General features: G+C 39.1%; 2 protein-coding genes, 1 long non-coding RNA gene and 2 pseudogenes across 6 annotated transcripts; 3 read left to right on the forward strand and 2 right to left on the reverse strand.

The window, feature by feature from the left end:
* The first annotated feature begins 28,869 nt into the window (after positions 1-28,869).
* Positions 28,870-54,343, forward strand: SERPINE3 (serpin family E member 3). Its single transcript, XM_009191952.4, is given in 8 exon segments — positions 28,870-29,241; positions 33,092-33,325; positions 35,883-36,092; positions 37,062-37,260; positions 43,878-43,978; positions 50,162-50,248; positions 50,700-50,812; positions 50,814-54,343. Coding segments are annotated over 8 exon segments (1,278 nt in total). The 5' UTR covers positions 28,870-28,985; the 3' UTR covers positions 50,892-54,343.
* Positions 54,111-143,134, reverse strand: INTS6 (integrator complex subunit 6). Of its 4 annotated transcripts, XM_017951255.2 has the most exons (20): positions 142,214-142,836; positions 141,773-141,850; positions 140,814-140,963; positions 120,144-120,233; positions 112,838-112,898; positions 110,929-111,151; positions 84,228-84,411; positions 78,419-78,544; positions 76,477-76,631; positions 72,708-72,860; positions 72,448-72,580; positions 71,145-71,239; positions 68,587-68,697; positions 67,070-67,285; positions 64,918-65,044; positions 63,568-63,710; positions 63,116-63,347; positions 57,854-58,225; positions 56,691-56,784; positions 54,111-54,733 (listed from the first exon to the last, which is right to left on the reverse strand). In XM_017951255.2, exons 7-20 carry the CDS (start codon positions 84,304-84,306, stop codon positions 54,640-54,642), a joined length of 2,130 nt encoding a protein of 709 aa, XP_017806744.1. In that variant the 5' UTR covers positions 84,307-84,411; positions 110,929-111,151; positions 112,838-112,898; positions 120,144-120,233; positions 140,814-140,963; positions 141,773-141,850; positions 142,214-142,836; the 3' UTR covers positions 54,111-54,639. The 4 variants fall into 4 exon arrangements, with proteins under 4 accessions (XP_017806744.1, XP_003913949.1, XP_017806745.1 ...); XM_003913900.4 differs by lacking the exons at positions 110,929-111,151; positions 112,838-112,898 and having other exon boundaries at positions 142,214-143,134; XM_017951256.1 differs by lacking the exons at positions 110,929-111,151; positions 142,214-142,836 and having other exon boundaries at positions 54,581-54,733.
* A 45-nt stretch (positions 143,135-143,179) lies between these two features.
* On the forward strand, positions 143,180-159,424 carry LOC108582887. The gene is made up of 5 exons (XR_004178708.1): positions 143,180-143,289; positions 143,932-144,111; positions 157,512-157,687; positions 158,279-158,378; positions 158,774-159,424. It is a non-coding gene; the product is annotated as an uncharacterized LOC108582887 (long non-coding RNA).
* On the forward strand, positions 149,867-151,681 carry LOC101007645 (annotated as a pseudogene).
* A 30,462-nt stretch (positions 159,425-189,886) lies between the features above and the next one.
* LOC116270521 lies at positions 189,887-190,229 on the reverse strand (annotated as a pseudogene).
* Positions 190,230-251,385: the final 61,156 nt, after the last annotated feature.

Genomic DNA, 251,385 nt, shown 5'->3' on the forward strand with positions numbered 1-251,385 from the left:
TCCTGCTCCTTCTTTCCTTTGCTCTTCTCAGATACTTCCCCCAGTGAATCTCTTGCACATCTAACTTCATCTTAGCATATATGTCTCCGAGGACTTAAACTGATACACCACCTTAGAACTGTTGAATTATGTGAGTAAAAGGGAAAAAAATTAATGCTATCATTTTTTGCAAAGAAAGACAGAAAATAATATTTGTGGAGCATCTACTCTGTCAGGTATTGCTGGGCATTTTAAAATATATTGTCTCATTCAATTGATAAATAAGAGTTTTTTGTTTTGTTTTGTTTTGTTTTTTTAAGATAGACTCTTGCTTTGTCACCCAGGCTGGAGTGCAAGTGGTACGATCTTGGCTCACTGCAACCTCCGCCTCCTGAGGTCAAGCAATTCTTGTGCCTCAGCTACACAAGTAGCTGGGACTACAGGTGTGCACAACCATGCCCAGCTAATTTTTGTAATTTTAGTAGAGAGGGGGTTTCACCATGTTGGCCAGGCTGGTCTGGAACTCCTGACCTCAAGTGATCTGCCCACCTCAGCCTCCCAAAGTGCTGCCATTACAGACATGAGCCACTGTGCCTGGCCAATGGGAGCATTCTTATCCCTAGGATTTTAAAAATACAGGTGAAATTCTGGTTGGCAAAGTGACTGTGGATGCCCTGGGTATTTACAGAGCTGCCAGCCTGATTTAACTTTCTAGAGAAATTCTAGATTTGAAGTCACGAGGCAGTTTACATTCAGTTTTCCTGAGCTTAGGGGAAGGGCTAATAAATATGTTATTTTGTAGGTTGCATGGAAGGAAAACTATTACCTTTAGTGATCTTATATCCTTCCTAAACCCTAGCCCCTCTCAGATGAGAAATCTGTCCGGCATTCTTTCCTCATTGACTGTCCACCACTCTGGTTCTGAGAATTCTCTGCCAAAGTCCAGACTGAGCCTGAATCTGCGTGGCGGAGTCTCAGTCTTTCCATTGTAGCTTCAAATCTGACAGCAAAAGTTGGATCAAATTGTGGCTGTAGAATATCATGAAGTGGTTAAAGCAATGTTTGCAGCAACATTTATTTGGAACTCCCTAGCCTTTTATTATAAAAAAGAATATAAAATCAAAAGAGTAAAAATATGGCTTAAAATGTTGGGTAGATATATTAATAATGATAGCACCAACTGCTAGAACATCCGCTGCCATCTCACTGCTTTCACCCAGCAGAAGCTTGTTTCTTGTTTTTGTGAAGCCCCATGGTAGTGGTGGCAGGGCAGATGGTGAGGTCCTGGGCCACATGCAGTCACTCAGAAACCCGGATCCACAGAGGCTCTGCCGTCTTCAATACATGGCATTTCCAAGATTGCCTTGGGTGTCAACATCCATGTTGTATAGGAGGAGAAGGGAGAGAAGAGCCTGCTTCTTCTTTGCTGCTCACATTACAGCCATGGACAGGAACCAGCCACACGGCCACACTTAGGTGCAAGGGTGGCTGGGAAAGAATACATCATGATGTGTGGGGGACAGTGGCCATCTCTGCCAAGCTGGCAATGTCACCTAGGGTGGCCACAATCTCAATTTGCTCAGAATTCTCCAGTTGGAGCACTGAAAGCCCCATGTCCTGGGAAACCCCCTCAGTCCCAGGCAAACGGGGACAGTTGTCATCCTATTAGTCAAAAATGAATTAACACTTTAAAATCATAATTTTTGGACAAAATTGGTTTCATATGAAATCAAGCATTTTGTGGATACAAAAACCTGAGTAAGTGATTGGAAAATTTTAAGAATTTATGAAAACAGTGACCAGCAAGTAAAAGAGTTACATTTGGCTGAAAGTAAATTGGAAATAAAATATTATTAAAAAAAACTTCCAAAGCTATTGAAAATCTTCAATATGTGAGTACACGTGGACACAAGGAGTGGAACAACAGATACCAGGACTTCCTTGAGGGTGGAGCTGGGAGGAGGGTGAGGATGGAAAAACTCTTCATCGGGTGCTATGCTCACTACCTGGGTGACGAAATCATTTGTACACCAAACCCCAGGGATTCGCAATTTGCCCATGTAACAAGCCTGCACATGTACCCCCTGAACTAAAATAAAAGTTGGAAGAAAAAAAATCTTCAATATGCGAGAAAATGAGCAAAAATGCTTAATAACACACACACAAAATTGCTGAACTGCCCATCTAGTAAAATAAAACCATCAATATCTGGAAAAAAAAACAGTACTATTCACTTTCCCCAAGACGATGTGTTATTTTAAATGACGTGTTTCAGTCAGTGTTTCCACCCATTTGTTTGATGCCACCTCACCCCGTCCCTGCTCTGTGTTGACTGTAGAGTGGGTCCTGATTCTCTGAGAAGCCCTCCCAAACCAACCCACCCACAGGTGACCACTACCTGACCTCCTCCTCAGCTCCTTTTTGTTTTAACATCTTTAGTCAGCTTTGCCTCTCAAGGTCTCGTTCTCCTCAACTGCATTATCATTTCTCTCAAGCACAAAGGCAAAGTGTTTAAGTGTTTCCTTGGGGTGTACTCTCCTTCCCCACCCTCCAAAATGTCTCATTCCAAAAAACAACACAAAGCAAAGAAAGTCTGAGATCTAGTTCCCACATTCTCCCCAGAAGGAAGAGATGCTTCATTGAATACCCTGTTTCCCCCAACCCCTCTACACACACACACACACACACACACACACACACACACACACACATCCATCAGAATTAATCTCTTCCTCCTGGCTGGGTGCGGTGGCTCACACCTGCAATCCCAGCACTTTGGGAGGCCAAGGCGGACGGATCACGAAGTCAGGAGATGGAGACCATCCTGGCTAACATGGTGAAACCCCGTCTCTACTAAATATACAAAAAATTAGCCGGGTGAGGTGGCGGGCACCTGTAGTCCCAGCTACTCGGGAGGCTGAGGCAGGAGAATGGCGTGAACCCGGGAGGCAGAGCTTACAGTGAGCCGAGATCGTGCCCATGGACTCAAGCCTGGGTGACAGAGTGAGACTCCGTCTCAAAAAAAAAAAAAAAAACAAAAACAAAAACAAAAAAATCTCCCTCCCAGATGCTTATACTTCCTTTGGGCTTCCTCTGAGTGCCTTTCATGGGCTGCCGGGAGCATGTGACTTCCCCTTTGCTACTCCTGAACTCCTTAAGGAATTCCACGTTGCACCTTACCCCTCTCAGGAGCTCAAAATGCATTGCATTGTGTTGAAGTTTGACTTGAAAATGCTAGATGAGGAATGGATCCACAAACTTTAGTCTCACGATAAAATAAAATTCTCTAGGGAGGTTGGAACAGCTACAGAATTTGCATTTAAACAATTTGGCAATTTCCATGAGAAATTTGAGCTCTAGAAGGCCACATGGACAAATCCATAAATTCTGGCTCTCAGCTTCAGCTGCTGGGAACCATAAAATTTTCATTCTTGTTCGTGGCCTTTCAGTTTTCAGAGCACTGACTCCAGCTAAATTTCCCGGGCACTGGGGTTTATCTGCTTAGGTCATTGCTGATTTAAAGAAAGTGAGTGGGGCTGAACCAGCTTTTGCTTTTCACAGCTGTGAAGCACAGCTGTGAATCCCCAGGGTGCTGAAATAACAGTACGGTACGCTAATCCCATCTGTGCTTTTCCTGGGGGCTGTCATTACTGCAAAATGAGGTGAGCTGGGTGGATGAAAAGCTCTAAGGTGGCTACAACACTGTACAGTTAGAAGTGATGCAAAACCATGTGTGGGGCTTAATGAAGGGTTGTGATCAGAGGAGAAGGTAGCTGGGGACCCAGGGGCTATTCTACTGTGACCACTATATGTGTTATACATACACACACACACACATACATACACACACACACAGATATACACACACACACACTATAACCTCTATACATACTAATATACCTACTATATACAGTGGTATGTGTATATATCAGTAATTACTTTGGCTACTACTGTAGTTAACTCCCTGCTATACTGTCAATCTGTCCAGTGTTTGGCTCCCTTATTCCTACCACACTGGCCTCTTTCAGCACCTTGAGTGTGTCATGCTGCTCCCAGGCCAAATCGTATAGACAGGCCCCTTTCTTAAAGCCCATCTCACCATGATGGGAGACAAGCCCCGCTTACAATACCAGGTGCCATAGTGATTGCTGGAGTGGTATCTCCATTACAAGCCCTTTTTGGTATATCAATGAATCTCACTGTTGTTGACTGAATTGTTTCCCTCCGAAATTCATATGTCACCCTCAGCACCTCAAAGTATGACTGTATTTGGAGATAGAGCCTTTAAAGAGGTGATGAAGTGAAAATGAGGTCATTAGGCTGGGGCCTAATCCAACATGACCAGTATCCTTATAAGAAGAGGAGATTAGGACAGGAGACAGGTACAGGGGAAAAGACCATGTGAGGATCCATTGAGAAGCCAGTCATCTAAAAGCCAGGGAGAGGGGCCTCAGAAGAAACCAACCCTGCTGATCAATCCACCTTGATCTTAGACTTCTAGCCTCCAGAACTGTGAGAAAATAAATTTCTGTTGTTTAAACCACCCCATCTATGGTATTTTGTTATGGCAGTCCAAGCAGACTAAGTAAGACGCTCATATAACATGGAACAGAATCCTCTCAAGACCTCTACTTGCACACAGCATTCCATGGCCCCAGCTTCCTTGGCTCCACTGGGCTGAGGGACACTCCGCTGTTTTACCTTGGGCCAGCTAATCGGCCCAGGCAGATAATCCAGACTGGTTAATCTCCGGTACCTGGCAGCCCACTTCTGTTCAGTGACCAAATATTAAGAGGTAGGGGTTAATTGAGGCTCCCTTAATCCATGCTGACTGCCTGTCTCTGTGTCTACATGGTACCGAAGGTTAAAAAGTATTAAGAACCTTAACCATGAACTTGAGGTTCCAGGGTTACAGACTTGATGCCCAATCCTATCCTCAAACATAATACTTGCTTTCATCTCTGGAGCCAACTCATGGATCTGAAGTTTCTCAAAGAGAAAAGCTTGTCATAAGACTGGTCAGCTGTCTCATATCAAGGCCTTTTATGGGGATCAATCAATGATTATTCATCAGTTACCCCTGGCACTGTGGGAATTTCAAGGAAATATTATACTTGGCTCCTGTCCTCAACATGGTGACTGTATAGTTGGGATTGATGTGGTTTAAGATCTTCAAAAGTTAAACAAAAATAAAGGAGCTGAGTAGCTAAGCAAAGATCAGAACCGAAGCCTGATTCTGTCTCTGGTTAGCTGTGTGTTCAAAGCAAATTCTTCAACCTCTGAGTCTCAGGGGCCTTCCTTGGCTCAATGAGGATAAGAGAACCTTTCTCACAGGGTTATGGTGAGAATGAAACAAAACACCATACATTAGAAGTACCCAGGGCAGAAATGGTGGCTCACACCTATAATCCCAGTGCTTTGGGAAGCTGAAGTGGAGCATCACCTGAGGCCAAGAGTTCAAGATCAGCCTGGGCAACATAGCAAGACTCCGTATCTACAAAATAATATTTAAATATAGCATGGCATGGTTGTGAGTCCCTGTAGTCTCAGCTACTCTGGAGGCCCAAGGGGAAGAATCTCTTGAGCCCAAGAGTCCAGGGTTACAGTGAGCTATGATTGCACTATTGCATTCCAGCCTGGGTGATAGATCAACATCCTGTCTCTATAAAAAAAAAAAAAAAAACAGTGTTCAACTAAGTGTGTGGCACCTAGTAAGTGCTTCATTTTAAAAACAGAAAATCAACAAGTGCAGGCCGTGCATGCAACAGCAGTGAGTGGGGGATGGTCACAGGACCTTGTTCCTAGTATTCGCCCAGTATTTACTGGGCACTTAGTATGTGCTGGAAACCTAGCTCTGTGTTGGGAACACAAGAAAGACCTGGTCACAAGCTGCTCCCAGTCCGGTGGAGGCAGGCAGGTAAACAAGCAATAAGAGACCAGTACTGAGTAGGACTTGGGGTTTGTATAATCCTGACTCAGCAAGCCATTTACTGAAGAGGCTAAAATGAGCCCATGAGGCCAGGGATCATTCTGACACACATGCTCAGAAGGGTGTATTGAGGTTCCCACCTCACTTTGCAGTTTGGTGTTTTGTCTATAATGGCACCTTGGGGGTCTAATCTGGGCAAGGGTAAGACCTGAATTCAGGTGAAGATACGTTGTAGTTTTCTGTGGTCCATCTGGATTGAGGTAGGGTCCCAAGCAGACCCAAGGGATTTCTGGAGTCATAGTCCAGCTCCTTGACAAGGGCTAGTGTACTAGTTGGTGTCCTCCAAACAGAACCAATAGGAGATATCTATCTATCTGTCTATCTATCTATACACACACACACACACCTATTGAGAGAGAGAGATTAAGAGATTTATTATAAGCTACTGGCTCACACAATTATGGAGGCTAAGTCACAAGATCTGCTGTCTGGAAGCTGGAGACCCAGGAAAGCCAGCAGTGTCGTTTGAAGGGCTGAGAGTGGGAGAGCTGATGGTATCGATTTTGGCCCAAATCTGAAGACCCGAGAAACAGGAGCACCGCAGGCTGGAGATCAATGTCCCAGCCCGAGCAGTCAGATGAAGAGCAACTTCAACCTTCCTCCATCTTTTTATGATTCAGGCTCACGATGCATTGGATGATACACACCCACGGTGGGGAGGGCCGTCTGCTCTATGCAGTTCAACAGTTCCAATGCTAATCCCTCCTGGAGATGCCCTCACAGACACACCCAGAAAGAATGTTGAACCAGGTATCTGGATATCTCATGCCCCAGGCAAGTTGACACACAAAATTAACCATCACAGCTAGGTAAACTGTCATCACTTAGACCAAGCACAGCCAGAATCCAAGGATAGTCACTCTCTCAGAGAGGGGCCTGTACCTGAGATGGAAGCTTCAGAAACCCTAGGAACAAGGAGCGTGTAACAGGAGGAGGGGAGGCATTAAAGACAGTGGTAGTTACTGCTTAGTGGAGAATTTATTCTATGCCAAGTGCCTTCCAGGGGTCATCTCTCCTGAGCCTCACAGCAACCTCAAGGGGTAAGTCTTTATTACCCCTGTTTTACAGATGAGGAATCAGAGGCTTGGAGAAGTTAGGAAGCAACCCAAGATCTCATAGCTAGAGAGATCAGCAACCCAGCCCAGGCCCGATTGTGAAGTTCACATCTTTAACCTCTCCACCCCACTGCCTACAGGCGAAGCCCCTGGCATTCAGCAAACAAGGGCTCCGTCCAGCAACGCTCTCAGGATAACAAGAGCAAGACTGACTCAATTCCTTACCCACGGCGGGAGACAGATTATTTCTGTATTTACTGACCTGGTCAGCACTGGCTTCTGAGCCAGGGAGGCACAGTTCACAGGTGCCTTGCTTCAGTTACTTCTGCTGAGGAGGGCTGGGGGAGATAGCGGTTAAGACTAACAGCAATAATGGTAAGAAGTGAAAAATTCAGGGCCTACATTTCCTCCATTCAAATCTATAAAATAAACATTTGGATGGCAAACTGTGTTTTCTACTTCCTACCTGGATGCTGTGATAAACAAACTCTAAATTATCTTCTTTTTCTCATGTTTAGGAATTTTCCGGTGCTTCACAGTCATTCTGATCATTCTTAATGATATGGTGAACTCTGAGTAGAAATGGCTTATGATTCTTCCTGCATGTCATCATCCATGTAGATTTCATGAAGGGTTTTTAGCTGGAAGAAGCAAGCCAGAGAATGCATCTCGTAGTACCAGTCACTAGAAATGTTTATTTCATAAGGAGAAGTGTTGTAATGTTCACACCTATGACACCAGTTGAAGTGAGCTTCCTGCCAGGGGAGAGCCAACAACGACCAACACAGTAGATGTGAGGATGTCCCATATCCAGATACCAGATCTAGCCCCTATCTTTGGTACCAGAGGGAGGGACCCAGGCCCTCCCCTCAGTCATTGTGACTAGACTCCACTGGGACCTGAATTTGAGGGCCTGTCCAAACCCCAGCAAGAAGGAAATCAAGGCTTAGGCCATGCTGGGGTTTCAGGCACAGGGACAGGGCATGGGTATAGATAGAGCTAGCCCATAGCGGCACTGGAGTCAATCGATGGCCAGTGCAGGGCAGCATGGCAGGACTCAACACCCAATTCCAGAGATAAGACAGCAGATCTGCAGCAGAGTCTGGACGGCATGGAGTAAGCCAGGTGTGCCTGGAACAATGGCCGGAGGAGACAGGTGCATGGGCCAGGCTTTTTACAGCAACACCCTCACTGCCCACATGAGGCTCCAGGCTGGAGAAGAGAGGCCTGTGAGGAAAGCCCCCTTGTTTACACACATCCCAAAGCAGCTCCCTGGCTCTCCCAGCAGGGCTGGACATCTCCAAACAGGGTGATAACTCCTTGAATTCATTTCCTAGGGCTGCCATAGCACAGTACCACACACTGGGTGGCTTAGAACAACAGAAAGCTACTGTCTCACAGTTGTGGAGGCCAGAAGTCCAAGATCAAGGCATGAATGGGGTTCATTCCTCCTGAGGGCTGTAAAGGAGGGTGTGTTCCTTGCCTCTCTCCTAACTGCGGCTGCTTTGCAGCAATCCTTGGTGTTCCTTGGCTGGTAGAGACATCGCCCCACCTCTGCCTTCATCTTCTCGTGGCCTGCCCCCATGTACTGTCCCTGAGTTTCCCCTTCTTATGAGGACACCAGCCATATGGGATTAGGGTCAGCCCCAGTGACCTCATCTTAACTCGTCCACATCTGCAAAGACCCTGTTTCCAAATAAGAGCACATACGGAGGTGCGAGAGGTTAGGACCTCAACATATCTTTTCACGGGGGGCGATACAGTTTAAGCCATAACCCCCCCTCTTTACCATGCCTTTGAGCAATTGTTGTTTCTCAAACCCAGCTCCCATTAGGTATTGAAAAATACCCATATCTCTATCGCATCTGCAGAGATTCTGACTCAGTTGAGCTTGGATGGGGCCCAGGTATCAGTAGTTTCTAAACGTTCCTCCAGGGGACCCAAAAGCACAGCAGGTTTGTGCACCTCCATCCTGGGGGTGAAACAAGGTGAGCAGCCAGAGACGGCAGGGCAGAGTCACCAGTGGGAGAACTGAGCCCATGCTGGCAGGAGCTAGCAGCCTTGGGGAGAGCACTTGGATTAAAATCATCAGCTCTTTGGAGCAATATTAAATGATGGCTCTCAGTATCTTGGGATGAGGGAGTCCAGGGCTTTTTGGGGTTTCGAATCACTAAATAAAAAAGGCATAACTAGTCTTTCTCTCCATGAAGATCCATTTGCCTGGGCCAACCCTGAGGAGAGTCCTGGTGTTTTTAGAGCATACAATTGCCTGCCAAGCTAAAAAGCCAAGAGTTTTAAGTCAAGCTGAATATTACAGAGAAGACTGAGGCTGGCTAACCTTGCTGCAAGGTAAAACAGGAGATCACAGCCATATGTCATCCAAGCAAGAGAAAAAGCAATGAAAATCTACACTCATGTGGCAAACTCTTTCAACAGTCAGAGGCCTGATTATGTGCCAGTCAAAATAATTTTGCTCTATTTTTAAACACTGTTGACATGAAAACTGAATTAATAGGGGCTCAAATTTGAAGGGAGAAAAAGGCACCAAAATTCATAATAAACTGACAAGCTAATGAATGTATCTGAACAGAGGAAGGAAACCATAGAAACAGATTGGAAATCATGTGGATTTCATTCATATGAGGGAGAAAGCAATTGAAATATTCTCGTGCAAAATAATTAAATTTCTTTTTTTTTTTTTTTTTGAGACGGAGTCTTGCTCTGTCGCCCAGGCTGGAGTGCAGTGGCCGGATCTCAGCTCACTGCAAGCTCTGCCTCCCGGGTTTACGCCATTCTCCTGCCTCAGCCTCCCGAGTAGCTGGGACTACAGGCGCCCGCCACGTCGCCCGGCTAGTTTTTTATATTTTTTAGTAGAGACGGGGTTTCACCATGTTAGCCAGGAAATAATTAAATTTCTAATGCACCCAGAATGCAAGTTGTTCCAGCTCCCTGCTGAGTCCCATGGGAGATGCTTAACATTGCCTCCTGACCAATAAGAATGTCTAAAATGCATTCTGACAATGTTTTAGAAGAAAGAAAAGACACACATGCAATTGGATCATTGTCACTGAGCCTCCGTGGGCCTGAGCTTACAAGGCCCTCAAATTCAGGTCCCAGTGGAGTCTAGTCACACCGACTGAGGGGTGGGCACTGTGGTGAGGATCAGGCCCACCCTGGCCTTTTCTTTCTCCCTGTGCCCTCCATCCCAAGCTCCAGCCTGGGCAGGTTTGTATTATACCCCGGGAATAACCAGGCCCCAGGGATGCTAAAGCCAGGATGTGTAGCCCATGTCAGAGCGGGTGGGTGGCACAAGACTTTAGCTTCCCTTCCATCATACCCCAGAGGCAGCTGCCAGCCTGGCCCCTGCTGAAAGCCACCCCCATGTTCAAGCCGAGGTGAGCAGGTGGTCTTAGAAGAATCACAAATTTTATAAGACTGAGAATGTAGATGTAATTTGGCTAAATCAACTTTTAGACAAGGTTATTCCAGAAGTACCTGAAATTAGCTCCAAAAGATATATTATTTTTGTTTTACAAATTCACATTGGCTGGTGAGTATTAGTTAATATTATTTTGGTTATAAATAACAAAAACTCACTTAATGAGGGAAAAAAGAACTTTTTGGAAGGAGAATCTCAGAGAATTGGAAGGAGAGTTGAATAACGGGGGTTCAGAAAGGAATCCGTGACAGCTTGGGGCCCATAGTAGGAGACTCAGGTACTTCGCCCACACCCAGCCTTTGGGTTTCTTACTTCTAATCTAAGAGAGAAAAGCCTGTAAGGCAGTGTGGGCCAGGTGCTGTTTCCTGGCCAATTATCTAGGCCAGGGTTGCTGTGTAACAAGGTACAAACCTGGCTACCAGGGCCTGCCCCTGTCGATCTGAGCAGGCAATGGAAGGGCCTCTGCAGTTACCTCAACTGCTGTCTACCTGCCAGAAGGGGCTGGGAAAAAGCTGAGCGTGCCATATCCATTTATGCCCTTGGTCATGCCTGAGTTCTCTGCCTGGTGTGTGCCCTCGCCTCCCCACCCACTGCCAATCCTTCGCAGCAACTCCCGGGTGAACCCTGGTCCTGTCCCTCCAAGTCAGAACGAAGCGATTCTCCTTGAGGCTCCCGCAGGCCTTGCTTCTGCCCCTCCTGAGCACTAAGGACAGCCCTGTCTCAGCCTTCTACATGCTCTCCTGCAGGCTGTCCTGTCCCTTTAGATTTATCCCCAACCCGGTCTCCACCTGCTCCATCCCACATGCAGCTCTGACGAGGGCACTCTACAGATCAGACACTTGAGGGATGGGATGCACTTTCCCTCTAAGAAAATAAGACCCCTCTCCCACCAAGCCCTTGCCTTGTCTAACATCCCCTCCCCTCCCCTCCCCTCCTGGAAACCATTTCTTCCCAGCACTTGCTCTGCTGACATTAGGCACCCCTGCTCTAGGGCCCCAGGCATGGCTCCAACAGCACACTCGCCACATGATAGAAATGCAGTCTCCCTCCTGCTCAGGCTTGATGCTACATGTGATTGCTTGATTTTTAAAACTCACTTGCACTTAGCCTAAGGCCTTCGCCCAAAATCTGTGCTGAAAAGGTAATAATTTTGGATGAACGGATGAATGAATTAATATATGCATGAGTGAATTAATATTTCTTGTTATAGTTAACTGATTTCAGCCTCTCTTCTCCACAAAGATGCTAAGTTTTCCAGATCAGACATGGTGTCTGAGTCAAATTCATTTTCAGTTTATACATACTAAGGAGTCCAGCAGTGCTTGTTCCTGTCCCCTTTCCACACGACTCCCTTTGTTGTGCCTTCAGCCCTGGAGCACTCCATAAATATTAGATGAAAGGATACTCTTCTGAGATTCTGTGACTGGTGCAGATGTGGCTTGTGTCCTTGAGGACAGGTCTGGGCTGGGAGCCCTTGCCTAATGCCAGATAGAAACAGCCTACGTGCTAGTATTAAAACTCCACAGTCATTCAGCTGGAGATTTTCCCTTAAGTCACAGTCATAGGTTCAGGAAATCCTTGATCACAACTTACCCAGGGAGGTGTTCAAATGTTCCCTCCCTTACCCCATACGGAGCAAGAACTGAGACTCAGGACTCAGGGAATTGGGCCAGAGTCTCACCCTCTGCAGGACTTTGTCCGCACCTCCAGTTACTGTTCTCATCGCACCTGTCCTTTCCCTGCCATAACAGTAATTACATTGCTCTCCACACTATGATTCTTGTGCTGACTATATGCCCACAGGACAGTGACTCCCTGTGCGGACAGGGACTATGCGCATCCTCTTCCCTGCCAACTCTCAGCACCATGCCTGGTACATGGAGATACTCAGGAAATATCTGTTTAATAAGCGAAAAAGAAGGAAGGAAAGACAGAAAGGCACAATGAGGGCAGAGGATGGACAGACCAACGGAGAGACAGAGGGGCAGAGAGAAGGCAGGCAAGAAGGAAGGAAGGAAATTTTTCTTACCTCAGTTTCCTCATCTGTGAAAATGAGCCAACAATTTCTGTCTCCCAGGGTTGCTAGGATGGTTAAATACATTGACTATTTTCTCCTTCTTCTATCTTCCTGTAACCTTTGTATGCACTATAATTACAAAACTTAACACAGATATTTGTTTGCACATCTGTCTCGCTGTTAAACTGTGAGCTTCTCTAGGCACGGGCTGTTTCTTCTTTCACTGGGTAAGCCCTGCATCAGCTGCTGGCACCCGGCACACAGTAAGCTCTTAGCACCACCTGTGTGCTTCCTGCCTTCTCCAGAGTACTGAGGCCTGCCAGGCACTCGCTCCAGGGGACCTGGCTGAGGCAGCCAACCCAGATGTCCACCCAGCACCCACCCTCCCACCGTGCCCCCACCAGCCCAGCTCCGTAGCCTCGGCTGCCTCCCTTAATGAACAGAGATGAACTGAATACCCTGCCCAGGCCTGCAGAGGGGCGCGCAATGGGAGAAGCAAAATGTGAGACCAGTGGGGAATCAGAACAGTGTTGTTGTTGTGGTAAGAACAAAGTGCCAGGACTCATAGGCCCACCTGCTATTTTGCATAAATTTGCATCCCAGACTCAGCAAGTTCTTCTCAAGCTTATTGTGCTGTCAAAGCATCCCTCACTGGTGGGCGTGGCCAGCCTCACTCTCACCCGGGGATTTCAGACCAGAGGGCCCTGCGGCTACCTCCAGTGCTTGGCTCACTCAGCCCTGACGCTCAGTGCTGTGGCTGTGGCTGTCCCTAGTGGGTGGAGGACTTCCCAGAACCGGCAGTGAGTTAAGTTTCTCCAGGAGATTTACCTTCCTATTGATGGCAGGTTTCGCCCTTGTTCAAACAAGTTTGCATTCCCAGCTTTTACAACAAGTAACAGCAGGATCGATTGGTCCCCCAGGCTTCAGGGGCATGGAGAAGGATCCGGAGGTTTCAGAAACTGAGATTCACCACCTGCACCATCCTTGCTATGATGGTTAATTTTATGTGCCAACTTTGCTGGACCATGAGGTACCCAGAGAGTTGGTCATTTACTCTAAGTGTGTCTGTGAAGGTGTTTCTGGATGAGATGAACGTTTGAATTGGTTGATTATGGAAAGCAGACTGCCCTCTCGCATGTGGGTGGCCCTCCTCTCCTTTGGAAATCCTGAATAGAATAAAAGTTTGAGTAGGAGGGAACTTCAGCCTGAGTGCCTTGAGTTGGGACACTGAGATATGGGTGGTTTTCTGCCTTTGGACTCAAACTGAAACATTGGCTCTCTTCTCGGTCTCAAGACTGACATCCTTCAGACTGGAACTGCACCATTGGCTCTCCTTGGTCTCCAGCTGGCTGACTGCAGGTCTTGGGACTTCTCAGCCTACATAATCATATGAATCATATGATCCAATTCCTTCTCTCTCTCTCTCTCTCTCTCTCTCTCTAGCTCTCACTCTCTCTTCTGTGCTGTGTGTGTGTGTGTGCGCGCACGCGCGTGGGTTGGTTCTATTTCTACGGAGAGCCATCTGTAATACACTTGCTGGGGAGAACATAGTGTGGTTATGGACAACAGGCTCAGGCCTGCCTTCCTGCCTTTCTGCACTCTCCTGAGGGTGCCACCACCCCACTGCCACCAGAGTCAGTGCTAGAGCACAGACACATGCATACCTTTGCACACACATACTTGTCCCCAGCCTTTCCCCCTCAACTCAAATTTCTTTCTTCCTCTGAAAGGGACAGCTTTCCAACAATACCCAACAAATATCACTGGATGAGGGGAATTTTAAGGACTTGTGGTTTTTCTCCTTTATATTGTTCTACTTTGTTCAAATATTTTTCTTTTTTTTTTTATATGATGTTTGTTTGTTGAGACAGAGTTTGACTCTGTTGCCCAGGTTGGAGTGCAGTGATGCGATTTCGACTCACTGTAACCTCTGCCTCCTGGGTTCAAGTAATTCTTGTGCCTCAGGCTTACGAGTATCTGGGACTACAGGCATGCAGCACCACGCCCAGCTAATGTTCATATTTTTGGTAGAGATGGGGGTTTCTCCATATTGGCCAGGCTGGTCTCAAACTCTTGGCCTTAAGTGATTCCTCCAGCGCTGCCTCCCAAAGTGTTGAGATTAAAGGCGTGAGCCACTGCACCCAGTCAAAAATATTTTTCAAATGACCACAAGGAACATTTACCTGACAGGATCGTTATAAAGATTAAATGAGATAATACTTGTAAAAGGCTTTGTGCAGCATTTCTCAATAAAAGTAGGCTCTTATTTTAGAAATCTAACTAAAAATAATAATACAGTTATGCACTGCTCAATAACATTTCAGTCAATGACAGACCACATACACGACAGTAGTCCTATGAGATTGTAATGGAGTTGAAACATTCCCGGCATCTAGTGATGTCATAGCCATCATAACATCACAGCATAACTCATTACTCTCATGTTTGTAGTAGTGCTGGTGTAAGCCAATCTGCTGTGCTGCCAGTCATATAAAAGTATAGCACATGCAATTATGAACAGTATGTAATACTTGATAACAAATTACTCTATTTCTAGTTTATGTATTTACTATACTGTACTTTTCATCCTTATTTTAGAGTGTACTCCTTCTACTCATGAAGAAAACAAGTTAGCCAGGTATAGCGGCCCATGCCTGTAGTCCCAGCCAGTCATGAGGCGGGAAGATCACTTGAGCCCAGGAAATGGAGGCCAATTTGGGTAATCTGGACAAGATACTGTCTCTATAAAAAGAAAACGTTTTTAAAGTCTATAAAACAGCCTTTGTCAGGTCCTTGAGGAGGTATCCAGAAGAAGGCATTGTTGTGATAGGAGGTGACAGCTCCATGCATGTTGTGGTCCCTGAAGACCTTCCAGTGGGACGAGACGTGGAGGAGGAAGACAGTGATATTGATGATCCTGACCCTGTGTAGGCTAAGGCTAATTGCAGGTGTTTATATCTTAGATTTTTACAAAAATAATTTAAAGAGTAAAAAAAAAATGTAAATAGAAAAAAGCATGTAGAATAAGGACATACAGAAAGAAAATATGTTTGTATAGCTCTATAATGTATTTGTGTTTTAAACTAAGTGTTATTGCAAAAGAGTCAAAAGTAAAACAAAATTTAAGTTTATATAGTCAAAAAATTACAGGAAGCTAAGGTTAATTTATTATTGAAGATAGAAAAATATCTTCTAAATGGAGTGTAGCCTACGGGTACAGTGTTTACAAAGTCTACAGTAGTGTACAGTAATGTCTTAGGCCGTCACATTCCTTCACCACTCACTCACTGACTCACCCAGAGTAAATTCCAGCCCTGCAAGCTCCATGCATGGTAAGTGCCCTATACAGGTGCACCATTTTAAAATCTTTTATGCTGTATTTTTATTATGCCTTTTCTATGTTCAGATTTGTTTAGGCACACAAATACTTCCCGTTGGGTTACAATTGTGTACAGCATTCAGTAGAGTAGCATGCTGTTCAGGTTTGTAGCCTAGGAGCAATAGGCTACACCATCTAGCCTGGGTGTAGAGTAGGCTTTACCATCTCGGTTTGTGTAAGTGCACTTTGTGAAGTTTGCACAATGATGAAATTGCCTAACAGTGCATTTCTCAGAACCTATCCTTGTTAAAGTGATGCATGATAGTATAAGTTTAAAGAACTTCAGGATTTACAAAGTACTTTCATATACATGATTTCACTTAAACACAAACTTGAGGCACACTTTTTATTTCTAGTTTACAGATTAGGAAACTGAGGCCCAAAGACATTAAAAAGACAGGGCCCAGGCAATTCAGCAAGGAGCAATGTGGCAGGGTCGGGATTAAGTTGTGGGACATGATGGGGCTCCTGCTCACTGACTTGACTTGTGGGGCCCCAGTGCAAACCCCCTGCTCCGTCAGCTGCTGCCACCTTAGTGGCACCACAGCGCACACCTGAGTCTCTCTGAAAAAGAAGCCCAGCATTCCCTGGCACTTTTCCCTGACTCTGGGCTCCCAGTTAACTCCTGAGTTTAGAAACCAGGCATTAGTTCCCCTAATCCCTACAAGCCCTTCCCACTCTGTGGAATCTGGATAAACCCCAGGCCTGAGAGATGCAGGAGGGAGGCACCTTCCCCAATGTGACTGGCAGGATGCAAAGCCCCAGGGCTAGCATGGGACAGGAGGCTGCCTCTGGCAGGCAGGCAGGCAACCATCTCACAGCTGCCCCACCCGGCTGCTGGGCCAGTCCCCTTGAGCCTGGGATGAGGAGCCACGAATCCCCACTTTAACATGAATCCACCCAGGGCAAAGCTTCCTAAGTCTTTATTTTTTTCTGATTTGTACAATGGTTCTAATATCTGCTGTTTTCTTATCTCACAGGGAAAAAGGTTTTGAGTAAAAAATAAGATCTATGTGATACTGTAAACTCCTTGGCATGGAGAGTGGGATGATAAAGTGTCTGTTAAAAAGGCTACTGTCCCTTTCTTTGATTGATTCATTCATTTGTTCAATAACGAAGAATTAAGCACCTTCCATATGCCAGACTCTATTCTCAGAATTGGGAATACAGCTATGAACAAGAGAACACTCCCCTCATCCTCATGGAGTATAATGTCCAGAAAATTCAAACCCCAAGCCACCAACAGTCAGTACAGTCAGAGCTCCATTATTCCTCTGAGTCTTTTCTACAGCATTTTTTCAATGGAGTGTTCCCAAATGAAAGCAGTGCTGCCCTGCTTCTAGGATGGCAAGCCCGGTGTATTGGAAAATACAAATTAATCTCAATACACATTGAAACAAATAATAGGTACCAAGGGTAGTTCACTCTCTAGTCTGTGATATGCAAAGTGAATTTTTGTAAAGGATATCTCATTCTACATTTTAACAGGCATAAATAAAAACCTGTTTGCTGTGCTTAAAACTGGTAAACAAGATTTTCCACCAAAAAGATTCCTTTGCTTATAAACATGTTTTTCTCAAAAGTAGTTAAAATTGTAAACGCGTTTACCCCATTCCCAATAAACATATGGCTACCTCCTTCAAAAGTGATAAACAGCTCTACCCCAAAGTCATAAACATGTTTTGGACTGTACAGAAAATTTATGGCATAAATTGGTAAGTTGTGATATAACTTGGAAACCACATATATAGGCAATGATGTAGTGGCTTAGGTAATTTTGGAGTACAACCAATATGGTAGATCCAACCACAAACCATTAAACTATGAGCAAGTTCAGAGTTTCCAGGCTCTGTGGTTAACACAGAGACCCGCTGCTAGACTGTGTGAGTGTTGATGACCCCCTACATCTTCCTGGTGTGTGCTGAGCTGGCTGCAGTTCACCACATGCCACCCATAAGGGACTCTGCCCGGGGGAAGATGGAGACCAAGATCTCTGCCAGTGGAGACCACTGGATGCATCAACCAAGAGTGAGTGGCAGCCAAAGCCAAGGGGAAGATGGGCCAGTCCCTGACAGGTGGCACATGCGTTCCCCACTCAGCTCCCTCTTGCTGGCTCACAGGTGCCCCTTGACTTGTTGAAGGAAATAAAAGACTGAACCCTGTTTAAACTAGGTGGTGTTTTTGTGTCTGATAGTTCCCACTCATTGACATTCTTTTTAAAATCCTTTTTATTTTTATTTTTAGAGATGGGGTCTTGTTCTGTAGCAGACTGGAGAGCAGTGGCACAATCATAGCTCACTGCGGTAGCGAGCTCCTGGGCTCAGGCAATCCTCCCACCTAGGCCTCCCAAGCAGCTGGAACTATAGGCATGCATACCACTCCTTGGCATGCTAACTCTAGGCTCTAGCTTTGACTAAAGGTGTAATTCCTCAGAATAAAAAACCCATTTATACTACTATGTGCATTGCCAATCCCAACAAAGAGGTTCTGGGAAGCCCACCATTCTTGAAATTTTCCATCTTTTATAAACAGTCAGCTTTCGGCTCTGTTGGCGTGTAGCTGCTCCAAGGTGTAACGCAGTGGGCCCTGAAGGTGGAACATTTTGCCCAAGGTAAGAACCCTGGGAGAGCCCCTGACTTGTCCACCAAGACCTCCATCCCTCATACCCTTGTCTAAGAGGTGAGCAGGACCAACGGTCTTCATGACCCAAAAGGGCAATCCACCAGCCTCCCAGGGAGGCCTCACTGTCTTCCGTCAATAACCTAGCTCTGACACCCTGCTTCCCAATTGGCTTGCTGGGTTCAGAGCACTGGGCACCAAGTCTGCGTTTTGGTGTCATTGCTATTCACACAGACATTGTGTCCAGGTTCCTGCATCCAGAAACATTCCAGAACAGTGCCAGCCTTTGTGGTTTCTCTGTGCTGCCTCTCCCATAGCACTCACTTCCCTCCAACCAAACCACATCACTATCACTCTTGTAACAAAAATAGAAACAACAAAGTTTAGAAATCTTGATCTCACAGCCTCCCACCTCCTCCCACCTCTGATCTCCTGTGGGGCATGTTCGCAGAATGTGTGTGCCGCAATTCTGCCTCTGCTTTTAAATTATCCTCCTTATCTTGTCCCTTAGGCCCTGCTGCACTGTTCCAGGAATGGCCTGGAAAATGGAGGTGCAGCCTCCCTGGCACCCCAAGGGCAGAGCACATCACACATCACAGTGCCAGGGGCCCACTTTCATTTGCAAAATGCTTTAAAACCAACTGTTGCTCTCTCCACCTCCTCCTTATCTTATTTCCCTCCTTTCCCAACTAAAAAACAAAACAAAACAAAAAATGGTCATCTTGCTTTATCTTCAACTTGAACTAGAATGGATCGTGTTGATGTATCAACATGGCATCCTGTCCCCAGGCTCTTCCCTGAAGTCTGCAGGGTCTGCCAGAGACCATGTGCCCCTCTCCCTCAGCCCTAATCTCTCCCTCAAGCAGAATTTGTTTAAAGCCACTATTGAAAGACTCACGGAATTCCCCAGCCTTGCTGTTCTCACTCCCACTCATGAACTCCTGTGCAGCTTCATAGTGGCTCGTGATTTGTTTTCTGAGATTGTGACCTCAATGTGACCAGGAACAAATGTTTCTGATGTGTTTGGCTTGGGCCATAGTGTGTGGGAAATGAAAAGGATATACAGGAATACCAGCCAATGCAGTGGCTGACCACAGCCCATGGCATTGCCTGGGAGCTCCCTCTCTGGGCTTCGGAGCTTCAGGGCCACCTGGGCATGCTTGTGACCCATCAGTTTCTCCACTGTGTAATAACTCCACCAGGCAGCTTGCCCACATGCTGCCCAGCGTGTTGTCCAGTAGCCAGTGGAGTCCTATACTTTGTGGGTTCACAGGAGGTCATGGAGTTTTCAGAGCTGAGCCAAAGGGCACTTATGAAATAGTTCAGGCTACTTCAGGGATGGCAAATATGTTTCTTCTCACACACCAACTTTGACATATTGGAAGTGGCTCCCAGGTGCTACTGAGAAGAATTGCAGGTCATGGCCGAGCTCACTGGGAAGGACGATCATAACAAATCAGGGATGCCCCCACTCCTTGGAGAGAAGGAAAAACACATGCCCTGTGCCTACAGCCCCTGGGCTGCTTTTTCCTACTAACCAAGCTTGCCAATTCCTGAAGAGCGAGGCTGGCTTAGCGAGGACCAGCCTCACCTGTCTTGTTATCCAGCCTGGGTCCTAGGGAGAAAAATAGGGGATAACCCTAACTCTCCTTTTGTTTTTTCTTCACGTTTAAAATCTAACTGTATAAAAGGGGTCACAGTGCAAATCATACAGAAATATATGAAAAAAATGGGATGGAAAGCACGACTTAAAAAACCAGAATATACCAACAGTTTGATACATTTTTTCCATTTTCAACCTTAGTTACTTTCTGCTGAATTTTTTCTGTTTTTAGGATTACTTGCCAAGCTAAATAATAATTGCTTTGAACTCATACCAAGGCCTTATTTGGAGCCAGAAAGTGTTTGAGGCAGAAGTGCTAGGCACACTAGTTCACACAAATTCATCAATATCATGATGAGCCCTGAGCATGTGTCCCCAGCATTTGTAATGTCTCCGAAACACTTCTGCTATGGTCCTCCAAATTCATATGTTGAAACTTTATAGGAGGTGATTAAGAATTGAGGGCAGAGCCCTCATGAATGAGATTAGTGTCCTTATGAAAGGGCTCAAAGGAACTAGCTAGCCTTTTGTATCTCTTCTGCCATGTGGAGACACCTAGACACAATCATCTATGAGGAATGGGCCCTCACCAGACACCAAATTGGCCAATATCTCGATCTTGATCTTGATCTTGGACTTCCCAGCCTCCAGAACTGTGAGCAATACATTCATTTTGTTTATAAATTACCCAGTTTATGGTAGTTTGTTATAGCAGCAGGAGCAAAGACACCTTCCATCTCTTTGCCTTATTACTTAAGTCTTTTATTTACAGTTCACAGCATGTGGCTTCTCACACCACATCTACACTTTAAACTTCTCACAACCACAAATCCACTCTTTCTAATCAGGACCAAAATACGAGAACTTTAAAAATCACCATGCATGCCTCTAACATCTGCCCAACACTTTCACTGATTTAGTGACATCCACCCTTCAAGACTGTCAGCCAACCACCTGTTGATCTTATCACCTAAATTTCATTGACACTTGGCAGACATTTACCAGTTTACATTCTATAAATGTTAATAGAAATAAGTAATTCATTAAGAGTTGAAAAGACTAGCCACAAACTGGGAGAAAAAAAAATTTTAAACCACCTACCTGAAAAAGGATATACATCCAAAATATACAAAGAATGCCTAAAACTCAACAATAAGAAAACAAACAACTCAATTAAAAAGTGGACAAAAGATCTGAACAAACATCTAACCAAAGAAGATATACAGATGGTAAATATACATATGCAAAGATGTTGTCCCTCACATCATCTGAGAATTGCAAGTTGAAACAACGATGAGATACCACTACACACATATTAAAATAGCTAAAATACAAAACACTGACAACACCAAATGATAACGAGGATGGGGAACAACAGAAACTCCTATTCATTGCTGGTAGGAATGCAAAAAGGCACAGCCACTGTAGAAGACCGATGGGCCATTTATTACAAAGCTAAGCATAGTCTTACCATAAAGTCAAGCAACTGACTCCTAAGTATTTATCCAATTGAATTGAAAACACAAAAATCTGCACACAAATGTTTACAGTAGCTTTCTTCATAATTGCCAAAACTTGGAAGCAACTAAAATGTCATTCAATAGGTGAATGAATAAATGAACTATAGTACATCCATATAATAGACTATTACTCAGTGATAAAAAGAAATGAGGTATCAAGCCTCAAAAACACATGGAAGAAACTTAAATGCATTTTGCTAAGTGAAAGAGACCAGTCTGAAAAGGCAACATACTGTATGATTCCAACTAAATGACATTCTGGAACAGGCAAAACTATAGAGACAGTAAAAAGGTCAGTGGTTCCCGGGGTTGAGGGAAAGGGAGGAGGGAAGAATTAATGTATAGAGCACAGAGCAATTTTAGGGCAATTAAACCATTCTGTATGTTACTATCATGGTGGACACATGACATTATGTATTTGACGAAAGTCATAGAACTGTACAACAGAGTAAGCCCTGACGTAAACTGTTGACTCTATTTGACAATGTATCAATTATAACAAATATGCCAAAATGCAATATGTTAATAATTGGGGAAACTGGGGACAGGGAAGAGGGGGTTTATGGGAACTCCATGCTTTCTACTCAATTTTTCTGGAAACCTAGCACTGCTCTTAAAACAGTCTATTAATAATAAAAAGAACATGGCAATAAGAGCATGAAGCATGGAAATTTAGTCAAGAATATACACAAGATCTCTATTTTTAAAACTTTAAAATTTTATTAAAGCAATCTATGAAAGGAGATGATTTTAATAAATGGAAAGACATTCCATAGTCTTGGATGGGATAACTTATTAAGTTGTTAAAATTTTCCAGATTAACCAATAGATTAAATGCCATGATAATCCCATTTTAGTTGGATTTTTTTGAGGCATTTAATAAACTTACTTTAAAATTGATTTGGAGAATCAATAAAAGTTTTTGAAAGCTAAATCAACTTTTAAAAAGAATAGTAAAAGGGGAACTTGTCTATTATATAATAAGACATTTTTTGGCCAGGCACGGTGGCTCATGCCTGTAATCCCAGCACTTTGGGAGGCCGAGGCAGGTGGATCACCTGAGGTTGGGAGTTCAAGACCAGCCTGGCCAACATGGTGAAACCCCGTCTCTACTAAAAATACAAAAAATTAGCTGGGCATGGTGGCGGGCACCTGTAATCCCAGCTATTTGGGAAGCTGAGGCAGGAGAATTGCTTGAACCCAAGAGGCGGAGGTTGCAGTGAGCCGAGATCATGCCACTGAATTCCAGGCTGGGTGACAGAGCAAGATTCCATCTCCAAAAAAATAAAAAAAGGACATATTTTAAAGCCATAGTTATGAAAACAATTTGGTAAAGAGAAATTGACAATGGAACAGAGTAGAGAACTCAGAGCATCCCCGTGTGCATACGGGGATCTAACATACAAGAGAAGGGATACTACACATCAGTGGGAAAGAACAATATTAATAGAAATACATGAAAATTAAGGATTTCTCTTCAACAAAAGACATCATGAAGAGAGTAAATACATGATGGCCAAAAGGGGAGAAAATATTTGCAATATCTATAATTGGCAAGGGATGTATACTCTATATGGACTACAAATCAAGAAGAAAACAACAACCACAATATAGAAAAATAGATAAAGGGCATAAATAGGTAATTTCAGAAGAGGAAACACAGAAAAGTAACAAGCATATTATGAGATGCTCAAAATCATTGGTAACCTGCCAAATCCAAATTAACAGAATCAGATACAACTTTGCATCTATTAAAGTTGAAAAATAAAAGTGATGGGAAATACTTGGCAGAGATGCTGGGCTTTGGCGGGGTGTAGAAGGATGTAGATGTTCCAGAGCGTGGTGTGGAGCTACGTAGTAAAATTAAAGATATGAATAGTGTATAACCTCCAAATTCTCTTCCTGGGTAAACATCCTAAGGAAATTCCCGCACAGTCCACAAGAGCTGTCCAAGGGCTGTCTGCACTGGCGAGGAGTTAAAGGCGACCTGGATGTTCATCACTGGGAGAGCAGATAAAGAAAATGCGGCAGTTGCACACTATCGAGTATCGCCCAGAAGCTGGAAGCCAGGATCAGATGCATGCATAGCACCACACGGCTACATCTTAAAAAACGTAGCGTTTACTGAAAAACATTAGGGAACATAACAAAATACATAACATAAAAGCAGGTATGTAAATGTAAAATGCATGCACATAAAACAACAATGTATCTTTTTCAAAGCATATTCCTAAGAGGAAACAAAATGACAAGCAAGAGAGGGGTGCTTGCATGGAACTATGTGGCATGAACTGAGGAGGAGGATTAACTCAACCCTCTGCACCTGAGACAGCAACAACTTATGTTAACATAATAACAAAGTAAATTATTAAACAACTTACTTTCTCCAAAGTTAGATTAAAAACTAGCTTTGAATTCAAGTTTAGAGACCTTTGTTAAAGTTTCCAATCTATTTCTTGCAGGACATTTAAAAACATACTTCCGGCTGGATGCGGTGGCTCATGCTTGTAATCCCAGCACTTTGGGAGACGGAAGCAGGCAGATCACTTGAGGCCAGGAGTTCGAGACCAGCCTGGCCAACATGGCGAAACCCCATCTCTACTAAAAATACAATATTAGCCAGGCATGGTGGCAGCCCCCTATAATCCCAGTTACTCAGGAGGCAGAGGCAGGAGAATTGCTTGAACTGGGGAGGCAGAGGTTGCAGTGAGCCGAGGTCGTGCCACTGCACTGCAGCCTCAGAGACAGAGCAAAACCCCATCTCAAAAAAAAAAATAAAATTAATTAAAAAAAAACACATTTCCGGATACAACAGCATAGATTCATAGTCCAGCCGGTTACATGACGATTCCCAAGCTCCTTCTTATGTGAGCATGAAAGGACCTCGATGGCAGTTTCTTAAGTGAGATGAGAGATGGGGACATAGTCCAAAGAAGCTGATGCTTTCAGCCTTTCCTGCTTATCAGGTGCCATGCTAAGGCTGTTTGCTGTCATCTTCACAGTGAGAGGGAGGTATCATACACCCACTTTGCGGAAGAGGCAACTAAAGCTCAGAGCAATTCAGTGACTTGCCCAAGGTCTGCAGTTAGTTTGAAACCAGCCCTCTGTGCTCTTTTCGGCACACCATTCTGAAAGGTATCAAAGAGTAGAGAAGCCCAGGTTCATTTTGAGTCTAAGCACTGCATAGCTATGAAGAACTTGAGGGCCATGTTGCAGCTATCAGCCAGGACAGCAGGAAGCCCAGCAGCAGCGCTTTGGCTTTGCCTTCCTGGAAGGACAGGTGGAAGCTCACCTGCACCATTTCCCATGAAGGACTTGCTAATTTCATCTGGCTCTGCAGCACCATGTGCTGGGCTACCTTGCGTTGCCCTCTGGCTTGCTCTAGCTGTTCCCTGAGACTTCTTTTAGCAGTGCCCATGTCTTCAGTGGGTGTGCTCTCTCTTCATGGCAAAATCCTCAAGGTCAGGGCTACAAATGGGACTCCCTCTGTACAACCCCAGACAGGCAGCCCATATAAACACAAAGGAAATGCCTACCTATTAATTATGTCCTAACTGAATTGAAATGCAATGTTTCTATCCATCACATTAGTTTGGTAGACCTTTGTATTTGAAAGTGATTTGTTTATAAGAATCGGCTAGTGAAAAATGTTAAACCATAATTGTTAAAAGTGCTGGGCCTCATAGCAGTCTACCTACAGGTGATTCACCACAGCATTCCTGGTAAATGCGGGCAAAGTGAACACACATTACGAGTGAAAGAGTCTGGGCTGGCCATCGAAAGACTTAGAATCTTACAGCCAAGAGGAATTTTAGGAGACTCCATCCCTTGGCTCCTGACAGCACCAAGACTGTGATGAAGGGCATATGCCTTAGCGTCAAGGTGGCCCTAGGTTCAACCCCAACTTGACCTGGTGGGACCTGAGGCAAGATCTTAAGCTCTTCAGACTTAGTTTCTTCATCTGCAAAATACGAATGATAATACATTCCTCATAGGATTGCTGTGAGGATTCATTGCAATTGTGAATGGACAGGGTCTAATAGAGTAGCTGGAACACAGTAAGTGCTCAATAATGCTCCCTATGTATGTTGTTAAAATTACAAGTAAATGTCTCCAAGAATGGAGCCTCACTTAGCAGTATAATGAACATCCATCCCAGCAAGATAGAAATAAACATGATAATCTCTGCTTAAATGGTCAGAGGCCACAGTGACTTACCCAGGTTCAATGCCGAGTACATGGAAGAAAAATCACTTGCAGTTCATCTTTCATTCATTCACACTTTAAAATGTTTAGCCTATATAGAAAATATATCCTGTATGTTAAATTTCCCTAGCATTTTTCTGAAGGATGCTTCTTAAAAGCAAGTTAGAATGGTATATTCATAGAGTTAGAAAGAAATGTTTGTAGAAGTCACACAAACAATGTTTTTTTTAATCTGGGAAATCTTTTTATAAGCTTCTCTCCACTGCTACCACTGGCAAATAGTGAATCAGCTGTTTCCCCCACAATTCCTGCTACAGGGAGCTCACAATGTGACAAGGCAGTCCTCACAAGTTACTGCGGCTCCATCACCATCAACATCTAAAATACGCAGGCAGTGAGCAAGACTCTAAGTCCCGTAGGAGCTGAGTCCGGGTAACTGGTTCACTGCCATATGCCCAGAACCTAGAAGCACAGTGATTTGTGACCAAGCAGGTGATCAAGATATATTTGTTGGATGGATGGATAGGTGGATGGATGGATAGATGGATGGATGGATGCATGCATGCATGCATGGACAGATGGATGGATGGACAGTCGGATGGACAGATGGATTGATGGATGAATGGATGAATGGATGGATGGACAGATGGATGAATAACATGCCCTCTCTGGATGCTATAGAATAAGTTAAACCTGTTTATTCTCCTTTCATACTATGGCTTAGAGTCCAAGGCACTGAATCTAAAGTAAAGATTTGGGGATATTTTATGTGATGCAGTTATAGAATTGTAACTATCCTAAGACATGTAAACAATCCCAGGTTTGGGTGTCAGTAATAAAACTCCTTAAAGTGAATTACCCCTGTGGTAGTTGTCAAGTGAAAACAGTCCATTGACTTTCAAATATTAACACTTACAGATGCCTGAGACATAATTATTAAGAATTGCATTTAGTTCTTCTGTAATCTGTAACCAGATATAAGCTACCATCTATTTTGAACTTAATACAAGGCCTAAGTCCTTAACAGAAATGTATGTAATTCTGAATTGATCACAAGGACAGACTTTTGACAGAACCTGCTCATATTTTTCAAAAATATCTGTCTACTCATTGACAACATGGTCTCTTTCTCAAATTAGTTATTGGACTTACTAACTGTTGTATCTGAGAGGAACCAGATTATTAATAGCTCAAGTTATATATATAAATTAGTGCATTCACTTTTATTAATAATAAATGAGGCAAGTCACCTTGCTCCAAACTGACTGTGCCATATCTTGCGTTGTTTTCTCTTTTGCAGAATTTCTTTTCATTTGCTGAATTAAGTCGTGCCCAATGACTGATTTATTGTTTTCTTCACAAGAGGAGGGGGGAAGCATTAGGTACCTGGTACCCAGCAAAAGCCCAATAAGCAAAGTTATCAGTGGAATTCCTCAATGTGACAAAGGGCTGGATGAGGGGTTCCTTGCTGGTACAACCAGGTCACAAGCCTAAGAAGGCTTGACGGGTGTGGCTGGCTCCCCCCATGGCCCTGCTCTGTTTCTGATCTGGGCTTTGCTGCCCTGGGCTGGGCTGCTTCTCCTGGCTCTCTGCAGGACCTCCAGGCTCCAGGAATTTGGACCGAGTGGTAGAGACATCGCCGGCAGAGACGGCAATCGCCAGCTTCCTCTCTGCGCTGTCTTGTGATTCAAAGCAGATTCTGCTCCACTTTTTTAAAAGGGGAGCACATGAATGCTGGAGACCCACAAGAACAGAATTGAGCAAGGAAAGGTGCAACAGTGATACAAAAGTCCGTGAGTAAGTGGCTCATTCGAGGTGAGCCATGACAGGGATTTGTTCATGGGGAGCCCAGGGGCATCAAGGTCTGATTGCTGAGAGTGTTCTTGTGGGAGGTGGGAGGTTATAAGAGCTGCAATAACCCTGGGGCTTAAGAGTTTTGCAAATGATCCTGGGCTGGGACACAAACACACACACACACACACACACACACACACACACACACACAGAGAGAGAGAGACAGAGAGAGAGAGAGAGAGACCGAGACCTGTGTACCAAGGTCATCCAAGCACTGCATTTGTACTTGGCTGCAGGGAGGAAGGGTTGGAAAAAAGAGGATGTTTTCTATCTTGGACCTTTACCTAAAATAGGCACCATCACGCTCAGTGGCCTTGCTTGCAAACTTCTACAGCAGGGTGAGCTGGAGAAGTGAGTGTGAATGTGAGCTGCAGGGTAAGCTGCTCACTGGTGAATCCAGGAAGTGACTCTGGACCTCTTCTTACATCAGTCTGGTATGATACCACAGTTAGATAACTTAGCAAAAATTGCTGCTGGCTGGATGTGTGGCATGGTCATCGAAAACATTTTTTTGCTTTGCCTTTTTCTTCTTGCATTATTTTCTAGCTAATGAGCTCTCTTCCTTGGAAGAGTACATTTCTGTGGTAGGAACTATCTTTGTGAAAATATTCTTTTTTAGAGACAAATTGGCATCACAAGAATTCTGATATTCGAGGTACAATTAGTTCACATATCAACATTTTAATGCACATTGGTATTCTCAAAATTGTATATACTACTCATAGAAGAGCAGGATTTGAGTCACAGCCCTGTTTCTTTCCCCATATAAATGAGTCACTGAGCCTCAAAGGTTCAATCATCCCTTTATAGATGAAATATAATAACAGATACTAGTCACATTGTTGGGACGATTAACTGCAAATGTACAAAGTCCTTTTTAACATAGTAGATAATTATTTATTATTATTCCTGATAGACACGGCACAGCTATAAGCTGGCTAAACACCAAGAACAATGAGTAGGATTACCTCTTACATTTCTTTTCCCAACACAATGCTTTGCTTCTGATCTGACCAGGGCTTTGCCAAAGTCACACATCCAGTAAGTGGCCGAAGCAGATCTTCAGACCCACAGTTCGGCTTCCAAAGGACCACAGTGAGTATTTCTAATGCTGAAACAAGAGGGTGCAGCTCTGCAGCCCAGGCGGGTGGGCCTCAGGGTGGGTAACCAAGACAGCTCAATGCATGTCTCCCTCAGCCGTCCCCAGCCCCTAAAAAGAGAGCTGGGGGTCCCAGTCCTCTGTGGGATACAGTCCTCTTTCATCACCAGTTTCCAGCCTACCCTGCATCTCTTCCCTCTGAATTGCAGAAACCCTCCCAGCCTCCATGCCACCTTTCCTGGTCACCCTCTTCCTCCTTCACTCTTGCTTCCTCCAAGCAAATGGCCACCTCCGTGAAGGAATGACATTGCTGAAGACCGAATTTGCACTTCGCCTCTACCAGAGCGTGGCCGCGTGTAGAAACGAGACGAACTTTGTCATCTCTCCTGCTGGTGTGTCCCTTCCCTTGGAGATCCTGCAGTTTGGAGCAGAAGGGAGCACTGGCCAGCAGCTGGCAGATGCCCTGGGGTACACTGTCCATGGTAAGAGGCCTGCCCACATGCACACTCACTCACCCTTCTGCTCACACTCACGCTCTCCAGCTCACCCTCCTGCTCTCACTCACACTCCTCCAGTTCACCCTCCTGCTCACACTCACACTCACTCTCTCCCAGCAGATGCCGAAAGAGATGATGCCGAGATTTTTCGAGATGATGCCGAGCGATTTTTCGATGACATTTATTTATTTCGATGATTTGAAGATTTTATTTTCGATGATTTTTCGAGTTTGCCGAGCGATTTCGAAAGCGAGGATTTTGCCGAGCGATTTTTTCCGAGCGAGATTTCGAAATGATTTTTCTTGATTTATTTTTCGAGAAAGATTTTGAAATGAGATTTATTTTGATTTTTCTGAGTTTATTTACATTTCATTTCTTTTTCGAGCGATTTTTCCGAAATGATTTCATTTCGAGCGATTTTTCCGAAGATTTTCGAGCGATGAGCGAGATGCCGATTTTATTTTTTCTGAGCGATGACGAGATTTTCGAAATGATTTTTCGAGCGAGATTTTACGCCGAGCATTTTTTCGAAAGAGATTGATGCATTTTCGAAATGACGAGTTTATTTATTTGTTTATTTTGAGATGAGATTTATTTTCGAGCGATTTTCCGAGCTTATGATTATGATGATGCCGAGCGACGCCGAAAGCGATGATTTATCGAGCGACGCTGAGTTTGATTATGATTTACTTTTCAGCGCATTTTTCGAGCGATTTACATTTCATTTCTTTCTAGGATGATTTCGAGCTTTATTTTGATTTATTTTCTTACCTCACACCCTCCGCTCACCCTCCTGCTCACACTCACACTCCCTCTCTCCAGCTCTCACCCTCCTGCTCACACTCACACTCACTCTCCAGCTCACCCTCCTGCTCACACTGACACTCACTCTCCAGCTCACCCTCCCGCCTCACACACTCACACACCCCTCACCTCCAGCTCACCCCACACACCACACACCTCACCTCCAGCCTCACCCTCCTGCTCACACTCACTCCAGCTCACCCTGCTGCTCACACTCACCACTCTCTCCAGCTCACCCTCCCACCACACCACACCACCCCCTCTCCAGCCTCACCTGCTACCAGGCTGCCTGGGAGATAGGAGCCCAGCCCCTATGACATGCAAGCAAGTGAATAGTGATCACTGGACAGGTCTGTGACAGAAGGCATTCAGACTTTGGAATGGTGGTGACCCTTGAATTTTAAGGTTTCCTTTTAACCTAACAGGTTTCGTGGCAATGTTTCAGTTTCATTTGACACGCCCTAGCATCGTGCTTTCCCAGGTGCCAGGCAGCGCTGGAGGCACTTACAAACATTAATTGAATTAATTGTCACAACAGCTCTGTTAAGGATAATTTTATTATCATCCCAATTTTAGAGATGGGCAAATAGGCACGGAGAGTTGAAGCAACGTGCTGAAGGTCACAGAGTCAATAAGCGGCAGAGTTGGGACTCAAGCCCAGGCTGCCTGGCTTCAGAGCCCATGCTTTTGACCAACCTGCTTTTATAAATCTGTGACTTCTAGCCAGTGCCAGATCTGCTAGCTTATTTCTATGGATTATGTATTTTAGAGCAGCTCTGCCGGCAGCAGCATGAGTCTTTCGAATGCCAGATCAGCTTCACCTCTGCCTACGTTCAGTGCCTCAGCTCAATGCTTGACCTCAGAACCAATCTACCAGCTCCAGCTAAAACAGACACTCACGCACATACTTTTTCCTTCCTAGACTAGGAGCTAGGAATTCAGCAAAGACAGAAAAAAAAAAAAAAAAAAAAAAAAAAGAGGCTATGAGCTCTGTGGCCTCACGTTCATTCCAAGTGGAATGAAGCTGTCCTAGGCAGGGTCGTCCCAGCCCACCCATTCCTCACCCTGTGGGTGGGCAGGGCAGTAAGTCCCCACCACCTATACCTGGGTGACACTGAGAACCTTTATTAATCTGTCTGGGCCTCTGCTCTCTCATCTATAAAATAGGGATAATAATAGCCCTCAATTCACAGGACTGTCAAAAGCATTCAGTGTGATCAGGAGTGTTGAGTGTTTAGCACAATGTCTATAAACACAGTTAACCTCCAGCATTTTTCACCCTGTCATTGCATATTCTGGTGGGTCTAAAAATGTTCTTCCTGTGTGCAAATATGCATGGACAAACTAGGCTAGGGCAGGGAAAAGATTTCACACAAAAATTCACTTCAAGTCAACTTACTCTGCTATTGTAATATTTCTGACTAAAAGAATGTGGTCCCCTGGCCCAGAGAGGGTAGAAAGATGGAGAGGAGAGTTCTGTGACCATTCCTCAGGTCACATCACACTATGGACCAGGGAAGTGTTTCAGTTCTTCTCTGCAGACAGTCAATATTCCTAGGAATGTGATCTTAGAAATACATGTGACCTTCCTCGATAAAGTAAAATCTGATTATAAGTATGTTTTTATCCATTTTTTTTCTTACTACACTCAAATACAAGCACTTAAGTTAGGCTGATTCATGAGATAAAGATTCTGAGTCAATCTTTTGCAATTGTGGATTCTCAGAAGCAGCTTTGGTAGTGAACATATTGTGGACAAGTAATGTCTGCCTACTAATGTCCTCTGCAGCCTCGTGGCTAGGGGCCCTGGCAAGGGTAGACTCTGGGTTCCTGTGCCTCCAGAGAACATTAGCCAGGAAACTCGGGGGTCTGCTGCTGCCTCCTGGCTTGGCTTCTGCAACATGAAGGGTGTCAGAGGGGACAGACCCCAACTGAGTGAGAGTTTCAGCCCAATGAAAACCAGCTGGAGCCAGGTAGTGGAGGAAAAGATACCTAGCATTTTGTCTCACAGGGAGGGTTTGTAGATAACTGCAGGGCTGTGCCTAAAAGGGAGTAGAAGTAGCCTAAGCAAGGGGGCTTCACTTCTGGAAACACTCAGCTTGCATGTGTCAGGAATGTGAAGCTTGGGGTATGCAACTGTGTCTGGACTCACCAGCGGGCAAGAGCCCTCGTTCCAGCCTAAGGGATGCCTGGGGGAGGACGGAAGCTGCAGCTTGTGAATAATAACATGAAAACAAAATCCACTATTGATCATGGAGAGAAGGAAGCAATCTCCTGTATAAACAGTAAATAAATAGAAGTCCAGCTGCCATCCATGAAGGTGGAAGCTATCGACTCTCTCAAATGCTTATTATTTCCTTGACATTCTTGCAGCCTCTCACTGACATTAAAAACACAAGCTGTCTGCTGGGTCTTAGGGAAAGGGGGGATGGGAGGAGTTCTTACCTTTCCTCTGTATTTCTCAAATTGAAAGCATAGTTCTACACAAGGCTGAATCCAAATGTTACTCAGGCTCATGACACGCAGTTGTGGGAATGGATTTAAAGCCCTGAACAAGACATATTGACAGTACAACATCCTGGCCACCTACCATCATTGTCACTGTGACATTGCACATAAATCTCCTGATGTTGTGTTTGAAACCCCATCACCCTGCATGGTGGACCTGCTGTTTTCCCAGCCCTAGAAAATCTACTCCAGCACACATCAACCTTCCTAAGGCAGGAAATTAAGGAAGAACAACCTCTATTCATCTACAGGATGTTGGTAGTATTTTTCTATTTGACTTCATTGCAGCCTGATTTCTTTCAGATTCTAGCATGGTTTCTTCCCAACTTTTAATTGGTGGATCCAGGCTGATTCCTGAGCACATTAGCTATGACTTTTTCAAACTGGCTTTGTGTGGTAGATGAATTTTATGAGCAAGGGTGGAGTTGCTGGGGTTCCATCTCAATACAATGTGCGCTGGAGGTTGTGCTAACTCCTTACTCACACTCACCATTGTCAACTTATCCCAACTTGTTTTTCACAGACCAAAGGGTGAAAGATTTCTTGCATGCTGTTTATGCCACAATACCCACCTCCAGCCAAGGCGCCGAGATGGAGCTGGCCTGCAGCCTTTTTGTGCAAGTGGGAACACCGCTGTCCCCCTGCTTTGTGGAGCAGGTCTCCTGGTGGGCCAACAGCAGCCTGGAACCAGCCGACCTCGGTGAGCCCAACAGCACCGCCATCCAGACTAGCGAAGGGGCTTCCAGACAGACTGCAGGTAAAAGAAAACTGTCCATTTCAATAAGGCTAAGTCAGAGGGCTGCAGAGAAAGAGTCTCACCCATCACTTGTCAGAGGCCATGGTGCTCAGGCCATCTTCAATTACAGTAGAAGTTTGTCCTCTTAGGAGATCCTACCCTTGAATGACAAGGGGACACTGAGTCCTTTCTGCCACTTTTCCTGCTCTGACCCTCCCCCACACAAATATACACATGGGCACACATATACACACACATGAGCCACAAGAACACACAAGAACAAAGAAGTGTGCTCTTCAGAGCCTCCCAACTCAGAGGACCCCACAGGCTTTGTCCCATGCAACTGTTCGCCCACTGAGCTCTGCTGTCATCTATAATAAACTACCTGTGACAGCAAAATGCAACAGGAGCCAAAAAAAGGGTTTCCTGGGAATGTAGATTAAGGAAATAATTTAAGAAAAAGTTACACACAATAAGATGTTTAGCTCAGCGTTATTGAATAAAGAGACTTACAAACAGCCTCGCTGCCCTGCAATGAGGGGTGAATCAGTGTAGCACAGCACCTGCATGTTATGCAGTTGTAATTATTACAAAAGATAATTAAAATAATGAACGCTTACCGAGTGTTTAGTTCATTTAGTTAGCACTGCTCCAAGTTGATTATCTCAGTTCACCCTCACAATAATCCTAAGGGGTAGGCGCTATTACTCTCCCCATTCTATAATTGGAGAAACTGAGGCACAGAAAGCTCAGCCTCCTGCCCAGGGTCCACAGGCCAGAATTCTAACCCAGGTAGTCTGGCTCCAGCATCCTTGATCATTTCAAAAGTTTCACAGCAATGTGGAGAACATTCAAGACCCAGTGTTGATTAAAAAGCAGAATAGGATTGGGAGGCCAAGGCAGGCAGATCACGAGGTCAGGAGTTCGAGACCAGCCTGGCCAACATGGTGAAACTCCATCTCTACTAAAAAAACAAAAAATTAGCCGGGCATGGTGTCATGTTCCTGTAATCCCAGCTACTCGGGGAGGCTGAGGCAGGAGAATCACTTGAACCCGGGAGGCAGAGGTGGCAGTGAGCCAAGACTGTGTCACTGCACTCCAGCTTGGGAACAGAGCGAGAGTTCGCCTCAAAAAAAAGAAAAAAAAAAAAGCAGAATAGGAAGTGATATGTATACTGTGACTGAATGGAAAACGGTGAGTGTATGGACAAGGATGGCAGAATTAAATGCAAAAATTAACATCATTTGTGATAAAGTTCTCTCTCTTGCTCTCATATTTTACCATGTCTTTTCAATTTACTTAAATATGCTTAATTCCCTGCTCAGATCCTTGTGCTGCCAGGGCATAAGGCCAGAGAAGCAGCTCCCAATGCAGGCTGATTGTCCTCTAAGAAAAAGGGGCAGTTGGCTCAGTTGCTCAGAGCACAGAGTCCAGAGCCAGGCTGCTTGGGTTCAAATCCAAGCTTTCCATGGAGCTGCTGGGGTTCTATTTCAATGCAATCCACATTGCATTGGCTAACTGGGTGGATGGTGGCTTCACCCCCTCATAAGTATGTGACCTTGCCCAACTTCTCTGAGCCTCAGTTCCCTCACCTGTGAAATAGGGAATAACAATAGAACTGTTAGGAGGAGTCGGTGAGGATTTGCTAAAGCACTTAGAACAGAGCCTAGCATAAAGTGTGTGCTTATTAAACAAATAAACAGCTGGGACAAAAACTATCCCCTTAGAGGTGGTCTGCCTTCTCCTCTTTCTGGCACTGCATGAAACTTTAACTGCAGCCCTCCAAAGACCATACCTTGAATATTGTTGTCTAAGCAAAGGCTCAGTGAGAGATTCAGCTCAGCAGCAGGGCAGGGTGGGGACTGGGGGCGACATTGTGCAGGATCTCCCATCACAGCACATACTCCTTCCAAGGGTCTGCCTGGGGAGGGAATGTCTAATAATTCCTAGGAAATGGCCCCAAACAGAACCAGTAGCAGCATCCCAACCTGTTCAGAAAAGAATAAAAAGCAGGGTCTTCAGCAACAGCTAGTTATAAACACATATCGATTTGCAATTAACAGATTTTAATAAATATGCCACCAACTCAACTCCAGAGATGCCTCACTGCCCCCACCTCCCCTGAGTGGTCATGCAGGTGTCAGGACTTCTGAGTTCTCACTTCCATTTCCCTCTCCACACCCTTATCCCCCAGCAGGGGGTATCATTGTCACCCTCATATCCAGCCCTACAGAGCCTCTGACTCTGGCCCTGTGAGGGTATCTTAAAGACTCTATCTAGGTCTAGGATTTTTATAAAATGACCATATCACTCAATAGTCCCCAGAAGTTGAGAGCAGCTCCTGGTGCCTTGGGTCCTTGACAGCACAAGGAGCTGAGACAGGGAATTAAATATTCTTAAGTAAATTGAAAAGATATTGTAAGATGAAGAGAAACCACCTTAAGCAAAAAGACCTTCAGTTTCACGTTTTAACTCTGCATTTAACTTTAGCATTTAACTCCTTGTCCACACATGCACTGGGTTCGGTTCAGTTTCAGTGCACATTTAACCCACGGCCCCCTTGCTTTCCTGCTTGCAGGTGAGGGCCCCAGTGAGGGCCCTGGTGGCTGGCCGTGGGAGCAAGTTGGTGCAGCATTTGCTCAGCTTGTGCTTGTGAGCACCATGTCCTTCCAAGGCACTTGGCGGAAGAGATTCTCCTCCACAGAAACACAGATCCTGCCTTTCACCTGTGCCCAGGGCCTCGTCCTTCAGGTCCCCATGATGCACCAAATGGCCGAGGTCAACTACGGTGAGCTCTGCCCCTGCTGGTTTGTCTAAAGGGAGAGGAAGCCCGGGCCGGAGGGCAGGAGAGAGGAGGCCAGGTCCCTGCTCCTAAGGGATCGGGATGTGTTTCTGCAGGGTCCAGCTGCTGGACTGGGCGCACATGGCGGAAGGAAAGACTAGGGTGCCCGGAGACTTTAGAGAGGAGTGTTGGACAGTGTGCTCTGACAGGACAGTGAAAAGACACAGATGTGGAAGAGAAACTCAGTTTCATGCTTGACATTTCCTTCTGCACTAGTAGAATTTGGACCAAACTGCCACCCTGGCAGGCACAATAGGCCCGGATTGAATTGGCTGTTCCTTTAAGGCCGGGTACAGTAGTACCCTGTACCCTTATCCATGATTTTGCTTTTTGAAGTTTCAGTTATCCGCATCAGAAAATATTAAATGGAAAATTTCACAAATAATTCTCAAGTTTTAAATTGCACACCCTTCTGAATAGTCTGGTGAAATCTCCTGATGTCCTTCTCTGTTCCACCTGAGATAGGAATCATCCCTTTGTCCAGCATCTGTCTACAGTACGCTGATTAGTCACTTAGTAGCCATCTCGGTTATCAGATCGAGAAGACGTAGTATATGCAGGGCTCATTACCATCCACAGGTTCAGGCCTCTACTGCGGTTCTTGGAGCATATCTGCCAAGGATAAGGTGGCACTACTCTATGTGGTTCTGCATGTGCCATCATCCCCCCATACCCAGCCCTACAGAGCCTTTGGCTCTGGTCCTGTGAGGGTATCTTAAAGACTCTAGGTCTAGGATTTTTATAAAACGACCATATCACCCAACAGTCTTTGGCCTGAAACTGTCTCCTGAGGGTGGGGTGGATGCTCCGTTTTATTGTTTCCAGTCCTCTGAGCCAGCCTCTCTCAGGGTCTGGCACTGGTTTGTTCTCCTGGCTCGTGGGACAGAGCTGACCTCTGATCCACTGTACCCTCAGGTCAGTTCCAAGACACCGCAGGACATCAGGTGGGGGTGCTGGAGCTGCCTTACCTGGGAAGTGCAGTGAGTCTGTTCCTGGTGGTGCCCCGTGACAAAGACATCCCCCTGAGCCACACTGAGCCACACCTCACAGCCAGCACCATCCACCTCTGGACCACCAGCCTGAGGAGAGCCAGGATGGATGTGTTCCTGCCCAGGTGAGCAGCTGAGTCCCCCTCACAGGTGCTGTGCAGCCAGCAGTCAGAAGAGCGTAGATTTGCACACAGATGGTCTGCCTCTAGGGTCTGTGCTTAGCCACTGGGATGACTTGTTTAATGTGTACCCCCAGAAGTTAGGCCAAGAGGAAGTGACCCTAGAGTTTGAGTCCATTTCAGAGCCACTGCTGGCTAGCTCACAGCACAGACTGAAATGAACTAACTTCCCAGAGTCTTCCCAGGACAAGATATTCTGCCTTCACTGGGCTGGACTGGAGCCCCCCGAGGACCCCTGATCCAGCCCTAGGCCACAACCAGTTTTTGGAGAGGAAATGCTCATGGTTCCCTTGTAGGAACGTTCCCCAAATCTTATCCCATCGTAAGAGTATACAACTGCCATTTTTCCAAAACCAAAGAGATAAGATGACTTATGTAACTGAGCAAGTACAGATAAAATTCTGATCAGATGCCAAATTAAGACATAAAAATATGACACTTTAAGTCTCTATGCAGAAGGTTCTCATTCTTTCTAAATGGAGGTGAACTCTCCTTTAAGAAGACCCAATAGGTACAAATACAAATCAAAAAGTGAAGTGGCAGCATTCTATTTTGCTTTTTCAAAACAAAATATATTAGCAAAACTTATAACTTTACAAAAAGATTCCTCCTAGGGCTTCTTTAAATGATGAGCTTCTGTGATATATTTGAAATCAGAGTACATTTATAACCATTTTTTGACCAGCATTAAGCAAGGAATGTTGTCCAGTAGCCACTAGCTGCCTTGGCCTCTCTCCACTGCCTGGGCTTCCAGTAGGCAAAGGCAAAGTCCTCGGCAGTACTCCCTCAAGGAGTTAAAAATAAATCTATGCACTAGAAGGAAAACATACAAAGAGAGACCCAGCAAGTTAAGGGCCAAGGTCTAAAGTGAGATCTGGCATAGCCCAGGGCAAAAGGTGCACTTAACTCTAAGGTAAAGTGTATCTCTCAAAACGAAATATTTGGAACCCAAACCAAAACACAAAGACTGAATATTTCAACAGATCTCTCAGGGAGGGAGCAGAAGCAACCCTAATCTTCCTATTATATTTGAGAGAAACTTGGCAAGGGAAGGAAGAGCAGCGTTCCATGTCAAAAGTAGAGAGAAAAAGGAGGCTGCTGCGGGAATTTGCCACAACCTTTTTGGGTTTAAGAGACAGATGGTGGGCCTCATCTTGGAGCAGCTTTTCCCTGGAAGAGACCCCAGGGAAATGCCCAGCTCCACTGAGAACTCTCCACTGTCCTGATTCTGCTTTTAGAAGTCTCAAACCCTCAAGCAGTGATCCTGAAAAACGCTGGCAGGCGGGGAAGGCAAGGCAAGGCAGAAATCTTAGTAACACAACTATTAGTTAGCACTTAACCTCATTCTGATAATTTTTTTTTTTAAATCTCCTTAAGACTACCAAGACTGCTGTCCAAGAAGGATAGAGGTTTTTTGGAAAATTAAGTTATTTCACAAGTAAAACTAACCAAGTTTTTCTTTGTTTGTTTGTTTTTAAGCTAGCTTTAAATCCTTTGGGGAACAAAACAGAAAAAGTAAAAACTGTCTTAGGTCTAGATTTAGGTATAAGCTTTGGATCATGAAAGACACAAAGTCAGCTTTTAGGCAGGAATTTACCTCTCATTCTCTCAAATCACTCATTCTTCTTTTAGCATGACCTGCTCTACAGTCAGCAGGCATTTTTTGTTTAACAAGAGCAAAAAATTTTGCACACTGTGGGTAGCAATGCAAAATTGTGTGACTATGAGATGTGCTTTCAGGTTACACATCACCAAGCAGTGCACTGGTAGATTCTGGATGAATTATGGTGTCTAGCTTCCAAAGTAACCTTTTGTGTATAAATAAATAAAAAAGTGCATAGGGACTGTTAATCTTCATGAGGGATGCTTAGCATACTAAAGAAATAATCAAGAAAACCAAGAATGTGTTAAGGGTTATTTATAACCACAATCATGTGATGTCCCACAAGAAAGACTAATAATGTCAAATATGTATGTAATGAATAAAACATCTGATTATTAGGTCAACATAGAAGGCTGAACAGTGTTTTGATATTAGACATAATATATATCTTCTTAAAATCCACCAGATCCCACATACTCAAAATGAGTTTTGCCCTTCCTCCCAGGAGCTGCTGATTATTGTGGTGTGTGGTTTATGCTTTTCTAGGGGTGTTTCTTTTTTAAAAAATCAAGATATAATTCACATATTATAAAATTCACCCTTTTAAAGTACACAATTCAGAGGTTTTTAGTATATTCACAAAGTTGTGCAACCATCACTACTAATTCCAGAACCTTTTCATCACCTCAAAAAGAAACCCCATATCCATTAGCAGTCACTCCCAACTCCCCTCCACACCTCCCAGCAACTTCTGATCTACTTGCTCTCAATAGATTTGCCTATTCCAGAATTTCATGTAAGTGAAATTATACTATATGTGGCCTTTTGTGTCTGGCTTCTTTGCATAATATTTTCAAGGTTCATAGTAGCATGAATCAATACTGTCTTCCTTTTTATGACTGAATAATATTCCATTGTATTGATATACTACATTTTGTTTACCTATTCATCAATTTATAGATATTTGGGTGCCTAGACACATTTTGACTTGTTTTAACTTGTTGGCAACTAGAAACAATCAAGTGCACATTTTTTTTTGTGTATATATATTTTCAATTATCTTGGATATACACCTGAGAATGCAATTACTAGGTCATGTGGTAACCCTCCATTTTACCTTTTGAAGAACTACCAGACTGTTTTCCAAGTCACTGCACCATTTTACATTCCTACCAGCAATGTGTGTGGAATCCAGTTTCTCCACATCCTTGTCAACACTTCTTAATGACCATCTTTTTATTTTAGTCATTCTAGTTGGTGTGAAGTAGTATCTCATTGTGCACTTCATTTGCATTTCCCTAATGACTAATGAGGTAGAGCATCTTTTCACGTACTTGGAGAAATGTCTTTTTTGTAGAAATGTCTATTTCAGATGATTTACCCATATTTAAATTGGTTGTCTTTTTATTATTGAGTTGTAATAGTTCTTTATTCTGGATACTAGTACCTTAACAGATTTACGATTTGTAAATATTTTCTGTCATTCTGTGGTTTTTCTTTTCACTTCTCAATGCTGTCCTTTGAAGCACAAAAGTTGTTAATTTGGATGAAGCTCAATTAATCTATGTTTCCTTTTGTTTCTTGTGCTTTTGATGCCATATTCTTTTGAATAGACACCATTGTCTAGTTAGGGTCACAAAAATTTAGGTTTATGTTATTTTCTAAGAACTTTATAGGCTTAGCTCTTATATGTAGGTCTTTAATCCATTTTGAATTAATCATTGTATATCATATGAGGTAAGGATTCCACTTCATTCTTTTTTGTGTATCTATCCCTTTGTCCCAAAATCATTTGTTAAAATGATTTTTCTTTCCTCCACTGAATTTTCTTGGCATCTTTTTCAAAATCAATTGCCCATAAATGTGTAAGTTTATTTCTGGACTTTCAATTCTATCCTATAGTCATAGATGTTTGTTTGCCAGTTCCACACAGTATTCATTACTGTAGCTTTGTAGTGACTTTAGAAATCGGGAGTGTGAGTCTTTCAACTTTCTTCTTTTTCAAGAGCGTTTTAGCTATTCTGGGCCCCTTGCATTTTCATATACATTTTAGGATCAGCTTGTCAATTTCTGCCAAAAAGGCAGGAAGGATTTAGACAGGGATTGTGTTGAATCTATAGATCAATTTGGCGAGTATTACTTTCTAACAATATTAAGTGTTCTAAGCCATGAACTCAGAATATCTTTCCTTTAAGTTTTTCTTTCTTTCAACAATGTTTTGTAGTTTTCCATATGCAAGTCTTGCACTTCTTTTATTAAATTTATTCTAAGTATTTGACTCCTTTGAATTTTTACTTATTTTCAGATTGTTCTATAGTGTATACAAACACAATTGATTTTTGTATCTTAAACTTGTATGCTGCACTTCAGTGAACTCATTTATTAGCTCTAATAGGTTTTTTGTGTGTGTGTGTGTGTGGATTCTTTAGGGTTTTCTATGTATAGGACCAAGTCATCTGTGAACAGAGATAGATTTACTTCTTTCTTTCTAACCTGGATGCCTTCTATTTCTTTTTCTCATGTAATTGTCCTACTCACCCTCCAGTAGCATGTGAAATAGAAGGGGTCAGAGTGGACATTCTTGTCTTGTTCCTGATCTTAGGGGGAAACCTTTCAGTCTTTTACTGTAAAGTGTGATACTAGCTGTGGGGATTTTGTAGATGCCCTTCATCAATTTAAGGAAGTTACCTTCTATCCAAAGTTTGTTGTATGTTTGATGTTTGTTTGTTTGTTTGTTTGTTTTTAATCATGAAAGGGTGTTGGACTTTGTCAAATGCTTTTTCTGCATCTATTGAGATGGTGGTGTGGCCTTTGTCCTTTATTCTATCAATATGGTATAGTATATTAATTGGTTTTCATATGTTGAAGCCACCTTGCATTCCTGGGATAAATCCCACTTTGTCATGGTGAGATTTATATGGTGTTGGATTCAATTTGCTAATATTTTGTTGAAGATTTTGCATCTATATTCATAAGGTATATTGGTCTGTAATTTGTCTTTCTTGTAATATCCTTGTCTGGTATTGGTAAAGGGTATTTTTTTAATCAAGTTATTTTTGTAGCATTGCTTCTGGATCTGCCTTCATAGCCATACAAGACAATCACTCTAAGCTTTTATAGTCATACCTCACTTTTACTGCTGTTTTTAGTTTACAAAAAATGTATCACCCACCAAAAATCACATTTAGTTTCAAATAGCCCTTAATTAACTCTTTCTCAATATAATTGAAAAATAATTTAAAAATCACAATGGTAACAGTAAGTGCATGGGCTGTGCTGGGGATTGTTCCAAGCACTTTACAAGGATTCATTCATTTAATCTTTACAACCCTACAAACACGCATTACAATTATGGTCATTTCACAAATGAGGACTGAGACAAACAGAAGTAAAGTAACTTCCCGCGGAGGTTACTAGTTATGCAGGTAGTTACTTGATCCAGGATTCAAACTCAGACATTGGATTCCCAAGTTCATGCTCATAACCACTGTTTCAGCAACTGGAGGTTTAAAAAAGGATGTGTTTTCAGTATTTAAGAAAATTTCATAAGAGATGGTCCAAAAATTTTTTTGAGAAATGTCAGCATATTTGGAGAAAGTATATTTCTTTTTTGGAAACTATTCTGAAGATTCAAAATATACCTTTATGAGAAAGTATGATATTTTTGGTTAAAGTATGAGTCACACTGTCTTGTATAGCAATGAAGACCTTTGATATTAAATGGTCTTATTCAATATTTTTACTCTCCTACAAGTTCTGTATTATCTATAGAAAAAGACCATCTAATTTTCACTTTGATCTTTTATATTTTCAAAGAAAAATAATATCAGCAGCTCTTTTAAAGGATTTTTCAACAGTAAACCTTTAAATGCCTTGTTCCTGGGGAAATATAAAATTGGTGTGCTGATTCTTTATGCTCAAAGGGTTTACTAGGAAAACCAAGGCTTTAAGTTCCATTCTTTTCCTACTGTGCTCCAAAGGCATAAACTGCACACAGCAAATATGAAAATATATTTTATCCAGTATAAACACTCTATTAAATAAAATACTCTATTAATTGTCAATAAGGCAATTAGTCAACAGCCTCTTTTCTGCACCTACTATAAGTGAGATGCCACACGAGATGGGAGGTAGCAAAATGTAGGTGATTAGAGCATGGACTCTGCACACACACAGGCTTGATTTGAATCGAGGTCCATCACATACTCATTATGTCATCTTGGGCAAGTTTCTTAAACTCTTTAAGTCTTGATTTTCCCATCTGTAAAATGAGGATAATAATAACATAGTTATATGAAGATGAAATGAGATAATCCACATAAAGCTCTTATAGTATCTAGCATAATGTAAGCACTCATTATATTAATTCTTATTAAGAAATAATAATGAATTGGAGCCTGGCACAGTGGGGCACACCTGTAGTCCCAGCTACTCGGGAAGCTAAGGCAGGTGGATCACTTGAGGCCAGAAGTTCGAGTCTAGCCTGGCAGCATAGGGAGACCCCCATCTCAAAAAAAAAAAAGTGTTTAAAAAATGAATTGGGATAGCCACTCTTCTCAGGTAGTTTACAATATCATAAATGACGCTAATAGGCAGCAGAATGTTCTATATATCATAAGAGCAAAACAAGGTGTTAATGGGGCTTTAAGAACCAAAGGTCACAAAATAGCTGAAGAAAAGGAGGAGGAGGTAACAACTGAAAAATGGGTAATAACTAAAAGATAATCAAAGTCAATGGGAAGACTTAGAATGAACAGCAGGAACAAGAGTACAGAGGTGGGGAAGAGCTCTGTGTGGTCAGATTAGGGCTTATGGGAAGGCACCATGGAAGATGAAGCTGGAAATAAATCTGGTGGAGCCAGCCTGACTTCCAAGTTAGGGACTTCGGACTTCATGTGGTGTGCACGAAAGCATATTGAGTGAGAATTTTGAAAGTTGATGGTTTGTTTTTGCTTTTCAGGTTTAGGATCCAAAATCAATTCAACTTAAAAAGCATTTTAAATTCTTGGGGAGTCACTGATCTTTTCGATCCACTCAAAGCTAACTTAAAAGGAATTTCAGGTAAAAATGGTTCTTCTTCCAAACTTTCTAGCCTTGTGTTTGGGGCAGTTTTATCATACTTTGATTAAGGGATTCTCGTTTCCACAGAGCCTTCAGTGGTAAACAATCAGAGTCAACATTATGTAAAAGATTAAGAAAGGTGCTCTGTTTGATATAAAAATGTGTTGCTTCTACTAACAGTCAAATTTGGGTTAGATCTTGTGAGGAAGGGATGTTTCTTCAGGCCTTAATCACGGTTTTCAGATACCACCTTCACGATGGGGTCAATGTCCACAATACACAATAAAGAGACCCTCCCTCTAACCGTCATGACTAGGAGTGGACCCAAGGCATTGCTGCAGCAATAGATTCTTCATTATGACCTCCTGCTGTTCCATCAGCTTCACAGGCACCCTTTGTTTCTACACCCTTTTCCTCTCTCCTTCCCTATACCTTCTCTGTCCTCTTCTAATAAGCTAGTCTTGAAACCTTCCTCATCTGTCCAATTTCCTTTCTTCAAATTACCCAGGCTCTTACAACCTTGCCTTAAAATGTTCTCCTTTCCACCAACCATGTTGAATTTCTTTGCACATAGTTGAATTGCTACTACCAATCAATACATGCTGTTTGCTTATGATAGGGAATTTATATCAAATATAAACAGGGAGTGAATGCCAGAACCTATGTTCTACGATCCTCTCAAGACACCATTAACTAAACTATTGCCAACTCAGAGGCTCAGGTTTGTTTCTACTCTGGATATTAAATTATCTGTGCAAAGATGATACTGTAGCTGGTATTTCCATTGGCCTTGACATTTCCCTTACCTGAAGAGCTTGAAAATCACTATTTTGAATTCTAGAACATCATAATGTGGACTTTTCTAAATTTTGGCTCAGAATCTTCCTTCTTAAGCAATCACAGGAAAATTGAGATTTTGACCCACAAAAGAAGTCTTGGTTTGGGCTTTAGATGTGACCAGATTGACAGAGTTACTTATCAAATAAAACACAGGAGTGAGAATCTATTCTAGAGAGTTTAAAATCTACCAGCTCTGTACTCATTGCCTGAACACGCGAAGAGATAAGCAAAGCAATAGTCAAGTTTGGGCATAGTGTCCACAACGATGCTGGGCACACAGTGGGATACCAAGTAAATATTGTTGACTTGGTCAAATGACTCAAACAGAAACTTTCCTTACTGACACAGGCATAATCTGACATTTCAGGGAAAGGAGGAATACTGAAGAGAAAAGATCAGAGGGCAAGGAAAGAGCAAGGGATGAAGAACTTAAGAGAATTCTATGTTTGATAATGTGCAAAATCTAACCAGTGTCTTCTTGCAACTCCAGAGCTCAGTCATGGCATCCCTGTTGTTGGTGGTGATTTTGAAAATCAGAGCTCCAAACTTTAAGACCATTCTTGACCTTTCCTTCTACATCACTATATTCAGTGAATCACTAGGGCTTACTGACTGTCCCTTCATAACTCCTAAAGCTCTCCCTTTTATGTCCTAAAAGTACATTCTAATGTGCCATCACCCCTGTGTTCTCAAACAGGACTGATCTTAACACACATCATGTAGCTCCCCTATTGGTGAAGACTTCCAAGGTCCACAAACTCCTCTGGCAAGATCTAATAAGTAACTTGGTTTTAAAAGTACCTTTTGATACCAAACCTCTTTTTTTTTTTTTTTTTTTTTAAATGCAATTCAAATCTACTTATATTTGCTCAAACCAGCAGAAAGGTAGGCAGGCAGATCTGGCTTATTTAATAATTATCAAGCAATTATCATGTGCCAAGTGATGGCACATTTCCTACTGACAAAACGTGCCAGCCTGGTAATTTTCTCTCGTGAAGTTTTGTTCCTCTAAAGCAGGGGTCAGCAAACAATGGCCTACCACCTACTTTTCTAAAGTTTAATTAAAACATAGCCACTCTCATTCATTCATAAATCATCTATGACTGCTTTCCTGCTACAACAGCAAAATTGAGTAGTTGAGATCTCAGACACCATATGGCCTGCAGTGGCTAAAATATTTAATATCTGGACTTTTATAGAAAAAGATTGCCAACCAAAGTATTGCTTCTTAATGTCCTTCTTTAAACATAATCAAGAGACTAACCACTTCTCTGCCCAAATTGGCTTTCATCTTAATATTCTAGAGACAGGGCCACCAAATCTCTCCAAGAAATAGTTTCCTCATTCTTAAAATGGGGGTAGCTACCACTCACCACACACCTTAATTGTAGAAACAAAATCATTTACATAAAGTATGGCATCAGCAGAGACCTTGCCGGAGAGTAAGTGATCAGAAAATGCTGGCCTCTCTTCTTCCAGTTTACAAGGGATTACCAAGCAGTTTTGTGCTATTGAAGGAACTGCAACAACCACAGCAGACATTTGGCCTTTCGGTCCCAGAATCGTTTTACTCAAGTTCTCTTTCCCCATTTACAAGTCACTCATCTCTTCCTTCTTGGCATCAAATATTTTTTTTGCTGCCTGAAGGACTCATTAAATATTATTTCAAGGCCCAACTGAAACCAGAGTGTAATTTCCCCCCAGTCTCCTTGATACTAGATGTTATGCAGCTTTTAAGAGTAATTCCCGTTTCACTCACACTGAAGATGCCAGCTAAAGATACTCTTCTTAAGCAATCCCACTGGCTTTAGGATCAGCAGACTTTGATATAGACCCATGCCTCCTAGTCCACAAAATACTCCTTGTGCACAAACTTGAAACTCTGAAGAAACTGTCTTCTTCTTGGCTTTTGTAAGTAGGTAGTTTTCAATCTCTGCTCGGTAAGAAGTACAAGTTCTCTGTTACTATGACTTAAATGAACAAACTACCAGAGTTGTTTGGTTGAGTATGGAAGTTACATAAGTTAACTCATGCCACACCAGATGTCTGGTCAGAATTGCAATAGAAAGAGGTGCGGAGTGGGCTAGAGGAGACAAATGGAGAAAGCAACTAACCATAGCCTAATTTCAAAGGCCATTTCAGATTCTTCTTAGCACTCTCTCTCTCTATCCTGGGCCGGGTACTATGTCTGTCTCTCTCTCTCTCCTCCTCTCCCCAACACTTAGTGTTAGCAACTAAGTGACAAGATGAAAAAGATAAACTAGAAACAAGTTCTGGCAATAACGTTTTAAAAGCCACTAACTCTGCCTACAGAAAATAATAATTGTAAAGACAAAACAGCAAATGATATGTTTATCCTGATTTATGAGAAGCTGAGGATTAAATGTAGGGACACAATGTTTATACAACATCATATTACGAAGTATGACCTTCATAACATGATGGTCATACTTTTTAAGTATGACCAGCCACACCTTTTAAACTTTTGAGTATGACCAGCCACACACAAAGAATAATGGTCTCCACCAACAAAGCACTGAAACAATCATTTGGCTGAGACTTGCAGATGACCCATCCTATGCCATGCCTTTACTGTTCTACAAATACCAATCGGCATTTCCTTACAAGTTTAACAAGGTTAAAGAATATTAAGGCCATTTGTATAGTGGTAAGGGGTGTCTATTATTAATTCATCCAGCATTTACTAAACACATTTATGTACCAAGTATTCTTAATGTAAGTTGGGCAAAGAAATATTTAAAATGATTAAGACATCATTTACACTTTCTAGGAGCTAATAGTCTAAAAAGGAAGATAAACACCCTAGAAGATGTTACAGAAGAAGAGTGGAGAGTATGCCAGCAAGGAGGGTAGGAAGAGTATCACCCCTTTGCTTTGTATACAGAATGTATTGTAGGAGCAAGGGGGTTTATGGTGGGCTACAGTTTCCCAAAGTATGTTCCCAAAATGCTAATCCTGTAAATCTGGGACAGAGAATGGTGTGGGTGGTTCCATGGTTTAACACCACGTATTATAATTGTCCCGTAGAGATCCACTATAAAAGTTAGCAGATTAGCAGCTCTAAGAAGTCCCCTACTAAAAACATGAGTGCAAAACTGTTTAGTATCTCCCACATATAATTAATTGTGGAACCCTTTTATAGAATGCCACCTGTAAACAATCTTGAGAACTTTTGGGAAAACAGGGTGTATGCCCCTCAATGGCATTAAGCTGCTGTCAACACTTCAGGGGAGTAGAAAAAGACCAGGAGAATCCCTTTGTGCTTGACTTCTTCTAGGTTCATTAGTTGTGAAATATTTCAAAAGGTACTCAATAAAAAATAATAGGAATCTGTAATATAAGATCAAGCAGGAGGAAAAATGCAAAACCACAGATGACTCCCAAATTCTCATTTTTATCACATATGTTGGTCTTTTTGAAATGTCAACTCTTACCAGAGATAATATTTAAAAGATGCTGATGCTGGGGCATGGCATGCATAGGCTATGGACCTTGGTTTATGGCTGTGCAAACATATGTCAATTATTGGACCACTCTTATAGTCTGATGGAGAGAAACCATTTAAATGAAACTCTTCAGTTGCAGTTTCAAAATACTGAAATAGCCTGGACCATCTAACCAGACTCATCCACATCAACTGGCCCCATTTCTCACACTACAAGGTGCCCAGACTAACACAGAGACATGTTAGCTGATAAGGGGTTTTGTAGTGAATCTCTGCTTATTTCACCAACATTCATTTAAAATGTTCAGTCACCATCCCACATGGTAATGAAGTCATGGAAATTAGTAAAACCCTCTCATGACTCTCATAAAATAACCATTCTTTAACCCTAAAGCTCTCTTTGTAACTTTGGCACTGCATTTCAGTTTGCTTAATTAGCTAGTAAGAGGGGATAATTATTAACGATAGTGAAATTTGTTTCTTAAAGACCCTACAGAAAAATACCAACTGCTAAAATAAATCAAATTCTTCACTGGTTTTAGGACAAGTGACACTAGTGAATGTTTCTATTGATTTTTACTTCCTCTGGCCCTTCCTATCCCCTTCACTGATGCTGGAAAATACCTGTTCCTTACAGTGAATATAGCCAACTCACAACATTCTGTGCACACCTTACTTACAAGATGGATGGAATGCCGCATATTCTTTACTTTGGTCTGGTTTTATTCTCTCATGGCATTCATGGGCTATCTCCCGTATGTGTGTGACAAACACAAACCAATTTAAGCGTTAAGTCTAAGATGAAACAAAGCTCCCTCACGTATGTGTTCATCAAACTGATTATTTTAACATTCATGCCACAGATACCTCCCAGTGGCATGTTGGAGTTGACTAGCATACACTTTCTGAAAGGTGGGAATGTTTGAGTGGAGTGGAGGGGTGGGATGGGAGTGGGCTTTCAATCAGAATATTCTCAACTCTGCTTTTCAGGTGTGTGATCTCAGATGAGTTAACAGCTCACTCTAAAATGAAAGGATTGGACTGAATGATTTCTTAAGTTTCTTTTGGTTCTAAATCTTTCATTTTTTACTGTGTCATCAAGTATCCTTTCGTCTTTGGAGCTGTTTAAAAATGGTTAATGATTAGCTTACAAAAATCAGCCAATTCCTCTAAATTATCACTTAGTCCTATTTGCTAAACTTATAATCTGTGAAACTTAGCACATAGAACATTTATACTAACCGCTCTGCTTTGTAGATTCTAGCCCATGAGGCATATTAATTGCATAACTGATACACCTAAGTATACAGAATGCAGTCATGCAACACTAGACACATTCATATTACTCTGAATTGTGCCTCAATAAAGCCTGTGATAAAATCCTGTGACTTTGTCATTTTAAAGTGGCTCTTAAAATGCAGTCCAAAAAGACATTCAAGGGAAATGATCTCTGAAGCTTGGTGAAAATGATTCCTGGGCTACAGAATCTGCATTTTAACACATAGCCGGGTGATTCTTATGATCACTGAAGTTCTGGAAATACTGGCTGAAGGAGGGATTGTAGTATTAACTAGAAATCATTTCTGAAAATGAACCACCAAAAAAAAATGGGGCAGTGCTCTGAATATTATTTTGGGAGAGATTACATATATTTAACAAATTAAAAGTTTTGAAAGTTTGGTAACATATTGAATCTTAAGAATTTTCCAAACAGCTACCTGAGCCTCCAGTAAAAACAAAAACAAGAATTTTCCACTCTTTCCCTAGCTACACAGTAAGCAGCATTGGATACTATAAATTTTGTAAGTACATTTTTAAGGAATGTGTTAGAAAAATGTTAATGAGCAATTCACATTTCTATCATTTTCTGCGGTTAGGCCAAGATGGCTTTTATGTTTCTGAAGCAATCCACAAGGCCAAGATTGAAGTTTTAGAGGAAGGCACCAAGGCATCTGGAGCCACAGGTATGTTCAAACAGAGAATACCCAGTCACACTGCTCACCCATATCTACCTTTCTTAAATTTACCTAGTTGAATCTTCACACTTCTGAATCTTTCCATAACCCCCAAGTTCAGGTGTGGTATAGCATTTTTTAAAAAGGAACACTAAAGAAAATAAAAAGTTTTTGAAAAATGATGGGGAAGAGGAGATACCCATCCTATAAAAATCATTCTGAAAGTTACCTTCAATAAGGAATTTATTCCATGGAATGTGTTCAAAACAGGAGACAGGATTGGCTAGATGGCATCTTTTAATTTTCCCATTTGCACCCCCATCACAACAGTAAACAATGAAATGCCATTAGGATGCTTTGATTTCTTTTAAAAAATGGTATAAAACTTACTTCATAACCAATAGTTATTTTCTTAAAAATGCACAGAAAATGCAGTGGGATTCTTCTTTCTTTCCTGCAGCTCTGCTGTTATTGAAAAGGTCTCGGATTCCTACTTTTAAAGCAGATCGGCCATTCATCTATTTCCTGAGAGAACCTAACACAGGTATTACAGTGTTTTTTGACAGGATTCAGATAAATTATTTATCAGTGTCTCTCTAGCAACAAGGGCTCATTTGTCCACTATCCCCTCAAAAATAAGCATTCTTTCTAGCTGTTTTTATGGTGCTTCAGAAGCTTCCCAGTTGCTGTCTTGTATCCTAAGAAAGGGAACTATTTCATAAGTACAAAGAAACTTATCCTCCATGTTTTTTACCTTCTCATTCTCTCAGCTCATATATAGTTAATGTAGATTTTTAAAAAATGCTATAGATTTCTACTTCTGAAGATACCTGGAAAAATTATGAAAGCAAAATAAATTATAAATCTTTCCCTTTTTTCCCCTTTGTCCCCTAGCTTTCTTATCATTTTAGAGTTTTTTCTTCAGGTCACTAGAGTATACCAGAGTAGTCCTCTTGTGATCCTAGTATTCTAATGAATGCACCTGGATTTCTATACTATTCTGTTGATCTTTCTCAAAAATCAAATGTTTGCCCTAGTACTTTTAAGTCCTACTACATAACCTTATGGTAATCCAAAGATGGTGTGGTACCGGCAAAGCCTCAGTACATCAGAAGGACACACAAATATCCTTAGGCTTCGACAACATTGAACAGTCTTTAGATTATTTCTCTTAATGTTCTTCCTCCCCCACTCACAATTACTTAGCCTAGGAAGGAAAAGAGATTCTCAGTTAAGAGTTGTTGGCAAGTCTAAACAGTGTATTAAAAAGAAATAGGATAGAACAAGACTAATAAAATCAAGCAAAGGTGGATCTACTTTAACTAAACATCAGGCATTATTTTTATTTATGGAGAAAAAATGTCAGAAGTTAGGATAATGAAAATTATGCATAGTTTTACATAAATTGTTAAGGAAATACTGTCAACATCATTTTATCTGAGAATCATTTGCATCCTGCTGTACCTCGTGCTAGAAATCAAAGAAACATTTTTGTGACGAGAAAGATATAAACCATTCACTAGAAAATAATCTATTTGGGATTATTTGGGGAGAAAAAGTCCATCAACAGAATATGTCTTCCTAGTATTTCACCATGATCATCCCAACCCCATAATGATTAGATGAAAATATCACTTATCACCCAGAACAGGCAGCAGAGAGCCTTCTCTCAGAAAGAACACGTCAAAAAAATGAAAGATCAAAAAAAGGACAAGTTCTACTCCCTAAAGAAACAAAGAGACAGGACTACATTTGAACAGAAAGGTCATTGCCAAAAGCCAATAGCCAATAAAGGTTGATAGGTAAAAGAGAGATTCTGATTTTGGAATTTAAGTGCATAAAAATGATGTAAAATCCTTAAACAAGGAAAAGACACACCACTATTTCAATGGTAGGCGTTTTCAGAACTGCCTCAGTAATCAGAATGAAAATATAAGGATAATCCAAAACCAGTTCCACAATCCACCGGAATTCTAATAGCCCTTGTGACTTTATTTACCTCTATCTGGGAGGCATTAGCTCACATCACACAACACAGTGGCTGCTTTTCTGGTGATGGTTATGGAAGAGTTTAGAAATGAGTCTCAGCCTTCATTATTCCAAACTGACAAATCTTACTAAGACCAACTAATGAATCAATCAGCAAATGGGAAACATGGGAGACATTTAAAAAAAAAAGATTTGAAAACCTCAAGATTAAACTTTCCAAGAATATCATTTGTCGAGCCATAAGTCATTCAGTGACATAAAGGGCCTAAAAGACATGATGTTCCCCCTAGATGTAATCCCCTTCCGACAGTAATTCTACAATAAGTATTTTCACTAATTTAATATACCCATAGTTTTTTGTTTTTAAATGAAAAAAGTCTGAGGGAGATGGGATATTAACCTTTGGTTCTAATAGGTTTCAAACTCTCCTGACCAGGTTTTAGGATGAGGTGAGAACAGTGGCAGAGAGATAAAGGACAAAAAGAAGAGATGAACAAAACTGCTACTTTTCACCTCCCTCCAGGGTTCATTCAGAAAAATGTATTAAAGGTCATGAGCAATCTGTGAAAAAGAAAATAAAACTTTCTTATAAGGAAAGCTGCTAAATACTGGGATAGGCTGAATCTCTTTCCTAGATACTCTTGTTAAGTATGAATTTTTATCTGAATGACTTCTAATCCCTCCTACTAATCCCAGAATCTAAATACATATAATTTAGGAACAGACAATATATTCTGGATTTTGTGTAACTCTCATTGAATTTAGCAATGTGACTACAGGCAATTACCTTAACAATTCCACCTAGTAAATGTTATCTTGCATTACTTAAAAGTATTTTTATAGACGTAAACAAAGCTTAAAGAACTGCATATGAAAATACTATATAATATTAAATTCTTTTTCTTGACAGGGTTTGTCTTCAGTATCGGGAGAGTTTCAAATCCCCTAGACTAAATGCATGTTCTCCACTTTCATCGATGCTTTTCTTCATAAAGTTATAATTTTGCTATACCCTTGAAATTTAAAAAATGTTCTGATAAAGTGTAAAAAGCTAAGGGTATGTGGTTTTCAATATCATAAACCTAAAAATACTTCAGTTTTTAAATTTTATAAGTTTATTTTGCCTACTCTTAATCCAAATCTATTTTGACCTTCTTTTCTACCGGTTACCCCCAAACCACTAAAAGGCACAGCAGTGATCTATGAATGGTGAGTCAGGCCATAAGATCGCTTCCTCAGTAAGGATATTCTAGGCCATGTTGAATTGAGGGTGGAGAATGAATACTGTGGTTTTCCTTATCCTGTGAAACTCAGGGGGGGATGCAAAATGAGGAAAGTCATCTTAAAGGTGTTTCCTTTCCATTTAGCTTATAAATAAAACAGAGTTTAAGTGTGAGAACAGCAGAGCAGAACAAAGAGGCCTCCAATTTGTTGTGGGCTTTTGCAAGCATGGCATAAAGCTGCTAAAGGCTAGATATTTCAGAGTATGTAGTACACTCCAAACCTACCACTCCCTAACAGCTTCAACTTTGTGCCACCCACAATCCTAGTGAGAAACGAAAAGGTGTTGAAGGAAACCAATAATATCCAAAGTTGTCTGCTTTTTAAATAGCTTTTAAAGTATCTATCTGCCCCAGACAAAGTCATTCCCATAATCTAGGCAGAAATGGGAGTATGTTGGCATGGCCAACAAAAACTACAAACATATAGTAAAAAGGCAATGCAGATTATGTAACATGTAATTACAGTTAGGCTTAACAAACATGAACTTCAAGTGGTGTATTTTTCCAATGCTAAAAAGCAAGGCCTTTAAAATTCCATTATCTTAGGACGTTTTTAAATGATTACTTTAAATGTGATTATTTCCTAAACCACACAAGAGTAAAATAGAGCATTTATTGATGGAATAACAAAAGTGCTTTTCTTAAATATTCTTCAAAATACATTTGTACAACTTACAATAATATATCCAAAATAACTGTATATACAAAACATTACCTAGTTTTAATGTATGTGCTTTTTTCCCCAAAAATTACAAAGTAACTTCTTTTTAATTTTTTTTGGCAAAGTTCAACCTTAACAGAGGTGACAATTTTAAAGGTTGGTTTAAGAAAATAGAACCTGAGGGAAATTGACACGCAAGAGTCAATGACAAGCAAGAGATTTGGAGGAATATTTTTAGTTTGTTAAATAAAAATGTTTTTTAGAGTGATACTTTTCACATTACAAAAATAAACCAAAATGAAGAAAAGGTCACTGTAAAATGATGGAAAAAGGATCTGTAGATTTGCTTTTAGTATTTCAAATAGCCAACAATGCATGTCAGAAAATGAATGCAAGATCACAACAGTCTTGTATTTACTTTGTATTTGAAGAAGATAGTGAAATAAGTGGCCACATTCTATTTTCTTTTAATTGCTATTAATATGGTTGATCTGATTGGCTCTTCGATGAATTTCATCCAAGAAGTTCTCCAGTTGTTCTATTAGCATTCGCTTTTTAAACCTGTATGAAAAAATAAATAGTACTCTCAATTACTTTTTAATGAATAGTATATATCAGTATAATTTTTTTAAAAAAGGAGAGAAAATTGCTTTGGGAAGATTTTTCAAAGTGAAATGAAAATAGAAAAATCAATACTATGACAATAGAAAATATGTTGAAAGATTAGAAAATTATTATACCAGTACGGTATTTTAGTTTGTCCCTAAAACACTCTATACCTAAACAATGGGAAAGAGGTTGTTCCTTCCACAACTGAAAAGAAAAAGGAAAAAAACAAACAAAAAAATCAAAAAACTAATATATTCAAAATATATTCAAGGGCTGCAAACACTCTGGTGAAATCTGGGCTCCCAAAGCAAATACTTCAATAGCTTCTTCTCATGCTCTTTGTAAGTTGAATGTTGAAAGGAATGTGAACAAAGTATGAATATAAACTCCCACAAAATGGAAGAAGAAATGAAAATTGGGCAGTAGCATTTAAAAACCATGGTATTCTATTATAATTTGAAAGCTAGCAAATCAAGGATAGACATCTATAATACAGAGTATAGCAAGCAGTTAAAGTTCAAGTAACAACTTTTAAAGATTTTCAGTAACAAATATGGGCAGACTAAAATTGCGTCTACATAATTGCCGATGGTTTTAAGAATATCCAAGACACTGGACATTTTATTCCTACTTCCTTGCTAGTTGGAAGCTAGTATAAATAGCCACTGTAATACTACACAATTCCCTAAAAGGTGGCAGAAGTGAAGTACAGATACCGGGAATATAAATTCCTAATGAGGTTTTAGCTGACAGAATGTTACCATAAAGAGCATAATAGGTTAAATACTCAAAAGTATATGAAAAGTTATAGCCTTATCTTGATCCTGCAAACTGGCCTATGCTCTAGCCACTCCAAAAGTATGAAAAGAAAAGAAAACTAGAAACAAAAACCAACTTTATCTAAAATCTTCACGTGTAGCATAGAAGAGACAGGGGGACAAGGTGTAAGTGTATTTACATTTAGAAGGTCAAATAAGATAAGCCCCAAGTTTTCTTATAATACTAAAATCCCCAAAATATTGAAGGGAAAATAAAAAATGTTTTTAAACTCATGCAACTATGTTTTCCAGTTAATTGCACTTCTTAATTACCATTTATAACCTTTATCCACCTTCTTTATACAGTGATCCCTCTGTATCCATGGAGGATCGATTCTAGGCCTCCCTATGAACACCAAAATCCATGAATGCTCAAGTCGCTTGTATAAAATGGCCCAATATTTACATGTAACCTGTGTACATTCTCCCATATGCTCTAAATAATCTCCAGATTATTTATAATACTAACACAGTGTAAATACTATATGAATTAGACTGAATTATTTAGAGAATGACAAGAAAAAAAAAGCCTGTACATATTCAATACAGACACAACCATCCATTTCCCCACCTCCAAATACTTTCAATCTGTGGTTGCTTGAATCCAGTGAATGTGGAACCCAGGGATACAGAGGGCCAATGTACTAATGATCCTGGGCTACTGAAACAATCAGAATAAGGCCCATTTGTCCAATTCTGGTCCCCTTAATTACGCTTTCCCATGTAAAAATAAATGACATTCAAATATGTTATTTTTAGTCACCAATATTAATGCATAAAGAAGAAAAATTAAAGGTTGCAAAATATTAATGTAAAGATATCAAAAAGCTACAGAGAAGAATAAACAAGAATTATCCAAGTATCTAGTAATTTGCAGGGAGAAAAGGTCCATAATTCCTGAAGAATGTGTGTGTGGCTGTTTTCTAAGTGAACTTCTTTCAATAAACTAAAAAAGAGTAAGAATTTATATGTTGGTATGCCATATACATTTATAAACACCACAAGTGCAAAACAGATACTGTTAAAATACTGCCTGTATAAACTGTAGACTCATTTAATCACCATTTCATTATATGCAATAATTTATTTACCTTGATGCTTCTTTAATGACATTTTGTAAAAATATTAGTCTTGTTTGTAAGCTGCCTTGCACATGCTTCAGTAAAGTGAAGATTCTTTCATATTCTTGAAGCAAAAGAAGCAAAAAGAAAAATTAAGTGCCTTTCATTTGTATTCTTATTCAATATTCTTCTTTTGCAGTTTATTATATTAAGATATACTGAGACAAAAACATTCTACATAAAAATTTCACCACTCATTAGAGATTTTATATTTTAACATATATGTAAAAGTACATAGCAACAAAGATAAAACAACTAATCAAACACTGCTTTGTAAGTAAAAGTTCCTATTAAGTTATCAAACATAAAGCTTAAAAGGATGAGTAAATAGCTTTTTGGTAGTATCACTAAAAAATAAGAACAAGTGGCCTTTACAAAACTCCATCCTTACAGTTTAAAATTCTAACAGCTAACATGGGGTAAGTGGGAAGTGGGAGTAAAAACCAAACAGGTTAAGAGTGTTATTCCAGTTTAAAGTTTTCATATGAAACTCTGCAAGGGCTATAAACATCTAAACTCCAAGGACTGATTTGTACCCATTTCTGGACCACCCAGGTCACTGTACTACCCCAGGGCAAGTGATGTGTTAACATCCTCTAAATGAATGCCAATAATACTGAACTTTTTCCCACGAAGTTCTTTTGTGTTCATATACCAGATAGCTTTCGTAACTTTAGTTTTTCGGCCTAAACATATCCTATAATATCACTATCATAGTTTAACTATTAAACATAATGGTAGGCACTACAACAAGAACTTTACAGACATGAAGTAATTTAATTTTCAGTATATCGTTTGTGAGCTAGCTGCTATATTAAATTCCATTGTTGGTCAGAAGAATATTCAAGATTATGGGTTCCTGTCATGGTAGGAACTATATGTAATTTATCTGTACAGTGTTGCTCTGCTCTTAGTCCCTGCTGCCTACCATACCTAGTACCTTGGAAATAGAAGATATTCAGTGTTGGTCAGATGAATAAAGAATCTTAACTGAGATGTTGTTCAAGACAGATCTAGAATCATATCTATTCTTTTACTACAGTTACTTGACCTTTTTTTTTTTTTTTTTTTTTTTTTGCTTTTTTGAGCACATACAGAAATCAGATCTGATGTTCGTCTCTTATTATACATACTTCTTCCTGGCTTTCGGATCTCTTTCATTATTTGTGCTTTTAATTCGGTATTGACCTCTTCATGGCTTCTGCAATGCATCAATTTCTTTCCTTTGTTGAGTGAAGATGCTGGTATGTTCTCTTCAGCACATTGTTCTTTATCTCTTGGCTCCTCATGATTTTCTAAAAATCCACCAACAGTGAGGTCATTGGTTCCTAAATGGTCATGACCAAGAGCCTCCATATGATTGGTTGGCCGTTCCAGTAAACCAGCTGGAGAAGATGTTGAAAATTCAGTATCCATAGCATTTGGTGTAATGTCTGATGAAAGTTGGTCTGCAACATGATTTTCAACCACATCATGTATTATTGAATCATTAGTGGTCTCTGAAACTAAAAACAAAGATATGGGGAAAAAATTATGAGGCCCAGTCTCAAAGCATACAGTAAATAAAGCTACAAAAGAACATTATTACAGCAAGTCACAACTGATTTCCTCGACTAATGCAAGTTAACAAATAATGTGATATAGTTCTTAAGCATTGCCAAAGATACGGTAGATTTCAATGTGACACATACACAGTATTTACAAAATATTTACAATTTTTGCCCTTAGAGGAAAAAATAAAGTCGATTTCAAGTAGTTTAGTTTTCTGGTTTATTCTATGGCAATTTTATTGAAACAAGTAGGTTGATACTTCAATGAAATATCTATGATCAAAATTATCACGGTCATCTATCTCTACCTTAGAGAGCCCTAACTCAATATGCCTTATACATCTGGTATCATTTAGAGGTAAAAGTAAATACTGGGTAGTTTTTACTTTCTACTTATACTTCTGCCTTTAAGTTCCAAATTCTGCAGGGAACATACCACCAAACAGGTAATGTTTTACAGTATACCCTTCTAACTACAGAATCTAGTCATCATTTATTCACCAGTGCAGAGCAACCTGGTGCCCACTTCAGTTCATTAGACTACTAAAATTGAAAGCTCGCAAGCCTTCCTCTTAACACCAGATTATTAGACTTGCCCCACAGAAAGCAGCTGAATTTTAAGTTCTCTGATTGCTTACCAACCTCCAGGATACCAGCTGATTTCATCTCTACTGTCCTCATTTCCTGTCCAAACTATTAACTCAATTTACTCATATTCCCCTATACACTCATTTCCACAAATCCCTCAAATTCCTGACTCTCTCCTAAATTTGATTCCATGATTTGCAAACTCCCCTTTACTGAATATTCTGTACAACTTATGCTTTAACTGAAACCCAGCTCTCCTGTATGCAGACTGCTCTCCTTTCCAGACCAAAAGTAGAAATTGCTTTCTCTTGCACACTCTCCATAGGCATAAAAGGACATGCAGTCACTGAATCCTTCACTTCCTAGTGCTATTGCAAAATTACTCCCTTGTACTCTTGTGAGACTCAACCATGCCACTCACACTGTCTCTCCTTATCACTATCTTATGCCAACCTCCAGGGCACAAGCCTGTAAGACACTGTTGTCTCTGGCACTCAGTTACAGCCTTCCTTCTGTTGTGCTGAGCTCCTATCAACTCCAGTGGGGAAGGCACCAAGTTCAAGAAGGCAAAGAAGAGATCTAGAGCCAGTAAACAAGACAAGGGGTTTTGTCGGGGGCTTACATAAAGGGGAGCGAGCCCAGTGGTGGCAAGCTAGGCAGGAGAACCACCTTACATACAGTCCAATGGCAGTGGGCTGGACAGGATAACTGCACGGCCCAGTGGCAGCAGGCTAGACCAAAAAAAGGCAACTGCTTGCAAAAAGTTTGCAGTTTATATTGTATTTTCACTTAGCACTCTTCCCCCTAACAACCTCCACCTGGCAACCTTCATTTAACCCAAAACAAAGGGCCTCAATCCCCTGTCTGGCCTGCATTCACTTCACAATGGGCTAGGGGGCTCAGATGTTCCTCATAGATAGGGAATGGATCTTTGGGTTAGCCACCCTATTCCCTAGCTCAGAACTCCCAACCGCATGCAGGTGTGTCTGCACGCAGGGTCATTCTCAGGGTATGCTTCAGTTATTGCTATCAATGCATCTGCCATGCACATTCCACCCCCAGAGCCCTTGTCACTTCATTCTTGGTCCTTACTACTACTCGAAATGTGGTGTGTGGACAAGCAGCAGCAACACCAACAGAGAGCTTGCTAGAAATGCTCATCTGCCTCAGACTGAGTAAATGAGAATCTGTAGTTTAACTAGACCTCCCAGGTGATTCACATGCATATTCAAGTCTGAGAAGTGCTGTGGACTTCAATGTTTAAGCAGATCATCTGGTAAGAACCTGGCCTCCCCGTTCCCCAGCTTCTCTCTAAAGAATTTACATTTATACCTTCGCCTTTCACATCCAGACAAATTCAGAGATGGAGGAGTATAACCCTCGTCTTCAAAGTACTCCTGCTACTGCTCCTTAACTCAGCCAGACTTCGACTCTAGCAATTCCTCTACTTTCTTTCTCCTATTAACCATATCCCTTCTAAGCAGCCAATTCTGTATCAGGCTTATATCCGATGATACATCACTTTTACTAATGTCTTAATTTCTCTTGTTCTACTGTCTTCCCATAACATCTGCCAAGCAAAATCCCATCTCTTGACTCACTCTATCTGCTTGCCCCAGACTTGCATTTGGAATCATAAGCACTGCTGAAGAAATAGGGTCCAGCTCTACAGAGTGGTCACAATCACCATCTCTACTTGGGTCCTAGGCACTGTCTAGCAATCTTATCACAACTTTTTCTCTCTCCCACAGAGATTGTTAAGCTCCCTCACTCTCTTCAAACCCCTGACTTTCCCAATATCCCCTTCCGTCTCAGCAGTATACTTCACCTTCTACCTCACAGAGCTCAAAAGAAAAGCAAAGCCATGATTAAGAGACTTCCTTTACCTCCCTCTTAACTAAATTACACCCTCGCCACCACGTTTCCCCCACATTCTGCATCAACTGAGGGAGCATTCTTTCTTCTGTGCTCTAGACCATTCCCTCTTGCGTTCTCAGTAATTTTGTGCTGAGTATGCCTTTTCTCATTTTCATTTTCAACTTCTCCCTATTTACTGGTTCCATCACCAGCACTGAAACATGCTCAAGCGTCTCTGATCTTAAAAACAAAGAAAAATCACCATTTTCAAAACCCCGTGAACTCTTCCAGGTACCATGCTCTTTTCCCATCTTCCTTTTACAACTAAACTTAACTAGACTAGCTGTTTATACTCATACTCATTGTTTCCATTTTCTCACCTCTCACTCCTCCCATAACCCCTTATTAGGCTCTGCCCCTTTACTCCACAGAAATTGCTCTTGCTAAGATCACCAAAGACCACAGAATTTTTCTATTTCTCTTGATTGAACTGTTTTTGTTGTTGTTATTGTTTTGTTTGTTTTTTAAGTATTTGGGACAACTACCCACTCAATTATCTTGCCCTTTAGCTTCCATGACATTAAATTCTTCCCTATTTTCTCCTATCTCTAAAATTCTTCCTTCTCAATCTCCTTTTCTGCTTTCTTATCTTAACTTTGGCACTTCCGAGGTTCTGTTCTGAGCTTTTTTTCTTGTGTTTGCCTTGGTGAGATTTTATTCAGTGCAATGGGCGGTAATCTGCCTCTCATACTACCCCTCTAGCCCAATCCTCTTCTCCTGAGTCCCAAACTCAGTATTCATCTTCTAACTTAGGATCTCCACTTGATGACCTAATATGCACTTCTAAACTAAACTCATTTATTATTTATTCTTCCACCCACCCAGTGTCTCTCAAGACAGACACCTGACTCCTCCCACCCTGCTCTGGTCCCAACATCCAACCAGTAACCAAATCCTTTAGTGGTGTGTCCAAGTATTTCTCAAATACATATTCTTCTTCAAACCCCTCTGTCAGGTCACCAGCATCTGTTCCCCAGGTTTCCTAACTGATTTCTGTGCATGCACAATTATTTAACAACATCAAATATACAGTCTGTGTCCATACTCTCCAACATGTTTTCTGTTTGTGGAAAAGTTTGATTTTGTTTGATTCTGAGTACAGTTAAGGCCTATACATTGCAACTGGCTTATGTATCTCTTAAACTACATTTGCATCTGTAAAATCCTGCTGTACCTCTTTTACTATGTATTTTTCTGGGAAAAAACCAACAGATTCTTTGTCCTACAGAGTTTTCTACAATCTGGATTTTACTAATTGTATCCCACATGTTTCTCTGCCCCCTGTATTTCCTATAAATTGGTTTGATTACATTGATGTTCAACTTTGGTTTTTGGGGTTTTTTTGGTAAGACAACTTCAAAGGCAGTATTGGATACCTCCATCAGCAGTCATAAAATATTTTGTTTCTCTTCAGTTAATATGCTGTAAGTATGACCACTATCTATAAGTGATAAGTCCATTAATTCATTAGGGTTTCCCTACATTCATTCTTGCTCCTCTCTGATAATATTCCACACACATTACAGTCAACCTGGTCTTCATAAAATGCTAATCAGATTAGGTCACCTTCATTTTAAAACCTTTCAGTGGATTCTCACTGTCCTTTAGAATAAAGTTGAAAACAGCTTCCAAGGCCTTCCATCATCTGGCTTCTGTCTTTCAGTTCTCACCTTACCTCATGCCCAACACCCTTGCTATACTGGAATTCTTTAAATTTCCTTAATGCCTTTCTCTTTATGCCACTGCACATACTATTGCTCTAGTATAAGCAAATGCACAGCTTTTGGCTTCAGCATTAACTTCCTCAGTAAAGTGCCTTGACTTCATTGACTTAAATCCTCTTGCCAAATGCTTCCACAATATACTTGACATCTTTTCTGTAATATTCAACATACTTCTAGTATCTGTTCAATGACTGATCTTCCTTGCTGATTATAAATGAGGGCAGAGATCACTCCTATCTTCAGTGGTATACCTCAAAGCACAGCATTATCCAAAACAGCATACATATTTAATAATTAGTTGACTTCAACTGAAATTGAAAACCATCTTTCTGTGGATAGTGATAATGCTCCTTTCAAAAGTATTATTTTGAAAGATTTGCAAATGATATGTTAGAACATTATAGCTAATAAAGCATCATAAATATAAGAAATGTTCAAATGTTCATTAAGACATACAAAAATGATCATATGCTCATTTAAACAAATATCTTCTCTACACATTCATTCACTCATTGTACTACTAATCAATTTCCTTCTATAATCTATAACAAAAATCTCTTCCTTGAAAAGGAACCAAAAGGCAGCAAATAATGTTTAAGAAAAAAACAATTCTTACTTTTATGAAGAGGAAGAGGTTTAATAAGATCTGGCTGTGCTTGAGTTGTAGGTGCAGGTGGTCCTTTTCCCCCGATATGATTGTTTACAACAGGATTCTGCTGTCTGCCTCTTAGTAGTGGAGACATACACCGACGTCTTTTAGGGATCCCTTGCATATTTGGTTCTCCAGGTCGTTTATGTTTATTTTGAGGTCCAGCCACAAATTCATCTGCTTCATCTATCATCATACCCTTTAGCAAAAAAGAATACAATTTTCTTGAATTTACAAACAATGTTTAAATGGCACAACCAGTGTCAATTCCAATGAAAGTAACTATATTCTAATTATGTTGACATTTATTAGATACTCTACCAGGAAAATAGCTTCAGCTTACTTTAGTTAAATTAAGAACTATAAAACTGACAATGCCTACCACAAACAAATTACATAACAGAACATTTCAAAATTACCTTCTTATCCAGCTTAAAGGGGTTGCCAAATGTATGCAACCTTCGCGGCTGATCAGGATCAAGTTCTCTTAGTGGAGAAGGTACTTGCTTGAGGTATTCCTGGTAGTTCCCCATTTGTGCTATAGGAACACTGTGCACTTGATCTTTCAAAAAGAACACAACAGCAACAAAAGTTAACCTCACTAAGACTATACTCCAATTAGTTCTCAAATAATGTTTCCTTATATATGAATGCTACCTAGTGTTATTCTAGACAGTCTTCTTTACCAACATACTCTAAATTCGTTTGGTGCAATTATAACCACTGTGACAAAATATTTTAAAATAAAATTTAAAACACTGATTTCATCATCTAAACAAAACAAAAATTGCCATTAATTTCAGTACACAGAAAGTATGTGTGGCCGGGCGCAGTGGCTCATGCCTGTAATCCAAGCACTTCGGGAGGCTGAGGCAGGCGGATCACTTGAGGTCAGGAGTTTGAGACCAGCCTGGCCAACATGGCAAAACCCCATCTCTACTAAAAATACAAAAATTAGCAGGGCATGGTGGCACGTGCCTGTAATCGCAGTTATTAGGGAAGCTAAGGAGGAGAATCGCTTGAACCCACCCAGGAGGCGGAGGTTGCAGTGAGCCGAGATCACACCACTGCACTCCAGCCTGGGCGACAGAGCAAGGCTCTGACTCAAAAAAAAAAAAAAAAAGTATGTGTGATCTTACCGTGAAAGGTGTATCTCTTCTCTTCTATGCTATTCCAAATAAGCAGAATTTAATTATAGTAGAATTTGTAGAAAACGGAAGTACAGTATGGAAAAGAGAAGCCACATAGCTAACCCTTTTTATATAAAATTATTGTTAGAACGCTTAAATCAGAGGTGGCAAAGGTTTAAAGTCTCATCTGACTTGATTTATAGTAGGTGCCATGGATAAAGGTGAAGGAATTATCAGAACATGTCATGAAACTGGCCATCCGGAGTTAAAGCATCAGATACTGGTATATCTCAAGAAAATGACTGAGATAAGAAAAATCACTTATTTTAAGTATAGAGTTTGACAACTGGTGCGCGCGTGTGTGTGTGCATGCACGCATGAATGCATGAGAAAACCTATAAAAGGAAACTAAACTGTTAAGAAAGGTTGTTACCTCTAGGGAAGAGAATTTGGGGCAACAGTGATGGTAGGAAGAAAGGTAGAGAGTCAGGGATGATTCACCTTTTACTTCATTTGAACTTACAATAAGAATGTTATACTACTATAATAATTCTTTGAAATTTACATCACCATGCTATGCTTTTTCAGACTATAAAGAAAAAAAACATTAAAAATACCAGTATTAAACTATGATCTAACCTTCATCCTGTCCTTTAAGAAATCTGCGAGTGCTCTTCAAAAGATTAGATCTCATTCTTGTTAAGTGATCCAAAAGATTTCGTCTTGGTATGTCATAAGCATTTCTAAATGTCTGTGGCTTCAAATCCTATTAAACAACATTCAAGGACAAATTTATTGTCAAACATAGAATTAAAAGAGACTAAAATCTCTAACCTGCAGCATAGGTTTGGAAATAAGATATATAAACTAGTTAGCTTAAAAAAATAAAATAAAGACATATAATATAATCTTAATGTACTGGTTCAGGGCCAAAAGATGAATATTTGGTAGTGAGATCAACCAAACAATCTCAATTCACCATCTAACTCTAAAGATTTTATTATATATTCTGGATAAAAGAAGTAAACTCATTTAAGTAAAAACCAATTTCCAAATTTTAAAAACCGAAGTTTTTTTAGAAAACAGCTTTAATGTGTGATTTATGTACCATAAAATCACCTATTTTAAGTATATAGTTTGATGTGTATTAGCAAATTCATAGTTGTGAAACCATCATCATAATCCATTTCTACCATCCCCAAAAGCTCCTTGTACCCACTTGCAGTCAATCACTATTCCTGTCCCCAGGCAACCACATGATTTGCTTTCTTTCTATGCTCCATTTTATAAATGGAATTTTGCAGTGTCCAATCTTTTTTACTTGGCTTCTTTCAATTAGCGTGATGTTTTTGAGATTCATTGACATTATTCGTGTATCAGTAGTTTGTTCCTTTTTATTCCAAGTAGTCTATTATATGGACACACCACATCTTCTTTATCTATTCACCAGTTGATAGGCACTTGGACTGTTTCAAGTTTTTGGTTATTATGAAAAATGCTGCTATGAATTGGCATACTAAGCCTACAAGTAGATGACTGATTGTACAGCAAATTTATGTTTACCTTCTTAGGAAAATACCAACTATTTTGTATCAGTAATGTTAGGAGGGTTGCTCCACATTCTCATCAATACCTGTATTTTTTGTCTTTTAAATCTGTCATTCTAGCAGTTATGAAGTAGTATCTCGTTATGGTTTTAATTTGCATTTCCCTAATGGCTGATAAGGCTGAGTTCTTATTTGTATTTGCTTATTTTCTTTGGTGAAATGTCTGTTCAAGTATTTTGCCCATGTTTGTCTTTTTGAGTTATGAGTTCTTTATATATTTTGATACAAGTCCTTCATTTGATATGTGCTTTTCTCCCAAGCTGTAGCTTGCCACTTCATTTTTCATGTTTCTTTTAAAGAGCAAAGTTTTTTTATTTTAATGAAATTCAATTTATCAACATTTTTGGTATGTGCTTTTAGAAATCTTTGCTAAGTCAACATCATAAAGATTTTTTCCTATGTTTTCTTCTATAAGTTTATAGTTTTAGTTCTTACATTTAAGATCATGACCACTTCAAATAATATGAGGTAATGGTCAAATTCATTATTTTGCATATGGATATCCAATTGTTCCATTTGTTTAAAAGACTGTCTTCTTATCCACTAACTTATTTTTCTATCTTTGTTAAGAATTTACTGTGTGTGTGAGGGCCTACATCTAGACTCAATTCTGTTCCACTAATCTCTATGTTTATCCTTATGATAGCACCACACTGCATGGATCACTGTAGTAAGTTTTAAAATCAGATGATATAAGTCTTCCAACTTTATTCTTCTAAAATTGTTTTAGCTATTCTAGGACCTTTACATTTCCATATAAATTTTAGAATCAGCTTGCCCATTTCTACAAAAAGGCTGCTGGGATAAAGATATCTGTAACCATGAGTACTCACAAAGCATTTTTGGACCATGCTGTGGGCCTAATAGGGTCATCAGTTTAAGTACAAAACTGTAGTGAATTCTACCATCCACTATTGCAACTTAAAGCAATTTCTAAACCTCTGTTTTCTCATCTATAAAATAAACAAGTTAGTTTACTCTTCATCAATCTATCCATTCATTCACACACCATGTACACTGTTTTAATTCTAGCAGTGACAGTATAATGATCATTATTCTGCAAGGGTACAGAAGTACTCTTTAAAGTCTGGATAAAATGAATGTCAGAATTAGCAGAAAATGTGATTTATCCAGTAACAGAACAGAACAGAACTACAGTAGTACTAAATTCATATGATTATTACCTTATTCAGCAAAGCAACTTGGAATCCAGTGTATTCCTTCATATTAAGGTCTAGCAGTCTGTGAGGGACATCCTCTGAAATTCCCTGGAGGAGTTGTTGAAAATCTTTCCTATACGCCATTGATAAACCATGTGATCGGCTCCGGACTTTTATTCCAGTTTCCTGTACTACTTTTTTGCCTACAGATCCAATGACTCGATCAGATTCTATTTTGGCCTAAAGTAAAAATAAGAATTATCTTGATAAAATCTAAATTAATAAATCAGATACTAATGGTTATGATCTTCTATAAATTAAATATATATTTTTTAAGTATATAAGAAGTTAAAAACTCAAGTAGCATAGTTTATGTCAAGTATTGGGTAAATTAAACATAGTAAACAACAACGTCTTATGATTTTAAATCATTACAACTCTAAACTTTTGGAACAGGACAAACACACTTTCAACTTATTATTTTATTTATTAATACCCATTATACTTAAACCATGAAATGTAAATGCACACTAAATGAAATGTGTATTTCCAATTCAGGAGTGATAGAAAATTATTTTTTAAAAATCGTTACATAAGACATTTTTATTAGCACATCAATATGGCAAATAATTATGCAGTTCTTCCCTGGAAAGCAAGAAGCAATGTTTTGACTCCTCCCAAACTGCTTTTTGATTTGTAGTTAAGGTAGTGAGTCAGAAGTACTGGAAAAATAAAGTATTTCATAGGCCATTAACAATTTCAGTCAGTTAAACTATATACTGCTTGACTACTATAGTATTTATTAATGTGATTTTTGGCCAGAATGACAAACTTCAGTGTTTTCTACAAACATTTCAAAGAAACTCCCATTCTGAAAGAAAAATCTGCAGGTTTCAAAACATAAAGTTGTTTTTTTTTTTTCTTTTTTAAGGAAAAATGACTTTCTAATCTAAATTTCTCAAAAGATAAATAATGTTCACATATAGGAAGTCTAGGACCACACTCACGAAGCCATTTTCTTAAATTAGGAATTATTATACAATTTTCTTTTTTCTTTTTTTTTTTTTGAGATAGAGTCTTGCTCTGTTGCCCAGGCTGGAGTGCAGTGGCACAATCTTGGCTCATTGCAAGCTCCACCTCCTGGGTTCACGCCATTCTCCTGCCTCAGCCTCCTGAGTAGCTGGGACTACAGGCACCCGTCACCACGTCCGGCTAATTTTTTGGATTTTTAGTAGAGATGGAGGTTTCACCGTGTTAGCCAGGATGGTCTCGATCTCCTGACCTCATGATCCGCCTGCCCTGGCCTCCCAAAGTGCTGGGATTACAGGCGCGAGTCACCGTGCCCAGCCTATTATACAATTTTCAAATTAACATTTCAAACCATAGCACACCATGGGTGTGAGACAGAATGGCTCTAAAATGTAATATATTAATATAATGGAATTCCATTAGAACCATCAAGAACCAGCTTTAACCTGTTTAACTATCTTAGCCCAAACCATTCAAAATACTTAACAGCTCACTCTATTTCTTGATATTACCTGTTGACTCAGTTTTTTGAGGTATGAAATGACACTGTAACTAAGTCCATATTCCATACTGTCTGCTATTAGGTTAGGTGCTCCCATCATCCTAACAGCTTTCTTCAAGGGCTATAGGAAAAAAGAAAACATCATTCAATATTAAGCTTATTAAAAACTTATGGTTCCATGTATAGTCTGTCTTAAAATTTTCTCCAAAATATTATTTCCCCTTCTTCTCCTCAATAAGGAAGTAACACAATCATATTTATGTTTCAGTAAAATGTTTGTCAGTGGGATGAAAGGCCATCTGAAGTAGTTAAAAAGGATTTAGAGGCCATAACAACTCCCCAAGACAAGAAGGATAAAATACTGGACTTCCTTGGTACCACTGGGAGATACTAGGAGATAATGGAAGAAATGGACAGAAGACACATTATAGAGGTAGCTCTGGGTAGTAAGTGAAAAACACTCAAGGAAAATGCAAGATTTCCACTTTGAGTAATTAGCTGCTCAACCACTCACTAGTTACATGATTCTAGATCAGATTATAAATAAGCTCTCTGTGGCTTAGTTTCTCATTTGTAAAATGAGGATAATAACAATACCTACCCCTTACAGGGTTGTCATGGGATTAAATGAGTTAATACACATAAAGCATTTTATAAAACCATTGGGTACAAAATATTAATCATTACTATTATTATAATATGCTGAGCTGAAAAAAACAAGCTCTGAAGGAAACATAAGCAGGAGGAAAAAACAATCTAATATTTATTATGGATGTGGTAACTGAAAGTTACCTTTCAATTGTAAGGAGAGACTGAGAACTACTTTGTATGACAAAAAATATCACTACCAAGAGTGTCTAGCATATGTGAATGGGATAGAGCCAGAAAAAGGATGATAACCATTGACACATTAGAGTGTATAAGCACTGGTGTCAAACTGAAATCAAATCCCAGCCCTGATATTTAACACCTATCTGGCATGGCTAAATCCTCAGGGTTGCTACGAAACATAAATGAGTCAATATATGTAACAGTTCCTATTCAAAGTGTTTGTTCTTTTTTGCCCTTCTACTTGCCAGGCACTGTGTGCTAGACACATTCAATACAACTTATCTCTTAGAACTATAAAATGTCATGATTTTCAAAGCTCAAGAAATTAATCTCCTAATTATATTAGGGATGATTTAGAAAGATTATTTATAGCCAAATGCTATAATATTCCTGCATCAAAAACAGAAGTAATACATAAGTGATTTTTAAGTACTTTTGTTAAAAGGTTACCTTTCACAAACTAAATCATGTATTTAATAAAATGCATGTTATTGGTTTTACCTACTATGATACACTAGTTTTGAAGTAATGAACTCCTCTAAAGCATATGGTTCTAAGAGAATATACACTTATCCACCTTACAAGGTGTTTCTAGAGATTTGGGAAATAATACAACAAAAACTATTGTGCACCCTTAAAAAGAAATATAGTAGGCCCTACATATCTGTGGATTCCGTATTCTGTGAATTCAACCAACCACAGACTGAAAACGTTAGGAAAAAAAAAAAATGGAACGTTGCATCTGTACTGAACATATACAGACTCTTTTTTCCTTGACATTATTCCTTAATCAATATAGTATAATAAGTACATACATATTAAGTAACCTAGAAATGGTTTAAAGTATACAAAAGAATGTGTGTAGGTTATATGCAAATACTACGCCATTTTATATGAGGGACTTGAGCATCTGTGACTTTTGGTGTCCATAGGTGATCCTGGAGCCAATCCTTCACAGATACTGAGAGACAACTATAATCATAAAACTATAATTTAAAAAGGTAGTACAACACTCGAGGTTAAAAGCCTAAATCTAAGCCAGACTGAATTTCAGGCCCCTCATCCCCTCACATGTTAGCTATGTAGCCTTGTGCAAATTATTTAATTTTTAATGCTTTAGTTTCCTCATCTGTGTAACAGAACCAATAATCATTTCTACCTCATAGGGTAACTGTATAAATTACTGATGTTGCTTAGGACAGTACCTGGCCTGAGTAAGCAGTACATAAATGTTCTCGTGATCATGATCATCATCACTACTCTGCAAATCACTGAAACCTCTCTTTACCTTTACATCTATAGTGGTCATTTGTATACTCAATTTTCATGTCATTTAATCTACAAAAGCAATAAATAAAAGTTTACAATACCCACAATAAACCATAAGCATAATATAATTAACAAGTTCTTCTTTTTTTTTTTTTTTTTGGAGATGGAGTTTCGCTCTTGTTGCCCACGCTGGAGTGCAGTGGCACAATCTTGGCTCATTGCAACCTCTGCCTTCCGGTTTCGAGCGATTCTCCTGCCTCAGCCTCCCGAGTAGCTGGGATTACAGGCGCCCGCCACCACGCCCAGCTAATTTTTGTATTTTTAGTAGAGACGGGTTTCACCATGTCAGCCAGGCTAGTCTTGATCTCCTGACCTCAAGATCCGCCCGCCTCGGCCTCCCAAAGTGCTGGGATTATAGGCGTGAGCCACTGCGCCCGGCCAACAAGTTCTTTTAAATAATATTCTTACCCCGAGATAGTAGGGAGGCATTGTCTTCAAATAACTTTCAAATGACTGTCTCCACTTCAATGTTGGTTTTGCTTTATGCACTTTAAACAAGTCATCTAGAAATGTATAATGTGAACAAACTATCACTACTCATTATTTTCACACATAGAAGTCAAGTCAAAGACGCTTCCTTTTTAAAGTCTGCCTTGTTATTTTTGAGAGAGTAACATCAGACTTTTTTTTAACATGAAAGGCAGTAAGATTTATGGTTTTGTCATTTTCTATAAAATGAAAAGATGCCAATTATGGTCTAAAAGTACATGTAGGAATTAAGTTAGAAACAGAAAATACACAAGGAAAATCTATGCTCTCCCTAGACCTAGACACAAAGCAGATTTGAAGACAGAAACAAAGCATGCATAATGTTTTCTATAAAATATATCTACTAATATTTTGACTATAACTTTTAAATTTAAAGTGATTTCATGGAGCGTAAGTTTTCTCCAACAGCACTTCTCAAAAATGATAGCTAGATGGTACCTAGAAACTAACTTTAGGCTTTTATCATATTATTTTGGAACAAACTCCTTTATTTAAAAAATATTTGCCAAATGAAAATTAAAGTATAGATAAAATCTTAGAAAACGCACTCAGATTTTGTTAACTATACTATGCTTCTACAAAATGTCTCATTTCAAACGGAAAGCCTACATTACCAATTCTGTTAGAAATCTAACTTGCAGAAAAGTTAGAATATTTAATTAAAAAATTTAAAATGTAATACCTTTGGCCGGGCACAGTGGCCCATGCCTGTAATCCCAGAACTTTGGGAGGCCAAGGCGGGCAGATCACCTGAGGTCAGGAGTTCAAGACCAGCCTGGTCAACATGGTGAAACCCTGCCTCTACTAAAAATAAAAAACTTAGCTGGGCATGGTGGTATATGCCTATAGTCCCAGCTACTTGGGAGAGAGGCAGAGGCAGGAGAATCGCTTGAACCTGGGAGACGGAGGTTGCAGCGAGCCAAGAATACGCCACTGCACTCCAGCCTGGGTGACAGAGCAACACTCTATCCCCAAAAAGCTAAAAAAAAAAAAAACAAAAAAAAAACCTTCATTAAATTGCAGACTAAAAAGTGTTACAGTATCATCTTTTAATTTACTATAAACACAAACAGGTTGTTATCTTTTCTTCAAGATGTTCAATATTTTAGAATATTCGAAATATTTTCATTGATTTCCAAAAGACAAGAAAATCTATAAGGAAATGCTCTTTAGGAGAACCTTTACATGCTAAGCCAAGGAGAATGTGACAAGAATGACTTACCTAAGAGGGGAAGAAGGACTGGATAATTGTAAGGCATCACAAATAAGTTGACACAGTTCAGTGCTGTACTGGCTTTCAAGTAACCAAAAGGATGACCAAGTTCACTATATTTTGCACTATTGCTCACGTACACCTGTTAGAAAGGAGCAATTAAAACTTTAATAACCTTTAAAGAATGCTATATAAACTACTGATTCAATTCAGCTTTTTAAGAAACACCTCATTTAAATTTTGGGGTCACTGTAAGTTGTTCAGCTCACCTGCCAACAAGTTTGAGGAGATTTCCTTTCCAGGATAAATTGAGTCAGTGGTGAAGGTTCCAACTCATATTTGTCAAAAGGAAGTTTATCAATAACCATTGGTTCACAGTCTGTACAGGAAAACTTCACTACAGGATGAGATGTACGAGGTGGCTAAAGGGGAAAGTCTTGTAATTACTATTTACATGAAATTCCAGAAACAAAACTAAGTATCCCTCATTATCAAAATTTACTCAGTTCCTCCATCTTGCTAATAAGAGTTTGATTTACTGTTAAAAGCAACATTAAGCTGAAAGAAAACACTTGAAAATGTAATGCTAAAGTTATTGCTAATATTCAAAAGAAAAAGACAAACACTTGAAAATCTGTAAAAATGAAAATAGTTTTAGGTCTTATGCAAAATTTAGTAATTGAGTATTCATTAATTTTTACATCCAAAAAATGAGAAATGTATATGGAAACTGTCACAAGTCTTCATTTGTAGCAATTTACTTATAGAGAGTAGTGACTTCCAACGTAATCATAGATATTGATCGGTTTTTGAATATACATTATATATTTCTAATTATATAAATTATAAATGTAGATGTGCATAACAAAATATATGCCAAAATGGTATTAAAATAGGAGAAAAACAACCATAAATAGAACTTCTAATGCTTCCTTCCCTATTCCAGCAATTATTTTGGTAAACTCTATAGGATATACACCCTGTTCTAGAGGTATAAAAAAGAAATACTTTTTTAAAAAAGGCACGTTACCTCCCATCTACCTCTTAATAGTCCTCTTTCTAAAAATCTCACCAATTGTGAGATTTTGTGAACAAAATGAGCTATGAGGAAGTAATTTCAAATTTCATAGCTACTGGCTCAGTTACTGCTTATACCCTGGTGGTTCACAAATCTACTGTGTTGGGGTCAGATGGCTCTCATTTCTCTGCTGTATCTACCTACTGGACATAACCTGAATCTTCCACAGGTCCCTCAGACACAATATGTACAATTTGTTATTTCTCCCCCAAGCTACAAAACCTGTTCTAAAAACCTAGTCATTATTCTTGATATCTTCCCATCATCCTCCATATTTAACTGTCACAAAGACCTGGATAAACCGATAACACAAATTCTAAGGCACTTACCAGAACACATAAACATGGTAGGTAGTTAGTCCTAGTTGCTGCCTTCTGTTAATACTAAACTCTCATCTCTCGAGAAATGTATCTTCTATTTCTTACCACTTTAATTTGGGCCTTCATCATTTCTCAGATTAGACTAGTACAACTGCCTTTTGCTTTGTTTAGTCTCTAATCAGCCCCCCTCTGATCAATCCTATGGCAGTGAAATATAAATAGGATCATATAACTTCCCTATCTAAAATTATTCAGTAAAAGTAACAGCCAAACACCTAAAAATAGTGTCTAGACTCTCAATATCACATACAAAGATCTTCAATGATCTGGTCCCTGCCTTCCCACACCACGCCATACAGACTCCATGCTTCTGCCATGCCAAGTACTTATTTTCTCCCTTGTGTATTGCAAACAAAGTTTAGAAGAATGACTTGGCATGTAACAACCTCTAAAAGACTTTTTCCCTCATACCCCTTCCCACTCTGTACTCCAAAAACACACCAGGCTGTCAGGCCCACCTCCTCTGGCTCTGCCCCACCCCTCTATGACAGTTGGCACACTGTATTCTATGATGTGTACATGTCTGACCTGCCCATAGACGCGTAATGTTCAAGAGGGGAAGCACTATGTTTTACTCATCTTGTGCTCCTGTGCCTAGCATGCACCTGATACACAGTTTATTCAATCAGTCCACGAAACACACTTATTCTGTGAATAAAAGTACTGAGATCCAAGATGGAAAGTGGAGGGAAAGATCCTCTAGAACTTGGCAAAGAAAATTTAGCATATATGATTTTGTTTAATCCCCAAAACAACCCAATAAGATGGAGCTATAAGCCACTTAACAGATGGGAAATTGAAGCTTACAAAAGATAACCAAAGGCACTAGTTAGTAACTAGTAGTGCTGTGATTCAAATTCACATCTTGTAAATTACACTTAACTTCACTAGCAATATTTCTTCAATATTACAATTTATAAAAATTTCACTTCCCCTAATATCCTTCAGTTACTAAAGTTTGCCAGTTCTTTCCAATATTATTTATTATTCTGTCTTCCATCATCATAATTCAACCACTTAAAATCTCTTACATGAACCATATCAATAGCCCTCTAGGTAACCTACCTGCCTTTCAGCTCATCTCCCCCTTCTAATTTTTCTGCATATAACCACTACCAAATCAATTTTTCTAAAGATGTCTGTTAAAAACATCTTCAACTGTTCTTTGAATTCCACTGTTAAAAAGCTAATATTCCTTAACCCTGCATTTAAAGTCATAAAAAATTTGGTTAGTTTAATAGTACTCTCAATGTCCTATATACATGTTATGATCCACCCATACTCAGCTACTTGTTACTCCTCTAAACATACCTTGTTCTTTTTCACTTCCATATTTTTTTCTCATACTACTTCCTTCTCCAATTGAAGTCCTACCCACCCTCTATGGCTTGTAAGAATTTGTGATAGACTGCTAGAGCAGCATTAATAGATAAGGGTTGTGATACTGGTTTTGGATTTCTTTCCATTATGACTCAGGTACTGTATGTTCTCCTGTACGTGTTAAATAAATACAATAGAATAAATAACCAACATGACAGTATTTCATACAAATAAGGTATCTGTTCTGTAAGAGTTGAAAGACCTCCAGAAGAGAAAGTAAAATGACCAAAGAAATTGAAAGTTTCTCCATAAAGCCAGACTAAAAAACTATGATGGTTCCATCAGAAAAAAGAGAAGGTATGAAGAAGATACTTCAATGAAATTTAGAAAACCTTAACTTCATACACTACTTTATTAAATCCCTAATGAATAAAGGAAGTATCACTTTATAAATTCAAAATAAAAATTATCCTGAAGAGCTGATACAGGTTTGAAGTACAAAAGGTTTCAAAAAGGTTTTGTTGTATGAAACATTACTAAAGACTGCTTAATGATCTCTGAAATACAATTCTTATTTTCTAAGGGTAAAATCAAGGAGAACCACTGCCATGCTCTCCCATAAAATATCCCTTAATGCCCTCAGATACTTGGAAAAAAAAATATGGAAAGAAAAGAGTACACTAACACAACTAAATGGATATTAATCTGTATAAATGTACCCTGTTATTTTAAGAATTATATAATGAATACTGATAATTCACCATGATCACTGAGCAAACTTCATTGTTCCTAAAAATAATTCAGGTAAACAAAATCAGAAAATCTGTTCTAGCTTAAACCTCCAATCTGCAACACTGTATATAACTAAAACCATACACATCAATATGAATTTAAGACTAAGTCCTAAAAAATTGCAGGCAAACTATTAAAATTATTTTCTAAACTTTCATTTAAATCCTAAATTGTGTCCCAGAGACAAATCCTCATTTAGAGCTCAAAGAGGAAATTTTGTACCCAGAAGCCAAGAATAAAAAACGTGAGCATAGTATTAGATTCTAAAGGAAGGAGATGCCTTTCTTTTTTCTATTACTTCATAATAAACAATACAGCACACTAAAGCAAGTAACAGGGTATCATAGCACTTTGAATATCTGTCTAATCCCCATAAATTAATCACAGCTTTCACAACAGAATTTAAAACTAATAGGAAAGGCAGCTGAATGGTTACTGTTACATAGTTACAGTCTCTCTGGTACTTACTAGTGTTGGCGAATTTTGATCTGGCCAAAAAGACTCTGGAACAGGCCAATGACCTATAGGAACCCCAGTTTTAGGATTTGGTCTGACATATATGAGTTTGTGACAGCTATGCCAAGGCTGAGATCCAAAAGGCCTTGATATATCTGGCTGCCCATCTATAGCAAAGAAATTAAGACAAAGAAAGCATGTATCATAAGTGGGGGATAAGCATAAAAAGTTAAATTATATCCATTATTACTTAATAAAAAATTCCTAATATTTGTTCTTTTCTAGGTTTTCCTATTTTTCTTAAATGGCAGAACACTATGTCTGCTTAATATTTAGACTAGATTGTAATTCATTAGACAATAAGTACAAATTCCAACTATGAGTTCGCCAGTTCAAAGGAGGTCCGCAGCATCCTTTGCTTTCCCAACTGGAACACATAAAACATGCTTTACAGTGAATATCTGTTTGATGAATGACATGTTTTCTTCATCAGATGATAAGAGCAAGCACCCAATTTGCCACCTTTATCATCATATCCCAAATGTCAAAAACAGTGCCAGGCGCACAATAAATACTAGAATAAATAAGTATTGCAAATTGACTATTTTTTAGAAATCATTTTAACTGAAGCCTAAAAAAAACTTAATAAGCAAATCTAGACCAAAGCACCTACCTTTAATCTAAAATAACTTCAGCAAAACACCAACTATCTTCAATAATTTAGTGAACATTTACTATTACCAAACTCTAAACAAAGCATTAAAATAATTTAAAAATAAATACATTGTAACAATTCAATTAAATTTTTTTTAAGTCTGGTTTTGCTAAAGAAGACATGACACAACTTATTGTTATCACCCATTCCTTCCCTACAGTACTCTCTCAGTGCCCCCATTCTTTCATTCATCTCTATGATCTTTCTCTTTTCCCAGGTACCTACTTTAGTGGACCACCTCTGCCAATTATCATTAAATGACTCTCTAAATCTTTGTGTGTGTGTGTGTGTGTGTGCGCGCGCGCGTGTGCGTGTGTTTTGAGACAGAGTCTCGCTCTTATTGCCCAGGCTGGAGTGCAATGGCGCCATCTTCGCTCACCGCAACCTCAGCCTCCCGGCCTCCGCCTCCCGAGTTCAAGCAATTCTCCTGCCTCAGCCTCCCAAATAGCTGGGATTACAGGCATGCGCCACCACGCCTCACCTGGCTAATTTTGTATTTTTAGTAGACATGGGGTGTCTCCATGTTGGTCAGGCTGGTCTCAAACTCCAAACCTCAGGTGATCCACCCGCCTCGGCCTCCCAAAGTGCTGGGATTAGAGGTGTGAGCCACCACGCCCAGCCATGACTCTCTAAATCTTGAAATAGGTAACATACAATGCAGAGGGTCTCAGCTATAAACCATCCATTGGTTGTACTATAACTCCTTATATCCACTGGCTATTGGAAATAGTTTATGATACAGAAGCTAGGAAAAAGCCATGTGGGACTCAGCTAGAGTTAGAAGAATCAAGCTTAACAAAGCCTGGTTCCTCATTTTTGACCCACATACACCATTTAGTTTCAATCAGTTTGATCCTTGGTCCAAAAGTAGCTAAGGAGTTAAACATCTAGGATTGAACACTTTGGGAATTAAACAGCATAGGAGAAGCATATATATGTTGACAGGCAATTGTATAATACTACAAAGAAATTATACATTTGCTTATCTATGAATACTTTAAAAGGCTTTTGACTCATCAAAATGTCAGGCAATAAACAATCATTAATACAAAAAGGTGATGCTACTAGACCACCATTAGTTTACCTTGACTTTCCTATTTAATCTTCCCTCTTTACCAACAGCCTGTCTTAATAATTTGGTCTTGCCAATCTTAAGGCCAAATCACAGTAAATTTTCAGTTCTAGTTGAATAAACAATAAAGCAAGTTTTGAATGTCTAAAACAAAAGTGCAATAATACCTTCTACGGGGGAAGGATCTGGTCCTGCTTTTTCAAAGTTTATTACCACCCCACTTTGTACTTTCTGCACCAAGGACTCCAGACACTGATTAAGCATTCTTGGAGAACACACAGAATACGAACGGCCTGAGATTTAAAAGAGAAAAAAAAGAAGAAGAAGAAGAATATAGTAAACTAGTTAGTTGCAAGAATTCCTATCTTTAGCAAGAAAAAAACAACTGTGAGGTTTCTGACAGTACTAATTAACAAAAGTTCAATGGTAGAAGTTGACTAATTTCATTATCTTATGAAAGTGCACAAAAAATCCTTATTTCCAACCAACCAACAATCCCATTTTGTGAGAGTATGTATTTTCTTCTAATTACAGGTATTTGGAACATAGAATTCTTGGTCTGAACAACACACAATGAAAACAAGTCACATATTTTATGTTTTTAAAAACATATACAAAAAACACACTATCTCCAATTGTTATGCAATATAATTTATTTTTAACACATATACACACACACATCTAGTAACTGTCTCCCCAAAATCTTATTCCTGCTTAACAAAAGTATTATCACTAAGATTTACTGTGCACATAGTAGATATGTAATAACTACTTAACTAGTTCATTGGCAGTTTTTAAGTATTTTAAATATTTGCGTTTTAATATACAGATGGTAGCGTGTGCTTTTCTGAATTTCACTTAGCTTACATACTTGGGAATTACCTATCTTACGTGAATTCCCTTTTTGCACATTTTAACCTATACTACTTTTGGTTCAGAAGCATTAAATACTAGTGATTTTTTTAAAAGATACAAGTGAAAAGATTTTTTAAAGAGGAATTTTCAACAAAAATATCTAGACCTTAGCTATACAATACTTTATATACTAGACACATGTAGCTATTGAGAACCTGAAATATAGCTAGTCTGAATTGAAATGTATAGTAAGTGTAAAATATACACCTGATTTTGTTGACTTAGTATAAAAAAAAAATCTCAGTAATTTTAAAATATCAATCTCATACTGAAGTAATATTATGGATATATTGATTTAAGTAAAATATATTATTACAATTAATTTCATCTATTTTTAATTTTTAAAGTGGCTACTATGAAATTTTTAATTACATATGAAACTTGAATCAGATTTCTATTATACAGTTCTGATTCAGACCAACACTAAAAACCTAAAAACCTTGACAGCTAAAACTCAATCTTTGGCCAAATATTTTGCAGTATTATTTGTAATAAGCTCAATATGAAGCCCTACTCTTTTACACATTCAACCAATTATTTCAGAACACAAGCTACATCATTACATTTGACACATCAAATTACTCATATCAACTTATATTTAAGGTGATTTGTTAAAGGCTACTCAGAAAAGAGAACATTATAGACAATGGTGATTCAAATCCTCAAAGTCAGCTTTACTTAGAAAAAATAAGTATCATATAACAACTGTATAAAATAATGATGATTGTAACCTTAACAAATATCTACCAATTACTGAGTATCTATGTGCCTGGCACTGTTCCAATCATTTTATGATATTAATTTCTTTAATCCTAGCAACAATTGTATGGGTTATTTTCCCCATTTTACAAATGAGAAAACTAAAGCACAGAGAGGTTAACTAACTTTTCCAAGTTAGCATAGTGATACAGCTACAATTCAAATCCTTACAGGGTATCAGAAACTATTCTGGATATCCTTTGTCCCTTGGAAATCCTCTGTTAATTTGAAATCATACTTAAAATAGAGCATTTATATGAAGTCATATTTATCTGAAAGAATTGGTAAATTTAAATCTTTTTTCTAAGTCAATTTAAGTATATACAAAAAGCAATCCATAAAAAGGTTAACCATCTTTACATGCAAAATATTAGAAGTTTACATAAAAGCTGAGTATCTTATTTCATGAAATTTAAGCATATTCCTAAGATGTCATTAAAAAGCAAAAGTATATAAACTATGACAATTATCTCTGCTCTCCTAAGTTGTGTCATCAATTATTAAGAAAACATAAGCAAATCAATCTTAACATGAAATAAAATTACTAATCAGTACATTTTACAAAAATTGGAGAAAAAGAATAAAATGAGTCATTTGGCAAATTAAAATCAATTATCTTAAAAGTTAAAGAGAAATAGCAAATTTTGCTTTCTTTACAAAGTGAGCCTATATCCTACGTAATGTTCCTCAAGCGAACTTATTGTCTATGTCAAAACTTACTCTTTGGAATATACAACACTTTGCGCTAATGCATAAAGTTTCTAGGATCACTACTTGTATTTGTGAAAAAAGTTATATTAGCATACACCTTCAAGTCAAGAAGCTGTCTCACTTTGGGTTATGTGGAGTCCACAAAAAAGCCAAACTAAATATAGTGAGTCTAAAGGTGGTATTAGCATCTTTGTCAAATAGAGAAGAAGCAAATGAATATTTCTAAGTTGGTCAATAGTCCTTACAGAGGCTAAGAAAGTTAAATGTATTTAATCTAGAAATATCTATAAATAATTTTTATAAAATACTTTAAAAATTCTTGATATATTCAACAACATGTCTATTACACATTTAAAAATTTATTATCGTCCTTGCACCTCCCCCAAACCTGCTTCTCCCTAGTGTACCATCTCAGTCCTTGGCACAGCCATCCATCTCTAGTGGTTCAGAACAACTGAATCATCTGGGAACCATCCTTGATTGCTTCTTCCCTTATTGTCCTCATCTTTGGTTCTCTTTTACGTTAAGCCACCTCTCACCACCTCCAAAGCTAGAACAAAGTACTACTACTAGTCTTCCTGCTTTCATTCTTGCCACTCTATATTCTCATCTAACAGGTGAAGTGATATTTCAGAAATAGAAATCAGATGTCACCGCCTATAAAAAGCCTTCAAAAGGCTTCCCATCATACTTGGAAAATAAAAAAAACATTTATTGTAGCCTAAAGAGCCATTCAATATTTGGCCCCTGCCTACCTCTCTAAACCTAGCTACTATTCTATTCCTCCCTATGTAAGCTCCAGCCATGCCAGCCTTCCTGTCGCTTCCAAATATACAGAGAGCATGTCCCTTTCCTTGCCATTTCCCTCGCCTAGATATATGTGTAATTAACTCCATTATTCAGGTCTCTGCTCAAATGTTACCTCCTCAGAAGAAAACTTAGAATATTCCTTCTCTGCCTCAAGTTAGACTCTATTCCCTTACTCTGTTTTGTCTTCAAAGTAGGTAGCACCCTACTATGTACTACAATACTAGTAGGTAGTACTAGTACAAAATATCATTTATTTATTTTACATGATTATTATCTGTCACTCAGTACAAAGATGTAAGCTTTCTATTGCTCCTGCTGTACTCCGAACACCTAGTAACAGTTATTTGGTATAGAGTTACCTTTACCTGGTATCAAAATAAAAATGCTTACAATGACTATAATTATGTAATTAAAAAAATACATAGAAAGAAATATATTATTATTTTGGCAATACAGGTGAATTTTTTCCAATATTTCCTTAGTGAACATGAATTACTCTATAATGGGAAAAATAAATGTACACAAATACACACATGAACAACTACTTAAAAAAAAATTTTTTTTTTTTGAGACAGAGTCTGGCTCTATCAGCCAGGCTGGAGCGCAGTGGTACGATCTCGACTCACTGCAACTTCCACCTCCCGGGCTCAAGCAATTCTCCTGCCTCAGCCGCCCAAAAAGCTGGGATTACAGGCATGCGCCACCATGCCCAGCTAATTTTTGTATTTTATTAGAGATGGGGTTTCACCATGTTGGCCAGGCTGGTCTCAAACTCCTGACCTCAGGTAATCCGCCTGCCTTGGCCTCCCAAAGTGTTGGGGTTACAGGCGTGAGCCACCGCGCCCAGCCAACCTCAAGTTTTAAAAATGCACAGGAATTGTTAGCAGTGATTACATATTTGGATAGTGCAATACCAGTGGGTATTATCTTTTTTGTTCTTTCTACTTTTCTGGTAAAACTTTCTTTAGTGAACATCCTTTAAAAAAGAAAGAAAACACATTATTCAGAGATATGAAAAGGTGAGTGACATTTGAGCGGCTTACCTTATTGCTAGTAAGAGCATGAAAAGGGGCAAATAAACTATCACATTAGGAAGGATTTAGAATGTATATTTAGAGAAGACTTCCTAATTTCTTGTCTAAGATTTCTGCATCATTGAAAGATATCACCAAGGATGACTTTGGAACTTCTCCTCTAGAGATGTTCCTTTGAAAGAATAAGCAAAGTAGCTTTAATATATTATTGCCTAAAGGCAAGGATATAACTGCTACATGATATCTCATGGTTCTTTTCAGACTCTTTGATTATACCACTCACTTCACTTCACACTGTGAATATTCCTGATCCTAGTGACAAAGTTATAGTATATTTAAGTCCCAAAAGTTCATCGTAATTCTAAGTTCAAATTAAGTAATTCACAGTAAGGAATTTCCAATGTGAGAATGTTATAGCCTCCAAGCCTTTCAGAATCTGTTAAGTAAAATCCCCAGTTAAAAAAAAAAAATTTTTTTTTAATCAGAATTTTTAACAAGGGTGCCAGTTCAAAGCTGGAAACTGAAATTTCATGAATATAAATGTGCACCCTGCCACAGAAAAAAATACAACTGTCACCGAAAAATATTATCTATGTAAAGAGAACTGTTAGTTAATTTTCAAATTTAGATGACAGGTTGTCCCTTTAAAAAAATTACATATATGCCTTTTTTGCCCTTTGTTAATTAAATTGTGAAGGCATTACAAAAGTTCACAAAAAGCATTTCTATAAAATGAAAGCATTTAATGACATGAATAACAGTTTTCTAACTTATCTATTTCACACACCTGTGTAAGGTTAATCCCTTTTTGTCTGTGAATTTTGCAGATTTCCAAAACCCATAGAATTTTAGAAAAAATGCACCTAAAATATTAATTAGAACTTATATTTTCTCTTATGTAGCTGGCTATGATGAATCTCATTAGAGCACCAACTGTGTCTGCAGACTATGTCACAGGCCCTAATCGTAAGTAAAACAGTGGAATGCTAGACTTGCACGTTTTAATATCAAATACAGAATTTGATATTAAAATTACTTTAATAAAATTTTTAGGTGAGAACTGAAATGCTCCATGAAAGCAAAAATGCCATGTCTGACTTACTGACTACTGAAAGCCAAAAGCATGGAACAATACTTGGTACACGGTAGGCACGCAATACATACCTATATGAAATTAATCCACCTGTTAGCTAATTCTACATTAAATGAGTTCTGAGTTGATTACATATGTATTTCACAATTTCTCTTGCTGTTCATTTAGCATAGTACCTATCTAATCTGATGTATAAGTGAAACAGAAGCTGGATAAGACCTCACTATCTGTTTCCTTTAATCTATCAATCTCTTTGCCTCTGGGAAAAATTGCACTTAACCAAGCATATCCCATCAAATATAGAGATGATTCTCAAAACATTTTTTGCAAAAAATAATGCTATGGTACTTCTAAATCATTGGCAATCTTTCTAGATAAGAAAATTACTTTAACAACTTCAAATACTAGCATTTTCTATACAAGTAGAAAAAATATTACCATTCCTTGTCATATCCAATAGTAACCACATTCTATTAAAATGAAGATCATAGACCATTATCAATAAATGTACTGTTAAAACCATATATGCCTATTAATTCCTAATATTAACTTGTTAAATAAAAACAAACATGGATGTTTGTTTTTGTACACTTTTAAAACATTCAGATAAAATCTGCTTTAAGTTACCGAATTACTGCCAGCAAAAAAACTTACCACCTGTCACTTCACACATTGGTGTGATTGCAGAGTCATCTAAAGGCACACCTGTCAACTGTTCTGATTCTACTGACATGGTGCCAGGCAACCGCAGCACTAATGCAAAGAGTCTCTGATCCCAACGAAAAGGTTCCTTGGTCAATTCACTTCCAGGCAAAGGAGAATTAAGAGGTAAATGAAGCTGAAAGTAGGGGGGAAAAAAACAGTAATAAGAATTCCACAGGCTATTTTTTCAGAAAGCCTACTTTAACTACACTTGTGTTAAAACTCCATCAACTCTCCTATCACTTGAAAAACAAGCTCAAATATAAAAGCTTATTCAGACATAGCTAAAACAGCACATGATACTGTCAATTTTCTATAGACTGAAAAATATCTGTATTGTTGGAATGAATTTCAGATTTAGACTCAGTTAATTACTGGGTGCTGAATTGCTTCCAAATAAATCATTTCAATTATTCATTAAAACAACCCTGTGATAGATATGTTATTATTCTTTTCTTTTTTCTTTTTTTTTTTTCTTTCTTTCTTTTTTTTATTAGGTGGAGTCTCACTCTATTTCCCAGGCTGGAGTGCAGAGGCACGATCTTGGCTCATTGCAACCTCTGCCTCCTGGGTTCAAGCGATTCTCCTGCCTCAGCCTCCCGAGTAGCTGGGATTACAGGTACGCACCACCTCGCCCAGCTAGTTTTTGTATTTTTAGTAGAGACAGGGTTTTGCCATGTTGGCCAGGCTGGTCTCAAACTCCTGATCTCAGGTGACCCACACCTCGGCCTCTCAAAGTACTGGGATTACAGGCGTGAGCCACTGTGTCCAGTCTTATTATTTTCTAAATGTAAAAATATATATATACCTCAAAAACATGATTTGGCCTCCTGTGTCCAGAGTTAGTACTTTTTTATTACACCACAGCAATCTGAAACATCTTCACAGCTCTTAACATTTTTAAATATGCTTCATTTTATACAAGATAAACAATCTTAAAGCATTTGTAGAAGAGTAAATTTTGTCACTCTAATTACATTTTAAATTTAGTGATTCTTACCATATCTGAGTAAATGTAGAGAGGTTTGGGAGGTTTTGTATGTGTTGCATGTTTTATTAATAATAGATGTTTCTTCCCTTAGACCTGGCTAAGTTAGAATCTTTTCTGAGATTCTTAAGCATCTTACAAAGTTTTAAATGACTATAATGGGCCCTTCTATACCAACAGAGTAACAGTGTACAAACAGAATCCACATATTCTCTCAATATCACTCAATGAGGATGACCAGACACTATGTTTCTCATGACATAATGCAATACCACAACATCAACTATAAAGGATTCTTACTCAAAAAGAGGAAGAAAGAAAAGATTCAACCTGAACTGAATCAAGCCTTCAGTTCTACCAGTTTGCAGGGAATAGTGGGGATATAGGATCAAGTTAAACACCAGCACAAGGGAGCAATCAGTCAAATCCAGAGTGTGGAACATTATACAGGGCAAATGACCTGGTTTCTCCAATAAATCAGTGGCATAAAAAAGCAAGGGAAGGGAATCCGAGGAGTTAAAACTGTTATAAAAGAGACAAAAGCAAAGATTTTTGAGACAATCAGGAAATTTCAAAATTACATTACTGGAATTGCTAATAATCTTTTAAGTGTGATAATGGTACTTAAGTATATGGTGCTTAGGAAAACAAAAATCCTTACCACTTACAGATTTTTTAAAAATAAAGTCAAGACTCAGTTTAGGGCTTTTTTCTACAAATACTGGAGTATATTTTCATACAGAACATGCTTTAAAATGATCACTTCTAAATTGTCATTTTTTATACTAATTTCTTCACAAGCAAGACCTAATTGTATTGTGTACAGCCTTTCTAAATCTCACATAGAGAAGACTTCCAAACTTGATGGGGGTTGAAGTCATTCTACACTAAAATAGACTCAAGTTTCTTCATTGACTTACATCAAACCATTAAAAAAAGAAATCCAATTCTATTCTAGGAAGAGTTTTCCTAGTGAAGCTTTGTTATACTGGCACCTCTCTTCAAAAGATTCATGCCATGAGAATATGCTGCAAGACTCCATCAAGATCAGCCAAGATTTTGTGACTCTGGACAGAAGTCATGAGCTCTTTCTCTGGCACGTAAGGCAGAAGGCAGAAGCAACAGAGAAGGAATGCTGAAGAAATCTGGGCCAGGATATTCTCGAAGGTTTCCTAGCCTCACAGGCTCTGTGACAGTTGTAAACAGCTCAGGAACTCCAGGCCCTTACTGCTATTACCACATCCTGACAGAAGACAAATAAGCAAGCACTATTTACATCATCTCCTATTACCCCAGACCAACCAACCACCTTTAAAGTATTTGGGAAACACAGCTACCAAGTGCTTGGTCATTTTCTCTCTAATATCACAGAAATGTCAAAGCACCAGTGGTACTAGGTGAAGTTTCAACTGTTAATGCAGTTGCTTTGCAGAGTAATGGATACATGGAACTGTCTTGAGAATCTGGGGGAAAACAGGCACTGCGTGGACCACACACACACACAGACACACACACACAAACTAAACATGTAATGATGAGCATTTGCAACACAGACAATATAAAATGAAATAAATTGCCTTTGGCTGTACAATGCTGAATCTAGACTGAATTTCAAATATATTTAAAAAAACCCAGCAAGCATCACAAGCATATTCTAAGCATTTTATACATAGCTGTATCAATTTTATAAACTTTAGGCAAATTTTTATTTTTCTATTGCTTCTCATTTCTCCCTCCCCAAATCACCACCAACCTCTCAAAAAGAAAAAAGGGGGAAAATCCACTGTAGTTTAAATGAATTAAATAGAATAAAGAGTAATGGCAGGCAAACAGAAATAGGAAAAAGATTAAAATCTGAAGGAAAAATCTCAGGAGGATTGACTTACTCCAGGTTTAAAGTTTACAGGTGAAATTCCAGTAATGTCTTAAAAATCAAAGGGGGTGGGGAGGTCTTCCTGAATATATGGACTTTGAGGATCAAGGAAAATTGTACATAAATGAAGAAAAATATAGTTAGTCCCTAGAAAAATATGCAATAAAAATAGACAATTCCCAAAAGCAAAAAATGGGCAATAGATAAGGATACCTAAAAAGAAATCCATATGACCTATAAACATGTAGAAAGATGATCAAATACACTAGTTAACAGATAACACGAATTAAAATATTGATGAGATACCATTTCACACCCAATAAGATTAGCAAAAAATTTTTTAAGTTTGACAATACCAAGTGATGACAAGAATATACAACAACAGGAACTCTCCAACACTTCTAGTGACCCTATAATTATATTACTGTTTGGAGAACAATTTGATAGTATCTGATAAAGCTAAACATAAGCATACCCTAAAACCCAACAATGCCACCTCCTAGAACTCTCATATATTTGTATAAGATGTTTAAAAAAAAAAAAAAAGCAATTGACTACAGCATTATTTGAAACAGAGGAAAACTAGAAATAATTTAGAAATCCAATAAGGGAATCAATAAATAAGCTGCAGTCTGTTCACACACAAGTGAAATGAATACACTAGAACTCCTAACATCCAACATGGATAGATCTCAAAACAATGTTTTTTGGGTAATATAGCATACATACATATAAGAACATATATCCAGAAAGCACAGCTTAACAAATTTTCACAAGTTGAATGCCTTTGTGTAACTAAAATTTGTATCAAGAAAGGTAACTTTACTAACTTATGCTTCTCTCCAACTGAGTTGTTTTGCCTGATTATGAACTTTATAAAAATGGAGTATTGTCTCTTTGGTTTATGGCTTCTTTCATCATTGTAAAGGTAAGAATCACCTATACTACTACACAGAATAGTAGATCATTCATTCCTATTGCCAAATTGTTTATCTGTGTGCCATAATTTATTTATTTTTATTTTTCAGAGACAAGTTCTTGTTCTATCACCCAGGCTGGAATGCAGTCACATGGTCATAGTTCACAGCACCCTCAAACTCCTAGACTCAAGAGATCTTCCTGCCTCAGCCTCCCAAGTAGGTAGGACTACAGCACGTGCCACCACACTCAGCTCACTTTTTAATATTTTGTAGAGAAAGGATCTCACCAGGCTGGTCTCAAACTCCATAACTATCCTTTTGAATTGTTTGGGTATATTATGAATAGTATAACTATGAAATTACAGTACATGTCTTTGTGGAAAATATATGTATGCATTTCTGTTGAGTATATACCTAGTTGTGGAATTGCTGGATATGAATATGTTTACTTTCATCAAATACTGCCAGTTTTCCAAAGTGGTTATACCAATTTATACTCCTACTAGCAATGTATGACAGAACCAGTTGCTCTGTGTCTCCTTCATCAACACTTAGTTTTAGCTGTCTTTTCCATGTTAGCCATTTTGGGGTGTGTGTGTGTGTGTGTGTGTGTGTGTAGTGGGGTTTTAATTTTCCTGATGTTTATGGAAGTGGAATACCTTTTCATATGCTTATTGGTTATTCGAACGTGCTCTTTTGTGAAGTGACTATTAAAGTCTTCTGCTTATTATTTTTAATTGGGTTGTATAGCTTTCTCTTATTGATTTGGAGGATTGTTAATCTATTCCAGATATCTTTTATTGCAGGGATCCCCAAGTCTGTGGCTGTTAGGAATGGGGCCGCACAGCAGGAGGTGAGCAGTGGGCAAGCAAGCATTACCGCCTGAGCTCCACCTCCTGTCAGATCAGCAGTGGCATTAGATTCTCAAAGGAGCATGAACCCTATTGTGAACTGCACATGCAAGGAATCTAGGTTGTGCGCTCCTTATATGAGAATCTAAAGCCTGATAATCTGAGGTGGAACAGTTTCATTTCAAAACCATACCTACCTGTGTCCATGGAAGAACTGTCTTCCAGGAAACCAGTCCCTGGTGCCAAAAAGATTGGGGACCGCTGCTTTATTGGATACATTACAGTATTGCAAATATCTTCTATTCTGTTACCTCCTCCATTATTTTAGTGGTATCTTTTGATAAATGGAATTTATCTTATTTTTTCCTTTCACAGTTAGTGCTTTTGTCTCCTCATAGATAATGAAGACGCTCTCCCATGTTTTCTTCTAAAAGCTTATTATTTTCCCACTTAAAATCAAACCTGAAATACATCTGAAATTGAGTTTGCAGTATGGTCCAAAATAGGGGCAAAGACACATTTTTTCCCCAAATGGATATCCAATTGATATAGGCCATCCCTTCTATGCTGCACAAGAATGTTACCTCTTTCTTGTATCAGGTGACCGTACACGTGGTAGTTATTTCTGTGTCAAAAACAGTATTACATGGAAGGAAAAAAAGTGCAAAATGGTGCACAGAATAGCATCTCTACACATTGTTAAAAGTAATGTTTAGAATAGTTTTACATATGTGTAGTAAAAATAAGAAAACGTGGACTAAATGACTATAAATCAAATTTGCAATTGTTGATTACGGGAAGGGAAAGAGGGAGGAAAGTGACACTGAGTAGGGGAACAAAGGGGACTACACACTATCAATCTGCAATGTTCTGTTTCATTTATTAAATTTTTAAAAATCCAAAACAAAAAAGAATAAGCCAAATATGGCAGAAACTTTTATATTCCTTATTCTTATCCAAAGTACTGAAACATATTAATATGAAGATAATTGTCAAAAGTCAGTAGTAGTTATCTATACCTCTTTTACAATAATGTCATTATTTTATACAAATCCAAAGACAAGAAAACTTACTATATGCCTCAACCCAACAAGAGAAAGATTAAATACAGTAATTACTAACGCCAAAGCTCAGACATTTGTAAGGATCCCTAACAAAGAGTTATTCTTGATCAGCCATTAAAATACATTGCAAGAAGGTAGACTACTTCCTGAAAACTATACATGCATTCACTCATCACTTTTTATGTACCTACCAAATATCAGGCATGTTTAGGCTCTGAGGATTTAAAGATAAATAATAAAATACACCCAGTACTTTAAGAGTTCTAAACAGAAGGATCATGTTCCTGAAGGAATCTGTTTCAGAGCTGTATTTAAAGATAAGCCAACACACAGAAAGAAGAAAACTGAGAATCACAGTACTAGCTAACAAGATATTTAATAGGATTTTTATTTCTGAACACTGAATGGAATTAAGAGTTTCATAAGAGCTGTTTTCTGAGACTTAATCCCAAGAAACTCTAGTACGAGTATTCAAATGGAAGTGTCTGAACTAAATGATGCTTTAAAAAACCTAGCTATTAATAACAATAATACTTTTATAGTGTTTACTATTAGATGCCACAAGTTATTCTAAACCCTTTTTATATATTAACCCATTTAACCCACAAAACAAACATACGAGATAGGCACTATTATAATCCTCATTTACAAACGACAAACAGAGAGCTTTCAGGACTTGTCAGAAGGTACACCGTAAGTGGTGAGGAGACAATTCAAACCCAGGTAAGTCTGGCTCTTAAACACTGTGCTCTTAAACACTGTTATTATATTGCCTAACCAGGAGTGGAAATACAATCTGCATTTTAAAAAAATCAAATGTTGAATTATTAATATAAAAAAACTAATTATATTCAATGAAAAAAGAAAATCTTAATTATAAAAATAACTACTTTTAGAAAAAAAATTTAAATTAATTTCTATATCAATCTAGTGATTTTTAAGTCCCTAATTAATACATCTTATAAACACTGTAGGTTATTTTTATAATGCATAGCCCTATGCTTTTTCCCTAGTTACTCTTGATTACAAAGGAGTGGCAATGTATTTTTCTCCCTCTTGCGTTTCCCTTCCATTTCTTAAAACACAGGCAGTAACAATAAACAATAGCTAGCATATTCTGAACACTTATTATGTGCCAAGCACCATGCCATGAGCTTTACATACAATATTTACAACAAGCAAATGGGGTAGATACTATTATTATCCCCTTTTCAGAGATGAACTGTAATATAAGATTGTTAGGAGACATCTGTTTGGAGAACACACTCAAGTAACCCATGCTATATCATCAACTCTAGAACATCTAGGGAGGAAGAACTGCAATTTTAAGAACTGAATAAACCATGTGTGATTCAATAATATAGTAATTTTCCCATAACCATGATATTGTGAGCCTTTATTAGAATCTTATAAAATTATACTGGGCAAAGTTTCAGTCTAATGGACTAATAAGCAGAGAAAATTATTGTTTATATTCAGTTTATTTTTTGCTTGAATACAAGTGAGGTTTTCCATATTGTTATTTTAAATGATTAATTTTAGTAATATTGCCAACTCAAATATCTTATGTCAACATCTTGGTAGCCAACAGAAAAGGAAATGCAACTTCAATTTAAATTTGGGAAGACTGTCCTATTTTTCCTAGTTTCCCTTGCAGAGCCTTACTGCCCCTTCACCTTTGAGTCCTTCCTCAACTTCTTACCAAAAGAAAAGGAATAAAACCTACTTCTCCATTGGTCTGAAAAACAAATGGCAGATTAGGCACGTGACAGTTATCACCAGGTATGCTCAAATTTTATGTACTTACAAAAGTGCAATTTCCTTTTTGATTGTTTTATATTTGATTATGGTACAGACTCTAATTATTTGTGACTTTGCTAAAATTAGACTAAAGCGCAACTTAAATTTTAATTATTTAGTTATTCATGGAGCACTGACCATAAACATAGCACGATTTCAGGACTTAATGTAGATAAATTATGCCCAATAAACAAGATTTGAGATTACATTTTAGCTAGCTCACTGTAAGAAAAGCTATTATAAAACCTCAGATAACCAAAATTCTCATACATTATTACTTATTTTTTAAACTGTAGAATGTAAAAAATAGAAACCAACAAACAGTAAAAAAAAGATAAAAGAAGTTTATTTTTAAAACATCTTCAATTCAGTAATCTAAACAGATGTCTCCTAGCATACAACCTAATTGGCTGGATGAGGATCAAACCTGAGCCCACCATGAGTCAGGACTAATCTGTACCAACACAAGATTTCCCCTTAGCTGGGATACACCTGTAATCCCAGCACTTTGGGAGCCCAAGGTCACGGATGACGAGATCAGCAGATCGAGACCATCCTGGCTAACACGGTGAAACTCCATTTCTACTAAAAATACAAAAAATTATCCAGGCGTGGTGGCACGTGCCTGTAGACCCAGCTACTCAGGAGGCTGAGGCAGGAGAATCGCTTGAACCCGGGAGGTGGAGGTTGCAGTGAGCCCAGATCGCACCACTGCACTCCAGCCTGAAGGACAGAATGAGACTCCATCTCAAAAAGAAAAAAGGAAAGAAAAAGATTTCCCCTTTCTTGAACTTGGAAGTTCTGCCAACTGGTTCTATTACCAAAGTAATTCAAATGATATGTACTCTCATAATCATGCTTCCAACTTAAGTTTTAATGACCTATTTACTTCGCAGCCTATCCCACCAGTTTGGAAAAGGGAAAGAAGGATCTGATACTTTTGTTTCCCCCACAGCATTTGTCATATGAAATAATAAATGAGGTTCCACTCACACAGTCATAGTAAAAGAGATGCAAAGCTGGAGTTATAATCAGATCACAAGCACCTATCAGTGTCCTGCCAATAAAAATTGTGCTCCTGGCCAAATATGGTGGTTCACACCTGTCATCCTAGCACTTTGGGAGGGTGAGGCGTGGAGGACTGCATGAGGCCAGGAGTTCAAGACTAGCCTGGGCAACATAGTGAGACCCTATCTCTACAAATACACACACATGCACATACACACATGGACAACCCAGGTGTGGTGACGCACACCTGTAGTCCCAGCTACTTGGGAGGCTGCAGCAGGAGGATAGCTTGAGCCCAGGAGGTTGAGGTTGCAGTGAGTCATGACAGCACCACTGCACTCCTGCCTGAGTGACATAGGGAGACTCCATCTCAAAACAAACAAGCAAAAACTAAACAAAAAACCAAAAAAACAAAAACAAAAAAACCCTGTGCTCCCTCTACCCCAACACACATACACATACACACATAGATACCAAGCTTCCATGCTAATGTAAGTTCTGAGTCACAGAACCTGTCTTATCTCCAAGAGCTGGAAGTCTTATTCTTTCCCTGTGTGTGTAACCAGTTCATCTCTATGGCCTTTGTATGTGCCCATACATAGAGCATACAAACACATGAGCTGCAAAGCCTACCTGACACCTTGAGCAAGGGGTGGAAAAACATATTCCATAAGCTCGCACCATAACAAACACTCCATCCAGCTCAATATATAAGATGCATACTGAGAATTTACATATGTACATACTTCCACTGAAAACATAACCTCATATATTCATTCTTGCTTTATAAAGAGATATAAAAAACTTGACCATATATTATTTCTCGTACTTTTTTACTTCATATACCAAATCATAACTTTTCTTTATCGTTTACTGCAGTGACCTAGTACCAATGAACTCAGCACAGTATCAAAGAAATAATTAGGTCATCATAAATACATATATTTTATTGTTAACATGTGGGGCCTTTTAAAAAAAAGTAAGAATGGGGATCAGAAATCAAGCTATAACTCAGGAGTTATTTAATGAAAGGCAACACATTAGACATTGTAATTTTCTACTTTCAAGACATGTAAGTAAACAAGTATGTGTTATGATATACAACAATAAAAATATGCATAAAGTACAAAACAATAAATGATTAGGGGATAAACCAGGGAAGACTTCTCAGAGGAAGTAGCACCTGAGCAAGTGTGAAGAATAATAAGTTTACTGAGAACTTCATGCAAGTTAGGGAGCAATGAAGAGTGAAGATCATGATCAAACACACAGGAGACAAGAAATAATAATAATAAATATTGGGTTGAAAACTAAATTAAACTTCAGAACTGGCGGAGAATAAAGTGCAAAGGAGGAGAGAAAGATTTTTAAGAAAGACTTTAATCCTCTAAGGACAGGTTGGATTTTAATATAGAGAGATAGAGAAATAACATCCAGGGAGAAGGAGTACATGAGGAAAGAAAGAGGAAGTGTTCAGGAAATTAGTAGCCCAGGTGAGGTCAAACTTAAAGAAAATGCAGAGGAATAATTAGGAAATTTTCTTCATTCCCCAGTCCTCTCACTCAATGTATCCGTCTTTTGGAGTTATCCTTAGCCTATCAATTACTGGATTTCCCTACTGTTAATTTTTTTTTTCCACAAACAACTCTCACACTAGACTTATCAATGGGTTTTGTTTTGTTTTGGCTTGGTTACTCTGGTAGATGGCATAGTACTCTCAAGTACTCAAAGGTATTCAGAGTCTAAGTCTTACTAGGCCTAGCAGCTTTATTTCCACTTCCATAGAAGCTGGCTACCATGCTTAAAGGCTTGAATTATGCTACTAAATGATGGAGACAGAAGCCACACGGATGAGAAGCAAAGTCCCCCAGAAAACAGGCAGTACCAAAGCCCCAGACATATAATTAAGACCATCTTGTATGTTCCAGTACTGGATAAGCCTGGGGCTTATGTAACCAACTAACAAATTCTTAAGAAATAATAAACTGTTGTTTTAAGTCACTGAGTTTTGGGATGGTTTGTTACACAGCAGCAGATCTCTCCTTGAGTCATTAAATCTCTTGGACATTTTCAAATCTGGCTTCCAAGCAGCATTCAAAACTACTTCCCAGCCTTTTGAAAGGAATCTTCCTTTGGCTTTCATGCTGAAATATTTTCATGGTTTTCCTTCTCTCCTCTGGCTGCTCCTCCCTTCCATCCTCACCCCTAACCTAGACACAACCTCCAATACCTAACTAGTAAGTGCTGCAAATCCTCAAGAATCAGTCTTAGGTCTTGCCCAATGTATAGTCTCAACCGTCAACCCTACTACTGTCAGCTTCAATTTCTATCAATAATCAAATAATAATAGTAATAACTTGTATGTTGAGCCTCTCTCTCTCTTTTCAGCACCAAATATTCTGCCTAGTGACACACCCTCCCGAATGGCTCAAAGGGTGTGTCAAACTAAACATGTTCAAAACTGAACTTAAGATTTTCCTCTACCCAAAATAGTCCTCTTCCAATATTCCCTAACTCAGTAAAATGGCATCATTATTTATCCAGTTTTGCAGGACGCCATCTCCTCCCTGTTTCTTACACCTCCAACTGTATTATATGTCAGCAGGTTTTATTGATTTAACCTCCTAAATATCTCTTGAAACTGAAACTCTTCTACCATCACCAACCTCCTTGACCAAGCTATTGTCAAGACTAAACAACAATGCTCCAACAACCACTTTTATCTCCCTCTCCTCCACCCCTATTTCTAAATAAAACCCTTGAATGGCTTCTTATTGCTTTTATATTAATAATATTCCTCAGCATGGCCTGGAAGCCCCTTGTACGGTCAAGTCCAACCTTCTTTTCCATCTTGTACTACGATCCCTCTTCTTTTATGCTCTAAGCCAAGCATGTCCAACCCGTGGTCCACAGGCTGCATGTAGCCCAGGACGCCTTTGAAAGCGGCCCAATACAAATTTGTAAACTTTCTTAAAACATTATGAGATTGTGTGTGTGTGTGTGTGTGTGTGTGTGTTTAACTCATCAGCTATTATTAGCGTTAGTGTATTTTATGTGTGGCCCAAGACAATTGTTCTTCCTTCCAAAGTGCCCCAGGGAAGCCAAAAGATTGGACACCCCTGTGTCTAAGCCACATTAGCCTTCTTTCAGTTTTTCATTCTCAAAATATACTCCCTTCACAAAAAAAAAAAAAAAAAAGCGTTTGGACATGCTATTCCCTCTGTCTGGTATAATCCTCTTTTCTATTTTTTGAGTAACAAATCCTACTCTCTTCAGATCTTGGCCCTCCAATGACCTCCTTGACCATATCTAATTCATTATAAGCTCTCATAGCACATATTCCTCCCTCTTGTAGAATGTATGATGACTGAAAGTTTACTTTCTTCTATGTGGTATTTTGATTAATGTTTGCCTTCTCCAGACCCATGGGGCAGGGCTCCTTTTTGTTTTTGCTCACCATTTTATCCTCAGAACCTAGCATCCTGTCTGGTTCATAGAAGAAGCTGATAAATATGGCTGAATGAATAAATGGATGGATGAATAAATAATGTGACTGGCTAGGTTGTGAAGGGCAATGAGCAACCTAGTGGACAACGGAAGGCAATGCAACATTTTGAACAGTACAGTAATACACTCAAGTGGTATGCTTTAAAATAATTTTGCAACATGCAGGACAGACTGAAAGCAGCCAAGACAAGCTAGAAAGCTAATGCAATAATTTTAAAAAGCACTAGGATGATTAATAACAAAAATAATAGGAACGAAAGAAACAGACTCATAAAAGCAAAAATCCAGGGACTGATACCAAAGACAAATACAGAGGAAAAAATACAGAATATGGTATGTCCCAATGTTCTGTCTACCTCAACTATTATAGTATTAACATGTTCAAAATAACAACGTACTATAATAAAGTATGATTTTAAAAAAAGACTACAAAACTAAGTTCCAAATAGATACACACATACACCATAAGAGAGTTTCTGTACGGTATGGCCAGGCACAGTGGTTCATGCCTAAATCCCAGCACTTTGGGAATTGAGGCCAGGGTTTGAGACCAGTCTGACCAACATAGCAAAACCTCGTCTGTACTAAAAATATAAAAATTAGCCGGGCATGGTGGCACATGCCTGTAATCCCAGCTACTCGGGAGGCTGACGCTGGAGAATCACTTGAACACGGGAGGCAGAGGTTGCAGTGAGCCGAGATCGTGCCACTGCACTCCAGCCTGGGCAACAGAGTGAGACTCGGTCTCAAAAGAAAAAAAGAAAGTACAATAACATTATCAATGCTAAAGTATAACTATAGATAATTGTTAAATAATAGCCCAGATTATTCCGAATCTACCATAAAACATTTAGACTAGAATAAACCATTGAGGTGAGGTTTTGTTGAGATGGAGTTTCGCTCTTGTTGCCCAGGCTGGAGTGCAGTGATGCGATCTTGGCTCACTGCAACCTCTGCCTCCTGGGTTCAAGTGATTCTCCTGCCTCAGCCTCCCAAGTAGCTGGGATTACAGGCACCTGCCACCAGGCCCAGCTAACTTTTTGTATTTTAAGTAGAGACAGGGTTTCACTATGTTGGCCAGGCTGGTCTTAAACTCCTGACCTCAGGTGATCCACCCTCCTTGGTGTCCCAAAGTGCTGGGATTACAGGCAAGAGCCACTGTGCCCAGTCACTGAGTTTTATTAGTAAGTCAGAAGGTTCATTTAAAGCACATTGGCAAGGAATCTTAAAAATTATAAAGGAAAAGCTTTGAATCATTTCAGAGCCATTATTTTTCCAGGTAACTGAGAGCACTTAATGCCTCAAGCACAAAAAGATCAACAGAAACTTTCTGTAATATGTTATATATGTCCCCATTTATGAAACTAGGTTGCATTAAAAAATAATCTCTTTCTTGATAACTCAAAGAAGTAGGGAGACAGAAAAAAACTTAAAGACCTCTTGACCACACCAAATATTGCCCATAATCACACAAGTTAAGAGAGTGATAATTCATCATTTACTGAATGCTTATAATGTGACAAAATTTCAGTGAGTTACCTTGCTTTAATCATCTTATTTAATCCTCCAACAAACCTATAACCTATAACTTAAATTCTAAGGTGTATCATCAATTTAATATATTTCTTTGCTTCCCCAAATTTAACATTAAATGTGCATAAAAATTTTTTCCAACAATAGCATAAAATGATCTAGGCAGTGGCATATCCCTTTCTTCTTCCATATCATAGCTTCATAGCATTTGAGTATCATAGAGTTTCGAGTCTAAGCCTTCCCCAGACTGAGTCTACTAATTAAATTCCTTTTGGCCCTTAGAAGTTAAGCAGAGCGTCAGGGTCATATTTTATAATGTGTGCTTAATGATCTTGACCTTTTTAGCACCTTTAGTTTGAAAAGTATAATTTCAACCAGGCACAGTGGCTCACGCCTATAATCACAGCACTTTGGGAGGCCAAGTTGGGCAGATAGCTTGAGGTCTGGAGTTCAAGACCAGCCTGGCCAACATGGTGAAAACCTGTCTCTACTAAAAATACAAAAATTAGCCAGGCATGGTGGCACATGCCTGTAGTCCCAGCTACTCGGGAGGCGGAGGCTTGACACCAGGAGGTGGAGGTTGTAGTGAGTCAAGATCATACCACTGCCCTTCAGCCTGGGTGACAGAGCGAGAATCCGTCTCAAATAATAATAATAATAGTATTTTTATTTATGATAAATATTTATGATAATTATCATTATTATTATTATCAAGGTATACTAAAGACTCTGAGTATTTCATTTGCACTTTCTATTAGAATACTTTATATTCTTATTTCAATTACAAACTATCAGCCAATATAACACTTATCTTTTAAATGTTGGTTTTGGAGAGATATTTGATTCCTCAGTAACAGTTTTTCACAGTCAGTGAAACAGTTATAATACCATCTCATAGCTTTGATAGCTTTATCTCTTTTCTCAGAAATTTGGCAAAGTCAACTGCCTTTATTTGTGCTGTCTGATATAGGTTAGGTAATTTATTATTGGTATTGTATTTGTTACAATGCTAATTCATCATAGGTAGTATTTTATTTTAATTTTAAGGAACAATTAGTGTTCCTTAAAATTAAATGTTAATGTTAACAAATTAATGTTAAGCTTCTGGATTTCAAGAACAAGACAACAATGTCCATTCTCACTACTTCCACCAGTACTTAATTTAAGCAAGAAAAAGAAATAAGAGGCAGACAGATTTGAAAAGGAAGAAGTGTAACTGTCTATATTCAGTCAAGATGATTTTGTATGTAAAAAGCTTCAAGGAATCTAGAAAAGCTACTAGATAACAAGAAAATTTAGAAAGGTCACAGGATACCAGGTAAAGATGCAAAAAAATCAACTGTTTATGTACTAACAACAAATAATCAGAAGTTGAAAGTAAAAAGACCAATTAATAATAACATCAAAATAGGCCAGGCACGGGGGCTCATGCCTGTAATCTTAGCACTTTGGGAGGCCAAGGCGGGCGGATCACAAGGTCAGTTGATCGAGACCATCCTGGCTAACATGGTGAAACCCTGTCTCTACTAAAAATACAAAAAAAATTAGCCAGGCGTGGGGGCGGGCGCCTGTAGTCCCAGCTACTCGGGAGGATGAGGCAGGAGAATGGCGTGAACCCGGGAGGCAGAGTCTGCAGTGAGCCGAGATCGCGCCACTGCACTCCAGCTTGGGCAACAGAGTGAGACTTTGTCTCAAATAATAATAATAATAATAACATCAAAATATATAAAATACCTAACATATGTATAAACTCCCATCTGAAAACTACAAATATTGCTGAGAAAATCAAACACTTAAATCTGAAAAACATGCCATGCTCATGGATCAGAATAGCCAATAAGGTAAAAAGTATCAATTTTCCCTCAAACTGATTTATAGATTCACAATGTAATTCTAATCAAAATTGCAGTAGGCTTTCTTATAAAAACTAATAAGCCTGATTCTAAATTTACATGTAAACTCAAAGGACCTAGAACAAACAAGGCAATTTGGATAACAACAAAGTTGGAGACTTAACTAAATGATTTCAAGACTCGTTATAAAACCACAGTAGTTGAGACCATGTTGTATTGCCAAAGACACAGGTATCAACAAAACAGAATAGCAAGTCCAGAAACAGCCACACAAAAATATGGCTAATTGACTCAACAAAGATGCTTCAGCAATGAGGAAAGGATAATCTCTCCAATAAAAATGCTGATACAATTAATTATCCATATGTCAAAAATAAACCTCAACACTTTCCTCCCATCATACACCGAAATTCTAAATGAACTATTACCCTCAAAGTAAGGGCACAAACTATAAAACTCCTTGGAGAAAATACAGGAGAAAATCCTTAGTATCTCAGACTAGGAAAAGATTTCTTAAATAAAGACACAGAAAACACAAACTAAAAGGAAAAAATAAATTTAAAGCTTTACTCTTCAAAAGACACTCTAAAATATAAAAAGGCAGCTAGAGACTGGGAAAAAATATTTGAAAACCATATATCTAATAAAGAACTTGTATCCTATCCAGAATATGTAAAAAATTCTTGTAACTCATTAACAAGAAGACAGACTACCCAATAAAAAACAGCGAAGAGGTCAGGATGCTCACTTCACCAAAGAGATACAGATAGAAAATAAGCACATGGGGCTGGGCACCGTGACTCACACCTGTAATCCCAGCACTTTGGGAGGCCGAGGTGGGTGGATCACCTGAGGTCAGGAGTTTGAGACCAGCCTGGCCAACATGGTGAAACCCTGTCTCTATTAAAAATACAAAAATTAGAGGGGTGTGGTGGCAGGCGCCTGTAATCCTAGCTACTTGGGAGGCTGAGGCACAAGAATCACTTAAACCTGGGAAGTGGAGGTTGTAGTGAGCCGAGATCGCGCTACTGCACTCCAGCCTGGGTGACAGAGTCAGACTTTGTCTCATAAATAAATAAATAAGCAAGCACATGGGCCAGGTGCAGTGGCTCACGCCTGTAATCCCAGCACTTTGAGAGACTGAGGAGGGTGGATCACCTGAGGTCAGGAGTTCGAGACCAGCCTGGCCAACCTGGTGAAACCTGTCTCTACTAAAAATACACAAATTAGCTGGGCATGGTGGCGGGCACCTGTAACCCCAGCTACTAGGGAGGCTGAGACAGGAGAATCACTTGAACCTGGGAGGCAGAGGTTGCAGTGAGCTGAGATTACGCCATTGCACTCCAGCCTGGGTGGCAGAGTGAGACTCCGTCTCAGGAAAAAAAAAAAAAAAAAAAAAAGAGAAGAAAAGAAACACATAAAAAGATTTTCAATATATTTAGTCACTTGGGAAATGCAAACTAAAACCAAAAAGAGATAATAAAACTTTAAAAACTGAAAAAACTCAAGTGTCGGAAAGATGTAGAGTAACTAGGACTCTCATACATTCCTGGTGGGAACACAAAATAGTACACACACTTTGGTAAACAATTTGCAGTTTCTTATAAAGCTAAATATACACTTATCATATGACCCACCAATTATGCTCGTAGGTATACACTCAAGAGAAATAAAACACAGGTCTATAAAAAGACTTGTATACCAATGTTCACAGTAGCTTATTCATAATGGCCAAAAAACCCAAATGTTCCCTCTGGTGAATGGATAAGCAAACTGTTGCATAGCCATACAATGGAATATGGCTCAGCAATAAAAAGAAACAATCTACTGACATATGCAACAAGAACGAATCTCAAGAGCATTACGCTAAGTGAAAGAAGCCAGCCACATATTATACAGTGTATAGTCTTTTACAGTGCATAATTGTGTCCACTGTATAATTCCAAATTCTAGAGAAGATAAAACTATAGTGACAGAAAGCGGGTCAATTGTCAAGGCTGACAGGAACTACAAAGGGGCGTGAGAAAATTTCTTTGGAGTAACATGTATTTTATATTATTATTGTAGTATTAAATACATGACTTACATTTGTCAGAATTCATGAAGTTTTACACTTGAAATTGCTATGTTTTGTTAGATATAAATTATACCTCAACAAAGGGGACAATAACAACAACAAAAATAAGCATATGCAAAATTTGAGTGTCATGTATTTCGTAGCCAAACAAGAAAAGGCTCTAGAATGCAAATGCCATTTGACTTAGGATCTAGTGTCTTATACTGTACCATGTTGACCCCTTTCTCAGAATACTTCCCTAAAGATCCAGGTGAGAATTCTCATTCTGAATCTTTCCACGCGGACACAAAAGATGCATGCGCAGAGGTGCTGAGGCTCACAAGCGCACAGGTGAGCTCTCTCTCTCTCCCATGGGAGTACTACAGGTAATTCTTGGGAGAATAATCTGTATGTGCAGCTCTCTCCCTCTTAAGGCAACATAACAAAAGGGAAACACCAAAGTGGTTTCATTATAAGGGATACCTGAAGTATTTTAAACTCTTGTTAACAATAAATTACTTGGCACACATTTCATAACATACCAGTATATCCACATTGTGGCTGAGAACCTGATCCAAACAGACTGGAACACCAGCAAATTCATTCGTTTACTCTTTCAATAAAAATTGATAAAGAACTAATGCTATTAAGCGTGCAAACTTCTCCAGAGTAATTAAAGTTATTGACTTGGAAGAAACTAGATCAACTAGTAGGAAACCCTCAGTAGGTAACAATGAAATAAATGCAGAATTATTTATGTATATAATCAAATGCAAATTTTTGTGATATTTATAAATGCTTCAAAATTTTATTCAGGGTCTGAACATCAACTGTATGACTTTTATGTGGCAGGCACTGGAGGTATAATGGTAATCAAAAAGAAAGGATAGTCCTTCCTTGTCATTGTGGGGCATAAAGGCAGCCAGACAGTAAGCAAATAAGCACACAAACTACTAGTTCATTACACACTATGATAAATACTATCAGAAAAAAGATTGTTTTTTTAAAAGGGTCAAAATAGAATCCTATGCACCAGCCTTGACAAACGCAGATCACAGCCTCCACTGGGTCCCTTACCTGGATATTTCTTTTCACTAAACCTCCACAGCCCATTTAAAACAATCTTCCCTGATGACACAAGTGTCTCTGTCTTCTCTAACCCCTGTAAGAAGAATTAGGAGTCTCTCCTTTTTGTATTGTGATAGAGAATAATAAAATCAGTAAAAATTTCTGAGCACTTGTCTCATTTAATCATATGACAACCACGAGATGTAGTTATTATCCCCATTGTAAAGATGAGAAAACTGCAATTCAAAATGAGCAAAAAAAATGATACCTCTAATAAGTTGCAGAACCAGGAATCAAACTTTGGTCTTTATGACAGAAACACATTCTTATGTGTTTCTTTATGACAGAAAAACATTTTAAGTACCTACCTTAAAAGTGAAATGCAAATAGTAGTATGGATTCATGACCTAACCTATTTTCTCTTTCAGAAAAACATATTTCCTAGCTCTGTACCGAAAAAGCCTGAAAATGATGATTAACTCAATGGCAATGCACCCTTTTCTAAAACCCATGCTATGGTCTCCATATACCATGTCCTAATACATGGAACCTGACCTGATTTCAGGTCTGAAGCAAAAATGTACAAGATAAGCTTAGAACAAGCAGTTACACTTGAAAGCAAAGAAGCTTTCAAGCTTACTTTCTTTACCACCCCTGTAATTTCTGATAACTGCCCCTCCACATCTAGTCTCTCCTTCTTCCTTCTACTAATTTAACCCCCCAGATTTTAACTGGACTCACAGTCACCCAAGCAGGGATTAGTTTCCACTCTGCCTTACAGCTAAGTGTGGCCAAATTCTAGTTGATGGACTCTCATCGCAATTGTCATTTATGTTTTAGGTCATGCTTATATTAGGAAGTTGTGTGCCTTCTACACTCTTTACTCCTTCCCACAGGCTGAAATCCAGTTGTATGATGTGCTGTGAAACCAGCATCAACCATAAAAGCAAAGATAGAGCAACAAAGTAGAAGAAACCTGGAACCCTAGACAATAGCTTGGAGCAAAACCACTCCACCTCCCTGACTACTAACCAGTTCTATCTTTGATGTGCAAGGAAAAGCCTTCTGTATTTTTATCCCAAATAGAGAAGCTGAACCAATATCCTAAAAAATATACCTTGCCAGAAGCTTTTCAGAATCCTTGAAGGCTCAACTAGATGTTTGTCAATTTGTTTTTCTTTGTTGCAGAAAATATGCACTCAAAGAGGCATTGTATGTGTGTTAAGGGTTGGAAAGCGCTCATTCTAACCAAACTAATGCTAAATCTTCCCGTGTTTTAATAAATAGAAAGTTGGTCCCTCCAACATCTAGTCCAACTGTAGTCCCAATTATTCAGATTTGCTTGGATAATGTAGATGGAAAAGAAGCTTAATAAAAGCTTTTTTTAAAGCAAACAAAATTTTAACATTTTTGGTAATTTTAACATTTTTGGTGAAACTTAGTGGGTATTTCTTAAATCCTATTTCTCAAATATAATACAGCCACAGGTCCTATTCATAACATAACAGATAATAACAAGAAAATACGTAAGTACTCTCACGCCTTTATAGATTCATTTCTGTTTCTTCCTTCCATATATATATGTATGTAGTTCTTCCATATATATATACACACACATACACACACACACACGCACACACACGTAGTTCTAAGACGCAAGACTGAATTCCTCAACTTCCTTTCTCTCCCTATGGTTTCACCCTCCAACAATCCCAATCCCTAGTTTTTTCTAATTATTTCCAAGAACAATTCAGAAGTCAAGAATATCCAAACTGAAATGATGCAGTGGAAAAAAGGTATACAAAACAGATCTGCCTATCCTAGAATATATAAGAAACTCACAATTAAAGAACCACTGCATTCTGTTATAGCAGCTTAATACCCTGACAAGTATGACTTTTTTTTTTTTTTTTTTTAAAGGAAAGGATGTACTAAATGGCACAGAACTCTGTTCACTTAAAAAAAATTCTCTAGGCCGGGTGTGGTGGCTCAAGCCTGTAATCCCAGCACTTTGGGAGGCCGAGACGGGCGGATGACAAGGTCAGGAGATCGAGACCATACTGGCTAACATGGTGAAACCCCGTCTCTACTAAAACATACAAAAAAAAAACTAGCCAGGCGTGGTGGCAGGCACCTGTAGTCCCAGCTACTCGGGAGGCTGAGGCAGGAGAATGGCGTAAACCTGGGAGCTTGCAGTGAGCCGAGATCCGACCACTGCACTCCAGCCTGGGTGACAGAGCGAGACTTCGTCTCAAAAAAAAAAAAAAAAAATTCTCTAAAAATCTCTCTATTTGAAAAATGTCAATCTCACAGAAAAGTTGCAGTGATTGTACTATGAGCTCCAGGGTCCCATTCATCTAGATTCATAGACAGTTTACATTTTGTCACATTTCTTTCTTTCTCTTTTATATAACAACAATAATAATGGTGATTGATATGGTTTGGCTGTGTCCCTACCCAAATCTCATCTTGAATTGGAACTCCCACAATTCCCACATTTTGTGGGAGAAACCCCATGGGAGGTAATTGTATCATGGGGGCAGGTCTCTGCCATGCTGTTCTCGTGATAGGGAATAAGTCTCACAAGATCTGATGGTTTTAAAAACAGGAGTTTCCCTGCACAAGCTCTCTCTCTTTGCCTGCTGCCACCCATGTAAGACATGACTTGCTCCTCTTTGCCTTCCACCAGGATTGTGAGGCCCTCCCAGCCATGTAGAACTTTAAATCCATTAAACTGCTTTCATTAATTGCCCAGTCTTGGGTATGTCTTTACCAGCAGCATGAAAATGGAGTAGTACAGTAATATATAATTATTAATATTTGACAAACTATTTGAGAGTAAGTTGAGTCACCAAGACTTTTGGACCAAATGCACACACTTCTATGCAGATGAACATGGACAAAGCCACGGGAATGAAATTGTCCAAGAGTATGTCAGTAAATATGTAAGAAAATCTAAGACTAAACCAGTAACACTTAGGGATAGGCAAATACACTAAGGTCAAGGATGGAAAGTAAAACAAAATAAAAAGCCAAAGCAGAGCCAGGAAAGTGTAAACACAGAAGAGAAGCTTTAAAAAGAGTGTTCAATAGTGTTGGCAAAACATCATGAAAGAAAACCTAAAAAGCAAACTTGGATTTGGAAGATAAGGACATTATTAATGATCTTATTAACAAAGGTAGAATCAAAAGTCAGACTGTAATAGATTTAAAAGGAGGTAGGGAAGTCAAGGAGATAACAGAAATGATCTCTAAATTTGTTGCAAAAGGAAATAAAGAAGATAGGCACCAGAGAGGAAAACAGTGTGAGTGTATGAGAGTAAAGATACAAGTGCTTCCACGTTTTTCATTTATTTAGAGTGGCTGAACCAGGAAGTCAGAGTTGTACAATCACCACCACTGTCTACTTTCAGAACATTTTGATCACCTGAAAAGGAAACCCTTCTATATACATTAGCATCCTACCCTTACCCCAAGCCTCTGGCAACCACTTATTTCTGTTTCTATGAATTTGCCTATTCTAGATACTTCATATAAATGGAAACTTGCAGTAAGTAAGTAGCCTTTTGTGTCTGGCTTTCACTTAGCATGTTTTCAAGGTTCATCCATGTTGCACTATGTGAGATAATTTTATTCCTTTTTAAGGCTGAATAATATTCCATTGTATGGATATATCATCATATTTTGTTTATCCATTCATCAGGTAATAGATATTTGGGTTGTTTCCACCTTTTGACTATTATGAATGACATTAATAAGATGTTCACTTACAGGTTTTTGTGTAGACATGTTTTCATTTCTTTAGGTATATACCCCAGAATAGAATTACTGGAGTTACCACAAGGTAACTCTACGTTTAACTTTTTGAAGAACCACCAAACTATTTCCCAAAGCAGCTGCATCATTTTACATCCTCACTAGCAAAGTATAAGGGTTACAGTTTCTCTACGTTCTCACCAACATTTGTTACTATCCATCTTTTTTATTATATGTCATTATAGTAGGTGTAAACTGCTATCTCATTATGCATTTCCCTCATGACTAATAATGGTGAGCATCTTTTCATGTACTTACTGGCCATTTGTATATCTTCTCTGGAGAAATGTCTAATCAAATCCTTTGACCATTTTTAAATTAGGTTGTCTTTTTATTTTTATGTTGTTATAGTTCTTTATATATCCTGGATATCATGCCCTTCACAGATAAATGATCTGCAAATATTTTCTCTCATTCTGTCACTATCTTTTCACTTTCTTGATAGTATCCTTTGAAACAAAAGTTTTAAATTCTGAAGTCTAATTTGTCTAGTTGTTCTTTGTGCTTCTGATGTCATGTCTAAAACTTGCCTAATCCTAGGTCAGGAAAATTAAGCCTATGTTTTCTTCTAAGTTTTAGCTCTTATATTTGGGTCTTTGACCCATTTTGATCTAATTTTTGTATATAAGGTAGAGGTTAAGTTTCCTTCTCTTGCATGTGCATGCATATTCAGTTGGCTCAAAACCATTTGCTAAGAAAATTATTCCTTTTTTTTTTTGAGATGGAGTCTCGCTCTATCACCCAGGCTGGAGTGCAATGGCGTGATCTTGGCTTACTGCAACCTCCCGGGTTCAAGCGATTCTCCTGTCTCAGCCTCCCAAGTAGCTTGGGATTACAAGCGCATGCCACCACACCTGGCTAATTTTTTGTATTTTTTTAGTAGAGATGGGGTTTCACCAGGTTGGCCAGGCTGGTCTCAAACTCCTGAGCTCAGGCAATCCACCTGCCTCGGCCTCCCAAAGTCTAGGATTACAGGCGTGAGCTACTGCGCCTGGCCAGAAAATTATTATTTTCTCATTAAACTCTTAACTCTTGCCAAAATTTGACTGACTATAAATGCATGGGTTTTACTGCTAGACTCTCAATTCTATCTCACTGGCCTATATGACTGTTCTTATGCAGCACAATACTGTTGCTTTTTTTTTCTTTTGATCCCGCACTAGAGTGTGAAAAGCAATGGACCCAAAAACATAAAACAGTCAAGTCCTAGCTCTGCTTCTTAGGTAGAAATTAGCCTTACTAAGACATTTTCCTCACGGTCACAGAATTGAGAATTACAGGAGATCTGAAATTACCTTGTAAACAATAAAAGTTAAATATTTAAGTTTACACATTTTTTTAAATGATTAAGCTCAACCTCATACATTATTTTGGTAGCCAGGAATAAAAGAAAGTAATATAGTAAGAGTCCTTCACAATCTGTTTCTAAGAACAGTGCCTAGGCACATGGTAGGCCCTAAATACATATTTATTGAATGAAATTAACCATTTTCCAATTGTTTTTTATTCTTTTTATTCATTTCCTATAACTGCTAAGATTATGAGGAAACAATTTACAAATTTAAAAGCATCCTATATCAGCGTTTTCTTTAGCATATTTCCTTGAAGAAAATAATCAAGTAAATTTCCCATAGGCTATTTCTAACTTTAATACTATTATCCAATATAAGCAATGAAGAAGGTTCTCCTCATATCGTATTTATTAAGGAAAGGAAAATTAAGAAATTCTACGCAACAAAGCAGGATCCTGTCTCAAAAACAACTACTAAAGTCAAAGTGAATTCCATAAAACGTAATACCAACCTGATTATTTATTGTTAGTTCCTATTGTTACACTCTACAGTTAAAACGTGTATCCTTAGGAATGTCCAATGTACATCCAAAAGGAATTTTTGATTAAAAAATCAAAACTTTGTTTTAGCTTCTAGTAGTTTACGGTCAGTATTTGTTCAGAGGAAAAAGCAATCACTTGACAACCTGCAATATGGAAATACTTTCTTCAATAAAGTTTTACCCTAACAAATTGCAAAGGCAAAGTCCTTCTAATTTTTTAACAACTTTATTGAGGCATGATTACCTACCATAAAATTCATCCATTTTATATGTTCAATGATTTTTAGTAAATTTACAGTGTACAACCATCACCATCATGCCATTTCAGAACATTTCCAACATCTTAAAAAGATCCCTGTGCCCATCTGTAGTCAGTCTCCCAAACATGTCCAGGCAAGCACTCATCGACTTTACGGACATTCCATATAAATGGAATAATGCTATATGAGGTCCTTTGCATCTAGGATAATGTTTTTGAGGTTCATCCATGTTGTAGCATGTCACCAGTTCATTCCTTTGTTTCTTAATTTTATGTCTGGTATAGTTCAACCTACAATCATGTCCTCTTTTATGAGGAAGTGAAAACAGATGAGGTGCCAAAAAAAACCCTGCTCTTTGTACAGTCCACGCTACTGCCACTATCTTTCTAAAATGCAGATCTAATAACTTTCTCCTCTACTAAAATATCTTCAATGGTTCCCATCCATCTATAAGGCAAAGTTCAAGCTCCTCGGCAGAGAATACGGGATGGGCCACGCCAATCTATCCAGTCTCATTTCCTGCTGCTGTTTCTCTTGAACACTTTGCCAGCTATCAATACTGAGGCACATATAGTTCTCCCAAACTCTCTTCAGTGACCTTTATGTCTTTGCATCCATCTACTTCACAAACTTGAATTAACCTTTCAAAATCCAACTCAAGACATTTCCTAGAGCCAGCTCCAGCCTCACTTTCTCAACTGTACCATCTTATCAGCTTGTGCTTTAATAATTTTATATCTTACACTATGCCATAACTGTATATCTCATATCAAACTCATAAGCCAGCATCTAACCCTGTGTCTGAACTTCACTACTGTTCAATAAGCATCTGTTCACTTTAACTGAATACACTCTGACTACTAGTGGTGTTCCACCCACTTCATAAAGGAAAAAGCAATTCTATAGATAAAGTCCACTCTCTAAAACTAATGTGAAAAGGATCTAACAAAAGTAGTATAATACAACTCCAAGGTCTAGAGCAGTAGTCTACAAAACAGGATATACACCAGCGATCAGCAAACTATAGCCCACCAACCAAATCCAGCCCAGAGCCTAATTTTTGTAAATAAAATTTCATTGAACATGGCCACACTCATTCATTTAACATACTGTCTATGGCTGCTTTTGTCCTCCAACAGCGGAGTAGTTCCAACAGACACCATATAGGCTGAAAAACCTAAAATGTTCACTATCTGGCCCTTCAAAGAAAATGTTTGCTGACCCCTAGTATAAATCATGATCCATGTTATACAAGAAGCAAAGATCAGAATTTCCTTTGTATAAATTTTTTCATCTCATCTTTTTAAAGTTCTATGTTTATGTTTTTAATGTAATAATATTAATACAGTAGTCACATATATAATTTCTAAACTTAAAAATATGCATACAATGGGAATGGTACATACCCAACATATTTTTTTTTTTTTTTTTACTAATATAGGTGGTTCAATTAAAAAAAAAAGTTAAGTCTTAGGACAAGCTTTAGCATTTAAATTTAGTAATCAAGGTTATTAGCAATCAATGTTATTACACGAATAACTGAGTTCTGTAAGTGCTTCAAATCACAGAGAAAGAGGCCTAGAATTAAACTTTTTCCAAAATACTCAAAACATCTCTGGAGAATCTTTTTCTGGTGCTAAAAATGTCATTGAAATGATGCAGGTAGTACTAATATTCTTCAACAGAATGCAATAAAATATGAGCTACATAAATCCAAACTTGGTTCAAAGGTAGCTATGTTTTTTAGAAAAGTTTATTATAACAGAAAAAGCAAATGCAAACTTATCCTTCCAAACCCTGATAAATAACTGCCTGATAAATAATTGGTATCTAATAAATATACAAATCAAGAGAATACCTTGCTAGCTAAATTAAAAAAGAAAAAAAAAACTATCCATACTTAACAACCATGTGCAATTTTGTAACCAAAGTGTTCCTTAGCTATAATAGCAATGCTATTTCTGTCTAAGACAAGATACTAACCTAAAGCTGTGAAGAGCCCCAGGAAATACCAAGTCCCTCACTTATAGATCTTAAGCTTAGCAAGGTGGTTCTACTAACTCAAAAGTTGGGATCGGATAATCATCAACCAATTTATAAGCTCAAAGTTAAATTACCAATTGAACCTGGATTTATCAGGTTAGGGTTGTCATTCTATGTTGAATCAGAATCTCCAACAAATAGTCATAGCCCCCAGAGAGAACTACACTCTACTCTGCTCACCTTTAAGGCTTTTTCTGAGGCCTTCCGAGATGACTAGCATCAGACTTTTGAGGAAGGCTAGCCATTAGACAAGGCTTTTCCCCACGATCTGACTGCTTGAAGTGACATCCAGGATCAGGTCGATCCTGTATCCAGGAATCATGACCCTCCCTGAGGCACCAGTCATCATGAGACAGTCAGTGCACTTTGGCACTTCTTGAAAACCACTGGGCTGCTCCTTTAGCTGAAAGGAAAAAAAACATCAAAACCACAACAAACAAAACAAAGGGGGAAAAATCAGTAATTCAATCTGAAAAGACAGAGCGTGGGGAAAAATATACTAAAATAGCCTTGTCTAGAACAAAATGCAGCCTTGCCTTGATGTAAAGCCCATAGTTTCAATGTCTTTGTAGTAACTACACTAAGGTTATTCCTAATATAAAAGTCTAAAATTTGATATCTATGGTATTACATCTGAAAAGAACAAGTGAAAGTGGAAGTTAAATAAAATCACTATGGAAATACAGCTAAATAAGTATAATCAAGGTATTTATAAATGACTAGCAGCCTAAGGGTTATTTACAGGAGAGTGCAACATCAGAAGACCACATACTCAACATTTTCATTCTCTCAAAATTGAAATCTAACGTGGAGAAGCATGAAACACCCAAACAGGCTAAGTTTAACAGAAAACTGCCAATCTATTAAATAAAAAATTAGGCTAGTGTCCTCTAACTTACTTGACATTAGTACACAGAGTAAAACGCACATACACACACTGCTCTTAAACTAGCACTCTGTAGAATTTTCAATGTTTGCTTGAAATAACAATTTTAAATGTTCATATGTCCTTAAATTTCAAACAAACTTTAAAAGCTGATTTAAGGCTTATTTAAATCTGCTTCAAAGTAAAAAAAAATTTAACTATCAGAATCTGCTCATTTCAATTTTTAAATACAAAATATTTTCCTAAAACATAATGTTAAAAGGCAAGAAAAAAATCTTTGACGCAATTGTTTTAAATGTTAGATTATAACTCCCTTAAAACATCCTTACCCAAAAGGTAATGATACTTTGTCTGTCAATTACTTTACCTTCCTTTTTCTTTTATTTTTTATCACCCACATCTTAGTTAACACTACCAAATATCCACATAGATGCCCAAGTCGGAAAGTGGAAAATAATACTAGACCAGTATATTTTTACTTATTTGAGAATATGATTAAAGGTATGGATCTCTTTACCCAGAAAAATGTTCATGCACACAGATGGACAATGTGTAGATAGGATGTCAGGGAATCCACAAAACTCTCTTCAGACCAAGCATGGGCCCTAGGGTTCAGGACTCCTGTCAAATACTTTGCCTTTTTTCTCCTATCTTACAAATTATCTTTGAAAACCTGCCTAGCTTACCTACCCAATCTCTCAGAATTCTGCCTTCCTGTCCAGCACTAGCTAAGTTTTGGCATTCCCCATTATCTTCTAGGTTGTTACATGTAGTTTGCTAACTCTTCCCATCTTACCACCCTCCAGTCCATCTTTCACCTTGCTGGCACAGTAACCTTACTAAAATGCAAATCTGATCATGTGACTCACCTGTTTAAAATCTTCAATACCTTCCCTGCAAATGCTAACAGAATGAAGTCCTGTTTCCTTAGGGTGCTATTATCTGCTCTCTACCTACATTTCAAGCTTCTACTCTTCCTACCTATACTTTCCATACTCCAGGTGCACAATTTATAATCTCCTGATACACTGTTTTCAAGTCTTCATGCTTTTGCATACTGTTTCCACTTCCTGAAATGTCATGGCTCAATTCCTTACTCTTCCCTCAACACTTTACTTCTTTCTTTATGCTGTCTCAGAACCTTCTGTTTATTTCTGCCATGAGATTTATCTTAATGTATTTACAAATGTTTTATTTACTTGCCTGTCTTCAAAGATAATACGTTTTCTAGCCTTGCTTAATTCCATCTGTGTGTCCCCAGTACCTAGAACATAAATATAGAACTAAATATAAATGTATGGAGCTGCCACTATTCTTATACACAGCCAAAGTTACTATGTATCACAAGGAAAACCGTTGCTGAATGAATTTAAAATATACTTTCACAATTCAACATCTAAAGAATTCATTCTGGAAAGGTATTTTTGCAGCAACCGTCTAGAAAATTAAGTGTAAGTATCAACAATTCTGTATAAACTGCTCTCATCTGGTAAGGTAGGGTATGTGGGTGTGGATGTGGGTGTGTGTGTGTAATGCTAATTACATGGACCTCTCTCCTCATATATGGGGTCTAAGGAGAGTCCTCAATACAGCACACTGTAAGCAGTAACTGCAGATTGACTGCAGTCAGCACAGAAGTTAATTTTTGGGGGCTATTCAATAACCTATTCTAAAATACCAAGCAAATTAGAAATTATCCTATTAAAAATATTCACAGAAGGCCAGTTCCATATCCCTTGGAAACCCATTCCCAAATTTAACAATTCTAAAGGTCAATAATTATTTTTATCCTAAAAAAAAATATTTTGATGGCCTTCTAAGTCAAAAACATTTCTAACTTTCTAACCTTTTTTGTTAAAAGTTGTTCATTTTCACATGCTTTGTGTAGCTTAAAAAAATTGTGGTTAGATTGTGTTCTAAAACTATAGTTTCTAAATGTGACTGTACATCAGAATCACATGGGCTACTCTGAAAATACAGATTCCCAGGTCCTTACCCAGATCAACTGAAACAAAATTTCCAGAATAAGAACAAAGGCATGTGTATTTTATAAGGCACAACAGGTGATTTTGATGCAGCCATTTCAAAACTACTGTTCTAAATACCACAGTACTTTATATATATAAGAGCTAGAATTGGATAATAGAAACATCTCTAAATAAAATTTTCCTTACATATGTAGAATCTCTTATTGCTTACTGGTTCTGACAGGCTAATAAACACAGGGTGAAATTGCTTCACCCTCTGAATAAAAACTATTTTGATGTATCTTTTTTTTTTTTTTTTTTTTTTTTTTTTTTGAGGCAGAGTCTCGCTCTGTCGCCCAGGCTGGAGTGCAGTGGCGCGATCTCGGCTCACTGCAAGCTCCGCCTCCCGGGTTTACGCCATTCTCCTGCCTCAGCCTCCCGAGTAGCTGGGACTACAGGCGCCGCCACCACGCCCGGCTAATTTTTTGTATTTTTAGTAGAGACGGGGTTTCACTGTGTTAGCCAGGATGGTCTCGATCTCCTGACCTCGTGATCCGCCCGTCTCGGCCTCCCAAAGTGCTGGGATTACAGGCTTGAGCCACCGCGCCCGGCCTATTTTGATGTATCTTAACAAGGAATTCTAGAAAGCAGATTAGTTACTGTAGCCATACAGCTTTGTTAGAATGATCAACCATCATTTCTTTTAAATTTCTCCATTGTTGTGTTTGTCTAGAAGTACTCAAAGAGTCTTTCTTACTACACAATCTTGAAGAAAAGCATATCAATAAGAGTACTGCAAATGTAAATTGCTGAAAATTTACTATAATATTAAATTGAAATATTTCATCAACTTCTTTATGCATTATTATAATTACATATTTTTAAACTACTAATAATTGCAGATGTATATATTCCTATAACATACCAGCAGTAATAAATCCAGGGGTTGAGAGAACAGGGCCAAAAATATGAGTAGAAAAAGAAATACAAATAATCTACATTCAACATATTCTTATTAAATGTTTTTAGAAAGATGAATTGACAGAGACTAACATATACAGTAGTGTTATGCATATATTTAGAACATCTGAATCCCAAATCAGTAAGACTAGAGCTAATCTTCAGATTGTTACTGAGTCCCTAGTAATATCACCTTGAAGAGGCTACTACAGGATAAACATGAAAATTTCAACACATGTAAACACAGATAAAATGTTTGATATTTTCTATCACATCACTATGGCATCCCTCAAAATTCCTTACAGATCTTTTTAAAAAAGAGAAAGTTCTCCAAAATTCTAAGTGTCTTGGGAAAACCAACTATTTTAAATATATGTTTAAAAGTCTTTATGCAATGAAATCAGAGTTTTGATACCCTTTGGCACATATTTTTAGTGATTTTAGTGAATAAAAACCCATTTACACTGCCTAGAATGATTCGTATGTCAAAGAATGGTGGACTTTTGAATCAATTTTTGAGAACCGACAAGTTGGAACAGAAGACCCCAATCTACAGCCATTTGAATACACAGCTGAGACTACTCATTCTCTTTATGAAGACATGCCCTTCTGAATATCTATCCCATGAAGTTGTAAAAGTAGTTGTCCTAGTTAGGCTTACAAAAGCAGGGACAGCTAATAAGAAAGTAAAACTCTTCCCAACAGATTACTTTGGCTGCAAATATCTTCTCTCAATGTTAGCCTCCACAGCAATCATAACGTTGGTAACGAGATGCAGAAGAACTCATCAGCATATAGAAATCTCAATATTTGAAAGACAATACTACTATTAGCACTTTCAAGGAAGAGAAAAATAACTGCTACACTATCCTGGAATGTCATTCATCGCTAAGAAAGTACTGGCAGGATTTCTTCTGGGCTCCTTTATTGAGCAATATTCGTTAGCCATGTGTTCCTGGAATCATAGTACAGAATAGTTTTCCATTGCAAAGCAGTACTAGAGAGGATTATCTGCAGATATCAGAAGAAAATCCTTTTCAATAACTCTAATTATAATTTGTTGATTCTACCAAAACATCTGATATATATATATCTCAGTTATATAACATGACAAACACTACTGAGTATCTGGACACAGGTATGTTTATCAACATCAAAGGTAACTACTAAGGAAATAAGTAATATAGTTTTCTCATGTTTCAGAATTCAAAGTCCTATCTAACACACTCCTCATAAGTGAAAATGCTGCAAACAACCAGTTTTATCAAATAGTTGCATTAAAAGAAAGGCCAAATATATACACATAAAATTCAATCCAAGCAATCATCAAAAATCCTAGACAGTTATCCAAAAATACTACACTAGAAACACATTCATGACACCTCAGACAATGGCTTGGACTTTGATTAAATGAGGCCCAAGGATATAACTAAAATCATAAATTAATGTAAAATGATCATATATAGCTCAAGATTTTCATTCATAATATAGCTATTACTTTTCTTTCCTAATTCATAACACATTGCTAAGTGGCGAGCTGTCCCAGAGAACAGTATTCCTACATTTTTCTGACAAACAAGGGGTAAGAAATTGGTTCATTTGGGCCTATATATACTTAGCCAGGTCAAGAGACAACAAGGCACCACATTTTTCCTACAGTTACAAAAACTATTTTCTAGGCTCAAAACAACTTTACACTGAGCTTCTTCCTAAAATTCACAGATATAAGGTAGAAGCCACACCCTATGCCAAATCATTCGTAAGATCCTTGAATTCAGTCATTCAAAAATGAAATTATACTATAAAAATTCACATTATACAAGATTTGACACACTAAAGGTAATATTAACCCTTCCCCTGCTTTAGTACTCCCATGCACTTAGTATGTATCCCTATTTTATCATTCATAAAACCACTTAATAGGTGATTTCCCCCATAATACTGTGAACTTAAATATTAAGAACCAGATACGTCCTGTTTATCTTTGTTATCCTCATTGCCTAGAAATGCTCTGGTCATAATAGTTTTTCATGGAACACTGAATAAGAACAGAATACCAAAAAGACACTTATATAGAAAACTGAAGTAGACAAATAAAAAAATCAGGTAAATAGAAGGTAAATTTTAAGAACACACAAAATTAGAATCAAGCAAAAAGGCAGTAGCCATATCAGGAAGAAAGCACTGGTCTGGAGGTGCTGGAATGTCTTTGGAATTGATAAATTCTAATCTAGATTTTGGCAGTAACAAATGTTATAACCTAAGCAAATCACTCTGACTCTCTGGATCTCAATTTCCTCATTTGTAAAATATAAGACTAAATGAGTTCTATATTTCCTCAGATGACATAAGGATGATTTTAAAGCAGCAAGAACATTTACTCCTGACAAACAGCACCAACAGAACAGATACAATATACAATGTTGGATGACATAACTCTTAAGCAAAGGGTATCATACAGGTGGAATATACAACTCGGTAACAAGTAATAGGTCATACTAACAGCAGCCACAAGCCAACCAAGAATTAAGTACACACATCTCTAATGTGGAAATTAATGACACATTCACACACTGAATAAATCTAAAAAAGAATCAAGTTCTGCCAGAGGCAAAGGTTGAGAGATGTGAAAAGACAGAGATATAAGGCAAAATTGTTATTCCCTAGTAGGAACCAGAATACAGATCACATCTAGTATTCATGCACATGCACAATACACACACACAAGAACAATACAAAAAGCATCTTTATGCTTTTCTATGAATTGAAAAGTTCCTTAAAACAAATCACATAATTATTTAGGCTACACTATTTCACAATATCTCACAACATTTAGCAAAAATTAATCTAGGATAACTTTCTCTTTGCTCCAACAAGAGAGTCTTGTTGGTACATTAAGAAAACGTGCAGGGGATCAAAGACATTCCTAACCTCAATGGCCTATGTTCCTTCCAACTTCAAAATAATTTACTTTTGCTTTAAAACAAATGCACCTTCCACCTCAGATAATAAGTTGCAATGGTAATCAGTTTGGAACTTGATGACTACCAGATTCGATACACCAATGTTTATAATCAATACTTTTTAAAAATATAGGCTCTGTTGTCGGTACTATGCTAGAATTGTAAAAGATAAAAGAGAACTAAAAAGTATGATCTCTGCCCACAGGAAAATCTTTCTAACCTTACTAGCAAGGTAGTTTCAGGTTATTATAAACACATTACCCTATTTTTTCAAAATCCTTCCCAAGGAAGACATAGGAAGAAAGGTGAGCAATTCCAATACACATGTATATTTCCAGATATTTTTAAGCTAGAAGAGGTCCCCACAAAACAAATTTTACAAACAAAACAGATCCAAACATATAGAAACAAAATACATGCCCCCTAAAGGGCATTTCTACAAAGGCAGTAGACAGTACCTCAAATTGATCACCTCACACATAAGAATATTTTACAACAGAAAACAGAAATGACTTCTCAACCAAAATCATTAAGGATAAAACAAACATTCAAAAGACTTCTAATTTATTAATATGTAAAGTTGAATGAAATGGTTAACTATTATGGGTCCTATTAAGAAGAAAAATTAATTTAAGAGCTTCAAATTTAAAATGACTTTCTTCTTTTTTTTTTTTTTGAGACGGAGTCTCACTCTATTGCCCAGGCTGGAGTGCAGTGGCACAATCTCAGTTCACTGCAACCTGCGCCTCCCAGGTTCAAGTGATTCTCCTGCCTTAGCCTGCTGAGTAGATGGGATTACAAGCGCGCGCCACCATACCCAGCTAATTTTTTTGTATTTTTGGTAGAGACGGGGTTTCACCATGTTGGTCAGGCTGGACTCAAACTCCTGACCTCATGATCTGCCCGCCTTAGCCTCCCAAAGTGCTGGGATTAGAAGCGTGAGATACCACGCCCAGCTAAAATGACATTTTTACATTTTTATTGCTTGCTTTTTATATAATCCACGTCTACCTGTTTCTGAAAGTAGCAGGACCATAATTAGCTGTACATGTCAACTAATCTAAGAAATCCCAAAAGCCCATCAAGTTCAGCTATAGAGCATTCCAAGGCCACTAATTATATATAGACTATAAATTATTTAATCATGGATTATAATCTACCTAAATATTTCAGCTCTATCTCCATGAATTACATCCTAAATTAACTTTAATATCAACTGTTCAAATAAAACAATTTTAGCTCTTTTCCCCCAAATAAGAGCAGAGAAATATGTTTCTTTAGTGGTTCCAATGGCTCATGAAAGAACAATACTATGTACTTTTCTTTACAGCCTACTAAGTACTTTCATATACATTATTTCAGACTTCAAATAACCCATAACCCTAGGAAGTAAGGCAAATGTTATTCTCTTTATTTCATGGAGAAGGATAGAGATTAGGAAGTTAGGTCACTGGTACAAAGTTTACCGCTAGAAAGTAGTTAAACAAAGACTAGGACCCACATGCCCTGACTCCATGTCCAATTTATATTCCACAATGTCACACAAATAAAATAATTCTAAAAGCTACTGAACTTAAAATGTATAGTTTTCCTGCCTAATTAAACCCTTAAAAATATCATGGGAATTAAGATACTAAAGCACATGCAAACCATAAAGTGCCATCGAAACAATCACCTTTCTTTATCAGCCCATGTTAAAGAGCAGTTCAAATACTATAGTAAAAACACCTTAAAATTAAAAAAATCTAATATATTCATTATACCACACCACACACAACTCTGCATAACGAATGTTGGTGCAGAATAGGTAAGGTTAGCTATAAATTTTTTATACAGCTGGGTGCAGTGGCTCATGCCTGTAATCCCAACACTTTGAGAGGTCGACGTGGGTGGATCCTGAGGTCAGGAGTTCGAGACCAACCAGGCCAACATGGCAAGACCCCATCTCTACTAAAAATACAAAAATTAGCCGGACATGGTGGCTCATGCCTGTAATCCCAGTTACTCGGGAGGCTGAGGCACAAGAATCGCTTGAACCCAGGAAGTGGAGGCTGCAGTGAGCCGAGATCGTGCCACTGTACTCTAGCCGGGGCAACACAGTGAGACTCTGTCTCAAAAAAAAAATTTTTTTTTTAATAATACATTTGACTTAGAGAAAACAAAAATGTCCAAAAACCTTACTTTTCCTAGTCTTAACACCTCTTCTCGGCTTTGCTATACTCTAGCCAAGGAGTTTCCACAGTCATTGGACTGCCAACGACAATCCACTGAAATATAGGGAGAAATTATTAGAATGCTGTTTCCCTTTTTTTAAATCTGAAAAAACAAAGGAATTCATTTTACTATTTATGATACAGACTGACACTGTCACCCTCACATAACTCATAAATACACATGCAAACGGGGTGTGGGTAATGCTCAAACATTTGTCATAGAAGAGATTCTTATTCAAGAAAATAGGAACACTGCTACAAACAAAGATGGGCCATAGGAGACAGATGACTCTAAACTGCATCAAATAATCAACAAGAGAACCTATTAAAGGTGTTCAATATCCTACACAAATAAAGGATTGTTCAACTGCATTTGCATAATCCATGTAACATAAGCACAACTTACCTCATCCTGGACTCCACTGGTGGTAGTCAACTTGCTTCCATCAGTAATTGTGATAATTATTGCTGGCTCCAAGAAAAAAGGGTTTCTTCCCTAAAGTCAAAAAACACATTGATCATATAAAGGTTTAGACTTTGGCTTAAAAAGTAAAAAGTCAATTCTCAGAACAGCATATATACGATCTCCCTTTCTAGTTTCATTTTACATGTGGTATATACCTGTTTGTACGTTTTAAGAAAAGATATAGAAGGACACATAAACTAAACAGTGATTAACCCTGAGAAAGAGGGATTAGGTAAAGAAAAAGATGGATTTTTCACTTCTTTATAAATTTGTGTATTGCTTTCATTTTTAGAGGGAGTATATTTATGTAACTAAGAGTATTTAATTTGTTAAAAGGGATCCCAGTAGTTCAATTCTAATAATTTGATTTTTGTAGATGTTATAAATTAAATAAAAAAAGAACATTTCCTGAGAAACTTTCTTAAAAAGGAAGGCAAGACAGTAGGTGAATATTACCATAAGGTATGCATATAATCAAAATGTCTAAGCAAATAACTAGGTAAATGGTTTGAAAGATTTTAAGAGTTCTATGGAAATAGTAGGGCTACTCTAACCTCGGCAAAAGTTTAACAGTACAAGATGAAAAGTTAAAATTAAAAATGGTTACCTAAAGAAAATGCTTGGAGAGAAAAGTATAAAAATAGTGGTAGCAAAAGCAATGGAACAGAGTAGCATAGGCTCTCAAATGCTCTACACAGAAGGTGAGATAACTTCAATAGCTTCCATTCAAATCTCTGGCCAACCCACTCTACTAGCACAATGATCAGTTCTAGGTGACATATCTGGTAAGGGACTAAGACAAACATAAGCTTGCCTTTTACACACAAATAGCTCCCAATTGAGGGACTGACAGAACTAAGACCAAAGGATATAAATTTCAAGAGGGTAAACCTTGCATTTGAAATCAAAGGTATCAAATTCTCTGCCACTAACAGTACCAAGAATTGAATGAAGCTTTCTTGGATTAAATGTAGAACTGTGTATGACGATTTTTTAATGTGCATATGAGTCACCTGGAGATCTTAAAAACAAAATGCAGTTTCTGATTATATCTGGGATGAAGACTAAGATTCTTCATTTCTAACAAGACTGGCAGCTAGCCACAGACCATACTTAGAACAACAAAAATGTAGAACAGTTATAAGCATATAATATTCTATGGTCCTATAACCTTTCTAACTCTCAATTCCTATTATAATATATACATAACATTTGTCGAAAGAATTCAGTTAATTATATGATTATAACCTAATCATCCTAAAGTGGGAGTGGGGGAGATGTAATAGATCGTCTTGATCAAACCATTCAACTTGTAAGTGACACATGCACTTTTCTAACTGGTACCCAAGAAAAAAATGGTTCCAGGGGGAGAAAGATTCCTTTGGTTAAATAAACTTAAAATATGTTAGATATAATCTCTAGAAGATTCTAAATGCATAGCAGCATTAAAACGTCACAGGAGTCTTGCAGGGAGAAAACATGAATTAATTTATCCCTCCTTCTCTGTAATATTCATGTTAAATAGAACTCATTTTGGGGAATTATTATATTATATTGTCTCTCATACCATTCACCCCCAAAATATATAATAAATTCTAATAATATGTCTTCTCAGGCAATGATCATTCCCAACTCTTAGCTTTAATTGTTTATCCCTAAAGTAGAATGTTTTTCCTCTTCCCTCCTCAAAGCTACCCAACTCATACTCATTCCCTAAGGCCCAGTTAAAATCTTCGTATTTTCCACAAAGCCTTCACTGATTACTCTGGCCTTTAGTAATCACCTTTCCCTCTCCATATTCTAATAGTGGTAGTTTTCACACTTTAAATTAAATAAATAAGAAGGTAAAGAAAATGTTTCTATAAATAAAGTTAGATTTGAGTGGTTTCATGGAGCACAGTTTGAATACCACTTCCCTACAACATCCTCTCACCTTTTTGAATAATTTTTAATTTAAATATGAATTTAAATACACACCATCTTACACAATGTGAATATACCTAACACTGCAGAACTATACACTTAAAAATGGTTAAGACAGTAAATTTTGTTGTTTTTTACAATTAAAAAAAAATACACCATCTTGTATTGTTTGTTATTTTTTCATGTGTTTGAATACGCTGAAGGCAAAGAGTATGTCGTATTTCTTTCCACACCACTAAGCAGGCACTGGGCACAAAACACTTCAACTTATTCACTGACTCACTGATTATAGCTTAATACAAATCGGCCTGGGTTCACAGAACCATTTACAATTACTCAAACTTCAACAAGATTCAAAAAATGTATGTTACCTTTACCTCAATATAAATATGTACTCCCCAAACTCAATGCATAACAACTCATGAATTTGCTGGGCTACTAGGGTATAAAAAGGAGCACTATCTCCCTCTTGTGTCTTTCAGTCATCCACTATCTACTCATTCACACTGGCCATTCAAAGATTTATTGAGTGGTTACTATATATCAGGTATTGTATTAACTGTATGATACATAATCTCTACTCTCATACATAATAAACATATGTACATATGACAATAAATCTCTCTCTTTGTCTCTACCAGTAGTATTTTAGCTCAAAAATTGCCTACGGAAGATAAAAAAACCAAGAGGTCCTAATAGCTTCCAAACTATTTTATCTTGCTTCCACCCTTAAGCTAAACTACTTCTGTTGACTTGGTGCCTTTCAAAAACAAATCAGCAAAGCTCTAAAAGCCACCACAGCATGGATCCAATACTTGTAGTAGGGTCTTCTATATCACTTCTACATTTTAACATAAAACAAAAACAAAAACATAAAACGCGGTGGCTCCTGCCTGTAATCCCAGCACTCTGGGAGGCCAAAGCACACGGATCACTTGACGTCAGGACGGCAAGACCAGCCTGGGCAACACCACGAAACCTCGTCTCCATCAAAAAATACAAAAATTAGCCAGGTGTGGTGGCACATGCCTGTAGCGCCCAGCTACTCAGGAGGCCAAAGCAGGAGAATCCCTTGAACCCAGGAGGCAGAGGTTGCAGTGAGTCAAGATCATGCCACCGCACTCCTGCCTGGGCGACAGAGTGAGACTCTGTCTCAAAAAAAAAAAATCAGACTTTCTGACCAAAAGTCTGACACCCATTCACTTTTATTCCTGTATAAGCACAGAGAATTAGTCATACTTCTAATTAAAGAAAAATAATCTACCACGTAGCAGACTCATATAAATGACATCTACCCAAAAGGTAGTACTTTTTAAAGCCCCATAATATCTACAAAATCAAGTTAAAATATATTAAAACTTGACAGAAAGTCTGTTATTAAATTTAATTAAGCTAAATTCAAACACTAAAACCGAAGTTATTTTTTCTTAGACAACAAAACAAAGCTTTTAGTTGAAACTTGACTAGTCTTACACAAAATAACTCTCCAAAGGCTACCCTTAAACGGGCCTGAAATTACCATAGTAACAGTAACATTACTGTTATTATATTGTCTTGATAATAACAATAAAGCACTTATCTCATTTGACCCTAAAAAACCTTAGTGAGGTAAAATATTCAGGGAGATTAAATGATATAACTCAAGGTGGCCTAGATGGTAAGTGGCAAAGCCAGAACCTTATTAAGATGTTCTAATTCTAAAATCCACATGGTCTTTCTGCACCATCTGGAGGTCCTACTGGCAGCTGCTAAATTCTCTTGGACATAATTCCATACCAACCTGGATTGTGCCATATTTACCCAACAAGGAATGGTGTTACAATCAGATTGTTTTGTTTTTAATATATTCTTTCTGCAATAAAAATAACTATAGTAAGATTATTCCTTTACTTGGTAGATTCCTGTGATTCTGTAATTACTTAGCCATCAATTTCTTTATGTATAAAATCAATGTATCCTCCCCCAACACAAACACACTGAAACAAAACACTATATATAACAATGTTTACTTTTAAAAACGATATAATTTCAACTTTCAGAGAGTATACACACAAACACAAGATAAAATAATAAGTTCTGTAGTGACTTTAAATTTTGGAAAAGTCAGATAAAGATCAAACATAGAAAAGAAAAAAGAAAAATACAATCATCCTCACTGTACCAACTATCCCCTGCCAAGCCCAAGATTCTTTCCTCTCTAAGATTAAAGAGCTTAGTCAAGAATCACACTAAGAAAAGCAATAATCAGTTACTATAAAAATTAGAATAATGATTAAATGAATGTAATTTATACACATAAGGTTTTATTATTTCTTCAGGAAAAATGTATCCCCATCTCTATTATATAAACGTTTGATATTAACAAATTTATTTAAGCATGAATCTCTAAATCACTAGCAGAAAGTGAACATGTAGCTCCAAGAAAGTTTCCTTATATACTATTTTACACTGTTCCTCGCTGCATAATGCCATCTTTTTCTGTCAACATTGTTTACCCAGCAAATTAAAAAACAGTTTTAGTTGTCTGCCAGTACTGTAAGATTTTTGTCATGTTTTAAAAATATAAAGTTTTAATACCTCCAAAGTCTAAAAGAGAGATACAACTTAATTACTGCAATATAATGTTATTCACTATCTGGTGTCAAGCCTATGCAATTTAATAATTCCCAAATCCTTATATTTATGAGCAATTATTTTACATTGTTATTCCTAAGTATGTTTATAAAGTCACTCAGCTGGGAGACAATCCTTTAGAATTTATGTCAATATTCACCTTGGCCATAAAGTTATACATAGCTTTTATCATAATTACAATAAGATATATTAAAAAAAAAAAACAAAAACAAACAAACAAAAAAAAACTAAGCTCTGCTACAACAAAGACAGCCAGTAGAGGGACTAAAAGTTTACTTTTGCTATTAGCAGAATAAATTCACATGTTTTACTCTCAGAGCAGTGGTTCCTGTCATAAAGAAATCCAAACATATCACTAGAAAATACAATGCAAAATATAATGTTCTAGCTCTAGAGCTACTTACTAATGGGAGTCAATCTTTCTGTCATTAAAAATTTTTCATTTTAATTTTGGTCAAAAAACTCAAGTAAGAGTTCTGCCACAGGATAATATAAAGCAAAACCTTTTACTTCACTTAAAATTTCCTATTACAGTTCCCTCAACAACCAATTACCATGGTGTTAAATTACTCAGTTAAAGCATAAAAATCTCAATAAGAAAATTTAAAGAATATAATTAACATAAACAGATATTATCTATTAGAACCTATGTTATTTTTGAAAGAAAATGCTTTTGAAATGTTACAAATTATTTTGGAAAAAAAAATTTGAAAATATTAAAAAAAGGTAATTTCCTCCAAATATAAACTAACCTGATCTCAAGAAAAGAATTATTTTCACTTACCTAAGAAACTGAAAAATGTAGTGGAGGAGCGGCATAGGAATGTTACCATACCCTTAAACAGGTCATAAAATCTTCTGATGTGCTAATCATGTTTGTCAAGTCAATAATTCATTGTCATTAATACTGTTAATTTTTTTAAAGGTGGAAGAGGTTCATTAAATTATGGCGATAAACACACTAACTGGGTAATAACATACTACAAACAAAATAGAATTACTTAAATCAATAAAGGCCTGACGAGCTTACATTTAAATCAATATTCCCAGGCCAGAATTATAAATTTTATGTTTGTTTTAGATTTCAGTAAGATTATTACTTTTATTGTTAAAATTTCAAGTAGTGTAGTATAAATGAGTCTTTTGATGTCAAACTCTAAAATATTCATCTTAAGACATTAACGCTTGTAAAATAATACCTTTGACTACATAAAAAAGATCTCTGAAGGATACATTAGAAACTGGTTAGCAATGATTGCCTCCATAGAAAAGAAGTAAACAACTGTGTGACTTTTTATAATACTTCAACTTTTTTTAACCATGTGCATTTATTATACGTTCAAAACAAATACTCTTCAAAATTAAAGTGTTTAGTATTCTAAAATAAAACCTGCTAGTATATGAAAATCTGGTAACAGAATACATTAAGGTCTACAGTTACAGCAAAACATGTTAGAATTCCACAATATAAGAAATATATTTTTAGTTTCAAGTAACTCCGTTACACGAGTGTGTTCCAATACAATTCCTTTATTCAACCACATAATTCCTTATGTTAAAAATACAACAGCATTAAAAACAGATGGAATACTACTACTTGAACAAAAGTAGGGGGGAATTCCATACATTTGTTTTAATGTAATGACTAAGGAACTCCATCCTGGAATTTGATTTAATAATAGACTGAAGAGTAACAATGTAAGAAATCATAAGTCACCATAAGAACTGCAGAATTACTAAAGTTTGACTTTGTAAAAAAAAAATTAACATTAGGGAAATTCAATAATTGATAGGACTAAGTATAACTGCAAAAGACAGTAACATAAACTCACTATATCTGAAATATTAATAATTTGGCAGAATTTGAGTTTTATACTTGAACTGGAATCTAAAGTTTGAATAACATTAATAAACTGGTCTGGGGAATACCTAAAAAGTAGTGCCAGGCAAATAGTGTTTACGCTGGCATATAAGGAGTAATTAAGCTATCAGAAATATAACTTTACTTAATAAATAGTAATATTATAAGAATCTAACACATACATTACATGAACTGGGGCCAGGCACAGTGGCTCACACCTGTAATCCTAGCACTTTGGGAGGCCGAGGTGGGAGGACTAATTGAGGCCAAGATTTCAGGATGAACTGGATAATAATAACTTGGGAAAATTTTGTTCTAGTGAAGCATGTAATAAAAAACATGTTAGAAATATGTTTTTTAAAAAAAAGTATACGTAAAAGCCAAGATGTAAACATATTTTCAAAAGATAGGTGAATGGAGTTATACAGCAATAATGGTAACATTTTATTTGACCTAAAAGAAATCTGTCCAGTCTCTCATGATTAATCACCTCCTTGGGATGCTGACTGCCACAAAATCTACAGATACCACCTTTGTAAAAGTCTGGTTAAATCCCATCTTGAACTCAGCACTGAATTCAATTTTAAACACTATCACAAGCAGACCCTGAATGTAGGGCAAAGAAGCAGATGAAAACCATTCCGGTTACTTCCTTCTAAACATCACACTACAAATATGGTCTCAAAAAAAAAATAAAAAATCAATTTCCACACACAACTGTCCTACAAAAGAAGATGGCATTCTATGACAGCCTTCTACATAGATACCTTAAAAGACTACAACTGAAAATGAAGAACTGCCTAATAAGTGTTTCAGATCAGAAAAGTTAGCAATAAAGCATTAAATTTTAAAAAGAAAAAAAATTCATGATAAGCACTTGGAAAACTCTGACAGTATATTGTTTCCCATATGCTATGGCTGAAGGCCAATCTGAAAATAATCGGTAAGGCATAAGACGAGGCCAGGCGTGATGGTTCACACCTGTAATCGAAAACTCTGGGAGGCTGAGGCAGGAGGATCAATTGAGGTCAGGAGTTCCAGACCAGCCTGGCCAACATGGTGAAACCTTGTCTCTACTAAAAACACAAAAATTAGTCAGGTGTGGTAGCACTTGCCTGTAATCCCAGCTACTGGGAAGGCTGAGGCACAATAATTGTTTGAACCTGAAAGGCAGAGATTACAGTGAGCCAAGATCATGCCACTGCACTCTAGCCTGGGCGATAGAGCAAGACTGTGTCTCAAAAATAATAATAACAAAAAAAAGACATAATGTGAAACTAGTTTTAAGGGGCCCTGGTTTGTAAAAAACGTGGATTTTTTGTTTTCAAGGAAAGAAATGGTACTAACCCAACTTCGCTAAGATTTTTTAGGAGGAAACAAATTTCTCTAAATCCATTACACAAGTATATGTACGTGAGTAAAAGTTTTTAAGAATCCATTCTTGCTAGATTCTGACTGAAACATGTATTGATGCTTGTGCTAAACACCTTCCCATGTGTTTGTAGATTTAAAATTTTCAAAGCAGATAACATTTTCAGGAAACAAAAAAATCGTACTACATAATACTTGTGCTTATCATTTAAAAAAATGTTTTATAAGCCTTCCTAACTATACATACAAATCCACCAATAGTTTTACCTTAGAAATGCACTTCATTAAGCAGCAGATGTCACATATGGATGACTGCACAGATTGCTACATGTTTTAGAATGTTACTATAGCTCATTAAAATGGAAACTTTAAGAACATGGCAAGATAATCATTTGTTACATTAAGATTTCTATTCACTATAATCTCATTTGTGATTAGATACTACCCATTCTGAATTAACAATAATATTTAGAATAAAGACCTTCTATTCTTTCTACTACCTATTTAGGCCTGATTTTGTGGATGCAATCTCTTGGTTTTCCTTTCTAACTTATTGGTTTAAGAAATGTGATTGCACAGAATTCAAAATTTTACATTCATTATTTCATTATCTGCCAAAGTATGTAAATGAGCAAGATAGTTCACAACTCAGAAATTACCAGAGGACACCAAGACATCATTTTGCTAATTCCTGATAATCCAAAAGTAATGTACCCTTGTCATTATCTTGCAACATCACCGTCATTTGCAGCCTAACCTTTCACACTACATATTCAACTATCTTCAATTCCTTATTTAAAAGAGATTGTTTTCAATTATTTCAGAATAATTCTAATATTAGATGTTTCCAGTGTCGAAACCCCAGAATAACCATAAGACTGTTGTTGTTTCCTAGTATGTAACAAGGTTCACTCACTTTAAGACAAAGTTTTACTCTAACACACCAGCATCAATCCTGTCATTTCCTAGCTACAAATTGCATCACCTAATAGTACTACAATTACTTTTTCTCACATATTCAGAACTGTTTTCATGTCCATAATAAAGCTTTATAGAAAATATAATCCTTCCAAGGACCTTCACTGAGTCCCACACCTCATTTGGGCAAAACTAATAGAAAGAAGATGTCAAAATGTCACAGATAAAACAGGCAATAAAAACAGGTATGTAAAGGCTCGAATAATTTTTGATAGGACTAATCACTAGACTGACATAAATTTGTCTGTTGGTTACAACTAATCCTCTTAACTGTGAGATTTTTTAAGTTATAGTACTTTTCATGTACAATTATCTCTCTCCATATACCAATAATCATATTTCCAATCATATATGCCCTTTAAAAAAAAATCTTCATACAAAAAAATCCTTCCTAGGCCTATCCTATTATGTCTTTTCCTACATAAATCTACACAACAAATAAAATGAATTATACATTTTACACTTGACATTTCTTCTGGAGAAAAGCACCTCCCCTACACCCCCATCCCAACCATCACCAGTGTGAATTCTAAAATATACAAAGTCCTAGAAATAAACTCTAAATTTTCTTAAAGAAGTTTAAAACCTTTCTTGCTCTGAAAATTACTTTAGCTAGAAAAACTGGATAGCTACTTAAGTCTTCTCATGATGGATGTACAGTAACACACCACATAACATTTTGGTCAATGACAGACCACCACATGCATGAAAGTGGTCCTGTAGGATTATAACACAGCTGAAAAATTCCTATCACTTCCTGACATCTTAATGATCCTGACCCTGTGTGAGCCTAGGATAATGAGTGAGTCTTAGTTTTTAACAAAGGTCGGGCGCGGTGGCTCACGCCTGTAATCCTAGCACTTTGGGAGGCCGAGGCAGGCGGATCACGAGGTCAGGAGATCAAGGCCATCCTGGCTAACATGGTGAAACCCGTCTCTGCTAAAAATACAAAAAAAAAAAAAAACAAAACTAGCCGGGTGTGGTGGCAGGCGCCTGTAGTCCCAGCTACTTAGGAGGCTGAGGCGGGAGAATGGCGTGAACCCAGGAGGCGGAGCTTGCAGTGAGCAGAGATCGCGCCACTGCCCTGCAGCCTGGGTGACAGAGCGAGACTCTGTCTCAAAAAAAAAAAAAAAGTTGTTTTTTTTTTTTTTTAAAAACAAAAATTTAAAAAATAGAAAAACACAGAAGAAGGATATATTTTTTACAGCTGTGTTTGTATCTTAACTCTTACTAAAAAAGGTTAAAAAGTTTTAAAACTTTAAGTTTATAAAGTTACAGTAAGCTAAGGTTAATTTATTATTGCAGAGAGAAAATTTTCCTTAATAAATTTAGTGTAGCCTAAGTGTACAGTAAGTCTACAGCAGTGTACTGTTCCAGGCCTTCACTTCATTCACCACGAACTCACTCACCCACCCAGAGCAACTGCCAGTGTGCAAGCTACGTTCATGGTAAGTGCCCTATCCAGGTATACCATTTTTTAATCTTTCATACCATATTTCTACTGTATTTGTCAATGTTTATATCTGTTCAGAGACATGAATGCTTGCAAGCATTAAAAACTGCCTACAGCAATCAGTACAGTTACATGCTATACGGGTAGATGTAGAGCCTAGGAGCAATGGGTCATACACCATATAGCCTAGGTATATAGTCGTCTATCCCATCTAGGTTTCTGTAGGTATACTCTATGATGTTCCCACAACAGATCTGCCTAATGGTGCAGTTCTCAGAACATATCTCCATTGTTAAGCGATACATGACTATATGATGGGTTATGGAACAACCTTAATTCTGTTTTTGTCAAAAGTTTCAGACTAAAAAGCTTTTATCCTGTTAAGTGTTTACCATAGTATTGGAGATGATGGTCATCATCATAAATGAGCTCCTACCATGTGCCTCGCAGGCACTTTTGCGAGATGATTAACAAATATTACTTCGAATCCTCACAAAATTTAAGGGTTGGTATAATCACAATTCTATGGATGAGAAACTTGATGCTCAGAGAGGTTAAGGGACTTTTCAATACAATACAAGCTAGTGAGTGACAGAACGAGGCACAGTCTGTTCTAATACAGCAGTTCTTTCTATATCACCATGCTCCTTGTTCTGAAAAAAGCAACATTAAAAAAACCTCTAGTACCCCATAATTTTAATTTTTAAAATTCAAATAAGAGAAAATTCATAAAAATGATTAATAGGTTGTATTACAATAATAAATTATGTTGTACATCCCTTAATCTTTATCACAATTCCGCAAGATAGGTCTTTTCATTCTATTTGTCTAGTGGGGAAAGTGAGGCTGAGAGGTTATATGACTTGTCAGGTCACGAATGGAATGGAAATTCGTAAGTGGATCTGGTCTTATTTTTCTGAATCTTAAGACATAATGCTTAGAAATTTTCAAAACTACCTAAAGTTAAATGAAAATATGGTAGTTAATTCATTAAAAAACTCTCCAGGCAAAAAGTTATAAATGTAACCCTAATACTAGTTGGCATACTACATTGGAAAAATCGACTGATGAACAAGGTTAATAGCCCTATATTAACTAGCTACACATCAGAAACTTAAACTAAGCACAAAATCAAAAAGTGCCATTAAATACATATGTATATTATTAGAATCTAGGCCTTAATTACAGTATAAAATCCTGTCAACTATCCCTTACATCCCCAGGTCTCCCCCCACTTTTTTTATTTTTATTATTTTTGAGACAGAGTCTCACTCTGTCACCCAGGCTGGAGTGCAGTGGCACAATCTTGGCTCACAGCAACCTCCACCTCCTAGGTTCAAGCGACTCTCCTGCCTCAGCCACCTGAGTAGCTGGGATTGCAGGAATGCACCACCATGCCTGGCTAATTTTTGTGTTTTGGGTAGAGATGGGCTGGACTTGAACTCTTGGCCTCTAGTGATCCTCCCTCTTCAACCTCCCAAAGTGCTGAGATTACAGGTGTGAGCCACAGGGACAGCCCCTCCTATGTTTCTGACCAGGAATTTTTTTTTTTTTGAGATGGAGTTTCGTTCTTGTCGCCCAGGCTGGAGTGCAATGGTACAATCTCAGCTCACTGCAACCTTCGCCTCCTGGGTTCAAGCGATTCTCCTGCCTCAGCTTCCTGAGGGTGCCTGTAGCTGGGATTACAGGCACCCGCCACCATGCCTGGCTAATTTTTGTATTTTTAGTAGAGACAGTGTTTTACCACGTTGGCCAGGCTGGTCTCGAACATCTGACCTCAGGTGATCCACCTGCCTCAACCTCCCAAAGTGCTGGGATTACTAGGCATGAGCCACCGCATCTGGCCATTGATCATGATCTTCACTCTGCATTGTCTCCTAACCTGCAAATGGTTCTGGGTTCTCAGTAAACTTTTATTCTTCAGATGCCACTAAGAAGTCTTCCCTAGTTTATTCCCTATATCGGGGTCCCCAACCCCCGGACCCTATTAGGAATGGGCAGCACAGCAGGTGAGCAGTGGGCAAGTGAGCATTACCGTTTGGGCTCCGCCTCCTGTTAGATCAGCAGCAGCATTAGATTCTTATAGAAGCACAAACCCTACTGTGAACTGTGCATGCAAGGGGTCTAGGTTATGCGCTCCTATGAGACTCTAATGCCTGATGACCTGAGGTGGAAAAGTTTCATCTGAAACCATCCCAACCACCTCTACCAATCCATCGAAAAACTGTCTTTCACAAAACCAGCCTGGTGCCAAAAAGGCTGGGGACGGCTGCCCTAAATTCATTTACTTTCTGCCAAACAAAGGGAGGAAGGAATCCAACTAAAGTTAATTTTGTAACAAATAGTATTTAGATAGAATGTTACAAGAAAGACTAAATGTAACAGAGACAAAATGAGAAGTGTAACTTTCAAACAAGAACTGAAAGAAATCATACTGCATTATAGAACTATAGACAAAACTGAAGAAAGCAAATCAGATCCACTGGTTATACATTTAAATAAAATGTTATTAAATAATATACAAATCCTTAATAAAATCTGCATAACTGTTCTATCACCAATTACAATTTTTTAAAATATTTCATAAATGTGTAGAAATTAAGTCTCTTAACCTTTCTAGGCCTTTTCTTTACCAACAAAATGAGAAAAATTGAGTAAACTTCTAAAATAATTTCCATTGTAAAGCCCTATGAAAATAATCATAATAAAACTACTGACAGTAATTAAAACTTGTCAGTAGATGCAAATGTTCAATTTTTTTAAGAGTGTATATTTTAAAATTCACTAAGCTTCACACTTCAGATTTGTGTATTTAAATTACATCTCAGTAAAAATGTTAGAGAAAGATCAGAAAATACAAACCAAAACAAAATTCTTTCAAAAATTAGTATTTTGTTTAAAGTCTGGCAACCATGGCAAACTTTTATAGACTAATAGTAAGACTAAACAAATATAAAGTTTATATGAGGGAATTACTTTTTTAAGCTGAGTACAATGGCAAGAGCCTGCAGTCCCAGCTCCTCCAAAGGCTATGGTGGGAAGACTGCTTAAGCCCAGGAGTTCAAGACCAGCCTAGGTAACAGAGAGGGACTTTGTATCTAAGAATTTTTTAAATTAAAAAGCCCCAAAAAACAAGAAAAGTCCACCAAGACTAATTGTAGAGTATAAATCTGAGTCAAGGTTATCATAGCCAAAAATCAAATATTTGAGAAACATTTATATATTTGAGAAACATTTCAAATTATAAAATATTATATAATCTCTTTGGAGAAATTTGACATGAACATGACTAAACAAGACTAAATAATCCTTTTAACTAATTTTGACCACAAATGATCTTAATTCAAAATACATAAGTTCAATTCTGTCAAATATTAGATTTGTTCCTGATCTTTTAATTTCCAGCTGTATATAATTTAATACATAATTATCGACATTCTCCTATATCTAAAGAAAGTAAAACGCTCTTTAAAGGAGAAGTAGAATCTATTATTTGGTTTTTTGTTTGTTTTTTTGTTTTGAGACAGCCTATTGCCCAAGCTGGAGTGCAGTGACACCATCTCAGCTCACTGCAATCTCCACCTCCGGGGTTCAAGTGATTCTCCAACTGGGAAAGTCCTGAGTAGCTAGGACTACGAACACATGCCACCACACCCAGCTAATATTTTTTTTTTTTCCCCAGTAGAGACAGGGTTTCACCACATTGTCTAGGCTGGTCTCAAACTCCTGACCTCAAGTGATCCATCTGCCTTAGCCTCCCAAAGTGCTGGGATTACAGGCGTGAACCATGGCACCCAGCCTATTTTTGACTTTTGCATTTAAGATTTGTTTCAAACAATTTCTAATTAAGAATGCAATAATGGCCGGGCGCACTGGCTCATGCCTGTAAATCCCAGCCCTTTGGGAAGCCGAGGTGGGCGGATCACCTGAGGTCAGGAGTTTGAGACCAGCTTGGCCAACATGGCGAAACCCCGTCTCTGCTAAAAATACATAAAAATTAGCTGGGGGTGGTGGTGGGAGCCTGTGATCCCAGCTACTCATGAGGTTGACGCAGGAGAATTGCTTGAACCTGGGAGGCAGAGGTTGCAGCGAGCCAAGATTACGCCATTGCAGTCCAGCCTGGGCAACAAGAGTGAAACGCCACCTAAAAAAAAAAAAGGTGGCAGTAACGTCCTTAGGATAGTTCATTTTTCTTTTTTTTTTTTTTTTTTTTTTTTGTTCATGACAGGAGAATTTTTTTCTTTTACAAAACAGATTTAGAGTATAAAATTCTGAAGAAATATTGTAGCAAATATTTTGAAAGAAAATAAAATCTGGGTTTGGGGATATTCCTTTCCATTTAAATTATAGCACCATTAAATTAATACTCTATAGGAAATAAATCATATTCATTTTGTACTACTTTGAGCTCAGTTAAATCTTATTAAAACATCCCTTGATTTACCCAACAGATGTGCTCCTAAAAGGTTCCCTGCAAATCAAACTTGTGTAAATCTCATCTAAAACGCACTAGGGGGAGCTCCCTATTTGAAAGAATCCTAAAGCATGTGCTTTTTTCACATAAGTATTCTTGCAAAAGAATAACTTTCTGACTTATCTGCTAAATCATTTAAATTGTTTTCATTTAACACTTCTTTAAAAACACCATCCTATGCTTATTAAATGCCACTGAGACAACTTTGGCCAAGTTATATTACTTTTCTTTCACAGCTGCTTTTCTGGGATATAATACAAAGCTCAAGTCAAAATATACACTTCATGATACTAACAGATTTTTAAAGCAAGTAATAATCAGCTTTAAAGATTTTTATAATTTTAATTTCAAATTTAAAGCTGAAAAAAAAAGAAAATGAGGTAAATATACTAATCTTTTGGGGGAAAAGGATGCTTTTGTCTAGTGAGCACATCCTAATTTTTAAAGTACATTTTAAATATATCATCCCATTTAAATCTCTCATCAATTCTATATTAAAGGTACAATGGCTTCATTATTGCCAACTTGGAATAAGAAGCAGCAGAGGCTCAAAATAGTAATGTGAATGCTCAATGTTACATAATAATTCAATCGCAAGGCCAAGATTGGGATTCCAATTTTCACATTTCCAGCCATTGCTCTTCTTTTACACAATAAAGATGGGGAAAAAACATTTAAGCAAGTTTGACAGGAGAGTGCCCTCTCCACCAACAATAATTATTGAGGTTCAAAAGTTCAGGGATTTGCAGAGACCATTCAACGGGGAAAGGGCAGCCTCTTCAACATATGGTGGAGGGGACCGGATATCTACATGCAAAAGAATGAAGTTGGACCCTTACCTTATACCATATACAAAAATTAATTCAAAATAGATTAAAGACCTAAACAGAAGATCTAAAGCTATAAAATTCTTAAAACACAGGAGAAAAGCTTCAGTGACATTGGATTTAGCAATGATTTTGTGGAAGACACCAAAGGTACAGGCAATAAAAGTAAAAATACATAAATTGGATCATATAAAAATTTAAAACTTTGTGTATTGAAGAAACAACAGAGTGAAAAAGCAAACTACATAATGGGAGAAAATATTTGCAAATCATATATCTGATACGGGATTAATATCCAGAAAATATAAAGAAATCCTAAAACTCAACAACAAAAAACAATTTTAAAATGGGCAAAGGACTTGTCTTCAAAGACGGTGTACAAATGGCCAACAAGCGTATGTTGATGCTTAACATAAATAATTAGGGAAATGTAAATAAAAACCACAGTGAGATACAACCTCACACCCATTAAGATGGCTAATGTCAAAGAAAAATAGAAAATTGTGTTAGTGAAGATATATAGAAAGTGTAACCCTTGTGCACTGTTGGTAGGAATGTAAAATGGTACAACTGCTATAAAAAACGGTATGGTACTTCCTCAAAAAATTTAGAATAGAATTACAATATGATCCAGTAATTTCATTTCAGGGTATATATCCAAAAGAACTAGAAGCAGGATCTCAAAAAAGTTATTTACACACACATGTTCATTGCAGTATTATTCACAACAGCCAAGAAGTGGAAGCAACCCAAGTGACTATCAAGGGATATGTGGACAAGCAAAACGTGGTACATACAATAGAGTATTATTCAGCCTTAAAAAGGATGAAAATCCTGACATGCTAAAACATAAATGAATGTTGAGAACATTATGATAAGTGAAATGAGCCTGTCTAAAAGGCAAATACTGTATGATTTCACTTAACTGTGATATCCAGAGTAGACAAATTCATAAAAACAGAAATTAGAATAGAGGTTTCCAGGGACTGGGAGTTACTCGACACAGAGTTTCAATTTTGCAAGATAAAAAAGTTCTGGATATTGGTTGCACAGCAATATGAATATACTTAACACTACTGAACTCCACACTTAAAAATGGTTAAGATGGTAAATTTTGTCAGGTGTTTCTTACCACAATTTTAAAAAAAAATTTTAATTAAAGGAATTTAAAAATTTACAAAATACCATTCATCATTGTGTTTCCAGTTTATATTCAACACAGCAGTATTTCAGGTATAGTAATTAACTGACTTTCATTTGAAAAGATGTCTATAGCTTAATAAATATCAAACTCTTATTCATATATTTGTTGATAATCTAAGAGAAACCAAACACCTAAATGGAAATGGAGTTCTCACTACTTCACCTGCCAGCCTTCAAAGCCTGTATTTCACACCATCTATTAAATGGGTACTATTTAGGTAAAGAAAAAAAAGTACTATTAGAACTATAACTGTATTATCTCCTAAGTTTACAAAGTAGACCTTTATGCTCAAAAATAAAATTCTTTAAAATTCTTTTCCCCGAGAATCATTAAATTTGACATTGTCTGAAAGTCACCATTTTTCAATGAGGTAAACATTCACCACAGAAACTCCTGAAAAAATTAAGCACATATTTTATCTCCTTTTACGATATCTGTCAAGGATTGTCTTCACCAAGGCCATAGAGTAGGAAAGGTGCCATTCTAACTCCTGAAACAATTTAATTAGTACTAGTATACTTCAGGTAGCGGGGGTGTGGAGTCAGGTCAGTAACAAAAATGGACTTGCAAGTCAGAGTAAGATTTATTGGCTAATCTTAACTAACCTAATTTACTGAAAAAAAGACAATGTTGAAAATACTGGACTGCGCACTGTGGCTCACGCCTGTAATCCTAGCACTCTGGGAGGCCAAGGCAGGCGGATCACCTGAGTTCAGGAGTTCAAGACCAGCCTGACCAGAAACCCAGTCTCCACTAAAAATTCAAAATTAACCAGACATGGTGGCTCAAGCCTGTAATCTCAGCTGCTCAAGGAGGGTGAAGCACGAGAATGGCTTGAACCCGGGAGGAGGAGGCTGCGGTGAGCCGAGATCACGCCATTGTACTCCATTCTCGGCAACAAGAGAGAAACTCTGTCTCAAAAAATATACATATATATATTGATGGAAAACAGGATGACCTGTAACAATATGAAAATTAACTCATCTACGTATAAAACTTTAATCAGATCTCTCACATTTTATACATTTCCTAATTTCAGATATTAAGGCTGGTTCAGACTTTCAGCAGCTCTCAAAGGATCAGCGTTATTTGAAACTCTGTTGAACACATGTGAAAAAATTATGTATCAAATTTATCTGCAATTATACGCAATTTAATAAAGTACTGCTATAAAGGAAAAGATTGACTAAAGGCTACACATTGTTCCATTACTGTAGAAATATCAGTAAATGGTACTGATTATCAAAATTAAATATTTATAAGAACATCTATAGGCATGGAATTTTTTAGTAGGATATCCAAAGTGCTTGAGGAAAACATTCACTAAGAACCATTCTTTTTTCTCAGCTACTTTAACCTTACTAATGCCCTGCAAATTCTGACAGCATCCTAGCTAATAATTCAAAGATGTTTTATCTGTAGGTATGTTAACTAAGTTAACAAATGCAATATAGGTTTAATAGTCTTGTAATTAGTTATGAAAAATCATATATGTGTATATATGTGGCAGAATGGTGGATATCTATATAAATATACAAACATATATATATTAACCCATAGACATTTAAGAAAGTAACTCAATATTAAAGTTTTTAGATATTCTATAAAATATATATGTTCTATCTTCCACCTAATCTTTTCTCATTTCCTTCAACTACTAACATTACATACAAGTAGTACTGTGAACGCCACAGATCCTAGTATAGAGCAGGAAAGGGGAAATACTTATGTAAAAACATTGAAGTTACAAAATAAAAGTATTCCACAGAAAACAGGCAGATACAAAGTACTTTTACAAAGAAGAAAACACATGAACAATATTTAGTATTAAATATTTGAGACATCCAAAATTCCTAATCATTTATCCTTTTTGTGAACAGAAAACGTGAAATGTTTAAATCAGATAAGTTTTATGATGAAAAAAATCTTCTGGAAGAACGTTTTCTTCCAATTAAATACTCTTTACTCAAATTATCATTTTCATTTGAAAACAGTGGCTTATTTTAAGGCTAGTGTCATTTTTAATGTGCCAATTCAAGACATAAGCAATAATATTATGCCTTGCAATCTTTGCTGATTCATCAAAATAAGTGAGAAGCATCAACTCTCCCTGTTGTTGAATAAATCCTAACATGCAAAAACATCCCAATCTCCAGGTTTTTCTCTTGTTCAAAGTGGTAACAGCACAGGACCACCTTTCCCTCAAAGTTTTTATAAGCCTTACAGACAAGAACTAAAGTATTCTCTGGGGGCAGACATCAACTGGGAAAAGGAAAATACAGGTTTAAATTACGAATGTCCTCAGCCTCTCCATGACAAGCAGTTTTTCGAAGGAAGCAATCTAAGAAGTATTTGTGCTAGGTAGTAGGAGGTGAATGTGTCCAAATGCCTTGACCACTTATGAAATGTGATGCAGAAAAAGAGGAAACTAATAGTTCTGCCATAACACTAACAACATGACAACCAAATCAAGGTAACCAAATAATGGCAAGTTTTAAATATCTCTTTGAACTCAAAGAGGTAAGGATGAAAACTTTAAGCAATAAGACTGTGTTGCGCTACATATCACAAAGAAATATAAAAGAGAAAGAAATCTACTACTATTTTACAGAAAGAAACCAAAAAGTTCACTGCAAATATACCTAAATTACTAAAAGTTGCAAAAATAAAAGCAGCAGAGATGGAAAAAACATAAAAGTATTAATGTAGTAAGAAAGTACATATTTACCTAATTAAACGATGGAAGTTCAATTTGGTAAGCTCACTCTGAATTTCAATGTATACTTTAAATGTTCTAGGACTAAATTCAGCTATTTCCAAAGATACTTAAGCACTGAAGTTATCCCTAAGGAGCTTAAAATTTCCTAAAACAGAAACAAGTTCATTTCCTTCAATAGGAAGCAAATAAACGTTGTAGTCACAGAAAGAATTTCCCTGAAATGTATGAAACTCACAAAACTAGGGACTGTGGGACTTGGGAAAAGAACACAACATATATCCAATATATAATTACAGGAATAGTGCTTTTCACTACAACGTAAGAATTGAGCTCCTTGGAAATAATATTCCTTTGTTACATGTAACATTATATGTTGTTCAGTATCTCTTATTTCCAGGGCAAAGATATCATAAAATGTTACAATAGACCACCTTGCATTATTCCTTAGTGAATTGTTGTTGATTTAAAGCTCCTCTCACCCTCAAATAGATGAAAGTAAGTGAAATAAAAGGACCTGTGGGGGTTAAGAAACGGAGGGTTCTTTCATATTTTCCAGCAGTCTTTTTTGCAAAGGGTTTGGAGTTTAAATTAAAACTCTAGGCCTGAAATTTAATTCAGAATTCTTCCTGCAATAGTTAACTGTGTATGCTTCAAAAGGAGAAAACTTAATGTTCTCAGCCAGTGACTGTATTCCAGTGAAAATCTTCTTACCTTTCAGAATAGTTATACAGCATGATCACATTAAACCCTGATGCAACAAACAAATTAATTTCCTCTAACGTCTTTACTAATATAGAAATGAAGACCACTAACTAGTGTCTGTAAGTCACTACAATAGTTGCACACACAACTTGAGTGTGGTGAGATAGGACGCTTTCCCTTTTAGGTCTTTAGTGAACTTTCAAGGGATTAAAATCAATGTATGTCAAATTTTTAGCAAAAGATTCAGATTCTAATCCTGAATACAAATGTATTTTAAAAGGGGAAAAAATGAGGGATGTAAAATATATATAGTAGGGTAAGAGTTTTGCCTTTGAACAATGTGCATATTCTATTTTAATCTGGAATGTTTTATACGTGCATTTCACGTTATGTAGTTTTTGGATTGGACTGTTTTTCCACAAAATGAAAAATCAACTATTTTGCCACCTTATTATTCAACCTACCTGCCCATAGTTGTCTATGCCAGTTACTAATCTATTTAAATTTAATAAATCAAAAGCTGTCCTTAGGGATTGGCCAAGAGTCGTAAGTCCTTCAGCCTGAAGGTTTTTCAGTTCATTCATAAACGTTGCATGGTTTTCTTTCCATCCAGCCTGAAAAGAAAAATGTAAGATTTTTTTTTTTTTTTTTTCATTTTTTAAAGCCATGTACACACAGCCGTTATAATCTGACAGTCACCAAGTAGCAGCTTCACTTTTGGTTGGTTTGGCTTGGTTAACGTGTTAATACTGTACCACTGCTGAGGAAACTCTCCTCCAAAGGTGGCCCAGGAATAAACCTGCTTTCTCTCTAGGTTTTGGTAGTTAACAACCTTAATACTTTATAACTTCACTGACAAATTTACTATCTAATCTAATACCCAAAATGTGGGTATGTGAACGTACTAGTGGAAGCAGACGGGAGCCAGACTTAGGAAGTTAACCTGCAGCTGTCCCACCGGCCCTCTTAGGACGAATTTGACAAGACCAATCCTGGCAGCCCCGTATTTGGCTCCCGTGCCGGCCGGGCCGATTCCCCTTTAATGCAAACCGGGGCTGTGCGCGGCCGGGCCCGGCTGTCACTCCGGCTAACTTGAATAAATATCCCCCACAGTTCATTGCTGCCGCTCACGCCGCGGAGGGGAAATGTCGGCCATGTTGATCGCAGCGCCGCCGCTGCCGCCGCAGCCGCCGGGCCGGGCCGGGCCGGGAGGGGACGGCGGTGGCCCCGCGACTCCGCGCCGCGCTAGGACGCTGCCGAGCGGGGGAGGGGGTGGGAGCCCGCAGGGAAGAGACCTCAGCGGCTGGGAGCGCAGCGGGTGGGGGAGGGGAGCATAATGAAGGGTGAATGGGGGGGCGGGGAGGGCGAGCGAGGAAGGAACAGGGAAGGGAAGAGAGGAAAGGGGGAGGGCGAGGGCTGTTACCTTGATAGCATAGGGCGGCTCTTCGAAAGTGACCAGCATATACCTGTCTCCTCTGCTGGCAGGGTCCCGGGCACGGAGCTGCGGGACGGGAAGAGGAACAGGGCGGGCGAGAGGGAAGCACAGAGGCGAGGTTACGAGGCGGAGAAGGGGCGCCCAGCGGCCCCGCCGCCCCCACAGTACCGCACACGCAGCGGCCACCCCTCCACGCCGCCCCCAACACACAGATCGCTCCCCACACACCGCCCGGGGCCGGAACCCGGGCCCCGGCCGAGCCCGGCTCGCAGCGCCCGCCCGCCCGCCCGCGCGGTGGGGGAGGGGGTCCCCGAGCCCGGCAGCTCCCGCAGTCAGGTCCCCGACACCCCCGCCCTGGCCGCCCTCCCCCACCCTGCCGCCCGCGGGCCGCCGGGCCGGGGTCGCCGCCCGGACTCGGTCAGTCGGTACCTTCATGAAGGTCTCTACCGCGCCTTTGGCCGTGTCCAGGTAGGTGGTGCCCAGATGGCTGCGCTGGTTCATAGAGGCAGACGTGTCTATCAGGAACAGTAAGATGGGCATAGTGCTGGCCGGGGACACCGGGGCCCGAGGTGGTGGAGAAAGAGGAGATGGTAGAGGTGGAGGCGCCGGTGGCGGCGACCGCCGCTACGCGGGGCGGGGGTGCGCGGCCCCCGGGAGGAAAACACCGTCTGGGTCTTTCCTCCGGCTGCGGGGAGTTTCTCCCCCGATAGTTGAGAGGAAACTCCCCAGACCCAGTCCTCCCCGTCGTACCCCCGCCTCCGCCTCCTCCTGCCTGCCTGCCCGCTGGGGCGGGCGCCCAGCCGTCTGTCTGTCGGTCCGTCCCCCCCGCCTCGGGGGTCCCGTCCCCGCTCCCGGCCCCTGTGTGTGTCCCAGCGGGAGACGGGCCTGGCTCCCCACCCCACCCCCAGTACAGGGAGTGGGGACCTGGGAGCTGGCGAAGAGGGGAGTGGGCTGAGGGGAGATTGGCCCTGGGGCTGTTGGGAGAAGTTTCAGGGACTCCCTCCGCACCCCGGCAGTGTCACCACTTTCTCAGCCCCTCTCGCTACTGAAGCGCTTTTCTCTCTCACACTCCGGTTTTAACTCGGGCAGGGGCTGCGGAGGCTCCGCCCCTGACACGTCCCCGAGCCACGTGATACATCGCCTCGCCGTTCTATTGGCTAGTCCCTGCCCTCTCATTAGCATATTTAAACAGCTCAGGGGCGGGGGAAGCTTGCAGGCCGGCTCCGGGGACAGTTATTGAGCACGCGCGGAGGCGGGGCGTCGGGTGCGCGCGAGCGGGCGGGCGGGCCGACCCGGAGGCGGGCTTCGGGAAGGGGCGGGGCCGAACCGCGGAAGATCCGCGAGGTGGGGGCGGGGGACGCGTCCGCGCGCGCGCCGGCCGCGGCGGTGAGCCTGCGCGTCAGGGCCGCCGGCCTCTCTTTGGCTGTTGGAGGTGATTGGGGTCGAGAGAAGGAAAAAAGGGGCTGGCGTCAGCGCCCCCTCTGAGGTGGCTGTATTGTGGACGAGTAAGAAGGGCTGAGTAAAGTGGACAAACACCTGGTTAGGAGAAGAGGACAGGTCCGCAGCCGCCCTTCCGAGGAGGACTCGGGGCCTCGCGGGCGCTGGAGGAGGTTCCTGGGCCTCGTAGGGCCGCCCCGGCGCGGGCGGGCGCGGGCGGGCGCGGGGGAGGGGAAGTGAGAGGTTGTTTATGACCGGGGACTAATCTCCTCCGCGAGTCACAGCGCTCCCTCTGGGGAGTGCGGTTGAGGGTCTGTCCTCGCCCAGAGCCTCGCTCGTCCTCCGGGGAGCGACGAGAGGTGGAAGTTGGACGCGCAGCGGGCCATGAACTCTGTCGTTGGAGGACCCGCCAAAAAGGAAGCAAACCTTTTTCTTTATCCAGCCCCAAATAGGGCCTAGGGGACGATTCACATATCGATAAATGGTTTGTTGCCCGTTTTATTCTCTGGGAAATACAACTGATCCTACCAGAGAAATACCTGTCTCATGCTGTGTTTACCTAGAGCCATAGAATACGTGTTTCAGAGCTAAAGGGGACCTGAGCCCATCATAATCCATTACCTCGTGTGAAAGCGGAAAAACTGACTTCAGCTTGTCCAGATGGCGCAGAGCATGGGTTTCCCGTAACCCCGCCTGTGTCTTTCCTTCAGTCTCGTCCCAAATGCCGTGGGAGGGAAGGCATTCTCTGTCAAGCTGCTGTCACCTTACCTGAAGTAAGGAGTCCACGCCTGCATGTCCGAGGAAAACAGTTTTCTCAAACACATTAGTTGAAAAACTGAAGAAACTGCCTTAAATACAAGCTGAGTTAGAGACAGCACTTGTAAGACTAGGTAGGTATTTATAGGGCCTCTCCCACTAGCCCTGTTTTTCCAGAGTTTGTTCTTTATCCGGAAATTCTTAGTTTGTCTACTGATCGTTTAAAGAAAGGGTTCTGGCCGGGCGCGGTGGCTCAAGCCTGTAATCCCAGCACTTTGGGAGGCCGAGACGGGCGGATCACGAGGTCAGGAGATCGAGACCATCCTGGCTAACACGGTGAAACCCCGTCTCTACTAAAAAATACAAAAAACTAGCCGGGCGAGGCGGCGGGCGCCTGTAGTCCCAGCTACTCGGGAGGCTGAGGCAGGAGAATGGCGTGAACCCGGGAGGCGGAGCTTGCAGTGAGCTGAGATCCGGCCACTGCACTCCAGCCTGGGCGACAGAGCCAGACTCCGTCTCAAAAAAAAAAAAAAAAAAAAAAAAGAAAGGGTTCTATTAACATTGACACAGAAGAGACACTTTGTGGCACTTTTAAAAAATCTGAGTTTCGTGACTTGGAGTTTTAACTTTAAGATAACTTCTGAAACTTACTGTTAATTTATAGCAGAGCTATTTGAGTAATATACTCTTCTATAAGAGTATGGACAATAGAAGAAGTGTGATATTTTAAAGAGATTTGGACTACAAAATAAGAGCATGGAATATAGGTTTTACAGCCAATACTTCCTGAGGACGTACTGTGTATTAGGTGTGGTGTATATAAAAAATAAATAAAATGTGGTCCCTGTATTCAAAGAGCTTGTGTTTTCTAGGAAAATACTAGATATTACTAGCTACTCCAACGCAGAAAGTTGTTAGACACCAAATCAGAAAAAATAAAAATGTATTAACTTGGGGTGATGCAGGAACATTTTCCAAGGTCGGTATGTTTCCGCTTTGCCTTAAAGTAGTGTTTCTTAAACATCATAGATCTGAAGATAAGAATCAGAGTTCTATGGCAAAATACAAGTTATTTTACCAATTATAAAGATAAAATTTTTCTTTCAACGTGATCATTTGTATAATTTTATACAATTGGTCTTTAGTTCTTTATATTTGTGCTTTTCAAACTGGTCTGTGGTCCCCAGCCTACTGAAAACATTCTCCAGGATCATAAGAATTTATTTTAGGAGTCTGTACATTATTCAGGTTTAAGAAACACTGTCTTAAAGGACTGGTAGGATTTGGATACGGGTAAAGGAAGGGGAAGCTGCTAGTGAAAAGATCTCGACATTGAAAATGTGAAGAAAGGAAGTTAGGACAGCATTACCGAGGGCTTCCTGAGGAACAGTGAAGTTACAGCTAGGTTGGAGCATCACGTACATGTAGAATAGTACAAGATCTAGAAACACAGGTGAGATCTAGACAGTAGAGGGCCTTTATTCCAATCTCAGGAAGTTTTTTTTCTTATGAATTGGAGATTTATTTTTCAGTTGGGTTGCTAAGTACAAAGCAATGTTTGAAAGGAATCAAACTAGACTACTGAAGATTAACATGCATCCACAATTACCTTACCTATTATTACAGTTATTCGAAATCATTTTTCAGTGGAGTCATTGTCACAGGATCCTTGGAGTGTCACTTTTCCAGCTGGAAAAATGTCACCTTTGCCCGAGTTTTGGTCGGGCCTGCTGGGCTCATTCTGCCCCCAGGCCCAGCAGGCTGCGCTCTGCTCATACTCCGGGCCTGGATCCCACACCTGCCAAGTGCAAGCCAGGTGCGAAGCAGAGAGGGGTGTGTGAGCAAGCAAGCACGGGGTCCAGCCACTGCGCACAGCTAGGCATGCCAGCTGCAGCAGGGCAGGAAGCTCCAGGGGCTGGCTCCCTGCAAGGTTGTGGCTGGACCAGGTATACTGCAAGCAGCTTCCACAGCTGGCGCCAGGGAATGCAGTGGCACCTGGAAGCTTGGAGATGCCAGGAGCCGCAGAACCCCAAAGAGGGTGTCACAGGGAGCTCCTAGGTCTGGGCTCCCCCAAGGACCACAGCTCTTCTCTCCTCTCTTCCGTCCTCTCTTTCCTCTCCTTGTTATGTTGCCCGCAACATGGCAAGCAAGGGGCATATTTCAGCCCTGTTTGTGTTACACCTCTTTCAGCCATGCCATTTCGCAGGTCCCGAGTTCTTGTCCCACATCCAGGAAGAATGAGGTATGCAGACAAGTGGAGGGTGAGCAAGGCAAAGAGGTGCTTTGTTGAGCAGCAGAACGGCTCAGAGGAGACCTGAGGGTAATGGGTAGCTTCCTTCTGCAGGCAGGTCATCCCAGTAAGTGTCCAGCTCTCAGCAGAGAGGAGACCCACAGTGGGTAGTTCCTCTCAGCAGGCAGGTCGTCCTGCCATCTGCTCAGCTCTCCACAGAGAGGAAACCCACAGTGGGTAGCTCCTGTCTGCAAGCAGGTCATCCCATTGTCTGTCCAAGTCTGGCTCAGTCCAGGGTTTTTATGGGCTTCTGAGAGGAAGAAGTGTGTGCTGATTGGTCCATGGGTAACCATGGAGAAAGCACCCTAAGTTCTCACTGCTTTGCATGAAACTGGCAACCTGGCCCCTGGCCTTACTGGGGATCTGCCCCTTTCCGCCCAGGAGCCTGTTTGGCTCCTGCTGCCGTTAACCTGCCATCCACGGTGCCCATGGCGCCCAGGTTGTTCATGCTGAGTGGTACCTACAGGCCTGCACTGAGCTGCCCTTATTCCCCCCTCGGCCTGCCTCCCTCCTGTGCTCATCAGTGCCCAAAGTCCAGAGGGGACCGAGGCAGCAGGGGGCTTGCGTGTCAATGCTGCCCCAAGCACGTACACACCTGGACAGGTCGCGACAGCAGCCAGGCTCGGTCACAACTTTGCTCTGAAATCAGAGTGGGTACTGGGAACAGGGAGAGGCCAGGCAGTGGGAGCAGGCACTTCCAAGCTGGCGGGAGCAGGGAGCTTCCTGGTCCCTGAGAGTGCGGAGATGAATGGATCCACTGCCATGACTGGGTGGCTACAGCTGCACCCAGGAGGGCAGGACTCCCACTCTTCCAACTTGGAAGGGGGCAGGGCTTCTGCCTGTTCCCAGCTCTTGCTGGCTCCATGGAGCACCACGGCCCTAGCCATGCCTCCTGAATTGTAGCCAGCGTCAGGGCAGCAGCCACTTCAGACGGGCCACTGCCATCATCACCATCATGGGCTCTTTCTTCCCTGACTCGATGGTGTTAGCAGGTTTTCATACTAGGGTCATAAGTGAAAGTATGTAGTAGAGATAGGGTTAGATGCAAAGGTAAGGAAAGCCAAGTTCAGTGAGCCAGCCACAACCAGAACCTATGCTTATGATGATGACTTCTGAGATCAAAGATTACATGTCCAGTTCAGAAGTCCAGACGTAGTGGAAGGTGAGGCGCTGAGGCAGAATAGGGAAGAAATGAGGCCATACCTAGGCAGCAGTCAAAAACCAGGAAGCATTGACAAGCCGTCCCTAGACAAAGTTGTGAAATAAGCCAAGTTTATTATTAGTGACTCTGGTTGACTGTTTAGCTGTTGGTGTATGGTGGCTTAAAGCAGTGGTTATTAGCCAAGAAATGCACATCAGCATCACCCATAAGGCTTAAAAAAATAATGTACCAAGTGCCCATCCCCAGAGGAAAGGAATTCAGTAGATTTGAGATAGGCTTTGGTCATTTCTTTTTTTTTTTCTTTAAAGTTCTTCAGGTGAATCTTATACATAATTCTGATTAGGAACCACATGCTTAATGTATAAGAATAATGTATGTATCTGGCATCTAGTAGTACTCAGTAAATAACTTTAAAAATTCACAAAACCTTAGAGTTAACTGCACTTTTAAATAGAATTCCTAAAATAAATCTGCACAGTAGAGGGAAAAAAAAATACCCTGGGTGATCACCAATATATTTAACAATGGAATTGTATCATATGCATATTTATGAATTCAACTATGTTTGGTGAAAAAGAAAAAACCAAGTACTGCTGGAGATTCCCACTCTTCCCTCAGTGAGCTTAGGTCCTGGAGTGAGCAAAAGATGAAAAACATGAATCTCTTCTTCAGTCAACTTCTATCTGTGATTCTAGAAAGATGCTGATTATATTCAGCCTTATTTTTCTAAAATATGGCCTCCAAATGCAAGACAAATATTTCACCAGACTCACCTGAAGAAACAGTGAGCTCTTGCAGTGGTAGAGAGAAAACTAGTTAGAGTAGTCTGTGCTACGCCTTGTAATGTTGCAGTCTAAAGAATTAGGAAAGATTTTTCTGAGAGAGCAATGGTCAGAATAGGTGTATTGGAGAAAACTTGCTCTTTGCTGCTGTTTTTAAAGGAATGTTTTCTTAATGCTCTTGCTTCAATTTAAAAGGGAAAAATAAATTATATGAAAACCTTTGAAAGAATGGTGACCCTGGCTTAAATAATAACCTAAATTGTTGAAACGAAGCTATTCTAACAGAATTAAAACTGATGAATTAGATTCATTTGTAAGAGCCAACCAGAGCCCTTTTAAATTATTTTAAACCAATTAAGCAGGGTAACACAGTTTAAAAATAATTATGTGCCAATGACTTGGTTTATGGTATCCAGATGTGCCATCTGAGCAGAATAATCAGACGAACTTAGTGTTCCTCATATGTAACCTAACAGAGTTTCTTTTGGCTGTCTTACCATTTCCTCAGTGTTCTGCTATACTACTCTCTTTGAGATCACATTAGTCAATGATATGGAGAGGTTGAGAACATCAAATAACATATAAAAGTTTTAAGCATAAAAAATTAGATGTGAAACTATGCAGCCAATGTAATCAGTTAATACATATCTAAGAAAATTTAATTTTGGTCATACTAATGTTATATCAGCCCTCGAAAGAAAATGCTAGTAGAGATGACTATTAAGAAGAAATTAGATCTTTCCAATGAGTGGTGTTTTACAGTAATAGTTGAAGTCTCAGACAATTCCAGATCAGCCCTGAAAATGGATATATCCAGATTGACAATTAGAATCAAAGTGGAACAGCAGAAGAACATAAACATTGCAGTCATTCTTTCAACCAGTATTAATTCCACACCTAATATGTGACAGCCACAGTGGTAGGTCCTCAGAGAATTTATAATCTAGTGGAAAGACAAGACAGATAAACAGAATGAGAATACAATATTATGTCAGCAGACCCCAGGCATAAAATAAGATGACTTATAAGGTTTGTTTGACAGTTCGAGGTAACATACCATATTTTATCAATTTTAAGATCATGAGTTGTAACAAACACCATTATTTTTGGACGATGGAGGGGGCCAGAGGGAAATGCTGCTACTTAAACTATGACACAGTGGTTTTTTATCACATAGAATTTTTCCACATTGTATTGAATTCTGCTAAGAGCATTAGTGATGCAACATTTTTAAAAATAATATTCCACTATTATCTTTGGTATTTTTTTGCAAACTGTTGGGGTCCAACAGTTTTTGTTGCAAACTGTTGGAGTTTTAATGCTGGTGCTTTCTTATTCCAACTCAAAGGTATCAATGAAGGGTTTTCAGATCACAACCAGGGTTTTCAGATCACAACCAGGATTTAAATCCTTTCTCTCTCTTTTTTTTTTTTTTTTTTTTTGAGACAGAGTCTCGCTCCGTCGCCCAGGCTGGAGTGCAGGGGCGCGATCTCCACTCACTGCAAGCTCCGCCCCCCGGTTCTTGCCATTCTCCTGCCCCAGCCTCCAGAGTAGCTGGGACTACAGGCGCCCGCCACCACGCCCGGCTAATTTTTTTTGTATTTTTAGTAGAGATGGGGTTTCACTGTGTTCGCTAGGATGGTCTCGATCTCTTGACCTCGTGATCCGCTCTCCTTGGTCTCCCAAAGTGCTGGAATTACAGGCGTGAGCCACCGCGCCCGGCTAAATCCTTTTTTAAATGATTAGTTGACTGAAATCTCAGGGGTTTGCAGTTGTCTAGTCATGCCACCAGGAATAACCAGGAAGTTTGCACATGTTCAGGCTAAGACAACTACATCACAACTGCCTTCTGGTGACAACATTGTAAGATGCCATGATTGTAAGATGCCATTCCAATTTTAGAAATATTGGAAAGAAATGTACATCTTAGATTTGGCAAAATATCATTTATTGCTGGCAGCTATTAAAATATGTGTTATTAGGAGAATGTACAAAGAGCTCTGTGAGCACTGAGGATAGAGCACCTAACTCTCACAAAGGAAGTGATATTTGAGCAGTCAAGTCATGAGGATGCATGAATGGGTAAGAAGGGGCAGTTTAGAGCTTCAACTACATGTGTGGGAGAGTGGTAGGACTGGATGCTGGGCCATGTCAAGAAGGGTTTCATGTGCTCAACTAAGAAATTTTGAATCTTATTATTGGGGTGATAAAAGTTTTGGGATCAGGGAGTGACCCTGATGATATAATTTGGCTATATCAAATCTCATGTGAAATCTGATCCCCAGTATTGATGGTGGGGTCTGGTGGAGGTGATTGGATCATGGGGACAAGTCCCTCATGAATGGCTCGGTGCTATTGTCTGAGGATTGAGTGAATTCTCACTCTTTGTTTCTGCAAGATCTGGTTGTTAAAAAGAGCCTGGGACTTTTCTCCCATTTCCCTCTTGCTTCCTCCCTCGTCATGTGACACACCACTCTCCTTCCCTTTCCATCATCATTGGAAGCTTCCAAAAGCAGCGGCTCACTCTTTCCTTGCCTAACGCAGCCGTGGCTTGTGGTCCCAAGAAGCATCTGAAGCGGGTAGCAACTCCAAAGCATTGGATGCTGGATAAATTGACCAGTATGTTTGTTCCTTGTCCATCCACCGGTCCCCACAAGTTGAGAGAGTGTCTCCCCCTCATCATTTTCCTAAGGAACAGACTTAAGTATGCCCTGACAGGAGATGAAGTAAAATTTGCATGCAGCGGTTTATTAAAATTGAAGGCAAGGTCTGAACTGATATAACCTACCCTGCTGGATTCACGGATGTCATTAGCATTGACAAGACAGAAGAGGATTTCCGTCTGATCTATGACACCAAGAGTCGCTTTGCTGTACATCATGTTACACCTGAGGAGGCCAAGTACAAGTTGTGCAAAGTGAGAAAAATCTTTGTGGGCACAAAAGGAATCCCTCATCTGGTGACTCATGATGGTCACACCATCCGCCACCCTGATCCTCTCATCAAGGTGAATGATACCATTCAGATTGATTTGGAGACTGGCAAGATTACTGATTTCATCAAATTTGACACTGGTCACCTGTGTATGGTGACTGGCGATGCTAACCTGGGAAGAATTAGTGTGATCACCAACAGAGAGAGGCACCCTGGATCTTTTGACATGGTTCACATGAAAGATACCAATGGCAACAGCTTTACCACTTGACTTTCCAAGATTTTTGTTATTGGCAAGGGTGCCAAACTATGGATTTCTCTTCCCTGAGGAAAGGGTATCCGCCTCACCATTACTGAAGAGAGAGACAAAAGACTGCCAAACAGAGCAGTGGGTGAATTGGTCCCAGGGTGACATGTTAGATCTTTGTACGTAATTAAAAATGTGGCATGATTAATAGAAAAGAAAAAAAAAAATCAGAGGCTCATGCCATGCATGCATCTTGTACAGCCTGCAGAACCATGCACCAAATAAACCTCTTTTCTTTTTTTTTTTTGATTTAGAGTCTTGCTCTGTCGCCCAGGCTGAAGTGCAATGGCACTATCTTGGCTCATTGCAACCTCTGCCTCCCAGGTTCAAGTGATTCTCCTGCCTCAGCCTCCCAGGTAGCTGAGATTATGGGCATCTGCCACCATGCCCAGCTAATTTTGTATTTTTAGTAGAGATGGGGTTTCACTATGTTGGCCGGGCTGGTCTCGAACTCCTGACCTCTGGTGATCTGCCTACCTCAGCCTCCCAAAGTGCTGGGATTATAGGCGTGAGCCACAGTGCCCGGTGTAAACCTTTTTTCTTTATAAATTACCCAGCCTTGGGTATTCTTTTATAGCAATGCAAAACACACCCAATAATCAGATTCTTATTTTAGAAAGATAAATTCAGTAGTGATTTGGAGAATGGATGAGAATGAGAAGACAATGGGTAAGGAGACTAGTTAGACAATTTCTTTTTTTTTTTTTTTTTTTTTTTAGGTGGAATCTCACTCTAGCCTAGCCTGGAGTGCAGTGGCACAATCTCTGCTCACTACAACCTCCGCCTCTCAGGTTCAAGCAATTCTCGTGCCTCAGCCTTCCAAGTAGCTGGGATTACAGGCATGCACCACCACACTCAGCTAATTTTTGTGTTTTTAGTAGAGCCAGGGTTTTGCCATGTTGCCCAGGCTGGTCTCAAACTCCTTGACTCAAGAGACCCACCCTCAGCCTCTCAAAGTGCTGGGATTACAGCCATGAGCCCCTGCGCCCAGTTGACAATTTCTGCATTAATCCACAGAACACATTAAAGCACTTAGGAAGTGGCAACAGGGAAGGTGAGAAGAGGATTATCAAAGACATTGTGATGATAGAATGGACAGGACTTGGTGAACTGAGTTGATGCAAGCAGAATCATGATATTGTGTGATTAAAGTCATCTTGTGTCATGTAAGGTGAATATCATCAAGCTACTGATAACTATATTCTAATAAGATGTATAACTCATTTCTAAAGGACAAATGATGTTTATTCAGTCATTTGCTTAACAAATATTTATTGACTGTCTCCTATGTGTAGGAGCTGGGAATGTAGCAATGAATAAAACGGGAAATAATGCCTGTCCTTATGAAGTCTACATTCTGGTGAGAAAGATAGACAAATAAGTATAATATGTGGTATATTCACATTAAGTGTTAAAAAGGAAGAATAAAGCAGGGAAAGGAAATGAAGTGCTGCAGAAGGAGGAGGTTTGGAGTTTAAGACATGGAGAACAGGGAAAGGTGTCACTGAGGGTGTCAATGATGTTTCAGTAGAGACTGGACAGAGCTGTGCAGATACCTAAGGAAAACCCAATTTTATCTATTTATTTTACTGAAGTGCTGTAGTCTGAATGTTTGTGTCCCATCAAAATTCATATGTTCAAATCCTGACCCCCAAGGTGATGATATTAAGAGGCAGGACTTTTGGGAGGTGATTAGGCAGAGACCTCATGAATGAGATTAGTGCCTTTATAAAAGAGGCCTGGGGGAGCTCATTCACCTCACGTGAGGACAGAGCAAGAAGGCATCATCTACAAACCAGGTCCTCACCAGACAGTAAATCTGCCGGCACCTTGGTCTTGGACTTCCTAGTCTCCACAAGTATGATAAATTTGTTTTTATAAACAATCTGGTTTATGGTTTGTTCGTTTTGTTTTGTTTTGTTTTGTTTTCGGCAGAGTCTTGCTCTGTCGTCCAGGCCAGAGTGCAGTGGCACAATCTTGGCTCACTGCAACCTCCACCTCCCAGGTTCAAGCAGTTCTCTTGCCTCAGCCTCCCAAGTAGCTGGAATTACAGGTGCCTGCCATGACACCCAGCTAATTTTCTCATATTTTTAGTAAAGATGGGGTTTCACCATGTTGGCCAGGCTGATTTCGAACTCCTGACCTCAAGTGATCCACCCGCCTCGACCTCCCAAAGTGCTAGGATTACTGGCATGAGCCACTGTGCCCGCCAGTTTTATGGTATTTTGTAATTGCAGCCTAAACTGACTAAGACATGAACTTTAGTTAAACATTTGCAGTTTGCTATGCTGATATTAAATTATTATCTGTTGGTAAATATTCTTTGCTGATACTTAATAAGTATTCTTATTAATAACAAGTATTAATATGTATCCCTCACTAATGCTTAATACAAATCCTTATTAATAGCAGTATTAGTATTAATTAGTATTAATCAGTATTCTTTGCTAATAAGGGTTCTGATTGACAGAAAATCAATTATTCATTAAATGTTACTGAGATACTTCTTGATCTTATTTATAGTAGTCAGGTACTGTTTTAGATTCTGGGGATTCAGTCGTAACTGAGATAGATGGAATCACCACCCTCATAGGGTTGCCAGAGAAAACACAGGACTCAACTGAATTGGTATTTCAGATAAAAACACATAATTTTTTAGTATAAATATGTTTATGTGATACTTATACTAAACATACTGTGTGATATTTGGAATATACTTATACTAAAATGTATACCAAATGTGTTGATAATCTGAAATTCAAATTTGACTGGGCTTCCTGTGTTTTTATTTGCTGAGTCTGGCAATTCTATGCCCTCACTACACTTACAACCTAACATGCTGGAAGCAGAGATTTGTAAATACAAATAGCATACAGTGGACAATGCTGTATAACCTGGGAAGCCATAAATTAGAAGGCACTGGGACCCTAAATATGTGGAGAAAAACTGTCAGCCAACCAGGAACATCCACCCTTAAAGCAAGAAATAAACTTCTGTTGTATGTGAGTCATTATGTTTTGGATCCATTTGTGCCATGGTCTATTTGTTATGCCAGCTTAACTAACATAACTTAACCTAACTAACATAATGTGTCCTGAAATCTACCATTTCCAAATTTACTACAGAATCAAAAATTTTAATATAATGTATCAACAGATAATAAAATATATATAAATAAAGGCAACAGGAAGATGGGCCAAAACCTAAAAATGCTTATACTGCAGTCATCATTCTATTAATAATATAGCTTTAAACCTTAAATATTTCCAAATGGTCAAGAGGGACATCAGATCATTTTAGGAAAATTACGTAACTTGATGGCTTCCTTAAGCAACTAATACTACACATTTATACATTATTCCTGGCTATTAAAACATTTTCTTTCAGCTAATTATTGAATGTAGAGATAGGTTTTATAGGCTCTAAAATTGTAAATAAGACATGGTTTTTGCCTTCAGAAAGTATATGGCCTAATAGAGGAAATAAGGATATAAAACACTAGCAGAATATGATCAGTGCCAAAAGATATGTGCAAACTGTATCTCTAACTGGAGTGAGAAATTCATTCAGATTAGAGGGGATTAAAAAGAAAATGAATGAGGAAACATTTTTTTTCCTCAAAGCTTTACAATTTTCTGTCTTTTTTGAATTTAAAAGAACTTATTGTCAAGCATTTGCAAATACAAATATATGAGAGAAAAACAAATATCACTTCTAATCTCACTACCCAGATATAGCCACTAATAACATTTTTGTATATATTCCCTCCTCTATGTTTTAAATAAAAGTGGGGTTTTATTATATATTCTTTTTTTCCTGTTTTTTCCACAGCATAAGGTGAGCATTTTTCATATCATTAAATAATTTGTAAAATTATGACTTTTCATAAGTGCATAATTTATCCCATAGATATATTGTGATTTATTTTCCTCTTATGACAAGACATTTTGTTAATTTCTAAATGTTTTAGTTTTATAAATAACATTGCATTGGACAGCTCTATACATAGATATTTGTAATAATTCAACTACTATTCTTTGAACACTATTTACTGCTTTGGATGTTGGAGATACATTGGTGAACAAACAGTCCAAAGTCCCTGACCTCATGGGGAGGAGGAAAGAGAGACAATAAGGACGTAAACTATACATTACATCAAATAGTGATGAGTACTCTGGAGAAAACTAAATCAGGGATGGGGAATAAGAAGTGATGATATAGGGACCTTGGGATTATAGTTTTAAATAGGATGGTCAGGAAAGAAAGAGAAAATGACATTTGATCAAATACCTGAAGGTGGTGAGGCAGCAAACCAGGTGGATATTGGAGAAAAACATTCTAGGCAAAGAGAAGCATGTAAAGACCCTGAGTTTGGAGTGGATCTAGCATATTTAAGGAACAGCAGCAAGGAGGCCAGAATAGCTGACGCGGAGTTCATAGGAAAGCTGTAGGAGGTGAAGAAGTCCAAGAGGACCTTCTGATGCTAAGTGGAATTTGGCCTCTATGCCCAGAGATAGGAGAGCATTGGAGGGTTGTGCACAGAGGGCTATCTGATCATTTTGGCTATTCTGTGAGAGTAGACTATAGAGGGTAGAAACGGAAAAGTCAGGAGGTTATTGCTGTAATCCAGGTGGGCAATGATGTTGGCTTTTGGACAGTGGGGATAACAGTAAAGGTGGTGAGAAATGGGTTTTTATTGGCTTAGTGTGGGGTTTGAGAGAAAGGAGTCAGGGATGACTTAAGGCATCTCCAATTAGTTCCTTAGGATGAATGTCAAGAATGGGAATTTGTTAATGGGTTTTTAGAGCTCTTTATACATATCGCCAGATTGTTCACCTGCAAAGTTAAGTCAGTTTATATATGCAGTATTCTCCGTGGAAAAACAGTTTACAAAAGTTTTTGAGAGAAACTGTTTCAGCTAGAATTTTTTAATAGCTTTGCAAATTACATAAGCCTGCATAGAGAATTATTAGAGTTCTGAACCATTCACTTAAAGCTTGCATGTATATGTTACAACATTTTAACCAGGAAAATCTTTCTGATAGAGATAGCCAAAGTCTAGGTGATTCCCTTTTGAGCCTATACTATTGAAATAACTAAAACATGGAGTGGAATTTGATAAATGCCCCCCCCCCCCAAAAAAAAGAGTTCAAAATACTATAAGGAACGTTTACCCAAGGAAAAAGGACAAGAAAGAGGAACTTTAAAAATTAGCAGAGAAGACGGTATGGAACAAGGGACCTGACTTGTCAAAGCAAAGAGAAAAGAATAATTTCTCTTTTGCTCTTAGAAAAGCAAGTAGGTTTTTTAAAAAAAATTTACCAAAACATCAAATGAAGCAAAGACTAAGACTGTTAGATTGAGAAAGCCATTGTTGACTTTTATAAGTCTTTTTAATGGAATATAGATACAGAAGAAATAAGGTAAATTAGATCACTAGGAGTTTTAGTGAATGAAGTCAGAGAATATATAACTTCTCTTTTTGCACAAGAAAGTATGAAGGAAAAACTTGAATATGTTTTTAGGTAGAAAAAGAGCAAGGAAAAACTGAGGCTGTGAGAAAGGTATAATTGGTATGGCAGCTCTCTGGAGCAGGAGAGAACAGGGTCAGCTTCATAGGTGAGGCCATTAGGATGTGAAAGATGGAGCAATGACTTCTCTGAGACCAGAAATAATGACAAGAATAGCTTCATAGGTGGGGCCATTAGGATGTGAAAGATGGAGCAATGACTTCTCTGAGACCAGAAATAATGACAAGAATACGAGCAAAGTAACTAGCACAATTCCCAGTGTGATGGTTAATTTTATGTGTTGACTTGACTGGATCACAGGATACCCAGATATTTGCTCAAACATTATTCTTGGTGTGTCTATGAGGGTGTTTCTGGATGAGATTAACATTTGAATCTGTAGACTAAGTAAAGCAAACTGCCATTCCTAATGTGGGTGGACCTCATGCAATCAGTTGAGGGCTAAATAGAACAAAAAGGCTAAGTAAGAGAGAGTTCTTTCTGCCTGACTGCCTTTGAGCTGGAACATTGGTGTTTTTCTGACTTCAGGCTCAAACTGTAATACTGGCTCTTCTCAGGCCTTGAGCCCACTTGCCTTCAGATTGCAACTTTACCATCCGCTCTCCTGGTTCTCAGGCCTTCGGGGAAGACTAGAACTATACCACTGACTCTCCTGGTCTCCAGTTTTCCAACTTCAAATCTTGGGATTTAGTCTCCATAATCATGTGAGTCAATTCCTTATAATAAACCTCCAGATGGATGATTTATAGATAGATAGATAGATAGATAGATAGATAGATAGATAGATAGATAGATAGATCGATAGATCTTTCATTGCTTTTTTTTCTCTGGAGAACCCTAATATAACCAGTATTTAGTAAATGTTTAATATGTGTTGAATGACAATTATAGAGGAAATCAGAGGTGGAGAGGATGTATGCAGAGGGAGCTGTAAGAAGTGGAGAGCTGCCCACACTAACCAGTGAGACTAAAAACCCAGCCAAGTTCTTCAGGGAGATTGCTTTGGTAGCTATGGGAATAATATGGACAAGCGAGTCATCTGAATTCTTGATGGGCAGAGATGTCACGCTGGCAAGCAGGTGGTCAACCTCTAGGAGATTCAACAAGCATGCCTGTGAGGGTTCAGAGCGCTGTGTCAGGAATGTGATGGGAAGTAATAGGCAAAGGCAAAATATTACTGATATTAAGGAAATGGCATTAAAGAAAACAGACACTTCACTGTCTACTTGTGTTAGAGCTTCCCCAAGGTCATTTAATCTAACACACCTGTAAGCTAAGTGTTCCTACTTTTTCAGAAAAAGAAATGGAAACTAAGCAATATTAATTAACATAGTCCAAGGTCACAAAGCAAAATGGAACAAGAACCTGGATCTGAATTCAGAGGCAAGATGCTGGGTAAGTATGACAATACTTATTGTTGGCCCACCTGTGGGAATTGGGGGTTAGGGACAGGTCTCCCAACCCTGTGATGACTATAGGAACCGGGATTCAAGGGAGATACAGGCATAAAGGAAAATGTCAGGGAGACCATCAACAAAGTATCTTGTAAGGCAGGAATTTGCTCACAGGAAAATGGGAAGGTTAAAGGGGATGTTAGTGAGAATATCATTTTAATATTCAGTTCACTAATCTCCAAAGACCCATGTTCTAAAAGTGTGAATAAAATAGCTTAATATCTTATTATGCAATATCTGTCACTGATGATAGGCACATAAGGAGCTCTCATTACATCTACTTAATTTACCAGATTAACTGATGCTTCTTGTTCCTTTTTTACTTTTTCTTTTTAGAGATAGGGTCTTGTTCTGTCGCCCAGGCTTGGGTGCAATGCCATGATCATAGCTCACTGCAGCCTCGAACTCCTGGGGTCCAGTGATTCTCCTGCCTCAGCGTCCCTTGTAATTGGACTACAGGTACAAATCATCATGTCTGGCTCTTGTTCTTTAACACATGCTTGTAGCTCAAAACTAGTAGAATTCCCTCTGATACATTTGTGAACCTCTGCTTCCACTACAAGTTTCATGCTACTGAAGTCAGTTGCCTTTTTCTCAAACCTGCTTATACCAATTAAACTTGTTATTGAAATTAATTAGTTAAATATGTAAACCAGTGAAATATGAAACAAAAGTCAGTCACTAAAGAAATTACTGCCCAATTAAGTGTAAGCAAAACAACTGCAAAAGCCTTGAAAAAGTGAGTAGAAATCTACAGATATTTTGCTGGCAAATAAAATACATTTGTAGTTTAAGTTAAAATTTAAAATTAAAGATATATGTGTATCATTTTTAAATTTCTCTATTTAAATTGACGTTTTCCCTTCACCAATCACAATACCAGTGTTGGATAAGGGAACTTTCACTATATCCTGTGTTGTATTTTGTATGGTACTTTTGATCATTCTTTTAATAAAAACATAATCTATCTAGAAAAGCAAAAATAAAGACTGAAGTCCACATTCTTTTAGCACTTTCATGTGAATCCTCAATACTGCATCTAATATTACATATCTTCTTAAACTGTTCCTCTAAGTCTTAGGGAGAATATGATTGTTACATCCTAAAGTTTGTGTCATGAACATTTGTGGCTCACTTGTATTCACAAGATTATGAGGAATTATGCATTTAGGAGCAAGTTAGGTTATCATCATCATTGTTTTTTCATGATAAGCCAATGTGTACAGCATGTTAATAGTCTTCTCTGTAAGGAATCTTAGAAATAATTGAGTGCACTTCTCTAGTATTAAAAATGAGTAAATGGACAGGCAGGGTGGTGTGCACTTTTAGTCTCAGCTACTCAGGTGGCTGAGACAGGAGAACTGTTTGAGCACAAGAGTTCTGGGCTATAGTGTGCTATGCCAAGCAGGTGTCTGCACTGTTTGGCATTAATATGGTAACTTCTCGGGACAGGGAACCACCAGGTTTCCTAAGGAGGGGTGAAACGGTCCAATCTGGAAATGGAGCAGGTCAAAATTCCCATGCTGATCAGTAGTGGGATGGCACCTGTCAATAGCCACTGCCCTCCAGCCTGGGCAACATAGCAAGACCCCATCTGTCTCCAATTTTTTAAAAATGAGTAAACTGAGAACTAGGGTTAAAGAAACTTGCCCAAGGTAGAAACTTATTGAAATAAAATTAAGGGAAATGTTTATATAGCCCTTAACATTATGTCTTCTCCATGATATATAACACTTTAAATCCAAGGATCTCAAAACACTTTTAAATCAGATCATTAATTCTTCTGATATCTATGTATCAAATTATTCTATTTTCTACCAGCTGGGTTATCTCTTGTCAGACACTAATTTAAAAGTCAACATTTTCTTTGCAGATGAATCAATTGAGAGTTGCATTCATCTGGGAATAACAAGGGTTCACCTGAAAAACAAGTGTTATTTTTATCACATATGTCTGAGGTAGTCAGTCCAGGCCTCATCTGTCCACTGTGTACTTCATAATGTCATCAGGAACATTAAGCTTTCTGTTTTCTTGTTCAGTCATTCTCAATATGTGGTTGTCAACTCATAATTACCTAATTCACCTCAAGTATTGTAGATTTGGTTTGGTAGAAGTAATAGGAAGGAGAAAAGAAAGCATACCAGCTGAGCTGGCCTTCCTTAAAAAAGAGATTTTCTGGCTCATGCCTGTAACCCCAGCACTTTGGGGAGGCCAAGGCGGGTGGATTGCCTGAGGTCAGGAGTTCGAGACTAGCCTGACCGACATGGTGAAAACCTCATCTCTACTAAACATACAAAAATTAGCCAGGTGTAGCAGTGGGTGCCTGTAATCCCAGCTACTTGGGAGGCTGAGGCAGGAGAATCACTTGAACCCAGGACACAGAGGTTGCAGTGAGCCGAGACCGGGCCATTGCACTCTAGTCTGGGCAACAAGAGCAAAACTTTGTCTCAAAAAAAAAAAGAGAGAGATTTTTCTAGAACTGTGTCTAAGTGGCCAATTATTGATCTGATTGGCCAACTATATCACATGGGCAATTCTATTTGCACAGGAGGCTGGGAAATGTAGTTTTTGGCTGCACATATGGCCACTTCCAACCAAACTCAGGGAATTAGTAAGGAAGGAGAGGATAGGTGTTGGGTGGGAGTGGGACTGACTGGTGATCTCTGTCACTGCAGGGCTGTTGCCAAGATTAGAAAGAATGTATGTGTGGTTCCTGGCTTATACCTGTCATCTAGTAGATGCTGAAAAATGGGGAGCTCTTATTGTGTTAGAAAAGATAAGTGATAATGTTTCCAAATTTCTTTCATAGTAATTGTGCAGTGTTTTCATACATGCAATGAATCCGATGTGGTAATAAGATAACTTTTAGTAGAAGAACAAATTTTTATGAAACTGCCATTTGGCACTAAAATACTGGTACTACAACTTTTAAAACTAATATGATTAACCAGATTATCATTTGGACAATGGATAATGAATGTGCACTATAGTCTCAAAAATTTAAAAATATAAGTAACTTTTTCCTCTACTTGTGTTTTATGTGTTGGAAAATATTTGTTTATTGTACATCATGGATGCACCACATGTACAACTGCTCCATAAGATTATAATGGAGCTGAAAAATTCTTAGGCCTAGTGACATCAATTGTAATGTCAGAGCACAACAGCTTACTCATATGTTTGTGGTGATAAATTGGTGTAAACAAACCTACTATACTGCCAGTCATATAAAAGTAAAGTACATACAGTTATGTGCAGTACATAATACTTGATCATTAATGACTATTACTGGTTTATATATTTAGTATATTAAACTTTTTACCATTATTTTAGAATATGTTTCTCTATTTATAAAAAAAAGGGTTAACTGTAAAATAACCTCAGGCAGCTCCTGCAGGAGGTATCCAAAGGCATTGTTATGGTGGGAGATGACAGCTCCATGCCTGTTATTGCCTCTGAAGACCATGCAGGACACCATGTGGAGATGGAAGATGATGACATTCAGGATCTTGACCTTGTGCTGGCCTAGGCTAATGTGTGTGTTTGTGTCTTAGTTTTTAGCAACAAGTTTATAAAGTAAATAAATAGAAAATAGCATATAGAATAAGGCTATAAAGAAGGGAAATATTTTTGTACAGGGATACAATGTGTGTGTGTTTGTTTTTTCTTTTGGGGAGTTTGTTTTGTTTTGAGACAGGATCTCACTCTGGTTGCCCAGGCAGATGTGGTGCCATCACACCTCACTGTAGCCTCAATTTCCTGGGCTCAGGTGATTCTTCCACCTCAGCCTGCCGAGTAGTTGGGACTACAGGCATGCACCACCATGCCTAGCTAATTTTTTGTATGTTTAGTAGAGACAGGGTTTCACCATGTTGCCCAGGGTGGTCTCGAACTCCTGGACTCAAGCAATCCGCCTGCCTCAGCTTCCCAAAGTGCTGGGATTACAGGTGTGAGCCACTGCATCCAGCTGTGTGTGTGTGTGTGTGTGTGTGTGTGTGTGTGTTGGTTTTTTCTTTTTTTCTTTTTTTCTTTCTTTTTGAGACAGAGTCTCACTCTGTCACCAAGCTTGAGTGCAGTGGCATGATCTTAGCTCACTGCAACCTCTGCCTCCCGGGTTCAAATTATTCTCCTGCCTCAGCCTCCCGAGTAGCTGGGACTACAGGTGCAAGCCACCACCCCCAGCTAATTTTTGTATTTCTAGTAGAGACGGGGTTGTACCATCTTAGCCAGGATGGTCTTGGTCTCCTGACCTCCTGATCTGCCCACCTCGGTCTTCCAAAGTGCTGGGATTACAGGCATGAGACACCAAGCCTGGCCATGTGATTTAATCTAAGTGTTATTACAGGCGAGTCAAAAAGTTAAAAAAGCCCGGGCGTGGTGGCTCATGTCTGTAATCCTAGCTCTTTGGGAGGCTGAGGCAGGTGGATCACCTGAGGTTACGAATTTAAGACCAGCCTGGCCAGCATGGTGAAACCCCGTCTCTACTAAAAATACAAAAAAATTAGCTGGGCATGGTGGCTCACGCCTGTAATCCCAGCACTTTGGGAGGCTAAGGCGGGTGGATCAGGAAGTCAGGAGATCCACACCATCCTGGCTAACACAGTGAAACCCCGTCTCTACTAAAAATACAAAAAATTAGCCAGGAATGGTGGTGAGCACCTGTAGTTCCAGCTACTCGGGAGGCTGAGGCAGGAGAATCACTTTAAACCTGGGAATTGGAGGTTGCTGTGAGTGGAGATTGCGCCACTGCACTCCAGCCTGGGCAACACAGTGAATCTGTCTAAAAAAAAAAAAAAAAAGCAGGTGCACCCAAGATGGCCAAATAGAAACAGCTCCAGCCTCCAGCCCCCAGCATAAGTGACACAGAAGACAGGTGATTTCTGCATTTTCAACTGAGGTACCAGGTTCATCTCACTGGGGAGTGCCGGACAATCGGTGCTGGTCAGCTGGTGCAGCCTGACCAGAGACAGCTGAAGTAGGGCGAGGCATCGCCTCACCTGGGAAGCACAAGGGGGAAGGGAATCCCTTTTCCTAGCCAAGAGAAACTGAGACACACAACACCTGGAAAATCTGGTAACTCCCACCCTAATACTGCACTTTACCAAGTGTCTTAGCAAACGGCACACCAGGAGATTATATCCCACACCTGGCCCAGAGGGTCCCACGCCCACGGAGCCACCGTCATTGCTAGCACAGCAGTCTGAGATCTAACTGCAAGGCGGCAGCGAGGCTGGGGGAGGGGCGCCCGCCATTGCTGAGTCTTAAGTGGGTAAACAAAGCTGCTGGGAGGCTTGAATTGGGGTGGAGCCCACTGCAGCTCAAGGAGGCCGGCCTGCCTCTGTAGACTCCTCCTCTGGGGACAGGGCATAGCTAAACAAAAAGCAGCAGAAACCTTGGCAGAGGTAAATGCCCCTGTCTGACAGCTTTGAAGAGAGCAGTGGATCTCTCAGCACGGAGGTTGAGATCTGAGAACGGACAGACTGCCTGCTCAAGTGGGTCCCTGACCCCTGAGTAGCCTAACTGGGAGACATCCCCCACTAGGTACAGACTGACACCTCACACCTCACACGGTGGGGTACACCCCTGAGACGAAGCTTCCAGAGCAAAAATCAGCAACACTCGCTGTTCAGCAATATTCTATCTTCTGCAGCCTCTGCTGCTGATACCCAGGCAAACAGGGTCTGGAGTGGACCTCAGGCAAACTCCAACAGAGCTATAGCTGAGGGTCCTGACTGTTAGAAGGAAAACTAACAAACAGAAAGGACACCCACACCAAAACCCCATCAGTACATCACCATCATCAAAGACCAAAGGCAGATAAAACCACAAAAATGGGGAAAAAGGAGTGCAGAAAAGCTGGAAATTCAAACAATCAGAGTGCATCTCCCCCTCCAAAGGAATGCAGCTCATCGCCAGCAATGGAACAAAGTTGGACAGAGAATGACTTTGACGAGCTAAGAAAAGAAGGCTTCAGTTGATCAAATTTCTCAGAGCTAAAGGAGGAACTATGTAACCAGTGCAAAGAAACTAAAAACCTTGAAAAAAGAATGGATGAATGGATAACTAGAATAATCAATGCAGAGAAGGCCTTAAAAGAACTGATAGAGATGAAAACCATAACACAAGAAATACATGACAAATGCACAAGCTTCAATAACCGACTCGATAAACTGGAAGAAAGAGTATCAGCGATTGAAGATCAGATGAATGAAATGAAGCAAGAAGAGAAGTGTGGAGAAAAAAAGAGTAAAAAGAAATGAACAAAGCCTCCAAGAAGTATGGGATTATGTGAAAAGACCAAATCTACGTCTGATTGGTATGCCTGAAAGTGATGGGGAAAATGGAACCAAGTTGGAAAACACTCTACAGGATGTCATCTTCCAGGAGAACTTCCCTAAATTAGTAAATTCAGGAAATACAGAGAACATCCAAATCAGGAAATACAGAGAACGCCACAAAGATACTCCTCGAGAAGAGCAACTCCAAGACACATAATTGTCAGATTCACCAAAGTTGAAATGAAGGAAAAAATGTTAAGGGCAACCAGAGAGAAAGGTCGGGTTACACACAAAGGGAAGCCAATTAGACTAACAGCAGATTTCTCAGCAGAAACTCTCCAAGCCAGAAGAGAGTGGGGGCTGATATTCAACATTGTTAAAGAAAAGAATTTTCAACCCAGAATTTCATATCCAGCCAAACTAAGTTTCATAAGTGAAGGAGAAATAAAATCCTTTACAGACAAGCAAATGCTTAGAGATTTTGTCACCACCAGGCCTGCCCTACAAGAGATCCTGAAGGAAGCACTAAACATGGAAAGGAACAACAGGTACCAGCCATTGCAAAAACATGTCAGAATGTAAAGTCCATCGATGCTAGGAAGAAACTGCATCAACTAGCATTCAAAATAACAAGCTAATATCATAATGACAGGATCAAGTTCACACATAACAATATTAACCTTAAATGTAAATGGACTAAATGGTCCAATTAAAAGACACAGACTGGCAAATTGAATGAAGAGTCAAGACCCATCAGTTTGCTGTATTCAGGAGACCCATCTCACATGCAGAGATACACATAGGCTCAAAATAAAGGGATGGAGGAAGATCTACCAAGCAAATGGAAAACAAAAAAAAGCAGGGGTTACAGTCCTAGTCTCTGATAAAGCAGACTTTAAACCATCAAAGATCAAAAGAGACAAAGAAGGCCACTACATAATGGTAAAGGGATCAATTCATCAGGAAGAGCTAACTATTCTAAATACATATGCACCAAATACAGGAGCACCCAGATTCATAAAGCAAGTCCTTAGAGACTTACAAAGAGACTTAGACTCTCATACAATAATAATGGGAGACTTTAACACTCCACTGTCAACATTAGACAGATCAACAAGACAGAAAGTTAACAAGGATTTCCAGGAATTGAACTCAACTCTGTACCAAGCGGACCTAATAGACATCTACAGAACTCTCCACCCCAAATCAACAGAATATACATTCTTCTCAGCACCACATTGCACTTATACCAAAATTGACCACATAGTTGGAAGTAAAGCACTCCTCAGCAAATGTAAAAGAACAGAAATTATAACAAACTGTCTCTCAGACCACAGTGCAATTAAACTAGAACTCAGGACTAAGAAACTCAATCAAAACCGCTCAACTACATGGAAACTGAACAACCTGCTCCTGAATGACTACTGGGTGCATAACGAAATGAAGGCAGAAATAAAGATGTTCTTTGAAACCAATGAGAACAAAGATACAACATACCAGAATCTCTGGGACACATTTAAAGCAGTGTGTAGAGGGAAATTTATAGCACTAAATGCCCACAAGAGAAAGCAGTGAATATCTAAAACTGACACCCTAACAGCACAATTAAAAGAACTAGAGAAGCAAGAGCAAACACATTCAAAAGCTAGCAGAAGGCAAGAAATAACTGAGATCAGAGGAGAACTGAAGGAGATAGAGACACAAAAAAACCCTCCAAAAAATCAATGAATCCAGGAGCTGGTTTTTTGAAAAGATCAACAAAATTGATAGACCGCTAGCAAGACTAATAAAGAAGAAAAGAGAGAAGAATCAAATAGATACAGTAAAAAATGATAAAGGGGATATCACCACCAACCCCACAGAAATACAAACTACCATGAGAGAATACCATAAACACCTCTACACAAATAAACTAGAAAGCCTAGAAGAAATGGATAATTTCCTGGACACTTACACTCTCCCAAGACTAAGCCAGGAAGAAGTAGAATCCCTGAATAGACCAATAGCAGGCTCTGAAATTGAGGCAGTAATTAATAGCCTATCAACCAAAAAAAGTCAGGACCAGACGGATTCACAGCCAAATTCTACCAGAGGTACAAGGAGGAGTTGGTACCATTCCTTCTGAAACTATTCCAATCAATAGAAAAAGAGGGAATCCTCCCTAACTCATTTTACGAGGCCAACATCATCCTGATACCAAAGCCTGACAGAGACACACACACAAAAAGAGAATTTTAGACCAATATCCCTGATGAACATCAATGCAAAAATCCTCAGTAAAATACTGGCAAACCAAATCCAGCAGCACATCAAAAAGCTTATCCACCATGATCAAGTGGGCTTCATCCCTGGGATGCAAGGCTGGTTCAACATACGCAAATCAATAAACGTAATCCAGCATATAAACAGAACCAAAGACAAAAACCACATGATTATCTCAATAGATGCAGAAAAGGCCTTCGACAAAATTCAACACCCCTTCATGCTAAAAACTCTCAATAAATTCGGTATTGATGGAACGTATCTCAAAATAATAAGAGCTATTTATGACAAACCCACAGCCAATATCATACTGAATGGGCAAAAACTGGAAGCATTCCCTTTGAAAACTGGCACAAGACAGGGGTGCCCCCTCTCACCACTCCTATTCAATATAGTGTTGGAAGTTCTGGCCAGGGCAATTAGGCAAGAGAAAGAAATAAAGGGTATTCAGTTAGGAAAAGAAGAAGTCAAATTGTCCCTGTTTGCAGATGACATGATTGGCAATACCAGAAGTTTTATATTGGGTACTTGATTTTGTGAAGCAACAAGAGGAAAAAGACAAATATTTATTTGTCATTTTGTATATTTTTAAAATCATTTTTCACACATAAATAAAAAATGTTAGCAGAATTTCATAGATATGAAAACAACTAGACTAACATCTCTCACAAGATACATGTGTGTAGTCAATACAATGATAAAAAGCTAAAAAACAATCCAATGTTTTGTTATACTGGACTTTAATCGTGTAAGTCATTGTTTTTAAATTTTTAAATAAGTGGGCAAAAGAGTTCATATAAAACCTTTGCCTAATTATTTTCTTTAATGTGAACTAAATAGGAAAGGAGTGGATGTATGTGTATGTGTAAAAAAGGAAGGGAATCTAGCCATTCTAAAAGTTCATTGAATTCATTCTGTAAGTGATGAATTCAGTCAATGTATAAAGTTCAAACCCAAAGTTTTCCCCTTCATTGCAAGATTTATTTTTTCTACATAATTACTAAAATACCTGACTCCATTATCCAATTAATTAATATGCATATGTGTGTGTGTATATATATATCTCTCTCTCTTTTCAAATTGCAGTTTTTAAGCACCATAGTTCAACCAGTAAGTTGTACATACTTTTTTCTTTTGAACTTTTTCTTGCTTATTTTTTCTTGACTTAGATTTTTCCCATCACCTGTAATTCAGCTTATTTTAGATAACCTTTGTCTTTCTTTAACTTATTTCATTTAGCCTAATTTCACTTCTTTCATACCGATGCCACAACACCTGCTTTACCCCAATTTAGCGTGTGTCTTGTTCTTTCTAATGGTACTTATGTCAGCACTATCATTTCATTGGCAACATTCTCACTGCTTGAAGTCAGGCTCATTGATGAAGGAGAATTCGTTTAATTTTATTTTTTCTTGACAAATAGTAATTGTACATATTCATCATTATGATGTTTGGATCCCTATAATCTATAGTGATCAGAGAGAGTAATTAGCATATCCATCATCCCAAACATTTATCATTTCTTTGTGTTGGGAACATTCAATATCCTCCTAGCTATTTGAAACTATGTTAGTGTTCACTACAGTCATCCTACATCTATACATGGTATAGAACACTAGAACTTATTCCTCCTGTCTAGCTGTAATTTTCTATCCTTTAACAAATATCTCCCTATTCCTCCCTTCCCCCTAATAATTTGCTTGGGTATAAATATATTTTAGAAATAACTGAAATAAAATGCACATGTTTAATTCTTTCCATTTTTTCCTAAATTTCTTAACCATTCAGATGGTACTTTTCTAACTTGTTTTCTTTACTCCTTCCATATTTATATTTCTTTCTAGTTTTTCATGATCTCCATTGTAGAATCTTTGTAATACCCAACTTGTTTTATGTTCCTTCCCTTCCCACATAAATAGAATGTGTACTCATTTCTCTAAGCTTAAATTGTAGTTTCTCAGGATAACTATATCCTTTCTGACTGCTAATACAGTTCTCTCCTTTCTGCATTGCCCTCTCCCCCAGAACTCCATTTGCCATCCTCAGCATCCCCTTATCTAGCTAGACTCCTTATCACTGTTCCAAACCCAGTTCAGAAAACCACTCCTGACTCTTGAGCCCTTGGTTCAATACTCAGTTCCAGTGCATAGCAGAGCTTGAGACCAAGTCTTACTTATTATAATATCTGCTCAAATATTTGTTGAATTAGTGAATGATTAGGTTACATGCCTTATTCTAAACTCCTAGTCCAGTTCATCTATATTTTTCTAGGTAGAACCCTCATTCTACAGTAATAGATTTTTTTTTCATCTTGAGCTTCTCCTAAACATTTCACTCTTGTTACTTTCTGTCTCCCTTTAATCCATTCAGCCTTTTGCAGATAAAAAATTTTAATTTAAGGTAAAGTGCTCTTTATTTCTCACCAACAAGATCCTTTTATACTTTAAGGACCATTTTCACCTTCATAAGGAATCTGAAACCTATTCAGATCCAGTAGTTTGCTCTTTTTCACAGATCAAGTTAAGCAAACTCCCCTGGCAGGAAGCCACCAGAAATTCCAGTTACAGAATACTGCCATATTCTTTCACAAAAAAGGGCCTGGAAAGTGCAAGCAATGCCCTATTTCTCTTAGCTATCTCTAACCCTTACTCAAAGAAAGGGTAAGTAAAAATGGGTGACATGTTAGATGTTTAAAAATGAAATAAAAATGCATACACACATGGATAAGGTATTTTCTAAAGTATGATCTGCCTTATTTTCTCAGGTATAAAATTATTTTAGAGAAGTTTCAATAAATCAAATGTTAAGAAACTACTAAAACATTTTTTGTGAGTTGCTTTCATTTTGCCTGATTTATAATATGTATTTCAACACTCTGCTCTATCACAGAGTATGTAGGTTTGTCTGTCATATCATAGCTTTCAAAGGGATATTCTTATTTTAAATCTCAACATCATCATTAAATGGTTCTAATAATAAGAGGCCTAAATTTTAAGTCCTCAGGGACATCAAGGCATCTCATCTGCTATGTTATTCAAGCACTGAGAGCATATTGCAAAACATCTAGGCAATAGAGGGCAAGAACAAAACCTAATGTTGTTATGTTATTGACAATTCCTAAGATACATCATAAAATTATAAAATATTTTGTTTAAAGCTGGTAGGCTAAGTGAAGAAAAGGGGATGGAACTTCTAAGTGTATCTATTTCAAGATACGTCTTATAATTGACCCTTTTTCCTCCTTAAATAAATGTATTCCTCCCAGTACATAGCTCAGAGCATTGTTATAACATCCTTGAGAATGAGTCATTTAAAAATGGAGTTAAGAAAAGTTCACATTTCAGCCTTGTAAGTGGTTTAGTTATGTGATGACCGTGAAGATTTAGCTCCAATTGTAAAGTCTCGTAAAGGGTACCTGGCATAACTTAGAAAAGACAAGACCCCAAAATTCATTTTTACTCTACTAAATATTTTTGCGTATTATGGTTTTGTTAAGGAAGGATTGGAGCTGATAAAAAGGCAACAGGCATTTGTGTAGTGGTCTGAAGTTTGATGGCCAAAAATAAACATAGGAAAAAAATCATGACTTTCAGATGTGTGACTTTGAGATTTGGCACAGGCTGAATTTAAGTTTACCTTTGCACTATTTTAAAAAAGTTTGCTTGGCAGATGGGTAAACAGTAGAGTTTATCTTACTTTATAATGAGTATTAAACTATACATGATCTTTAGCCTCAAAATTGTTTATTCACAAATAATAAAGAGGAGCATTGCAGCCATACCTAAAAAAGACCTAATTTTCATACCTGATTCTTTTATCTGCCTTTCATTTATGTTGCTGTGTTTTTAAAGTTATAGTAGTTGTTAAAAGTTATAAACTTATTTATAAAAACTTATGAAACTTTTGGAAAACTTCTGGTATACACACACACACACACACACGAAGTAGGGGCTTATGCATTTATTTATTTTTAATTGATACAGGCTTTTCCCCCTGTAGATTCTCAGCCAGATACATTTAACTGGGAGACATTTGGAAAGGTATGAGGGCATTTTTCATTTCTCAATGATGGATGAAGGTCAGAGAGTGAACCACTGACTTTCAGTGCCAGGAACTAAGGATATGAAACAGTCTACAAAATGTGGGACTGACTGTCCTGCACAACCATGAATTATCCCGTCCAAAATGCCAATAATGCTCTCACCCTTAAGAAACTCAAAGGACTCAGCTATAAAAATAAGTGAAGTGTTCGTCTTGAGCAAGTACAGAAGCAGAGGAGTGTAAGAACTCCATGTAGACTGCAGAGAGCTTGAGTTCAAATCCAATTTATAGCTGTATGACCTGCATGTTTAATAACATTTAATAATGGTTTGAGACTCAGTTGTCCTATCTGTAAAATGGGTATAACAGTAATACCTGACTCATATACTTGTTTTAAGAATTAAACAAGTTAAAAGATAGAAAATGCTTGGCATATGGTAATCTCTCAACTGATGCTGGCTAGTGCTATTACAAGTTCATTCCAGTCTGTTTTATGTTAATTAGTATTGGTAAGAAAATATACAAATATATTTTCTGAAACCTGAAGCTTCTAAATTAAAAAATCTTTAGACCAGAATCCATTATGCATTAGAATATATTTCTTGATGATGATAATCATAATGTAAACATGTTCTAGGTCACTAAATGTATCCAGACAAAGCAGTAGGAAAGGGTTAAGGGGTGGAGGGAGCATTCCCAGGCTGAAAAAAATTTTTGTGATCTGTGGAAAAGGGAGGGTGTAAGGGGGATGCTTCACAGGGTGTAGAGATGCAGAGGAGGCCTAACTGAATTGTAACTGCGAGTTTGCACAGTGGTAAGCATAGCTGATGAGATGCAAGCAAAAAAAGATTATTGCTGACCTGGGACTGTGAGGAAAAACCAAATCCAAATTAGTCAAGTTGGAGGACATTTGTTGAAAACTCCGCACTTCCATGAGGTCTGTAGCCTTGAGCCTATCAGTGCCGACACAGAACATTCTGAATAGTTCAATGCCTCTTTCTGTAAAAGAAGAGACGCCTCACTCTGCTGCTAAATCTTGGACTTGTTTGTGCACAGAGGTCCTTGCTTACGTAACACTCGCTTTTAACTATAATTCACAGAGTCCTTTGAACACATAAAGGGAAAGCCACTTTCACTCCTGTTAAGGGTTTATAAGCACAAAAAATGAACAGTGAATTAATCCTAGTGTTTTATACATTTAAAAAAAAAAAGAATCTAAGCCGGAATAGGTTACTGCCTGTGGGAAGAAGAAGACAGCTCATCACAGGTGAGTGTAACACGTTTTTCATATGTACAAATTAAGCAGCCTGAAACAAAAAGCATTCAAAAGGTAAAAGAATACTAGTCACTCCTCTGATTTGTCAAATCAAAGTTCTGTCAACTGTTAGATGTGTTATGTGATAATGCAAATGATAAATGCCTTAATCACAAATAGGATTGGATAATATCACCATTAGTAGGAGACTTCCAAAAATAGCAATAATAGTACTATGTTGACTCATTCTCTTTAAAAGACTGAGTCACAAAGTACAAAATCTAGTGAGTTAGAACTGATGATGGCAAATATCCTATTCCCCTGTCACTCTTGCTTCCTCTTCCTACTCTCTAAACCTTCACATTGCTAAAGATTCAATCTCCTCCATTATGTTCCCTGGCTGTGTATTTACATCTTGTACACACACCCACTTTTCTTTTTATTATTATTATTATTATTGTACTTTAAGTTCTAGGGTACATGTGCACAATGTGCAGGTTTGTTACATATGTATACATGTGCCATGTTGGTGTGCTGCACCCATTAACTCGTCATTTACATTAGGTATATCTCCTAATACCAACCTTTCCCCCCCACCAAAATAGGACCCGATGTGTAATGTTCCCCTTCCTGTGTCCAAGTGATCTCATTGTTAAATTCCCACCTATGAGTGCTATGAGTGAGAACATGCGATATTTGGTTTTCTGTTCTTGCGATAGTTTGCTGAGAATGATGGCTTCCAGCTGCATCCATGTCCCTACAAAGGACACTAACTCATCCTTTTTTATGGCTGCATAGTATTCCATGGTGTATATGTGCCACATTTTCTTAATCCAGTCTGTCACTGATGGACATTTGGGTTGATTCCAAGTCTTTGCTATTGTGAATAGTGCCACAATAAGCATACGTGTGCATGTGTCTTTATAGCAGCATGACTTATAATCCTTTGGGTATATGCCCAATAATGAGATGGCTGGGTCAAATGGTATTTCTAGTTCTAGATCCTTGAGGAATCGCCACACTGTTTTCCACAATGGTTGAACTAGTTTACAGTCCCACCAACAGTGTAAAAGTGTTCCTATTTCTCCACATCCTCTCCAGCACCTGTTGTTTCCTGATTTTTTAATGATTGCCATTCTAACTGGACACATGCACTTTTCTTCAGAGACCCTCTCTAAAGTTTGCCTTACTTGGATGGCACTGCTGTAAATGTTTCTCAAATCTCTGTCTTCACTATTGTCCCCTTCCTCACACTCCAGTCTTAATGTTACTGGGAGCATTGAGATAGTGCTACTTAAATACAAATATTCTACCCTGAAATGCACACATTTTCTTCTTACAGTTCACATTCAAATCTTCAACGTTTCTGGTCTGCTATTTACAAAATACATCTAGTATCTGACCATTTCTCACCACCTCCACCCCGGTCTAAGCCACCATTAACTCTTCCTGGGTTGTTTTTTGAGACTGGGACCTCACTTCGTCACCCAGGCTGGAATGCATGAACACCATGAGGTCTGTAGCCTTGAACCTATCAGTGCCGACACAGAACATTCTGAACATTCTCACTGAAGCCTCAGCCTCCTGAGCACTCCAGTGCATCCCACCTCAGCCTCCCAGGTAGTTTGAACTACAGATGTGCACCACCATGCCCATCTCCACTTCACATTCTTTTAAACACAGCAGCCAAAGTGATGCTTTTAAAATAGAAGTCACATCCATGACACCAGTCTTGTTCAGAATAAAAGCCAAATTCTTTACAATTTATAAGGTCCTACACAATGAGACCCTGACCTTGTCCGTTACTCTTCTTCCCCTCACTCTTCTTGTTCCCTCTGGCTAGAATGTGTCTCCCCCCACCCCCTAGGCATCCACATGACTTGTTTCCTCACCCCCTTGAGGTCTTCACTTGAATGAATTCTCCACGAGGTCTCCCCTAACTACCCTGACCCTAGCTTATTCCCCTTTCCCACTTTTCTCCACAATGCTTTCTGCTGACATAAACTTATTTACTTATTTATTTTTTGTCTCTCCACACTGGGAACTGTAGAGACAGGGGTGTTAGTCTGTTTTGTTCACTGACAGATCTCTAGGGCCTAGAATGATGCTTGGCACACAGTTGCCATTAAATGAACACTTCTTGAATAAATCCCAAATCTCTAACTCTTCTAAAACCACCTCCAAATACAGACTATCCTACTTTTCCTGAAGATCCAGTTTTCTCCTGCTAAAAGTCTATCCAGTTTCAAAATTGTGCAGTTATCTCCTTGTCTCTGTCCATCACTAAGACTTACTAGTTGACAAATTCTTTCAATTCCATATTGTTATTAGAATCGGTTCTATTGCTGCTATCTTTTGTTACTAACAGCCTAGTTTGGTTCAGGCTTGAACTTGAATCCTATCTCCACCGTTTACTAATCGTAAGAACTTGGGCAAGTTTATTTGGGCAGAGGGAGGGAGGAAGTCTCAGGTTTTCTTTCTTTATTATTATTGAGACAGGGTCTCACTCTTTTGCCCAGGCTAGAGTACAGTAGCGCAATTATAGCTCTCTGCCACCTTGAACTCCTAGGCTCAAGCAATCCTCCTGACTCAGCCTTCCAAGAAGCTAGGACGATATAGGTGACTGCCACCATGCCTGGCTAATTTTAAAAATTTTTTTGTAGACATGGAGTCTCACTTTGTTGCCCAGGCTGGTCTCTTACTCCTAGCTTCACGTGTTTCTCTGGCCTCGGCCTCCTAAAATGCTGGAATTACCGGTGTGAGCCACCATGCCCAGCCTCAGGTTTTCATTGATCAGGTAGTATCTACTTTACAGAATGCTTATGAGCATTACATGAGATAATGTTTCTAAATCACATACCTGACACATAGTAAGTGGTCAATCTATTCCCTCATGCCTGATCCGTGGCAATGGAGTTCTGTTATCTCTTCTCCTTGTCTTATTCTATTTCAATACATCATACCAATGCTACCAGTTTTTTTTTTGAGACAGAGTCTTGCTCTGTCGCCCAGGCTGGAGTGCAGTGGCCAGATCTCAGCTCACTGCACGCTCCGCCTCCTGGGTTTACACCATTCTCCTGCCTCAGTCTCCCCAGTAGCTGGGACTGCAGGTGCCCGCCACCTCGCCCGGCTAGTTTTTTTTGGTATTTTTTAGTACAGACGGGGTTTCACCGGGTTAGCCAGGATAGTCTCGATCTCTTGACCTCGTGATCCGCCCGTCTCGGCCTCCCAAAGTGCTGGGATTACAGGATTGAGCCACCGCGCCCGGCCAAAAAAGTCTTTTATAAGTGTTGCTTTGATCATGCTACTCAATTACCTACAACTTTCAAAATCTTTCCACAGAGAAACGGAATTATAATTTGTGTGCCTACTATGCCCCAGGTGCTATATGTACATGACATAATTTAAAATGCCAAATCATTCACCTAACATTTATAGCCTACCCAAGTCTGCCTTTCCTTTTTCTAGCTTCGAAGGTTAATTTTATGTGTCAACTTGGGCAGGCCATGGTACCCAGATATTTGGTCAAGCACCTGTCTAGATGTCTCTGTGAAGGTATTTTTTAAATGAGATTAATATTTAAATCAGTAAACTTTGAGTAAAGCAAATTAGTCTTCATAATATGCGTGGACCTTATCCAATCAACTGAAGGCCTTAGGAGAAAGAGTTGAAATTCTTAAGATGAAAAGACTGAGATCTCTCAAGGAACAAGGAAGTCTGCCTCCAGACTGCCATGGGACTCTGGCTGTAATATCAACTCTTCCCTCCCAGCCTGCCTTGCAGAATTCAGATTTGTCAGCACCCACAATTACATATGCCAATTTTTTAAGGCAATCTCTCTCTTCCTTCACTCCCATTCTCCACATCCACATATACATCCTATTGGTTCTCTGATTAATATACTAGCCATATAAAGACCTATCAGAATCCTATATGTTTCTTATGACCCGTCTCTTCACTAATCTGTAACTATTCCAGCCAGAAATTTATGTTTTACTCTAAATTCCTTGAACTCCTCAAACATCCTTCTTTGCATTGATGTAATTTGTATTTGTAATGATATCCCTACCAGGAAGTCTGCTGTCCCACCTCTACCACTGAGTTACCTAGGCAAAGCTATTTTTTTTTTAATAATAGAATAACTTTTTTTTATTATACTTTAAGTTCTGGAATACATGTGCAGAATGCGCACATAGATATACACGTGCCATGGTGGTTTGCTGTAGCCATCAACCCGTCATCTGCATTAGGTATTTCTCCTAATGCTATCCCTCCGATAGCCCCCCTACGCCCTGACAGGCCATGGTGTGTAATGTTCCCCTCCATGTGTCCATGTGTTCTCATTGTTCAACTCCCACTTACGAGTGAGAACATGCAGTGTTTGGTTTTCTGTTCCTGTGTTAGTTCGCTGAGAATGGTGGTTTCCAGATTCATCCATGTCCCTGCAAAGGACATGAGCTCATCCTTTTTAATGGCTGCATAATATTCCACAGTGTATATGTGCCACATTTTCTTTATCCAGTCTATCATCGATGGGCATTTGGGTTGGTTCCAAGTCTTTGCTATTGTGAATAGTGTTGCAATAAACATGCCACAAAGTTAAAAATCTTTTTAACTGTGATGTTAGGGTGTCGATTTTAGATCTTTCTCGCTTTCTCCTTTGCTCATTTAGCATGATTTGGCTCTCTGCAATAAACATGCGTGTGCATGTGTCTTTATAGTAGCATGATTTATAATTGTTTGGGTATATACTCCCTAATAGAATTGCTGAGTCAAATGGTATTTCTTGTTCTAGATCCTTGAGGAACTAGGCCACACTGTCTTCCACAATGGTTGAACTAATTTACACTCCCACCAACAGTGTAAAACTGTTCCTATTTCATCACATCCTCTCCAGCATGTGTTGTTTCCTGACCTTTTAATGATTGTCATTCTAACTGGTGTGAGATGGTATCTCATTGTGGTTTTGATTTGCATTTCTCTAATGACCAGTGATGATGAGTTTTGTTTTTTTTTTTTTTTTTTGAGATGTTTATTGGCCACATAAATGTCTTCTTATGAGAAGTGTCTGTTCATATCCTTCACCCACTTTTTGATGGGGTTGTTTGTTTTTTTCTTGTAAATTTGTTTAAGTTCCTTGTAGATTCTGGATATTAGCCCTTTGTCAGATGTATAGATTGCAAACATTTTCTCCCATTCTGTAGGTTGCCTGTTCACTCTGATGATAGTTTCTTTTGCTGTGCAGAAGCTCTTTAGTTTAATTAGATCCCATTTGTCAATTTTGGCTTTTGTTGCCATTGCTTTTGGTGTTTTAGTCACAAAGTCTTTGCCCATGCCAATGTCCTGAATGGTATTGCCTAGGTTTTCTTCTATGATTTTTATTGTTTTAGGTCTTACATTTAAGTCTTTAATCCATCTTGAGTTAATTTTTGTATAAGGTGTAAGGAAGGGATCCAGTTTCAGTTTTCTGCATATGGCTAGCCAGTTTTCCCAACACCATTTATTAAATAAAGAATCCTTCTCATCATTGCTTGTTTGTGTCAAGTTTGTCAAAGATCAGATGGTGGTAGATGTGTGGTGTTATTTCTGAGGCTTCTGTTCTGTTCCATTGGTCTATATATCTGTTTTGGTACCTTTGCCATGCTGTTTTGGTTATTGTAGCCTTGTAGTATAGTTTGAAGTCAGGTAGTGTGATGCCTCCAGCTTTGTTCTTTTTGCTTAGGATTGTCTTGGCTATGCGGGCTCTTTTTTGGTTCCATATAAAATTTAAAGTAGTTTTGTCTAATTCTGTGCAGAAAGTCAATGGTAGCTTGATGGGCATAGTGTTGAATCTATAAATTAGTTTAGGCAGCATAGCCATTTTCACGATATTGATTCTTCCTATCCATAAGCATGGAATGTTTTTCCATTTGTTTGTGTCCTCTCTTATTTCCTTGAGCAGTTGGTTTGTAGTTCTCCTTGAAGAGGTTCTTCACATCCCTTGTAAGTTGTATTCCTGGGTATTGTATTCTCTTTGTAGCAATTGTGAATGGGAGTTCACTCATGATTTGGCTCTCTGTCTATTATTGATGTATAGGACTGCTTGAGTTTTGCACATTGATTTTGTATCCTGAGACTTTGCTGAAGTTGCTTATCAGCTTAAGGAGATTTTGGGCTGAGTCGATGGGGTTTTCTAAATATACAGTCATGTCATCTGCAAACAGAGACAATTTGCCTTCCTCTCTTCCTATTTGGATACACTTTATTTCTTTTTCTTGCCTGATTACCCTAGCCAGAACTTCCAATACTATGCTGAATAGGAGTGGTGAGAGAGGGCATCCTTGTCTTGTGCCGGTTTTCAAAGGTTATGCTTCCAGTTTTTGCCCATTCAGTATGATATTGGCTGTGGGTTTGTCATAAACAGCTCTTATTATTTTGAGATACGTCCCATCAATACCTAGTTTATTGAGAGTTTTTAGCATGAAGGGGTGTTGAATTTTACCAAACGCCTTTTCTGCATCTATTGAGATAATCATGTCGTTTTTGTCATTGATTCTGTTTATGTGATGGATTATGTTGATTGATTTGCATATGTTGAACCAGCCTTGCATCCCAGAGATGAAGCCTACTTGATAATCGTGGATAAGCTTTTTGATGTGCTGCTAGATTCGGTTTGCCAGTATTTTCTTGAGAATTTTCACACTGATGTTCATCAGGGGTGTTGGCCTGACATTTTTTGTTGTTGTTGTGTCTCTGCCAGATTTTGGCATCAGGATGATGCTGGTCTCATAAAATGGCTTAGGGAGGAGTACGTCTTGTTCTATTGTTTGGAATAGTTTCAGAAGGAATGGTACCGGCTCCTCTTTGTATCTCTGGTAGAATTCGGCTGTGAATCCATCTGGTCCTGGGATTTCTTTTGGTTGGTAGGCTATTAATTACTGCCTCAATTTCAGAACTTGTTATTGGTCTATTCAAGGATTCAAATTTTTCCTGGTTTAGTCTTGGGAGGGTGTATGTGTCCAGGAATTTATCCATTTCTTCTAGATTTTCTAGTTTATTTGCGCAGAGGTGTTTATAGTATTCTCTGATGGTAGTTCTTTTTTTTTTTTTTTTTTCTGTATTTTTGTGGGATCAGTGGTGATATCCCCTTTATCATTTTTTATTATATCTATTTGATTCTTCTCTCTTTTCTTCTTTATTAGTCTGGCTAGTGGTCTATCTATTTTGTAATCTTTTCAAAAAACCAGCTCCTGGATTCATTGATTTTTTTTGAAGGGTTTTTTGTGTCTCTATCTCCTTCACTTCTGCTATGATCTTAGTTATTTCTTGTCTTCTGTTAGCTTTTGAATTTGTTTGCTCTTGCTTCTCTGGTTCTTTTTAACTGTGATGTTAGGGTGTCATTTTTAGATCTTTCTCACTTTCTCCTGTGCGCATTTAGTGCTATACATTTCCCTCTAAACACTGCTTTAGCTGTGTCCCAGAGATTCTGGTACATTGTGTTTTTATTCTCATTGGTTCCACAGAACTTATTTATTTCTGCCTTAATTTCAATATTTACCTAGTAGTCATTCAGGAGTAGGTTGTTCAGTTTCCATGGAGTTGTGTGGTTTCTAGTGAGTTTCTTAATCCTGAGTTCTAATTTGAGTGCACTGTGGTCTGAGAGACAGTTTGTTATGATTTCCATTCTTTTGCATTTGCTGAGGAGTGTTTTACTTCCAATTATGTGGTGAATTTTAGAATAAGTGTAATATAATGCTGAGAAAAATGCATATTCTGTTGATGTGGGGTGGAGAGTTCTGTAGATGTCTATTAGGTCTGCTTGGTCCAGAGCTGAGTTCAAGTCCTGAATATCCTTGTTAATTTTCTGTCTTATTGATCTGTCTAGTATTGACAGTGGAGTATTAAAGTCTCCCACTACTATTGTGTGAGAGTCTAAGTCTCTTTGTAGGTCTCTAAGAACTTGCTTTATGATTCTGGGTGCTCCTGTATTGGGTGCATATATATTTAGGATAGTTAGCTAGCTGTTTTTGTTGCATCAATCCCTTTACCATTGTGTAATGATCTTCTTTATCTTTTTTGATCTTTGTTGGTTTAAAGTCTGTTTTATCAGAGACTAGGACTGCACCCCCTGCTTCTTCTTGCTTTCCATTTGCTTGGTAAATTTTTCTCCATCTCTTTATTTTGAGCCTAGGTGTCTCTGCATGTGAGATGGGTCTCCTGAATACAGCACACCCATGTGTCTTGACACTTTATCCAATTTGCCAGTCTGTGTTTTTTAATTGGGGCATTTAGCCCGTTTACATTTAAGATTAATATTGTTATGTGTGAATTTAATCCTGTCATTATGATGCTATCTGGTTATTGTGCCCGTTAGTTGATGCAGTTTCTTGATAGTGTCAATGATCTTTACAATTTGGTATGTTTTTGCAGTGGCTGGTACCGGTTTTTCCTTTCCATATTTAGGGAAAGCTGTTTAACATATTGGAGCTTCTATTATTTCATGGTAAAACAAGAATAATAACTTCCTTATTGAATTGACATATGGGGAATGTCCATGCTTACAGTTTTGCAAAACACATAGCATAGTGTGAAAAATGTACTTAATACCACTAATCTCCTGGAAACCTTGTGTGGCAATGAAATGAGCCATATTATGTCCTGTCAGGTTCAGGAATGAAGACAGATCTGCTGGGTTAGATTGTAAGTGAGTCTCAGAGCACAGCAATCTGATTCTAAAATGAGCACATGAGGATGTAAGTGTCCAAGACAGATCCACAACCAAAAAGTTAGTCCAAGACAAAGACTGCTGACTAGACTCAGTACTCAAGATCCAGGGTATGCACCCATTTTGGGAGAGTGCAAGCAATCACCAGTACTTTACATGGATGGAATGCTCAGGTCAAGAAATTCCAGCAGTAAAATTCAGAACCTGGAAGTGAAAGTACAAAGCAGGTAGGTACACAGTACTAGGGACTGAGTTCCCCACATCAGTGCAGGATGAGGAGTAAGAGTGACTCAGTGTAGAATCAATGAATAACATTATGCCCACCTACCTAGGGCCAGAAATGGTCCTAGAAACAAGATTAAGGCTAACTGTAGGTGATAGATAGATGGCTTCAGCTGATTTGATTAAAACATTTAGAGGAAGAGAGTCAGTAAGCCTGAGGACTTCGTTGGTAGGATCTGGAGTGAATCAAGACCTAGGGATACCTCACTTTTATCTGTGGGTGTACTTACTTTCTTCATGCATAAATCAGCATCTTTATAAAAGTGTGGGATTCACTTTAGGCAGCTCAATTTGATTACCAATGGCCCCTCTTACTCAGTTGCATGGCAGGATCTATACAGGAGTCCAAAGACTAGATAGAATTATGGTTGAAATTAAATTTTGCTGCTGATGCCAATCAGTAAAAGGAGCTATTGATGAAGGATAGAACAACCTCAGTATTCCCAGTCATAGGCCTAGTCAACACTTACTGTTAGGATTTACCAGGTATAACAAGTATATCAGTCTGGGTTCCAACAGGAAACAGAACACTCAAATCAGGATAGTTTAGGAGAGTTTAGAAGGGACTAAATACAAGGCAAGGTTAAGGGAACAACAAGGGATAGAAATAATTCAGATAGCAACTGAGCAGTTACCTCTTGGGCCCAAAGGGAGGAGGAAAAGGAAAGTTGTGGAGCCTGTAAGGAGAGAGAATCAGGCCTTGCAGGTGCCTTGAGAGGAGCAATGAGTGACCTTTGGATAAGGACCACAGTCAGCTTACGGCAACCGCTCACTTTCCCCACTCCTTGATCCTCTCTGACTAGACGCATCCTGAAGACAAAGGTCATGATGCCATACAGGGTAGTAGCCTCTGGGGCTGACAGCAGAATGAAGAAGGGTAGAGAGTGAATCTGGAGGAGCAAACATAAGCTATCTGGCACCCCTGGATTTCCAAAACACAGTAGGATCCCTTTCTTACTCCTCCAATCAATCAATCCTTGTCTCTTCTTCCTCAGGTTCTTCTTAAACATAGCCATTTGCCAAGGCTTCACTCTGAAAGGAGTCCCTTCAGAACTCCAGCTCCCTCTTGCTCTTACTCATGAATTTCATTCTCACCACTATGCGTGATTCCTGGGAATGTAGTCCTACCTCCAATCTAATCCAACTGCCTGCTCAGTAATGACCAGATGGCCATTGGCACCTTAAAATCAATAGATCCCAAACCAGACCTATAATCTCCCACCAGCTCACCTCCAGACTGACTTCTCCTCCTAACTCATGACTCCTAACTTCTGTTAATATTAGGTTGGTGCAAAAGTAATTGCAGTTTTTGCCATTAAAAGTAATGCTCTGCTAACTAGACAAGTAAGGGGGAGTTATCAAAGGCTTTTTAAAGCACTGGGTTTTGGAGGTAGGTGATGTGGACAAGCAGTTTCTCTGGGCCTCACGTTGTTACATGCAAAATGATTTGCACCATCATCCCTCCAATTACTCATCATTGCAAGCTCAGCCATGCTTATCTGTGCTTTCCTTCTTTTTTCCCCCTCCACCGCAAAGTCCTATACTTTTTCCTTCCCCTATGCTTTTCTAGTGTGGTCTAATCTCACACCTGTCCTAGTTGTGGGCCTCTACCTTTTACCTGGACAGTAGTAATAGATTTCTAAATATCACCCTGGCTCCAATCCATTCTATACCTATTCCAGTGCACAAACATGTTTGTTGCACCAAGTTACCTCACTGATACAGCCATACCTTTTGCCTCTGCCTTCTTGAAATGGGACATTTGAGGAGAGGGAACAATATATAAGATGAATCTTCAAGAAGCGTGTTACTCCTTTCAACATGGAGCCTTTATAGTGTGTGTAGACTTAAAGAAGGAGTAGCACAATCCGCCATTTTGCATGTAACAACCAGAGGCCCAGAGAAACTGCTTGTCCACAACACCTGCCTCCAAAACCCATTGCTTTAAAAAGCATTTGATAACTCCCCATTACCTGTCTAATTAGAAGAACATTGGCTCTGCAGCTTGTCATTCTGTATTATTTCCACAATGAGTTCCCAGCTCTTGTTTTTAGTTCTTTATCCTGCAGACACCCTATATATACAGACTATCCTCTACCTAAAGACGGCATTCTGGAATACCACTTGTGCTTGTCCTCATTAATGTCTTTGCACATGCTTTCTCTTTACTTGTATTGGCCTTCTGTCCCCTCAATTCTTCAAATTCTAGCTGTTGAAAATCTATCTACCCTTCAAAGTATATGCATGGCACTTTTCCTTTAAAATATCTTTTTTTTTTTTTTTTTTTGAGATGGAGTCTCACTCTGTCACCAGGCTGGAGTACAGTAGTGAGATCTCAGCTCCCTGCAACCTCTGCCTCCCAGGTTCAAGCGATTCTCCTGCCTCAGCTTCCCAAGTAGCTGGGACTACAAGCATGCACCACCACACCCAGCTAATCGTTGTAATTTTAGTAGAGATGGAGTTTCACCATGTTGGCCAGTATGGTCTTGATCTCTTGACCTCATGATCCGCCCGCCTCGGCCTCCCAAAACGTTGGGATTACAGGCACGAGCCACAGTACCAGGTCCCTAAAATATCTTTTATGAAACCTTTCTGAATTTTCTTTGACCAAATATGATATTTTCCTCCTTTGAGTCTCTAAAAAACTTTCAGCACTGTTATTTTACCGTGATCTTTAGAGTATTCATATTTCTTGTCTTAGCCCTGTATAATATTATAAGCTTCTTAAAAGCATGGCTTATGTTACCTTCTTCAACTGTATATTTCCTGTAGTATTAGTGCAGTGTACTTTACAAAAATATTTTTAATCCCCTAACCATTTAAAACCATGGAGTTGGCCGGGTGCGGTGGCTCATGCCTGTGATCCCAGCACTTTGGGAGGCCGAGGCAGGCGGATCATGAGGTCAGGAGATCAAGACCATCCCGGCTAACATGGTGAAACCCCGTCTCTACTAAAAATGCAAAAAATTAGCCAGGCGTGGTGGCGGGCGCCTGTAGCCCCAACTACTCAGGAGGCTGAGGCAGGAGAATGACATGAACCCGGGAGGCAGAGCTTGCAGTGAGCCCAGATCGCACCACTGCACTCCAGCCTGGGCGACAGAGCGAGACTCCGTCTCAAAAAAAAAAAAAAAAACTGTGGACTTACGATATTTTTTCTCTTTAGAAAGAATTGACCCTGTCCATATACTTTCTCAACCATATCTCATGTATAATCCACTTGGCAGGAAGGGGTAAGATTTTATTTTTAGTGTTGGTCTCTTGTTTACTAAAATGATGATATTTATGAGAGCTTGTCCCATTCCTCTGATTCCTTACCATCTTCCTTATCCAGTTGGTAGGAGATAAAGAAACAACTAGTCTGGTCTGTTTTGTAAGTGAAGTCTCTTTCTCATTAAATATTGTGTGCAATATATTTTGAAGTAATGAATGAATAATCAAAAGATTTCATACATATTGTCTTAGTCTCTTTGTGCTGCTATAACAAAATACATGAGACTGGGTGACTTACAAAGAACAGAAATCTATGGGTCACACTTCTAGAGGCTGGAGGTCCAAGATCAAGACTCAGTTGGATGGTACCTTGCTGCTGCATCCTCCAGAGGGGAGGAACACTGGGTCTTCATGTGACAGAAGGGATGGAAGGGCAAGAGAGAGACCAAACTCCCTCTGGCAAGCCCTTTTATAATAGCATTAATCTATTCATGAGGACAGAGCCCTCATGGCCTAAACACCTCCCACACAAAACAATATTAAAGTATAACTTTAAGCAGCTCAGGGTCAACATGGCAGTTTTGCAATGTCTGGGACCCAGGCTCTTGCTGTCTTATTGCTCTGCCATCCCAGAGTGTGGCATCCTTGTCACCTCCTAAAGGCCCCACCTACCTACCAACACTATTGCATTGGGGATCAAATTCCCAACACATGAATTTAGGGGGGCACATTCAGACCACAGAACATATCATGACAGGTATTAGGTATGCTCTCTGTCTCATTGGATATATTTCTGCTGTAATCCTACCTCTGCTACTACCTATCCAGAGTACCTTGGCAAAGTCATTTAATCTCTCTGAACTCTGGAGAGTACGGACTAGGTCTATATTTTCAAGATTTTCTTTTGAGATGAAGAATTCTTTCATCCCCCCCCCCCCCAAAAAAAATGACTTACTCAGATATGCACTATGTAAAACTGATGAAATCAGAGTTGATGTAGTTTGGTTGAAAACTGAGGAGGGAGTTTTGAAAAATGAGATGCGAAAAACCATAGACAAAGTGACCTCAAGAGTTCATTGATGTCTAGCTGCTGTATTAACTGTTTAATCAAAGAATACAATCAGGGCTAGAAGATTCAAACTAGTACTGACTGGTAGGGGTTTCTAAAATGCTAACTGATTGAGGGCATTAACATTGAGAGGCAGATAGCACTTCATACCCATTAGGATGGCTGTTATTAAAAAAATAATAATCACAAATGTTGGTATGGATATGGAAAAATTAGAATCCTTGTGCATTGTTGGTGGGAACATAAAATGGTGCAGGCACTGTGGTAAACAATATGGTGGTCCTCAAAAATTAAATATAGAATTATCACATGATCTAGCAATTTTACTTCCAGATATACACCAAAAAGAATGGAAAGTAGGGACTTGAGCCAGTATTTGTATACATTATTACATTATTACAGCAGCATTATTTATAAAAGCCAAAAGGTGGAAGATACTCAAGTATCCTTTGACGGAAGTATGGATACATAATATATGATATTCGTGCAATGAATTTTTTTTTCTTCAATTTAAATTTTAAGTTCAGGGGTACGTGTGCAGGATGTGCAGATTTGTTACACAGGTAAACGTGTGTCATGGTGATTTCCTGCACCTATCAACCCATCACCTAGGTATTAAGCCCAGCATGCCTTAGCTATTTTTCCTAATGCTCTCCCTCCCACCACCACACCCCCAAAAGACCCCAGTGTATGTTGTTTCTCCCTGCATGTGCCCATGTGTTCTCATCATTCAACTCCCACTTATAAGTGAGAACATGCAGTGTTTGGTTTTCTGTTCCTGCGTTACTTTGCTGAGGATAATGGCTTCCTACTCCATCCATGTCGCTGCAAAGGTTGAACTAATTTACACTTCCACCAACAGTGTAAATTCGTTACTTTTTCTCCACAACTTTGCCAGCATCTGTTATTTTTTGACTTTTTAATAATGGCCATGCAGAAATATGTTTCAAGACCTCCAATGGATGCCTGAAACCTCAGATAGTACTGAACCTTATATATATCATGTTTTTTCCTCTACTACATACCTATAATAAAGTTTAATCTATAAATTAGGCACAGTAAGAGATTAAAAACAAATAATAATAACAGAATAATCATAACAATATGCCAGCATCACCACTCTTGCACTTTAGGGCCATTATTAAGTAAAATAAGGGTTACTTGAACACTAGCACTGCTGTCCTGCAACAGTTGATCTGATAACCAAGAAGGCTAAGTGACTGACGGGCAGGGAACATCTACAGTGTGGCTCTTCTGAACAGAGAATTTACGTCTTGGGTGGGACAGAGCAGGGCAGTGCAAAATTTCATCATACTACTCAGAATGGTGCACAATTCAAAAATTTATTGATTATTTCTAGAATTTTCCATTAATATTTTTGAACTGTGGTAGACCCCAGGTAATTGAAACCTCAGAAAATGAAACTGCAAATAACAGGGGCTACTGTATTCCCAGTTTCATCTTGAGGTTTTATTAATGAACATCTTATCCTAACCAGGCTTTGTTCATGAGTTAGACGAGGAGGAATGGTCCAAACTAGGAAGGTTAGAAACAAATGCATGACTTTAGGCAAAGACAAATAGTTAAATATTAAAGTACACCAGGACATTCTTGTGGCAGGGATAGCTTGCAGTCACATGAATTCAGAAAGTAGATCCACAATCAAGATGTAAATCCTAGATAGAAAGGTCCATTGAGAATATGAGTTCCTTTACCCAAAATAAACAGAAAGAGGTTAAGGATCCAGATATAGGCATTGAGACCACAAAAGAAATTTTTTTTCTGTCTAGAATGCATCTTTTCCTTACACTTAGAAATTTGTGACACAAAATAATGACTGTTGAAAGATATTCCATGTTCTACTGTTATGATTAGAATTAGAAGTTAAAAGTTGCACAGTGAAGCTTGGGACTTCTGCATCCATGGTGGTGAGTCTGGAGCCACTGGGAGGCTCCCATGTGGAGGCTGAGAATGGCATTAATAATAAGGAAATGAAGATAAGGTGTGGATCCTTGTGAATCTTGAGTTCTGGATCATACTGGAAGTAGACTAGCCTGAACTATTCATTCAAGTCAATAATTCCATTTTTTGCATAACCCATTTTGAGCTGAAATTTCTGTTTCTTGCAACCAAAAGACTTCTGTGTTGTATAATCACTGATATAACAAGCTATTTCTATATAGTTAGAACACTGTCACAAACTTTAGAGTAGAAAAACCTATATTCATGACATAAATATATAATATGTGTTCTATAAATGGAAGATATATTTCACTGATTTTGTATCTTCTATCAAATAGTGATATAGAACTGATGTTGACTTAAATAGTAACCATGCTACATATATATATTTTTTATGTGGTTGACATAATTACTTATAAATGTTAGATCTGAAAGGGACTTTAATCCAACTGTCTTATTTTATACATGAGGAAACAAGATTCAGAGAAAATGAGTAAATCTTCAAAGGTCATAAAGACAGTTCTAGAACCCAGGAGGTTTCTGGGTATGTAGTTGAGACCTCTTTCCAGTACATTGAATTAGTAGGACATGATTTGACTTACTTATATTTAAGTCAATGCCATAACATGCCACATATTATCTTAACATCACAATACATTAAATCAAATACCAAGTTGTAATGACCAGTTTTATGTGTCATTTGTCCCAAGTTATTCAATCAAACATGAATCTAGGATTTGCTGTGAAGGTATTTTGTAGATGTGTAACATCTACAGCTGACTTTAAGTGAGGGAGAATATCTTAGATAGTCTGGTTGTGAGTCAGTCAGTTGAAAAGTGTGAGCAGCAGAGCCAAGATTTCCCAGAAGAAGATGAAATTCTGCTTATGGACTGCCTGCGTCTTTCTGACAGCCTGCCCTATAAATTTCACACTTGTCTAGCCAGCCACTGTAATCATGTAAGCCAATTCATTGTAATAAATCTCAATATATACATATCCTATTGGTTGGCTTCTCTGATTAAACCCTGACTGACACACACAAGTACTATAAAGTCATTTTAGTAAACTTTTTAAAGAAGAAATCATCAAGTAACATATTTTAAGTATATTATGAATAATTATTAAAATTATAATTAACTACAATAGCTTTAATGAGCTTAAAAATATTATTCTACTATAGCAAACCATGAATGATAATATTAAAAACTACTGAATTTACATTTATACCCTGACTTCATGCTCCTTTTTAAAAATAATGAATTTTAAGAATTTTAAGCCCTAGCCATATAATTCAGTAATTTTGATGAAAAAGACATCATCTCTTTTTATTTTTAAAAATAAGTTTCTTGAAATCTTGTCACTGGCCTGCGTTAATGTTCTCATTTTCCTTGTGGTAAATTTATAATCTTTTCTAAACTCTCCATAAAAAGAAAAACTCATAGTCTTTCCTTAATGTTTCGATCTCATTTTCACTGCCTTAATTTTACTTTCACTGTAAAATGAAATAGAATTTGCTATGGTAAGCAATAATGAATCTTTGATGCATTGCTTTTTTTTCATTGACATTTTTAATTCTGTCATAATAGAAACTGATTTCGTGCTCTGTTCTGTGGCCTACAGATATTCTAAGATGGTTTAAACAGTTTGATTAAGCAATAAATTTCAATATATTGATTACCTGAGTATATATATCTATTTATTAATTGTGAATAATGACATATTATGTTATTTCACATGCTCTTCACTTCTCCGAGTGAGTAGTTCTCAATTATCCATACTCAGAGAAAAAACAGTGGAATGAAAAATCCAAAATGGCAGATCTTCCAAAAATTACTTACATTTGACCTCATATTTAAACACATGGAATTAAACCAGACAGACATTGTAAAGGGCCTGGGATAACACTTAGCATTTTACATATCTGTGGTTCTCAATCTTGGCTATGCGGCAAAATCAAATGTGGAAGTTTTAACATGCATGCCAAAGTCTTGCTCCCAGCGTTATTTCATTCAGTAGGTTTGGAGGGGAGTCTTGGCTTGAGAACTTGCTTGCTTTCCTCTTCCACAGGCTCAGCTAATCCATTGAGGCTCTTCATGTTACTCTGGAATCACAAAATGTAAGAATAAAAAGGGTAGAAAGTCCTGTTGTCCAACCACTCATTCAGTACTCAAGAATCCTAAGCAACAGCCCGCAGTGGTCACCCAGCCTTGCTTAAATCCCTCCAGTGACAGCAGATTAACTTCTTCCTAAGGCAAGCTGCCCCATTCTGAAGATTGCTAGAATCTCCCTGAATTTTACATTCATACTTCCCTTTTCAGTCCCCAACTTAGGATGCCTTACTGTCTTTCTTTTTTTGTTTTGTTTTGTTTTTGACTGTTACAAAAGTTTACTTACAAAAAGTTTTATATGAAAATACACATGACCCAATATTTACATCACAGTAAAACAGGCCCTTTGGAGAGGGGACATAAATGTCTCTCCTGAACACAGTCATTATATATCCTTGTTCCAAGGTTTCTAACAAGATGACACCATTTCCTTGTATCACCACCACTCCATTATTGCTCTGTTGCCCACCACCTGCCATCTCTACACATTCATCTATCACAAGATTGATGAAGGGATGGAATCCCCCACAATATTCCTTGGACATGTCTGCCACCATTTAATTTCAGTGATAACGTTTTGCCCATAAATAATTTCAACATGGAAAGGTAAGCTTTGCTCATAGTGTCTACTCCATGGACTCACAGAGGTCTTGAAACAGAATTCCCCTTCCTGTCATTCTGTCACATATACTCCTACTCTATCAAATGTTGCTGCAGGAAGTCACAAAAAAAGTGTTGATTGGATCATTCCATATCTGAGTTACTCACTATTGCTTGCCAACTCTTGTATTCATATTTTTTGTCTGCTTCTCAAATTCCCCATAGCAGCTGAACAAAAACTTTATATATTCTTAAACCCCATCCCCATTCCCACATTCCCAAAAGATGATCTCACCTCCCAGTTTTTTGTTTGTTTGCTTAGATATTAAGACTATCTTTTTGTATTTGTCTTTTCCATCTCTACAATTGCCTATTTTCACTATTTAAGATGATACTTATGATGACCCTCTATTGTCAAGAAATGTCCATATTTTTCCAACTCTTAACAAATTCACTTATGTCCATCACAGTCTTTCATGCCTTGTATGGAACATTTTTCCATAATTTGCCTATTCTTTATTACATATTTACTCTTTCTCATTGCCCAAAATTCTACCTGGGTCTCCTGTATTTTAAAAACAAAATGAAAATTTTTTTTCAGCCCCGACATCCATTCAATCTACTATTCTCTCTTCCCTTTTTTACACAACATATTTCCATTAATCTCTATTAGCTTCCTTGAGTTCCTCACTACTTCATGGTACACTGTCCTCTCCACCTCTGCCATGGTATTGACTTTCTGCTCTACTACAATAGACTGTTCTCAGCCTCATCTTCTGTGACCTCTTCCCAGAATGTTATGTGCCTCCCTTGATGTGATTTCTGCTTTCTCTGGCCTTTCTAGCCCTCAATTGGTATGCATTCCTGCTACAGCACCTAACCCCTTCTAATAGGTGTTACAGTATCTGCTGCTTGTCTGATCTGTCCCATTAGACAGGAGGCCACATATAGCAGGGACTTACACAGAGATGGCAATCTGTACGTATTTGATGAACAACATTCAACATTTTAGAAATTTGTAAGATTTTAAGTAACAACAAAGCCACATAGTAAAAATATGTCTGGGTAGCCAGCCTCCCTTTTTCCAATTTTCCCTATTCTTGCTGCTCCTCACTTTCCTCTTCACATTAAAAATAGCTTTTATAGCTGATAAAATTTATGTGAGAAACCAAGCTGAAGCCCAGCTTAACCTCCCTCAACTTTCTCTTCTTCTTTCTGAGGTAGGATACATTTATTATTCATTAAATCATATCTGTGTGTGTGTGTGTGTACACACGTGATACGTTCTCATAAAGGATTCTCACCAAACAAACTAAAACATAAAGCCTCCTGCCACTGACAGTTTGATGGGTATATTTTAAGTTATTTCGTCTATGCAATTAATACCTTCAAAAAAATGCAAGCCAAGATTTGCTATAAATAATCCTGATCAGGATAATCAAACACTGTAGTCATGTGACTTCCTATTTTTCTTTCACTTTGATTTATATCTGCCATGTTTGTTAGATACAGCTACTACTGTTTATTGCTGTTAATTCCTTGACACCAAATCTTTCTGAAGGGTGTGTAGGATTTTCCATTTTTCCCAAATGTACATGTATGTTACAAATCTTTCCTCTAAGTGGGGAAATTTATAGCAAAAAATAAATGTTGCATCTGTTCAAATTGTCAAAGAAATTCTGAAAGAATGGAAGTGAGTACATTTAGCTGAGCAACAACACCAAAATGATAAATTCTGGGGAAAAATAATGACTTGCGAAAATGAGATTACAATATATGGACAAAGTCTCAAATGGAGCTCTGTGACATGAATGCAGTACATAATTCATTTTCAATCATAAATTGTTCCTTTGCATAAGCACTTATTAAGTATCAGGCACTGTTCTAAGCACATTGCATGGATGATGGGATTCAATCTTCACTCCATCACTAAGAGGTAGATACTGTCATTATTCACATTTTACCGATGAGGAAACTGTGCCCAAGTCACACTATTTGTAAGTAATAGATCAAGTACTCAAATTCAGATCTGTCTAACTTGAAAGCTCACTATTTCATTTCTTCAACAAATATGAATTGAACACCTACTCTGAGCCAGACATTGAGAAACAAGCAGACAATGATTGCTGTCCACATGGAGTTTACAATCTAACAATGGAGAGAGGCATTAATTAGTTAGTAAAACAAATCATTATTTGGATTAAAATTGTCCTACACACCACAGGCAAAGGCATATTATGTGATCTATTCCAAACTTCTAGACAGTGACTGTTAGAGGTCCAATAAATTTGGTTGAATATTGAATAAGATTGCTTTGAAAGTAAAATGTGGTGGACTTAACCCTGTCTTAGTGGAGGCCAGGCAAGGCTTCCTGAGAAGGTGACATTTAAGCTAAGATTTGGAACATGATTTGAGCCGATAGCAGGTAGGAAAAGCTTGCAGGGAAAGGGTGTTTTAAGCTGTGTGCCTACAGTGCTTGATTCAAGGAAGAACCTTGGTAGATAGAAGGATGGAAAGTAGACTAGTAAAGCAGAAGCATAGTCGGCAGGTGAGCATGAGTACGTAAGGGCGACCCAAAACAAATGGAGGAGACAAGAAAACTATGGTCACCAGAGGCACACGAGCAATATAAAGATTTTCATCTTACTTTTAAAAGCAATATGTTGCTGGGCGCAATGGCTCACGCCTGTAATCCCAGCACTTTGGGAGGCCAAGGCAGGCAGATCATTAGGTCAGATAGAGACCATCCTGGCTATCTTAGTAGAGACAGTGAAACCCCGTCTCTACTAAAAATACAAAAAATTATCCAGGCGTGGTGGTGGGCACCCGTAGTCCCAGCTACTTGGGAGGCTGAGGCAGGAGAATGGCATGAACCCGGGAGGTGGAGCTTGCAGTGAGCTGAGATGGCGCCACTGTACTCCAGCCTAGGCAATAGAATGGGACTCCATCAAAGAAAAGAAAAGAAAAAAAGAAAAGAGAAAAGAGAAGAAAAGAGAGGAGAGGAGAGGAGAGGAAAGAGAAGGGAGGAAGGCAGTATGTTGCCAGGAAAGGGTTTTAATAAGAAGAATGTCAGCAACAGATTTCCACGGATCACTGTAGCTAGAGTGTGGTCAGTGAGGAAGTCAGTTAGTTGCAGCAGCAGTTCAGTCTTGGACAAGGATGCCAGCAGCAGAGAAGAGGAGAAGTGAACAGATGAGTCTTGCTTAGGAGATGAGTGTCTAGATATGAAGGCTAAGACAGAGTGCATCAGTCAGGGTGCCTGTGTTAGTTTTCTATTGCTGTGTAACAAATTACTCCAAATGTAGCAACTTCAAACAACATTTATTATCTCACACAGTGTCTTCAAAGGTCAAGAAACTGGGAGCAGCTTACCTAGTTCTAGCTCAGTCTTTCAAGAGGTTGCCGTCAGGCTGTTGGCAGGTGTTGTAGTCATCTAAGTTTGGACTAGGGCTGGAGGAGCTGCTTTCAGTCTCACTCACATGGTTGTTGCAGACCTTAGTTCCTTACCCTGTGGGTCTCTCCATGGGACTGCTTGACACAGAAGCTGGCTTCCCCAAAGTGAGAGAGAGAGAGAGAGAGAGAGAGAGAGAGAGAGAGAGAGAATGTGAACGAGAAGGAAGCTGCAGTGATTTTTAGGATCTAATCTCAGAAGTAACACATCATGACTTCTGCCACATTCTACTGGTCACATTGACCAAGTCTGATACATCGTGGGAGAAGACTACACAAGTTCGTGAGTACCAAGAAAGATATCACTAGGGGCCACCTTGAAGGCTGGTTACCACCACCATGTGATGGCACTTTCAAATTAGGGTAATTTGTGAACTTTCTCATGCACACGTGAGTGTATGTGTATGAACAGTTTGTTTTCTTACAAAGGGACAATTTATAAATATATGTGCAAGGATTAGGCAGACCACAAAGGGATCATGCAAGTTCCTAGCACTCTAAGGAGAAAGAATCGTGGAGTGCAGGGACACCTTGAGAGGAGTTGTGCTGGGAGACACACACACAGTGATGTGCTGGAGCCACCTCATAGGACACATGAGAGCTGACTGCATCTGTTTCCAACTTGTATTCAATGATGTCACACTGGTAGCCTAAAATAGGTCATGGTGGAAATACAGTACCATGGTAATCAGCAAATACTATAAACCAGAACTTTTGTTTTGTTTGGGTTTTTTTTTTTTTTTTTTTTCCCCGGAAAGCCAGTTGTTAAACATTTACTAGTACACCACCAAGCATAGACAGATGGAAGCAACCTCTTAAAGTGGTAGCTAAGAGAACTCACACAGATCCTACTGTCTCAAGGCAGAGGGAGGACGAAACTCAACCAGGAAGCCAGAGAACACAGGAGCCACTCTACATGCTCTGCACAAACCATCCCCTGGAAAAGATAGCAGAGCAGAGCAGGATATAGACTAGAACCGCATAGTAAGGCTACCTATCATGAATGCACTCCAGCCTGGGTGACAGAATGGCTCTCCAGTGTCTTCTTCAAGCAGGTGTGTGGACAGTGATTCAAGTAACTGAAAGAGAAACCAACAAAGTATCATTTGTCACAGTATCTCAATTATTCTCTCTTAACCATCCTTATCACTCTTGATTTCCCACATCAATGGGGGGAACTTTGGCAGACCATTGAAAACATTAAATTTTCTGGTCAGGTTAGTGAATGAGTTTTGCTTTGTTTTGGTATTTGTAAACAATGGAAACTAACTCTGGCTAAGTTAAGAGAGAAAAGAAAGATGTGGGATAGCTCCCAGAATGAAAAAAGAACCTGAAGAGTGAGACTTAGAAAGAGTAGCCCTGGGTTATCCAAGGGGTAGAAAGTGGTTGATCATCTCTTCAGAGCATCATTGTTGAAATCCTGGTCATAAATATATATATATATATATTTTTTTTTTTTTTTTAACACAGTCTTTGACTTACCCTGCTCAAGATACATTAGTCTAGAATAAAATTTGATTGGCCAACTCTCTTGGCAAGAAGCAAGTTTCCTTAACTAGTGGTCCCACTGGGACTGCCACAATGAGGAGCCATTAGTTCCCAACAAGCAACTCACAGTGCTCTTAAAAACAGGAACAGAAGCTAGGAAGCCAAGGAGCCGCAAACGTCCTCAACAATCTGGGACATGACCTTGCTCCAAGGTCCCTCTTAAGTCACAGGTAGAGGGGAGGAGCAACATTCAGACCACTAAAGTGGAAGTAATTGAGAATTAATTGTTCTTTTAAAATCTTTAGCCATAATATCAATAATTCAAAATGCCATAGAATTTGACATTAGAAGTTAACATTTAAAAATCAAAGGTATATAAATAAACATTGGAACGAAAATAAACAGGAAACTGGAAGAAAAGCTGAAATGTGCTCCTGTATAAAAGGTAAATCAAAGCCACTGTTGTGTCATATCTGATGACCACATAAGTATGTTCCAGTAGCATTGGGAATAAGTGGAAAATTTATAGTTAAAATAGAGACAGGATGTAAGCATTGTGAGTTTGTAGGTGACTTTCTGGTACACATTGGTTGTAAATATGAGGTCAGAGAAAATTCTTGGCCTTGGCGGGACATAGTGGCTCACGCCTAAGAGGCCAAGGGGATTGGATCACATGAGGTCAGGAGTTCGAGACCAGCCCAGCCAACATGGTGAAACCCCATCTCTACTAAAAACACAAAAATTAGCCAGGCATGGTGGTACATGCCTGTAATCCCAGCTACTCAGGAGGCTGAGGCACGAGAATGACTTGAACCCAGGAGGCGGAGGTTGCAGTGAGCTGAGATTGCACCACTGCACTCCAGCCTAGGTGACAGAATGAGTCCCCATCTCAGAAAAAAAGAAAGGAAGGAAGGAAGGAAGGAAGGAAGGAAGGAAGGAAGGAAGGAAGGAAGGAAGGAAGGAAGGAAGGAAGGAAAACTTCTTGGCCTTTAGGGCTGTGGGTCCCCCTGGTCTGCATTGTTCTGCTCTTTCCACTCCTCCAAGCCCTGCTGTCCTTCAAGACTCAGCCCACATGTTTTCCCTCTGAGTCTTCCTGGACCAAATCCAGCCCAATCCATGATTAAGTAGTGTTTGTCATATATGCCAAGTACTTGGCACTTTTCAAATATCCCCTTAGCTTGTTACACACATCTTTTTAGGTAGGAGTCCTGATCTTCATTTAGGGTTCAAGAATATTGGAGGCAGGATCTTGATAAGTTGGCTGTTGGAGGTTTACTACAACTTTATAACGATCTTTCTACCTTTTTCTAGTTCCTCTTCTTCCTAAACCTCAAAAATATGGACCTTCACAAAGGTTTGCCCCTCTTCTCTCTTCTTTCTACCTCACAATGTTATGTGTTAAAGATTGATTAATGAGAGTATACATATGAAAGCCCAGGAAGGACTTAGGTGCAGATGTTTTAATTTTGTTTGATGCCCTTCCCACTACAAGGTCCCCCAAGCACATGCACATCCCTGTAATGCTTACTAATATTGATAGTATTTGCCTCATGCTACATGTACTTTCTCAATGATGTCATCTACTTGGGTAGTTTCACTGTGATCTTTTAGGGGACAACTCCCCTTCTGCCTCCAGCTGACTCATCTCCCAGCTTCAGGCCTGTATTTCCAATCGAATGTTCTGTATACATCTCAGACTCAGCACATCCTAAATTGAACTTATCCTTCCATACAAACCTAGTCCTTTTCTTTATGGAAGCACTTGATCTCAAGTCATAACTGTTCTAGATATGAGTCATACTTGAAGTCTCAGAAACATTTCAGCTCCAGAATCCCCCTCTCACCCCCTCCTACCCAATATTGGTTGCCAAATCCTGGTTGAGCCTCCCAGTCTTCCTAATGTTCTGTTTCTCTGGATCCCCATGTCCGACCTTCATTAAATTTCAACTCAAATCCTACTAGAACATCCCAACTAGTTCCTCTCTCTGTTCCCCACTTCAGCCCATCCTTTATACTAACTATCACCAGAGTTCTTCCCCTAAATCACCAATCAGATTATGCCAAACCCAGGAACTACCACTGCCCCACAACCATAGATCCAAGTTTTTAGGCTTCCTGCTGTTACATGTCAACAAGCTATCCACAATTTGTAGCACCAACCAAGCTGTCTGCCCTCATCTCTTCTGAAATCCTCAAACCTAGTGCCATCTCCATATTTCACATTCCCAGAATATGCCCTCCACCATCATACGATTAACTTGGCTGAAACGATTTCCTTTGTCTTGAGTGGTCTTGCCACCAAGATCTTTATAATCCTGCATCCTCCAAGACACCTTACAAATTTTACCAACTAAAATTAATTATTCCTTCTAACAGTAATAACTGCCCATTATAGAGAACTGAATATGTACCAGGGCCTTGACAAACACCATCACATTTAATCCAGACCACAACCCAGCAAGTTAGTTATTACAGACCCCCAATCCTTTATCTAAAACCATGAGGCCAGCTGTGCTTTCAAATTTAAAATGTCTTGTTTTTCAGAAGGGTAATACACTGGTATGTATCTCAGTTTCACCACCTGTAAAATGGAGGATAAATACAAGAACAGCACGTCCCTTATGGTATTGTCGTGAAACCGGCAAGGTGTCCCTTCTAGAAGACCCAAATGAAATGCCCATTCAAATGCATTTTTTGGGTCTATTTGTTTGACTGTTATTTTAGCTTTTGAATAATGTATTACTAGGGAAATAAACACATTATTGTGTGTTTATTTATGGCTCTAACTTTACAGTTTCCTAGTATGTAGCAGGAAGGTGATTTTGGCCTTCATTTTGTTGCATGTTGTGTTTCTTTTTTATTTTTTATTTGCAACTGTTACTTCTTTCTGCTACTTAGCCTAACCCCCCCTGTACTCAGCATTTTCTATCAAAAGCCCAGGCCTCCTGCCACCCCAGTTACAACCCTTTCTTCACTTTTCTGGCCTATTTTATTATTAATTCCTAACTTTCTCTGGCAAAAGAAAAATTATCTAGACAATGATTCGCTTCCCTGACAAAACAACTTCATGACAATTATATTAAGTTTTAGGAATTCAATGTAAGCACCACCGATACATTTTTTCCTTTTATATCACCATGGGTCTGGATGCAGAAGAGACCAAGAATTTAGTACTGGAAGAGACCTTGAATCTCAGCTAGCACATATGACCTGGGTTTGTTTAATTATCTACTATATTTGCGGAAACGAGGGAGCGGGAAGGTCTAGTGACCTGCTCAAGCTCACGCAACTAGTTAGCAAGACAACACTGGCTAGATCCTAGCTGATTTCACCCTGCATCTGTTTTCCATTACTATTGATTAGTTTGTTTTTCCTAAAATTTCAAATAGGATCATACAGTGTGTATTTTTTGTATCTGGCTTCTTTCACTCAGCATAATGTTGTTGAGATTCATCCACATGGTTGCATACATTGGAAGAATATGCTTTTTTATTGTTGAGTAATATTTTTTTGTAAAGACATACCACAATTTATTTAGCAATTCTTCTACTGATGAACATTCGGGTTATTTCCAGGTTTTGCCTATTATAAATAAAGCTGCTATGAACATTCTTGTAATGGTGTTTTGTGAACATATATTTTTATTTCCCTTGGGTAATAAATACTTATGAGTAAGTTTGATGGGCTATAGTGTGGGTGCACATTTTATTTTATAAGAAATTGGTGGTGGCTTTACATCCTCACCCACAGTTGGGGTTGCCAGTTTTTAAAATTTTAGTCTTTCTAATGGACTCGAAGTTATATCTTATTGTGATTTGGATTTACATTCTCTTGATGATTAAGTTGCATTTCCCTGATGGATTTTCATGCACTTACCAGCCATTCCCCATGCCTTCCTTTGTGAGGTGTTGGTTCAAATCTTTTGCCTATTTAATTGGGCTGTTTTTCTTCTTATTTGTGAGTGGTAAAAGTTTGTTTTATATGCTCAATAAAGTCCTTTGTCAGATGTATGTGTTATAAATGTATTTTTCCAGTCTGTGGCTTGCATTTTTGTATTTTAAAAGAAGTCATTAGAAGAGCTAATTAAAAACAAAATTTAATGAGATCAAACTTGTATGGATTGTGCTTTTAAAATTTCATTTTACTTTATTTTATTATATTTATTCAGTATTTCTGTCATAGCATGAATCATGCTTTTTTTGTATCTTATCAAAAACATCTTTTTTTTGCATACTCCACTGCCACAAAGATTCTCTCCTATTTTTTCCAGAAGTTTTATCATTTTAGCTTTCATATTTATGTCTTTAATCCACTTTGAGTAAATTTTTATGGACAGTGTCAGATGAGGGTTGAGGTTCATTTTTTTTCATGTAGATTTCTAGTTGCTTTGGTACCATTTTTGAAAAGACCATACTTTCCCATTGAATTATCTTTGTACTACTGCTGAATATCAGTTACCACAGGTGTATGTGTTTACTTGTGTATTCTATTTTATTATGCCCATTGTTTGGACAAATCATGCTGTCTTGATTACTACAGCTTCTTGAAATCAGGTAGAGTAATTTCTCCAATTGTTTCTTTTGCAAAATTATTTTGACTATCCTTGGTTCTTTTAGAATTCGTTTGTCAGTTTTTACAAAAAGTCTGATATACCATAAGTACGATATATCACATCATTTATTTAGACCTTCTTAAAATTCTTTCAGCAGTCTTCTGTATTTTTCAGTCTATAGGTTTTGTGTATATTTAATTTTCCATAAGTATTTCATGTTTAATGTTATCATAAACAGAATTTTAATTTCACTTTGCAATTGTTCATTGCTTGCTATATTCTTTATTTCCTTGTATAGAAATACAATGGACTTTTGTATATTAACCTTATATCTTTTCTCTTTTTAATTTGACACAGGGACTTGCTATATTGCCCAAACTCCCCCCGAACTTCTAGGTGCCAGCGATTCTCCTGCCTCAGCCTCTTAAGTAGCTGGGATTATAGGCACATGCCACCATGCTAAACTGTGGCCTTATTTCTTGAGATTTCATTAGTTCTATTATATTTTTTCTTGGTTCTTAGGGATTTTCTATGAATACAATAATTTTATCTGTGAATAAAGCCAGTTTTATTTCTTTATTCAAATTTATGTTTCTTCTGTTTCTTCCCTTCTTTTTCCTCCCTCACTCTCCTTATTGTTTTGACAGATCTCTAGTACAGTGTTGAATAGAAATGGTGATAGTGGACAAGTTTTCTGTATTCCCAGTGTTAGGAAAAAAACATTCAATCTTTCAACGTTAAAGATGATCTTAGCCTGAAGTTTTTTGTTTTTGTTTCTGTCTTGTAGATGTCCTTTATTAGGTTGAGAAAGTCACTTTCTAATCCAAATTTACTGAGAAACTTTTATCTCTCAGTAAATGATGAGTTACACTGATTAATGTTCAAATGTTAAACAACCTTGTATTCCTGGAATAAGCCCTCACTTGTTCACTATGTATTATCTCCTTTTTATATCTGCTGGATTTGATTTGCCAAAATTTTGTCTTGAATTTCTTAGGCCTAAGAATCAGGAGAGTCAATAGTGTTAGTGCTGGTCCAGAAGCCATCATGCTTCAAAACCAAGAAGAGCTGATTTTCCAGTTGGAGTCTAAAGGCAAGAAAAGACTGATGTCTCAGGTTACGCAGTCAGGCAAGAGGAGTTCCCTCTCAGGGTTTTTGTTCTATTCAGGTCTGGAATTTATTGGATGAAGTCCACCCACATTAGGGAGGGCAATCTGCTTTATTCAGTCTTCCAGTTAGATATTATTCTCACCAGAAACTGCTCACAGGTACATCCAGAGTAATGTTTGATAAAGTGTCAGGACATCCCATGGCCTGGCCAAGTGGATACATAAAAGTAACTATCACACCTCTGAAACAAACATTTGGAACCTTTAAATTTCAAAGTTGAAAGAGAATTAAAAATTCTCTAGTCAGAATTTTTTTGTTAATTGTTTTGCGTGCAATTAAGTGATGTCTAGAGATGTAATGGGCTGACCTAAAAATCACTACATTCATTCATTTATTTAAAAATTCAACATTTATTTTAAAAACATTATTAAGCGTTAACCATATAATAGTCATTGAAGATATAAAATTAGTAAAAACAAAAAGTCATTGAATTGTGTATTTAAACAAGTCAGTATTATGGTACATAAATTACACTTCACATAAAGCTGTTATAAGAAATAAGATCCGGTTCTTTCCATCACAGAGATGACAGTTTAGTGGAAGTGTGAGACAAGCATAAATGATTACAATAACTTGTGAACATGCTATAACAGCTATATGCTTAGCCTCTTAGCACTGGAGTACCAGGGCTCAGGCCTTGGACCTTTTATATTTTCTTCCCATAACCAGTCCCTTCATGATTTCATTCATGGCTTTAAAAATCAATTGCATTTTGATGACTCTCAAATTTTTATCTTTAGCAGATATCACTCCAAATTCTGAGTTCTTATCCAACTGACAACCTATTATCTCTCTTTTAAAGGCTAAAGAGCATCTCAAACTCAACATGTGCAAAACCAAATTCTTAGCCTTCCCCTCCAAATTTGCTCCCTTCTACAACCTTCAGCTCACTTCATTAGCAGCTTCATCTTTCCAGTTGCTCAGGCCAAAAAACCTTTGAGTCATCTTTAATTTCTTCCTTTCTCTCATACACTGCGTTTAATCCATCATGAAATCCTATTGGGTCTACCCTTAACATATATCCAGAATCTGACCACATCCAACTACCTCCCCTGCTACAATCCTGGCCCAGGTCATCATCTTCTCTTGTCTGATTTATTATCTTACTCCCTAACAATCCATATTCTGTAACAACGAAAGATTCTGGGAACCTCTGAAAATGTAACTCAGATCAAGTCAGTTCTCTGATCAAATTCTCCAACAGCTTCCTATCTCACTCCTAGTAAAAGCCAAAGTTTCCAGGCATGGTGGCTCACACCTGTAATCCCAGCACTTTGGGAGGCCGAGGCAGTCGGTCACCTGAGGTCAGGAGTTTGAGACCAGCCTTGTCAACATGGTGAAACCCCACCTCTACCAAAAATAGAAAATTTAGCCAGGTGTGGTGGCGGGCGCCTGTAATCCCAGCTACTCAGGAGGCTGAGGCAGGAGAATCACTTGAACCCGGGAGGCGGAGGTTGCAGTGAGCTGAAATCATGCCATTGCACTCCAGCCTGGGCTACAAGAGCAAAACTCTGTCAAAGAAAAAAAAAAAAAGCCAAAGTCCTCACAGTGGTCTGCAAGACCCCATAAGATCTGGGCCTCCAACTCTACTACCTTTTGCCAATCTAGTCTTCATTTCTCTTATTTCTGTTCACTCTATTACATCCATATGGCTTTCTTGCTATTCTTGAAATATTGGCAAGCTCCTGCTGAAGGACCTTTGCATTTTCTGTTCCCTTTGCCTGGAACTGTCTTCATCCCCGTTGGCCACTCCCTCACCTCCTTCAAGCCTTAACTCCCATGTTACCTTCTCACTGAGGTCTTCCCTGACTACCCTATTTCACTTGGTAAGCACCCCCTCTACTTCCCACACACCCCCTCCCCTAGCACTTCTTTCCCCCTTCCCTGCTCTATTTTCTCCATAAACACTTACCATCTTCTAACATCCTACATAAATAATTTACTTATTTAGTTCATTGTCTGTTTATCCCCATGAGGCCAAAACCCCCATGGAGGCTTGTCTGTTTTGTTCACCACTATTTTCCTAGCATTCAGAACAGTAGGCATTTACAAAATATTTGGGTAGTGAAATAATATATACTCCTCCAGAACTCTTAAGAGAAGAAAATGAGTGGTTTTCTTCTGTGACCAGGTCAGAGTGTTTTTTCGGGCAAGGATTGCTAAGATGAGCGAAAGGTTGCTGGTTGTTAAGGAAGAGTTAACTGTAGAAGTGACAGTTTAATTGAGTTGTGAAAGATAATCAGGAATTTTCCAGGTGGAGAAGTAGATGGCATTACAGTTAGATGGAACAGTGTGTACAAGGCCAGAACATTTTGCAAAAGCACAGCATGGTCAGAAAATGCTGAAGAGTCGAGTATTGGATTGGGGAATTGTGGAGGAGTGAAAGAGAAATTGTGGGACCGGAAAGGAGGGCTGGGAGGCCATTCAGAGCAAGCTATGGAAGACAAAGGCAGATTAGACCCCAGTCTCCCAACATCCTCTCCAGCGCCTTGTCTATTGCTTCATACAGCCTCCCTTTTAAGTCTAAAACACATTTTTCTTTTGGCTACTATAGGTTAATACCTTCACTACCCATGTCTTCCTTTAGAAAAAAGAATGCTTCATGACCCCAGAGTGTTGAAATTTAAGGCAGGTAATTTAAGAAATATGCACATTTTTAAAAGCAAAAAGCTGAAAGAATTTATATTTTAAAATAGATTATAGATTTTTGATTACTCAAATCCAAAAGACTAAAATAATGGAAACTTCAAAAGAAATGACAGCTGATGCCTAGTGCCAGCCTATTTTCATAATCAATTTTACTCTATAGAAAATAAAGTGCCATAGAGGACTGTGGAAATAAATGTAAATTTGGGGGGATTAAAAAAGTGTCCTTTAAATTTTTTAGCAACAGGCAACTGTTAAACTGACATTGATTTTATATTATTACCATTATGATTTGAATTTTTAAATTAAGCAATGGGGGATGGGAAATTGTGTGTAGTGAACTGATCGTGGACTATAATATTAGTTTTTTATTTCTTAAAAGTACTTTAATTCTCTTTAATTTGATTAGTCAATTTGAAGATCGGGTACTTTTTATTATATTAAAAATAGACAGCCTGGGCAACATGGTGAAACCCCATCTGTAAAAAAAATACAGAAAACAGTTAGCTGGGCATGGTGGTATGAGCCTGTGGTCCCAGCTACTCAGGAGGCTGAGGTAGGAGGAACACTTGAGCCCAGGAGGCAGAGGTTTGCAGTGAACCAAGATTGCACCACTGCACTTGACCTGAACAACAGAGTGAGACCCCGGCTCAAAAATAAATAAAAAAATAAAAATAAAAACAATGAGCAGAACAATTATACATTCATTCATTTAACAATTTTTCTACATCAGTCTATGAGCAAGAAATGTAATTTAGTTTTGGAGTCCAAGTGACCACAAAAGCAAGCAGCTATTTCTCCTTTATTAAAATTCCCATGAGGAATGCATTGAGCTATAGTGTGGAGAACAACCTTTCATATGAATTTTTGAGTATACAGTCTTATTTTATTAAGATAAAACAGTCATGAGAATCTTCCAAAATTCCCATGGAAATCATATCATTTCCATTGACTTGTGTGTATAAAAACTGACTAAAATGTTGTTAATTTCAGATTCTTATAGAAACCTGTATTTGCCTTCAAATGTCTCTAAGACTTCCTACGTTGGAGTACACTCAGCCCTCATCCAGCTTATGCAGGCCTGATACTACTATAACAAGACCTATTTTTCTATACCTAAGCAAATATATTCATAGTATTTTAAAAATTGCTTTTTTTTTGCAACATTCAGCAAGAGTCACATAGTTGTTCTGTCACTCTGACCCAGCAATCCTGCTCCTAGGAACTTACCCATGAGAACTAATTCCACAAAAGCAAAAATCCAGTTGCACAAAGATTTTAACACTATCTATAACAGCCAAAATCTGAATGCAAAATCATTTTCTACAACAGGAAAATGACTTAGAAAAGCATAGTGCATCAACAAGGTGTTATATATGTGATCATTAAAAAGGAGTCTAGGAAGTGGCAGAAATGTCAAAAATATTTTTGATAAACTTAAAAAGCAGTATTTTTAAAATCACATTTATGTTGTGATTATAAATATACAAAAATCGATGAGCTAGTGGAGGACAATATGGAAAATAAAAACAATTGTTCAGGTTAGGATATCGGAAATTAGGAGTTTATTTTACTTCTTATAAAAATGTCTCCAGTTTTGTTTTACATCAGCTTTTCAATTAAAGAAATATAACTACTTGCTATGCAGAATCAATTTATACCATAAAAACACGTCCACATAGGTCACAAATAAAAGCTGGACTTGTACAGAAACGATCCATTTGTGTTCTCTGTGCATTTCCTCCTGTAGCTAACTTTCTAGTGCCATCATTTTTACCAATGTCTTTAAACCGTGTGGAGTTGCTTCCAAGATCATGTTGGACCCCTCTCAAACCTATGAAACCAAAATCTCTGGGGATTGGGCCTAGGTATATATGTATCTTAAATCCACCCTCCCATCCTCAGGTAATTCTAACATGCAATTAGGTTCAGAATCAGCGGCCTTAAAGATGACCTTTCCAAATCGGAAATTTAAAAACAAAACAAAACCTCATTTTAAAGAAATACAAAAGTTATAGTCAACATTCAGGTGACTACTTTCAATTTTGATTTCTTGGGATGTAGAAATGAGTGGCATATATGTTCATAGTACTACAATCCAAGGCATGATTTTGTGCTGTCCTTGGAAAGCACCAGACTAAAGAAGACCCTGCAGAACGTAGGTGATCCCATCCCAGACCGTATCCTCAAGGAACTGGCTCCTGTGTCCACGTGGCCTTGCCAAAAGGCAGCTAGAGGTTCTCAGGAATTTCCCAGAAGGCAAATATTCCTTTTCTCATTAAATTTGCATATGGTGCTCAAAATGTTCTAGGTATCCCAGAATTTCTATTATTTTGATTTCTAGCCATTTTCAGATGCCCAGCTGCTCCCCTCAGGCACATACAACTCCGTAGCCACCAGGATTAACATAGCAGAGTGGATGGAGGCAGTAGAGCTTGCAGGAGGTGCAGAGGAACAGAGCCCACCATAAATGGTTCTCTCAGTTCTAGCCTGATGCAACGGGGCCTGCCTCTCAATCTGCCTTTTTCTCCAAAATGAGTACATTGTAATCCATCTTGGCCCTTCCCTTTTCTCTGCTTTGTGGGTTATATGTTATTTTCCCTCACTTTACAAAAACAGTCCATTGTCACAATTTAATATTAATTTAGAAGGAGGCTGGCCCAACAAATTTGAGAAAACCAAGTCCCAGAGAGGATAAATGACTTGCCCACAGTCATGTAACTTGATAAGGCCAAGCTGATTTCCTGTCTCAAAAGCCACTTTTCATTATCATGAGGAAATGCATACGATTAACCCATAGTCTGGAGGGCATATTCTTTAGGTTGCTCTCATAGCAGGGACGATTGGCAGTGACTTCATCCACACCCTCCTACCCAGCCATCCTGGACGGGTGACACACAGCTGAGACATCTGCCGTGGAGTATGGTAGGCTTCATACTGGGGCACACTGGAGAGACACTTGGGAGATACAGAACCTGTGGTACTGTCCTTGTTAACAGCACACATTCTTAAGATTAGAGCATCTTAGAGTGGAAAAGGAGAAGCGAGATTCATTTGTGTCTCCAGCCCACCCTAGGTTGCATGTTAAACCACTCACCACAACATGCAGAGTGGGAGGTAAATAATTCAGTGTATACAGGCTGTGCATATATGTCATCAAAGATTGATATGTTTTTATATTCAGGTAGTTGTCAATATATGAATGAGATATAGCCTATATTACTCCAAAGAATTTAGTATTTAAAATTCTATATCCATTTTTGTTAGAGAAGATATTACTGCACAAAGACCTACTTAGCCCCATATTGCTGGATGTGACACTGATGGTTTCAGGAAACTTAACTGCTAAGGACTGAATTATGTCCCCCACCCAAAATTCTACAGGTTGAAGCCCTAACCCGCATGTGATGATATTTGAAGATGGGGCCTTTGGGAGGTAATCAGGGTTAGATGATGTCATGAAGGTAGGGTCCTCCTGATGGGCTTAATGCCCTTCTAAGAAGAGACATCATAGATTTTGCTGTCTCTCCCCCATATGAGTACACAGGGGGAAGATGGCCAACTGCAACCTGGAAGAGGGCCCTCCCTAGTACCCGCCCAGGCTGGCACTGTGATCTCAGACTTCCAGTCTCCGGAACTGTGGGATAATACATTTCTGCTGTTTAAGCCACCCAGTCTATGGTGTTTATTTTTTCATTTATTTATTTATTTTTTTGCCTAAGCAGACTAATACACCGACCTCCAAGAACCATACTGATTCTGTTGGCACACAGCATGGGTACTAGGAACACCAGATGCTCCTTGCTCTGGGCTGCCAAATATCCAGTTTTGGAGGGAGGTCAAGGATCCGAAACAGTAGTATAAGTTCTAATGCTAGCTCTGGAAGCTATTCCTGTGCAAGGTATCCAGAAATTAGGCATGTCATAGATAAACAAAAGAGTACAATTGCACAACAGTGTATTCATTCACTCATCCAACAAATATTTATTGAGCATCAGCTATGTGGCAGGCACATAGGTACTGGGGATATAGCAGTGAACAGAACAGACACAAATCTCTGTCTGCTGGGGAGGACAGACAATCCATGAAATAAGTAAGTAAAATATATAATCTAAGGAGTGACAAGAGCTAAGGAGAAAATTTAAGCTGCAAGGGTGCTAAGGGATACTGGTGGTGATGTTATATAGAGAGGTTAGGGAAAGTCTTATTAAATAGGTGCTGGGAGAGGTGAGCTAGGGAGCTGTCTGTATATCACCAAAAGAACATTCCAGAATGGACAGAAAAGCAAAGGGCATGAGGTGTGTTGGGAAAATATCAAAAAGGCAAGTGTGGCAAAAAAGACATGACAGGAAGTAAGAGAGGGCAGTGGGTGGAATAGATCATGTAGCATTCATACCATTCCATCGACTCCCCTTCTCCTCGGAGCAGAGCTGCAGCACGATCTGCTCCACATTTCAGCACAGTCTCCCAGGCTGCTGTGTGTGCAGGGTTGCTCAAGTAAAGGCAGCTTTGAAATGTGTGCTGCGTGGGTGTCCTAGGGCTGCCAAAACAAACTGCCACAAACTGGTGGCTCAAAACAACAGAAATGTATGAGCTCATATTTCTGGAGGCTGCAAGTCTGAAATCCAGGTGTTTGAAGGGCTGATTTCTTCTGGAGCCTCTGCCTGAGAATCTGCTCCATACCTGTCTCCCAGGTTCTTGTGGTGGCTGGCAATCCTTGGCTTGTGGCTACATCATTCCAAGCTCTGCCTCCATCTTTAGGCAGACTTTTATTCCCCTGTGTGTGTTTCTGTATCTCTGGGTCTCAATGTCCCACTCCTTTCTCTTATAAAGACACCAGTCATTGGATTTAAAGCCCATCCTAATCCAGTGTGACCTCATCTTAATTAATTGTATCTGCAAATATGCTATTTCCCAATAAGGGAACACAATGTTCTGGATGAGCATGAATTTTGGGGGGAACACTATTCAATTCATTACCCATCACTAAAATACAGCCTTTAGGTTTATAAACTGAAAAAAAAAATAGCCTTTAAAAATAATCAGTACTTAATTTTAGTCTGTTCCTGCAGTTTATAGGTATTTAGAGGGTAAATACCATATGAAATCAGGATTGGCCTCTCAGCAAGTTAGAATTGGCTGAAAACAAAGTATAATAAAGAAGGCCAGAGTCCAGGGACTCTGAGGGACTAATCTGGCTTTTTTTCAAATTAATAGTGAACATATATGAATATCTGAAAAGAAAAGAAAAAGATATTTTCATGGAACTTTCAGTAATGATGACTTCAGTCCTGGCCTTAGTGAATGGCCTTGACTCTGGCCAGGTCGTTCAGTAGACCTGTACCTGGGGTCTCCAGTATACAGTCAGGGTAAATTGCTGCCAATCCTTTACCAGTGACTTTTTAAAACGGAACATGTTTGTGCTCCATGAAACAAAAATGTGAAATAAATTCAACCTCTACAAATAGTAATCATCAAATCTGAATTCTTATACTGGCATATCTCTTCTCCAAACTCACCCTTGGGCACTTCTTTCTACAATGCATTCCAAGGCCAGGTCACCAAACGCCAGGCAGAAGTGCCTGGAGAGAAGATCAACAAGCATGGGGTACTGCTTCTTTTTCCTGTCCAGTTTGCTGTGGACAGCCATGCTCCCCTAAAGGCATTGTCTGAATATGTTTTTATACAGCTGTGTGCCCCTCAGAATAATGTCCTTCTGGGGAGGTTATTTCACCCCCAGCGCCTGGCCTTGTCAAAGGCCTGCCCCTCAGCCTAATGCTGCCTACCTGATGATACCCAAGCATGCTCCTGCCCCCTTCCCATTTGCTGATGTGGCATATAGAGCTTTGGCTGGATCACACATGAAATCAAATTGCCTGCAGGACAGCTCCATGTACAATCCACAGTATGTTGAGAGAGAGGCATCCCACCAAAGCTTCCAGCGCAGCACCCGTGGAAACCAGCAGTACAGATATCCTGCATCGCCCTTCTCCCCATAGGCTACCAACCCCAGGCCCTGGGCTCATATTTTGGCATGTTAATACTAAGCCCAGAGACACTGAAAGCATTTATTTATTTGCATGCCTTTTCATTAAAGTTCAGTCTTTTTTGCCTTTCTCTTTGGTTTCCCACTTTTTCATTTAAATGGTAACATATTAAATACACTATTGTATACCCGGCTTTTTATATAACTGTATTGCATATCATATAATTTACCCATCTCAAATGTGTACAATTGAAAGATATATGTGTGTGTGTGTGTGTGTGTGTGTGTGTGTGTATTTATTTATTTATTTATTTATTTATTTATTTATTTATTTTGAGACAGAGTCTTGCTCTGTTGCCAGGCTGGAGTGCAATGGCACAATCTCAGCTCACTGCAACCTCCACCTCCCGGGTTCAAGTGACTCCCCTGCCTCAGCCTCCCGAGTAGTTGGGACTACAGGCACACACCACCACGCTTGACTAATTTTTTGTATTTTAGTAGAGACGGGGTTTCACCATGTTGGCCAGGATGGTCTCAATCTCCTGATGTTGTAATCTGCCCACCTCGGACTCTCAAAGTGCTGGAATTACAGGCATGAGCCACCGCGCCTGGCCTTCACTTATTAATATTATTATTATTTTGAAATAAGTCTTGCTCTGTGGCCCAGGCTGGAGTGCAGTGGTGTGATCTCGGCTCACTGCAACCTCCGCCTCCCAGGTTTAAGCAATTCTCCTGCCTCAGCCTCCTGAGGAGCTGGGATTATAGGCACATGCCACCACACCTGGCTATTTTTGTTTTGTGCTTTTTGTTTTTTGAGGTTTTTTGTTTGTTTGTTTTTTGTTTTTTTGTAGAGATGGGATTTCACTATCTCTATCAAAAGATGATCTTGAACTCCTGACCTCAGGTGGATGGCCAGGCTGGTCTCAAACTTCTGACCTCAGGTGATCTGCCTGCTTTGGCCTCCTAAAGTGCTGGGATTACAGGCATGAGCCACAGAGCCTGGCCTGAATGATTTGTTTTTTGTTTTTAGTGAATTTACCAGGTTGTGCAACCACACACCATGAATCAGCTTTTGATCATTTTCATCCCTCAATAAGAGCCCTCATGCCCATTTACAGTTACCAGTCCCCTCTTCCCCCAGCCTCAGGTAACCTCCTTTGCTCCTGAAGAGCAACTGTGATAAAGTAGTTCTTGGTGTTGTCATCACAGTCTAAATGGATTTGGCCAGTTTCCCTCCCATCCTAGGAACCAGGCATTTTCACCGTGGCTGTCTTTCTGGTCTGAGCCAGAGGGCAGTCACAGCGGTGACGCCAAAGGCTGGGGGAGGAAGGAAGGAAGCTGTGGCTGGCACACCTCCATGTGCTTGAATCCACAGGCCCCTCTGCCCCAAACCAAACCACTCCGTCTGCCTCCTATTTCAGCTCTACTGAGAACAACTTTTTAAAAAACTTTAAAACAAAATTTTCAAGAAAAATGACTAAATGCCTCAGTCTTAAATTTTCTCTAATTTAAAAAAAAATTAATGTATTTTTTTAAAATCCTGGATTATAATGACCTAAAAGGTTTTTCCCAAGTAAAAAACACAAAGTTGAGGTAAAATAACACATTACCATGCTCAGGTACACAAGGTTATGCCTGTCACTGACCATTTGGAGTTTTGGTTTTGTTTATTAAGGAAAAATCAGAGCAAACACAGGAATCAAGAACCACTGAACTCGAATGATGCCTCTATCAAGGCCTTTTTGAAGAGCAATATTCAATCACAGAATTAAAAGGAAGGCAATCAGGTCAAGTTGTAATGCAGTTTGACTTAAAATGCACGTGCACAAAACAGCTATCTCTGCCTTCACTTTCCCCTATGCTCTGTGAGAACAGGAACATATAAGGTCTTCTATTAATATTTCCCTAAAGAATGAATAAACAAATAAGGGCCTATTGTGTCCTAAGCATTATGTAGCCCTGATGTCAAGAAATCCAAGTATAATGGAGAAGTGGACCTATAAACAAATAATTTCTATATGCAGTAGTCCTCCCTTATCCATAGGGAATACATTCCAAGACCCCCAGTGGATGCCTGAAACCACAGATAGTACCAAACTCTGTCTATACAATACACAAATTTATTTTTCCTTTTTCACAATATCACAGAAGTTTCATTCTTACTGTAGATTTTAGCAACCTTAGCATATGAGTTTTTTCCCTTAGTAATCCAAGAACTTTCACCTTTTCACTTAAAGGAAGCGCTTGATGGCATATCCAAATCGCCAGCATCACTACTCTTTCACTATGGGACCATCATTACGTAAATTAAGGGTGACGTGGACACAAGCACTGTGATACTGTGACAGTCGATCTGATAACAGAGAGGGCAAATAAAGTGACTCAGGGGCAGGGAGTGTCAACAGTGTGGATCTGCTGGACAAAGTGAGAATTTCCATCCTGGGCAGGACGGAGAAGGATGGTGCAAGATTTCATCATGCAGCTCAGAGTGGTGGACAATTTAAGACTTATCTTAGTAAATAGTTTATTTCTAGAATTTTCCATATATTTTCCAACCACGGTTGACCACTGGTAACAAAATCGCTGAAAGCAAAGCTGTGGATAAGGGGGACTACTGTAGTATGATAATCAACAGAAGTAATGTCAAGGTATCATGATAGCTCACCATGAGCAGGGGTTAATTTGGGTTGAGGAGGGGGACAAATGATGAGGGAAACTTTGCATATGCGAAATGCAAACTTTTTGGGAGAAATAAGCATTCTCCAGGAAAGCAAAGACAAAGAAGGTCATTCCAGGCAGAGGAAATAGCCTATGCAGAGGGAAGAAATAGTTTAGTCTAGTCAGAGCATAAAACATAGATAAGTTTCCCCCTGTAGCCATGAGGCACAGGGTAAGCCTGAAAGAATGAAGTCCTGGGTGAGGTCACATGTGGGAAGCAAAAAACAGTTTGATGGTTGTATTAGTCAGGGCTCTCTAGAAAAGTGGAGCCAATAGTATATATCTATACATTACTACACTGCTTAATGATGGGGATACATTCTAAGATGCTTCGTTAGGCACTTTTGCATTGTGTGAACATCCCACAGTGTACCTACAGAAACCTAGATGGTATAGCCTACTACACACCCAAGCTATCTGGTATAACCCATTGCTCCTAGGCCACAAGCCTAACATGTTACTGTACTGAATACCATACACATTTGTAACATAATAGTAAGTAATTGTGTTTCTAAACATAGAAAAGTTACAGTGAACATGCAGTATTATAATCTTACAGGACCATTGTTGAATATGCTGTTTGTTAACTGAAATGTATTATGTGGCACAGTGACTGCATATATATTCATATAGAGAGAGACAAAGAGACTGTATCAGGCTGTTCTTGAATTGCTACAAAGAAATACCTGAGGCTGGATAATTCACAAAGAAAAGAGATTTAATTTGTTCATGGTTCTGCAGGCTCCAACATCTGCTTCTGGTGAAGCCCGAGGAAGTTTCCAATCATGGCAGAAGGTAAAGAGGGAGCAGGCATGTCACGTGGTGAGAGCCGCAGCAAGATACAGAGGGAGGAGGTGTCACACATTTTTAAACAACCAGATCTTACATGAATCAGAGCAAGAACTCACTCATCACCAAGGGGCTGGTGCTAAACCTTTCATGAGGGATCCACTCTTGTCATCTAATCACCTCCCACCAAGCTCCACTCCAACACTGGGTATCACATTTCAACATGAGATTTGGAGGGGAAAAATATTCAAACAATATCAGAGATTGATTATAGGAATTGGCTCATGTGATTATGAAGGCCAAGTCCCACAATCTTCCATCTGCAAGCTGGAGAACCAAGAAAGCTGGTGTTGTGATTCAGCATCAGTTTAAAGGCCTGAGAACCAGGGAAAGCTGATGATGTAAGTTTCAGTCTGAGGCTGAAGTCCCAAGAACCAGCAGCACGAATGTCTGAGGCAGGAAAAGATGGATGTCTCAGCTAAAAAAGGAAGAAAATTTGCCCTGCCTCAACATTTTTGTTTTATTCAGACCCTCAACCACTTGGATGATGCCTGCCCCTATTGGGGAGGATGGATCTTCTTTCCCCAGCTGCTGATTCAAATGCTAATCTCTTCCAGAAACGCCCTCACAGACACATCCAGAAAGCTTTTACCAGCTGCCTGGGAATCCCTTAGCCCAGTCAAGTTGACACATAACACTGTTCAAATTCAAGGGAGTTGGAGGAAGCGAGAACTGGGCATAAAGCAAAGGGTCTTCAATAGAGGACAGAATGGACAGTGTGAGCAATGGTGCAGAATAATGAAGCAAAATTTTTGTACTAATTCACTTGCAGCTGAGAGCTGAGAATGTAAGGAAGTGGCAGTTGTAGAAGCTATAGTTTTGATGGACTAGGTGGCATATGGAATTGTTGTATGTGAATTTGGGGATGGGGAGGCAGGTGTACCAGATAAAAGTAAAGCAAGGCAAATACTCTTCAAATATTCAGTTGGTCAATATTTTGTGGATAGGGTTAGTGAATGGGTAAATGTGGACTTGAAGAAATTTTAACAATATCCCTAAAACCAGTAGAAAAACAAGATACTTGAATTATAAGTCAGGTATAAGGACAATTAAGGTGAGCTGAGTCAGGATAAATTAGTATCATGTGAGATCTGCAAACAGTTGCCTTTGTGGTTAAGATATACTCCCCTACCTCGGCATCCACCATTGCTGAGGCTTGAGTATCTCACAGTGTAAACAAAGAGTAAGGGAAGCATGAATTGGGCAAAGCCCACTGAAGCTCAGCAAGGCCTACTGCCTCTGTATATTCCACCTCTGAGGGCACGGCATAGTAGAATAAAAGGCAGCAGACAGCTTCTGCAGACTTAAACATCCCTGTCTGACAACTCTGAAGAGAGCAGTGGTTCTCTCAGCATGGCATTCAAGCTCCAAGAATGGACAGACTGCCTCCTCAAGCAGGTCCCTGACCCCCAAGTAGCCTGACTGGGAAACACCTCCCAGTAGGGGCCAACAGACACCTCAAACAGGAGGGTGCCCCTCTGGGACGAAGCTTCCAGAGGAAGGATCAGGCAGCAATATTTGCTGTTCTGCAGCCTCTGCTGGTGATACCCAGGAAAACAGGGTCTGGAGTGAACCTCCAGCAAACTGCAACAGACCTGCAGCTGAGAGGTCTGACTGTTAGAAGGAAAACAAACAGAAAGGAATAGCATCAACATCAACGAAAAGGACATCCGCACCAAAACCCCATCTGTAGGTCACCGACATCAAAGACCAAAGGTAGATAAAACCACAAAGATAGGGAGAAACCAGAGCAGAAAGGCTGAAAATTCAAAAAAACAGAGCACCTCTTCTCCTCCAAAGGATCACAGCTCCTCACCAGCAAGGGAACAAAACTAGATGGAGAATGAGGTTGATGAGTTGACAGAAGTAGACTTCAGAAGATCGGTAATAGCAAACTTCTCTGAGCTAAAGAGCATGTTCTAACCCATCGCAAGGAAGCTAAAAACCTTGAAAAAAGGTTAGATAAATGGTTAACTAGAATAAAGAGTGTAGAGAAGACCTTACATGACCTGATGGAGCTGAAAACCATGGCACGAGAACTTCATGACATATGCACAAGCTTCAAAAGCCAATTCAATCAAGTGGAAGAAAGGGAATCAGTGATAGAAGATCAAATAAATTAAATGAAGCGAGAAGAGAAGTCTAGAGAAAAAAGAGTGAAAAGAAATGAACAAAGCTTCCAAGATTTATGGGACTACTGAAAAGACAAAATATACATTTGATTGGTGTACCGGAAAGTGATGGGAAGAATGGAACCGAGTTGGAAAACACTCTTCAGGAAATTTATAGTACTAAATGCCCACAAGAGAAAGCAGGAAAGATCTAAAATCGGCACCCTAACATCACAATTAAAAGAACTAGAGAAGCAAGAGCAAACAAATTCAAAAGCTAGCAGAAGGCAAGAAATAACTGAGATCAGAGCAAAACTGAAGGATATAGAGACACAAGATACCCTTCAAAAAAGCAATGAATCCAGGAGCTGGTTTTTTGAAAAGATCAACAAAATTGATAGACCTCTAGTAAGACTAATAAAGAAGAAAAGAGAGAAGAATCAAATAGATGCAATAAAAAATGATAAAGAAGCAATCACCACTGATCCCACAGAAATACAAACTACCATCAGAGAATACTATCAACACCTCTATGCAAATAAACTAGAAAATCTAGAAGAAATGGACAAATTCCTGGACACTTACACCCTCCCAAGACTAAACCAGGAAGAAATTGAATCTCTGAATAGACCAATAACAGGTTCCGAAATTGAGGCAAATTATTGGTAGGCAATAATTAATAGCCTACCAAACCAAAAAAGCCCAGAACCAGACGGATTCACAGACGAATTCTATCAGAGGTACAAAGAGGAGCTGGTACCATGGCTTCTGAAACTATTTTAAACAATAGAAAAAGAGGGACTCCTCCCTAACTCATTTTATGAGACTAGCATCATCCTGATACCAAAGCCTGGTAAAGACACACACAAAAGAAGAGAATTTTAGGCCAATATCCCTGATGAATATTGATGCAAAAATCCTCAATAAAATACTGGCAAACTGAATTCAGCAGCACATCAAAAAGCTATCCACTATGGTCAAGTTAGCTTCATCCCTAGGATGCAAGGCTGGTTCAACATACACAAATCAATAAATGTAGTCCATCACATAAACAGAACCAATGACAAAAACCATATGATTATCTCAATAGATGCAGAGAAAGCCTTTGACAAAATTCAACACCCCTTCATGCTAAAAACTCTGAGTAAACGAGGTATTGACGGAACGTATCTCAAAATCTAAGAGCTATTTATGACAAACCCACAACCAATATCATACTGAATGGGCAAAAACTGGAAGCATTCCCTTTGAAAACCGGTATAAGACAAGGATGCCCTCTCTCACTACTCCTATTCAACATAGTGTTGGAAGTTCTGGCCAGGGCAATCAGGCAAGAGAAAGAAGTAAAGTGTATTCAGTTAGGAAAAGAGGAAGTCAAATTGTGTCTCTTTGCAGATGATATGATTGTATATTTAGAAAAGCCCATCGTCTCAGCCCAAAATCTCCTTAAGCTGATAAGCAGCGTCAGCAAAGTCTCAGGATACAAAATCAACATGCAAAAATCACAAGCATTCCTATACACCAATAGTAGAGAGCCAAATCATGAGTGAACTCCCATTCCCAGTTACTACAAAGAGAATAAAATACCTAGGAATCCAACTTACAAGGGATGTGAAGGACCTCTTCAAGAAGAACTACAAACCACTGCTCAACAAAATAAAAGAGGACGCAAACAAATGGGAGAACATTCCATATTCATGGATAGGAAGAATCAATATCAAGAAAATGGTCATATTGCCTAAAGTAATTTACAGATTCAATGCTATCCCCATCAAGCTACCATTGACTTTCTTCACAGAATTGGAAAAAACTACTTTAAAGTTCATATGGAACCAAAAAAGAGCCCACATAGCTAAGACAATCCTAAGCAAAAAGAACAAAGCTGGAGGCATCGCACTACCTGACTTCAAACTATACTACAAGGCTACTGGTACTGGCACCAAAACAGATATATAGACCAATGGAACAGAACAGAGGCCTCAGAAATAACACCACACATCTACAACCATCTGATCTTTTGACAAACCTGACAAAAACAGGCAATGGGGAAAGGATTCCCTATTTAATAAATGGTGCTGGGGAAACTGGCTAGCTATATGTAGAAAGCTGAAACTGGATTAAAGACTTAAACATAAGACCTAACACCATAAAAATCCTAGAAGGAAACCTAGGCAATACCATTCAGGACATCGGCATGGGCAAAGACTTCATGACTAAAACACCAAAAGCAATAGCAACAAAAGCCAAAATTGACAAATGGGATCTAATTAAACTAAAGAGCTTCTGCACAGCAAAAGAAACTATCATCAGAGTGAACAGGCAACCTACAGAATGGGAGAAAATCTTTGCAATCTACCCATCTGGCAAAGGGCTAATATCCAGAATCTACAAAGAACTTAAACAAATTTACAAGAAAAAAACAAACAACTCCATCAAAAAGTGGGCAAAGGATATGAATAGACACTTCTCAAAAGAAGACATTTATGCAGCCAACAGACATATGAAAAAAATGCTCATCCTCACTGGTCTTCGGAGAAACACAAATCAAAACCACAATGAGATGCCATCTCATGCCAGTTAGAATAGTGATCATTAAAAAGTCAGGAAACAACACATGCTGAGAGGATGTGGAGAAACACGAACGCTTTTACACTGTTGATGGGAGTGTAAATTAGTTCACCCATTGTGGAAGACAGTGTGGCGATTCCTCAAGGATATAGAACCAGAAATACCATTTGACCCAGGGATCTCATTACTGGGTATATGCCCAAACAATTATAAATCATGCTACTATAAAGACACATGCACACGTATGTTTATTGTGGCACTGTTCACAATAGCAAAGCCTTGGAACCAACCCAAATGCCCATCAGTGATAGACTGGATTAAGAAAATGTGGCACATATACACCATGGAATACTATGCAGCCATAAAAAAGGATGAGTTCATGTCTTTGCAGGGACATGGATGAAGCTGGAAACCATCATTCTCAGCAAACTAACACAAGAACAGAAAACCAAGCACGGCACGCTCTCACTCATAAGTGGGAGTTGAACAATGAGAACGCATGGACACAGGGCGGGGAACATCACACACTGGGCCTGTTGGGTGGTGGGGAGCAGGGGAAGGGATAGCATTAGGATAAATACCTAATGTAGATGACGGGTTGATGGGTGCAGCAAACCACCATGACACATGTACACCTATGTAACAAACCTGCATATTGTGCACATGTACCCTAGAACTTAAAGTATAATTTAAAAAAAAAAAAAAAAAAGACATACTCTCCTCCCTCTACAAGAATTCAACTGTAAGAATTATAAGAGCAAAAAGAGTAGAAAGTCCTGCCTTCAATATCTGGTGCCTCTTGGGATGCACTGGAAAAATTCTAATTGAGATTGAATAGGGAGAGAGCAGCTTCTACTCCCAAACTTGTGGTGCTTTGTCCAGCACACACAGAATTCTTTTGGATAGATAGGATGTGGTTGATACACTCTTAAAGTGGGTTCTTGAAACCCCATTTCTCAGAATTTGCCAGGGTTCAATGCTATAGACAGTGGTTAAGAACTTTCCAGACCAGAGGACTATGAGATGTGTGAATCATCACTTTCCACTACCAAGTATCACACAAAATGCTGGGCATTAACCCACAATTTCAGAGAATGCTTTGTTGCAAGTGGAGAATCCAGTTGACTTGAGTTAGGGTACAGAGACTCAGAACTGGGTGTGGGAGCATGGCCTTCAGCAGTTGAATACCAGAAAAAGGGAAACACAGTCTCTGGCTCAGGCAGTAGTGAACTTGGGGAGGAAGGTACAGTCTGAGGTATCAAATTGCAAGGGCACAAGAATTAGATTACAAAGGAAGTGAAGATCAGAAAGATTCCCGAGACTGTGGTATGCAGAGGAGGGAACTTACTGTGGAGTCCTGTGGTCTGGTCCAACGACAATTTGAGAGCTGTTTAAGATGTTACTGATTGAAATTCCTCTCTCCTCACCCTTCCAACACTGTTGGAAGGTTTTCAGTTCTTTCAAAACTGTTCTGAGAGATCTCACTAGAAAGATATGGAGAATATCAGAAACCTTTAAATTTGTTTGGGAGAAAAATAATGCAAAGAAAATGGCATATTTCTATGAAATACAGTTCTAATTATAGAGAGTAACTTCATTGTCAACAAATCTTTTGTGGTTTTTATAAACTTCTAAGTTAATAAACTCTTCTGGTGTTATTTATTATTATTGTTATTTTAATTTTTGAGACAGAGTCTTGCTCTGTCACCCAGTCTGGAGTGCAGCAGCACCATCTTGGCTCACTGCAACCTCTGCCTCCCAGGTTCAAGCGATTCTCCTACATCAGCCTCCTAGGTAGCTGGAAGTACAGGTGCATGCTGCCATGCCAGGCTAATTTTCGTATCATTTGTAGAGACAGGGTTTCACCATGTTGCCTGAGCTGTTCTCAAACTCCTGGGCTCAAGCAATCCACCTCCCTCAGCCTCCCAAAGTGCTGGGATTACAGATATGAGCCACTGTGCCCAGCCCGTATTATTATATATTTTTGGCCAATGTGAGCAATATCTATTTGAGTCCAGGTCTACATTTCTGGAGTAGACAAACCCAAGTAAACAGTTCTGTTGCAGAATTCTTTCCTAAAAGTTTTTAAAGGGCTTTTTTGTTTTATTTTGTTGGTCTAGATATGCACTTATTCATGTACATAATGCCATAATAACTTGTAGACAAGATAATCACTTGGTGACTTTGTCTACAGGAAAACAAATCATGAATAGTTCTATTTTCATGTTGACACACTCCTGATAAAGGAAAGATATTGGGGACTAGAGTGAAGGCAGCTCAGTTGATACATTAATGTCTCATTCAAAGAAAAGGGAAGCAGGAAAACGTGGACTGTGACTTCTTTACATGAGTGAAGTGTGGTAGTTTAGGGAGATGAGGTGAGGATATTTGCCCTATTTCTCATTGCTATGGCACACATTGATTCTGGAATCCCAGCAAAGGTCCTTGTAGGTCACCATGCCCTCTCTGACCCACAGGAAGTCACCACCTTTTCTTTGCATCATAAATTATTTAGCAAACTATTCACAAAAGCAAAAAATTATAGACTTCCATGAAAATTATTTTGAGCTCTGAATGACTATATCCAAATCAATACTATTTTATTGTACATGATATTCTTAAAAGGTAAAGCTCAGCTGAAGCTTCAACGAGTTGATTATTTGGCATTTTGAGAAGTCAGGGAATAGAAGAGACAGCCTCTTGCTTTACACCACTAACCCTGAGACAGCCACAACCACTTCCCGGGTGAGGTTTCCTGAGGCCACTCCTTTAGGCCCATGACTGAGACATGATGTCCTGCGTCCTGGAAAGGGGGCATGGCCTCACTTTGGCACATCTGCCCCATTCGAATGCTCCCGAAATGTTAACGGCTGCAGCTGGGCCTGCCAAGGGGCTGCTTTAGTGACACAAAAAGCCACTCATTACAGTTCTCAATGCAATTTTGTGATGTTTTAGTTCTTCTGTTGTTACTGTTATTCTTGAAGGTTGCTTCTTGTTTGGAGCACTGGTTAAAACTTGGGGATGTCTTTTCCTTAGACCAAAATTATTTTGTGCACACAGACAGTAGTATATAAGTACACTAAATATTCCTTTGGCACAAATGATCTTCCAGATGGAATGAAAACACCTGAGCTATTCAATGCAAACCCACATTTTTAATGTGACATACCATGTCTTATATTTTAGTGTTGTATCCTTCTGACTTCAAGTCTTCATCCTGCTTTAAATGTGAAGATTTTTCTTTAATCCAATTTCTTAATGAAACAAGAAATAGGGAGATAAAAAGTTTAGGATTTTTAAATGTATGTTCCAGGGATATTGACTTATTCACTTTGTACCCCTTGGTGATACAAATGAAAAAAGGATATCAAGCTAACTTAGAAGTTAGCAGGGGGTTTCCCTCATAGGATTCTGTGCAATTAATTAGGACAACAGGGAAGCCTTTCATGAAAGTCCTATCTTTGGGTTTACCCTCATGTTCTTTCATCTTAACACAACATGTTGGTTTTTAATCCCCTCCACCCCACACACACGATGGTGTGGCTTAAAAGCCAATCAAAAAGCAAAGAGGCTTTCTAATATTCAGATTTTAATATATTTAACATGATAAATCATATTTCTAATTTCAAATTATAGCTTTAATTAAGAGGGGAAATGTCTTTATAAAAGTTACTGTCTTCAGGCCAGGTGCGGTGACCCATGCCTGTAATCCCAGCACTTTGGGAGGCCGACCGCAGGCGGATCACCTGAGGTCAGGAATTTGAGACCAGCCTGGCCAACATGGCAAAACCCTGTCTCTACTAAAAATACAAAAAATTAGCTGGGTGTTGTGGCATACGCCTGTAGTCCCAGCTACTTGGGAGGCTGAGGCACGAGAATCATTTGAACCTGGATACAGAGGTTGCAGTGAGCTGAGACGACGCCACTGCACTTCAACCTGGGCAACAGAGTGAGACTCTGTCTCAAAAAAAGAAGTTACCGTCTTCAAATCACAGTTAATGTTTTGATTAATTTCTTTTATCTTTATCTGTCAAAAATATTATTGAGTTCCTAATAACATCTTAGCAATATGATACATTTTATACTTCTTTTGAGCCCAGTATAAAATGGGGATCTCTTGATGAGGATCTTGTTAACTAGTGGGAGAAATCATGTATGAAGACAACATTACCAAGCTCTTCTTTGGCATTATAGCAGAAGCTGCGGAGCCTTCTGAAGGACTGTGGTGCTCACTTCTCCAGTTGCTCGGAGTGAGGGTGACAGAGTACCTTCAGTGAAGCCCTTCTCCCAGAATTGCCCCCAGAATTGCCACCTTGCCCAAGGTCATGCTGCCCCCATGAAAGCAGCCTGTATCAATGACTGGTTGGTTAGGGAGGGGGCGTAGAGGCCCCCGGCCCTTGCCTTAAGGCAGAGTGACTCAGAGGGGTCATTCCAGCTCTGAGCACATGGGGGATCATTTGAGCAGCTCAACTCCTTCATCTGCCCAGTCCTAAGTCCTTCACTCCCCAATAGGTATTTACCCCAAGGTCACTCCCCATTGTATTTCTTGCAAGGAAATCTTTGTCAGGGTCTGGTTTCTGGGAGGTACCCAGCCACAGTGGCATTAAATACTTATATAATAGAATTTGGAGGCCTAGGTTTTGTCTTGCTCTGGCCACCATGTTGTTACCTCTCTCAGCTGCATTAAAAGCTAAAGGTTGGACTAGATCCCCAAAGTAACTTACATCTCTAAAAGTCTATGATGTGTCACAACAAGCGCTCAATCTTGATTGCTCTTCTAAAAATCATAACTATTATCAATGGAAAAGAATGTGGAATCAAAATTCAATGACTTGATGGCCGGCATGGCAGCTTATGCCTGCTATCTCAATGCTCTGGGAGACCAAGGTGGGAGGATCACTTGAGGCCAGGAGTTCAAGACCAACCTGGGCAACATAGTGAAACCCCCATTTATTTAAAAAAAAAACAAAAGCCCAAAAATTCAGTACTTCAATTCAGTTACTAGTGTGTCTGGCAATACAAAATAGATTTTCCCACAAATATCCAAATATCCCTTTGACAAAACAAGATACGACTGTAAGTCATCCATATTCTGAGTTTAATTCCACAGCTTTCAGCTCCTTTCTTTTCTCTGAAAGGTTTGTAGGTACAGAGGTAAAACCACTCAATATCTCATTTCCATTTAGAATATGGCTAATGGTCTCATAGACGGTTGGTTAAATCCATCTGGAATCAGATATTTCAGAATCAAATAATACTGTATTAGTATTCTTAAGTGGTGAATTTTAAAAGAAAGAAGGGACTCTTTTATAACAATTTAACAAAGATAATATGAAAAAAATTGTGACCAGTTTACGGAATGAAATACACATATATGAGCTACGAGATCACTAATTATGCTACATGACTCCACTACTTAAGGCTTCACATCCTTTGTGTCTTGTTTTATCCTCTTGCTTTTTCTGATGTAGATGTATTAAAGCCATCGCAGTGCTTGCATCAACCCTCTCCTTCTTGGTAGGTAGCTTAAGAGAACTTAAACTTCCTCTGAAAGAGGCACATTGTCAGCTACCACCACCAGCACCAGGTCATTCTTGCTAGGATAAAGTGGGGCTTTTCTTTGTTATCATTGTTGTGTTTTTGTTTTTATAGTGATGAGAAAGAATCTTGGTCCCTGTCCTACAGAGGCAAAGACAAATGGGAAAATATGTTCTCTCCTTTGTTTCTTTGCATATGCTGTTCCCTCTGCCTGGAACACTTCTCCACCATTTTTTCATCTGGTTAATTCTTTTTCCCAGATTCAAGCAATTCTCCGTCCTCAGCCTCCCAAGTAGCTGGGATTACAGGTGCCCACCACCACGCCCAGCTATTTTTGTATTTTTACTAGAGATGAGGTTTCGCCGGGTTGGCCAGGCTGCTCTCAAACTCCTGACCTCGAGTGATCCACCCATCTCATCCTCCCAAAGTTCTGGGATTACAGACGTGAGCCACTGTGCTTGGCCCTTCTGGTTAATTCTTAACATTTTTCACATCCTTAAAACTCTCAACTCTGACATGATATCCCCACAGAAAAGCTTTCTGATGCCCCAGCATGGGTTAGGAGGCTTCCACAGTCTCCCACAAACTCCTGTCATGTTCTTACGCAGACAGTCATTTGTCTGTCTCCTTGCTCTGACTAGGCTGAGCAACTTAAGGCCAGGATGGCAGACCTCAGCTTTTTAGCCTTAGTACCTAGCACTTAGGTGTCTGCTACATAATATGTGCTAAATATGGGGTAATTAAATTAATGATGATGAAAAAACCCAGTAATCTTTACAAACCAGGAGGACTCTTTTCGAACAGCCATGCCATTGCTCTAACAAGCAAAGATATGTACTGTACTGAAAATCGTCATTTAAAAATGGCATAATAAGCCAAATTTTATTAGAGCCCTTTTTCTCTCTTCCTGGGTACTAAATTGCTATGGAAGTTACATAAAAGAACACAACTAAGTTAAATGGTGAGAAATTAAAATAAAATGTCATATTGTCTCAATGAGGTAACCATGGAGCTAGTAATACTGGTCCAAAAAGTCTAACAGACAACAGCCAGGCTGGAGTCATTTTTACACAGCAGCACTGATTTTACTCCTTTATAGAACTGTGGGGGAGAAAGATTAATTCCTCCACATTATAAGTATTTTACAGAATACCTTTTAAAACGACAAAGACATTGTCTCTGGTTGTTACGGAGAAACAAGAGATGTTAATCAAAGTTAAGTGAGTGGCTTTGGTTAATGCTGGGGGATTTACTGCTATGATAATCCAGGCTATGGTTTAGGGTCACCTGAGAGTCAGGTGTGTGGGTTTTTTTAGGATCACGTTACCATATCAACCTTCAGTAGGCAGGGAAGGAAGACTTTAGTAAGAATGCGTAAAAATGGTCCCTCCCCAGGAAAAGAGTTTCAGCTTTTCTTTCTGCTTTACCTCCCACTCTGATGATCTTTGGTATATTCACCACACACGGGTGTCTGCAGCTCCCTCTCCCATCACACATACAGCCTCATCTTCACCCAGCCAGGGGCCTCATGCTTTCTCCCGAGCCTGTTAGACCTGGAGCCAGTGAGGCCATAACCGTGAGGGTAAAAATGGTCCAGAAAGTTGAACTTGTGATCCTAGGCAGGGCCATCAGTATTCTAATAGATAAAGTCTTAATCCAAGAAAACAAATTCCTGATTTTCAAAGTTTCAGGCATCAATAAGCAAGCAATGGAAAGGGTTTTTGGGCCTTGCCCATGGCAGCTTAGACTTAGACGGCTGTTGCAGCATACATTTTAGGTTCTTTTCTCTTTTTTTTTTTTTCTATTTTTTAAAAATGTCTCTTCCTTCCTCTGTAAAAATTTGCCTAGGGTTGTGGCCCCTTAAAAAATTATAATCGGCTGGTCATGGTGGCTCATGCCTGTAATCTGGGAGGCCGAGGCAGGTGGATCACGAGGTCAGGAGTTCAAGACCAACTTGGCCAAGATGGTGAAACCCCATCTCTACTAAAAATACAAAAATTAGCCAGGCTTGGTGGCGGGTGCCTTTAATCCCAGCTACTCGGGAGGCTGAGGCAGAGAATTGCTTGAAGCCGTGAGGCGGAGGTTGCAGTGAGCCGAGATCGTGCCACTGCACTCCAGCCTGGGCAACAGAGCAAGATTCTGTCTCCAAAAAAAAAAAAAAAAATTTGCAATCACGTGTACTGCTTTGAGGAAAATTCACAGTTATGAAAACCTCAGGGTAATCTTTCATCCCAACATTTCACATTATCTGAAATTATCAAAAATTAATATGGTTACAACCGTATTAATACTATTAATACTATAATAATATTACAACCATGTGGTTACAACCTCCTACTCCCCAAATCTGATCAGAGTTTTGAAGTTAACAGTGTTTCCCCAGCTAATATCATTCTGGAAAAAAAAAAATCAGCATTCAATCAAGTTTAGACAAGATTTTTTTTGGTTGTTGTTTAAGATTGCTGCAATGGTTTCATATTAGACTCCCTTGCCCCTTTCCAAATTGTTTACAATCACCCCTCCTTCCCCAGGGGTTTTAGAATGACTCATCAACTTTCCTTTTTCAACTACACTATTAAATTAGGATACAGCCTGGAACCTAACATTTGTTCTTACAAGCATTTCTTTCATGTCATCAGCTGTAATAGAAACCAGAAATTCAGTAGGCAGGCCTTATCTCCAACAAAGCAGAAGCGGGACATCCAGGCCTGCACATCTGCCATTGTACACCATTTAAATACACTTAAGATTCATTTTTAAGGGTTGGAGAACTAGTGCTAAAATAGAAAAAGGCTAAATTAAATGTATATGAAAATTCGTAATTTAATTCAGAAGAAACATATGTAATTTATACTGAGTAAAAAGTTCAAAACAGCTTCTTCCTCTGATTGTTAATCTTATGTCCAGTGCCTTTAAAAGACATCCACATGTTAAACAGTGATTTTCAAAATCCAACTTCAAGAAATTAAAGACGCTTTTAATCCTTTTTTTTTCTTTTTTTGAGATGGAGTTTCCCTCTTGTCACCCAGGCTGGAGTGCAGTGGCATAATCTTGGCTCACTGCACTGAACCTCTGCCTCTCAGGTTCAAGCGATTCTCCTGCCTAAGCCTCCCAAGTAGCTGGGAATACAGGCGCCCACCACCATGCCCAGCTAATTTTTTTGTATTTTTACCCAGCTAATTTTTTAATATTTTTAGTAGAAATGGGGTTTCACCATATTGGCTAGACTGGTCTCGAACTCCTGACCTCAGGTGATCTGCCCACCTCGGCCTCTATAAAAATCCATGATTATAATAATAGCTGCCATTTAGTGGCATATTATTATGAAAATCAAACCTTTATCAAAAGATATAACTGAGAAGTAAAAGCACCTAGCATCATTCATGAATTCATTCATCCATTCCACAAATAATGCTCTCACTCTGCCACTATCCTAGGGACTAGGGATGTAGCAGTGGACACAATGTACCAAAACCCCTGTCATGTGGAGCTTTTATTACAGAGAGGGTGAGGTGAGAGAGATTATAAACAAAATACATCAATAAATATACAGTAAGTTAGATAGTGAAATGCTATAGAGAAAATAGAGGTGGGAAGAAAACTACTGAGTAATGGGAGCGGGGAGGAAGTTAGAACTTTAAGTAGGGTGGTCAGGGAAGGTGGTATTTGAGTAAGCCATGCAGGAGATATGACTTTGAAGGAGAGGAGGACTCCAGGCAGAGGACACCATAAATGCCAAGGGTGTAAGGCAGGAATGCCTGGCAAGTTAAGTGACAGAACAGTCCAGTTTGCAGAATGAGTAGGGGGGAGAGAGTTAAGAGATAAAGTCATAGGAGGTGCCGAGGAGTAGGGGTGAGCAGGTTATATAAGCTTTGTAGAGCATTATGAAGACGTTGGTTTTTACTTTGAATGAGGTGGGAAGATTCTGAACAGAGAAGTGACATGATCGAACTTGATCCTTTAGAAGATTATTTTGACTGCTGTTTTGCAAATAGATTTCAGAAAGGCAAGAATGGAAGCAGGTAGATACTAGGTGCTCCAGAAACACTTGCTTATTGTAAATTGTATTTTTACATTAAGTTCTCTCTCCTTTTCTTTTTTAACTTACTCTACCTTTAAACAAATTTATTTATTTTCTTATTCTCCATGTATTTGGAGTGCAATATATTCACATTTGGAAGCAATACAATTGCATTTCTTTAAAACATGGAATAAGTTTCAGACTTTTCACCATCAGGTCAAACTGGTCTCTCATTTGATGTTTCAATTTCTTTTTCCTAATTTGGGCAAAGGGTTAAAAATAGTTTATTCTTCCTGAGCAGAAACAACTGCAAATAAACAGAAGTAGATAGGAGTAGCCATAACACTAATGGCCAACAACTTTTGAGTGTTCTACATACACTAGGCACAGTGCTAGGTGTTCAGCAATGAATTAGCTCCTTTAATCTTCACAGTGACTTGCTGAGGTTGGTACTATTTATCATTCCCATTTTCATAGACAAGGAAGAGAAAAGTTAAAGAACTACTTGAGGTTACCCAGCTGGCACATGGCCAGGTGAAGATTGGAACAAAGCCTGTGGAGCTCAGAACTAGAACAGTTGACTGTCACATTTTATTACTCTTACCTCCCAGCAATCTAGTAAGGCCCCCACCAAGAGACTGAGGAGAGAGGGAAGACTTCAGGAAACTTGGACTGGAGAGTACGCTGTAAAGTGAGTCTGGTCCACATGATATTATCGTGGTCCATATCTGGGGGAATGATATGTTAACAGAAGGGACTGGAATGAAAAGACAAAAAGAGTCGAGACCACAGGATAACATATATCAGGGTTTTCCCAGCATTGCCCAGGGAATATTTATTGACCAGGAGTACCCTGATCACGCAGAGTAAGTATACTCTATTGCAGAATGGGACAGCACATTAGGTTTTTCTGCAGAGTGAATAAAACACTCCTCTAATGCCCCTGTGCTGGTTAATGAACAAATGGCATTTCTGTTTATAAATCAGCCTTTTGTGAGTTTGGTTTGCTTGAATCAGCACCTCCCCCTTCCCTATAACCCCCTCTCCCCCTCAATCCCCTACTATTCCTCTCCCATCTGCCTCCACTGCCCAGAGCTTCATCAGTCCCTCCACTTCCCCCCACCCTTGGGCTGAACTACAGTGATTATGAAAGCTGCCGGCTTGCACCAGTCAGCTAGCTCGCCAGCTTTACACACCACCATTCTGAGCGGCTGCTCTGAGTTGTTTACAGCATAATACAAATTTATCTGGGGAACGGCTTTTAAGTTATTTTTGTGCCATGGTTTTGATTTATTTAAGCTTATCCCATCTAATTGAAGAAGCTTAGTACATTTTGGTACCGAAATTTGATTTGTCATTTTGTGCTCTTGATCTGTTGCCTCCCAGGAATGTGTGGTTCCTATCTTATTTGCCATCTGATGCAGGGGAAAGCTTAGGTGGTGGACATTTATATTTTGTGCAGTTAATGTGGCATGGATTCTAGATTTATCTTTTGCTGTAACTTGGTGAGAAAATGCATTTGGAGTTTAAATAAACTGGTAACTGACAATATTGGAAAAGTACCAGAGTTTTTTCATCTGCTTCTCTCTCTGTTTTTGAACAGACTCCCAGACTCCTTCTCAGGTCTTAGCCTTCCATTTGACTCCTTAAAAGTACTTAGCACATTGTCTTGTTCACATAGATATATTTTTGTATATACTGCATATATTTCATATATCTGTCTCCCTGTGTGTGTGTGTGTATTATACAGGTATATACTTTTAAAATTTGTTTGTTTTTAAAACTCTGCTCTAACAGAATACAGCAGTTGCTTGCAGGGAGACGAACATGGTGGCCAGGGAGCAGGGTGAAAGGAGATTTTATTTCATTGTGTATACTATTAACATTTTGACTTTTTGAAATTTGCATGATATTTGCGAACCAGCTATTCAAGTTTACTAGTTGATTTACTTTCAAAATAAAACTATTTCAGATTGAAAGAAATTAATTTTCTCTTTATGCACGGTCAAAAGCACCATATAATTTATGAATAAGAACTTGTTTTTTTAAAAAAAAAAATTAGAATAATAGGCTGAGCACAGTGGCTTATGCTGGAATCCCAGCACTTTGGGAGGCTGAGGCAGGAGGGTCGCTTGAGCCCATAAGTTCAAGACTAGCCTGGTCAACAACAAGACCTCATCTTCACACACAAAAAATTTTTAATTAGCTGAGAGGCTGAGGTGGAAGGATCGCTTGAACCCAGAAGTTTGAGGCTGCAGTGAGTTATGATTACACCACTGCACTCCAGCTTGGGGGACAGAGCAAGATTCTATCTCAAACAAATAAATAAAAGAATGAACTGAACATGAAATGTGGTAGGCCTGTGCAAAGAATCTACAAATCCTGACCGAGAGTCATAAAGACATAAATAAACGGAAGGATAAACTCTGTTTCTGAACATTTTAATATTGTAAAAAGTAAGTTCTTCCTAAATTCAAATATAAATTAAATGGTATCTCAATGAAAATCCCCCCAAAAATCTGGGAGGTGGAGGAAAAGGGGAAATGTGCCAAAATTGATATTTTAGAAATATTCAGGAATAAATATGTAAGAATAATGGACATTTTGACAAAGAAGAGTACAGCTAAACATAAAATATAATTTTTAAAAATATAAAGAAGAGATAAGTCATATCAGATATCAAAATGCATTATAATTAATTTAATTAAAAGTATTGTACAGGTATAGAACTCACAGACAAAACAGGCAATTAAAATAAAAAGTCCAGAACTGATTTTAATTTACTGAAGAATTTTTATATATTAAAGACAGCATTTCGATTGAGAAGAGAAAGGAATGGATTGTTTTGTAAATGTTGGAATTGCCAAATAATGGGAAAAACTAAAATTAGAGTTGCATCTCAGAGCTATAATCAAAAGTTTAGTAGGTTAAATATTTAAATAAAATTTGTTTTTAATGAATCCATAAATTGCTGAGAGAAAGTATAGTTTCCTGTTAGATCATTATCTTAGATGTCGGGTACAGAATGTCTTTTTTTAAGCAATGCAACATAGGTAGAATTATAAATAAAAAATGTTATACATTTGACTACTTGAAAACTCTTTGTGCCAAGAAAATCAAATTTAAAGTTAAGAAAAATTGGAGAAAAACTAATTAGATTATATGTAATTTTACATATATGATAAATATGTAGACAGAGCTCTTAAAACTCAATCAGAGAAATATTAGAATTCAATATTTTACGTTCAGAGGACATGAAAAGGCAATTCACAAAAAAGCAATATGCATAGCCAATATGCATTTTATTTAAAAATTCAGGCTTACTAGAAATCAAAGAAATGCATCCAAAACCAAGATCTTGCTTTTCATCTATTTCACTAGCTAAGATGAAAAATAATTATGTATTCAGGGTGATAAGGGTGTGGGGAAAGGGTGTTCTCAACTACTGCTGGTGGGAATATAAATGGAAACAATTTAGCAATGAGTGTTTTTAAAAATCTTAAATATGTACATACTCTTGGATCTAGAAATCCCACGTCTAAGAATTTGTTCTACGGAAATAACCAGCTAAGTATACACAGATTTATTCACAGGGATGTCCACTGATGCACTGTTTATATAAATAAAAAAAAGTTAACATTAAAACATTAACAATATGTTTAAGAGCAAGTTATTGACAAAATAAGTTATGATGTATCCATACTATAAAATAACATGCTTTTTTTTTTTTTTTTTTAGACAGGTTCTTGCTCTGTCACCCACGCTGGAGTGCAGTGGTGCAAACATGGCTCACTGTGGTCTCCACCTTTTTCTTTTTTTTTATTGTATTTTAAGTTCTGGGGTACATGTGCACAATATGCAGGTTTGTTACATAGGTGTACATGTGTCATGGTGGTTTGCTGCACCCATCAACCCGTCATCTACATTAGGTATTTATCCTAATGCTATCCCTTCCCCTGCTCCCCACCACCCAACAGGCCCAGTGTGTGATGTTCCCCGCCCTGTGTCCATGCGTTCTCATTGTTCAACTCCCACTTATGAGTGAGAACGTGCCGTGCTTGGTTTTCTGTTCTTGTGTTAGTTTGCTGAGAATGATGGTTTCCAGCTTCATCCATGTCCCTGCAAAGACATGAACTCATCCTTTTTTATGGCTGCATAGTATTCCATGGTGTATATGTGCCACATTTTCTTAATCCAGTCTATCACTGATGGGCATTTGGGTTGGTTCCAAGTCTTTGCTATTGTGAACAGTGCCACAATAAACATACGTGTGCTTGTGTCTTTATAGTAGCATGATTTACAATTGTTTGGGTATATACCCAGTAATGGGATCCCTTTGTCAAATGATATTTCTAGTTCTAGATCCTTGAGGAATCGCCACACTGTCTTCCACCATGGTTGAACTAATTTACACTCCCACCAACAGTGTAAAAGTATTCCTATTTCTCCACATCCCCTCCAGCATATTGTTTCCTGACCTTTTAAAGATCGCCCTTTTAACTGGCATGAGATGGTATCTTATTGTAGATTTGATTTGCATTTCTCTGAAGATGAGTGATGAGCTTTTTTTTAATATGTCTGTTGGTTGCATAAATGTCTTCTTTTGAGAAGTGTCTGTTCATATCCTCTGCCCACTTTTTGATGGGGTTTTTTTTTCTTGTAAATTTGTTTAAGTTCTTTGTAGATTCTGGGTGTTAGCCCTTTGTCAGAAGGATAGATTGCAAAGATTTTCTCCCATTCTGTAGGTTGCCTGTTCACTCTAATGATAGTTTATTTTGCTGTGCAGAAGCTCTTTAGTTTAATTAGATCCCATTTATCAATTTTGGCTTTTGTTGCTATTGCTTTTGGTGTTTTAGTCATGAAGTCTTTGTCTATGCCTATGTCCTGAATGGCATTGCCTAGGTTTTCTTCTAGGGTTTTTATGGTGTTAGATCTCATGTTTAAGTCATTAATCCATCTTGAGTTAATTTTTGTATAAGGTGTAAGGAAGGGATCCAGTTTCAGCTTTTTGCATATGGCTAGCCAATTTTCCCAATATCATTTATTAAATAGGGAATCCTTTCCCCATTGCCTGTTTTTGTCAGGTTTGTCAAAGACCACATGGTTGTAGATGTGTGGTGTTATTTCTGAGGCCTCTGTTCTGTTCCATTGGTCTATATATCTGTCTTGGTACCAGTACCATGCTATTTTGGTTACTGTAGCCTTGTAGTATAGTTTGAAGTCAGGTAGTGTGATGCCTCCAGCTTTGTTCTTTTTGCTTATCATTGTCTTGGCTATCTCGGCTCTTTTTTGGCTCCATATGAAATTTAAAGTAGTTTTTTCCAATTCTGTGAAGAAAGTCAGTGGTAGTTTGATGGAGATAACATTGAATCTATAAATTACTTTGGGCAGTATGGCCATTTTCACAATATTGATTCTTCGTGAAAGAAAAATCAGTACTGTGACAATGTGGAGTCTCACACTATCACCCAGGCTGGAGTGCAGTGGCGTGATCTTGGCTCACTGTAACCTCCGCCTCCTGGGATCAAGCAATTCTCTTGCCTTAGCCTCCTGAGTAGCTGTGGTTATAGGTGCCCTCCACCACGCCCAGCTAATTTTTTGTATTTTTAGTAGAGATAGGGTTTCACGATGTTGTTCAGGCTGGTCTCGAACTCCTGACCTCTTGATTTGCCTGCCTTGGCCTCCCAAAGTGCTGGCATTATAGGTGTGAGCCACCACGCCTGGCCAATTCTCCACCTTTATGCATCTATTACATAATATTTTAATGGTGTGCTTATGGCATGGACTATATTTGTTATATTTTGGTAAGTTAAATTATAAAATGAGAAATATAGTTAAAAAATTATAAAATCTATATGCATTATTTTGGCAAAAGTATGAAAGCAAATAAATTACCATGATATATGCTTTATGAATTATGGATAATTTTTCTTTTTCATTTATCTTATTTACATCTTTCTACAATTATGTAGTAAAAATGACTTTCGGCATGGTGCAAAGGTTCACGTCTGTAATCCCAGCACTTTGAGAGGCCAAGGCAGACAGATCGCTTGAGCTCAGGAGTTCAAGGCCAGCCTGGGCAACATGATGAAACCTTGTCTCTACAAACATACAAAAGAAAATTAGCCGGGAGTGGTGGCACATGCCTGTAGTCCCAGCTATTCAGGAGGCTCAGGTGGGAGACTCGCCTGAACCTGGGGAGATAGAGGCTGCAGTGAGCCATGATGGTGCCAATGCAACTCCAGCCTCAGTGACAGAATGAGAGCCTGTCTCAAAAAAAAAAAAAAAAAAAAAAAAAAAAAACCTTTCAACAAGAATGACAAAATTCAAAGACTGAAAAGGAAATAATGGGGAAATAACCATCAAAAATAGGAGAATCCTGAAGACAGATCCTCTTTGTAATTGAATCTCTGAATGTAAGCTAGGCTATGTTGGTGCTATGTAAAAATACTTTTGACTTTGCCAAACACTGAGCTACAGCTACCCAAGTGGCATAAGGGAAAAGTCTGAACATTCTTTGCGAATTTCTACTTCCACAGCATTATTTATATGTCTAACTAATTTTTATTACATAATTGTAGAAAGATGTAAATAAGATAAATGAAAATAAATATTACCTGTAAGTCATAAACCACATATCATGGTGATTTATTTACTTCCATACTTTTGCCAAAATGTTGTTTATAGAATTTATAAATTTTTAACTATTTTTTCATTTTATAATTTAACTTACCAATATATAATAAATATAGTCCATGCCAATAAGCACACCATTAAAATATTATGTAATAGATGCATGAAAGTGGAGAGTGCAGTGAGTGTTTGCACCACTGCACTCCAGCCTGGGTGATAGAGCAAGGCCCTGTCTCAGAAAAAAAAAAAAAAAGGATGCATGATATTTTATAGTATGGATACATCATAACTTACTTCATCAATAACTTGCTATTAAACATACCATTAATGTTTTAATGTTATCTTTTTTTAAGCTGTTGTAAAGAATCTCAAAAAGTGAAGCTTCAATAAGTTTCGATGATGGAAACAAATTAGTAGAAAGGATCTATGATCTAGGAATTGTTATGTGTATGATAAATCAACTCAACATCAAAGGCCTATATTTTAGATACAGCCACAGAATCCACACTGAGGAATTCTTAAGGAGCTCTGCTAAAGTGGCAAACTCATTTTATTTACTCTCCATTTTTTCCAACTATACCCTGCCTGGAGCTGGGCTCCCTGTTGTTATACATCTTTAAGAAACAAAAATAAATTCTAGCATAATGGGATCAAAACTTGGTAGTCTCTTATGGTGATGAATTCAGAGATCAGTTATAATGAGCAAAGAGACTACTTCCTGCGACAGCCAAAATCATATGGTACCAAACAGACCTAAGATATTTCTCTTCCATGAATGTATGTGTGATATATGCAAAGTGCATACAGCACGCCCTGGGAGTGTCTGATCATGTATTCTGTATTTTGAGCATTATCCACCATGTTTGTTTTTTTTGCACTGTGGCTTAACCTACACAAAATGTAGAGAAATCTGCATCGTTTGATTATTGATTGCTTGAATATGCTATTAATGAGGTCTTCTACTGTCTTAGGTTGGGTTCCCCAGGAAGTAGATTCTGAGACAGAGAGTTGTGTGCAGGAGTCTATTGGGAAAACATTTGTGAGGGCATGAGGAAGTAGGACAGTGGCAGAGTTTGGCCTGAGGTGACCTCTTGGGGAGGGGCGCTCAGGAAGTGGGATGGCTCATTCAGGTTGTGTGGAATTGAGTCAAGAGGACTGGGTCTTTGCATCTCCCACGCCTGTTGCAGCCACCCCCTCACCCCTATGGATAGGAGACCTTGGGAGAGGCCACTTCCTTCATCGAAGGCAAGTCTTTGGGAGGCCTCAGTTGTAACCTGTCAGCAGCCAACACTCTCTGCACCAGAGAGTAAGAGGGTCTCCAGCCTGAAGGGGAATCTGGGCTGGGTGCTATGCGATGGACCAAATGTTTGTGTTCTTCCAAAATGTATATGTTGAAACCCTAATCCTCAGTGTGGTGGTATTTGGAAATGAGGCTTTGAAAGGTAATTAGGTTTAAATTAAGTTATGAGGGTGAAGCCCCTGTGATGAGATTAATGCCCTTATAAAAAGAGGAGTAGACAAGAACACATACTCTCTCTCTCTCTCTCTCTCTCTCTCTGCACGCGAGGACCAAGGAAAGGCCTTGTGAGGACATAACCAGGAAGAGAGTGCTCACCAGAACCTGACCATACCGGCACCTTGATCTCAAACTTCCAGCTTCCAGAACCATGAGAAATCAATGTTTGTTGTTTTAACCACCCAGTCTATAGAAATTTGTTATAGCCACCCCAGCTGACTACCACATTGGGCATCACAGCAAACAGTACAACCAGTAAGTCTCTGCTTGTATTAACAGTGGGACATTTCCAAAGCCTGTCCTACTCAGGATAAATGCACAAAAGAAAAATTAGTAGTTGAAGGCAGAATTCTTAAGAGAGCAGTTTTGCGTTTTTTACCAAGTAATACTTATTTAACTTCTAGGGCAGTAAAGTAAGAAAAATTATTACTCTCCACCTCCTGCCATTATGAATTTAGGAAATGTAGAAAGGTATTCTGTTAATAAAGATGTGAACTTGTTGTTAAAGAGAAAATGTTTATGTTGCATCTGTTTCCCTGTGTTTTGGCCACTGCAAGATTCTGTCCTGTAATTTATAAAGCACAGAAGTTTATTTTTCGCAATTCCAGAGGCTGAGAAGTCCAAGATCAAGCCTCTGGCAGGTTTGGTGTCTGGGAAGGGGCAGGTTCTCTGCTTCCAAGACTGTGCTCTTTTGCTGCATCTTCTGAAGGGAAGGACAAGAGGGCCGAAGGCCACGTGAAACCTCTTTTATGAGTTCCTTAATTCCATTCTTGAGGGGAGGAGCCTTTATAGACTAATCATCTTTTAAACGCACCAACTCTTAATGCCATCACATGAGCCATTATGTTTCAACACCCAAATTTTGGAGGGGACACACTCAAACTATAGCAGTCCTTTTGCATTTTGTTCAGGATATCAAAAAGGCCACTTATATTTCATAGGAAATAGTGGAAAAGCTTGCATTCAAACCTTATCTTGAAAAATGCAATACAAATTGTGAAATCATGTTTATTATATTTCATATGTAACGAAATGTAGGCTATAATGATATCTAGATACTTATTCCTAGAACTAAGAATAAATGGATTGGAATTTGGGGATGTAATTTTTCCAATGAAATTTTATAATAGCCCAAATGACATTCTTCACTTTATAGTTTATTTGTACAGCATGATAGTGAAGATGGACATTTTGACAAAAATGTTCGAGGATTTTATGAACTTTTCCCAGGGCCTCTCAGTCCTTTAATTTTGAACTCATTATTTTTGGAAACATCTCTGCTGTCATTATCCTCCTTGATGTTTCCCTAGTTGTAGACATGTTTACTTCGACACCTAAGAGGCATGCCAGTATTAAAAATGTGTCCAGAACAGAAACCTTGATTCTGTTTTCCTTGCACTCTCTTCCTACCTTCACTCTAACTTCTCTTCTCCTCCAGTTGCTTAAGACAAATATCTAGGAATTATTCTTTATTTCTTTTCTTCTCTCACACACTATATCCACCAGCAAGTCCAGTTGGCACCACACCCCTGAACTCACCATTTCTCACCAGCTCCATTGCTACCTCCAAGTAATTGCCAGCCACCTTCAGCCCTTGCCTGAACTACTTTGGTGACTTCCTAAATGGGCTCCAGCTTCTACTCTATTTCCCTACAATCCACTCTCCTTAGAGCTGCCAGAGTGATTTTTAAATGGATTTGTTTGTATTAACTACTACATTGACAAGGTTTAAAATTTCACACACTGTAAAAAGAGATGTTCAGAGAAGTCTTGCATTCACTCCTGCACTTCTCACCCCAGCCCTCCAATGATATCCCTTCCATCCATATACTTTTAAAATCCTCCTTGGGTTTTTAAGGCAATTACAAACATATTCAAATATATTTTCTCCCACCTTATTACACAAAAGATAGCCTACCATATACACTGTTCTACATCTTGCTTTCTTTCCCTTGCCATATGTCCTAAAGCTCTTTCCATATGTATCACTACATAGAGAGCTTCCTTATTTGTTTTGACAGCTGCATGTCATACCATTGTTTATTTAACCAGGCCCCTTTTGCTGAATATGGGAGTCATATCCATTTTTTGCTCTTACAAATAATACAGCAATAAATAACCTTATACATGTGTTGTTTCTACATGTGGATATGCACCTATGAGATAGAATCACAGAAATACAATTGCCAGGTTATATATTTTATTGTATTTGCCAATTTCAAAATGAAAATTTTAAAGGTGAATCTGATGATCAGTTCTCCTGCTTAAAAGACAATCCGAATGAAAACCATTAGTGAAACCCATAAGGCCTCCCTAATTTGGCCCTTGTCTACCTCTTCAATACTGAAACTATGCCCAAAAGAGTTAAAGAAACCAATGACTAACAAATTCTTGACTTTGCAGGATGACAGATTAAAAAAAGAAACAACCTGCTGAAAGGCTGAAACGCCCTCTGCTTATCACATAAAAGAAATGGCTGAAATCCTTTGGAACCAATATGACCAACTGGAGTCGGTGCAGAAGGAGCTTGCTGACAGCACAGCCTGAATTTCCACCGTATGTTTCATACCAACTCCCCCTGAATTTGCACATGTGACACATGAGATAGCATGAAGAGATAACTGAGCATGCCCAAGGACTTTCCAGACTTCTGCTTTCCTTCCACCAATCACCTGCTAATCTCAGAATCCACCCCCTGAAACTTTTCTAATAAAAATACTGCTTTGAAGCCAGTACAGGGAGACAGATTTGAGCTTGACTTCTGTCTCCTTGGGATTGACTTTCAATACAAAGCTTTTCTTTTCTCAAAAACATGGTGTCATAGCATGGGCTTCTAGTGCATTGGACAGTGAGCCCCTTTTACTCGATAACAATATCAGCTATGTTTTTCTCCCTCTTTCACTGTGGACTAAGCATTCAACTTTCTTTTATTAATCCTATAAAATCCTATACCATTTGCAAGATTTGCTTTAGGCACATTGGCAATACAGTACAAATACAGTGTGTTTGAGTTGCACTGTAGTTGTACTGTATTGCCACTCTGTATAAAAATCCAGTCATCAGCTAGATACCTACCTAACAAAAAAGTTGCTCCTAGAAGGAAGGAAGCAAAGCTAATGTTTAATGGATATGACTGTTTGAGTGGCTTTTATAAGCAGTCATTTGATAAATAAACATTTCTAGGTTATGATGACTTTTAGTCTCCTATACTGCTTCAGACTTCAGGGACTCAGATAATGAATGCTGAGATAATGTGGATGTTTTATCATTCTGTAGCATTCTGATCATGGATTCCAGATACATAAAGGTAAAGTTCTAACCTTATAAAGAAACAACATGGTCAGTGAAAGAGCACTGGGCTGGAAATTACAAGTTCCACGTCCCAGTGCAGAATCTGCCACTAAGTAAGCTGTGAAGGCTTAGGCAAGCCATTTCACTTTTCTCTGGCCCATTTTATTTGTATGAAGAGAAAGAGAAAGGAATTCATTGTGATTCTCAAGCTTTTCACTCCCCAAAGATTCCCTTTATTCCTCCCCCCATTTTCATATGTTGAGAAATTGTGTCTACTAAAATATATTCATTAGTAGTTTGTTCATGTTCTCATGTTCGTTGCTTATTATTAGTATAGTCATGTTCATTGTTAATTTATCATATATATATATATATAATTTCCAATTCAGCTTAGCATTAAAAAATCAATTGACATTGGTTGAGTTGATGTAATACCCTCCAAGGCAAAGAAACCAGATTAATTTGTCTGGGTGGTTAATCTTAATTCCTAAGAATTAAGAGGCTGCAGGTTGGGACTCTCTGCATCCAGTTGATTGTAATTTTTTTGTTTTGTTTTGTTTTGTTTTTACAAGTCTGAGAGTCAATGCTATTTATATTTGTATTTCTATTCAGTCCAGTGCTTGTACAAATGGTACCTCAGAGGGTCCTGTGGGTTCAGCAAAGTAGCTCGGGAGCAGAAATGGAGGTGGGAAAAGAGGAGTCTTAGGGCCCCGAAACCTATTTCATCTAGAGCAGCCTCACTTTTCTCTGCTCTAAATGCTAGATTCTGCTTAAGATTTTCTTTTTCGTTTCCTTTTTTTTTTTTTTTTTTTTTTTTTTGAGACAGAGTCTGGCTCTGTTGCCCAGGCTGGAGTGCAATGGTGCAATCTTGGCTTACTACCACCTCCCCTTCCTGGGTTCAAGTGATTCTCCTGCCTCAGCCTCCCAAATAGCTGGGATTACAGGTGTGTGCCACCACGCCCAGCTTATTTTTGTATTTTTAATAGAGACAGATTTTCACAATGTTAGCCAGGCTGGTCTCGAATTCCTGGCCTCAAGTGATCCACCCGCCTCAGCCTCCCAAAGTGCTGGGATTACAAGTGTGAGCCACCATGCCTGGCCTTAAGATTTACTTTGAAGGAAGGGTTTAAACCATCAAAATAATTTGAAAAATATAACTTAAACTCAATTATATAGATGAGAATAATGAGGCATAGAAAAATTAAATGAAACTGTTCCAAGGTTACAGAGTTAATTAATGGCAAAACACTCATTCAGTCAATCAACAAATATTTATTGAACACTGTAGAAATAAAAATTGTAAAGCTAAAGCTTTGATTTGGTCTTAGTTGAAAAACAATCTCTGAGTCACTGTATTGGATCAGAAGCATTAGGATGAAAGAATCTTGCTTTCATAAATTGATGGAGAACTGACATTATCATGTATGTTACTATTGTTCAATAAGACAAGGAAGAGAGGGCAGGGGCATATTTGCATTCAGGTGACCACAGGAGGCTGGGGACAGGCCAGGTTTGGTAAAGGGCTTGTTTCAATTTAAATCTATGGTGGCTCAGGCTCTGATGGTCATACTATTGCTCTCATTAATGTGCACAGGGAAGGAGCCAAGAGCCCCACTTGACCTAAGATTAACATTCAGGTTTTGTTTCATTTCCCAGAGAAAATATGTGATTAGCACCAAACCTGGAAAAACCCGTGGCTATAGAATATGTGTAATTTAATCTATAAAATATGTTTGTAGAAGTCAATTGGTTGTACTTGTTCAACTTAATAAGTTCACTGGCATTATGATAACTTATCCATGACTGGGTATTGCATATGTTCTCCTGGTAGTCCAAAAGTTATAGCCCTTCTGATTTTAACTTTCTCTTTACGAACTGTTTGCAATAAAGCTCATCATTAGCAGATTCCAATCCAAATATAACACAAAGCTTTGTTCTTGGCCAGCACCAGTCAAGAGCCAGCCCTTCTTCTAGGCACGGAGGATACAGCAATGAACATGTTGGGAGAGTTTCCTGTTTCTATGAACTAGCCCCGGGTCTCTTGCTTTCTGGTCCAATTCTGTTTCCAACACAGCCTGCAAGGTTGAAGACGCATTCTACTGTTCTGCAAATACCTGTCATTACAGCCTATGTTTATATCTCGACATTATTTATTCATTTATTCAACAAATATTTGTTGAATAGCTTCCATTACCAGACTTTACTGGTAATGTAAAGGTGCTGGGCATCTTGATATGAATTAGCTTTCAAGGTGCTCACAGACTTATGAGAACATAGACTCGGACACAAATTTTAAACCAGCATAGTGAGTACAACAGTGGGAGGGGAACAAGGTTCAGTCATAATACACAGCAGCAACTGATTAACTCCCGGTGGCATGATATCCGTGCTTGATTTTGAAAGGTTACTAGAGGTTTCCTGGGCAAACCAATGATAGTGGGAGTGCGAATGGCATATGGAAAGCGACAGAGGCAAGAGAGAACATGGCTCATTCGGAGAACCACACCCTGGTTTGAAGGAATATAAAGTACAAGGTGGCAGGCAATTGATGACAGGCAGGCAACTGATGGAATTTCAATCTAATGGACTCTGTTTTCTTCATGAGATGAGAGTGACAGGATATTTTGAAACGTAGGCAAAAGCTGGGTAGGAAACTTGGAGGGAGGTTTAAAAGGACTGCTGAATTGTTTGTAAAACAGAAAAGATTGGGAAAAACCTAAAGGCCCATCAATAGGGAACTGGCTTAACAGATTACAGTCCACCCATGCAATGGAATACCACACAGCCAGGAAAAAAGATATGTATTGATAGATATTGATATGAGAAGATCTGTAAGACATAAATTGTTTAGTGAAAAAAAAGAACACATATGTGTTCCTTTATGTTTTATGCAAAAGGCAGTAAAAGAAAAAAAATTTCCTAATATGCATAAAATGTCTCTGGAAGAATGCAGCAGTAAGTCACAGTGTTGGTGGCCCAGGGATAGAGAATCTGGATGGCTAGGAGAAAACGGTTGAGAGAATTGACACTGTACACTTCTGAATTTTTGAGTCATAGGACTGTATTATTTATTCAAAATGAATTAAAAACAAAAATCTCTAAAATCCATTTGGTAAAATATAAAAGAATAATTTCTGAGGTCAATGGAAAATCAAATTACTAAATTTTGGTCTAATGGCTGTGTTCCTCTGGGACCTTGTACTTAAGCCTAACTTGGGAAGATATGAAGGAAATATTTCTTTTCATTAGGAGTTTCTGTTTGGGAAGGGTGACTTGGTTGAGTTATGGGGATCAGAGCTGGAGAGAGATTTACAGAGAAACCTAACCAAGGTTGCTGATTTGGCCCCTCATAGCAGGATCCCCAGCCAGGGTCTCTTCAGCATCCTAGCAAAGCTGCTTTGGTTACATCAAAGCAGCACCTTAAAAAGGATTTAAAATACTTTACTGTACCTGTTGTTGCAAACTCCTGTTGGTAGTAAGTGAGTTAAACCCAAACTCTGGCCTTTAGGAGCTAGGAAGTGGAATGGACACCAATTATTGCTTGACACATTAACAAATAATAACCAAGACTGACTTTTGTGTGTGAATTGTTGAATCGGATTCATTACCTGATAGTCATACCCTTTTATCTCTAACTAAATACAGAAATAAATATTCTGGGTGTTCGACAAGGAGCCTGTGAAGTATTGTCTCTGTGCCAGAAAATGTTAGGCATTGGCAACACAAGGACGACTAAACCATTGTCCTTAGTGTCTGGGACCGTATAGAGAAAGATACAAAGAGAAAATTAGAATAAAATGTGATCTATCAGAGAGGCATGAAGAGAATTCTGTGGGAACCCTGAAGAGGGAGGGAGTAACTCTACTTGGGAGGAGTGGGGAAGGGCTTCATTGAGGAGAAAATATGTAAACTGAGTCTTAAATGGGGAGTTGAAGTTGAGGGAGGATGATTGGGACATTCCAAGCAAAGAGAATGCAGTGTGCTAAAACAACAAGGCTCAAAATAACACAGTGTGTTCGCGGGACACCATGCAGCTGGCTCTGACTCCAAAATCAGGTGTCTTTCAGGGAGTGGTAAGAGCTGAGGCTGGACAGGCAGGTTGGGACAGGGTTATGAAGTACCTCAAGGGCCTGGCTAACAAATTTAGGCTTCGTCCTGTCGGCAAAACACTAAGTTCTCAATCAACGTGCTAAGAGATGGATTCCTTTGCCATTGCTGTCTAGCCTCTTTTCAAGCAGGCGTCTTTCTGTCAGCTTCCATATTCTTGTTAAAGCAGAACCATAATATGAAAGGCAGGTTTGCAGACTTGGTGTTACCTTTTCCATTCTTCTTTTGTATTATTCTTTCACATCTAATTAGTTCTCAGAGTCTGTGACCCTTCTGTCACAAGCTCTTTCTGTTTTCTTAGCTCCACCATTTAGTAACCATGGCAGGTACAGAGCTAAGCGCTTTATATGAGCCATCTTATTCAATCCCCAAAACAACCCAGTGAGGTTGTATTCCAGTCAAGGCTCTTGGTGGCAAGCAGCAGGTAACTCAAGCAGAAAAGGAACTTACTGGAAGTGTATCAGGCAATGCGCAGCATACATAGAAGGTGGAGCACTGGGAGCCAAGGGAAGAAGCAGAGCACAGAGTTGAGGTTCTACCTCTGCAACAATTTCCCAGGACATGTTCCACCATGTCTCTGGACTCTCATGCCCACCACAGCAGCCTTGAAAATCTCAAACTGATCACAGTGCCTTTGCATCACTACCCCTAAGTACAGAGAGGTGTGTGCACACCAACTGGCCCTGCTCAGGGCATGTGTCTATGCCCTAGCTGCCAGAGGGAGGCAGGGAATGTTTCCCCTTTGTGGCTTCCCACTTACATTGAAATTCACTCAAGTCAGGAAGAATTTTCAGATACCGGACAGCAAAAATGACAAACTTCTACTAGTGCATTAGTATTTCGTGCATTTGTGGATGATGGGATAGACTTAGAGCAGGTAGGTTAGTTACCCAATTACCCAAGTAACACAGTCAGTCAGTAGTTGAGCCAGGATTGAAACCCAAGTCAGTTTATCTGAAAAGCCCACACTGTTATGCAATCAGCTGCATTCCCTGCTCTAAACCATTCCAGCTTTATTTCACAGCCCACACACGAGTCCAGGCTCCCCACAGTTCGTTTGCATTACTGCCTCCTCCCTGGTCTTTCTGCTTTGTGTTCCCCCATCTCAGTTCATCCTCTACTCAGTTGCTAAGATAATATTTTTTGAGTACCAACTACATCGTGTCAGCCTCTTGTTCAAAAAACCTGTGACTCACCCCTTCAAAAGCCTGCCCTGACTAATATGATTTCACACTGATCACTCCCTCCATAATCAGTCAAATAATGTTGCTGCTGTGCCATCACAAATGTATAATTCATACTATACTATTTTGTACTTATTAATAGTCTCTAGTCATTACATTTATATGTGATTTCGCTGAGGTCATGGAACCTGTCTTCTGCTGCCTTTGTGACTTTAATGACAGATACTAGCATCTAACACAGTGCATGTCTTCTCATCTTGGAATCCCAGGACCCTCCAGAATATTTGTATTATGCTCATTAATGTTATTCTTTGCTGAGCACTTCTCATTTGTTAATTCGTTATTAGCTTTCCTGAAGTTGCCCAATTTCTTTCTACGTTTCTTTGCCACATGTACTGTGCCCTACCAGGAATAAGTGTATTTAAAAATTGTTGCTAATGATGATAGTTTTATTTCACCTTTTGTAAAGGTTTAACTGTTCGATAGTGTAAGTTGAGGAAAGGTTAAAGTGGTATGTTTTTCTCAGAACAGTGAAGGGAAACAAAATAGTATTCGGGGCATCCTTGCTCCCTTCCTTTTGATTAGGAATGATAAAGGGATCCTAAGCATGGAGCGTAACATGCAACTAGGTCATCTGGCTGGCCAGGTTACCAGCTTGAGGTTCCTATTGAGAAGCTTCTCGCTTAGTTCCTACCTTCACAGGGCAGAGGTCATCTTTAGCAACTAATAATGCCCTGCACCCTCAAAGACTTTTAGATTCCTCCGAATCCAGACCAAGAGAACCAAGACCAGAGAGAGACAGCCACTTCACCTTCCATCTGCCTGTGCTCCTGTCTGCAGATACTTCTTCTGAGAACCCATCTCTTTTTCAAGTTTATGATGTCGGGTAAGGTCACACCTACACACAAAGCATACAACTTGGTGATCAATATTTAACTTATGAATCAGAATTCATAATACCTGAATTTATCCAAAGGATGTTCACATGTGCTCTGGGCATTTCATAGGTGCCAAGAGTAAAGAGAAATAAGAGTTTCTGCCCCCAAGGAGTTAAGCTTCTATCTGGGAAGACAAATCATTAAACAAATAATTGATGAACAATGGGAAAAAACAAATTAATTCTGTACTGGGTATAAGAATGATACATGGAAGGGTGTGATCTATTGTATTTGGGCGAGAGACCCAAAAAGCTTTACAGAGGATGAGATGCTTGAGCTGGGGTTGAGGGAAGAATAAGAGTTATCTAGACAGTGGGGAATAGCATTCCAGGAAGAGGGCAGGGACATGTACTTTGGAATAAAAGAATTAGGCCAGGCGCGGTGGCTCACGCCTGTAATCCCAGCACTTTGGGAGGCAGAGGCAGGCGGATCACGAGGTCAGGAGATCGAGAACATCCTGACCAACATGGCGAAACCCCATCTCTACTAAAATTACAAAAATTAGCCAGGCATGGTGGCACATACCTGTAGTCCCAGCTACTCAGGAGGCTGAGGCAGGAAAATCACTTGAACCCAGGAGGCGGAGGTTGCAGAGGGCCGAGATCATGCCACTGTCCTCCAGCCTGGCAACAGAGTGAGACTCAGTCTCAAAATAAATAAATAAAAATAAAATAAAAATAATTGTAAGTAGTTTGAATTCTGAAGATGTTTATTCAGCATCCATTCTTTCCTTCCCTCAAAATTTCCCAGCCATGGAATTGAGGCTGGAATTGTATGATTGATCTCCTGCCCAGCTCCAGGGATGGGCCCTGATTGTCCTTAGCCAGTCCACATAATCCACTTGCTTGCCACAGTTGGTTCTCAGACAGACATGTCCTCCAGGCCTAAGCAAATTCACCCTGGCATTCCTCAGGGATATTAGTTCAGGGCTGGATATGTGTAACCAGAAAGAAACCCAGAACTTTGGTTTGATGGTTGGGGAAAGAGATGCACTCACAGTTATTGGACATAGAAGAGGAAGAGGAAGCACATAAACATGAGCTGTTGGTTTCCATTTTCTTACCCTATGAGAAGCCAACCAGAAGACAAGGGAATTGTAGAGAAATGGAGCCAATGACCTAATCAAACTCTGACTAAGTGGCTGCTGGTCTCCCTTTTATTGTTTAAAAAGATTAGGCGAATGACTTGCAACTAAAATCACTGAATTTAGGGCTTGGTGGGGTAGAAGGTAGGAAATGGGACTGTAGCAGGAGGCATGGGCCAGATGATGACTATAGATTCCATTCTAGAGACATGGAAAGCTCTCAAAGCTTTTAGGCCATGGTAGGGAGTAACATGATTTGATGTCAGTTTTAGAAAGATTATTCCAGTGCAATAAGAAGGATGGCTTGGAGGGAGCAAGGCTGGGGACAGCAAGACTACTGTGAAAACAAAGCCACATTTCCACTTCTTTCATCATGTCACTCAAGGTGCTAGTTATACTTCCTTTTTACCAACCTCAAAAGGGAACCATCTTTTACAAAATACTTAATTCATGGACATATGTTATAGGATATAAGTTCTTTAGAATCTTATGCCCTGGAAGGAAAGATGCATGTTTTAGAAGCCCATGGAATTTTCCAGGATTTAATGTAGGAGATCAAAGATTGGGTTATCCTAACTGGGTTATCAGTTATATCTTGGTCTCTTTCTGTTTCTGCTTAGGACTTCCAGTTTGTTCTATACTGCATCGGAGCTCTTTTTATTTATTTGTGGATGCCGAGTTTTTTCTTGTTGTTTTAGAGTTTTTTGTTTGTTGGTTTTAGTCCTTTTTCCCTAGAGACAGAATGGCAATTGAAGGGAAAGAATAACATTAAGTCCTTTGGCACAAAAGCCCTTTTCCCTAGGTGTGTGCTGCTCTTGAGGGAAATTAATCTGATCCTAACCAATTTTACTCAAGGGAAGGCATCTTTGATAACAAACATTTATCCTTATCTCTTTGGCTTCCAGTATTAACTGCCAAGTAAATTCTGTTGATAGGAGAAATATGGGTATGTGACTCTTCTCTGCTCCATTTCACTGGAAACTGTTGTGCAAAGCTCCTAAGAGTCAATCAATCTTTCTACTGACTTGTCATTACTGAGCTCCTTTTTCATGTCTTGCACAGTGCTTGATACTTGGGGCAGTACAACAGGAGAGGAAAGGTGAGTCTTTTCTTAGAAAGGGCTTACAAGATGGAATGTGAGTTTGGGAAGTGCTTTTCCTAAAAGCATGTCTGTGAGACCTAAGCATACACAACAACAGCTGGTTCATCTACAGAATGGTTGTACTGTGTTAACCCTTGATGCTTATAAAAAAGTTTTTAGAAGTATCATCAGATATATCCAAGGAATTTCAGATGTCATTCTGCCAGGACTCCAGTGACCGCATTAGAATTTTGGTCATTAACCACTGACCTTTAATCACAGTCCTTGAGGATAAAGATAGTCTCATTCTTTGTTAACAGAATCATTTATCTTCCTCATGTGTATAATTTTAGGTGGTATATCAAACCAAAAGCAGACATTAGTTGGAAACTATGTTATCTCCAAAAGTTGTAGAAAGATACAAATCGTCCATTCCTTTGTAAAGCAACTTTTGTTATAGATGAGAGTTTGGGACAGACTCCTTCCATGTGAATAAATCATTTTGCCTAAATGGCAGTATATCTCATTCTGCCCCCCATTTCACTATTTCATATGGCAATCTTCATTCTCCATAGGTCCCGTTTAATTCCTTTACACATTCTATTAAACATTATTTGATGCAGAAGACTCACTGCAGATCTGACCACACAGTTATGCTCTAGAACTTTGACATAAACATGGCCTTTACTTTTAAAGCAAATGCTTGTCATGCTAACTCCTCTTTTCTACTTGCTCATTGTGCCCTAGAGTCAGTGGCCCTCTAATGATAAACTCAGCATGTGAGCCACATTGAGCTCTGCCCTTGACTGTATAAGAGAGTTAATCACATCCAGCACCCAGCTCACTCCCTAGCACGTAGCAGGCTCTGAAGAAATATTTTCTGGAAGAATGAATGATTTCAGACCCTCGAATGGCAATCTGAGGAAGAGCTGAGGTTTTCATTCATGGTTTCAGTTAATATTTTTTGAGAGAAACCTTGTTCTAAGAATAGCAGATCCAATTCCTCTTAACCAGATGCACTTGGGGTTCCCCTGCTCTCGGTCTCCTAAGGAACAAACCTCACCAGCCACAGTCCTTGTCTCTGACTTTAGCCCAGTTCAGGACTAGTGTATGGGTGGGTCTGTGGTGGCATGGAAGTTATTAGTAAACAGAAAGCAACGAAGGAACAGAAACATAAGCTCCCTTCCTCCCATCTTTTTTGTCACTATTTCACCCTATCACCACTTCCTTAGATTGGTTCCCACTCCCACTTCATCCTGCTTTACTCTCCTCGTTCCTCTGCAGAAAATTCCAGGAGAGCTGGATTTCCTCTGAAATTTAGATAGACCCCTCATTCACTGCTGGTGGGAATGCACAATGGTATACCCACTTTGGAAGGCAGTTTGGCAGTTTCTTATAAAACTAAACATACTCTTACCTATGATCCGGCAATCACACTGCTTGGTATTTACCCAAATGAGTAGAAAACATATGTCCACCACACAAAGACCTGTATACAGATGTTTAGAGTGGCTTGATTCATAGATGCCAAAATTTCAGAGCAACCAAGATGTCCTTCAGTAAGTGAATGGATAAATAAACTATAGTACATCCAGGTGATGGAATATTATTCAATGCTAAAAATAAATGAGCCATCAAGGCATGAAAAACGTGGAGGAACCTTAAATCCATATTACTAAGTGAAAGAAGCAAATCTGAAAAGGCTCTGTATGATGTGATTTCATCTGTACGGAATTCTGGAAAAGGCAAAACTATGGAGACAATTGAAAAAAACATTTGGCTGGGCATGGTGGCTTATGCCTGTAATGCCAGCACTTTGGGAAGCCAAGACAAGAGGACTGCTTGAGTCCAAAAATTCGAGACCAACCTGGGCAATATAGCAAAACCCTCATTTCTATTAAAAAAAAAAAAAAAGCAGAAAAAGATAAAAAGAAAAAAAATCAGTGGTTGCCAGAAGTTATGGGGAGATATGGGTGAATAGATGGAACACAAAGGATTTTTAGGACAGTGAAACTACTCTGTATGATACTACAGTGGTGAATACATGTCATTATACACTTGTCCAAACCCATGGAATGTACAACACCAAGAGTGGATCTTAACATAAACTACAAACTTTAGATGATAATGTGTATCAGTGCAGGTTCATTGATCAACAAATGTACCACTGTGGTGGAGGGGGTGTTGGCAGTGTGCTTGGGGAGTGGGCAGGAGGTGGCACATGGCAACTCTGCACTTTCTGCTTAATGGTGCTGTGAATCTAAATCTGCTCTTCGAATATAAAGTCCATTAAAAAGGATAGATAAATAAGCGTTAATTCAGCCCTTTATGTATTTGAAAACCTATTGTTAGCACACACTTGCCTAGGTTAAAGAGGAATGAGGAAGACTGGAAAGGTGGAGAAAGTATAGACGGAAGCCTTGCAAAAACCTTAAGTGGCTTCCAGCACAGGTGAGTAGGGGGAAAGCTGCAGCCTGTGTTGTGTTACTCAATGGTCAACGGGAAAGAGAAACTTGCTGCCAATAGTGGAAAAGCTGGTAGGCTGGCCAGTCCCTCATGCTGGGAAATAAAAGGAAATAAGAGATGTATCCTGTGGTTGGAGGCCTTGCCCTCCATACTGCTGGTCACTCTTCCTGCACACTTCCATTGGATTCCCAGGTCCACAGTTTCCACGTTAGATGAAGCATGGAGATGAAGCCATTTGCATTAGAATAATCTGGAAATACTTTATAAAAATTCAGGTTCTAAGGCCAAGCTCCTGCAAAACCAAATTCAGTCATTTGGAAGAGAGTCCAGGAGTCTGTATTTTCAAAAAGTTCCCAGGCATTCTGGTGTGCAGCCAGGCATCAGAACCACAAAACCTTATTGCTGAAGGAGCTACATGTCTGCTGCCAGAGAACAAGGAAAGGAAGAGGAAGACAAACCGGAAGATGTTTATCTGATCTTCCTGGTTGTAATTAAAAGACATTCTTCTCGAGAAGCATTATTCATCATGATAGTTAAATGCCAAGTGACCATTAGTTTTATACCGTAGGGATTCTGTGGACACGTCTGAGAACTACCAAGGCATAATTAAGTCAGCAAGAATATTCACCTGAGTTCATTCTAAACACCTGACTTAAAAATGAAGGTGGAAGTTATCTGTAACTCTCTAGTCTCAGAATTTTGATCTTTGGAAGGTTGGGCCTTCCATAGCAAGATGGCCTGGCCTTGACCTATGACTCAGTTCTGATTATTAGATTTCTTCCTAGTTTTGTGACATCATCTCTACTCCCTTTCTTCTCTCTGTCTTCCCCATGGTTCCCTTCCAACTCTTTCTCATATTTCTCCTCTTCCCTTGGAGTAGCTATTTGTAGCTATTTGCCAATACTGGGTTTATTCCCTCCAATGAATGATCATATTTATATTCACAATTCTGTAGGATTGGTGCTGTGATTATCCACATGCTACAGATGAAGAAAGGGCGAGGTTCCAATTGATTAAGTGATTTGCTACAGAACACCCTATTAAGTGGTTCTACTCCTACTTTGTTCCTAGTTCTGACCCCTAAGATCATGCCTAGGCCTCCTGCTCAGAACACCAGTTCCGTGAGCCCCAGGGCCCTGCATTGATTTCCTAAGCTATCATCACAGATTTGAATCTTGCCCTTGATCCTAGCCTGGAGGTTGGTGCACAGTCTGCTGACTGACTGCCTAACTGGGTCTCAGAACACTGTCTGCTCCTAGCTTCCTCTTGCTATGTGTGGTTTCATCTGATGAAGCCAGGAGTCCCAGATCCCAGCCCAGCCTTCTGTCGCCAGTTCGGGTTGCTGAGGATGTGCCAGAAAAATGCACGATCTTTACTAGCACCAAGGGCCTTTTACTCTGCTATGGGACTTCTTTTCTCCAGCCTCACACCATTTCCTCATTGGCCTTCCAAGGGCGAGGAGTCGATCCAAAAGCAATTACCTTAGTCCAGCTATTCAGAATAATCCCTTTAGTCTTCCCCCTACCAAAAAGCTCCAACCACCACTAGAACTGCGGCCCCACTTTCTGTTTCCTAGACTAGAGTTGTCCAAACTGTGGCCAGTGTAGTGTGACTCAGGTCTGTGAAAACTTGTCAAGTGGTCCACCAACAAGCCTCATTTTAAGAATATTCATTTCCAGTGCTCACTTCGGCAGCACGTATTCTAAAATTGGGAAGACAGAAAATTAGCATGGTTTCTGTGCAAAAAAATAAATACAAGCTAATATAAATCTGTTTCCAG

This window comes from Papio anubis, chromosome 15, assembly GCF_008728515.1.
Source record: "Papio anubis isolate 15944 chromosome 15, Panubis1.0, whole genome shotgun sequence".
In the NCBI taxonomy this organism is placed as follows: Eukaryota; Metazoa; Chordata; class Mammalia; order Primates; family Cercopithecidae; genus Papio; species Papio anubis.

What these genes read in the sequence shown, in the direction of transcription:
- INTS6 (XM_003913900.4), bottom strand. Translation starts at nt 142,324, where the DNA reads ATGCCCATCTTACTGTTCCTGATAGACACGTCTGCCTCTATGAACCAG. An exon ending in ATCAAAATTCGCCAACACTA is followed by an intron (nt 72,861 to 76,476) that starts GTAAGTACCAGA and finishes TTTCCCCTTTAG; the next exon opens with CCACCTCGTACATCTCATCC. An exon ending in TCTTAAAGGACAGGATGAAG is followed by an intron (nt 63,711 to 64,917) that starts GTTAGATCATAG and finishes TCTTTTTGAAAG; the next exon opens with ATCAAGTGCACAGTGTTCCT.